The following is a 272,673-nucleotide window of genomic DNA, read 5'->3' as shown; positions in this document are numbered from 1 at the left end:
GGAGCACAGGTCAGCGCGAGGATGGAGCAGGGATGCTCTCAGGGCACGGGTCAGCACGAGGATGGAGCAGGGATGCTCTCAGGGTACGGGTCAGCACGAGGATGGACCAGGGATGCTCTCAGGGCACAGGTTGGCGCGAGGATGGACCAGGGATGCTCTCAGGGCACGGGTCGGCGCAAGGATGGACCAGGGATGCTCTCAGGGCACGGGTCAGCGCAAGGATGGACCAGGGATGCTCTCGGGGCACACTGTTCTGTGCAGCCCCTAATCCCAGTTCCCTCCCTACCAGGTCCCCTAAACACGCCGGGGCCCTTCCGATGACTAGACAGTGAGGTATTGTTATTATTTATTAAACAGTTGGTGTGTTTCTTAATAGAAATTTCATTAGGAGCATTAGGTATAGATAGTCACCGGCCCAGAACCTACAAGTAATTATGTTTAATTATTATGCCGGTACGTTTGGAATAACGATAGCTCCCGAGAACCGAGATTAAGGAGTGGAATCAATTGGAACAGGAGCTATTTATTTTTTTGCCTTAACAGTTCCCCTCCATTCTTAATTGGTTTTTGCATTTCTCGGCCCTCGGTACGAGCCGGCAAGAGACGCTGTGCCACACCAGCCCTGGCAGAGGCGCTTCCCCGGGCGGTTTGCTCCCCCAAGCAGAGGGCCGCCAGCAGAAGAGGAAGGGGAGAGCTTTCCGGGAGCAGGAGGATGCTCAGCCACGGGGCAGGAGGCAGGGACGGGTGATTGCTCAGAGGGAAGCCTGGCTGGGGCGGCACGCCTCGGCTCCTCGCAGAGCCCAACGCAGCCTCCTCGTGCACCTTTCCTGAAAACACCGGGTATTTTACTCCACAAAGTGGCTTTGCGGATGGTTTACTTGGTCTTCAGAGAGCAGCTTGAGCCCCCTGCCTGGGAGAAGTTGCCCAGAGCAGGCAGGTCCCTGCATTTCGGCTCCCAGCTGAGGAAGCTTCCCCAGCACGGTCCTTTCGTGCTCGTGAAGGGGATGCCGAGCGGGAGCACGCGGGCAGCACCACCCCAACGCAGCCCCTCCAGCCCCCGCCAAGGGCGCCCGCCATCCCCCCGTGCCTCCCCAGCTGCACCAGCCGGGAGGAATCGGAGCGTTTGGGAAGGAAAACAGAGCTACAGAGAGACGATGTTGAATGTAAATATCGGTTAAATATGCATTACCATATGCCTGCGCCTTCGCGGTCTGTTCGGAGGCAACACGAGCCAGTGGGAAGATGCAGGAGCAAAGAGCTGGAGGCTCAGAAGAGCGCGCTTCTTCCCTGCCAGCCTGGCACCCCCAGCCCGCGCCGGAGCCATCGCCGCTGGAAATCAGCAGCTGGGGACCTGCTCCTGCTCCCCTCCCCAGCGAGGGCAGCCCGCTGCCTGCCCATCGCCCTGCCGAGGCTGCGGCCACGGCGCCGGGACAGAAACCTCTGCCCCGGGCGTCAAGCAGAGGAGAGGGGCAGCAGCGCTGCTGCGCCCACCCAACGCCACGGGTTCGCCCGGGCAGGGGACCTGCCACGCAGAGCGGGGACTGCGGCGTCCCCGGCGAGGGAACCCCTTCCAGCGGGAAGGGGATGAAGCAGTTCCCCGCCGTCAGCACGCAGGATGCCCCCCAAAGCAGCCTCCCCCGGCTCTGGCAGCAACGGCCCTGCCGGGGCGCAGCTCTGCGTGAGCACAGAGCCCAGATGGCACTGGTGGCTGTCTAATTACGCATGCAGACGATATTAGCCCAAAACGTTCGATTCTCGCTGGAGTTTCAGAGGAGATCAGACAGCAAGCCTGCTCGGGGTGCAGGGATTACGCAAATGGGATCATTTCCTAGCAGGAGGTGCTGCGTAATTCCACTTTTTGCTTTGCACTGGGTCCCGCTGCCTCACCCCCGCACCTTGCTGCCGCTGCTTGCAGGTTGCATCGCTTTGCACCCACATCCAGCCCGCGGGGCATGGCTTGGCTCCGCTTTCTGCGGGGCACAGCACGAGGCCACGCTCTGAAGGCAAAGGCAGGAGTCGCTTTCTCCCGGAGGAGAGGAGGAAGACTTTGGGGCAGGATTTCATCCTCTCCCTGCAAAAGCAGCCAGCCCTGCGTTTCACGCCTTCCTCGCTGCCGTCTCCCAGCGCGACAGGGCTTTTCACACAGCTGGGGACCAAGGTGGGGTCCAGGCACTCCCCAACCCTTTCAAAAGCCAGGGTTAAAAGGGAGAAAAGAACCCAAAGCGAGCCCTTCAAATCCCAAACACACCTTCACCAACTGCCCCACGCCTCCAAAACCAAGCGCCTGCTCCTCGCCCAGGGAAACGCTACCGATATCCGCATCCTCACTCCGCGTCGCAGCCATCTGAGCAGCAATAAACCTCTCTCCCCGCCAAGGTTTCTGTGGCAGAAGTGGCCCTCTCCATTCGGGCTGTGTGGGCAGCTAATGAAGCCCGCATGATTCACGGCGCAGGGAAGGCCAGCCGCTCTCCCAGATCCAGCCAGCATCATTAGGTACGGACCCGGACCCGACAGTGCCGCCAGTCCCGGAACGCAATTATCCGCTTGCTTGAATTCCAGCACATTTTCAAGTGCTTTGGTTAATTGGAAATATATTAAAGGCGGGTTTATAAAAGTTAAACGCGCACTTAAATACTTCGCTGAACCGCGGCGCGCAGCGCTCGCCCGCGCAGGAGGGGTGCAGCCCTGCCACGCTGCGTCCCTCGGTGCCGGCAAAGCCCTGGCCGGAGGCGGGGGCAGCTGCTCCGGGGGTACCGCTCCCGCAGAAGCGAGCTTCGGCTCTCCGTTCAGCGCCCACGGCCACGTGAGCGAAGGGATAACGAACGGTCATTTAACTTGATTTTGCTCTCGGTGCGCTGTCAGCAGATTTAATGGGTGTTTTACCGGGTGCCTCGGCGCAGCCGAGCGGCAGGCTTTGCCGGAGCGGGCTCCTGCGAGGTGCGGGAGGGCAGCCCCATCGCGCTCGCTCACGCCAGCCACGCTGTCACGGAGGTACCCGCGCTGTTCTTGTGTCATCCTTGGCGTGTTTTCTTTAGAGCTCCTTTCCCAGGCTGATTCTCTTTAATCCTGCCGCTCGACAAGCGAGAGCAAAGTAATTCAGCAAAGTAGGGGGGGAAAAGGGAAACTATCAGCCCAGCACGGCATTACAGGGGTTGCAAAACTGCCGCGGTTCGGGTGGCTTTCCTCTTGGCTTCTGGAACCTCCAGAGGCACGTCCCCAGCTTTTCCGCTGCAAAGGCTGCCTTCCGGTTTATTTAATATTAGATCTGAAGGGCGAAGAGCACGCCAAGTGCCACGAGGTCTGCAATGAAATCGCGCGGCTCGACTGCGGGGGTACAGCGCAAGTGGGGACAGGGGTTGCCCTCCTGCCCCGCGGCAGCACCGCCGGCACGCAGCCCCTTTGCCGCGCTGGCACGGAGGCTCGCCAGGCAGTGCAGTATCGCTCCGTTAATGCAGGTGATGCATAACTAATGAAGCACGGCGCATTGCTGCACGAGGAGACACGTCTGATGTGGCACGTGGGAAGCGTAGCACCCCAATAACCTTCGCTTTCACGCCTCAGCTTTGCACCCCAGGTTACAGGGAGTCTCTGGGGCCGGCGGTGCTGGGTACCAAGGACCATAACTCACCATCACCCCATGCGCGGGGGCTGCGTGGTGCGAGGAGCACGCAGCAGGAGCCAACCCCCCCAGGTCCTGCCTTTGCTCCACGAGGATGCCCGCAGGAGCTGGGGTGGGCTCTGGGCGAGCTCGTCACCCCAAAACCGGACTGGGGGAAGGGGAGTCGTGAGGACAGACCGCTAGCCTCCAAAGCCACGTGCACCTGAAGTCCAAGCACAGGGGGTTTTGCTGGAGCTGGCGCTTCCAAAGCACCGGGCAGCCCTGCAGCTGGGGTAACGGGCAGCGCTGCTCTCCGGACCAGCCGAGGGTCTGCATCCATCCCTCCAGCTCTGTTGCACCTCTCCAGCAACACCCAGTTGCTCTTAAATACAAGGAATGGGTTTCTAAGAGCCCAGTATTTCTCCGACTGAGCGGTTGCATCAGTGGCTGCGTTAAAACGACACACCCTTAGGTCCCCCACCAAATCATTGTATCAGGAATAGTGTGGCCAGCAGGAGCAGGGCAGGGATCGTCCCCCTGTACTCGGCGCTGGTGAGGCCGCACCTGGAATGCTGTGTCCAGTTTTGGGCCCCTCAGCACAAGAAGGACATTGGGGTGCTGGAGCGTGTCCAGAGAAGGGCAGCGGAGCTGGGGCAGGGTCTGGAGCACAGGGCTGGTGGGGAGCGGCTGAGGGAGCTGGGGGTGTTCAGCCTGGAGAAGAGGAGGCTGAGGGGAGACCTCATCGCTCTCTACAACTGCCTGACAGGAGGGGGCAGGGAGGGGGTGTTGGGCTCTTCTCCCATGTAGTTAGCGATAGGACAAGAGGAAATGGGCTTAAGCTGCGCCAGGGGAGGTTTAGGTTGGAAATCAGGAAAAATTTCTTTACGGAAAGGGTGGTCAAGCATTGGAACAGGCTGCCCAGAGAGGTGGGGGAGTCCCCATCCCTGGAAGCGTTCAAAAAACGGGCAGAGGTGGCACTTGGGGACATGGTTTACTCTGGTCTACCCTTGATTGGTTTAGTGTGGACTTGGTAGTGTAGGTTAATGGTTGGACTGGATGATCTCAAAGGTCTTTCCCAACCTAAACAATTCTATGATTCTATGAATCTCCGCGTGCAGGACCCGCGTCCCTGCCCCCAAGCGCCCTCCGACCGGCGCAAAGGGACGGTGCTGCCGCCAGCCTCGGCAGCTCGTGTCTTTGCAGCGTGAAAATACTTTAATCAGGTTACACAAATAAACCTTTCCTGACTCAATCTTGAGTGAAGGGCTTTTACGAGGTGATGGTGAGCAGGGAGGAAAAGAAGCCAGAGAAAAGATAGACTGCAGCAGCAGCTCTACGCCTCTCCCCAGGGAGGCTCATCCTTAGAGAAGCTGTTCCAGGAAAGCAAATTGACACAGGCAATTACCGGGATGCCCGAAAACGTCAGGTCCAGCAAGTAGCCCCGAGCACGTCGCTAAGATATCGACGCGTATTCGCATGGACCACGTTTTGCTGTCCGAAAGCTCACAGCCCTGGCTCTCGCCGACGTGACGGGCCAGTTCCCCCTCCGCCCTCGACAGGGCTCGGCGAGTTTCCGCGGCTCGATAGACGCCTCGAGACGAGCGCCGGCGCGCTGGCTGGCAGTCACGCCGCACCGCGCGGTGTTTCTCGACCCGTGAGAGATGCGCTCAAGGGCCCTCGCGGGACCGACGCGCAGGCTACCCAGCAGTGGCAGGGACCCCTCCCACGCGCCGAGCGGGGACGGGCGACGTCCCCCCCGTGTGCCCCGCCGCGGTCCTCCCGCTGGAACCAGCGCCGAGCACGGGGAAGCCGTACTTGCGCCCGTCAGGGTGGCGGGGACAGCCCCTGCATCCCTTCACGGGCACCCAAAGCCCTTCGCAGGAGGGGCACGATTCGGATCAAGCCCCCGGACCGCGCCAGCGAAGGGCACCAGTCACGCCAGCACGGCCAGGGCCGGCCCGGAGAGCACTTAAAGGCGAGAAAACAGCAGCGCGCGGGCTGGAGCGAGCTGCAGCGCTTGACCTCGCTTTGTTCTGCTTCTCTTTGCGACTCTCCGCAGTTTTTGGCCCCTCTCCAGCCTCTCCGGCCATTTTTCAACTCTCTTTTTCAAAAGCTGGCTGGGGACAGCCCAGCAGCAGCAGCCGCCTCTGCAGTAATAAACCTTGCACCGAGCACGGGGGGGAAGCGCCCAGCCCGGGACGCTGCGAGGGGGGTGCGACGCCGGCCCCCCGCGGCAACGCTCCCGGCAGGCAAGGGGGGCTTGTCCCACCCCAGCGCGTCCCTCCCCTCAAATCTTTTGGCAGGGACGCAGCCAACTCTAATTGCAATTTCCATTCTGGTGGCTGCGCTCTGCAGGCAAAATAGGTCCTGTCTATATAATGAGTCACTCCTGAATATCAATCTACGCAGGATAAAATGGAGACAATAGCTGCTTACATGCATAGTGAGTTAATTATGAGCATCTGCTATTAATCTTGCTATCAGACTGCTAATTGCTCCTTCTCCTCCGCAAAGGCGTGATGGAGGTGAAGCGGCTCAGCCGCCCTTCCCCAAACCCCAACTCCTTCCCCCACAGCCCCGCAGGTCGCGGCAGCCGGGAAAGCGTTCCCAGGGACAGCCCTGCAGCCGCACGTGCCGGTAACACGCTCGGAGCCGCTCAGCACCTGCGGGAGCGACCAAAGAGGTGCAGACCCCGGGAAAGCCCAGCCTGGGAGGAGGATGAGCAAGCTGCCAACATGCTTTCTGGCTGAGGGCACCTCCGGATCACAGCAACTGCGGGCTCGTCCCGTCGAGCAGAGCGCAGGGGTGCACGGCCCGGGGTGGAAGCCACCCCGAGGGGCGGCAGGCTGGGAGAAGGCGGGTGGCAGCTCCCCCGAGGCCGCTGTCAGCCGGCTGCCGCGGGAGATTGAAGCCTTTCGGGGGAGGCTGGCGTGCAGGAGAGATGTCGAGCCGCACTCTCGCAGGTGAGGACTTGACATCTCACGTGTAATGAGGAAAGAAAATGCATCAGGAGCATTTGGGGAAGATGACAGCAGATCAGAAATGCCTCCTTCTCCCACAGATTTATTTTGTCAACCAGTCACTCAGGGAAGCGGGAGGAAGGCACTGTCAGCGGCAAGGGCGCTGGCAGGCTGGAGAGCCCGGGCCCTTTGATCCGGCCGGTGCTCAGCGATTGCTTTAGACAAACTCCTGGTGATTGCCTAACGGGAGAGCAGCTAGCACACCTCAATTAGCTGCCTAGCAAGGGAAGAGCCCGTGGTTGTCTCTCATTAAGGAGCTGGCTCGCTTCCCCAGCGCGCAGAAACGCACGGCCCCCGGAAGGCACTGAAGCAGTGGGGATCAGCAGAGGGGCAGCACCGACCCCCGGCTCGCCGTCCCACGTATTTGGCGGCCGGGCAGGGAGGCAGCCAAGGCCACTCTTCGCCTTTACAAGACTTTCCTCCGCCGAGGAAGGGGCTGGGGAGGCTCAAAGAACAGTTGCTGGTAAGGGATGCTGAGGACCTCATCAGCATGTGAATAAAAGGGAGATTAAATCTGAGCCTTGAATATTCACCGTGGGATGTAGGAAATGTTTGCTCCCGAGTTCTGAAAAGCCTGAGAGGCAAACAAACCCGAAACAGCTTGCTGCTCCTTGTCCCCATCCCCGCTGCCACTGGCTCGGCGCCCGGTGGTCCCCAGCGCGGGGTTTCAGGCAGCGCTGAAGAGTCATGCCGCTGCATGCGGAGCTGGCCAGCCCCCCGGGACAAGCAGGTTTCGTGCTTCGGGCTGCCAGCTGATCCCTCCTAAAGGTCAGGCGGACTTTCCAATTCCCGTCCCCCCGGGACACCGCTGTCCCGGTGCTCCCGCACCTGTGGCAGCTGGCAGCGGTGGGAGGCCAGGTCTGAGCACAGCTTGCGCTCCTCACGGCAAACCAGCCCTGCTATTTCCCAGCAAAACCCCCCGAGTCCCCTGCCTGAAGCTGGCAGGGGTAATTTGCAGAATACATGTAACCTTTAAAAAGAAACGGACAAATGTGCGTGTTTGTCTATTTTTAATCAGTTCCCTTTTCCGCCTGCCTGAAATCTAAGTTTCTCAGCAGCTCTGAAACGCCATGGTCCCCCTTCCCAGCACGAGAGCTATTTCCAGGACTCCTGTAGCGGCTCCGTGTCGCGCCTTCCCGGTTCGCAAATGCTGACGGGCTCCGCTGCACGTGCAGGGTCCCCAGGGCCATGCCCTCTCTAGCCAAGAGCCTCGAGACCCCGCCAAAGGAGCCAGGGCGCCAGGCTGAAAGCTTTGTCGCCGGAAAGCAGAGGTGCAGGTGCCCTCTGGTTCAGCTGGGCGCGGAGTCTGCTCCATCCCTCCCCTGCCATCCGCGCTGCCCGTGGCTCGGAGGCGGCCGAGCAGCCATTCCTGCCCGCATCCCGCGCTCCCACGCCGGGCTGAGCCCCGGCGCCCGAAGCCTGACGCCCCTCACACCGCAGAGCTCCGCTGAAGCTAGCAAGCAGCGCCTCGGAAGGGAGGGAATTTAGGGTATTTTAAGATACGTAGAAATCTTCCGTATCGATCCCCCCTCCTCAGTAATTAGATGTAGCGATTAGACTCTCCGCTCCATCGCGGGGCCGCTTTGAGCGGAGCTCAGCGGCAGCGTTTACATCGGGGATGCCGGCGCAACCTCATCCACATGCACAGCAAACAGCCCAGCTGTATGACCGGAGAAACCTCCCTATGAATCTGGCATCAGGATGCGATATACATAATATATAACAAGCATGTTTATCAGACGATAACACATCGCAGCTGCTGTTAAACAAGCACGCAAGCCTTGAACTGCACGGAAACTTCATGTATTATTTAAAATACTTTCCCGTGAATCCTGTCAAATCAAAACCAGCTCCCGTGCCCATGAGGCTTGCGGTCGGGGTACTGCAGCAATGTCTCTCAATGATAACGCCTGCCGCGCTGCCGCCGGCGGGCAGCACGCTGCCTGCGGCGCCGAGCCCCGCTGCCCACCTCGGCCAGGAGAGCCGGCACCGTGCGCCCCGCGTCTCACCGCGGCAAGGTGCTTTATAGAGAGCAAGCACAGGACGCGGAGGCATCCCCAGGGAGCTGACACCCCTGCGGCGCTGGGCTGCGAAACCAAGTGCCCCACGGCACCAGCAAGGAAATGCAGTATTTTTTTTAAAAAGGGAAGTAAACCAAACTTCCCCAAAGCCGCTGAAATCGATGCCCTGCTAGGTAAGGGACTGACGGCGGAGGTCTCTGCTGCCCGTTTGTTTCTGAAGCTCATACCTTCTGACAGACGCTTAGGGACATCCTTGGGTGCGAGCCCAGCCATGTCCGCCGCTCCTAAGGGGAGGATTCCCAGGATTCGACCGAGCCCCGCGTCACACGTTCGAGAAGGCAGGCACTAACACACGACGGGCCCTGGAAACCAGCCAGGCTTTACAAAACCCCGAGCTCGGCCGCTGGGAAACACAGCGTGCAGTAACGCGTCCACTACAGTACGGGCTCCTCGCCGGTTCCCAGCGGGAAAGGAGCCTCGGTGGTCCCGAGGAACTCTGCTCCTCGACCACGGGCCACTCCTCTTTCCACGAGAAACCTCAACTGCTTTGTTTGGGGCAATTTTTCATTTTTCCTTACCACCTGACAGATTATGTCCCCCTGATTGAATTCCTTCCTCAGGGGAATTTTGCCAGGCATCTCCATCCATCTGTCCACACGTAACGCTCCCACGTACAGGTGCTCTACACGTGCCCAGCACCAGCCAAGGCAGCCCCTCCTCAAGTTGCTTCTGCGTCATTCACCGAGCGACAATCCAGCCCTCCCGATGCTACCTCCCTCCGCCTGCCTCGAAGAAATGAGGATTTAGCACCAGCTCCTCCCAAATAGCTGCAGCAGGCACGGTGCAATATTGATCCCTGCTAATGGGAGCAGCCAGTGTAACCTTGTTTGCTCAGAGCCGGTATAATTTGGAGATTACGCTTTAATGAACAGATGATGTATGTTTCAATATACGGAGCAAAAAAAAGCAATGGAGATTTCAGATGGGTAAATAGAAAGCGTAACTCTTGGCGGGTGTTCGCTAGCCCCAGCTCCCCCGGCAGAAGGGCAGGCCACCGCGGATGTGAAGTCCCAGCACCTGATTTCGTCACCCAAAGCGGGAGACCCCTCCGGGCACGTAGCCTCGCCGCCGGGCGAGATGCTCGGCAGAGCGACAGGACAGCGTGCGCACCTGCGCTCGCCCTCGAGAGCCGACGGCCAGGCAGACTGCGGGGCAGAGACGCCAAGCAAAGGGCCTCCGCGAGCAGCACCCCACCCAGCCACGGGTAGGAGCCCCAACTTGCCCCCAAAATCGCACCAGCTTGGGAAGACTCTGCCACGGAGGGAAGCAGCTCGAAGGAAAGCATCTGTCCAACGCCAGGCAGCTCGGCAGCCCTTTCCCCTTGGACGCTGTCTGCCTGCGCTGGGTTTCTCCCCAGATTTTAGGGCTGGAGCAGCCCCACACGCTCGAGCTCAGCAGGGGAGTGAAGGACAAATGGTTTAATATGCGCTAAATCCAGGTTCCAGCTTCGACGCTTACTTTTTTCTTCTTTCTTCTCAATATTTCATACCCCTCCAGATAAGAATGAATGCAATACTGTTATTAAAATCCTCCTCTATGTTATATGCAGAGGTCGATGCAGTTTGCCCCGCTATCTGCATTTTTAAAGGTATCTCAAATACAGGCTTTCTTTTTCACAGGGAAAATAAAATAGGCCTGGCGCTCCAAGCAGGAATAATCCATCCTCAGCTGCAACTGAGACGGAGGCGGCTGCCAGGGCCGGGCAGGAGGGAAGGATCTCTCTTCCAGGCTGCACCTCTGCTCCCCGCCTTTGCTTTCCCACCCACGACGGGAGCGGTGGACGCTCAAGCGCTTCCCCAGGAGCGGCGAGGCTCCATCCCTCCCCGCCCGCCCGTTATTCCCGCATTCGGCGCAGCAGCATCCGCAGGCTGCTGCCGCCCCGCCCTGCACAGGTCGCGTTTACCGCGGGGCTCGGTGAGCCCTCGGCGATCTGTCCCGCCACGCCGGGAACCGATCGGGGAGGCATTTCCCACAAAAGCCTCCTCCTCCCAGCACGCTGCGTAAGAGCAGCAGGCGAGGCTGCGAACGTCGTGGCTCATCGTCCCGCTGCCCGCCGGGACGGGATGCAAGCGCCCGCCGCCTCGCCCCAGCACCCGAGCAGGGCTCCCGTCCAGCCTGGCCGCTTATTTCTTTATTTCCCATTCAGCTGCCCGCAGGCAGGCTGGGAGAAGCAGCCGAGGGACTTTTTTTTTTTGTTTGGGAAAAGAAAAACTGCCATAAATTTATTTACTTAAAGGATTTCTCGCCAGAAAACAGCCCCTCGAGACTCCCATTTTCCGAGAGTGAATATCTCACCTAATCACAAAGTGCTGCTATTTACTGTATCTGCTATCAAGGCAGGCAGTCTCTGTCCCGCCTTTCCTAACATCTATTTACCAAATCCATTTGCAAGTCTAAAATTTAATCAGCCAGGTTTCATCTTAGAGGCATTAACATTCAAATGGGACTCACTCCCAGAGACAGAGCCGGAGTAAACCGAGGATTTGGGCGGGGGGGAGCCGGCGCGTGAATAACGGGCGCCTGCGAGCCAGGTAGCTCTCCAGCTCCCGCGTTCGGTGCGCAGTGAGTTATCCGCAGGTTCGCGGCAAGGAAAACCTCGGCGGCGAGCCTGAAGCCAGGCTTCGGGGGGTGACGAGGGGCAGGACCACCACCAGGACCACCATGTCCCGGTGGGCGGCACGGGACCATCCTGGCGGGCGGCACGGGACCATCCCAAGGCTCCTGCACGAGGGACCCCAGCGGGCGGCAGAGGGTAACTAAAGCAGCGGTCCCCGCGCCGTCCCAGTCCCCCTTCTAAAAGCCCCGTTGCTTCGCAGTAAACCCCCCAAACCAGCAAGAAAATCCATTCACGGGGGATGAAAAGGAACTATTCCCAACGACCTCGCTGCACGGCGCACGCCTCATGGGAGGGATTCATTAGCTAATGCTCATAAAGCATGTTTTATGGCCGGCCCTTCTCATTGAAATGGATGGGAGGTCCGCACTTGACCTCGGTGAGAACAGGAGACGGCTGATGACAGGAGCCAACAGTATTTCATAGGAACCAGATTAACGGGCCCTGCAAAACAACCAGGCTGCCCGCAGGATGGACGGGGACTGTCTTAACCCGGAGGAACGCAGGGCCAATGGGAAGCGAAATTTAGCAGCTTCATCAAAACGGGGAGGACTGCGTCTCTTGCAGAATTTCACGGGAACTTCGCGCGCAGGCAGCCGCCCCGCAGGCAGCCCCGGCGGGTGCACCAGCCCAGTGGGCATGGAGCGATGCCCCGCACAGCCCTCGTCATAGACTCATCGAATCGTTGAGGTTGGAAAAGACCTTGAGGATCATCCAGTCCAACCATTAACCTACACTACCAAGTCCACACTAAACCAATCAAGGGTAGACTAGACTAAACCATAGAATCATAGAATCGTTTAGGTTGGAAAAGACCTTGAAGATCATCCAGTCCAACCATTAACCTACACTACCAAGTCCACACTAAACCAATCAAGGGTAGACCAGAGTAAACCATGTCCCCAAGTGCCACCTCTGCCCGTTTTTTGAACACTTCCAGGGATGGGGACTCCCCCACCTCTCTGGGCAGCCTGTTCCAATGCTTGACCACCCTTTCCGTAAAGAAATTTCTCCTAATTTCCAACCTAAACCTCCCTTGGCGCAGCTTAAGCCCATTTCCTCTTGTCCTATCGCTAACTACATGGGAGAAGAGACCAACACCCCCCTCACTGCCCCCTCCTGTCAGGTAGTTGTAGAGAGCGATGAGGGTCGTCCCCACACTGCCTGCCAGGGCTCCGCACCGCCTTCCCCGGGACCGCAAGGACAAACAGCAAGTTTCAGGCTGGCTAAACCTTTTTCTCACACACCAGTCCTCCCTTATGCTAATCCCCCCGGCTCCCTCCAGGAGAGGAGGGGTTTGGGCAGGCTGCTCCGGTGTGCCACGAGGAATCCGAGATCATTAACCGGCATTTCCCATTCCCTGCGCCTGGCCGGGGCCCGCAGCACTGTAACGAAGCGCCTGCTCCGGCTGATATATCTAGGACGCCAGGCATCACCGGGGCTTCTTTCATTATCCTCGCCTCTCACTGTCTCCAGCCCTGACAGATTTAAATTATTTGCACCACTTTCTTGCATATTTCATTAGATTTGCTCTGGTGCCTCTCGGTGGCACCTGCGGCAGGAGCCAGAGGCGCTGGGGACCTGCCAGGGCTGGACCGAGGGGATGGGGCTGCGAGTGGTGCCTTCGGCTCTGCCCCACGCAGCAGCCGGGAGCAGGCAGCCGGGGCAGGGAGCCGGCGCGATGCGGGGCAGCTGCACGCAGGCAACGACGTACGAGGCTCTCGGAAACATCAGGCGTTAGTTCATCTGTGCTCCGGCTCAGAGAGGGCGAGCACGTGCCTGGGTCTGCGAGCAGGGATGCTCCATCCGACGCGGCTGGGTACCGGCCCGGCAACAGCCTCCCTCCTCCTGGAAATAACCTTTGCTGTGCTTTATTGCCAGCCATAAAAAGAAAGAGAGCGAGTGCAGAACAGAGAGAGATGTTACGAGTCTCGCTGCGATAGCCTGCAATGTCTTCGACTCCAATAAATAAATAAAGGAAGAAATATTCCCCCCGGGCCCCTCTGACATATCTAATTGATATCACTAGGGATCTTCCATGAAGCAAACGGGAATCTAATCTACTGCCTCGTACAGCCAAATGGAAGCAGCGGGGTGGCTGCCACCGGGCCTCCAGCTCCTGACAGGGACGCGCCTAATGGAAGTGGAAACCGATTACGAGCAGCCTGATATCCAAATAACAAATCGGGGGCCTGGAGAGACAGGCGCTGCACTGGCGTTGGAGGGGAACCCCACCGATTTGCCCACCCACTCTTCCCCCACCGCGCTAATTGCACAAGGTGCCGGTTAAAATCCCGCTCGCCTGCAAGAACGCCGGGCAGCTAGGATGCCAATGCACCAGTGCCTGCGCCGGCGTGTGCCCGAATGCACCAGCATGCCCGAGGAGGACATCGGCTCCACGCCCGAGTCCCACCTCGATTGCGCCGGGGCGATTCCGGCGGTAATCGCACTGCCGGAAGGGAAGAGCGGCCGGAGCCATGGGGCTCTGCCCCAGCCGAGCACTGCTCGCCACGGGACGGCTTCGACGGGGCCGGGGCAGAGCGAGGAGCACCCAAAGCCCGGGGAAAAACGCTGTTTTCCGGAGATTCCCCAGGAGAGGGGAAGGAAAAGCAGGGCGGTAAGGGACTGGAATTTTCCAGCTGCCCGCCCCGTCCCTGGAAAGCGCCAGCACCGACGTGAGCAGACGGGCTTTGCTGAAGGCTCGCTCCCGTCTGGCACGCTGTCCGGAGGAGCAACGTGCGAGCGGCGGCTGGTGCCGTGCAGGAGCTGTGCCTCCGTGGAGATGCCCTCAGCCACATCGACTGCCACCTCCCACCTTCCCTGTTTAATTAACTCCCTCCTGATGTAGGTAATGGAGCTCTGGAGCTCTTAAACAAAGATTTAATCAGCCCAGGCTCCGCGCTCGCAGCAACTAGCTCCCTTTGTTAGATTGGTGTGAAATCCAGGGCATGGCTAGCCCGTGACAACATCCGCACTGTTAATAGCTTCCAGCATCCTGCGTGTCCCTGGATAGTCCGGCACCGAGTCCTTTGGACTCTCTTCTCCGTGCATCAGAGAGCCGCCCGGGTCATTGATTTTTAGCATCATGCAAATCGAGTCAGTGGGGAGCTGGCAGCTCCAGTGCATTATTATCTAGGATGGATAAACTCTTATCCCGAGTCCTCGGCACCTCACCGAGACCAAGGGAGGGTTTTTGATTTATCATGATTGTTTTCAGTCCTGCGGAGGAACCGCCACGGAAAGCGGAGGGGAGGGGAAGTGGGCAAAACCGCTTCTATCACGAGGCCCTCGCAGAAGGGCGCTGCACCGGAGCGCTATCCCGGCGCGTCCCCTGCTCCCCTCCAAGGGGCAGGGTCGGTGGCCTCCATCATTGGCTTTGCAGGGCACAAAGCAGCCAGCAGAGATGGACATGGAGGGAACGGCCGACCAACGGCCACCGCAGCACGTACAAGGGCGCACAGCCCTGCCAAGCGCCCGCCCCTCGCCCCCAGCCGCCCCCGACGCACACGGACCACGCCGCGCCGGCTGCCAGACGGCACGAACTGCGCCAAGAGTCCTTGCCAGGTTAGCAAGCCACCTCCTTCGGCGATGGACGATGAACAAGACAGTGATCTACTGGCAGAAAGCAGACATCCGAAGCCGCCCCAGACCCCTTCTCCCGCCCCCAGCCCGCTCTGCCCCCGCCGGCGGCTCCTTCCCGACCCGAAGCGAATTGCAGATAGATTGGCTCCCGGCAAATGGCAATAGCTTTGCAGAATGCCTTCTTAATAAGTGCATCTCCCAGCCAGGGGTGAGAAGCAGCAGCTGAAGCGCTGGCGCGGATGTCAACTTACAAATGAGACATCCAACTGCTTCATTTATTAGAGGGAATCAATTCGACTTTTCATATTCGCCGGGAGTTTCAGGCAGGAAGGGCCCCATCAGCAGCCTGCTCTCAACCCCTCGCGCTTCAGCTCGATGCAACGCGGGGCGGGGGGGCGAAGGGAGCGACAAATCTCTCGCTGCGCAGCATCGCTGGAAAACACCAGCGCTGTTCTCCAAAGCCGGGAAGGGGAACGAGGAGGAGCAGACGCTGAATGCGCTGGCCCCATCCTCCCGGCTCTGCCGGGGGCAACTCCAGCAGGCTCCGGGGAATCACAGCTGGAAGATGGGCTGGTTTTGTGGGGCATGGCTAGGCTACCTGTCCCAGAGCAGCAAGTGGCACATTGGTCACTGAAAACATAGAACTGAATGCTTAAAAATACCAAAGTCACAGAAACGTCCCCAATTCCTTCTCCAACAAGCACAACTGGCCTGCCAGCAACCGAGACAGCAGCAGCGTGGCGCCCGAACATCGCGAGGGAGCCCACCGGCCCGGCCCGAGCCCGGGTTCGCCTCTCCGCGCAGCGGTGGCTCTTCCCCGCGAGCAAAGCCGCTGACGCGCAGCCTGGTTCTACAGCGCGCGGGGGTCTCGTGCGGCTCAACGGGGCGAGGGGAGAGCGGCGCCGGCTGCTGCTGCGCCGGGGAGCTTCGGCTCTGCCCTTTAGTCGAAGTTAACAGGTTGCGCATGTGCACGCGGTTTAATCCTCCAAGAGCTGTAATTGCCACTGTACAAAAATATTACAGGTCACTGGAAGCAATTTAATGATAATAAAAATTTAAAAAAAAAAAACAGGAAATGAAGCAGCTGCCATCCTTGATTTTCAGGCTTCTTTATCATGCAAAAACCTCCTGTTCATTTCCCCACAGACAATTAACGTATCCGCAACCGCAACAACAAGCCCTCCTCATCCTCCCCTGCACCCCACGCTTGCAGGCGCGGGGGCGAGGACCGCTGCCAAGGTGGGGGGAGCAGGATGCGGCCGCAGCAGCCCGGGGGCGATGGTCCCAGGGCACCACACCATCGCTGCCGCCTGCACGGCGGCTCCCACCCGGGCCCACGCTCTGCCCAGAAGGGCAAGGCAGAGCCCTCGAGGCGGTTCCACTGCCTGCACCGCTCCCCGACGCTGCTGACCTCCTTACGGGCGCTGCAGGCTCAGTCCTGCGCCTAGAGAGGTTAACGCCTGCGGTCCCCGAGCTGACTGCACGGCCGCTTCCCAAGGTGATTCAAGTGGGCAGCTGCATTTTCTCTGCCACTTTTACCCCACCTCTGCCCCAAGCATTGGGCTGTAGGCAAAGCAACCCTCTTCCGAGGCACACAGAAAACCCAGTGGCTCAGCTGAGTGCGCTGATGTTCATGAAGGTGCCCTGGAAAGGGGCGCATCTGTCCCAGCTCCCTGCTGTCCCGCATCTGTGGTTAGGTGGCAAGAGGAGGGAGAGCTTCTCCCTCCGTCACGCTGCCCAGGCAGGAGCCTGGACCCCGGGAAGCAGCGAGGGGATGCTTCAGAGCCCAACTTCTCACCCTCCGTCCAGCTCCTGACACCCCACACCGCTGCTTCCCACGCGGCTGCCCCCCGCCCCTCTGCCTTTCCCCCGGGCTCCCCGAGGGGAAGCATCACTTTATAGCGCACCTACAACAAAACATGTAATCACCTGCACGTCTGTCTGTTAATTAACAAATAAATCAAGCCTGTCTTGCCAATTAAGAAGAGGTAGCAAGCGTTGGGCTCCTTGCAGGATGCCGTTCCCCTGCTCCAGCAGATTGATGGTGTTTGTCGCCAGATGTGCGTGCGCAGGGGAAGGGCTCCAGCGGCAGCAGCCATCCCCTCTGCCTCTGCACCTACAGCCAAGCTCTGGGCACCCCAGAGCTGCTCGAGAGAGACATCTGTAGGCAAAACACCGGGAGAGCCCTGCGGACCCCCAAAACCCGCCCGGCGCCGCACGATGCAGAAATGCCAGGAGCATGGCGAGGGAAGGGATGAAGCCGCGGCTCATGGGCAGCCGGTTTGGGGGCCGGGAGCGCGGCCCCATCGCTCGCTGTCACCGCCAAGGCTGTGCCGAGCAGCACCGGGAAAGGTCACGGCTCTGGGGAGCGCTGCCGTGTGTCACCTAACGCGCTGGCCATTAGGATGCTGTCACATCCCCTCCCAGACACTCGTAACAAAAACAGGGGAAGGAAAAACACAGAGCTAAATTAATCCTGATGACAAAGATAATAACAAGATCAGGAAACGGTGCAAAATGAATCCGTTATAATTACAGTGGCAGCACTGTCGGGCCCAAGGGCTCCCTCCGGGGCCGCGGGAAGCTGAGCGAGCACGGTGCTCGCGCGCAGGGCGCCGGGCAGATCAGCTCTGCAGAGCAAAACGCTCTCAGCTGGCAGAAGACCCCTTCTCTGTCAGCCAGGGCCATGTGGATCCTTACAAATAGAGGGCTTTAAGGCAGCCAGCAAACTGAGAGCACATCATCTGCTTTGCCATTGCATTTACATGCCAGACCCCATTCCTCAAACCCTCCTCCACCAGCTGCCGAGGCACATCCCGTACCCAAACCCTGCCGAACCTGGGGCACGGCACGGCCCAAACAAACGCAGTGCAGCATTTCGGGGTCACCGTTGGGTTTTCCAAGCCCAGCTCCCCGCAAAGCCAGCAGCGCCGGAGCGCGTGCTCGCGGTGGTCTGCAGGTTAACGCACACGCCTGCCTCGCCCCTGCTACTTTCCAAATGACTGATAGCGTCAGGCAATCTTTCACCTCTTTTCCATCTCTTCAAACACTAAGTAATTAATCTTCCCAAGCAGAGCGCAGCCAACTCTTTGTCGCAAATGATTTACCCTATGCGCTTGGCCCCGCACTTTGCTCAGCTAACTGCAATCAGATAGATTTTAGCGAATTGCTTTGTTATTCACAATTGCTTGATGAACCTCTACGTGAACTTACTGCGGTTTCTGGGCTGCTCAGAAGTGTTTGCTTTGTTTCTGCCGTCCTTCGCCATGCCTCGCTAACGGCCCTGGGATTGAGTCCCGCAGGCACGCGGCTGCACTTCACCTTGCCGGTTGGGCAGCCGGAATACAGCAGCCTCCAGGCGGGAAGGCGGCTGGAAACCCCTCCGTGCGCCAGGCACGTGAGCCAGAGCTTCACCTCTTGGCTTCTTATGGGCAGTGTCGTGGTCCAGCCCCAGGCAGCAGCTCAGCACCACGCAGCCGCTCGCTCACTCCCCCTGCCCCGATGGGATGGGGGAGAGAATCGGAGGAGTGAGAGTGAGAAACACTCCTGGGGTGAGATAAGAACAGCTTAATAATTGAAATGAAGTAAAATAATAATAATAACAATATAATAATAATAGTAATAATAATATCCAAAGCAAGTGATGCCCAATGCAATTGCTCACCACCCGCCAAACGATGCCCAGCCAGTTCCCCAGCAGTGATCGCTGCTCCCCGGCCAACCCCCCCAGTTTCTATACTGCCCGTGACACCGTATGGTATGGAATCGCCCTTGGGGCAGTTGGGATCAACTCTTCTGGCTGTGCCCCCTCCCAGCTCCTTGTGCCTCTGGCAGAGCATGGGAAGCTGAAAAGTCCTTGACTGGCATGAGCAGTACTGAGCAACAACTAAACCATCAACGTGTTATCAGCGTTATTCTCCTACTAAATCCAAAACACAGCACTGTGCCTGCTACTGGGAAGAAAATTAACTCTATCCCAGCCGAAACCAGGACACCGTCCCTGCCTGCGGCTCCCCGTTGGCAGCCCCCGGCAGCGGGCTGCCTCCTTTGATGTCCCATCCAGGAGAGCGAGGGGGTCTCGGGCCCTTTCTCCTCGTGCCACGCAGGCACTTGTCAGAGCCAGGCAATGGCGACGCCGTTATTATACATGGCCTCAAAGCCCATTCAAGGCACTGGAAGATGAATTATGTTTCATTTATATCAAAGAAGCAATCTCAGAGCCCATTTGTGATCAAATTTGCTGTCAGAGAAACTTTGCTTTATCTCATTACATCTGATATCTCTTGGCTTCTTGTCCTTGAGACTATTAAAGTTTAATGTCAAATTCGAGATGAAATGAAATCGTTGCTGTATCATCTCATCAGGACCCGGTGCGCCCCGTCCATCCTCGCGGTCCTGACAACTCATTACACCGGGGCAGCTGGGGGAGAGGGGGATGAGGGGAGGAAGCCTTCCTCCCCGCACACTGGAACCGGGGGGGCAAAGGAGGCCGAGCCTGGCTCCGAGGGGGGGGCCGGTGCTTGCCCCTTGCCAGGCTGAGCGGGGCACGGTCAGCCAGCATCAGCCAGCCACCCCGAGGGGGTTTGCCCCTGCAGCACCGTTAAAAAGCGAGGGGGGCCCGGGGGAGCGAGGGGAATTGGCAACGGGAAGAGCTGGCACAGCCTGCGCCCTGCCGCGCTGCAGCTCCTCGTGCCCTGCCCCGCTCCGCACCCAGGTAATCCCGCTCCCGAAACCATCAAACGCGTCGCACTTCGGTCCCTCGGAGACTGAGCCGGGCCCTTAGCGCCGCGAGGAGTTTGAAATTCAGAGCCAGGCTGGAAAACAGACTCCTCTGAGGTGAAACATCCTTTCTGGATCATTTAGTCTTTCCACAATCCTGTTTCCTGCAAAGACTAAATACCTTTGATGATGGGCTTTAGCGGGCTCCCAAGAGGCTTTCCTGGAGCTAGCTCGTGCAACCTCCCGAAGACGTCGTGCAGAAGGGTCTGCCGGGTCTAGATTAAAGTTAGTCCTCCTTGACTGATCCACGAAAGCATTCAAAGCCGAACGCGCTGCGATTTTTCAGCTCTCCAGGAAAATAACTCTCAGGCACCGCTCTTCCCACCCCCCCAAACACAGGCAACGGGGTTTCTGCCACCGCCGAGCGGGAAAGGAGAGCGGCCGAGCACGGCGCTTGCAACGCGGCACGCGCCCTGCCTGCAGAGGCAAGGCGGTGGGAGCAGCACGCAGCAATTCCTCGTCTCCCCCGGATGCGCACCCCGCAGCTCCCAGGCACGGGGACGCCGGCTCAGGGCAGAGAACTCGGAGAAGAGCCAGCGTTCCCCTGGGAAACCTGCTTCCAAGTAGCTGTTATCCATCGCAGGAGAAAAAAGAAAAAAAAAAAGCCACAAACAGAAATTTTCCCACAGAGTCAGCAGCACAATTCCTCTGCAATGTCGAAGCCCGCTGCACAAGGCGGGGAGAAGCACAGAGAAGCAACGGGGCGAGTTCTCCAGATACCCTCTCGTTTTCAGGTGCCCAACCTTGGGCGCTCTGGCTGGGCTTTTCAAAGCAGCCGACGCACGCAGAGGCACAATTCCTGCCTCATCGCAAGAGTCTCAAGGAGTTCAGTCTCTCCAGATTAACAAAGAGAAGGCGATGAGGTGACTTGATCAAAGTCTTTAAATACCTACACAGAGAACAAAAAAAAAAAAAAAAAAAAAATTGATAATAGAGGGCTCTTCAGTCTAACAACAAAGGTGGGAAAAACCCAGCGGCTGGAAGCGAGAGGCAGAAAAACGCAGACCCGACGTCGGGTGCAGGCTTTACAGCGAGGGCAATTAAACACGGAGGAACTTTGCAAAAGGACTCTGGGCACCCAGAAAGCTGTAACCCCACCGGGGTGTTTGGGTAGGAAACCTCCCCTGCTGAAGGAAAAGCAGGTCAGGGCACTTCTCCAGTCCCTGTTAGGCAGGACGGACAACGAGAGCGGTCGCTCCCCAGCTGTAGAATTGTCGGGGTCCAGCCCCAGGCAGCAGCTCAGCACCACGCGGCCACTCACTCGCTGCCCCTGCCCTGATGGGATGGGGGAGAGAATCGGAGGAGTGAGAGTGAGAAACACTCCTGGGGTGAGATAAGAACAGTTTAATAGTTGAAATAAAATAAAGTAAAATGATAATAATAACAATATAATAATAATAGTAATAACAATATCCAAAGCAAGCGATGCCCAATGCAATTGCTCCCCACCCACCGACCGATGCCCAGCCAGTTCCCAGCAGCGATCGCTGCTCCCCGGCCAACCCCCCCAGTTTCCATACTGCCCATGACGCCGTATGGTATGGAATCACCCTTGGGGCAGTTTGGATCAACTCTTCTGGCTGTGCCCCCTCCCAGCTTCTTGTGCCCCTGGCAGAGCATGGGAAGCTGAAAAGTCCTCGACTGGCATAAGCAGTGCTGAGCGACAACTAAACCATCAGTGTGTTATCAACATTCTTCTCCTACTAAATCCAAAACACAGCACTGTGCCTGCTACTAGGAAGAAAATTAACTCTATCCCAGCCGAAACCAGGACAATAATTTATGGGAAAATCTGTTCCTTTTAAAGTAAGGGAAGCTGGCTGTCTAGACCCCACAGGCAAATAAATCTGGACACCTCTGTCCACATAGCTTGAAATGACGACGGAAGCCACGCGAAAAGCCGAGCTAGCCGGGCTAGACCCAGGGGCCACGCGGCTGGAAGCGACCCCGGGTCCCGGGGCAACGCATCAGCCCGGACAGCCCCGCACGCCCCTCGGTTCCCCCGCCTTTGCACAGAGCTTCCCGCAGAGATCGATCCCTGCGATTTGTCGTCTGGGGGGTCGAATCGTTGGCCGCGTACTCTGCGGGCGATGGCAGAAGTTAAGCGAGGCGGAAGAGCGGTCGGAGACAGGAAGGCAGCGCTGCCCGGCTTCGGCCCGCGTTTCGCTGGAGCGACCGTGGCTTCGCGTTTGTCGGCGTACGCTTCAGCGTCACAAGCAGTAAGCGAATACACGCCGAACGCAGCCGCGCTCCTCAGCGAGGCTTCGCCTTTCAAGGGGCGGCTGGCGAGAAGAGCAAGCGTCGCCTGACTCCGTTTGCATCAGTAATTTGAGAGAGAGATGATAAGCGATCCCACCCACGGGAGGCAATTCCCCCAGGGGACCGTCACAGCCGCAGCGTTCGACGCTCTCATCGTGCCGTGTTTGAAGCGCCGATCCCATCGTCGCCCAGCCCGGTGAGCCCAGTGCCAGCGGGGCCGCAGGCAGACCCAGCGCTCCATCCGCTGGGGCCCCGCCGCCGCCCCGTCTCCCCTGGGATTACTGCCGGAGCCGGCACCCAGGGATAACCACAAACGCCTTTCTTCAAAGCACCGAGCCGCTTTTCCAGCCTGGGCTAAGCCTCCGGCATCAGGAGTCGCTAAGACACCATCACCATCATCCTCACTTAAGAGAATCAACAGCAGCCTTCATTAGGGCACCCGGGCAGGGGCCAGGGCTTCGCTCCTGAGCTTTTCTGGTTTTAACGGGTTAGTTATGGCACTTCCAAAATGAATGAACTCCAAGCCCAAAACCCCCAGCTCAATTGTCTGTTATTGCTGGCAGTTTATCAGCATTAACTGATTAGGCTCAGGATGATGGATTCCCCTGCCTGCGACTGGTGCGCGGCAGAGGAAAAACCTCCTTTCCCTCGGTTTTCTCTGTCACCAAGCAGTAATTGCCGTCTCTAATTCCCCCCAGCCGCTCCCCCCACTGCAACCAACCTCCAGCAGCAGCTTTTGTTTTCATCCTCTCGCAATCACAGAGAAATAATAATAATAAAATAAAATTCAAATGAGAGGGAAGCTCAGCCCCAGCAGAATTTAATTGATGATCATTACACTTTGGAATCTAAACACTTTTAATTTCATTGTGTTTCACGGAGATGAATTATGAAATTACGGCTGGCCAATTATAGATCGTGCCTTGGCTTTGCGTGCCTTTCAATTCCTCCCTCCCCTCCGAAGAGCCGGCTCTTCCCTGTGAGCGAAGGATTGATAGGAAAGGGGAAACGCTGCCCTTGCTTTGTGACCCCTGGGACATCTTCCGCCCAGCGCGGAAAGGCAGCGGGGGGGAAAAAAGGAGGGCTGGGGAGTTTAATCTGTTGGTTGGCAGCAGTCCTTGGGGACTGCGGCTCCGCCGCCGCCTGGTGCCCCCCCAGGCAAGGAGCAGCCCAGGGATGCCCGGCGGATGCCAGCTCCGGCCGCCGCATCCCACAAGCGGCTCTAGAGCAGGAATGGCAGACGCCTGGGTCCGCTCTCGCAGCAACCTCGCGAGTGGCCTTGCAAGGGGCTGTCACAGCCAGACAGCTTGGAGAATCGAGGCCACCATGCACGAGCGACGACGCGAGAGCACCGTGCGCCCAGGCGCGGGCGTGTCGGGGTTCAGCCCCAGGCAGCAGCTCAGCACCACGCAGCCGTCGCTCACTGCCCCGATGGGATGGGGAGAGAATCGGAGGAGTGAGAGTGAGAAACACTCCTGGGCTGAGATAAGAACAGTTTAATAATTGAAATAAAATAAAGTAAAATAAAAATATAATAATGATAATAACAATAATAATATCCAAAGCAAGTGATGCCCAATGCAATTGCTCACCACCCGCCGACCGATGCCCAGCCAGTTCCCCAGCAGCGATCGCTGCTCCCCGGCCAACCCCCCCAGTTTCCATACTGCCCATGACGCCGTATGGTATGGAATCACCCTTGGGGCAGTTGGGATCAACTCTCCTGGCTGTGCCCCCTCCCAGCTTCTTGTGCCCCTGGCAGAGCATGGGAAGCTGAAAAGTCCTTGCCTGGCATAAGCAGCACTGAGCAACAACTAAACCATCGGTGTGTTATCAACATTCTTCTCATCCTAAATCCAAAACACAGCACTGTGCCTGCTACTCGGAAGAAAATTAACTCTATCCCAGCCGAAGCCAGGACAGGGCGTCCTCGCCCGCTCGCCCACCGCCAGCAGCCTCCGCAGCGCTTGCAGCCGGCTGGCTCCGAGCAGGCTGGAAACCCAGCGGATGCGAGGTACATCATCCCTGTAATCTCGTTAAGGGAAACGTTAAGGGAGCCTGCTCCTCAGGGCTCTAATAAAGGCTTCCTGCATTAAATTCTTCCTTGTTTTGTTTCATTTGCTGCGAGGATTTTGCTCTAAGCAGAGCTTCGCCTGCTAGGAAGGGGGGAGAAGTCAAGGCGCTTGCAATGCTACGCACAGACTCGCAAGTCTCTCCCACGCTGTCTGGTCCACTTAGGAGTTTACGTCTCCTTCCCCGGCATGCCCGGCTGCGGCTGCGCTGCGGGCAGCCCACCGGTGAGCGCGGCAGGCCTGGCTCGGCCGCCTCCCAGCACAGAGCAGCAGCCGCGGGAGAGCGGACGAAGCCGGGCAAACTCATCCCGCACAGCGGCACTGTGCCCTCGCCGGATGCAAAACGCTCCCCCCGCATCCTGCGCCGCAAAAAGCTCGGTGCAGCTTAACAGCTAAGTTAGAAAATCACACTAAACAGCGGCTGACAACTGCTGCAGCACAAGCAGCTTCTGAGCAGCCCGGCAGCGAGCGCACCGCGGGAACCGAACACAAAGTTATCTCCCGCACCTTCCAGTGGGGTTTGTTACAGAGCTGCCTTCCTCTTTTTTTTTTTTTATTTTATTTTATTTATTTTTTTTTCCCCTTCTTCTTCCTAGGGCTGAATGGGAAAATAAAGCCTTTTGCAAAACGTCACTCGAAGAAAAATACATGCCACCACCAGAGCCTCGCAAAATAAATAAATAAATGAAAAGTGATAAATTCTGGCTGTCTTAAAAAGACAGACCAGCATTGCTTATCAGCCACGATTTGACCAGATAGCTGCTTCAGAAAACAGACGCTGGTCTTTTTGTAATAAATGGAAGCAATAAAGCCAAAGTGCCTCCTCTGAGCTATAATTAAGCACTGCAGCACCGGCGGGAGCCGCTCCCCTGCCGAAGGGGCTGCGGCGCGGGGAGCCTCCGGGGAGGGGGTGCCGGGGTCCGGCGCCCCTCGGGGCGATGCTGCCGCGCAAACGCCGACCCACGAAGCCGTTCCCGCCTGCGAAGGCTGCTCCTGCCGCCGCCCGAGACCTCGGCGAAGGGCAGGAGGGAGCCCAGGGCCGCGTGCCTCCCCGATACACATCCCCGGCGCGGCTTTTCCTTCAAGAGGTGTCTATTTAACACAATTTCCATCACAAGCGGCTGCTTTGCATTTCTTCTGGCTTTATTAAAACTGATTTTCTATTTGCACTATACAAGCTGATCTGATTACATTTCCATTTTTCCCCCTGAAGAGAAGGGTCTCACTCTCCTCAGACAAAATGGAGATCAGGCTTGGCCCCCCCCGCCTCCTGCTCAAGGGCTCTTCCGCCAGGGACCGGGGCTGAGGCCCGGCTCCCGGAGCCGGAGCTGCCAGGAGCTCTGCTCTGCAGCATCCCGCATCCGTTTCCATGGGGACAGGGAGGCAGCCGCTCAGCACGCCTGATCCCGCTTTCGCCCGTACAAATATCAGCCAGGGGCCATTTTGGCAGAGGCGGTGGGTCTGCCTCGCAGGGCGAGAGAAACGGGAGAATCTGGGATGGAGCCTGCCGGGAGCCCGGCGGAAAGCCGCGGGTGCCTGCCCCACCACGGTCCCCTGCGGGCTGGCAGCAGGAGCATCTCCGCGCCCACAGGCTCACCCGCCCCGCGGCACGGACCCCCGAAAGCAGCTGGCCCACCACGAGCCTTCCTCCATCTCCCCGCTGCCCATCCTCCCGGGACATCTTCTAAACTGGCCTCCTGCGTGTCCCGGTGCGCTGCTGGGGTCTGGCACGGGCAGGCAAAAACGCCCGTAAAGCAGGTGCTGATCCACAGGTCAGCAATTCGTCCACCAGCAGGGCTTGCCGAGGCTCGGCAAGGCTGCCAAGCAGCGCTACAAATTAAACGAGAAGACGGGGCCACGCGCGCGGGTCCCGCCGGCTGCTGGCGAGAGGACGGGGCAGCGGCGAGGGCTGGGACCGGCGTCCCCGCGGCCGGGGCCAGCGCCGCGTCCCCGTGATCTCCAAACCCCCGACAGGGATTCTGCGACTAAAAAGCAACGAGAAGGTTTCATTTTGGATACAGATTTTTAAAAATTTTTCTAATTAGGAAGCATCCGGTAACACCCCTGTCCTCTACGAGGCCTGATAATCCCTCCCCATCGTCCCCTCTCGCTCCATCGCCAACCGCGTGGGAAACCATTCCCAGGAAGATGCTCTGAAGTACCAACTTTATTAAGATTGATTCCGCCTGCCTCCAGTTTTGACAAGTCCAAAGCAAACACGCAGGGCCACGGGGAGATTTGGTAATAATTACCATCTTTAATTACTACTAAAACATCAATTGCTCTTGTTCAATTAGTATCACAGATCCAGGCATGGCAAATTTCGGAGCACAAAATAAGCTGAAAATTGATTTTGGAACAGTTAACGCAGATCCAAAATTGCTAACCTGATAAGGGGGCAATGGCAGAACAAGCTCACCGTCAGGGAGGGATCGCGTGCCGATGTAATTGCTTCGGCGGAAGATTAATAACTTGTATACTTACATCTTGTACACCAAGCAGGAGTTACTCATCAGGGGGAGCGCGAAGAAGGGGAGAACAAGTTAACAGGGACAGAGGCAATTAGAGAAGAAATCGCGGCGGGAACGCCGGCGGCCCATCGCCTTGCGAGCGATGCCGCGGCCGGAGACGGCGACGCGTGCTCGGGATCTCCCAGCCAGCCCCAAGCTGCCCTGACCCCCCGAGCACAAGCACCAGCTTCCACGAAAAGCGCGGCAAACCCTTGCAGGATCCACGGTCAGAGGCCCCAGTCCCAGCAAGAGGTTTTTCTTTCTCTGCAAAAGACAGAGGGAAGAGGATTCCTCGACTTTCCCGCTGTGAATCGCTGCCTCCCGTGGATGCTCGCTGCCCAAAGCCCGGCCGGGCAGTGGTCCGGAGCACACCTGGGCACTTATTGTCATTGCAGGTGAACGTTGACACCAGAACATCTCAAAACTTCACTCAAAACGCCGCGGATTCACAAGCGGCCAGCGCTTCCTTCCCAGCTGCACCACGGGACCTGGGGAGGGCAAGGAGGCATCTCCTCCCGCCCCAGCAGTGCTGAAGGGGCACGGCCCCAACACGCATCGCGGCTGCGCGTCCCCACGTCTGTCCTCACGTCCGTCCTCACACCCAGCACGGCCCGGCCAGCCAGCAGCCTGGGCTTGGCTGCTCTTCAATTCCCAGCGAGGCAGAGGAGGAGGAGCGGGCTCCTCACCTCCATCCTACCCCGAGCTGCCGAGCAGCTTACTGTGTCCAGTTTTGGGCCCCTCGGCACAAGAAGGACATTGGGGTGCTGGAGCGTGTCCAGAGAAGGACAACGGAGCTGGGGAAGGGTCTGGAGCACAGGGCTGGTGGGGAGCGGCTGAGGGAGCTGGGGGTGTTCAGCCTGGAGAAGAGGAGGCTGAGGGGAGACCTCATCGCTCTCTACAACTGCCTGACAGGAGGGGGCAGGGAGGGGGTGTTGGTCTCTTCTCCCATGTAGTTAGCGATAGGACGAGAGGAAATGGGCTCAAGCTGCGCCAGGGGAGGTTTAGGTTGGAAATTAGGAAAAATTTCTTCACGGAAAGGGTGGTCAAGCATTGGAACAGGCTGCCCAGAGAGGTGGGGGAGTCCCCATCCCTGGAAGTGTTCAAAAAACGGGCAGAGGTGGCACTTGGGGACATGGTTTACTCTGGTCTACCCTTGATTGGTTTAGTGTGGACTTGGTAGTGTAGGTTAATGGTTGGACTGGATGATCTTCAAGGTCTTTTCCAACCTAAACAATTCTATGATTCTATGGTTTAGTCTAGTCTACCCTTGATTGGTTTAGAGTGGACTTGCTAGTGTAGGTTAATGGTTGGACTGGATGATCTTAAAGGGCTTTTCCAACCTAAATGATTTTATGATTCTATGGTTTAGTCTAGTCTAGCCTTGATTGGTTTAGAGTGGACTTGGTAGTGTGGGTTAATGGTTGGACTGGATGATCTTCAAGGTCTTTTCCAACCTAAACGATTCTAGGATTCCAATTGCCACGGCGATGGGCAGAGGCATTTGCATAACGAAGTGCAGACGGGATGTTTAGCTCATGTATTTTTTAGAAGGTTTATCTTTAATTTTATTTAGCTTAAGAAGGGCATGTCACTCAAACCCGGCCAGTCATTTATAAAAATCATTTCAATTGTGTCTGTGCAAAGCTGTCTCCAGGCCTAAGTGGCTTCTCCAACCAGCCCCGAATACTAATGGCAACGGCCCCGGCACGTGGGCGAGGGAGGGACGGAGCCTGCTGCCACACGGCAGGCCGGCAAGGTCCCTTTCTGCCATTCTCACGTGAGGTTTTGTGCAGAAAAATCCCACCTTTTGAGTAGTGGTTTTCTTTCTTTCTTTTCCTTTCTTCTGAGCACCACTTCAGTTAGGGAAATAGCACGATTAAAGCATCGACTGCCCACGGGCGGGCAGTTTCTGAAGAAAGCTTTAAGCCAAGGCTGCTCATGGACTCTTTAAGCAATTTAGAGACAGACTGCCTGTGTTTTAAACAACGCAAAAATAAAGCGAGCTAGCTTGAGGCGCTCCAGCCTCTCCCGGGGTGCCCAGAGCCCGGCACGCAGCCGGGGAAGGTGCCGAAGCCCTGCAGAGCCCCGAGGATCGCCCTGTCCTGCCGGGCACCCTCCCCCTCCACCAAAACCCACGGGGCTGCCGAGCAGGAGCCGAGCGGCTCCAGCTGGGACCCGGCACCGCATCTCCAACCAGCTGGTTCTCCTTTAGCAAGGGAGCCCTGCAGCAGCCCGTTCCAGTGTAGGATTGGCCAGCGTCTTCCCAAAAACTCCTTGCGACCCAGCATCTCCCAGCACCCCAAAGACAAGGATTTCTCTCTCCAAACCCACATGAGAAATGGCAGGTGAACAACGGGAAAGACGCAGAGAGGGAGCATTGCTTGTTTCCTTGGCGTATTTTCTCCTCTTTCATCCGTTCTTCCCTCCCGCGCTGCTTCGCTGCCCACGCGTACCCACAGCTTAAAAGCAGACGCTCAGCTGAAGAGCTGAAAGCCACAAAGCCAACGCGCTGCTTTCTCCATGCCACAGGTGGCTCGAGACACATTTTCTGCGCTGGCCTTCCTCCCGCAGCCCTTCTTCCCCCTCCCACGCTGCCTGGAAGCCCCTCGCAGCATCCATCCGCCGACTTTGCCAGGGTGCGGGGAAGTTTCTCAGCACCACGCTATTCCCCAGCGCCCCGCAGCAGCCTCCACTGCGGGACGGCAGCTCGTGCCCACGAGGCAGCGGAGACCCGTGCACGGCTGCCCGCTGCTCCAGCGCCCGACGCGCCGCGGCAGGCAACAACCCGCGCAGCCGCTCCGTGCCCGAGGCCGTTCACGGATACGGCACGGGGTGTTTCTCAGCTTGGAACTCACGGAGATGCTTTGGGGCAAGGCGAACAGCAGCGAGCACGCCCCACTCTCAAAACATGCGTTTCTCTTTTTCTACAGAAGCCCCGAGCGCCGGGACGCGACTTGCCTGGGGTTTCCGCAGCCGGAGAGCCTCTCCTCACGCCGCCAGCAGCCACGGAAGGCAGCCCCGCTTGGCCAGGGTCCTGCAGCCCTGAGCTGGGCGGGCGCCGGCTCTGTTTGAAGGCTCTTGGTTTGCCCCGCTGCCCCCGCAGCAGCCCTGGGTGCTAACGAGCGGAAGCCGGCTCAGGTGGGCAGCAGGGCCGGCTCTCACCTGAGAGCATCTCCCCGCCGCGCTGCTGCGGGGCGAGCCCATTAAACCGGCACGCACAGGCGCGCCCAAGTTGGAGAGAGGGCTCCGAACTAATTAGCGCATGCACAGCCACTCATTACTACTATTCCTATGACATTATTAATTTCCCCACCTCTCATCTGCGGCTTTTCAGTCACTTCATTTCAATCTGCTTTAGCATTGGGAGATGGAAATTAAACCCAAGCGTTTATCCCGGAGTCACGCGGCCCCCCCTCCCTCCTCCTCCCGCTCCATTGCGCCCGGTCCCTGTGCACCGCGGGCTCCCGGCGTTCCCGGCTTGGAGCTGGCAGCTGCGGCTCCGGTTCGCCCCCGTAAATCGGGGCCTTGCTAACACCAGCAGCACCAGGCGGGGAGGCATCCCTGTCCTCCGTACAGGAGCCGGCACAGGCACGAGCGCGCACAGGGCAGCAGCCGAGCAGGGAAGAAGGCTACAGCGGCTGAGATATATTTGTTGGGAGTCATTAGCTACTCTCTGCGATCAATCTATTACCATAAACTTAAGCTTCCATATTCTTTCATTTTAAATGAATTTTCACATCGTATTTCCAAATGAGCTCTGCTTCCAGTCAGCTCCCATTTATCTAATAATGCTATGCAAATATTTTGTTATATTTCAATGAAATATGTCGAAAGCTATTACCCAGTGCATTATCTCAGCATCAGCAGGGAGGCTCCGGTCCCTGCCACCGGCGGGCTGTCACTCATCACGCCCCGAGCCGAAGGAGGACGAGTGGCCCCCACCCGGCGTGAAGGTCACCCGAGGCAGGCAGCGCTTGCCCGTGGCGGCGGGGGGTTCTCAGCGGGGGGAAAACGCACGCAGCGCCACTAAGCACGCGCCGAACTGCTCTCCCGGGACAAGCCGCGGGCAGGAGGTGGCTGCTTTCGCAGCACCCAGCCGTGCCGGCGCTCCCATGGCTCCGTGGGGCAGCAACAGCTTGCCCCGCACCCGGCCCGCAGCCAGGCAGACGCTTATCGCGGGAGGATGCTTTTGCTGGGCAAGAAGGACCCTGGAAACGACCCCTCGGGGTTCACAGCCGCGCCACGGCAAAGGCATTGCAAGCAGGGGATGCTCCGTCGGCCGGGGGCTCACACACTGCAGCTCGCCCCTTTGCTTTGCCTGCAGCAGGAAAGCCGGACGTTTCGAAGACAGCTTCACGGACGCAGATGGATTTATTGATTCTATACCCTCCGTGCCCTTGCTAAGATCCATCATCCTCCCTTCTCCCTGGCCACCAAGCCCGCCCCGTCCCACCGTGGCGTCAGTGCTGTGTAAGGCATAACTAACCTTTGCAGAAATGGCTTTTTACACTGCAAACACCTGCAAAAGTGCGAAAACGGTGTCAGTAGAGCCGGACACCCGGCACGGGAGGCTTGGTGCCTCCTCCTCGCTCCTCAGCCAGCAGCCCCTCTCCGCAGGAGCCACGGTGCTCCAGCCGCCGAGGGTGGACCGCGTTCGATTTGGTAACCGCCGCGCCGGGCTGTAATTGCAAGTTGCTCTTTCCCTTCCCGCCCCGAGCATCGATTTCTGGGAGTGGGGCAGCTTTTCAGTGCGGGAGAAACACGCCCGTCTCTTGCAAGCCAAAGGGCCGAGACGTCTGTATAAATAACCCGCCTTTGATTTCCAGCAGGCACTGCTGTGGCACCGGTGCTATATTGCTTCGGTTCTCCTCCTCCCTCCCCTCGACTTGTTACTGCCAAAGGACACGATGTGCCCCCCCCCAGCCCCCTCTCCTGATCTCAGAATCCAGCTTTATAGATTTTTTTTCTAAAAGCACTTTTATATTTTTAATTGGTATTCTGCAAACTCAGAGCCTTCCCTGAGGAGCTAGGATGTTTGTCTTCAAAAAGCCTTTTTTTTTTTTTTTTTTTTTTCCCCCAACAAATTTTTTAAAGTACAAATTTTCCTGGCACGGATGAATGAGCTGCCATGTGCCCCACGCGACCTGCCCGCAGACGAGGCTGCTTCTCCCGCTTCCAAGCACCGGCGGGAGGAGGGGGGCGAAGCAGCGTGGCGATGCCGTGTCCCTGCCGGCAGCGCTACCTCCGCCCTGTGCCCTCCCCCGGCGGCTTTTGCCGGGGACCAGGGGTCTGGACCCCAGCCCCGCCGCTGCCCGGCGAGCAGCCGCAGCCTCCCCCCGCTCACACTCTCCCGCACTGGCACCAAATTAAATAACTGCAACTCCCTTTTTATTTTCCGTTTGACAGTAACGTATTGCAAATGCAGCCGGTTTTGACATCCTAATATTCAGGCTTGTATCCCTTGGGATAAACACGTCATCTGTTATCTGAGCAAATTATTTGTACCGGGACAGTCGGGAGCAGGAAAACAGAGCAGACAGGCGGAGACGGGCAGGAGCAGAGCAGAGCAGGGCGCGCTGCCCAGCCCGCGCCGCAGCAGCCCGGCACCCGCGGTAGGCAGAGCATCCCGGCGGGCCCCGCCGCGGGCGAGCGCGGCCTCGCCCTGCCAGGGAAGGACGGGCCCGTGCCCTGAGCTGGGGGTTAGACGCCTTTTCTCACCCGCGCCGCGGGTCGCACCCTTGCCAGGGCGAATTGGGCGCGGCTGAGAGGCCGGCGGGTGCAGGCGCGGCGATGGCACGGCTCCGGCTTCTGCCGCGGCTCCGGCTTTTGTCTCGCCTCCAGCTCTGCCTGCCTTTTATTCCCTGGGGGAAGCAGCCGGCACATTTCTGGTGCCCACAGAGACAGCCCCACGCCGGCGAGCCCACGCTGCACGCCCGAGCATCGCCTCCTCCAGCTGCCCAAGGAGCCGCGCTTGCATTTCACCGCGGTCACCCCCCCGGCGCAGGGGCTGCCTCGGGTGCCGGCGGCGCGGCCATCTCATCAACACGGCAACAAAGCGTTTGTCACCAGGCTAATTTTATTAGGCCGGATCTCGAACGGCTAATTTCCTTTTAGTAATGAGTAAATTAGTGGAATCTCTGATCTGTTTTTAAGGCACTTATACTAATAAAAGGCAGAGTGGCGGCTAAATTCGCGGTGAAGCGTTCTGACCCGTGGTGTTAGAGGCGTGAGAAAACGACGGGCATGGGAGCTGGGAAAGCAAAGGTCTCCGTCTGCCGGCTCCGACAGAGCCTGCCCGGGGCCGGGAGCCTCCGGGAGAGGATGGCTCGTGCGCGGTCCCCCCTGCACCATCCACACGCCGGGGACAGGCAGCGGCATTTCCTTGCTTTCACCGGTAAGGACGCGCTGCAGCCGGCGCGCGGGGCGGGCAGCGGTGCCGGTGCCGCGCGGGGAGGCTCAGCCCAACTCTCCCACTCGCCATCCCCGCGGAAAAGCAGGGAGACGCGGAGTTTTAATTCCCCCACGGGGAGTTCGGGCTGCCACCGCCAAGCGACAGGCAGCGTGGCAGGGTGCTGCGGCCACGTTGCTCTCAGTGGCAGCGTTCGAGCGCACGGCGTTTCCCTTGGAAGGGCACCGGGCTGCCCGTTCAGTCCCTGATCACCGGGAATTTTAGCCGTGGATTTTTCTGTGCGTGTTTCTTTTTAGACCTCGGTGCCAGCTCTATCTGCTCGCCATTGCATCCCCTGAAAGGGTTCACAGGGCTTAGGCTGCATCAAAAAATCCATTGATTGTTTTGCTCTGTGTTTAAGGAGTAAAAGTGGTGGAGCTTTAACAGAAAGCCTCCGAGCGAGCACGATGCAACTGTGGCTCGTGGCTGAGTACAGAGCAAATGTAGGCTTTTTTGGTTTTCTTCCCCACGCCGTTCTCCTGTTCTTGCTCCGCAGAGGAAATTGATTATCAGATGTTATTTAATCAAAGGCTGGAGCTGATTCCCGACTCTCCAACCTCCCGCCGCATCTGATCGCCGACCCCCCACAGCCCTAACCCAGGCATCCGTGTGCTGCGCCCACCGCCTCGCCAGACCCACCCTGCTCCGGCTCCCGCACGCCCTGGACCACCCGCGTCCCACGGCCACGCTCCTGGGCTGCGGCCGGACCGGCGCTGGCTGGGGGCTGCGGGGCCGGCGCCCACCCAGGGCTTGGCACCCACCGGGGTCTCGGCACCGCGGCACCGGCTGCTGCCCGGGCTGCCGTGCAGCCTGCTGCCAGCCCGGCAATTGCTGGGCAATCCCGGGAACAACGAGGCCTGACTCTGCTAGCTCCGGCTGAAATGGCTTTTTTATTAAAAAAAAAAAAAAAAAAAGCGGGACTTGGCTGCCGGTGGGTCGGAGCACGCCAGCCAAGTGTTTCCCGCTTTGCTGTTTTTGCTCCTCCTTTTTCCCCGACTCGGAGGGAGGAAATTCATCACCTCGGATGTTCTCCAGCCGCATCTCCCAGCCAAGCGAGGCCGAGGCACCTGGACGAGCGCTCGCCCCAGCCCTGCCGCCGGGACGCAGTGTCCCGGGAGCATCCTGGAGCTGCCAGGCATCCTCGGCCCCGGCTCCTGGCAGGGGACGTCAGGGCTGAGACGATAACCTCGGCTTTTAACCCAAACGACGGCTCCTCCCAGCCCGCGCTGCCGCCTCTCGCCTTTCCCTCCCTGCCGGCCACCGGTTTTAGGGGGTGGAAGTTTGCAAGCGGTTTTCTGTTAAATTCTGTGAGGTAGGAAGGAAGAGGCTTGGTGCCCATGAATATTCCAGAGGAGGAGATGGATTAGTGTCTGAGACGTATCTGAAGGGATTTGCGAGGGAATTATTTATGGTGGTAACAAGTAAGCACTCATTTAGCTTATATTACACATTAGACAAACAAGGCATCGAGCTCTGGAAGTTAAGGCAGTAATGCCACTCTAAATTAAATTCATCAGTGCCTTAATTAAGATCCAGATTCAGTTCTTAATTAGGGGGAGCGGAGCTGGGGGTTAGGTGCTGCGCGGGGAGCGATCCTGCGCCGCTCAGCGGGCTGGGGGAGCCGCTTCCCACGATGACCCTGGGAAGTTTGGGAGGAAAAAGTTAACTCGGCAACAATGGGAATACGAAAGCAGCCGAGGACGCGGCTTCCTTCTCCTGCCTCCCCTGCACCCGCTTAATCAGTGGCTACAGCGCGCGGCTTTGATCTCAGAAACCAAACCCCCCGGCTGATGGGTGACTGGATGCTACGCTAATCTGGGTTGATTGAGCTGAGATAATTACACTTCACCCAGGTTTCCTGGGAGTTTTGAATAAATATTGATGCACAGTTGTCCCCCCGCTCAGGTACGCACGGCGGAGAGCTCTTGCCCGGCTCCGGGCTTGCCCTGCGCCGGCGGACGGGCCGGGACCGGGACCGGGATGAGCGGCGGACGCTGGTAGCGGCTGGCGGCCCTCCTGCTGCAGGAATCAATTCCCAGCTCCCTTCCGAGCGCCGGGCCAAGGGCTGTGCGCTCACTGTGCAGCCTCCTCCTCCAAAGCGGCACGGCCCGCCGCCACGGGACCACTGCCTGCCGTGCAAAACCTTCACCGTCAGGTTTTGCAGGGCCGCTTTTGCCCGGGACGCTGCGGGAGAGGCAGCGGCGCCGGGACCCTCCAGTCCGCGTCCCCGGGGCTGGTGGCGGGGCGAGGGGCGGCTGCGGCCGGGAGCCCCCGGCGAGGGGCCATCTGAGCCACGTCGGGAGCAAAAGAGATGCGAGAAAACAAGCTAATCAAATTATACATTCCTAAGAAGCGTTTATAAGCTGTGTGCATTCTTTAATCTTAATTAGAAATCTTAGCGGCTCCTGCCGGCTCTGTAATCAACGTTTGAATGCGGCTGACCCCCATCGCGCTAACCTTGAGAGTCTTGAGCAGGTATTTGATGAGGGAGCTGGGGAGAGAGCCGGCTTCGCCGCGCTCCTTGCGGCAGGGAAGCCTGGGGGTATGGAGCCCGAGATCAGAGCGGAGCGACGGGGTAATGATGAGTGTTACGGCTGAGCTCTAATTAAACAGCCTGCACCGGCAATTGCGGGAGCCCCTAATAATCTCGCTCATTTGGCTCAATAACATCCCTATTTGCAAATAAACACCATTTCCTTGCGCTCCCCGCAAGGGCAGGCGGCTGGGAGCTGCTGCCGGCTCCGGGAGCTGCTGCCGGCTCCGGGAGCAGCCACCGCCTTTGGGGAAATCAGCCCGGACGGGGTTTTTGGCAGCGGCAAAGCGGGAGGGAGCGGTGCCACCCAGAGAAGTGGTGCCACCAAGGAGAAGCCCTCCTTGGCGCTGGGATGGAGCAGCAAGCAGTGTTTCCCCAGGGACAGACCCCGCAGCGTGTGTGACAGCCTCCCGTCCTCGCCTGCCCGGCGCAGGCGAGTTCCCGCTGGAAGACAAGGAACGCCGGCACAAGCGAAGCGCCCGTGCTCACCGGGAAAGCGCTGGCTGCCCGCTAAGCACGACATGCCGGGCCCTCCGCAAACACCGGCGCCTGCCGAGTTATCACCGGGCAGCGTTCGCCGCCTTCTCATTAGCGCCGAGTATAAGCAATCGTTTGCTTACTGCAGACTCCAGCTTGAGCTAAGCAAATTTGGAGGGGGCTAGTCAAACAGCGAGCCGGCTGCCTGGCTAGCGGCGCTCGCAGCCGCAAGCGCAGATGCGGCAAACCCCGCTGGACCCAGGCTGCGCGGCACGCCGGGCTCAGCAGCATCCCTCCTCGACGAGTCCTTAATTAAGCAAAGCCCCGCTCTGCACCCCGCTAGCTCAGCGTGACAGGGTGCTTGATTTTTCCCCGACGAGCCGATGCAAAGGAGCGGAGGCATTTGGCGGGGAGCTGGCAGAGCCCCCGGCTCGGGGCCGCAGCGGCTGCCGGGCTGGCGTCGCCGGAGGAGAAACGAAAGCGCTCCTGCCTCCCACCATCAGCCGGGGGGGGCTTGTTTTCACTCCCGCTCACAGCTTTTGGACGCCTTCCAGGGTCTCGTGCTCTGCGAGCCCCTCCCCGGCGAGAGCTGCGCGCTTCCCAGCCCGCCCCCCCCGTGCAGCGCGGGCATACGTACGCGCGCGTACGTGCAACGGGCACGCTTTATAGTAAACATATATAAACACAAAGCTGCTCGACGTTTTGTACGCAGACGAAGCGCTTTCAGTCCGTCTGCGCTTTGCCAGATGGGGCAGAGCGGGGGCGAGAGCGGAGCCGGGGCAGCCGAGGTCTCCTGGCCACCGCCGGCGGGGACTGGTTTAACTGGGAGATGCCACTGGGAAGAGCCGGTCGGATGTGCTCCGCACCCGCTGCCGAGGTTCGGGGCAACGCCGCACCGCGGCAGCTCTGCCGTGCCAGCACCAGGCCCCGGCTGCTGCCTGGATTTCCACAATTTCTTTGAAGCCTGGGAGTAAACAAAGCAGTGGTAATAAATAAGAGAGCCACCATCCCGGGCACTACTCGTGTAATTTGCAGTTATTTAATAACTTCTGCGTGACTTTAAGCAAGGCAGCCAAAAATCCTTCCCTCCAAGGGGAAAACTACGGGGCACTGCATCCCGGGTACTGCCATGCATAACTGCTAATAAGCAATAAAGAGGGAGTTTTAGCAATAATTAAAGCTACCAGCAGCGGACACCCACGTCCTCGGCGTTAACGATCGCAGCAAAGGAGAGGAGCGCTGCCCGCCGCTGCCGGTGTGCCTGCCACTGCCCGAAGCATCGCCCGCCGCCGCACCCTGCCCTGCCGAAGCCGCCCCGCTCACCGCGGGCTGTGGCGTCCCTTCTATTTTATTTCATTAGGCGCCCTGAAAACAACCAGACCTCGCCGCTGTCACCCATTCCATCGATCGGACCGCTCTGAAACTCACAGAGTAATGAAGTCGCATCCCTCCCCGCCCGCGGACGAGGAGCGGGGCTCAGCCGCGGCCGAAGCGCTGCCGGGGAGGGCGACCGAGCCGGCCGTGGGCGAGCGGTACCCGGTACCCGGCCCGGGCAGCATCCTCCCAGCCCCGCGCCCGCCGCCCCCCCAAAGGCAGGAGGGAAAGGAGGGATGATTTGTTAGCATCTTTGCTTCTGGTCATGACAAAAATAAATAAATAAGTAAGGGGGGGCGGAGAAAAATCCCTGTGAACATGAGTAATGGCCCAGGAATGAGCAACCCGAGATAAAACTGAATAATAACGTGTCAAAAACTACACGATGTGGGTTTTTATTCCCCAGCGGAGTTTCCTTCCTGCTAATCCATCACTGTAGAAGATGCAAGATTACTGCTTTCAGAAAAAACTCCGGGAGATAAATGCGAGTAAATTAGGGTTTATTACATTATTTGGGACAATGTAATTTCAAACGTTCCTTTATTAAATTATTTATGCCCTCGGCAGTGGCTCGGCTGGGCAGCGGGCCCTCCCCGGTAGCATCCCCCCGTGCCGGGTGGCCGCGGCGGTGGGTGCACCGGGGATGGCGGTGGGGACGGTGGCGGCAGCGGCGACGGCAGCGGCTGAGCCATCCCATCCCGTCAGCGGGGACGCCAGCCCGGCGGGATCCCGCCCGGCTCCCACGCCACAGCCCCCCGAGGGGCATCGCCGAGGGGTGGCACCCCCTGGAGCTGCCCCACCACCACTGAACCCCGTCCCGCTCCCCTCCCCGCCGGCGCTTACACAAGGTGCCGGGCACTCTTCTTTAAATTGCAGCAAAATTACAGTCACATCAATAAGGAAAGGCTTGTCCTCCTGAGGGGAGGCTGGCAGGAACCAGCCGTCCTGCTGAAAGACAAATGTACCCTGTATTTAAATCCAGCGGCAGAGATGCTCGCTGGTGTATGGCCTTTCTATTAGCGCGCAGCAAAGCCTGGCGGATAGGTCAGCGCTGTCAGAAAATGAAAGGAGACGCGAGGCCGGGACGAGCAAAGCAGGTAGGGAAAGGTGAACTTTGTCACGGCGGGGAAAAGCGGCTGCTGACAGAAATTTAGCGTGCTTAACGAGCAGCCCCGCTCCTCCGTGGCAGGCCTGACATCTCTGTTTTCCCAAACAAGCGGCGTCGCTGAGCCCCCCGGCCCCCCGCGCCGCCGGCCGGGACCGCCGCGCATCCCACGGGAGCTGGGCAGGGAGGCAGCGCCCGGGCACGCCGCGGCGGGGCAGCCAGCCTCCGGCTCGCCCTGGGCATCCGTCACCCACGCGACTGCCAGCTGGCTGCCAGAGCCGCTCACCGGCAGCGCCGGCGATCACGTGCAAAGCTCAGCTAGCCGCTGGAAGCGGCGAGCGAGGATGAGCGGAGCGGGCAGGACGGGATGCAGCAATCCCGCCCTGGTGAGGAGACGGAGCTGACCGCATCCGCAAGCCCCCGCGCGACCGCTGCTCTGTCTGCAGGGCCATTCCCCGAGCTAGGGCAGCGGCCACGACGACCTCGCGTGCCCGGCGTCAGCCCTCCGAGGACGGCACCCGCTCCCAGCCCTTGCCCGCCGCACCGTCACCGGAGCCGAGGTCCCCTGCCCAGAGTGGCTGCGTCACACTTGCCGTCAGGCTCCGCGGCGAAGGTAGCAGCCACGGCATCCCTTCTCGTTAGCCCCGCGCGGCCGGCTAACTAGACCGGAGCTGACAGAGGAGGATTACCCGCTCCCCGGAAGCCGGCGTGATTGTGTTTACTCCCAAACCTGGGCCGATTCAGTTGTCGGTGCGCATCATTAATCTTCTTCTACAATCCCTTCCCCATCTGCTCCCACTTTTTAATGAACTGCCACTTGCCACACTCAATAAAATCAGCGCTTTGCAAGGATCACAGCAAGAGGGGGAAGCGAGAGGCAAGGCAGGGAGGGAGGGGACGGCGATAAAGACACGCGCTTTGCTTTGGGAAGATGCTGTCTCATCTGCATGGGCAAACGAATCGCAACATCCCTCCCCGAGACGCTTTTGGCTGTCTCGCCCCCGAGCAAGTCACTAATAACCACATCAGACCGCGCCGAACGTGAGCCTTCCAACGCAAAATGTCAGCCCAAGTCTGATCCCAGCCACGCTGCTTTACGCAATTATTTGCAGCGCATGAATACTGCAGGCGGCACTGAGATTGCAGTTTTCCGGCTTGCTGGCAGCTCTGGGGATTCATCCGATATCAGGCTATTACCTTCTGATTACTTTCCTTGGCAGCCAACCCATTCGGCGCTGGCAAATAAACAATAGGGAAGAGTGTGATGGGGAGCTTAGCTTTCAAATTACACTTTTCAATCATTTGTCACACCAAAGGTATGATGAGTGTTTAATACAAAACTCAAAAGACCGCGGGGCTGGGGCCGGGGGGAGCTTTACTTACACGGAGGACGTTTGGGTGGAGCTCGGAAACTTGGTCTCCGTTTCTCCGCTTGCCGGTTGTGGATGCGGCCAGCCCAACCGGGCGGGACGTGCCGGAGCAGCCCCGTGCCCATGAACCACGCTGGGACGGCTGACGGCGACGTCCCCATCCCCAGCGATGGGGAGGGCCGGTGCAGGACGCAGAGCCGCCTGCCCGCGCTAATCCTTAAGCGTTTCTTGCCTTAACGCCACTGGCGATCAGACTATCTCGCCTTAATGTGCATCTAATGCAGAAATCCATACGAGCTCCAGAGGCATTCGGCATTAATTAAACGCCGCCATTACATTACCCGGATTGCTTCGCCTTTATTGCGCTCTGCAATTAGCAGACAAGACGGGCTCTGCAGCTGCACTGCCTGCCCCGCGCGCAGCGTGCAGGCCAGGTGCCCGGCGTGGGCGATGGGCGAGAGCAGCCCCCCCAGCCCTGCCCTTTCCCGGCAGCCGCCTCTCGCCCTGACCAAAGTTTCCTACCGCAGGCTCGGAGGAGAAGACGTGTTTGGAGGCGGGAGGAGGCTGCCTCAGTCGCAGCAGCCTTTCCCCGAGGTGTCTCGGTCCTGTCTCGTTATTCAGGCTCGCAGTCTCTCTGCCCGCACGTCAGACGAGAGAGAAGAATAGAAAGCGCTCCATAAAGTTCACAACCCATCACTCCAGCTTTCAGAAATACAAGCAAAAATGGCAAAGCGGTAGGGGGAAAATCCATTTCTTTCGAGATGATCTTTTCCTGGAACATGTCCTGTTGATTTGCAGTCAGGGAAAGGCGAGTGTGTTTGTCTGAGATAGGGGAATCAGATCTGTCTAAACGCTCCTCTACTCCAAACTCCCCCCTTCAAAAGAGCTTTTAGAAAAAGAAAAGCCTCGAGAGAGAAATCTCTCCCGTTGGAAGCCCTTTCCTTCGTGAACGTGCCCCCTGAGGACCTTCTGCCCTTCTCCTGCGCCAGTGGCACCAGTGGGGCAGAGCCGGCGTTACGCCCGGCAGCGGAGCCGGGACCGGGCTCTTCCCGGCCGGGGGTCTCTTGGGCTGGACCCCGCGATCCCCAAAGGCGGCCGGACCGTGCCGGCAACCGTGGCACCCTGCCGCGTCCCGCTGCGTGGCCGGGTCAGGCACCTGGGAGGAGGCAGAAAGAGCCTGTGTTTCTATAGGGATAACAGGACATCTTTGCAGGGACATCTCTTGCTCCTGCAGCTCCCGGGGGACTGACACAGCCATGGCCACGCAGACAACCCTGCCCACGCATTCAACGCTTCCAGCGTCCTCGCTGCAGGGAGAGCGGGGCTGGAGCGCCGACCAGGGCCTCCCACCCCGCCTCGGGCTGCTCTCGCACCCGCATCTCGCTCCTCGGCTGCAGCCGCGCCGCCGGCTGGCTGCGGGGGACGCAGCCAGTCCCGACCCAGCGGGAGCCAGGCTGCGATCCCGGCTGCCCGCTGCGGCCGCGGGAATCAAGCAGCCCAGGGGTTCTTATTAGAATCAATTAATAATTGCAGCGACCTGCGAGCTCTCCGGCGCAGGGCGAGCGGCTGGGGATGCGGGGCCCTGCGCCGGTGCAGCACTGCCATCTCCCGTCCACGCCGCCGCGGGGACAGCCCGTGGCTCGCCCACCCACGCCGCCCCACGCCAGCGCTTCTCATCCCTGCGCCACCGGCTCCAGCCCGCGCTGCGCCTGCGTTTATGCTGCCGCTCACCGCTGCCGCCCGCCCTGGGAGCATCCCCGGGGTCCGGCTCCCAGGAGGGACCCCCCAGCGCCGGGGGCTGCCGGCACCGGGCACCAGCGAGGGTTTGCGTGGCCACTGCTGCTCCCCGCTGCTCTCGCCTGGGATGGAAAGGGGAAGTCGCGGCACAGCTCTCGGTTAGCAAAACAAACCAGAGAAAAATAAACTTTGTCAAAAAGTGAAGGGGAAAAAAAAAAAAACCACGCAGAGTGTGACCTATAAACATCTGCTCATGTTCCCCTGCAGTTATTGCAGAAAAGGAAGCCAAAGATATTTCAGGCTTCTCGTACATCTGCAAAGGGTTTTGGGGTTTGTACTGGGTTTTTTTTTCCCTCCTCCCCAATCACTCTTCAGGCTGTAACAACTGAAAGGCCCCACGGAAAGAATTAGAGCCTTAAATCTCCCCGTCTTTACTTCCAGGTAAGGCCCCTCGATCCTTGCCCTGACGGGGCGCGCAGCAGGGAGGTCTGGCGCATCTCCCGAGCCCCCCGCTAGCCCCGGGACGCACCGCACCGGCGCGGGGGGCCGGCAGAGCCGGGCTCGGGGGAGCCAGCTCAGCTCCGGGCCACGCAGGCTGCCAGGGCGGCCGCGCGCTGCTCCCTGCCCTCGCAGCTGCCAGCCCGGCCGCGGTGCTTGCCAGCAAATCATAAACACTGCATGTCCATGTTTGCTCTCCTGCTGCCCCTCGTTTCTCTCCGGGACGAGCGGCTCCTCGCTTCGCTTCCCCGGAAAGCAGCCCTTCGGGAGACCCCCGCTCCCCGCGGGAAGCCACGCCGCCGTGGGGGGAGCAGCCTGGGGGCTCCCCGAGAACCTCCAGCACGGCCAGGACACCCCAGGGTGGTCCCGGCTGCTCAGCCGCAAGCTCCGCGGGCCGTGCTCCGGGGGAGGCCGATGCAAAGCACTGCCTTGCCTTCAGCCAGGCGCAAGGGATGCTCTCCAGCAGGAGGAGGCGGCTGCCGGAACCGGGAGAGGCAACGGAGAGCAAAACCCAAACGGCGAACGGTGCCGGGCAATCCCGCCGGGAGCGCAGGAGAGGAGAGGGAAGCGGTTCGCATAGCCCTGGAGATGGAGAAAAGGGGCCCAAAGCGGAGGGAGCGCAGCGCCGGGAGCACCGGGGACGGGCAGCACCGCGGGGGGGCTCGGCGAGGGCTGCGAGCCCCTTCCCAAAGCTGCCCCTCGGCGAGGGAGAGCCGGCCAGAGGGGCCAGGAACAGAGCCCGCAGCGGGGCTGGAGGAGCACGAAGGAAAAATTTCTTTACGGAAAGGGTGGTCAAGCATTGGAACAGGCTGCCCAGAGAGGTGGGGGAGTCCCCATCCCTGGAATTGTTCAAAAAATGGGCAGAGGTGGCACTTGGGGACATGGTTCAGTCTGGTCTGCCCTTGATTGGTTTAGTGTGGACTTGGTAGTGTAGGTTAATGGTTGGACTGGATGATCTTAAAGGGCTTTGCCAACCTAGACGATTCTATGATTCTATGAAGCGGGTCTGCGGAGATCCCATTTGGTGGAGAGGGAGCGGGAGGGTGAGGCAGATGAGACAGCGGAAGAAGAAAGAAGCGATGCAGCATAGTAAAGGGAGCGAAGCAGAGGAGCGGTGTTGATGCAGGAGAAAAGCAAACAGATCAGCTGCAAAATACAAGAGAGCAAGGACAAAAGCTGTAAAGAGGCCGCTCCGGCGCACCAGCCAGAGTGCTGTCTGCCGCATTAAGTGCTATGTTCGCTTTGATAAATCCTAACCATCATAGAATCATAGAATCCTAGAATCGTTGAGGTTGGAAAAGACCTTTAAGATCATCCAGTCCAACCATTAACCTACACTACCAAGTCTACTTTTTCATTGCACGCCGTTTCTCCAGAGCGAGCAAGGTCTGCAGTTCCCTCGGAACTTGAGCTGACTTTTGCTTTCCTTGCTTTCCATCCACCCCGTCCCGCTCACTCTTTGGTCTTCCCGCTCGGCACAAAGCTCCAGATTCTCTCCCGCTTGGCCACGAGCTCAGCAAGGGAGCCTTTCACAGAGGAATTCCCGGGGGTGGAGGGGGCTAGCAAAGAGCAGACGCCTGGTCAGACACGTCCACCGCTTCTGGGAGAGGCCCACGTTCCTCTGCACTCGCTTGGGGCGGAGATTTTTAAAAAGAGCGTTTAAAGAAAAAAATAAAACCAGCGAGATGTGGAACACGCTGGGTGCAAACGGCGGCCTTGCCAGCCTGGGCTAATGGAGGCCGCGCGCTGAGGCAGAGCTATTTCTACCGTCGCAAGCAGCAGCGGCGAGGCAGAGCGGGGAGCAGCCGCCGTCTCACGGGCAGGCGCCGGCGCTGGGAACCAGCTCCAGGCGCGGTGCCACCTCCCGCCCGGCACCCAGGACGGGGCTCGAGGACGGCCACGTCCCCTCCGCAGCTCTGCAGGGAGCACGAGCCCAGGGAGCCCAGCCGCGTCCCCACCCAACCGCGCCACGCTCTGCAAGGGACAACTCGGTTAACGCCGGGCATCAAGCAGTCCGCGATTAGCTCTTGATCTTAATTACACACGTTACTGATGAGCTCATCAGCTTAATCTAATTAGTCTGCAGAGCTCAACCGCCTGTCCCTTTTTCTGAAATAACGCGCTACGTCAGCCTGTTATCCCTTTTGATAAAACGCGGTCGCTTACAGGATTTGTCAGCCGGGCGCAGCGCCGGCCGCCCGGCACGGCCAGCCCCGCCACGTGCACCCGTGGCACGCGCACCGCCGCCGTCCCCGCCGCGTCCCTCCGCTCCCCAGGCACGGGGGAAGGCGCCTGCCCGAGGGGCTGCAAGAGCACGCCAGGCTCGGGGGGCCGGCGCCCCTTGGCAGAGCGCCGGGGCCGAAGCTGGGGGCTGCTCGGTGCTGGCTGCGTCCCTGCCAAACCTCGGGCTCTGCGTCCTCCCCGGCGAGCAGCCCTGCCTCTCCGCTCTGCTTGCGCGGGGGCTGAGACCCGAGGCGCCTTCCCGGCCTTTCGCAAGGCAGCGTCGGGGCTCGGAAAGCTGGACGTCAGCTGCTGGCAGCGGCCGTCGCAGCCGCGGGTCCCGGGGAGCCCCCGGTGCCGTGGCTGTCACCTCCCGTGCTGAGTCGGCGCTTCCAGGAACCCGCCCTCGCCCTCTCCCTGAGCAGGAATCAATGAAATCCCCTAAAAGCTCATAACTCGGAGGTAATTATAAGAAGCATCAATTACCCAGCCATGTGGGTTTCATGAATTCAATTAATTTGCATAGTGATCGATTCAGGCGGGTCCTCTCCGGGTCCCTGGAGAAAGTTAGGACATTGTTCTGCACGCTATTGATTTTACAATGTAAAACCAAAGCGCGCTCTGCTCTTATTCAGAGCTGCTCATTCAGCCATATTAACTTTCAGATCATTTATTTTTGTATGTCTTTCAACTCTGTTTGTTGCTATCACACAAATGCAGAGCATTACATTGTAGAGAATAATTGAATCAATACAGTCATGGTACTCTGGGTCTCGAGGCTCGCAGGAGCACGAGCTGGCAGGAGCCCGCGCAGGCTGAGAAGGGGCTTTTTTTTAACCTTTCCAGTTACTGAAACGCTCGTCTGGCCACATATTAACTTTCCGCGTGGCCGTGACTGTTTTGCCTGCATCGGAGTGGGAGACGCTGAGTGGGCGGAGAGGCTGGCTGGCTCTCTCCGAGCATCCCCTCATCCTCAGCGGAGCTGCCGCCGCCCCGCTCCATGGGACCCCGCCGGCCTTCCTCGCCCCGCCAGCCCTCCTTCCCCTCTCCGTCCTTCTCGGTTGCAGGCGGCCGCGTGCAAAGAAAGGACGCGGAGAGAGGAGGAAGCCCCTTCAAATGAAAAAGCACCGCATAAAGGAAGAATCCTCCTTCAGATTCAAATGGCTCTGAAAAGAGAGGGTTTTTAATTCTGCTTCCCCTCCCGCTGGGATATTAGACAGCTAAATAGCAGCGCGCCTGTTTCCTTCAGATAACCGGTTCCCAATGAGCACCCTAATTGTCCCCGGCCCCTCTCTGGCACCGCACAGAGCAGGTCATTTACCGCCCGGCACACGCAGCTAAACACAAATCCATTTTCCAAGGGAAATGTCTATTCTTATCTGGGCTCTGCAAGAGGGTTGCAAGCGGCCCCTGTTAATTGAAGCTTTGATGTTTGCTGGAGGAGGCCTCTGATCAGCTCCGCTCCTGCACCCACCCGCGCCGGGCAGCGCCGGGCTCCGTGGCCGCGCCGGGCTGGCTGCACCGGGAAGGGCATCCAAATAAAGGAGCGAAGGCGCGCAGAAACGCCGCCTTGGCGATGAAGGGTGCCGAGCCGAGGCGCCCCGGGGCACCCTGCCCTGGGTGCCGTGCCAGCGGCCACGGCACGCCCCGACCCGCAGCGCCGTGCACCCGCCCGTGGGCGCTTCCCAGCGATAAGGCATCTTTTTAAGCGCTTTGGCTCGTCTTCTGCAATATCCTCCAGCAAATCAAGCATCCCCTTCTTGGGATGTTTTCAATCTGTTTTATGTTGATTTTAATTAAAGAATTTGAAACTGAACAAACAGTTCATAGCAGGTGGCCACACAAGTGTGAAATAAGCAAACTGTTTTATCTGCCACAAACTCCGCCAGTAAATTCCTTCAAATTAATCCCAGCCTCCAAAAGGCCGCTGACTCCAACTGAAACGCCGCGAAAGCCCGGCTCTGCCATTCTCCAAATATTTGCCTTCGTCCCGGCGCCAGGAGCAGGTGTGCCGGGGAGCGGGGATGTATGGCAGCACCGGGGACGTACGGCAGCACTGGGGACGTACGGCGGCACCGGCACGGCTGCCCTCGCTCACACCACCTTCCACCCCTTGAGGCCAGGACGGTGGATTTCCTACTGGGAAAAAAATCGCACCCCAGATTCGGGAGCGGCTCCCGGAGCCTGGCTGCATGCCGTAATGCCACTGGCATGGACCCTAGCCAAAGAGGGACCCGTCCTTACCCTTCTCCCCCTCCTCTGGAGCAGCGCATCCCGCCCAAGCCACCCTGCTGCCTGCTCCGCTCAAGGAGCGTCCTCCGCAGAAGGAGCTGCTGCCGTAACCTTGACGGTACAGAGGAGCGAAGGGCCTCTGCCCAGGCAACGGGCCCTGCATACTGATGGCCCTGGGGAAGGCAGAAGCAAAGCACAGATGCCCACAAGCTTTTCTTCTTGCAAGGCTGCGCCGGAGATAGCCAGGGGAGAGGAAGAGGGGAAAAAAAGAAAAAAAAAAAAAAAAGGAAGGGAGAAGAAAAGCACACACACGCTCCGCTTCATCTCACACTCCTGCCCTCTGTCAGAAATCTTATCAGCATCTTTAAGAGATCACGTTTTGCCGCCTGGAAACGCCACCTCCCTCACCAACCCGGGGCGGGAGCAGCTGCTGGCTCAGGCAGCACCTTGGGTCCCGTCCTGCGCGCCTGGCCCCGGGGCACCCGGGGTGCAGGGGGACCTCGTGCCCTCGCACCGCGCCCACGCGCTCCCCGCCGCCCGGCACCCCCTCGCACCGGTGCCGGGGAGCGGCATCACGGCTGGCTGAACGGCCCCGCTGCCGGAAGGCGGCCGTTTGCACCTCCCTCCTCGTGCCTGCCTCGCTGCTCCGGCTTCCCAATGCTGTTCTCTACTGTCCTGGTTTCGGCTGGGATAGAGTTCATTTTCTTCCTAGCAGCAGGCACAGTGCTGTGTTTTGGATTTAGGATGAGCAGAATGCTGATACCACGCTGATGCTTTAGTTGTTGCTGAGTACTGCTTATGGCAGTCAAGGACTTTTCAGCTTCCCATGCTCTGCCAGGGGCACAAGGAGCTGGGAGGGGGCACAGCCAGGAGAGTTGATCCCAACTGCCCCAAGGGCCATTCCATACCATACGGCGTCATGGGCAGTATAGAAACTGGGGGGGTTGGCCGGGGAGCAGCGATCGCTGCTGGGAACTGGCTGGGCATCGGTCGGTGGGTGGTGAGCAATTGCATTGGGCATCACTTGCTTTGGATATTGTTATTGTTGTTATTATTATCATTACTACTTTATTTTAATCATTAAACTGTTCTTATCTCACCCCAGGAGCGTTTCTCACTCTCACTCCTCCGATTCTCTCCCCCATCCCACCGGGGCAGGGGCAGTGAGCGATGGCTGCGTGGTGCTGAGCTGCTGCGTGGTGCTGAGCTGCTGCGTGGGGCTGAACCCCAACATCTTCCACTCGCTGCCTCCCACCCTGGCTTTTTGTCCCCCTGGCAGGGCACGGGGCATCGTTCCCATGGCTCAGCGGAGGGACCGCGCTCCTGCCCGCCATCCCCACGCCGGTTTCGATGGCAGCGGCAAGCGCTGCCACCACACGCCCGGGCAGCACGAGGGCCTCTGCTCCCCTGCACCTGCCCAGGGAGGCTTTGGGGTGCACATCGCTTCCCCTGCTCCGCAGTCCGTCCCGCCTCAGCAAAGCGCAGCGGTGAGGACCGGGCGCCACGGGAAGCGGGCAGCCCTCGCCCCATCCCGGCCACAGAGCAGGAGGCGACTGGCTCCCCGCTCCGCTTTCAGCGGGAGCGACAATTGTCCGTCAGCTCCTTTTGCCCCTGCGATGCTCGGAGCGTGTTTAACATCCGATCTCTCCTGTTTACCCTCCCCAGTGACCCAGAGCTGGGAAATCAGAGCAGCGCTCCCGGTCAGCCCGCACCCCCGGGAGCCTGCGCGCGCCAGCCGAGCTACCCGGATAATTACAAGATGTTCCGCTTTCCTGGGATTACCGTCGGTGCTTCTTCCCCTCGATAAATATGGATGCACAGCTGCCGCTCAAAAGAATCAACAAAAATAAAGAGGGGCAGGCTGCCAGCCCGGCGCGCTTCCCTCCCAGCACGCGGTCCCAGCGCTGCCTCTGTCCTGCATTCAGGTGGGTTGGAGGCGGGGTGAATCGGGTTTTTTCTCCCCAAATACCAGGCTCAGGTGCCTGTGGAAACAACGCAATACTCGCAACCGTGTGGGGAAGGATACGGTCTGTAACAGAAAATCAGGCGGCGCTCCCTCTCCCGCAGCCTCGCCCCGAAGGCTGGAAGGAGGCGTCGGGATCAAACAGCTTCAACACCTTCCGTGAAGGCAGCGCCGGAGCTCCTCGTCCCGACAGCTCCTCCTGGCCTTGAAAGGCAAGGATGTGCTCTACTCCATATATTAATCTCCTAATCACTAAACTAATTTCCATCTCAGTTACAGCACATTCAGAGTCTATTAGTAAATCATGTCATAGCTGCTTAGCAACTTTTCTTGTAAGATTCCTATTAGATCACGTTTCAAACCGATGGAGATGGAGCAGCTATTATCTCAATAAGTTAAACATTAAAGGCACTACGGCAGAGACGGGGAGCGCTCCCGCCGCTCGCAGCCACGCGTCCGCAGCCGGCACAGCCGCGGCGGGGACCCCAGCGCCTCCCGCCTTTGGGGGAGCCCACCCTGCGCCCCGAGCATCCCTGGGGCCAGCTCCGTGCCGCAGCGCACGTCTCTGCTTGCTCCCGAAGCCCAGGCAGAGCCGGTCCCCCACTGGGCTTCATTTCAGAGTCCAGGGCTGTCGTTACGGGGGAAAAAAAACCCAGAGGAGTGTTTGCTCGCTCATCTCTGCACCGATTTTCACCCAACCTCGCAGCGCGTCCCCCCTGCACGGGGCAGAGGGGCACCCAGCAGCGCCCATGCCCTGCCGCGAGGAGCTCAGGATGGAGCCCGGCTCAGGGGTGCCCGGGAAGTGCGCAGGCACGGCCCGGTGCCACGCGCGCCCACCGAGCTGGGGAGGCTGCGCCGGCAATCGCTCACTGCAAATTACCTCCGCCACCCGGCCCCCTTCCCCTCTCGCCGTGCCGTACGCTGACTCCTCCGGCTCGTCGGCGTGAAATTTAATTTGCAACAATCAGCTGGAGGTGAAGCAGGTGCCGAATTAGCTCGACGTGACGCTCTCGCCTCCTCGCAGACCCCTCCCCGGCTGGCAGGCGGCAGAGGCAGGCGGCCCCCCTGCCCGGCACGCCAGCCCCGGGCTCACCCCCCGCCGGGGCCGTGCCGGGGCCGCGGGAGTTGCGAGAAGCCGCCGCGCTCCTCCTGTCTGCTTACGCGGACGACGCAAAGGGTGAGTTATGGCGTGGCTGGATGCACACGTATTCTGATAAGGAAGAATAATAACTTGTCAAAGATATATATGATATGTGTTTTCTTCCCAGACAGAATATATGTTGGGATAATTCATCAACTCGCCTGGCGCTGGCCAGAAGAGAGAAGGAAGAGAAAGAGAGAAGAGAAAAAGCATCACAATAAAAAGAAGCCGACGCAGAAAAGCCCCTTGGCGCCGAGTGCCACCTCCCCGCCGGATCGCTCCTCCCCGAGCCGTGCCCAGCAGGGACCCCTCGCCCGCTCCGCTGGATTTCGGGCTGCGGCGGGCACAGGGTGGGCGCTCCCTTCGCCCGGCTGCCAGCAGAGCCGCAGGAAGGATAAAGCCGCGTGAGCGCCGGGGCCGTGCAGAGCGGCGTTTGCCGCCGCGGCAGGGCTGCTGAGCGGGCAGGGGCTTTAGCAGCAAGCCGCCGTGTTTATCCAAACAGGCCGCCCGAGATAACAGCAGCTTTACCGCACCAAGCCCTAAATCCAGCTGAAACGCTACGGCAGAGCAAAGCGGCATTCCTTCCGGCGAGAGAGGAAAAGAGAGCTCCCGCTGAGCCGCCGTCGCCTCCCTGCGATGCCCACCCCGGCCTCCCGCAGCCGCTCTTTGCTGTGTTATTTCCCGACTGCAAACCGGGCTGCCGCTTCGGCAAACGTAGGCGGGTGGGTAGGGCTCCATCCCCAGGTTAGGTCAATGGTTGGGCTGGATGATCTTAAAGGTCTTTTCCAACCTCAACAATTCGATGACTCTATCCATCGGCAATTACCCGCTGCCCACACCGGGCACCTGCTCGCTGCGTGCAGGCAGCCAGATGGTGCGGCCACGAAGCGCTCGCCGCAGACGTACGCGCCCACGGAAACGGCCAGATTTCCCTCCCGTGAGCTGAGGGATTAGAAATAAAGCTCCTCGCTAATTAATTAGCCATTACTTTGTTTGAAAGATAAACATGCCGGTAAATAAAAGTCATCACAAGGCAGAGCGGCGCCGAGCGGGCACGGGGGGAAGCAGAGGCTGCGGCGCCGAGCGGGGGAGAAGGGCCGGCACCCACCGGGTGCCGAGCGAGTCCCGTCCCCGCGGTGTCCCCTCCCTCCCTGCTCCATGGGGATAGCGCGCCGTGACCGCCGCAGTGCGCCCGAAACAGCTGCGCCCCTGGCCGCCCTATCGCTGTGAAGAGGAATAAAACGTGAGCAATACAAAAATATAAAATATAAACACCCAACAGCCCCGACACCCCGCTGCCTAACCCCGCTCCGAGCCAGCACCAAGCGAGCGCAACAGAGCTGCCACTTGCAGATCCTTCTCCACATCTCTGCCCTTCTCCTGAGAGAACATCTCGCTCTGGCTCCGTCCGTCGTGCTAGAACACCTCCTGTGAGCAGCACTAGCAAGACCAGGCCCTATTTTTTTTTTTTTGTTGCAAGCCCCCGGGAGCAGGCAGGCGCGAGCAGCGGGGTGAAGGTCCCGGGCAGCACCAAGGCAAGAGCAGAGGCAGAGGTCTGCGGCAAACAGCTTCCAGCAGCAGGCAATCAGCACTCGGACAACACGCCCAGAAATGTCAGGCTTGCAGGGCAAGGTGTGGAGTTGCGCTGACATTTTATCTAGGGGAAGCTCAGACAGACCTGCCGATGTTTTAATTCTGGTTTAAAAGCGCAGGCTCAGCCAGAGAGTGCTGGGGGGCTTTTCTTTGCACCACGCAGGTGGAGGCTCCATCAACAAATGGATGCACCTGGGATGCGGGACGCACGTCGCAGGAGCAGGAGCAGGAGCAGGAGCAGGAGCAGGAGCAGGAGCAGGAGCAGGAGCAGGAGCAGGAGCAGGAGCAGGAGCAGGAGCAGGAGCAGGAGCAGGAGCAGGAGCAGGAGCAGGAGCAGGAGCAGGAGCAGGAGCGTCCCCACGCGCGGCACCATCACCCGCAGCCACGCAGGCCATCGCCCCGTGCAGTGCTGCGGTGGCGTGAGCCAAGCACCTGCTCCCGAAACAATAAGCAGAGATCGACGTTCCAGGTAATTTTATGATGCAGAAATATGCAGCGTAATTCAATTTTCAGCAAGGGAAACAAATGAATCCCTGCTTGCTCCCCTCTCATTTTTTCCCCTCCTCCCCACCCTCAATTTGATACCGCTCCATGTGGCAACATCAAACGATCTTTGAATATTTTAGCCCCCGTAAAGTTTTTATATTATAACGCAAAGAAGGAAATTGGTGGCTTCCAAGCCATGTAAACATATGCCTTCTAACAGCTGGGTGCCTGGCAGCGCTCGCCGGGCAAGGCAGCGGCTGCGCAGCTGTCGCGCTCCCAGGTATTTAAAGCGCTTGGCGCTGAGCATCGCCGGGAAGGGGAGGACCAGCGGCTCCGGCACCGTGCGGCACAGGGATGCTCCAGCCCGGTGCCAGCACGGGCAGGGCAGCTGCCTTCGCCCTGCCCTCCCCTGCTCCACAGAAGGGCAGGCAGCGCGGACGTGCGGAAGCCCCCAAAAGAGCGAGGGGAGGGCAAGGGCCCGCCCTCGGCCCGGACAAGGCAGCGCTGCCTCCAGCCACCGGGGATTAATTGAGGACTGCCATTAAAATGTCACCAAGAAAATGATGAAGTTAAGGTAAACCACTTCCCCACGTCAAAAGCAAAGGCAATCAGTCCCAGGCATGTCCCCCTAGGAAATTATGTGGAGTAATTAATCAAAAAGCTAATGAGAAATGTGTTTTCTTTCCCAACCTAACACCACATCATATTCTTATTAGCCAAGGTTATTACAATAGTAATCATGCATGCTCCGAGTTCAAATTGGGTTTTTTTGCTCCACTGCCGCCAATTTAGAAAGCCATTAATGGAAAAGATAAACCCCGATAGACAAACCAGCCCTTTGTGTTTATTCACCCCGTGATAATCGCCGCCCGCGACCTGCACCCCACCGACATATGTTCGCCGTCACGCAATTACGGGCCACCCCTGCGCGCGCTTGGCCGGCACCGCCGGCCCCGGCAGAGCTGCCGGAACGCCGCTCCGGCAGCGCAAACCAGGGAGCTGCTGCGGCGAGGCTGCCAGCTCCCCCGCTCCCTCCTGCCCTGCTCTTCCAGCCCTTTCCCGGGATGGAAATAAACGCTCGAACTTCAGCAGATTTTCTCGCCGCGCACGGAGACGGGGAATGGGGCGGTTTGCGAGCGCGCGGTGCTGGGCGCTCGCCGCTTCAGCAAATCTGCCCTGTTTATTTGGATGCCGGCAAGCGGGATGGGAGCTGTTCCGTAAATCTGGCTCTAAGTGGGTAATTTGCTTGCTAGGATGGGTTCCCCCTCCACCCACCTCGGAGAGCAGCCATCTGCCAATCTTTCCAGCCCTAAAGTGCACAGTCAGCAGCGTGGCGAAGGGAAAACATCCCTGCTTGATATTCAGCATTAAATAATTCAGCCCCCTACAGAGAGACCGGGGAGAAGAATGAGGCTGACAAAAAATATAAAGATTTCCTATGCCATGTTAAAAATGCATTGACCTGATTAGCTCGCCAGAGGGATGCTGAGCCACAGCGGAGCCGAGCAGGGAAACTCGGGCTCGTACTGACAGCAGAGCAGAGGCCCTCGCTGGGGCAAATAAAGCTCTCCAGCACGCGGGACCACCTTCTCCTCGCAAAAACCTGTTTTGCTTGCTTACACGCACGCGGCGCGCTAGAGGTCTTGCTCCCTCGTCCACGAGACATCTCGCACCTCCCTTCACACCTCCGCGGGCAAGAGCCGAAGGGCCGGAGCCCCCCTCCCGCCCAGCCCAGGGCAGCCCCCGAGCAGCCCAGCGCCCGGCCCCCCTGCACAGCTCGCCCCGCTGCCTCCCTGCCATGCCGCTTCAGAAGCTGGCACGATCTCTCCAGGAAGTCTGGCAGCTCCGGCTTTGATGTGTGGATTAACGAGAACTGACGCCGCCGGAGCAAAGCCTTCAGAAGCCCAAAGGCAGGGCCCGGGGCGAGACCGGAGGGGATGACGCTCTCTGCGCGCTCCCTTTGATTGCTCCGTGCTCAGCTTCGCCTCCCGGCAGCGGGGCCGGGAGCCACGGCTTTGCAGGGTGCTGAGCAGAGGAAGTCAGGTTGCACGGGGCTCGCCGGCTTCAGCGGCTGCCACGGCCTCGCCGAGAGCCCTGGCCGGTCGCACTGGGCACCGTCACCAGCTTTGCAAACGCACCCCGGCACGTCAGCCCACGCAAACACCGACATCCTAGCGAGACGCAGGATATGGGGCGCGTCGCAGGCTGCAGCCACCCGATGCTGCTTCCACACTCGCGGCCGGCTCCCTCCTCCTCGCCGCCCAACCGTGGCACCGACGACGGCCGCGGATGCTCACCTGAAGTGCTGGAGCAGCACTGGCTGCGTCCCCACGTCCTCTGCAGTGTCCCCACGTCCTCTGCCCGGCACGGGGCTCTCCCCGAGGCTGGACGCCTCATGGCGCAGCACTTGAGCGGGGCTGAATTTGGCCAACGTCCCGGCACAGCACGCTTGCTCGCTCCGCGCAGCGCCAGCCCGGCTTTGCTCGCAGGGGAGCCACGGCTGCAGCGCACTCGAGCGCACCTGGAGAGAAAACAACAACATCATCACCATCCAAACGCCCCAAAAAAGAGCCGACGCACTATAATAAGCTCCCTCCTCATCTGCTAAATGAATAACCTCCGGGCATAACGCTCCCCGGCATCTCAACCGGCACACGAGGAGCACAGCCAGGGGCAAGAGCTCCGCTCTGTTCACGCCGAGCAGGACGAGGGAGGTTGTGGCATGAGCAGCAGCCAAAAGCCCCTAATCCCTGCCCGCAGCGGGGGTCCCTTCTGCCAGCGTCCGCTCCCCGGGGCTCTCCGCAGCCCCCCCGTCGACGTCCTCATCAGAAAGGGGTCCCTCGGGGCGGCGGCGGGGACCCCCTGTGCCCACCACCTGAAGCGCTGGCACCACAGAAGCGGCGGGTGGGCAAAGCCCCGGCTGCCCGCCGCACTCAGCAGCGGGGGCCCCTCTCTGCATTAAGCCCTTTAAGAAGAAATCTATTAGCTGGTAATTACATGCAGACTAGAACACTACAATTTTATTACGGCCATAAAGCACTCCACAATTATAATCTGTAATTTCTGCTGTAGGGTGTTTACTGTTCGAGCAACGCCCGATTTACAGCACCGCACCAGCCCGGCCCCCGGGGCCAGAGGTGCCAAGCAGGCAGAGGGTCCCGCCGGCACGGCGCGCCCGGCATCACTCAGAGCAGCCCAGGCCGCCGGGGACGCGGCCGGGGGCTTCGCACCGCCCTGGGATTGCAGCGCGGGAGCCGCGGCAGGGGTCCCACGGTGTGCACGCGGCGGGGAGGGGGCAAAGCAGTCCTCGCCGCCGTCCTCACCTCCTCCGCTTCAACGGGAGCCCAGGCTGCAGGGCTGCGGCGTCGGGCTGGCTCGGCTGATGAAGTTATAATTTCTGAAGTTCCTCCAAAATGAATATGGATGCGCATCTGCCTCCGCTTAGGTGTAACAAATTGTTAGCGATCGCGTTAAATTATCCCGAAACCGTGTCCCCCGCTGACATCCCAACTACCCTGGGCACGGACCGGTTCTGGCCCGGAGCTGCCGGGGAATCTTTCATCGCCTGGAAGAAAGAAACGCTGCAGACTTTTAATTTTTCATCGGCATTGTACAGATAAAGTCCTCCGCAGCCTCCTCCTCCTGGAGAGGACAAGCGACCATTCTCCAGGAGGCGGGGGCCACCCCGAGACCCCTCTGCGTGTCTTGGGGGACTGCAGGGAAACTGAGGCACGGGAAACTTCCCACGCCCTGCCGGCACAGCGGAGCGGCTCCCAAACCACGCGCCCGATTACTCCGCGCCTTGCTCCAGCCGCCAGATAACACATCTAAAATGTGTTTATTTCCATCCAGGCTGCTTTTTTAATTTGATTATTTATCTCCCGTTTAGCCTTTGACAGATCAAAGGCTCGGCGGAGGGGAAGCGGAGCTGGGCTGCGCATGAAAATGAGCCTCGATACATAATTAATTAACATAAAACAGTTTCATTAGGAGATGGCGTTACATGGCTGTTTGTCTTAAAAATTTAAGCCGTGTAAAGAGCAGGAGGGAAAACGCAGATCCCGGCCGGGGAGCCCCGAGCCCGGCATCGCCCGCGCCAGCCCCGGTGCTGCCGGTGCCGGCTCCCGCACCCTCCCCGGGGAGCACGGCGAGGGGCCCCGAGCGGGGCCCCCTCTTCCTTAATTGCATGCAATGTCTCACACCCTTGATTATTAATCTCTTTTTAATTCTATTAAGAGATGGCCAGGAGAAAGAGTATCAATTTTAGATTAACAAGGTTATTAGCACTTAATTATGTGAGGTGTCTTTGTAATTGAAAGGGAAAAGAAGCAGCGCCATAAATATCCCCAGCCCCTGAGCTCCTGGGGGTTTGCGGGTGGCTCTTTATTCACGAGGCTGTGGAACCATAAATATTAAATATCTCGTGAAAAAAATTACAAGGCAGAGAGAGGATGCCCTCCGGATATTCCGGCGCCGAACGTTCTTGCATTTACAAATATTCATTAACTGGGATCTGCAAAGTTATTTCCACCAAGGCTCGGCGAATGAGCAAGCGAGAGAGAGAGAGAGAGGTTATTTAAAAAAATAGAGTCTAGAGTAAATATTATTAGTAATTTTTATCTCTGCGTGTCCCTAATTATTCCATAATTAGGGAAAGCGCACATATGCATAGACAATCGCTAACCTGCCAGTCTCGGGAATTTTCATTCCCGGGGATTTTGCGGGACGGAGCCTGCGGGGGAAGCGTTTTTTCCCCAAAGCGCCCGGGGGCCGCCTGCGCCCCGGGGGACCCCGCCACGGCTCCATCCCCCGGCGCTCCCCGCCGAAAGCCCAGGCCCATCCACGCAGCCACCGGGCTCTGCCGAGCGGCTGCGACTTAGAGCCATTGCCGGTTGGAGAAAAATTAAAATGACAAATCTCAGGCTCTTTTTAATTAAAAAATAATAGGAGATCTCAGCAGGAAACCGGTACGATAACATGGCACTTGCCAGAACCTGCTTTGCTGGAGCTGTTAAAAAAAAAATAAAAGAAACAAACAAACAAAGAGCCAAGTGGGGAGAAGCCACGTTCATCCTCACCGCGCCAGATGTGGCCGGACGGGCACGGGGCGGCCGAGGCCCCGGCTGAATCCGGCAGCCCTTGGCCATCCGGCCCCACCGGCGCCCACCGCCACGGGCAAACCCTCCCGCCAGTGGGCAGGGGTCGGGCGGGCAGGCGGTGTCACACACCGGGAATTAAGCGCTTAATCTTAACTAAACACATTACCCATGAGCTCATCAACAAAAATCTAATTATTATGTGCGAGGCCAAGCTTAATTGCTTGTCCTTGACATGAATAATGCACCACGTAAGCCTATTAGCCAGTGTAAGCCTATTATTATTATTATCATGCTCACTGTCAAAAGTATAAAAGTAAAACAGTCGAACAGGGGGAAAAAATAATGTTGTGCAATTAGTGGCAAAACGCCAGACAAATAAGCTCGTTAATTGTTCAGGGGAGCGAGCTCCGCCAGTCATTAGCAAGCGCCCGTTTGGGGGCTGGTCAGGGGTGAAGCCTGCTCCTGCCGGCCGGGACACCGGTGCCAGCGCGGCCGGCTGCGGCGGGCACCGGCAGGGACGGGCAGAGAGCGGCGGCCGCCCTGCTTCCCCCAAAAAGGAGGGCACCGGCTCCAAGAGCAGCTTCCCCGCGAAGTAACAGAGTTTAAAGCCGGGAGCTAGACTCCAAGTTCGAGCTGGGCTCCGAGTTCCCTCTCCCATCGCCCGAATCCGGGCACCAGCCCCCGCCGACCCTCGACCTCCCCCGCAAATGCCGCTCGGCTCCTGCGCACCATTTGCTAATTAAATCCCACTAATGAGAAAATCAGGATGCAGGAGCTGGCTGAGCAACACCGCCTCCTGCGCACGCACTCCTCCCGGACTTATCACTAGTCACAGGATGTTTACAATAATTTTTAATTTGTGCAATTATTAATCATTTTTCTATCTGCCTAATTTGCATAATAATTACTCTGCTCACTGTTTGCCATGACTGTGAATGACAGTGTTTTAAATTAAATTAAGAATTTAATATTCATTTTTGGGGGGTTAAAGCTAATCAAAGTTGCCGCTTGATGCCAAGATCGGGGCTGCTGCCCTTGCAGAAACGCAAATAGAGAGATCCGCTTCCCGCTGTCACTCGCTTTATCCCCGTCACCCCTCTCATCCCAGAGGATCCCGCCGCACTTCCCAATGGCTCTGCTGCCGGAAGGGCTCAGCTCGCGGGCCAAGCCGGAGAGCCCGCAGCCCCGCAGCACGGACCTACCCCAGCGAGGCCCTGGTTTCTCCAGCAGCCGCAGCCGGAGCTCGGCGGGGAGCCGCGGCAGCACCTCCAGCGTGGCGGCATCTGCGGGCTGGCGGCGAGGCACCGGCACATCTGCGGGTCCTTCCCGGGCAAGCGCTGCTGCCGGCGTCTTGGAAGAGGGGCTTGGTGGGTCCACAGGGGGAAAGCGGCAGCTCGCCTGCCCCTCTGAAGCTTAAGTGCCATTTTAGACCCTGTGTTCTGTTAGTCCGGCTGCATCCAGATCGGCCAGCCTAACGTTTGCCGATTTGCACCAAGGCAACAACACGGAAGGATGCGTATTAAAATGTTATAATTGCACCATCGAAGCTCTCCCGTACTCTGTTATTTTGCACAGATACGTTTTACCGAGAAGACGTCTGGTAGTACACAAATAATAGATGTATCGCATAAATTCAGTATTCTAGTGAACACTGATACGAGGTCCCTCGGCTAGTAATCAACATACGTACCTCTATCTAAAATCTTAAAACTCCAGCCCTCAAAATAAGTTGCAAGAGCAGCAGCTTACGCTGTTCTCGGTACTAAAAAAAAAAAAAAAATGTTGTGCTTAGTATCAGCATTAAACCGGCTTTGCCTTCCTAAGTAGCAGCTTACGTTCCCAACTATCGCTCAAGCTAGCCAGCTGCCATCTCCTGTGGCTCTGCCAAGCAGCGCGTTCTCACTCAAGCAGGGCGAGCAGGAAGGTGCAAGCATCTGACCAGGGCAACAACTCTCCACGGTAAGGTGAATTCAATAATCCCACGGTATCTTTTTTCTTTTTTTTACATCTCCAGAAGCACTCGGGTAAGCGAGAGCAAAAATGGGTCTGTGTCAAATGTAATTCCACTCTTCAAGGCTGCAGCTGCCTCAAGTTACAAGGAAAAAAAAAATAGGACCTCGGTGATAGAAGGGGAAAGTGCAACTGGAAAATACGCACAACTGAAGAGCAGGCTCTCAATACGCTGCAGCAGCTCTCACTGCTGCCTCGCGCTCCCAAACCATTTTCCTGCCTGATGGGCTGCAGCAGGGCCTGCAAGAGCAAAGCCTTCCCGACGCTGCCTTTGCGCCCACAAAAGAAACGAGAGCCGCTCAGGGTGCTTTCCTTCAGTCTGGCTATTAAAGCGAAAAACCGCAGCTCGCTCCCACAGGGTCTACAATCGGCGCCCGGTTCTCCATTCCTCTCCCGGCCTCAGCCACCGGCTGCGAGCAGCAGTCCACGGTTTGCGCACTTGCAAGCGGCGACAGAGGAGCATCTGTCCCCGAAGCAGGCGGCGAGGCTTAACCGACTACCCCATAAATACAGGCGGGGCTGCCAGCGCAGCCAGGGCCCAGTAGTTCCCACTTGCAGCCCGGAGAGTTACCAAGAGACTTTGCAAAAGACATCAGCACAGCACAATTTGTTTGGCAAAGGTAACTGCAGGCGGCGATGGCCGCAGCAGACGTCATACCCAATCCTTTTACCGGCAGGCTGGCGATTATTTACCCTCCTTGTCCCTGCCTCGGAAAAAACACCACCACGCAAAGCCAGGTAAAAAAAGAAAGGTGTTATTTACAAGTGTACACACAGATTCCAGGACTGCCAGACGTGTAACACGGTGAATAAAAAAAACCAAACACACCAGGGAAGGAAGTCCCAAGACTCCCCTGCTCCAGAGAAGACTTTGCCATTACACTTCTCGCCCACAGCCCTCCCGGCGCTTCAGAATCACCGCAAAGAGCAATTCTGACGACTGGCCCCTTGGCCACTACTGAAGACAAGGCATCTCCATGGAAACCGCTGGCTGCATTTAATACGTGCTCCCTGGGACATCAACGAGAACAACTGTATTTATTTCCACAAGTGCTTTCTGGCACGCTGGGATTAAGGGAAGCTCTCTGCCTGCCCTCCAGCTCCAAGGCCGACAAATCTGATCACGAGCGAGGGGTTAGGCTTCGCGCCGAAGCGAGCCCCCAGGCAGCGGCGCCGGGGAAGTGCCAAGCTACCGGCGCCGCTGTCCAGGGAGAAGCCTGGGGCGAGCAATCCGCCACTGTTAGCTAGTCCGAAATAACGGTCGGGGGAAGCAATTTAAATGCCCTCCGTGTGTTTAGTTCCACAAGAAACTGGCCCCCAACCAAGTTGCGGGGGCTCCTGAAGATTTCGCTGCCAAATACAGCCTTGCAGGTTGGTCTCTCAGCCTCTTGTAGAGGGGAGCCAGTGACAGACAGCAAGCGGCTGCCTGCTCAGACAGGGCGAGGAGAAGGCGAGCTTTGCCTATTCCACTGCACGTCAGTGACTCCATGAACAGGAGGGCACGATAACGACACAAACTTAAGAGAAGCCCTTCGGGTGCCCTGGGAAGGACACAGGGAGCATCTGACATCAGCCCAGAGGCAAATCGGTGCACAGCACTAAGCACTTGTGGGCTACGGTTGCTCTCTGGAAGAGCTCGAACACAACTGCAGCTGAGCTCTGGACAGACTGACCTACTGGATGAGGTTAACCCTCCAGCGGCCAAGCGTTCAGCACACTCTTACCATGAAGAAAAAACCTGAGATTTAGGACACCTGAAGACTTGTGAACCGCCCTCAGAGGACAAAGCATTTGGCATAAAAGGATTAAGCATATAGTTTCTATGGGTTGTTAGAAGACAGATAAACGGACCAGAAACCAATGTCTGCAGCACCTTACGGGGGAGCGCCAGAGCACCGAGGTCAGCCGCTGCAGTTCCTTGCGCTCGTCCTCTCTGGCTGACAGCACAATCCTCTTTCAGCAGCTCTCCTCTAAATTCAGCCTTGCCTCTCGGAAGATGGTCCGCTGGGATGCCCAACGCCGAGTACGGGGCTTGGTCCGGGCAGAGCGAGCCATTCCTCGCAGCTCTGGCAGCGGCAGTAGGTGAACCTCCGTAGCATCGATTCAGGAGCGCTGCTCTGCGTGGTTCTTCGCCTCGTCTACATGTCCTCAACGCTCCACTTGTACGCAAGCTCCTGAACTGCCTTCTTGTTGGCTATCCTGGCAAAGCGCTGCTGCTCGAATCCATTGGACCTGCAAAGCAACACCGAGAAGACCATGGGCTGCCATGCAGAAGCCTCTCTGAAGCAATGAAACTTTTTAGAGACATTACGAGTTTTCCGCTACTTTTACTCTGCTCAGTTTCCACCTCGATCTGTGGTTAACAACAGTTAGCATCTCTGAAGCATGTTCCGTCACCGACATCCTGAGGATGAGCAGGTCTCTCCCTGCCTGCTGCCAGGCGTTTGCGCTGCAGAAGCGATTTGCATCCTTGCTGACAGCACCAGCCTTGCTCCCTTCCGTCCCGTATTTATCACCCATGCGTAAACTTAACACATTCAACCTAACAACCTCATTCATCTGGTAACTGAGAATCTTTATGCTGTGAACTCTCTGAAGCAAAAGCTCATTTATTTTTACTGTTACTCTACCACGTCACCGTATCAGGAACACGCGTACCTGTCCACACCATCCCAGCGATGCCCAGGCCATATATTAAATCTGTTGAGTGGAGGTGCTGGTCCATTGTACCTAGGTTTTTCTAGAAACAGGAAGAACAATGCAGCCATTTACTACTTCAGCGCAATCATGCGGTCACATCGTCATCAACCTAAGAGGTATATACACGCACGGTGCACAGGCAGCTTAATGGCCAACTACAGCTTGCAGGGGAAACTTCCAAAGAGATGCTTAATCAAACTGGAGTCTGGTGATTTTTAAGTCACCGGATCCTCCTCTCTAAGCTAACAAATAATCATAACCCGTACCAGTAACAAGCCAATAATAGCAAATACTGCTGCTGCGCTGACTCCAGAGAAGCGGCCCTTTAGAGCTAAGCTATTTAACAGCAGCTGCATTTCTACACCACTGGGGCCTTAAACTGTGCACCGGCGCAACTCAACATCCAAACCTTTCTTTTCTTTGTTCTCTTTGGCCTTCCTTTTTTTGATGAAATCAGCCATGGGGTCTCCTTCCCTCTCTTGCTCTCTCAGCATTCGATCCAGATCCTGGTCATCAATGTAACGGGCCAACGGCTTCTGCATCTCTCTTATTGCATCTTCCACGTTCTGCTGCTGTTGCCTCTCCTGCGCTAGCCTGAAAACAAACACAAAGTTTCCCTCCACGCCCAAGCAATCATTTACTGTGACTCCCTCAATTGGCAGGACTGATCACAGTCCTGAACTTCCACTGCGTGCACAGCATTCCCAATGCACAGCCAACAACGGAGGGAATAACTGAGGGGGTCTCTCGGACACGTGGAACACGTGCTCTCCTGCTCCCAGGCTCAAACTCAAAACAAAGCGACACGCCGCCACCACCACCGCTGGAAGCGGTATCGAAACTGGGCCAAAAAGCAGGGAGCGGGGAGCCTGAAGCCATAATGCGAGTCATAAGCCGTAATGTGAGGCCCAAAGACCATGCCAAGGAGCTCCGCAGAACCTTACCCTTTACCCCACTTGGCATATTGCTCGTCTCTCTCGGACTGCACTTCGGCTTTCTGCCTCTGCTCCAGCCGCTCCTGCGCGAGGTCCCTTTTGCGGCCCGACTTGTCTCGGAAGACGGTCTCAGAGTGCCGGGACTCCTCTGGAGGGGGCAGATACCTCAAGTCACACGTTTTGGAACATTTCGCCGCCTCCAGACAATTCAATTACCCACTGCGACTCATTTCAACATTTGTTTCTTTTACTTGTTCTGGCCTCTGAACAAGCTTATCATCCAAAACAGGGCAGGATCATAGCTCTTGCTTTTCGCTGCTGTCCCACACAGCCACATTCGTACCCTGAGCTCTTCGAATATCAGTCTGCTGTTTCAGACTTGCAGATGGGGCAGACAGAAAAAGCCTCTCACCCTCCCTCTGATTTCACGGGCATTCCTTTGAAATCACCATTTATAAATCTGTTATTTCAGAGGCTCAGTGACCCTACCCCAAGGAATCTGTCAGCACGTCTAGATGCTGCTCCACAGGGACACTCTCCATCAGCCCCCTAACCCCAGGGCCTGACACAGCATCAAGAGACAGCTGAAAGCAGAGAAAAAGAAAGCGAGCTGGCGCTCGTGAACCGTTTTTACACCCCTACCTTCCAAGTGCTTGTTATTTCTCTCATGCCTCCGGAGCTCCTGCTGTTCCCTCCGCAGCACGTCAGCTGACACCAAGCCAGCTTTGACCCCAGAGAGCATCACGTTTGCCTGCAATTCAAACAAAAACCCCACATTTACCGCTAGCTGAGAGCTGTCCAGTGATCCAGAGGCATAATGAGGGGACGGCCCCAAGCCAAGAGAGATGTGTCGGCAGAGACAGCCACGTTGCAAAGCCACTTTGCTGGCATCCTCGCAACCAACTTCCCCAGAGCTCCAGAAACAGAGCGGGACTCAGAGAGAGCTCCTCTCTCACGCCTACCTCGTGCTTCTTCTTATTGCAAGCAGAGGGCATGGCGTGGCTGCATACGCAAGGTAAATTAAATTTCTACTCCGCAGTTTGTAAGTCGCTGGACTTTTACAGTTTTCTATCACCAGGAAGTAATCTACAGCTTAAATGGAAAGACAAAATGTTTACCTTCTTGGGAGATCCCTTAGTGTCACGGTGGCGAGGAGGTGAGAGCTCAGGGGGACTCCTCGAACCGCGCCGATCCTTTCCGGCCGGCAGAGTCCGTCGTGGCGGAGATAAATCAGAGTCTGAAGATTTGCTCTGATGCTGTTTGAGAGGACCACGCTTAGGGGAATCGCTGCGTACACGGCCTAGCCTGCGGTCTGCATCAGAGGCGTTCCGGCTACCCCTCCGTGGAGATGGAGAGTGAGAGTCGTGCCTCGGGCACCTCTGAGGCGAGGGCACCGGCCTAAGCTTTTTCGTGGCTGGAGAAGCACCTGCAGCAAAGACATGCACTAACTAAAAACTTCAGAATGAAACAGAATTAGTCCCACAAAGGGGCTAAACATGGCGGTGCATGAGGTTCACTTCTAGAAAAATCAAGACCTTAAGAAATGACAAGCTGCAGGGAAAAGACAAGTATGTGATAAGAGCCTGTGAATTCTCTTCCTTCTGAACATGTACAGCCTGGAGACAGGGTTTAAACTCCGTTTTCCTTTCGGACACGTTTAAGCCTTCGCCAGCTAACTCTTAGGTTAACTCTACTGCAGCCGATGAAAAAAATAGGATTACAAGAACTAGCCGTGCCAACAGAACTGACAACCTATCCGCTACCATCCCGTGACTGCAGACCACCAATTCCATCCCACTCCCCTCTCAGGAGCGCGCAGACACGATCGCGGAGCGGGCAGCCAGCAAAGCACAGGACAGACAGAACAAACTCTTATGCACACTCACCTCTTGTTCGGCTCTGCTTTTTTGGACTAGGTGACCCAGCTCTCTTTCTCCGAGGCGGGGACGAATCCGTGTCAGAATCGTACCTATTCTTCCGTGGAGGGGATAGATCCGGAGTAGCCTGGTGCTTCTGACGTGACCAGGACTTGTCAGAGACGCCGTACCTGAGCTGAGATTGCTCTCCTTGGGCTCCCCCCGGCTGCGACTTGTCTGTGGTTTTGCAGCCCTTTTTCCCCATTGCCGAACCAACTCTCTTCGGAGAGACATCAGGGGAGTCGTGACGCTTCCTTCTTGGTGGGGACAGATCCGGGGAGTCGCGACGTTGCCGCCTGGGAGGTGACAGGTCTGGGGAGTCGTGACGCTTCCTTCTTGGCGGGGAGAGGTCTGGGGAGTCGTGACGCTGCCGCCTGGGAGGTGACAGGTCTGGGGAGTCGTGACGCTTCCTTCTTGGCGGGGAGAGGTCTGGGGAGTCGTGACGCTGCCGCCTGGGAGGTGACAGGTCTGGGGAGTCGTGACGCTGCCGCCTGGGAGGTGACAGGTCTGGGGAGTCGTGACGCTGCCGCCTGGGAGGTGACAGGTCTGGGGAGTCGTGACGCTTCCTTCTTGGCGGGGAGAGGTCTGGGGAGTCATGTCGTTGCCTGGGAGGTGACAGGTCCGGGGAGTCGTGACGCTTCCTTCTTGGCGGAGAGAGGTCCGGAGAGTCGTGACGCTGTCGCCTGGGAGGTGACAGATCTGGGGAGTCGTGACGCTTCCTTCTTGGCGGGGAGAGGTTCGGGGAGTCACGGCGCTGTCGCCTGGGAGGCAAGATGTTGGGGGAATCGTTTCTCTCTCGCCTGGGAGGGGACAGATGCGGGGATGCGTGGTGCTGTTGCCCGGGAGGCGATCTGTCTGGGGAGTCGTGCCGCAGTCTCCTCGGTGGCAAGCTGTCTGGGGAGTCGTGGCGCTGCCGCCTGGGAGGGGAGCAGAAGGTGAAAACGAGAGTTAGATTTTTGTTTGTTCTGCTGTCTCCAGACTGGAAACACAAACCGAGTGGGACCTGTGAAGCTAGCAGTAGGGCTCGAGGATGAAAACAACTTTCTGAACGCAAATTCATACTTGATTCTGCACCTCCCTGCAGTGACCTGCATCACTGAGCCGCAGACTTCCCTGAGCAGAATCCCAGAAACCCTCTGAGGCAACCTGGATCACAGGAAAGCTGTAATTTTAAAGTCTCCAGGAACCCTGGTGACACTCCTACTACAAAACCCAATTTGTGCCCTTGTATAATCATCTTCTCACAAAGAAACACCCCACCACGCTCTCTGAGAGCCTGGATGCTCTGCAACCATGGAACATCCCGCAGATGCTTTCAGAAAAGAGGCACGTTATAACGCCGCCATCCTCGCCACGTTCCAGATCTACGGCGAGTCATCGCCCAGATTTCTCTGATGCTGTCAGAGGACTGCGGGGCAGCTGTTCGCGTATGACGCGGGAACCTAGGCAGCACGCTGTCTGCCGGTTTTCCGCCCCAGGCGGAGGTTATTCAACAGCGGAAAAGGAATCCCTGCATATGCTGCTTCTCACATTTCACAGCAAAGCACTTAGAAACTGCAGAACGAGAGAGACGATACCAGAAAACAAGAGTTAACCAACAGAAGAATTTCTAGTTGGAGCCCCGTACCTCATGTTAGATTTGGCGGGTACTGAAATATCCGAACCTTGTGAGTCTTCATTCTGGTCTAAAGAAAAACAATCAGAAAGTCACCATCATTAGGGCTCTCCACAGTTTGTGATCTCTTCAGCATTTCAAAAATTTTTTTTTTTTTCTTTTAGCAAGTATTATTTTTAATTTGCAACAATGTCATTGTTTAGAGCAGTTAAGCCTTCAGGGAGAGAGGGCAGAAAGGTCTGGTCTCACCTCCTAGAAGTTTCCATTTAGCATTTGTCCGGAATTCCTCCATAAGCTTCACTTCATCCGGACGCTCATCAATAAATTCTGCCACCTGAAGACAGAATCCCAGAGTAAAGAACACGGCTTAAAGAAAAAGGAGAAAATGATTTCTACTCTCCAACACAAATAATTAAGCATAATCACGCTGACGGGCAACCAATGCATGACCATCGTTCAGCTGCCCTCCTACAGTCAGATCTCAAAACAACTTTCCCAAGCCTTCGCCTTCAATGTTTATCTCTTTGCTGTCACGATACCCAGCCCATGCCGCAAGCCGTGCCGCAGCGGTCAGCAGGCTCCTGCGATCGCGTGGTTACCTTCTGCTGTGCCTCGAGCAGCTGCTTGAAAGCTGCGAGAGCCACCATGCTGGCCCTACTGCCTGCTTTTGGCGGTTGCGAAAACGGAAACGCACAAAGAACAGGCTGTTTTTATCTGCAGGTAGGGAGTTCAACTCCCCTGTGCCTGGAGCAGAAAAGCTCACCCACCCCTGCTGCGGAACTACCAAAAGAGCTGGCGGCGAGAAACGGTTTGGCAAGCGCTTCCCAAAGGGAGACACGAGGCGGGCCTTAAGGAGAACAAATTTAGGTTGTGAAAGCGCATTTGACATAATTCCCCACTCACCACAGGCATGTCGCCTTCATCCTCCTCCTCCTCCTCCTTCTCCTGGACAGCAGCAATGCTATTCCAGCTGACATCGTCGTCCACGATCCGCATCCTGGGAGTGAGGAGAGGGGCCCTGCCATCAGGCCACCAGCAAGGAAGGGAACCGCTGGATTGCTGCCAGATCGCCCGCAGGTGGGAATGGGGGATTCCTGGCGGGGGGGGGGGGGGGGGGGGGGGACGACACGAAATTCCTGGCCCAGGGCGGAATTCCTGGTCTGGGGTTGAGGGGGGAGGGGGTGGGGGGTGTGGAATTCCTGGCCCGGGGGGGGGCCTGGGGGTGCCCCGACCCCGCGGGACGAGGATAAGGGGCTGGGAGCGGGGCGCCGGCGGGCGGGGCCGTGGGGAGCTCCCACGCCGATGCCCACAGACGGCCACGGCGGAGGGTCGGGCCTACCGCGAAAGGCCGCGGCTGGCGCAGGCCGCGCCGTCCCCTTTTCCCCGCAACTCACCCGGTTCTACCGCTGCCGCCCGGCGGCTTCTTCTTGCGGCGGCGGCGGGGCTGGGCGGCCTCAGCGACGGCCGGCCCGCTCAGGTAGCGCCGCAGGTACTCGGCCTTGCTCAGCCCCTGCGCCGCCATCTTGGCCCCGGCCGGAAGGGACGGCGAGCGCGGGGGGACACGCGGCGGCGCTGGGCGGAGCCAGGGGGCGGGGGAGTGGGCGGGGCCAAAGGCGGCGGGCGGGGCCATGGCGGGGGTGGGCGGGGCCAGCAGCAGCAGCAGGCACACGCCATTGCCTCCATTCAACACCTTTATTTGGGGGTCGCAGCCCCGAGGGGACCCAAAGCCGGGGCCCCCCGCCCCGACACAGCAGCAGTACGCCTCCGGCGGAGGCCCCGAGGCCGATTCCCACGTGCCTTCGGGCTGGAGCGGCTTCCCTGGGGCAGGGGAGCGCCCCGGGGAGGGGTCCTGGCCCCAAACAAGTCCTGGTCCCCAGAGCCAGGGGGAAGAGGCTGAAGGGGTCCGGCTGCGCCCGGCTACCGGCCCGAGGCTCCCTCCGACTCGTAGCCCTCCGTCTTCATGTCATTCAGGCCCAGGTCTTCGTTCTGCTCAAAGGTACGCTCGTAGCGCTCCACTGTCAGCTCCGGGTCCTCCTCCGGGGCGTACACGTTCTGCAGGGCAAAACGGAGACCTCCTTCACGCCCCGCTCCTCAAAATCTCAGGCCCTGGCACTCCTCAGCAGCACCCGGCAAGGGCCCTCGGGACAGGATTCACACCCCACCACAACCAAGGGCAAAATTTGCACAGATAGCACAACTGGGGCCAGACCAGCCAGCCACATTCCCAGCCCCTAATCCTGGAGAGCAGACGCCGCTCCCGTCTTCTTCCTTCCCACAAAGCCAGCAGCCATTCCCTTTCCCTGGAGAGGGCCTGCGGCAACCCACTCACTACCAAAGCCCCAAAGGGAACCCTGCCCGCCGACACACATCAGGGAAATAAAGGAGAAGATCCACTCAAACTGCTCAGGGGACTTCAAGGAATTCATCTTCCAAGTACGCAACGCTGTACCTGAAGATAGCTGTTGCCTGCAGGGTCATCCATGATGAAGTGCACCTTTGCCTTTCCCTCTATGATCTGCAGAAAGAGAGCACATCCAGGCATTAAGGCTCTTTCCAATCCTTCGGTGCTTCCAGCACCAAGACTTTTGCAGCACGCTTTAGACAGTTCTAACACTTTCCTCAGTTAAAAAACAGTGATAGCTTGATAAAACAAGCAAGGACGCGGCGGGGCAGGCGTGGAACAGCTAGAAAAGGGAAGGTGACGCTCGCCGAGGAGTTCAGCTAAATGTGCTTCGTAGCTGCAGCGACAGCGGCGAAAACCACGCTGCAGAGCACGGAAAATTATGAGCACGCTCACCTCCTGCAGTTTCCCAAGGAACTCTCGCAGCTTTTCCGTCTTGCTGGGCGCAGAGCTGTCCCCGAGAGTGAAGGGGTTTCTCTCAACCTGGAAGAGCGGACACACTCACTCAGCCAGCTGCGAGACACCCAGCCCCACAGCCGGGCCAAATATTCACACAGAGGGGTCGGAGCTGCGCCAGGCAGTAGCGCAGGGCTGCTCACCAGGTCCCTGATGTCCTTCAGCAGCCCTTCCAGTGTGGTGAACTTCCCGCCCAGCGCTCCCATCCCCAGCTCGAACTCCAGCTCTGGGATCTCCACGCTGCACGTCTCCGACTGCGAGGGAGCACCCCGTGAGTCCCAACAGGTGGGCAGCTGGGCCCCACGCACCCGCTGCAGGAGGACGGGGCAGCTGTCGGAAGGCACCATACCTTTAGGACATCCCTCGTCATGTCGGAAGGGTCTGTAATCCGAAGGGTGATCCTGGTGCCTTGCGGTTCGATTGCTCCTCCGGACTTCACCTAGGAACAGCTGGCAGTCAGCTTTGCGGACTTTTATACTTGAATCACGCCACGCTGCTTCAAGAGGGTGTACCCTGGCCACTCCAAACACGGGGACAGCGCCTCAACCTAGGGCACTCGAGCAGGAGCGGAGATGGCCGACTCGCACCAAACGGAGCTCTTCAAGACCAAACTCTCCCCCATGGCTCATTTAGGAAGGGAAGTCAGACCCAGCCTGAGCTCGCTGCGCAGCTTGCATGTGGTCCGGCCCCCTGAGAAGCGAGCGAGGCAGCTCTCCTACGGCCAGCGCAAGCTGCCTCGCGATGCTGCCCATAAATCCAGCCTCCTTCCCAGCCTGGCTTCCCAAACAGCCATGCCATGAAGCAGAGGCCAGGACCTGGGAAATACCTACCCAGCAAAGCACAGAACGCCACTCCCCCCTCCCCACCACCCCCAAAAAAAGGGATCAGTGGTTTTCCAGCTCACCTCATTTGTCCTATGCCCGCAGGAGTCACAGTTCGTGGCCATGATAATCACTTCCTTGAAGTGGGGGATTTCTGGAGCAGACGGTCAAGGAAAACTCAGCAAAAGGAAAGCCTCAAAGCAGCGGCCTGCGCCCTCTGCACAGCCTCGGTCCTTCCCGAGATATCGCAGGAGCTCGCCAGCAAGTCGGGAGCAGCACTGAGACAGGTTTGCACCCTGCCAGGCTCTACTAGAGATAATTTATTCCCGCCTTATGGGCACACAGCAGGAAGAGCCGTGGGTCAGCACACCCAGTGCCTCTCACCCCCCCGCCGGCCTCTGTGCAGCCCCCCGCAGCGGGCACCGATCTGCGCCCGCGCCCCTCACTCAAAGGATACGCACTAACTTCATGTTTGTGTTAGCTGGGGCATTGCACTCGGGGCAGTTGGTGTTGAACTGCAGCACCTGGGTTGCATGAACGGAAAGGAGAATCAGAAAGTCCCGGCCAGCCCAGAAAGCCCGTCCTGGGTGCCAGCCACACAGGCACAGCAACCATCACACTGCGAAGTCACCCACCTCGTTCCTCAGATCCTCCGTGGAATTGGCTGGCTTCTCATCCAGCTCCTCTCCCTGCAAGAGGGGACACCAGAAGCCACATTAACTTTTGTTCCTTAATTCAGGGTGTGTGGGAGAGTGCGGGGACTGACCAGCCCCACTCCCCGATATTGAGCCCGTGCACGTGGCCAACGATGCAGCAGCAGCAGCTTCCCCATTACCTGCAGACCCAGCATGGCAGCCTGCTGGGGAGTCCTCCTGTAGTGGGTGACCACAAGAGCGTCGTCCTTCTGCGGCGCGCGAGGGTTCTCCACAAAGCTGTTCCCCGAAGGATCGTCTATGATCTATGGGAGAAGGGAGCCTCAGAGAGCCATCCCACACCTCCCCCGTGCAGAAAGGGGCCACGCTCTTGCGCATACTCACAAAGGTGAAGGGGGAATGTACTTCTTTCAGCTGCTTTAGTTTACCAATGAACTCATCTATTTTACTCGCCACCAATTCATCCGTTGCCTGCAAAAGAGAACTCAGTTGAGACCAATGCCGGGGGCAGCCCAGAGCCAAAGGCAGCGCTGACAACAGTGCAAACCCGAGAACCCATAGCGTTCTTCCCACCAGCGGCGCTTGATGCCAATGGACAGAGAATGAACAAACCAAGCTTTTGCCAAGCAGGCGTCCCCCAGGAGCTGCCCCTTTCACAGCATCTTACCCTGCGGATGGGCTGGTCCTGCTCCAGGCCTGCAACAGCTCTGTCAATTATCCCTTCGATGGTGGTAAGGACTTGAAAAGGAAAGAAAACAGAAGCAACGGCACCGGTAAGTACCCCATGGCAGCACTACCCACCCTGCCAGCTCGTACTGATCCCTGGCAGCCTCTGCACGTTAGCCCTCCCAAGCTTATCTGACCAACGGATGGGAGGCCAGGCCCTCAACCGGCACCTGCCAGCACGCTGAGGGGTGCGGGCTGCATACCCACCTCCCTTCTGGGTGAAGGCAGGGATCTCAAAGTCCAGCTCTGGAATCCGAGCCGTGGCGCAGTCGGTCTTCACCACCTCCCTGTTCATGTCCTGCGGGTGACAGGTGAGGAGTGGTGTCAGGGTCCCCGATGGGACTGGGAGCTCCCACGCGCCAAGCAACCACACTGAGGTATGCGGCACCCACGAAAGCCGCAGCATTAGCTCCTCCCAGCCAGCTTCAGCAACCACTCCGTTTGTGCAGGAGTGTGCCGGGAACATGCACATTTTGGGCGTTAAATGGTTATTACCACAGAAATAAAGCTATTTCACAAGCGGCAGAAAATAAAATGCTTTATTGCTCGAGCAAGACCGGCTGGTGAGGGACAAAGGCATGTAGGAGGCGGCTCCCCGCCGCGCTGGGGAGGCAGAGGGGAGCCCCCGCTCACCTGGCGGGAGGTGACAGCCAGGGCGTAGCGCACGCCCTGCTCCTGGATCCTGCCCGCGGACTGGATCTCCGTGTTGGACCAGGAGCAGCTGTCGCAGGCGAAGGAGCTGACGATGATCTCTTTGAAGAAGGGGATCCTGGTGAGCAGGAGCCGCGTCACCCCCTGCGGCAGCGAGGGGCCTCGTGGGAACCCGGCTCCTCGGGGCGCCGTCTCCCCCAGCCCCCGTCCCCGGGCCAGCACCCCCGCGGGCCGGTCGCCCTCCCGGAGCCCTGCCACCCCCGCAAGCACCCAACAGCCTCCCGCAGCGCCAGCGGGCCCAGCCTACCCCCCCCCCGCCTCTCGCACCCAGCCCTCCGGCTCCCACCGCCGCCCGCCCCGGGAAGAGCCGCGGCGCCCGGCAGGTCCTTCCCCGGCCCTGCCCCTCACTCGCCCCGCGGGTCCCGGTAGCGGGAGCCGGCCCCGGTGGGCCGGGCCCGCCCCGCAGGCCGCCGGGGCCCGGCAGCCGCCCGCCGCCCCCGCTCACGTTGCGGAAGCAGTTCATGCAGAGGGACTCGATCTCGGCCGGCCGCTGCTCGCCGTCCTCGGCGCTGAGGGGCCGGAACAGCGCTGAGCCCGCCGCCTCCGCCGTCCCCAGCGCCGCCATCTTGCCGCCGCCGGAAGTGCCGCGCCTGCGGGCCTCGCGGTCACGTGGGGCGCCGCGCGGTCACGTGGGGCGCCGCGCGGTCACGTGGGGCAGCGCGGCCTGCTCCGCCATGGCGGCCCTTTTATCGCGATTCGTCTCGACAGAAGCGGCCCCGCCCCGGCCCGGCCCGGCCCCGCCCCGCCCCGGCGCCCTCCGCCCCCCACCCCCCCGGCCCCTCAGCGCGCCTCGCCGCCCCGCTCGCCCAGGCTGCGGGCCAGGTCTGTCCAGAGGGCGTCGAGGCGGGCCTGCAGGTCCTCCACGGGGGGCGGGGAGGAGGAGAAGGAGGAGGAGGAGGAGGAGGAGAGCTTCAGCCTCATCTCCTCCGTCTCCTGGTCGAGGGCCCGGGTGAAGGCCCGGATCTGGAGGTGCGTGTCCCTCCGGAACTCCTCCACCCGCCGCTGCGCCTCCCGCGCCAGCTCCTGGGCATAGCGGCCCGCGGGGGCCGGCGGCTGCCCGGGGCGGAGGCTCAGCTTCACCCTGAGCTGCTCCAGGTTCCTCTGGATCTTGCGGTGGAGGTCCCTCGCGTTCTGGGTCAGCTTCGCGGAGAGCTCCTGGATGTACTGGTTGAGCTTCTCCGGGCTGGCCTGGGCGTGAGGGACGACGTTTCGGTGCAGCTCCTCCACGTTGCGGTGGATCTCAGTCACCAGCCTGTCCGCGTAAGGGTGGAAAATGTCCTTCACCTGCTCGGTGTGGAACGCGATCTTGGCAGCGTAGTCGGCCATGAACCTCTGGACCTCGTCCGCGCCCTCCAGGAGCTGAGCCGTCACCTCCCGGCTGGGCATAAGGTGCCGCCGGAGCTCCCGGGCTTTCAGGGACACCTGGTCCAGGAGCTCCTCCGTGAACGGCTGCAGCCGGTGGCGGAGATCTTCCAGGTGCTCGCCGACCCTGCGGTGGGCTTCATCCACGTACGGGGACAGCTTCACCCTCAGGCTCTCCAACTCTTTCCTGAGGAGCTTCCGCAGGCTGTCCGGGTCGTGGTAGAGCCGGGGCTGGAGGCCGCTGTCGAGGGGCGACAGCTTCTCCAGGAAGTTTCCCACGTGGCCGACCCCATCCCGAGCGCTTCCCTTCAGGTCTCTGCGCGAGACGGCACACGCGGTTACTGTGCAGACCCGACTCACCGCAGCTGCTGCCTGAACACACCCCTAATAAAAGCTGTTGGCCCCTTCCCGTGCGTGGGGGGAAGAGACACGGGGCCCAGCGCGTGCTGGTGGGCCCGGGGGGAGCTTGGGGAGGGAGCGCAGGCGTCGCCCACGGCAGGCGCCGCGAGTCTGGCCCCCGGCGCGGGGTACTCACGCCACGTCCCTGCCCGCCTTGCCGCTCTGCCCGTGCTCCGGGCCGGCCTTGGCGCTGGTCAGCTGGCTGAGGTACTCCCAGAAGCCGCTCCGTGCCGGCTCGGCCGGCGGCACTGCGGGCGGGAGGGCAGCAGGTCAGCGGGGTGGCCATGGCACTGCCCGCCCCAGCTCTGCCCTGTCCCGCTGCCGCCGGCCGCCCCGAGCGAGCTCCGCTGCCCGGCACCCACCCGGCAGGGTGGCCAGGAGGGCGAGGAGAAGCGCAGCCTTCAGAGGCATGGTCCGCCGGGCCGGTGTGCGAGGGCCTCACGGATCGGTGCTGCCTGTGCCTCTCGCTGCTTTCCGCAAGGACCCTCGCTCCTGGGGTGAAACGTGAAAACGTTTCACCTGAAACGACGCCCAGCTTCTCCAGCCAGAGAGAGTTAAAGCGGGCGCGAGGTGCCCCTGCCCGTCGCCTGGCTCCCGCCTGCCTCCCGCGTCCCTCCTGCCGGCAGCCGGCCCGCGGCTCCCTTTATATCCACCCGGCGGGACGCAGAGGAGCGCGGGCGATAAGGTGCGCCCGCGGGGGTAGGCTTTTTGGACCTCACTCCCTGTAAACACGACGTGGAGGTCTGCGGGCGTTCCTGAGGGGTGACGTGGGTCATCTGACCGCCAGCTGCCCCTTCGCCTGCCCCGCGCCGCTCCCGTCCCACCGCCCCAGCCAGCCGGGCCTCGCTGCGGCCACGGGCAGCCTTAACCCCGAGCGCCGGCCAGACGCCGGATCGGCCCTTGTTTTCCCAGCGATAAGGCAGCCTCGCTGCTTGCGCTGCAGGTTTCCCGGGACAGGGCTGACCCTGCCCTCACAGCCGACCTTTGCGTGGCAGAGCAAAGAGCGGGTGGGAGCTGCCGGGGTGGTGAGGGATGGGGACGGGGACAGCAGCTGCGGCTCGCTGGCTGGCAGCTCCCGTGGCAGAGACTCGCAGCCCAAACATAGGGAAAGGGAGCCCAGACCCCCGGGATGCGGCCAGGGTGGGTGTGGGAGGATAAGCCCGGCTCCAGCTGTGCCTGGGAAGGGCGAAACGAGCGCAGCGGCCACACCTGCGCCTTCCACCACTTGCAAAACACCAGCTGCAAGGCCCCGCTTCCCCAAACCCGCCGCATTTCGGTGTGTTTCCTTTGCATGTTGCCTTTCCCCCAGGGATATAAAAAAAAAAAAAGGCAGTGTTTTCAGCTCGGGTGTCATCCCCGTGAAGAATGCCGGCCGCAGACGCTGGGTTTTCAAATGGGGCGAGTGCTGGGACGTTGGCACTGAAGCAACGCAGCAAACGATGGCGTCTCCCTGGCGGGGCTGGGGCACGGGCGCGCTGCGGCGGAGGGCAAAGTCCAGCGCACCACAGGGGTGACGCATCGAGCGGTCACCAGTGCTCCTCTGGCACCAAAGTCCACCCGGCTCCCTTGCTCATGCGGAGGCGCGGGGTCGGCCCCGGCAGCATCTGGGCACGGTCCCCACGGGGACGAGGTGCCTGCTCCCACCAAGCCCCCCGCCCGCTGGGCCTCCCCGCTGTTCCCTCTCCCTGGTGCCCAAATTCAGGGGTGATGCACTCCCCTTGGAGCAGCCAGACCCGTTGCCCGTCCCGGAGCGGGATGGCGAGGCGCTGCGGAGCAGGACGGACACAGACCAGCACATGCGTGGCAAGGGGACAGTTTATTTCTGCCGCGAGCTCCCGGCGCGGGGGCACGGATTCCCGCCCCGTGCCTGCTCCCCGCGGCACTCGGGGGGGGTCTCAGTTCGCCGCCGGCTGGGCGGTGCTGAGGAAGGCGGCCACCTTCTCCCGCACCTCCTTCTCCAGCAGCTCCAGGTGGTCCTCCACGCCGGCGGCGCCCGACTGCAGCTTCCCCTGCATCTCCTCCAGCCGCTCCACCAGCTGCCGCCCGAAGGCCTCGCCGAAGGGGGCTGCCTGCTGCTGGAATGCCTCCAGCGACTGCCCCACGCGCTCGTCCAGCTGCCGGGCCAGGGGAGCCAGCCGCTGCCGCAGGCCCTCGGCATCGCCGCTCGCCGCCTCCCGCAGCTCCTGGGCCAGCGGGCTGAGCTGGGCGCGCAGCTCCTCCGAGCTGGCGGCCAGGCGGGCACGCAGCTCCTCGGCCACCCGCTCCATCTGCGCCGTCAGGCTCTCCAGCTGCCGGTTCAGGTTGTCCTGCACCTCCTGGGTGTAGGGGCTGAGCCCGCGCCGCAGCTCCTCCACGCTCTGCCCCACCTGCGCCTTCAGGTTGTCAGCCAGGGGAGCCAGCTTCTCCTTCAGGCTCTCCACCCCGCCATCGATCTGCTGCTGCAGCCGCTCGGCGTAGGGGCTGAGGGAGGCCTGGATGCTCTCGGCATTGTCCTGCAGCCGGTCCTGCAGCTCGGTGGCGTAGGGCTCCAGTGCCCGCCGCAGCTCGCCGGCCCCGCGGTCCACCTGCGAGCGCAGCTCCTCGGCGTAGGGGCTTATCTTGGCTTGCAGCTGGCGGATGTTGGTGCCGATCTGCTGGTGCACCTCGTCGGCGTAGGGCGCCAGCTTGGCCTGCAGCTCCGCCAGCTCCTGCCGGATCTGCTCCTTCAGCCGCTGCGAGTCCTGCGCCAGCCGCGCCTGCAGCTCTGTGGCGAAGGGCACCAGCCGCCGCTGCAGGTCCTCGGCATAGGAGTTGACGCTCTGCAGGTTGCTCTGCAGCAGGGTGCTGGGGAGAGGGAGGGACGTCAGCACCCCGGCGCGCCCACCGCCCCTTGCCCTGCCCAGCACCCCCCGGTGCGTCCACTCACTTGAGCTGCTTGGTGATCTCGGCTTGCTGCAGCTGGTCCACCGTCTCCTTGGCATTGCTGCCCAGCTCCATGAAGTACATCCAGAGCATGCTGGCCACCTCGTCCGGGTTGGCATTAGCCCGCACCCCTGCAAGCAGACGCCGGGATCAGCACCGGCACGGCCCCCCGCTCGGTGGCTCCCCCGGGGATATCAGGTCCTCGCGTCCCCAGGGCCATCCCTGCCCCGGGGCAGACCCGCACGCCGGCCTCACCTGCGACTGTGAGGAGCACCAGGACAAGGGCGGCTGCCTTCGGAGACATCCTGAGCGCTGGGGATGCTGCGGCAGCGGAGAGCGGAGGCGAAGAGATCTGCTCCGGGGAGCACCCCGCCGCTATTTATGCAGCCTGAGTGCCCTCGGCGACTTCCACGCAGGCCTGTGACACGGGCCCTGGGCTTGGACTTTAGCAAGGTCGCGACGTGGAAGTGCCTGACGCGCGCGCAGCCCTGACATCACCCGCAGCCCTGCCAGCTCCCGGCGGCGTGCCAGGGGCCGGGGCAGGGAGGGGATGGGGGGACGCGGGGGCACCCCGGGGCTGAGCCCCTCCCGGGGACAGGGACCCTGGGGCGGAGGGGACAGCGGCCCGGCGCAGGCGGCCGCGCGGTGCCCTCGGGCAGAGCCAGCCCGGTGGCATCGCGCCCAGGGCCGGTGCCGCTGGATGTCACCCTTGTGCCGCCCGCGGCATGCTCCCCACCGGCGCGCACACGCGTGTGCACCCGCGCGGGCACGCACATGCGTGGGGAGCCCCCGGCAGCCTCGGTCGCCAGGGGATTTCCCAACTCGTGGCCGGGAGGCAGGCCCCTCCACAGCGACCTGGCAGTGGGAACGGTGCCTGCGGACGTGCCCCCCCCCAGCCAGCCCCGCCGCCCCTGACCTTTGCGCAAGCCCCCCCAGGGGCGGCTGCGGGGAGGGTATAAAGAGGGAGCCTGGGGCTGCCCCCTCCGAGCAGAGCCCGGCGCAGGTGAGTGGGGAAGCCCCTGGCGAGGGTCACGCCGGGAAGGGGACGGGGACGGGGTCGGGACCCCCGCGGGCGCATCCCGGACCCCACCACGTGCTCTGCTCTCTCCCCAGCCATGAAGGCGTCGCTCCTGCTCGTGCTCGGCTGTGTGGCCGTCCTGGCAGCGGGAGCAAGTAAGGGGCGGGCGAGGGCTGCGGGGGGAGCGGGCGCAGGGTGCTGGGTCGCACGCATGGCAAGGGGGGCACAGGGCCACGGGGCTTGTGCTTGCAGGGGCCGACACGGCCGAGGAGCCGGAGGTGCTGAGGAAGGTGCAGGAGTACGCCCAGAAAGCCACGGCCATGGCCAAGACGGCCTTCAGCACGCTGCAGGAGTCGGAGGTGGCTCAGCAGGCCAGGTACCCCCGCGTCCCCCCGGCACCCGGCCCCGCCGCCCGCGGGGGAGCCCAGCCGGCGCCCCGCTCTGAGCCCCCCCCCTTGCAGGCAGTGGCTGGTGGACAACGCCGACCTGGGGAAGCAGCGGCTGGCCTGGCTGAAGGAGCGGCTGGCGGATCTCTGGAAGTGGACGCCGGTTGCGTAGCCCCGCCGGGGGCTGGCCAGGGGCCGGCCGGGCTGGGGTCCCCCCCTGCTCCCCACCCTCTGTCACGGTTCTTGCAATAAAGCGGCGCTGAAGCAGGCGGCTGTGGCGGCGTCACTGGGGGGGGCGGCGAGGAGGAGTGTGCACCGCGGGGTGAGGAAGGGCTGGGACAGACGCCCACGCCGGGGCTGCACACGGCTCTGCCGGGGCGCCGGGACCCCTCGCCGTGGGGCCACCACCCCACGCACATGTGTCCCGGGTGGCAGGAGCCGAGTGCCGCTCCCGCAAGCCGGGGTGGTCCAGCCTCTGCCAAACCAGCCCCTGCTGCGCTCCGCCACCCCGGCAGAGCCCCTTGTGCCGGGAGAGCCGCGTGCGGGGCCGAGCCCGGCTGCACCCCGGGCAGAGCTGGGCTCGGTGGCGGGGAGAGCCCGGGGCACCCCCCCTGCCAGCTCCCACCGGGTCCCCCCGGCCCCGAGCACCCCTTGCCCCCGGCGCTGCGCACGGGCAGCCCCCTCCAGCATCCACTGCAAAGACTGAGCGAGCTCCAATAACTTAAGTCAGGTTTATTTGACAAAAGACAGGCAAAGTGGAGAGCGAGGCCGGTTCGGGGAGGGGAGGCAGTGGGAGGGGAGGAGGGGGGTCCCCAGGGAGGACGCCCCGGGGCTGGCCTGGCCCGTGGCTCCCGCAGCCCCTCCCCGGAGCCCCCCCCGGGGGGGAAGCACCCCAGGCAGGGTGAGGAGCGGCCCCGGGGCGGCCGCGGGAGCGGGACCGGGGTCAGTCCCTGGCCGCGCCGGCCGGCGGCTCAGGCCATGCTCTTCTGGATGTCGTCCAGGACGGTGAGGATGCGGGTCTTGAGGTTCTCGACGTAGGGGGTGACGCGGTCCTTGAAGTCCTGCATCAGGGGCGTCATCTTCTCGCGCAGGTTGCTGAGGTGCTCCACCACCTTGGCCTGGTACTCGGCGGCCTGGGGGATGCCCTTCTCCCGGATCTCCTCCAGCTTCTGGTTCAGCTTCTGCCGCAGCTCCTCGCTGTAGGGCGCCAGGTTCTTGCGCAGCTCCTCCACGTGCCCGCGCAGGCGGTCCCGCGCCTCCTCGGCCACCGGGCTCAGCTTCTCCTGCATCAGCTCCACCTTCTGCTTGGTGAGCTCCTTCAGCTCCTGGGCCACGGGCAGCAGGCGCTGGCGGTACTGCTCCAGCTCCTCCGTCCACTTGGCAGAGAACTGGTCCAGGAAGGGCCGGATCTTCTCCTTCACCTCCTCCAGATCCTTGGTCAGTTCCTGGCGCAGGGCCTCCGTGTCCTTCAGCCACATCTCCCGCAACTCCTTGTAGTAGGGGGTCATGTCCTCCCGCAGCTTGGCGACGGCCGCGCCCAGCGTGTCCAGGTTGTCGGCCAGCTTCAGGCTGCGGGGAGCGGAGGGGGGGTCAGGCACGGCGCCCGGGGAACCCCCGCCGGCCCCCCGCCACGCACCCCCCCACACTTACTCCAGCTGTTTGCCCACAGCGGAGGACTCGAACTGGGCGATGGCTTCCTTGCCGCTGGTCTTCACCGTCTCCAGGTACACGTCCATCATGTCCCTGAGGCGCTCCAGGGGCGTCTGGGGTTCATCGTGCTGCCAGAAGTAGCGGGCCTGGGTGCCTGCGGGGAGAGCCCAGCGCGCTCAGGACGGGCTGCCCGACGGGACCGCGGCGGGGAGGGCTCCAGCCCCGCCGCCCTCCCGGCGCTGCACCGGGGACCTGCCCGGCTCCGGAGGGGACCGGGAGCCGCTCAGCTGCAGCCTGACTCGCAAAGTGCTTTTGGAAGCCCGGCGCTTCCAGGAGCGCTGGCGGCGAGCTCGGCTGCCCCGTCCTGCTCCGTCCCGCAGGGGTTTTACGGCCGCCGCTGCCCCAGCCCCGTTTGGACCTACCCGTCAGGCAGAGCAGGGCAAGGGCCACCACCACGGCTCTCATCTTGGCGCTGAACCTGCGGGCAGAGCAAGAGAGTTGGGTGCAGGGAGCCCCGGGCGAAGGCAGCCCCGGCGGGAACCGAGCCCCCTGCCCCGGCGCTGCCCCCCTCCCCGTGCCGGCAGCGGCAGGACTCCGGCCCCCGCGGTGCCACGGGGGCTCGGGAGCCCCTCGAGCAGCCGGGCTCTTACCAGCTCTCTCCTGCCGCTGCCGTGCTGCCGGTCGTCCCGTCTGAGCCGGCCGCTTCCCCACCGCCGCTATTTATGCAGGAGTGGGCAGTTCCCACCGGAGATAAGCCAGTGCTGCAGCCCAAGAAATCGCTCCCCGGCGCGGGCGATGTGGCGCGTAGAGTTCAAGGATCGCGCGCGTGGGCCAGCGCCGAGGAGCGCTGGCTTGGCAGGGGCGGCGAGCAAACAGGAGCTCCCTGCGGGACGCGGCTCGCCGGCCAAGGAGCCTGTTTACGCTCCCGGTGACCCAGATTCCTGCTCGCCGCTGCGGCCTCGCCGGGGCCTCTCGGCAGCCCCCGGGGGTTGGCCGGCAGCCCGGGGACAAGGTTTATACCGGCGGGGATTTGGCCTGCCATACCCAGACCCCTCGTCCTCCGCTCACCACCACAGTGGGTCTCTGCCCTGTCCTTCCCCGGGCTGGTGAGACCCGCGCTGCTCGCATCACCCCCTCTTCCCGCTGCATCCAGCCCTCCCTGGGGACCGGCGAAGCAAAGGCTCAGCCCGGAGCAGACACCAGCCTGGCCGCAGCACCCCGGCACGGCCACCCCAACCCAGCCCCCAGCCCAAAGCCGCTCTGCAGCCAAACCAAGGTGCTGCCCCGGCCCCCCACCCCCAGCCTGGGGACCCGCAGGAGCCGAGGGCGCAGGGCTGAGCCCCGGCGAAGCCGCGCGGCGAGAGGGGACGGGGACAACGGGGGCACGGCCCCCAGCCAGCGCCGCAGGGAGCGGGCAGCAGCCGGTTAATGCCACGGGGAAACTGCCCGATGCGGGAAACGCCCTGCTTCAGAGCAGCACCGGCTCTCTGCGGCCCCGAGCCCAGGCCGGCTCGCTGGGCACCCAGCCCTCGGAGGATGTGCTTGATAACGTGGGTTTGATCCCCAACATCGCCACAGCACGGCCGAGGGGTTCAGCAAAGCCGAACCAAAACTTGAACCCGGCTGCCGGTGGCACCGCAGTGGCCGAGCCTCCGCAGAGGAGGCGACGGGTCCGGATCGAGAACACCGCAGCTCGGGAGCGAGCATGGCCACGCCTTAAGCTTTCGCCCCCGGCCACCCCGAGGCTGTTCCACCTCCGCAGCGGGCGTTGAGCAACAAGGCAAACAGGAGAGCAGGGAAGATCATAATCATGGTTTTATTTGTCATGATCCCACTGTCCAACTAATTGACTAGTTGCAAGTGACCCACAAAAAAATGGACTGAAGAGTTACTGAAACTTTTTTAGTCCAACATAAATGAGGAAGAAAAAAAAATACTTCTGACATTTCCAAAAAACAGAAATAATAGCAAAGTATATTAATATACATTCAACATATACTGCGCGTATTGATTACTACAATACAAAGCAATGATTAAAAAAAAAAAAGTGTGATACTGCGAAATGGCACGGTTAAGCGAGTCCCTGCTGTTTCGGATGCTTGCTGTAGGGTGGCCGTCGACTCTCCCAGAAATACAGTGTCATGTAAACAAAAGGAAAACAAACCAAAGGTACAGAGCGCGAGGCTTTCAGTGTTTCCCGCTCGGGCCCGGCGAGCCCCGCCGGGCTCCCCGCGTCACCGGGGAGGAAACGCAAGCGGATGGCGGTGCCCCGGCACCCTCTCCGGTTTTCGGGATCGCAGAGCCGGTTAGCGTTCTTTTCCCGGGGCAGGGGAGAAGGGGGAGGCCGGGAAGAGGCGTGGGTAAGGATAGCAAAGTCACCTCTGCCGTGCTGGTTTCACACTTCCTTCTGTGCAAATTCAGGAGGGCTGGGTCGATTTTTCCTTTTTTTTTTTTCTTTTTTTTTTTAAAAAAGATTCCAGAAAAGTGTCAATAAGAAGAATTTGAGCTGTAGCTTGTAAAGTCCCGAAGGCAACGATGACACCAAGCGCTCCCGAGCCCCAGCTGGGGCGGGGGGGGGCTTCACGCTCTATCCGTCAAGGAAAGGATGGCAAGAAGGACAAAGAAGAGATCTATGCACGTCTGAACTCTATAAAGGAGAATACCACTGTCGCCACTGGCACGAGAGAGAAAACCGGTCACAAGTACAATGTCATTAAAAGAAATAAAATACTTTGAACAAAAGGTGCAAGTCACAATTCATATAGAACAGAATCTAGTTAAAAATTTCTCTCAAACAGAAATTCCTTTTGCCTTTTATTAATAACAATAATAATAAAACAACATTTACCAAAAAACAATTCCTACATGATCAGGAGGAGAAGCTAAGAAAACAACGGAAGAAGAAAAAAAAAAAAAAATCTGTCTTCCCTACATTAAGCCAGGAAAAAGAAGAAAAACCCAAGTCATATGCGGATTTAAAAAGAAAAGCTCAGGAGGGGGCGGGGAAGAGGTGACCCTTCCAGCACTCTGACAAACGGGGAGAAGGAACAGAAGCGGACGAAGATGAGACAAGAAGCGTATTGCACCAGGGGTGGGTGCTCCCCGCCGCCGGGGCGCGGGGCACGGGAAGGGCCGCGGCCGGGCTGGCACCGTCCTCGCCCCCCGCCAGCGCTGCCAGGCTCGGGAGGCTCCGGGGAGCGGCTGGGGATCCCGTCGGACCCCCGCTCCTCTCCCCGCCCGGGGAGGCGGCAGTCCCATCCGCTCGCTGTGCCGGGAGCGGAGGCGGGCGGGGGGCCGGAGCGGCCCCCGGGGGCCCGCCTGGCCCTGGTCAGGAAAAGCCCCCCAAACCAGACTCAGTGCTCAGGCTCCGTGAATCCTCTGCCGACGTGTAGGACTCAGGTTCTCCGGTTATTTCCGTGATAGCTGGAGTTACAGGCAAACATGGCAAAAATTAAAGAAACCAAAGGAACAACACACTGGATGAACTGATTATGAGGAAAGGGGCCATGGTATTCCAGTTAGTCAGAAATACTACGGCAATTTGGCGCGATGCTGCTAGATACTGTTGGTTTAAAATGGACCTTTTCATTTCAAAGCTGTACGCAAAACCTGCAAGAGAGAGAAAAAGCGAGGGCGTTAGGAGACAGAAGAGAACGGCGATTCCGCCGCCACCGCCCTCCGTCGCATTCCCAGTGCAGACCCGCGAGCTACTGCCGATGCAAAGGCGCTCTGGAAGAGCAGCAAAGGCTGGGAAGGAGGGTGCTGTCCCTGGACGAACGCGGGGGACAGCAGGCAGCCGCCAGCGCGGAAGCTCAGAGCCGACGGGGTCTCTCCCGTCGGAGCAAGGGGACAGGGAAGGAGGCGCACGCGAAAGCGGGGCCAACAGGCCTCCGGGGTCTGCCACGGAGGCAAGCCCAGGCACGCAGCGGGGAAGAGAAGGCGGCTCGAATACTCACTCCCTCCTGGTTACACCCCTGCCTGCTCCATCCCAAAGGGCACCTCCGGGTGCTTGTAGCTCAGTAGGACGTCTGTAATACACGTCGACGGGTAACAGGAGGTGTTTAGATGCTGGTTGCCATCACCCAGGTTGGGATGCTCTTGACCTTCCAAACTCTCCCCGCATTCTGTAAGGTCAAAGAACAGCATCAGAGTTTGCACAAGGAGCACTACGGAGCTCCGGCTCGCGGATGGGGCAGGCAGGCTGCCACGGCCTGAAGGGTCACGTCACTGGCGGAGCTGCCCCGTGCTTCTCCAGGAAGCCTCGATCGCCGCTCCCACCAGCCAGGCTCCGACCGACAGCAGCCCCCAAGGAGCTGCCCTCCGTCAGCACGTGCTGCCCCGCAGCCCGCGTGCCCCGCCGGCGCTGCTCATTTAGAGGAGAAGCGGCTTGGCGACACAGACCGCAAAAGCTGGTCCTCCCCGGCCCCGGCCCAGCCCCCGACGCGCCGTGCCACGTCTCCGCAGCTCGGCCAGGTCCTTACCCTCGCTCTCCCTGTCGCGCAGCTGCTGACTGGCCATCAGCGACGACTGGCTGAGGACGGCATCAGACATCCGAGCGGAGCTTAGTGCTTTTCCTGCCATTAAACTCATTCCAGGCAAGTTATCTAGCTGCACCTGCAGAGGCGGCAGGACGCAAGTCAAAGGGGGCTCGGGATGAGGCGCCCTGCTGCTCCCCCAGCTCCGAGAGGCTGCCCGGGGAGCCTCTGCAAGCCTTCAGCGAGGGTTTGCAAGTACAAGTACAAACTGTACGTCAGGCGCAGCTTAGGTGCAGCCTGTGTCCCCGCAACACAAGAACGGACTGGACAGTCCAAGCCCCTTCCACACCTACACCGGACGAACTAGGGGACAGCCCTTCTCGTTCATAGCACGAGGCAGCTGCGGCAAAGAACACATCAAGATTTGGGCAGGACAGTTGCCAGCAGCCCAAAACACGGGGGACACGGAGCAGCTGCTCTCTGCTCTTGGCCAAGGTCTGGGCTGCCAGGGCCAGCTCGTTTAGCAGCACTGCAAAACCGCGAGCTGGGCTCGGTGTGTCCGCAAAGCCCTCCAGGGCCAGAGCCAGGCCTGGGGCAGCGCAGGCCGCCTCACCAGAAGGACCCTGGGGGAAAAAGAAGGGATGCCACGGCTACAGCAGCCAGCCCTGGGGAAAACCATGAGCAAAGGAGGAGCACCTCCCTGCCAGTCTCCACGAAAACGTTTTTGGTGTTAAGCACAGGGGATGGACTGACGCGTCCCCCCGCTGCCTTGCCTATGCGGCACCTCGTACGTAACCCACGCGCGTGAAGGAAGCTCTGCGCTGCCTTAAGCCCCGCCAGGCACAGGCTTCTTCAAACCTACGTAGGCATCATCGCTGTTCTGAATGGTGTGATGTCTCTGCAGGGTCCTGGGCCGCGGGTGCTCGCTGGAGGCGGGTCGCACAGGGTAGCCCAGTCCGTTGTGGTCAGGCACCTGCATCGCTTGGCCGGGGGAGCTCCTGTCCATACAGTTCCCTACGATGGATTCTTAAAAATCAGACAAGACAGAAAAACGACAGGTTAGCGCAAGGAACCCGCAGCTCTTGGCGACGCGTGCCACCGACAAAACGCGGGTCTGAGATGCGACGGCACAAACAAATGCTCGCCGCTGGTGGGGCAGCGTGCTGCTGGCCGGGTGGAAAGGGGCCCCTGGCTGCTCTCATTGAAGCGATACAGCACCCAAGCCCCCCGATGGCACTTGGGCAGGCTTCCCCCCCCAGCACTGAGATCCCAAAGATCCCAGAAGATCTCAATGCCAGCTGCCTCCAATCAGGTCTACAAAAGCAGCCTAAAATTGGGGGGGACGGGGGCAGAAGCACCACAGCACAGGACGCAGACCTTTCCTGACCGTCTCCCAGCACGGCCGCCCTCCCCTCGAGCCCGAGCTCACCCTCCTCCCCGCGTTGCCCACATCGTTACACAAGAGCAGAGGGAGAAGAGACTCCCCGGCCTCCACCACGGGATGTGCTAGCAGGGCCCCTTGGCAATTGTAAGCAACATTATCTTGCTGGAAGAGTTGGCCAGGATGTTCGCTTTTATCAGATGACTTCTCCCTGCCCTCCTACAATCTGGCTGTAGGAGTGCATGAGTGTTCTGCCTGGCAAAGTCCATCTGCACCGCAAGCTCTTATGACCGAGGGTAAAGGCTACATTCCTATCGAGCAAAACTTCTTGTCATCAAGTACACGATGTTTTGGATAAAGTCCTGAGGTAGGGAGAAGCCTATTGTTGGGCCCGATGCATGTAAACAGCTCACTCCTGGCGAGTAGTCCTGCAGAGCACAAACACGCAGCCGCAAGGGCTAGGGAGCTGCCCTGAAATGACACAGCTGCAGGTAGATCCCCCGGCCGGCCGGAGCTATCGGCTTTTATGGGGCTTTGGCTAGCGGGAAGCAATCTCCTGCTGTGCCGGAACACCACACCTCCTGGCTGGGACTGCAACTGCCAGATGCCAGAAAGATGCTCCCCAAAGAGACCTGTCCGTAAAGAGATCCCATCCCCGGCACAGTCCGCCACCCGAGCTCTCCACGCCGCTCCCGGGCACGCAAGCACAGCTAGCGCGCTGCTCCCAATGCCCTTCCTCCCTCAGAGACACGGCAGTCCTGCAGGAACCCTGTCCCGGGGCAGTCGGGGATGCAGCCGGCCTCCCCCTTCTTTTGCACAACCGTGGGGTTACGTGCGGTTAACAGCTTTCCCGGAAAAGCGAGAAGGAAAACATGAGGTAACAGATGTTGGCGGAGCAGTGCCACCCACACACTGCTCGGGACGCCGCTCCAACTGTGGGAACAGTTGTTTGGGCCGGCAGCCCGCTTCTCCAGCTCTACAAACAGCCCCGGTGCAGAAGCGCTCCTGCAGCCAGGCCCAGCAGCGAGCCCCCGGCACCAGCCCCTGCGCCGCAGGTGACCGGGCACGGGGGGACGAGTCCCCCCGGCCTGGAACAGCCCCGACCCAAAAGACAACCCCACGCTTCCCATCGCCGGGGATGCAGCTGAGGCCGCAGGGGCAGGCCGGCCTGAACTCGCGCTCCTTTCCTCGCCCTCAGCCCGCTCCAGCAGCGGGAAAGCCTTTCATCCCCGCATCCACAGGGCCCGGGGCTCCTGTGCCAGGCGGCCTTTGTGTCGGCGCGGCATGTGACGCTGGCACCGCGGGCAGGGCCGCCGGCGCCAGCTCAGCTCCTTCGGTGCCGAGGCGAGGCAGGTTTCCCATGGGCAGCATTCCCAGCCCTGTGACGGCTAGGTTGGAGCAAAACTGGAGCAGAGCTGTTCAAGGGTGGTGTAGTCACAACCTAAACACAGACTTGGTCGACGCTCTCACGGTCTCCGGCTGCCATCTCCGGCAGATGCTCGGCAGACAAGCCAGGGCTTTTTGATTGGGGTCAACACGCTCCCTCGGAAGGCACAAACGCTCCCGAGCCGCTGCAAAGTTACGTCCCGCTCTAGGGAGAGCACGCTTGGTGAGCTGGGGCAGAAGAGAAGATACCCCCCGCCTCGAGAGAAGCTGCGGCCTCTTAATGCAGCACAGGGAAAACAGTGGGAAAACCCAGGGATGCAGCTGAGAGAGCCCAGCCGCCAGCACCAGCGCTCAAAGAGAGGAGCCACGCTCAGCCGGGGCAAGGCTCCCCGCTCGCCCCTCGGTGCATGGCGTGCTTGGGAACGCCGGAGCTGCGCTACGCGCCAGCGTGCTAGCGGCACGTACGCCGAGGTTTTGCAGGATTTAATTGTAGGTGAGGGTACCTAGGCAGCTTAGATGGCAAATCTGCCTGGAACCGAAGCGGCACAGGCCTGATTCCAAGTGGGTTACTGAAGCCAGGAGGAAGGCAGCGCGAGCGGTTGCATCTCAGGACATAGTTTACTACGTGAGCCCTCCAAACAGCCCTGTCAGAAGGGCTTACACAACGCTATTTGTAAACATTTACTTGCTTTTACTCATTTACGAAGTCTTGGAGTCTAAAGTCCTTTTCCCTTGTGTAACCGGTTCTAGCACCATCAGTACAGGGGCAGAAATGCAGCTTCCAACTTCAGTAAACCTCGTTGTTCGTCTAACGGTCTACGGCGCTCAGACGCAAGCTCACGATTCGGTACAGAACACACCTCCAGAGCTTCCACCCTCCGCTTAACCTGTGGCGATTCCCCCCCCTTTCACGCTTCAAGCACCGCAGGGAAATTGAGGTGCAAGGGCAAACACATCGGTAATCCAAAACGTAAGACGACCTCAGAAAAGCCGTGCCCTGTCCCTACCCCCTGCCCGCGCTCTGGGGGGCCAGGGCTTGGCGCGCCCGCTCTGCCCGCTGAGCCAGTCTGTTCCAACCCAGTACTTTCCCAACAAACCCGTGCTGTGTCCCCAGACAAAGCCCTGCCTCCTGTGCCCTGGACGCCGCTCCTCCGCAACAGGGTCCTCTGCCGAGGGCAAGCTGATGGCTTCAGACCAGCGCAACTCCGTCCTGCAGTGAATACTGATCCACCCGGCTCAGGCTGGAAAGCCTCTCTTCAAAGCCCTCTTAGCAAGGGGCTGGGACGGTGTTTTTCGTACAAAGCAGGCCTGTAATTACAGTTCAGGCAGGAATTTCTCTTACAGCGCACCGCTGCCAACGCAGCCACCAAGGAGCAGAGGCGCAACTGCTTCCAACTAGCAGAAAAGGTCTTCAGACGCTAACGGCAAGTTTAAACTCGCTTGCTTCAGAATCAACCCCTTCCAGTTCAAGCAGGGCTAGAGCCTCGCTGCTGCTTCCCAAAGCGCCAGAGGAGCTGCTGCGAGGCGGCCTCGGCCGCAAGATGTTTACCACCGCTCTCACTCTGCATGCTTGTGGAAGCCGTAGCAATGCCAGGACTCGAGGGTCTGTTCTTGAGAGAAGGAACTTGGGGGTACGCTAGTAACTTAACTGTTTCTAGCCTGCTGTTTACACCGGCTGGGGAACTTCACCACCAAGAATAAGTCAACAGCAGGCAGCACCCCTGAAAAGATGGCAGAATGCTGGGACCTGCTCTTTACCTGCCTGCAGAAGTAGGTCAGCTTCCAAAGAGAATCAGCCGGTTGGGTTCCCTTCTTATTTAATGCTGTTTATTAGAGAGACTATGCCTGCAATTGACCCGAGGCCACAAAAGCCAAGAAGAATCTAGGTAATTCCACGCTATGCAAAATATGTCACGAAGCCCTTGCCGTGCTGGGTAGAGGCGGCGTCCTCCGGCAGGAAGGCAAGCGGCACGCGGCCAGCACGGCGGAGCGTTTCAGCTACGCGAGCGGTGGGAAGCCTTACCTCTGCTGGGCACCTTATTCCTACTGAATCCAGCAGCCGCGGGCTGATGTCTGTATTGATGCGTCCCCAACTCCTGCGCGTGATTAGCAGTTCCTAGCAAAGATTCTGGGTCCCCGTGCCCTCCTGCATTTACGAGCAGAGGGGTCTCGTGGCAACCTTTGGTCAATGTGTTTGAACTCTTACTGTCTGGAAAGCTGTCCCTGGCACCCTCGCACGCGCAGTCCTCCTCCATGCTCTCCGAATGGAACAGGGCTGGCTGGTGTACGTATCCGTGCGGCGGCACTGACGCAGGTACCTGCTGGATACATTCTTGCGCCCTGATTTTTAAGAGATGCTGGGGGCTGTTCTGCGGGTGGTACGCGTCAGCGCTCTGATAAGGCAAAGACAACGACTGGCGCTCCGAGAGGTTCTGTCCCACGCTGGTGCCCATATTCCCAGCATCCCCTTGACTCATATGCCTGAACAACTCTTGAAATTCTTGCTGCTGCTGCTGCTGCTGCCGCCGTTTGATGAGCTGTGCAAATTCTGCCTGGGGCAGCCGCATGTCCGTGTGCCCCGTGAGCGAGTGCCGGGGAGAAAGCAGTCCCTGGAGGATGTGCGGTACCTGCTGGTGTCGGCTGTAGTCGGGAGGCGTTGGGGACAACAGTGCTTGCTGTAGTGCCGATGCAGTGTAGTGCTGCTGTTGCTGATGTGCGTTCTGAGGGAAACTGGGATACTGGTCGAGCTGCGGGACTTTCAGAGCTTGCTGAGCTGGAGGAAACCCAACTCCTCCCGCGGGGCTGTAGTTGCTGGGGGAAACGCGAGGCTGCTCTGGGAACAGGTGGGGGTGTAAGTGCACCTGGTCGTAGTTGGCGGGGGGATACCTGCTCACGTTCAGGCTGTGAAGAACAGAAAAGGACAAGTGACTGCACGGCAGCAGCTCCGGCTCGGCGGGGCGTGCCGGGCTGCCTTCATAGAATCATCGAATCGTTTAGGTTGGAAAAGACCTTTCAGATCATCCAATCCAACCATTAACCTAAAATTACCAAGTCCACCACTAAACCAATTAAGGGGAGAGTCATAATTTCATGTTTCCTGGCTTGGCAGCTGGATTATTTTTGAATGAAAGTAAAAACTAGGAATCATTAAGGTTGGAAAGGACCTCTAAGATCATCAGTCCAACCATCAACCCAACCCCGCCATGCCCACTAAACCATGGCCCAATGCGCCACGTCTGCCCGTTTTCTGAACACTTCCAGGGATGGGGACTCCACCACATCTCTGGGCAGCCTGTTCCAACGCTCGACCACTCTTTCCGTGAAGAAATTTTTCCTAATATCCAATCTAAACCTCCCCTGATGCAGCTTGAGGCCATTTCCTCTCGTCCTATTGCTAACTAGTTGGGAGAAGAGACCAACACCCATCTTGCTACACCCTCCTTTCAGGCAGTTGTAGAGAGCGATAAGGTCTCCCCTGAGCTTCTCCAGACTAAACAACCCCCAGTTCCCTCAGCCGCTCCCCATCAGACCTGTGGTCTAGAGCCTTCACCACCTTCATTGCCCTTCTCTGGACACGCTCCAGCACCTCAATGTCTTTCTTGTACAAGACGACGACAGCCCACTCTTTGCTGGTCCAGAGGCAGAGCAAGCTGCTTCTGGGCAGGAGGTGCTCCCTAAGCCACGCGGCACAGCAGCCCCACAGGCTCCCAGAGCCCTGACCCGGCTCGGGGACCACTTCCCAGGGACAGGGAGACGGCTCACTCCTCGAAACCAGCACAGCACAGCCCCAGGCCGGCGAGGAAACCGCGTCTCAGCCTGAGACGTCTGCCCCAGCTTCCTCCTCCCCACTCCCAGCTGGGGGAAGCGGCGCAGAGGCGGCCGGCGGCCTTACCTGTGCGACTCGGCGCTGTCGGCGCTGAGCTGCTTGGACAGCTGCCTGTGGCCGTAGGTGAGGGAGGCCATCAGGTTAGCGCGGTGCTGCATCTGGATCTGGTTGGCGCCGGGGCTGATGGGCATGCCCCGCGCGTGGGAGGACATGCCCTGCCCGGCCACCGAGGCCCCTTGCAGGAGGTTGTTGCTGACCATGTCGCCGGGCTCCTGCACTTGGATAGTGACCTGCTGAGGCTGCGACTGCTGCTGCAGGCCCAGGCACGTCAGCCCCATGTTCGGGGGAGGGGAACAGTTACCGGACTGCGGGAAGATTGTGTTGTGGGACGGCAGCCCTTGGAACTGGGACTGGGAGGCGGCACCTACAAGGAACAAAGACCCTCAGCACCCGCGCCAGCCTGCGGCGAGGGTCGGGAGCGAGATCTGCCCCACACGGGAGCTGCTGCTCTTCTGGGCCACGCTGGGAGTCCCAGCCACGTGCCTGCGGGTGGCGAGGAGCGCTACTCCCGACCGCTCCGTCACGCTGCGCCAGCGTGCAAAGGTCACGGCTAGAGCCCCTTGCACAGAAAGAGAAACAAAGCGGAGTTGACAGCGATTTGCATAAACCCGAGAATATCAGCCCTTCCTCCCCAACCCCCGGGAGCGATAAGTAAGGATCTTGTGACAAGAAACCCAACAGCACATTCCAGCTGGCAGCTCCTCGCAAGCTCTCGGTAACACCAGCCCTTGCTGCCAGATGGAGAATCTTTTACATCATCATCAAACCGCGCGAGGACTGGGCCGCAGGGGGAACCGAAGCCCCCGGCACCCCCGCACGCTGTTTTCCCCGGAGGTTTGATAGGACCGTCCGGGAGCGCAGATGGCTCAAGTAAACTGTCAGCACTTACCGTGGGGCTGGAGCACGCTGCTGCTCACAGGAGGTGGGCTGCTGTTTGGTTGCCTGAAGAGATGGTTATTAGGGTGGTTCGGGGGCGGGCTGGATGGCTGAATCCGTAACCTACGCAGAGAAACAAGCATCATGCTTTTCATCGTGCCTGCTCCCAATTAAAATGCCTTTTCAACTGCAAGAGCTGACGCCAAGTGCCGTGTTTCTGTTGTTTTAAATAAACACCATAAAGCCCTTGTTTGGGATCCCAAACTCTTTACAGCGTGGCTTCTCTTCCAAGAGACACCCAACTTCCCTAAGTCACACGGGTAGCGAGCATAAGCCGGTGGCTACAACAGAAACCCAGGGACAAGGGAGGGCACCGCAGGCTCGCCTCCTGACTCACCGTGCCCGGTGAGAAACCTTCCTTTCTCCTCTCCCATAATTCAGCCTGCCTCACCTACAGGTCAGGGTGCCGAAGCCAAGGGCGGTTACCTAACCAAAAGCCTGAAAAGGTGCGAGACATACAGCAGCAGCTCTGAGCAGAAAGCACGAGAGAAACCGGCTACTGAAGGTAATGCGTTTTTAAGCCAGTCAAAAGGCAGAACTGTCAATCATCTGTTCAAAGCCGATTTCTGCCTTTGAATCATGTTTCTCTGCTTCCAAAAGTCCTTCAGACGGAATCCGGCTAAAAGGACCAGGCACGTTCGCCTGGCAACTGGCTACGCCATTCTAACTTTATACTCTTCCGACTCTCCTAAGTGCGTTAGCTCACCCCTGGGCTCAAGTAAGCGTAAAACCCATTCCCAGAGCTTTACTAAACCAATTTCTTTACCTCTGAAGCTGGTGAGTGAGCAGAGCTGGCTGGTTTTCACACGGAGCTTGCAAGGGTGGAGATGGCTGGGGTGGCCGGATACAGTCCTGAACCAGGCACCAGAAGAAAACAAGAAGCGTTCGCAATCGATAATGTCTCAACCAGTAAATTTAGAAAATGCTGACTGGTGAAGTAGGACGTATCCAGATTCACCAAATACTCAATCCCTGACTGCAGCTCTGGCTATTGCAGCAGCTGTGCAAACTTGACCGCTGAAGCCCTTCAGGCTTGCTTCTCATTACAGCAAGCCCAGCAATCTACCCTCCTCAATCCCACCGGGAGTTGTATCTGCAGCAATGCAGGAAAACACAGTTAAGACTTCAGAAGGTCTGGCTCGGGCTCCCGTACCTGAATCTGCTGATGAAGGATCTGATGGTGCTGCTCCTGCTGGTACAACATGTGCTGCTGCTGTGTCTTCTCCAGCGTCCTCTCGTCCATGTGCCCACCATACATCTTCTGAAGCTGCTCGCACTCCTATAACGAATCCAACACACCCTCTAAGCGGCCTCTTTGTGCATGGCACACTTGCTGTGTGCACCCTCTGCAGCCTACCCGTTTGAAAAAGCCAGTAAAGAAAGCCCAATCCATTTAATTTGACAGAATCAGGTGTGTGATAAGATGGCTAGCTCAAGCCTTAGACAACAGAAAAGAAATGGATGCGCATGACACCAAGCTGGTACCACTGCGTTCCCTTAAAAATGCAAGCACAAAGCTCTAGTAATGATAACTTTGAGGTGACAAGAGCATCTCATATTTCTACCGCGTTGCAAGGCCAAAGTCCTGTCCTGGGGCCAAATCCCACTCAAGCCATCGATAAGACATGCACTGGCTGTGTAGGGAATCGCATACAAAACGTTCCAAGCTCTGGCGGTAGGAGCTGCCCTTTTCCCGGGACACCCTGGAACAGCCCCAAAACTTTGCTGCCGCAAGAACTGTGGGAGAGCAGCAGCTCTGACAGGGCCGGTGGGACCCGTGAGGGCAGGCGGAACAGCCCACGCGCGGGCACAGCACGTGGTTTGCTCCCCAGAAAGAGGGGCTGGAAGCCCCCAGTGCTCCCGGCGTGCAGGTGAACAGCACGTGCATTTAGAGGACACTCGGCAGGGTTGCTGCAGGCACACGGAGGGGAACAGCTCCTCAGCCGGAAAGCCACTGTGTGTCCGCAGCCACTAGCGGTAAAGATTTCACCTTTTGCTTCCTGACGCTGCAAGGCAGAGACAATAAAAAGCCCTTGCAGAGGCTCTTTTGAGGCCCCCCACCCCTCCCTTTTACCTGCTGAAGCTGTTTGATGCTACTGTTATTGCCCATCTTCTCCAGGTGGGCTTTGAAAGCCTGGATGCTGGCAGCACCATCAGAAAAGCGCCGAACCGGGGAGAAGCGTTCGGTGGGGAGGTGCAGAGTATTTGAGTCCTTGTAAATAGAACTGAACACATGGGGAAGTGGGTTAGCGATGCCAGCTAAAAAACAAACTCCGGTACAGAGACATTTAATTTACACCAGCCGTGCCAAGTTCTACCTGCCCACTCACCCAGAATCAATCATGTTTTAGATCAAGAAATAAAGTGCCATCGTCACCGTGAACAGGAAACAGGATTACCGAGCATCCTCGGTGCCTGGGCAGATAGATGTGTTTTAAGGTTGGAGACGACTCAGCCACAAACCAGATTCCAGATGGGCAGCAACCCATTGTCCATCCGTACGGATGCATCGATCCCTCAGATGGAAAAGGTTTACAGAAACCACTCAGCAGCCTAAAAAGGTAAATTCGCCTCTTCAGTAGCCCCTTCCTGAGCCTTCCCGCTCCCCAGGGCCCCTGACTACAGCTGATGCCTGTGGAAAACAGGAGGGGCACACGGAGAAAGGAGCCTGACGTGTTCTGTGGCCTCTGAGCAGGGAGGGGGGCTGGCATCCGTGCTTAGAGATGCAGCGAATTAAAAAAAAGGGGGCAGGAACGTAACTCTGCACAGTAGGGGAAATCTTTCTAATGCATTAACCGAGCTGTCACTTCACATCCAGAGACTCCCAGTTGCCTGGATGCTTGGCACTGGGCCACCAGAATGGGTACATTTGAAAAGCAGACATAGCCAGTACTGAGGCAACTCTGCCCAAAGAGCTACAAGCACTTTCCCTTCACAATGAGGTTTCTTCTTCACCATCAGAGGGAGCCAGATTTTTTTTTCAGGAGCTGATCTCTCCCAAAGTTGGGGCTCCTCATTATCCGCGTCAAGCACTAAGCTCCCGCCCGGCCATTAGGTGCAACCTGTGTTATCATTAGCAAAGCTAGCTTTCCGTACACACCTCACAACGTGCCTTACAACAAACAGAATCGGGTCTCTCTGCCTGCCCTGATGGTTTCTGTGCAAATGCCATCTATAAACCCAGCAAACAACACTTAACGGCGCAGGCTCCAACCGCGGCCTTTGTCTGCGAGAAGGCCACGGAGGTGCGGTCTTTACGGCACCTCCGACACCCTGGCGCTAAACCCAACGGGAGCCCATCTGGCCGCACACCGGTGCGGTCCCGAACGGCGTGACTGCGGGCACGTTGCTGCCGTGGCTACTCTGAACACGGCTCTTTACTGAAGCCTTTTCCAAGAAGTGAAACTATTTCTCCTGGAGAGGCTCGCCCTTATCGGAGGGTGACTGATGCTGGACCGTTTCCAGCACGCTGGGTTTGGTTCCTGTCACTTGGTCTGCCTTAGCAGGATGTACTTCAGTTTCTGTAGATGACACACAACTTTCTTCCAAGGACAGAGCCCTGCCCCTGCCTTTTGATGCTATCCCATCCATCATCCTGATCCCTCTCCTGTTGTGTTGATGGAAAGCAGAAGCCACAGATAAAACTACGCTGAGGCTCCCAAACCCGTTAGCATCACCGGCTTGCCCCTGTGGCAAGGGCTTCGTGCTCAAATTAACACACCTCTCCATCAGGACTGAGGCAGAACTGTACCACCTTGTACAATTGTCGTACTTCAGTTCCGCTTTCAGCTACTAAGTTATCGTGACCAAAACCGGGTGCTACGTAAGAAGATGGCTTAAAATATGTTAAGTACTAAAATAAAACCCACCTGCCATTCAGTAACTGAGGGCTGTTTACGTGGTGACACAAGACTGCTAATGGTTTCTGTGCCATGTGTGTCTTGGACACAACACGGGGCAATCTCTTCAGGCCACGGTCAGATGAAGTTTCCGTGATTTCAAAGGTAAAACATGAGGCAGGCTCACAGCGCATTACGACACCAGGGTGGAATGAGCAGATACCACCCTGTTCGTGATGCAACAGCCTCAGGACTCCAAAGCCAAGAGGCAGAGGAGTATTTACAGGCTAAGTGTGTTTTAACAGTCTTGTTTTAAAAAAAAAAAAAAAAAATCAATTCCTGCAGCACGTGAGGGACCCAGCTTACCTTTACAATTTGAAGCAATCCTTAAAGCAGGACACAGCACATTCTGGTTGTTTTGCAAGCTGCACTCCTCTTCCTATCAAGCTGTGACCCTAGAAATCTTTCCCCTCCTCCTCTTCCCATCCCCCAAGCACCTCTGTGAGGGAGTAACTTCAGGGTATAGAGGTGCTTATCTTGGTTTTTCTGGAGTTCCAGCGTGGCACTAGCACTGTCTCAGTCTGCTCAGAGTTCACCTGTCTGTGCTGATTACATCAGTGCTCAGCTCAGCAGGTATCTGGCTACAATAAAAAGCGCTTTGTGAAGCTTGCCAGAGTGAGCTGGCTGAAAGACTGAACGCGAGCACGATCTAGCCTGGTAGGCGACTGCTCTCTCAACAGTCGAGGCCGACAGGCAGCAAACTCTGCACTTGGCAGCTGGTTTGCACCTCTCAGCACAGAGGTTCAGAGCGCCGGTTTTTAAGCTCCCTCTGTGGCGTTAGCATCGCCGGTTTGCCCCTGTGGCAAGGACTCCGTGTCAAATTAACACACCTCTCCACCAGGACTGCCCCACCTGCACATTTTGAGTGGGTCCTATCTGCAGAGGTTCCCTCTTTCCCAGACACCGTGATTTGTTTTCTTCCCACCCCGGCTTCCTTTCCCCACATCATTCCCATCAGGGGTTCAGATCAGAAATAACATGACTCTTGAGGAGCTTTGCAAAGAGACTTTGCAGTCAAAACACACAACTCTGGTGCAGAACAGTGAGGTTTTTAAGCTCTGGCGTAGATGACTCTTGGTGCAGTCTTTTGCCTGCGTCTGCCTCTAAAAACGTTCTGTAGAAAATCTGCTATCTGCTGCTACCTTGACGCCTACCATTACAACAGAGAAAAGCTTTCCTCTAAAATGAATAGCTTATTCCCAACCCTTATGTGACGGCAGCCATTCTGGCAAATCATCTCCAGCCACAAAAACGGCACTGGAGGGGAAGAGCCAGCTGATTCCTGCCCCAGCCTTGCTTGTATCCGCAGGCACGGAGCCCGCGCCGGCGCAGAACTCCAGCGTCCCCAGCGCGGTCAGACACCCTCCGCTCTGTGGGTCTGGTTTTCATACTTGTTCCTCTCCTCCTCCTCACCCCTCCCTGCCAAGCAGGATGTCCTCAGTGCTCCATTCAGACGACATCTGAGCAGGTTTCCTGGCGCAAAGCTGCCCGAACGGCCGGTGCCATTACTCACCGGTGCTGATCGGGTACCAGGTGTGGAGCCCAAGCCCGGGGTCGGAAGGACTGCTGTCCTAGCTGCCTCTGCAAGTCTGGAGGGATTTCAGCTGTAGGGTTGGTCATTGCCAGAGTGTGCCTTTTTGACCTATTTGCCAAGTATCTGCAACAAGCAGGAGCACATTTTATAAGAGACTGATGGGAGTACTCCAAAAACAGGGAGCGTTAGATAATCCAGAGTAAATGGGAAGGAAGAGTGCTTGCTGCAGTGCTCAGAACCAACCGGGGAGAGGCACGCCACGGACAAGCTGCCCGTGCCCGTCACATCACTGGCTCTTCAGCGCTTAGGGGACACGTGTAGGTTCAGCTGCTTGTGTGCTACTGCCAGCCTCAGAAAGAAAGAGCAGCCGTTTGCTCTTCCCAGCAGGGAAAGCCACGTTTCATCTCAAGGGGAATGCCGGTATATCCCTTTGGGAATACCCAGGTGACTCCCGGCCCTCAGCGTGGACTCACTCCACCACAGCAGGTCTGCCTCCCTCTCCCAAGGCCCCAGTGAGCCACAGGGAAGCCTGCTGCATGCATGGAGCCAAGAGACGAGTCACAGATAATCCTAGCAAGAGCCGGCCGGAGAACGGGCGCAGAGCAGAGCTGCTGCTCAGCTGCGCCCTTGCAGGATGGCCTTTGCACTTCAGACCTACCCTGGGTCGCCTGGGGCCCAGCCGTGAGCAGCGGCCAGCTTGTCACGGCAGGGGAAGGGTGCACGAGGGCCACCCCACCAGAGATTACGGGTGGGGAGAGCCTCCGGCTGCCTGGGGAGCAGGAGGAAGGGCGCTGGGCCAGGGAGGGTGCTCAGCCCGGTCCACGTGCGCCATCTAGTCCCTGCTCCGCTCCCCGGGGAATCGGGAATCGCCCAGCGATGCGCAGGGCAAAGCCGGCGAGGGGAAGCGAGCAGGCAGCAGCTTAAACCAAAGCCCCCTCTGCACTGGAACTAAGAGACTTCAGTTCTTTTGCAAACCCTCTGAAGGCCGGGGGAGCGCGCAGGGCAAAACTAGGAGCCTCTGCTTTCGCAAGGATGCGACGAAGGGCCACACAGCTCCGACAGCTGCTGCCCTGAACCGCTGGTTACTGGCTGCAGCGATGCTCAGAGCAGCCGGGGCCACAGAGCCAGAAGAGATAACGAACGAAGCGCCTACCCGGGACGCCCTGGCTTGTGACAAGCAGAGGGGCTAGCGCTTTACCCGCTCAAGGCCAGGTGGGATGAATGCCCGCTCACGAACTCAACTATTTCTCCTCTTGTGAGCCAGCAGCAATGAGGCAGCTGCGTTAACTGTGACAAAGATCACTTGGCCAGCGACACCAGGGACGCTAACAGGGGATTATCACCTTCACTCCTTCCCCCTGCTAAGGCTCCCTGCAACTTCAACCAGTGAAGCACAGAAGGGCAGCAAGCAATAAAGTTGTTGCCTCCTCCAGACCCAGCCTCTCTTCACTAGCTACTGAAGCCACTTAAGCAGAAGACAGCAAGTTAACAGAATGAAGAGTGCTTAGCATTGTGGTAACTTGCCAAAGCCTGTGCCATTAGCTGTTTAAGAATCATTTGATGCAGACGGGGAAAGTTTCCCAAAGAGCTTTACGGTTGCGGTTTGCGAAGACCATTTTATTTCAGACCTCCAGGGAACAATCCAATCATGAGCTATAACAGTGTTTCGGGTGGAAGAAAGTTTCCCAAAGCTCAAAGGAGATGTGACTGTTCCCTGGAACAGAGAAAAGACCATGCTCTGTTTTCAAGGTCAGATTAAGAAGGGCAAAAACTGCTCACTAGTGGCTGCATACAGCACATTTGGAGCCGTGTTCTGAGAAGCTAAATATTTGCATCTCTCCCTGATGCTAATGCTATTTACCCTTCTACTCTGATGACTACTGACATGTTGCAACATAAGGGGGCGGAGAGCTCGTTAACACACAACCTGAACGGGGCTTCTTCTGGGCCATCTGGTGGAAGAAGAACAAGTGGCATGAAGGGACTCAGGGCAGCACTGTCGAGAGCAGCAAAGTGACCTACGGCTCCAAGGAGACTTGCCTTTCAGCGGGACCTGAACCTTTCAGCAGCTTGCAACCTACAAAATACTGCACATGGGTTTCAAAATGTTTCCAGCTGAGCTAATGCTTTAACTTAAAAGACTCAACTGAAACCTTAGGTTTTAGAATAGGAGAGGTGAAAATCTGGCCAGGTAGGATGTCCAGGCATCTCCTTGCCAAGAATCAGACTTATCCGATTTGCACAGTCAGAAAGACTGTCTACCATCCGAGGTGTTGTCAGTGGACCTTACGGGCCCTAAATTACAGCTTTTAATAGCTAGGCAGCAGAGCTGTGTAACGGAGTCTGTGCTCCTGAGCCCTGCAAGGGAGGACAGCACACAGACAGGGTGCAGCAGCTTAACAGGGGCTGAACGCAGCCTGCAGTGCCTGGAGGTGCACGCTCTTCACCTGCTCAACACTGCGACTTTGCCTCAATTTCTTTCATCGTGCTCCCCCGCAGCTGGGGCAGGCCATGAGTGCGTACCTTCCCAGCACCGCGGCTCAGTGGATGAACAGCAGCTCGTGAAGCTGGAAAATACTGCGAGCGTGAGCAAAGATGCGGGCCGTGAAGAACTAGAGTATAAGGCTACGCAGAAAACACAAGATGTGCTCTGCTGAAGGGCCGTGTCAGCTACGGTAGGGCTGGAAGCGAGATCTTTCGCAGGTAGCAGCTTTGGCTTTCTTCTAAGCTCAGGTAGGCAAAAGGAGTCTCAGCGCACACTCTGCACAATCTGTCACTGTGCACACCCACTGTTCAAATCCCTGCTTCGCTCCGGAGCGCTGAAAGGAGAAGAGCTGGCAAAGGCTCCGGGCTACGACCTCCGCCCACCCCAGGGTTCCTCTGCCTGCAACCAACCCCCAGTTTGAATCCTTCTCCCAAGCGCAGCCCCCGAGGGGACGCTACCTTGCTCCAGGTGGTGGCCTGTACAAACTTGGGGGGAATCCAGAAAACTTTTCGAGTTTGAGGTAAGAAGCAGGAGCACTCCGTAACCACACCCACCACACGTAGTGCACCAGCTGGTTAGCAGAGAAGAAACTACGCAAAAGCCACTAAGAAAATGTTAGCAAGGACACGGTTAGTGTTTTCACGGATTGAGAAAGTACAAGCATATTCTACCCGCTTCCCAGTACGTGTTTGGAGCAGACAAAGAGAACAGAAGTTTCCAGGCTGGTATCTAATAATCCTTTCCTTACTGGAGCAGACTATTTTAAGGCCTACTGCTAAAATTAGAAGCAGGAGGTACCCATATTTCCAGCAAGCTCACTTTAAGGCATCAGAGTTGGATGTTTACTGCGTGTCTTGATACAAAAGCTGCATTGACACCCAAGGCCACAGATGAGATCCTCCTACCTCCATCGCTCAGCAGGGAGGGGTGAATCACTTAGCACTCATTTTGCAGGTTAGTGTGGATTGCATGCTGGTGCACACTAAGCAAAGGAATTTAGCAGTTTCAGAGTTTCTGGAGAACCTACTGCTCACATAGCTACCCATTTCAGGGGGAATCGAGCTTTGTAAGCCCCTAGTAGTGTCAGAGGAGTAACTGCCTACAGTAATCTACACCCACAGAAACTAGAGGAATGTCAAGCCTTCGCTGTAATCAACACCGTTGCCTGTGATGCGGTTGCTCGTGTTTTAATTCTGCTGTGGAACACCACAGGGTGAGCCTCTTTGAGGGTAGTAAGGGCAAATGTTAACAGACTGGGGGTTACCTCTGCACAGCTTCCTGATCTGGCTCCCCGTCGGAGCTCTCCTCATCCACAGGGGTGACAGCTGGGACAGCCTGCAGAGAGAAGAGAAGCCACGAGTTCCAGAAGGCCACCAGCATGGTCCCAGCCGCACAGCAGACACCCGACCTTCCCAAACTGGAATATCTGCCAGCTCCTCCACAGCACCAAGGACCCCTTCCGACATTCCTCCCCCAAACAGAACTGCCTGTACAAGGTTGCCACTTCTTTTGGGGCTACCAGGAAAATTCAGTGATACAAATGCCTCAAGGAAGAATGTACATGAACACCCAAGATGGACGTTTTAGTTTTCCCTATTAGGTCAGCAAAGGAGAAGAAAAGCAACCGTAAAAAAAGAAAATTCACAAACGCTTTGTCAGTTCTGAAGAGGAAAACCACCTCAGCTGCTAGCTACAGCAGGGAGAGCACAGCAACTCTCCTGCAAAGGGACAGAGCACCCTGACGCTCCAGCGAGGGTGAACCTTGGGAAGCAAGCGGGCACACTCCCTGCAGTGCTTCCAGAGTGCTCCTCTGCCTGCTAGGAGCTGGAGGCAGTCACCTCTGCCTGCCGGAGAAGGTATTTATAAACATGCCACCAATTCTCCTCTTTCCTTTTGCTACTTACTGGCGTCATAGTGACGAGCGGGGACGGCCCTCGAGGACGTTTCAGCAGTTGCTGTGCGTGTAACTGGATGTTAGCTCCGCCATCCGATGCCCGCCGCCCCAGAGGGCCCATGCCGTTCAGCAGCTGCAGGGTGGGGGGCTGCAGCAAGGACTGCTCCTGGGAAGCACAGACAGCGCAGTTATTGGCCCCGTAGCGGATCCTTCCGATACCGAGCACTAAGGTCACAAACCCAGACACTGGCATGAGAGAAGACCAGCCTTCTGGGCTTCTGGAGAGAGGAGGGAGTAAATCACAACACCTCAGAGCTGAAGTGGGGCAGAGAGAGGCAGTGTCAGTGGAAGAGTAGGGTTTAACCCTCCATTTCCCTGCGCTCTGCTTTAGTTGCCAGGCAGGCTGCAACCCGCAGCTCCAAAGCCAGGCAGCGCAGTCCTCTTTCTCCCCAGCCCAGTAATTCATTTCATACTGCTGTGTTCTTTCGTTCTTCACCTTTTTAAATAACCAACTAGAATCAGACCTAAAGAGACAGCAAGAGGGCAAGCCTTGAAGCTTATGGAGTCTAAGAAACCAGCAAAATAGAGCGAGCAAGTGCGAGCACCAACGCATCCCCACGTGCCGGTGGGGCACAGACTGCAGCAGGGAGCGCGAGCGCCGGTCAGTACCTTGTACTCCAGCTGACCCGTGGGCTGCAGGTTCTGCCTAGGCAGCACATTGTGCATGAAGTTCACATTCGGAGTCACCTGCAGGAATGGAGCCTGAGGAGCGACACGGGGGAAGCCAGGCAGGAGCTTCTGCAGATCTTCCATGACTTCCGTCCTGTGCAATCACATTTACAGACAGGCAAATTAGCAACGACGTGAAGAGAACCACCCACAGGGCCAGTGAGCTCAGCTTCCCTTCAGAAAAGGCTTCTTACTGCTCTGGAAAACAGTAGTAGCCAAGCCACTCTTTGGTTTTCGTTTGTCCTTTTTTCCCCTCCAAGCTGAGATTTGCCAGAAGTAGCTCTTTGCATTAACCTCGATCACATTTATCACAAAAAAAACTTCAGCCAGGACACAACAGCAGTGCAGCCTGGGTGAGAGATTGGCTTGCCCACCAGTCAACACTGCTTAGCTTACACAGAGCTACTCAGGAAGAAGAAAAGGAAAGAATCCCATCCTCATCCTCAGCTGAAATATTAACCAAGTCGTGCAATGGCACTAGGCAGTTTAAAAGATGACTTTTACTAAAGAGATACCTTGAATTTCTTTCTCTAGCTAGCAAAAATGAAGTTTGCAGAAATAACTCCAAGCCGCTCACAGCAGGAGCGGGAAACCAAAGGTTTGATACCAGCTATGATACAGATACATGTGCTCATCACCACCTGGTCTGGCTAGAGTGAAGCAGAGGCCTGGGACCGAGGGGCATGCTGTGAAGTGTATTTATTTCCCAGCCCAGAAACTGGAGACCGCTGACAGCCCAAAAGGTATCAACTCTTCTCTACCACAGAGCCCAGAAGTCCCTTTAAGGCATTAGCCTCTGATCTGCCAATGTAGCACATGAATAAATATCTGCGATATCTCAGAAGGACCCAAGTCATGTGCTAGGAGTAAATCTTCAAGTTCCCTTAATACTCCATCGGGGAGTTGAGCGCCCAATACTAACCGTGGGTCAGCTACTCCAACTGTGTGCCTTCTCATGGAAAGGTAACGGACCAGAGCTTCAGGTGACGGCTCTTCCCCTTCATCGCTGTCCAAGTTCATCGTTCCGTCAGTCTGGGCAGGCAAAACATTGCAGGTGTTGAAATACAGTGTGAGGACCAAGCAAAAGGCTTCAATGCAAGCCCAGGAGAAGAACTTGCAGGGGCCAGCAAGGGGAGTAGCTCACCTCTACAATTTGGTTTTCAGGGTTGATGAGCTGGACTTGTGGCACGTTGATGCTCATGGTATTGCCTGTCTGTTCTGTCTGCTGAGCAGAGATAGCAAAATCAGAAGACATGAAGCTAGCATCTCCTACAACCCCTTTACAAACCCTGCCGGATTAACACCAGTGCGCAGACCTAACCTCCTGGGAATAGGGAGGTTACCCTGGAGCCAGCAAAGACCTGTTTATTCTTAATTCTCAAGAAGTTGCCTCATTTCCCCTCCTCACTTCTGCTCAGGCAGGGTCAGCACCTCTTCCGCTTCCCTTATGACCCGGCCTCTCTTAAAGCAAATACTCATTTCTTGGACAGCAGCACAAATTGAAGAAGCAGCACTGCACAGCAGTCCTAGTCTGCAAACTCTAGCCCCCAACCAGTAACCCTCACCTTGCTGCCTCCTCTGTCACTAAGCTAACATGGGACTTCGTCTGAAGAGCATTCACTAAACCCACAGCCAATGAACAAACTGCTCCTATTCTCAGGCTTACGGCACCCTAAATACACCTGAAGTTCTCGGACAAAGAACGTTTTGACACTCCTGCCGGGATGAGGACACTCACAAGCAAGTCTGAGTTGAGCAGGTACGGGACCAGCCAGCCTTCCAGGGCCGGAAGGACACTATGCAAGCAGGACCCACCTGGATGTTAGCAGAGGTGGGGAAGGTCATGGGCCGTGGCATACTCGGAGATGCTGCAATGCGCAGATTCTTGTGTCTCTTCAGACGGTCGCAGAGCAGGCTGTAGATTGCACTGTAGTGATCATAAGCATCGGCTCTTAATGACTAGAATAGGAAGAGGAAAAAGCGGTCAGTTCTTTTTGTCAAGCAATAAAACACACTCTCTACTGCGCTGAGGTTGCTCAGTTATTAGAGGTGATAAGCAACAAACACGGCCATTTGTTCTCCAGCGTGAGCAGGCAGGACGTGGCTGTCGGCTGTGGTGTCTTACCTGGATTGTGCGCTCCTTGTCCAGCCCCATGTCCGCCATCGCCAGCAACACATCCTCATTCAGCGGCTCCATCTGCCTCTCGGTCTTCAGGTGCTGACACTCTGCTATCAGCTGTAAGAGCACAGACACAGGCTTCAGTGCCGACACTCCCAAAGGCACACTGATGACTCACGGTGCTCTGAAGAACCAACGCGCCAGGCTCCAGCTGCAAGCTGGCATGAGCTTTGAAGGCTGATGGCACACCAATGCAAAAATCTAGTGCCTTAGGCTCTCAACGCCAAGGGGGAAAGATATAAAAATATACGCAGATGAGGAGCGATGCAGAAAGCAAGACCAGGAGGCGCAGAAAGCGGGAAGGTGGCACACCAGCACTCAGAACAAGAGTTCGCAAACAGCCAAAGTGAACACTGCAGCACTACATGCCCGCAGCCCGTTCGCAGCGCGGCAGGCACCGAGCAGACCCAGCTCGTGCACCATCTCGCTTCCGCTTCTCACCCTGTCAAACTCCGCATCAGCCTCCCCGAGCTTCATCCACTTGTGTTTGCAGATCTGCTCCATGGAGAGCCGCTTGCTCGGGTCCAAGACCAGCATGTGGCGGATCAGATGTTCACATTCTGCAAGGGAAGAGAGGGGCTGGGTAACCTGCAGGGAGGGACGCGACTTCTGCAGGAGGCAGCCTCGCGCCTTTTTTCTTTCAAAGCGACGCGCTTCTCTGTAGGAAGTCATACGTAGCAGAAATATTGCTTCTCCTTCTGCACTTCGCACCCGTTCAGTCCCCAACGTGCCACTTTGCTGCAGACATTTGGTTTCCCCAAGCTAGGGGAGAAGCCACCCAGGCCACTGGGCCCCTATGCTGTTTGCCAGAGCCCCTACGTGGCACACTGTCACCCTGTCCCTCGCCGGCGCTGGCCAAGGGACACGGCTGGCTTTTGGGGCTTGAAGGGCAAAGTATCCTCTGAACGCTCCCCACTTAGCAACAGCTCACCGTGAATGATTTCTCCATCGTATTACATGTATGCTGCCACCGTGGGGGACTGCTCAGGCTCTCCCCCGTTTGGGGTGGGATCTAGGCTCACTTTAAAAGCGCCACATGTTTTTAGCAAGCAATTTCTGCACAAACAGACCCTCTTCCTGCACTGGAAGGAGAGTAAAGAAATCAAAGTCTGGATTCAAGAAAGTAAGGCGGCAGGCCAGGAAGCTTTCAGCTGGGAAACTCCACGCAACCCATGCAAAATTATTCCTTAATCTCAGAGCAAGCAAACGAGAGCCTACATATGACTCACTCTTAAGTGAAGCTAGGTTTATCTGAGAATTAATCACACTTTTCAAAACGAAGATTTATTACTAAAGCATTCAGAAGGATTTTTTGCAGAAACAGAACATAAACATTCATCTCTGATGGGGCTGTTGCTGGAAATTCACATGCGTAATGCTGTCCAAAACAGGTATAGTGAAAGCATCTATAGTCCTAAATCACTATTCCATTTTTAGCTTTCACATTTCCCAAAATCTAGAAAGAAAATATCTTTGCTAACGTTTTGCTATCGTTTGCACAGTTATATACATGAAAGCTGAGATTTTAAGTAAGAGTATTTTGGTTTTGAAAATCTAGATTCGGAACTCATTTTAGCTTTCATGACAAACCACCATCCAGCGGATAAGCTTGCTGGCATACCACTTCACTGGCACAAAAATCAACCGGTATACTACAATTTAAGTGCCCAAAGAATCTGTAAGCAGAGACGCGACCAGCGCCTGCGCAGCGCTGCAGGCGCACCGCGGTGCGCGCACCCCTTACCTGTGGACATGAAAAATGGAATGCGAAATTTCCCACTGAGCACCCTCGCCCGCAGGTTCTGCAGCGTGCTCCCGTCGAAGGGCAGAGCACCGCAGACCAGCACGTACAGCACCACGCCGAGACTCTGCGTCCAAAACAAAGGTCACGTCAGCAACGTTAGAGGGAGAGGTTGGGAGACTGCAGTTAATTGTGGTCAATGTCATTTAAACGGAATAAAATAATAATAAAGAAAAAGCAAGTCCCATTGGAAAGGACCTTGTCGACGTCTCAGTCCCAAGCCAGCCCAATTCCTCTGTCCAGCCTAATTTAGGCTTCTTACCAGGCTCAGAAGCCAACTTTAAAGAAGCCCACAGCCCCGCTGCACCACTGCGGCAGGAGGCTCTGGGCAACCTGCACGCCCAGACCAAACACAGCTTCCACCAACTGGCCGCCGGCACGGCCATTTCAAACCCAACTATGCCACCCTTCCCTCCTGCTCCTCTGGCTGGGCTGGCGGAGGTCGGGGAGCCCCGCAAGGAGAAGGGGAGGACAGCAGGCAACCCAAAAGGCAGGGCTGCAGGGCAACGCAGGTTTCGCGTTGCGTGGCTAGTGCCACGGAGGAGACCGTCCCGAGGCTCTGCGCTGAAGTGCTCTCTGCAAAATCCTCGGGGAGCGACACTTGAAGTCGCCTCTTTCAGCTCTGCCAGATCAAGCCCTACCGCAGTAAGTGCTTTGCCATTCAATAGCGATGAAGCAAACCATATCTTTGGGAAACTAAATTAAAATGCATTTCTGGGCAACTAAGATTTTTGGCATCGTGCCTCCCAACGAAGAAAACACACAGCATTGTAGCCAGAATAAAATTCTAAAAGCATTTATCCAAAAAACATTTTTCGCGATATCATGGGCTTTTCTCCGAGACATGTACTAAGTATTCAGGAAGCAAAGCCAAACAAATAGTGCAGAAATGAGATCAAAGAAAGAGGCTGATCGCATACCCAAATGTCAACCTTTGGCCCATCGTATTCCTTTCCTTCAAAGAGCTCTGGAGCAGCGTAGGGAGGACTCCCACACCAGGTTTTAAGCAGCTGACCAGGTGTGAAGATGTTACTGAACCCAAAATCTGAAAGAACAAAGAGCTGATTAGAGGAATGTGATCCGCTCCAACTGTCCTAAACAAATGGCGTTTAAGTAATTTGCCAAGTCTAGTGAAGTCACGTACAATCCCGTAACAAGTAACTGATACACAGGCATCGGAGAAACGAGAGGTAAGAAGAGTAAGAGCAAGGCTGAAACCAGCTGGACGGCGTGCAACTTCTCTCCATACTGAGACAAAAGGAGACCAAGCATTAACAGCGGCACATCTGCTTCATACAGTATAAAACACAGTCCCTCCAAACAACCTGCTGCAAAATACGACGACTTAGGCCTGCTTCACACGCTACAACCGTACTGCTTGTGCTTAGCAGAACACAATGATCTCTCCAAAAGTTTGCCCTTTGCTTTTCAGCCATGTGATTTCCATGCTGGAGTCAATACACCAGCAATCAGATCAAGTAGGGTTGCTTGCAAGTCGGGCGGGTGGTTTGGAACAAGGCTTCCACCTGATATTCAAGAAATCCCACGTAAATCTTGTATGCTAATTTACAACCTTCGGCTTCTCTGATGTCGAGTTTCACAACTTTAGGGCCAAGGCAGCCGCCAGCAAGGACAGAATGCAGGCAACGGGAAAAAGAATGGGAAATTTTGACTTTCCAGAGCGCCCTACATGAGCTGGAAACTTCGGTTATGGTGGGCAGCTCTACGAACCAAGTCAAATCATTCAAAGAGCTAATAATTCCCGAAAAAGAAATTAAAAGGAAGGTCTTAACCTTACGGGCAGTCAACCATCAGCTTACGTGGGCACTAATGCCATTCTCTGCTAATTAACCTGCCACCCCCGGCGCACAGCTGGGACTTGCACTGGAAGGAGAGTAAAGAAATCTGGGTTCAAGAAAAGCAAGCTTTTTCCTCATAAAAAGAAGGAATCCTCATTAATCATTTCTTTGTTTTTCACCTCAATTGGGAAAAAAAGGAAATACTCAGTCCCAGAGAGGCATCTCCACATCCTGCGAACAGGGCATCCTCAGAAGCAAGCTCTGTCAGAAGGAGACGGGCCGCAAACTCTGTCTGCAAACCGCTGCGCCTGTGCTTCTGCTAGAAGTGTGCTGGCAGGAGGCTGAGTGACCTTAATGCACGCGGACGGGGACCCAAGCAACAAGGACATTTTTCATGGCATTTGCACCAGCAGCAGATCCTCACGGCAGGCTTGAGTGAGAAATGCTGGAAAAAACCAAGGGGGGCCAGAAATACTCAGTTTGCAAATTCCAACTGCTTAAACCAAAAAGCATCGTGGCAAAAATACACAGTACAGCGAGGGCCAACACCTCTGTGCAGGAGGCACAGAAAACCCCGCCGGCACTCCGCAGACAATGCCCTAACTGGTGAGTCCGTGCTCCTGCTTGCGATCGCCGCTTTCCTTCCAGGATTTTCCATGACCTAATCTCAGGTGACTCTCCTCTCCTCCTTCCAACAGCTCCTGCAAAACTCAGCAGACCACCTAGCACGGCTTGGCACAGCAGGCACAACAGCTCCTGCTAGCTCAACTCCAGGAGGGTACAGCCAATTTTCCTTCTTCCCATCCCTTCGCAGGGGGCAAAATTCTCAACGGGGAGATGGTTCACGCCTGCGAAGAATACCTGGTGTGGTGCGTTCCTGCGGAAATACCTGGAGTAGAGATGACACTGCTCAAACCCTACCGCAAAGCAGAGAGATGGTAAATGTTCTTTAAAAGCATCATAGTATCAAAACAAGCCAGTTAAGCACCCTTTGGGTTTTTACTGTTGGAAACAAAGTCATCTAAACTTCTAAAACATAAGACCAGTCAGCCTTTGGAGGACTATTTCAGGGAAATAGCAGGCAGCTGCACAATCGTCTTTTCCACCTCTGCATGCTTTTGAGCTGCTCTGCCTCACATTTCAAGCAGGACGCGTAACCAGCAGCAGAGCACGCGAGCGGCAGCGCGCTCTGCGGCGGGAGCGGAGCCGTGCCATGCCAGCTGGCGGCCGCCGCCACCACCCAACAGACATGCAACAGCTGCCTCCTGCAACCTTCTCCGCTTCGCAGGAGCTGCGGGAGGTTGGCCGTCTTTGAAACTTTACCCCTCTTCCACAGGGGGTTGAAATTAGCCCACGGGTCCACGGCTCTTTTTGACAGCGGAAAGGAGGTGGGCAGAGAGAGCAACCCCGCCGAGTCTCTCCTTGGAGAACCAGGCTAGGAGGGCAGAGATGCCGCAAGCACGTTGGTGTTCAACCAGCAGGTCCTGGAGCTCCGGCGGTTACCCCACAGCTGCCCCAGATTTCAGGATGAAAAACCAATCCCTGTGGAGAGCTGCTGCTCTACCCAGCGCTCTCCAGGCTCCGGGTGAGTCACGCTGCTCGTCTCTGCGGGGAGCTGGAGCCAGACGGCTCCGTCGTACACAAAGCGCTGCTCAAAGGCTGGAAACGGCTTCCAGAACCCACCTGCACTGCATGAACTGAGGTCAAGGCTGGGGAAAACAGCAGGCTTTTTAAAAGCCCCCCCAGAAGTTAACGGGGGGGTGGGGGGGATTTGAAAACCCCAAAGCAACAAACAACAAAACAAAATCTAAACCAAACAAAAAGTCCCAAACTACAACTTAAATAAATGTTCTTAAAAACTATGACAAGTCACCCCAGTCCATGGAGACATATAAATCCAAATCCCCAGGGAGTGACCAGGTCTTGTTCCATAAACAGATGCAGAGGGAAAAGGGCATTTTTAAAGAGCGAGGTGAAAGTCACAAAGATGCGATATAGGGAAAATATTTAAAAGAAATGTCTCTGTGCTACAAAAAAAGTGGCCCCAGTCCCTCGCGTTTCCTCAGAGCAGAGCTTCGGGGAGCTGGCTTTAGCATCCGCACAACAGGGACTTTTATCCTCAGAAGGCAAAAGAGCGAGCAGAGTCCTGCAAATGAACGCAAAGCAATGCACAGATCGGATTCCTCTCCGAAGCCATACCCCAGGAAGGCCTGGGTATTCAGCAATAATCGCAACTCCTGGCTGAACTCTCTGACTGGGAGCACAAGCTAACATGGTGCCAGAAGCTACTGACTCAGGCTTTGAGAAGGTACACTGGAGAAAAACCATCCATGGGAAAAATGAGAGCGAGGGTAACAGCGTTTGTATCTTACTGTTTATGGAAAAAAAAGTATAGTTGCAATCAATCAAAAAAACCCTAACCCAAAAAGCACACTTGTAGTCACCATCGAGTGAGAACAGCAGCAGCAGCCTGCTTCAAGACTGCTACGCTATCTTGCTAAGTGTCAATGACTTAACTAATGCCGAAGGGATGCAAAGCTGCAAATGGAGGTGGTCAGTAGTTACGTGCTAGAAAATCTGCACTGCTCAGGGTCCGAGAAACTCCAAAAGCCGACGGAATCCTGCATGTTACTAAAGGCTGCGCATAGGGGCATCAGAAGAACCACAAAGCTGTAGTCCCAGTCTCGGCTCTGGGTGTCTGAGATGGCTCACTGCATCCTTCAGCCTACCCGCGTTGCTGCTCCTTGGCAGGTAAAAAGCGACCAGACCTACCAAGCGGAGCCTTCAGAAGATACTCGAGACATATCTACAGCTTCCATCCGCTGAGCATTAAGTGCATTATCGAAGAGGTTTGAGTTAGGGCACACTTAAGGAGTTTGGCAGCGAAGGTTTAGCTGATCCTCCACCCTGTGTAACAGGGCTTTGTGTATTTCTGTAGTATTTATTCTGGGAGGTCTGGTGTGGAAGAGATCAGTTGCTATCGCTTTTTTTTTTTTTCTCTTGAAACAATGGAAGAACTGGTGTCAAGTTGTAATTAATGAGTTATAGGGACAAAACTTAATACTTGGAAAATCCTATACCATAAATCAGCTTTTCCAGGCTACTTTTCAAATCACTACTCCATCTTCCTGCCAAGTAAAACACTACCACCACCAGGGTGGGAACTATCTTCTAGAGTCCATTCTGGGAGCAGAGATTTGGAAGGAAAATAGTTTCCAACTCTCTTAGATTAAAAAAGTTTCCACGATTTTCAGACATTCACAGAGCTTGTCAGCATGCTCATGTGAGCTTTTCTTCAGCAAATCCAGCCATATTCCAGTTTGTACCTGGGCTAGTTTTTAACTTCTTTCTTTTTATTTGGTAGGCACCCTCCCCCCCTACGCACAGATTGGATTTTACCCCATGAACACAAGATGGCCTCAAATCATTAGCGCATCTGTTTGCACAAAACCGATACCAGAAAGCGCTGCTCAGAGACCTCCCGCGCAGCCTTTCTCGCAGGAGCTCCATCACCTACCATCGACTCCTTCCACTGCCCGGCGCAGGAGTTGCCAACGGGCGCTTGCTGCTGCCCTCCTTCAGTACGGAGGCTCTTACCCAGCTGTAGGAAGCGAGCCAGACTGGCAAAACCAAGCCATTTTCCCCATATTGCCAGCGTGTTTCTCTCGGTGACCACGCACAGCGCAGTCTGGGGAAGCGTGAGCTATCAGGCTTCCAGCTGGCCACCAAACGTTGTACAGCGCAAGGCAGTACAGGCTCATTTAACACAAAGGAAATACTACGACCCGCTCGTACTTCATCAAGCAACATGTCTCTTGCTCATCTTCTGCTCCCAGAACAGCGAGGAGCAGGTTATCATCCTTGTGCCAAGGAAGACGTGGTTCATACTATTAAGCGTCTAGAGGAAGTTTCGTAAAGTCCTTCGCTCCTTTCTATTCCTTGCCCATTCCCTCCTCACAAAGTGTGGATGAGAGAAACCTAAGAAATTACTAGCCATTTTACTACAAATCAAATGGTAAACTCTAATCTAACACCTACGGATGGTACATAGGAGAACAGTAACATGACAAACAAGACCGTTTCCTCTCTTCCGAGACGGTATCAAGCTACAAGAGTATTCCCCAACTCCCAGTATTAAAATTACTGACAGACTGAAAAGTTTTGTAGCCCTAAGCACTTGATTTTTTTTAAAAAATCAACTTACAAACCCTTGTAAAAGCTGACAAGCTCTCCAAGGAAGTCTATTAAGAGGGGGCAGGAGGGGGGGCAACAAAGTGCTTTCCAAAAATGCTCTGCATTAAGCTCTAGTGGAATTAAATGGTAAGTATGAGCTCTTCCAATTCAAAAGCCCATGAAACGGGATGACCGGGGCGGTATTAAATCCTCTTGTTTCAATCGGTTGCTACATAATCCCACAAAGCTAAATAAAATCAAGCCTAGTCAGCGCATCGCAAAGCTTGGCAGCCAAGGCTCAGTCTCGCGTACAAGGGGATCACAGACGCGCAGGCGTGCGTTAGGTCAGTCTAGAAACTGCCCAGGGCGCGAGCTCTCCGGAAGGGCAGTTGTTAGCAGAAAAACCCCACCGCCCAGGAAAACACAAAAAAACAGACCATAAGGGTCTCTTTAGTAACTTCAGCTTCTCTCCCTGCCATGAATAAAATACCCAAAGCACTGGGGCTAATTCTCCTGCTCTGTCAGACAGCACAGTGAGATGATTCCAAGAGTGCTGTTTCCCCTTCACCGCTCTACCGTAAACACCGTCATCCTTACTTTCCATTCTTCCTCTCTCACCTAGTCTGAACTGCTTCAAAGAAGTCCTCAGCTGGCAGCAGGACTCAAAACAAGGTCAGTTTTTTAATATTAGTCTCGCCCATTATCCAGTGTATTGGAACACTGCGGTATCTATAGCCGCAGATTTGCCTATGAAGCCAAACCAGCTTCCCCACCCCCCACCCCACCCCGCTTTTATTTTGCGCTATTTGAAGGGAGACATAAATCTCCTGGCTACAACCTGGCAGTTTCAGCTCTGGGCAGCAGGCCACACAGAAATCCAAAGCTTCCTTTAGCTGCACTGTGCTTCCTTCTTTCTGAATACCTGGAAGCAGCCAATGCCTACATTTATTAACTTCTGAAAGCAGCTGCCTTCCTCCCACGCCGCTAGTCTTAGCTCACCTGCTATTTTGATGTTAAGGTTAGCATCCAGAAGGAGATTTTCTGCCTTCAGATCTCTGTGGACTATATTACGACAGTGACAGAAGTTGACAGCAGCCACGATTTGCTTGAACTTTCTCCGGGCTTCCTTCTCAGCCATACGTCCGTGGGCCACCAAGTGATCTGTAAGGGACGAAGCGAAGAGCAAAGTGGTTACTCACGCAGGGAGCGCAACCCAGACAGGGGCTTCTCGCACGCGTGCAGCGAGCGATGCGGAGGATGGCGTCGGGGAAGGACGTGGGCACCGGGGTGTTTTCCAGGTTCCGACAGCAGACAGGGTCACCGCTGAAGCTACAGGGAAAGGGGCTCTGGCACGCCGCTGCCACACCAGCCCTCACCTGGGCTGTCTCCAAGTGAAACACTTTAAAATGATAAACTTTCCTTTATTCAGAGGACAGCTGACGGGGCTGGCTGGAAAATCAGAAGTGTTCTGTGAAAAGTGTAAAGGTTTTTAAAGTCTTTTTCTACATCAAAATAAAAATAAAACGTTTTCAACCTTTTCCTTCAGTCAAATACCAAGCCTCATACCGTACTACCTCAACAGCGAGAGGCACAGGCTCGCAGCCACGTGCCATCCCTCCTTCCCTCTTTTCTCCACAGGAAATCTGTCTTTGTTCTAACAAGCCTCACCAAAGGTAACTCTTGCTGAGACCAGCGAAGCCCCGGCTAGTTACAGAGACAGCCGGCTCCTCAACTTCAGCCTTCTAGCTGAAAACCTACCAGCTGCAGAAAGTATTTAGCATCATCCCTCTTCAGAGGGAAAGCCACTCGCAACCAGATCAGCGTGAAACCCCGAGTTGAAAATCTATACTCTCACTCAAAGGTAGCACTTGTTGCCAGCGAGGCTTTCCTTGGAAGCTAGCACTGCGCACATGGACAGGAGAAGCCTCTCGGAGATCACAAAGGCAGGCATACCAACTTCAATCAATCCACTTAAAGCCTGAAAGCACCAGGCTTACAGAAGCCGCTCATCATACCATCCTGCAAGCGGGGACAGACAGGCAGGAGACAGGCAGTAGGGATGGCAGAGAAAGGAGGAGAAAAAGCATCCTCCTCCCCTGAAGCATCAGCAGAACAGGCAACAAAACTCTGCCAGGGGAAGCGTAGAAGTCAAAGTAAGTGGTGCTTGAATTATGAAATACAATTACTACCCTTTCCTACTCTCTCTCTACCCTATAAGCAAATCTTCCTACTCTCTCTCTACCCTATAAGCAAATCTAGCTAAAACTGATGTAGCAGGGTAAGTGATAGGGTAGGAATAGCGGTTCGCAAGATTATGGAGTTGAGGACGGTGCTACAAAAAAAAAAAACCAAACCAGGAGAAACCTGAGAAGCATCCAAGAGAACCCCCAATAACCACGCACCCTGACCCATGCACGGGACCAGGAGGGCTCCCGAGCTTCCCCGACTCACGGGAAAGGCTTTGGAGAGGTTTGCACATGCCCTCTCCCCTCCGGCGCGGGCCGCAGAGCGGGTTAGCAGAGGCACTAGCATGCCAAACCCCAGGGGCTTATTATCTCCTTGCCCATTTCAAGCGGCTGCTGCTTCTCAGCTGGGCCATCGAGTCGACCTCAAAGGCTTCTGGCCAAAAATAGGCTGAAGTGGTTCATTTCGCTCCACAAGCTCCACTAAACCGGAGGGCTCAACAGAGATCTCTGTTCTTGAAAATAATAAAAATAATCACTTCTGAAGGTTTCTCATCAGGTGGTTGTATTTTTCCCAGTCACCCATTAATTAAAATACCTGCGACATAATTGACTTGCAGTAAATACTAATTACCAAGATCCATCAAAGCAGTTCTGCTGGCTTCTGACTGCACAGCAACCTACTCCTCTACATCTGACTACTCATGTTGTGCAACAGAGTGAAGCTGTTTTTCAGAGAACTTGTCAATTAACTTTTATTAATCAGATAAACTTATTCCATGAGCAAATCTGAACCAGGGCTGGGGGAGGAAATCCATCGCTAGTTCCAATATGACCCTCACGTCCACTTGCCAGGAAAAGCAGAATTTACCATTCCAAATAGCCCCATCATATTTCATTAAGTCATTTGCACGGTCATAGTTTTTTGTTTTTTTTTTTTACTCTGAAGAGTTGGGACACTGACAGAGTTAAGCAAGTTGGCCTGCTCCAATTTAAGCATTACCACCCATCAACAGAGAGTAGCTCAGCTCCTAAACAAGTCAAGGTCCTTCACATCTTTTACTCCGCCTGAATTTGGGAGCACAGCCTGCCGATACAGCAAGCGCTCTTAAAATAAAGTGCAAGGCTCCAATCTCTCAACATTTTGAAAATATTTGAGAGATTCTCCTGCAGGCAAGAAATCAAATCCAGCTGCTGCAGCAAGGATATTTCTACGAGGCTCTCCCAAGTATATTTTTGCCCAAACCAGGTTCACCTGTCCCCCCGCACGTGCCGTTCGGTCCCGTGCACTTCGCAGAGCCTTGCTCTCAGGGGCTGCCCTGCCAGATGTCCGCTCACGCAGAAAACTCTGCTGCCCCTTTTACTAGTCAGTCCTGCTTCGGCTGTGAAAAAAAAAAAAAAAAATCTTTTTAGGTTAGGCGTGAAATTTCACTTTTCATGAAGAAATGTGAGTGGAGGCCGGTCCCCAAGCTCTGCACGTAGGCACAGCGCTTGGAGACCGCTGACATTTCTGCACAAGCTCCAGAGGAAGGACAGAAACAATGAAGCCACGGAATACTTCACATACCACCAAGGGCAACTGTATGCCAAAATTAACCATTGCAAGTTTAGTCTGCGTAAACCTCTCATGCAACGGAGGTTACAGGGATGACCCGAGCGTTCAGCTGGGAGCCAGCACGCTGAGCTCGAGTGCACCGAGCCCAGAAGCGCAGACTCGCCGCTGGGTTGCACGCTCCCAGTCCGTGCGCTCTTCGGGAGCTGAAGAGGCGTATGGCATTGCTGCTTTGAGCGTTTTCTGGGGAGGAAGGAATGCACGATTGCATTTCACAACCCTTAAAAATATCAGTTGCTGTTCTCGGTACTTATACGAAGCACCTGATGCTGCTCTCCGCATTAAAAAACCACACTAAAATCCTACACTGAAGAAAAAGCATCTTCTGGTTAAGAGACAGGACTGATACACAAGCTTCCACTTTTCACCTCTAGACAGACTCCTTGCGCTTTTTAGTTGCTTTCTGTCTGGAAAGCAAATGCTGCTTAAGCTTCGCATCTCCTCTGCACGGTGGATTAAGTTAAATTTTCAGTGCATTTGGTGACCTTGTGATCTCGGAAGCAGCCTGACCTTCTAGAAACTGGTACCACGTCGTTTAACACATCTGTCCAGTTCATGCTCGGAAAGCTTAGGACAAGCAGGAGATGGAGAGAAGGGCCAGAGACAGCAGACGCGCCAACCATGTTAACCAGACGATAATTTTGCCGAGTTTTCTGAGAATTTTTGTTAATCAACCAGGTACCCGTATGCTTGTCAAATGAGGACCGCAGATTATTTGCAGTATTCATAGTAAACAGCTGAAATTGAACCAGGCTTTTAGACTATATTCTGTTTGACCTCAGAAAAAGGACACTCGAGGGACCTGGAACAAAGAGCACCCTATGTTTAAAAGGAGACATTCATTTGTTCATAATGTCAACCCAGCAACCCAACCACACGCAAAACATGCATAGGGACAAAAATAACAATTTACATTTTGCTGCTTAAGCCCACAGCCAAAGCAAGCCTTCTCCCTGATCCCCACGCACCGCTATGCAAACAAAGTGAATTATCAAAACGTTTCCAGTAACAGATGAATCAAAGACACTTACAGCACAGCTTGGCCACGGAAGGAGCTATCAGCCCTTTTACTGGAAGTGCAGATAAACAGGTTGTAAAGCTCTCCTAGGTGCTAACCCAGGAAAGGCTGCAGAGCTCAGACCAACAAGGGACAAGAAAGGCAAGCATCCAGCACTAACTGACTGACTTGAGCCACGGCCATTTAGAGAAACTACCATGCTTTCAGCTAATAACTCCATCCTATATTCCTGCCTCTGCAACATCTACAGTTGCACAGTACAGTTTAAACCTTCAAAAGTCTTTTTAAGGCATCAAGAGAAACAACTCGGATTTAATTCTAACACAGCCTCACAGTTCACAGAAGCATGATGCTGTATTTCAGACTGTACGAGGCACTCAGCCTTACAGCGAGCGTTTAGCATCCAGAAACCGTGGTTGTCAGCCCGCCCTGCTTCTACACTTTCGCATTAAAACCTCCGTCATGCAGACATTGAGACAACCAAGAAAAAAAAGAGCTAAAAGACTCAGCACGGGCACGTTTAATACAGAGGATTCCCCAGTGCGCAGTAACAGACCCTGCGACAATGACTGCGCTGCCCACGCGCACCTAGCAGCTATCCCTGCAGCGAGCCCAGGGATTCCCAACAAGCCTACCGTGAAAAGGGATGGAGACTGCATTGAAGCAACGTGCAGGCAAAGATTTACCCTTAGAAACAGGTCAGCCCCAGCTTCGCTCCGCTGCACGACCCTACAGAAGAGCCGGAGCGGGTGCGAAGCCAGCCCGTGCTGAGACACTTTCTCCCAACAGCGTGAGGACGTGAGATTCTTCAGTACTGGAGATGCTAATGACCGCAAGGAAACCTTTCCAAAATGGGTTGCTGTTTCCTCCCCGTAAATTGCTTCCGCTGTTAGAACAAAGTCTTAATGGCTCCTCAGGAAACTCTGATTACAAAAAGCTGAGACTTTAGTTTCCCCGCTCTCTGCTCTAATGCCGAGGGCACGCGGGGCCTCGGGCAGCACCTGAGAGTGCTCGAAACAGGCTAGCGGGGGCACGGCCTCCTGGCTTCGGTCTGGAAAAACATCAGGGCTGCTCCGTAACCGGCTGCTCCCAGCTATCAACGAGGATAAAATGCTGGGCAGTGTAATGGAAATTAGCCATGCTAATGAGCTGAATTTACTACAGCATAAAATATTTCAGAGAGCAATTAGATTTTCACTTTGACTCATGTAGAAGGCTATTTTTGTAACCCAGAGAATTCATTCCAAGTTTGTATATGAGCTTGCACATAGTTCTGGATTTAAAAAAAGATGAGCCTGTCTCTGCCAAATTCAACAGAAGAGGGAGAGAAAGTAAAAAGTGATTTATACTTTTCCGCAGTGATCCACACACGAGCAAGCTCTAATGCCCGTTCAAGTGATTTTGCTGCAATTACGGCTTGCCGCACAAGCTAAGATTCCCAAGCCTTCAGAACTGCTGGGTGTCTAGCACAGTGATTCACGTTTGAGGAAACAACTGGAAGACCCAGCTGGAGGGAGTCGGGTTCTTCACCAGGCGATCCACACTTTCCAAACATCAGCTGCTACTTGCTTCATCTGTCACCTTCTCGGAGAAGGAATCCAAAGGACACGGCCAATGTTGAGAAGGCGGCATGATGACCATCTACAAAGGCACTGAGGAACTGGTATTAGATTATATTCACTGGAAACCAGCATTTTCCAGCTCAAGTTGTCTCACTTTCCTTAATTCTCCTGAGGGGAGACCTTATCGCTCTCTACAACTACCTGAAAGGAGGTTGTAGTGAGGTGGGTGTTGGTCTCTTCTCCCAAGTAGCTAGCGATAGGACAAGAGGAAATGGGCTTAAGCTGCGCCAGGGGAGGTTTAGACTGGAAATTAGGAAAAATTTCTTTACGGAAAGGGTGGTCAGGCATTGGAACAGGCTGCCCAGAGAGGTGGTGGAGTCACCATCCCTGGAGGCGTTTAAAAAACGGGTAGATGTGGCACTTCGGGATATGGTTTAGTCTGGTCTACCCTTGATTAGTCTAGAGTGGGCTTGGTAGTGTAGGTTAATGGTTGGACTGGATGATCTTAAAGGTCTTTTCCAACCTAGATGATTCTATGATTCTATGATTCTATGAATTTGGGGCTTTTCTTGCTTCACCTTTTATCACAACTCAGCCTCAGCTCCAGCAGAGTGAGAGGCTCCGACATCAGAAGTGAATCTACTTAACGGGACAAAAAGGGGAGTATTTCCACTTAGCTGACAGGCCGTATGTGACTGTCCTCACAAGGGCATTGCCTGGAAGCAGATTTAAGCCAGCTCGCTTCAAGCACAAAGGATCTTCCCCCTTTTCTGAGGCTCACGTTGGCTAAGCTAGTAGAGACCAGTCTTGCAAAATTCTGACTCTGTCACCTGGCACAAAATTCCAGCGTGTAAGGAAATCTCTATTTCCTCAAGTTTCTTATTGGTCATGGCAATAACAACAAATTAATAAATCGGTCAACAGTTCTTGCAATTGTGCTGCACAGATACTTTTTTTTTTCCTTTACAGAATAGCTTCTGCGGCCAAGAAAGCTCAGCCAAAACATTGTTAGCAGACAATGGAGTTTAAAATGGATGTAGCCAATACATGCTAAGATAATGTCAGATATCAGAAAGATAAGAAAATACATGGGTTTGAGAACAAAATGCTACAGAACCGCAGGACAGCCTGTTTCTTTGAAAGCTACTAACACACACCAACATTTCCGCTACAGCAAACAAGTTTCGTATAACTTGCTGGGAAGCAAAGTATTCAGCAACACTTTAAAATCCAGCTGGCTGACTATTGCCAGCATCTTTAATCCCAAAGTCAGCATAAACGAGGAGCAGCACCACCTGCCAATGAAACCCAAAGAAGAAACAGAGGTTATGGAAGTTATTTTTCCATCAAGTTGGCATCGTTTATTTCTTTACCCCTCTTGGCAATGGAAAGCTTTCAGGCTGAAGGGCATCTCTCAACTGAAACAAGAGAGCGTGGCAGCTATTTTCAGTTTACTGTAGTTGACCAAGTGCATTATCTGATTAAAGAATGCAATAAATGTACTTACCAAATATTTCCCCTCCGCTGGCATACTCTGTCACTAGATAAATCATCCTCTCCGTCTCCATAACCTGGATGCAAGGACAGAAAAGTGACAGATAAGGAGACTGCCGTCTGCAAAAAGAAACGCAACTAATCGAAAATTTTTATTGCTTCTATAACACGTGTAACTGCTTTCACCAAACCAAAAAAAATATTACTTTCCCATGCTTTGCAGAGCGATGCAAAGGAACGGAGAGGAACTGGGGAAAGAATCAAACCAAGTTTTAAACACTCGATCTGTAACTAAACACACCACTTCACCTGCACCTTCCTCCTCTTCTATTTCCCTGCTCTTGTCTTGTTCCAGCAGCCCAGGAGACTTTCCAGGGTTGCCACAAGCAAACTAGTTCACTTTTCTAATGAACCAGGCACTGAAATAACCAACGCAATTTCGCCAAAGGGGGGAACGTTCGCTGAATCAATAAGCGACTTTCAACTGCCTCAAGACCTGTTAGAAACAAAGCAGAGCTCAGGCTCAAAACAACCTTGGAGTCCTGAGCGGCTTCTAGGGAAGTCCCCATCAGGAGGCAGAAGAGAAGGAAAGCACGGGGTAAAGCACCGAAGACGGGCCTCGACTACGTTTTTAACGTTTAACAGACAGTGGGTGATGTACAATTCACGCCGCGCACACAAAAAGCAGCAAATAACGCCTTCCTGCCCGCGGATTTGGGAAGGGTGGCTCCGAGGGCTGTTTTGTGACCAGATTATGTTTTGTGACCCACCTTCAGGTGAGTACACAACTTGGCATGTATTCCAAAGCTTGACACTATTTATTTAACCGGCTTCACAGCTTTGTCAATGGAAAAAACCCACACCGTGTTTCACTTCCAGGACCGCAGCGCTGAACCTCCGGTGCCAGGCGCCACAGGTCATTTTTGTAAACACGCTCCCAGGTGTTTAGAAAAGGCCTGGAAACACTTGGATTTTGTTTGGGCTTTTCTGTTTCAAAGACAAGCGAAAGTTCACCTTTTGACATGAAATGGACTATTATCCCAAGAGAGAAGCTAGGCACTTGGAGCCCGACACTGCTTGTTCTTACCAAGAGTTAGGACTCGGACACGTAGACTTCATATTTAAAAAAAATATATACATGCCTGATCCAGACAACAGCAGCTGCTTACACAGCTGGACTGCTATTATTCTGAACGTGAAAACAGGAGCGTAACAAAGACAAACCTCAGTTCTGCTCAAGTGTCACAGCTCCCACTTCATGGGATACTACACGTCTGGAAAACCCCTAGGTAGGTATTTTTAAGCGCATTTCTGTTCGCAGACAGAACCTCTTACATTACATACTACTGTCATTATGGACACGTTCTCCTTTTTCACTTACACCTTTTAAGTTTTGTAAGCTCAAGGAAACGTGATTTTTCAAACTCAGATTCCCAACAAAAAGCTGCGAAAGGCTCTGAATTCCCAACTCCAGGTTTCAGTGATTTTTATCTGAAAACAAATGCCACTGAAAGTACCCAGCAAGAACGGCCAGATGAAACATGCTCCACAGTGAGTATCCCTTTCTCATCCTAGCAAAGCCAAGCCACCAAGTGTCACCTGTTCAGTATCATATCAAAAACGTTAGATGGAATAAAACAGGTTGAAAAAGGGGGTTTTTGTCTCAAAAAACAAAGCTTTAAGGAGTCAGTTTGCAAAGAAGCATTCCCTAAGTACCTTAAAAATGCCACAATTCTGCAGCATCTGCTGTAAGCATCTCACACTTGGCAGTTTGGCCAAAATAGCTAAACATTAACCTCTGTCACTTCTACTCAGTTTTAACTCTTTGGAGTCCACGTAAGCACTACGTATCTGTCAGGCACAGATGAGAAGCAGGCTGGGCTTGAACAGACACGAGTTGGTTCTAGGGAAGGGCAACTTCTACTGAGGGTTACCACAACTTCTCCCTTAAAACACACACACAAACATTACATTACAACAGGAAATCACCGCAGCATACTTCCCCCAGGATTTCAACTTTTTAACATCCCAGTGCCTGCCATCCCAGCCAGGCAGCCACAAGCCGGAGATCAACCGTCTTAATTAGTCTCTTGCGCCCGAATCCTTCCCCAAGACGAAGTGCCCTGGACAGCCCCTTCTCTGCTTTGCGCACCAGCCCAAAGAAGAGCTAACTTTCTGCAGCCGGGCTGGAAGTCCCCTCCGTTCCCAAAACCGCCTGTGACCGTGAGCCCTCTGGCAAGCGTACTGCTGCAGCAGAGGGGCCAGGTAGCTCTGCGTGAACCTGGCAGGCAGCGGTCAGCTCCGGCAGGATCCTGGGAAGGAGCCTCTGTCCCACAGCTTCCCAGAACCGGGGCTGCAAGCAACAGAGGAGAGTTTGTACAGAGCTGCTTAGCACTCTTGGGTTGTAAGCCACTGCTTGAGCCCTTGCATCAGAAAGGCCCGGGGAGGGAGTCTTTCCTCTGTCCAACAGCTTCCAAAACAGCACGTAACATTTCACCAAGGTGGTGGCCTCCTCTATTCCTCCGCTCCCATCGCTCTGCTGCCTGCCTGTCTCCGGCCTGTCGCAACTCCCTTGCTGTTCTACTGGATCGTGCAGCCGGAGGGGCACCACCGAATACGTGCGTAAAAGGCAACACACGTGGATTCGGTCTCCGGGGGTTTTGTTTGCAGACTGAAAACACCAAAGAAGCTGGAGAAAAAAAAAAAAAGTCTGCAAACAACTGTCAAAAGCAGGTCTGCCGCTGCTATTGATCACCTTCCAGGAAAGTACAGAGCAGATCGGCAAGTCCTCGGAGCCACGGGGCAACCGGGCAGGGGGAGGAGAGCAGGGGAGCCGCATGCTTTCAGTCCTGCTACGGGTGAGCCTTACTCTCTCCCTTAAATTGAGAAGGGGAGCCCGCATCCGGTTTCAACTGGGAAACTGAAAAGCACACAACAGCCATAAACAAATGGCAAGAGGCCAGCCCACAGCGGAAGCGTGATCTCCCAGAAAAGAGAAGGATTAGCCACACTTTCCCCCCCTGCCCCACCCCTCTAATCAAAGTACTCCGAGACCTTGAAAACATAAAGGACTTTCCCAGTATTCCACCTAGGAGAAATGGAGGGATAACCCTAGAGAAAGCGCTACTATACAGTGTAAAGCTATAGCGCAGAGGGATGGAAAACCCACCGCAGCGTGCTCCTACCTGGTATAACCTGATGATATGCGGGTGGCAAAGCATCTTCATGATCTGAACTTCTCTAAATATCTTCTTCAGGTTCTCTTCGTCCAGCTGCGTCTTATCAATTATCTTTATGGCAACCTAGCAGAAGGGGAAACAAAAGAGGGGTTATTGACCCAATCGCATATTAGGAAAAGCGTTTTTAAAAACAAATACTACATCTAAGGCCCTGCTGGGCTGCATGAAAACAGAATGCGTCGTCCCTGCCTCAGAGAGCCTGGGATCTCTGAGCAGCCCCCCAGAATCCAGCCAGCTTGCCAAGAGCTGGGCAGGAAGAAGCTTTGCTTCCTGCCTCTCTCCGTATTTTCCCTACGGAGGGTACCTGGTGAAGAGAGCAGCGTTGCAGAAGGCCGTGGGATTTTTAGGCTGTTTCCCATTACCGCAGCACGGCATGTTCACAGAGGCACCCGATACTGCGCTGAAAGGCACATTGTTGCTGAACTCCCGGATGTATTTCAATTTCGAGCCCAAACATTCATTCCATCCACTCAAAGGAACCGGTTTCCTAGATCTCAGCACCCAGCTCCGCTCTTCGACCTCGCCACCGTCGTGCTAACGTACTGCCGGAGGACGTGCCCGAACACCAGCCCGAGAGCCGCGCTGCTTCGGCATAAAAGCAGCGGGACAGATGGAGCAGCTAGCCACACAGAGGGGGAACAGCTCCCAGGGACCGAAATCCGGCCGCAGGGACTCCATCGCGTTATCCACACAACATCTCGCTATAACAGGGCTGATAAATATGAGCGTGGATGGAAATGGGGGGGGGTGTCAGGCTTCTAACAATTGAGGTATTTATTTATTTCAAACCAGAAGTGCTCTATAACGCTACACTAACATAGTTTAAACAAGTCTAAGTGCTTCCAGTCAGCTGCTCTCCAGCCTGGGAGGCTTCCTCGCTTCTCCTCCCTCCTCCTTCCCCAAGCATCCTTCCCCAGAGCTGGCGGCTCCCGGCTCTTCGGGGCACAGACAGTAAAGCCATCGGACACCAAGCAGGGAGGCACTTCTGTGCTAAAAAGTACCTCCCCTCAAGTCCACCGTAAGAAAGTAATTTGCTTCATCCAACAGGCACAGATAATAAGGAATCTTCTCCAGAAGGCCTAATTTAGCAGGGGAGAACAGGCAATTCTCTCAGCCAGCGTGATACATTGCTGGAACAAAGAGCTGAGAAAAAAGGCTGCTCTTACTGGCAGAGGAACATTTGCACCGCTTCTCCTACGTCAGATTTCAGCCTGGAGTTAATAAGTACCTTCCTCCCCACCAAGAACCACCAGCGCGAGCGAGCAGCTCTAGTACGCCAGCCTAGGTCAAGATTTGCGGGCTGCATTAACATCCACCAGCAAGTTTTCTCGCGTAGAGACGGCGCTCTCCCTGGGAAAAGAGCCGCGTTTACAAATCTCCTCCCGGTTGCTTTGCGAAAGCGTAACTCACAAAACTTCTGTCAAGGAAGACTGCAGAATCATGCAAAGACATGGGGAAGGGCATGCAAAGCAGCACTGCGGTAAAAACCGCTGACGATGCAAAACCAGAAAGATTTGACACAGGAGCCCAAAGCCCAGTTACGTAAATGCTTAGCTTGTAACAGAGTCCAGCATTCGCGAGGGACGAGGACAAGTGCTCCACGCAGAGGCGTGCCGTGTCCATGGACAAAGAACCACAGTGGCACACAACCCAAAACTCTTCTATTTCTCTTCTAGCACCAACCCCCAAGTGCAATGCTAAATGATGCTCTAACAGGCACAGCGCTGTTTGGAGAAAAATTTACAAGAAGAAAAAAAAAAAAAGGATCTTTAAGGGAACAATCTGAAGCACATGCAAATTAAGCTCCATATTTTACAATAAAATCCTTGCCAGGGGAATAACTGCCCTGCATGTAAGTAGAACGCAGCAGAATCCCGAAACGGCACCAAGTACAATAAGCTGTTTCTTTCATTTGAAACCCTTAATTCAGAGCACAGGAATGGTTCCAGACTTCTAAGTCACTGAGCATGCTTCCTCCAGCAGGAACAGAAGCTGAAAGGCAGCCAGGTCTGGCACTCGGCACCAGAAGCTGCTGGCAGGAACGGGGTTAGAGCCGAGGCACGAGGTGAAACGGCAGAATCGGGCCCCGCTCCGTGACGCTGCCAAGCGCTACCCGGCAGCGATTCACCGGCTGACGAGCCACTGCTGCCCTGTTCTAGGCTGGCTGCGTTCCGGGCTGTGGCTCCTCTGCTGAGGAGCAGACAGGCGAGAAGCACATCTTTCATTAGCTATGGTTCTGGCAGATGTGCACCAGGCAGTTTCAAGGACAACGTTCCGGAATGGACCGGGAAAGTTCAGAGAGCCAGAGGGGGCTTGGAGAGCGCTCACTACGTGCTTTTCACCAAGGCTTTTCCCTGCAAGAACGAGCTTTTGTAAAGCTTAAACCAATATACATAAAAAACTAAGAGAAGCTTCCTCAAAGAGGGAAGCCAAGTTGTCTACCAAGAGCCATGAGTCATTTTCAGGCACAAATCCGTAAATGAAAACCCAGAGATCTGCAGTATTCCAAAGCTCCTTATTCATTTCCCAGCTCTGTATTTGCTCTAAGGAAATCTCATTTCCCAGCTTAATTATACAGCTTGAGTTGATGCTCTTGGCCAAGTCCAAGGGCCGTAGAGCATTTGATTGAGTACAGCTTGGTCAGTAGGGCCAGACGAAACAGAAGAACGCAACGACTCTGGCTTTCCCTCTGACGACACAGGGCAGGAGAACCGGGCTGCCATCTCGCCTGCCCCGCGCTCGTCACCTTGCTACGCCGTGCACTTCACACGCAGCACTCAAATTCCACACCCACAAGACGCAACACCTGAATCGGTAGCAAAAGGAATGCAAACGCCAGCCAGAAGACGTCTTCTCATGAAGGATCCTACAGTGAGTTTGGCCAAACAGGTGGCCCTTGAGCAAACCTAAACCCATCCTCAAAAGCTCTGAGAAGGAGAGACCTGACATTTCCGAAGAGGTCTCTTCAAAATGTTTTCACTCCATTCAGACACCTCCAGCAACTGATGTAATACAGAAGGTAAAAAAGTCTCCTGAAGAAGCCTGGGGAAACCACCTTGTGCTCTGGTTTCAGGAAATTCAGAGCTTCCTCAGGAACGTGCGAGGATGGAAGTAGGAAATCCCCTCCGCACTCACCGCAGAGGGGAGCACGCAGGGAATTTCAGGGGTGGGGGCTGGCGTTTCAACCCGGGGCTTTGTGGAGGGACTCCATTTGGTTTGTTTCAGGGGGTTTGCTCTTCGGTTCGTTTCAGAGGATTGCCTTTTTTCCAGAGGGAAGGAGTGGTTTAAAGGCTTTCCAGAACAGACCAAGTTGGTTTCTCCATTCCTGCATTTCCCAGCTGGCTAATATTCTCCCTCCCCTTGAAGGATGATTCAGGATTTCAACAGAAGAAAAGACTGGCTGAAGTCCTCTGGTCACATCAGCCAGACTGGCTTCATCTAAAACTCGGTCGCAGGGAAACAGCCACAATGGATTCTGCCCTGCTAAGCGCACGCTTTCCTTCCTTCCTTTGGGAAAGTCCGCCCTGCCTAAGCCTGCCGACCAGGAAAGAGCCCCTGCGACTGCACACCCTCCTCCTCCTCCTCAGTCTTGCTCCAGCCTCCACGCTGCCGACGCGGGCTACGCACACAAGCTTGCCGCTTTGGGTTGCGGTTCTTCTGCTGCTGCCATCGCAAAACCATCTCGCCCCAGGAGAAAGCATGAAGAAGCTACAGGCAAACAGGCTTCTCGCTCCAGCCGAAGGGAACACTAACGTTTACGGCACCACTAGAACTAGAGCTCTCTAATATTACTTAGGCAAAAGAACAATTTTCAGGTAGTCTCATGAAACACCAAAACAACCCCAAACCCCAAATCAAGTGTGTTCCCTCACGCTCACCAATACCATGTAAAACAGAGGAGCAAGACTAAACATCACTAACCAAAGCACAAATTCAGCTACAATTAGAAGTGGAAGAAAACCATGATTTAATTTCTTAAACAATGAAACACTACTTAAAAAAAAAGAGGAGTCTGAAAAATTAACTATTCTTTTATCAGGAGTTAATGAAGCTTACGGGCAGTAGGATGTATGCCAAGTCTAGAGCGTACATGCTGCTACCAATTAAGAAAATGTTCCCTCCATTTCCAAACATTCTTCCCCCCCCCCCGCCCCCCTCGGATCCTAGCAAAACTTACGCTAGTAATTTGAGGAAGAAGTTGTTATTTGGAAGAAATGTTAAGTTGCTAAAAACAACAGTTGGTAAAGAGAGGGTAAGGTGTTCAAACTGATGCCTGCAAGTCACTGCGGAAGCCTTGCCCTGCAGAGCCAGGCAGCTTGTCCATTTTATTTCCAGATTTTTCTTCTCTTGGTGCACTACAGCTGAACACTGCTCTTTTTTTTTTTGTTCTAAAGCTGTGCTGAGAACGTGTACATGCCAGGCAAAAGCCTTGTGGGAAGCAGTGGGAATTTCAGCCACAGATTAGCGTGAAAGCAAAAGGGGTAGTGAGGAACCAAAGGAGAGGTACTGAAACCCTGGAAGGCCAGGAGCACATGAGCAGTTATCACCCGTACCGACACGTCCCCCTGCGTGGCACAGGAAGTCAAGAGGGACAGAAACAACATTTTGGGCCAAAACAGCGAGCTGCTTCCACTGCAGCCCAAGGGGCATCCCCAGTGAGCCCGGGCTGCCCCAAGCACCGAGCCTTCTCTGCATCCCAGCACGCAGAGCCCTTGCATTTCCCAGCTACCAAAGACACAGGGTTCTCCTGAAGTTCTCAAAGTATAAACAAGACTTGTAAGTTCCTATTCTGCACTCGGAGATCAGATTTTAAAATCTGGTAGCCACTGGAGCTAGAAGATCATGCCAAGGGTGAGCGCCTCCTAAACGAGGCACAAGTCTTGGTACAGGAGAGAACACCTACTTGCAGGAATTAAAATTTATATAGACATCCTGTTTACCAGCTAAGCGTGGCTAATATTCATACAGACTTCCTTGAATCAATACTGCCCTGCCAACAAGAAGGGAAATAAACTGCTGGGTGCCCAGGCGGACGGGCAGGAGGCAGACGGGGGCGGCAGGGAGCGGACAGCCACCGTGCTTTTAACCGCTCCAACTTCTCGGAAAGCGCGTAAGAGAGGGGAAAAAGGTAGGAGCAAACAGTCTGTTTTCAGTGGAAAGAAGCCACGAAGCAGCAAACGCTTCCTTTTTCTCCCGTGCAGTGAACAAAGGAAAAAAAGCTGAAGAACCCGTCCTGGGCTAACATCTATTACTTCATGCCACGCATTTGCTTCGATCTAATTATAACAATAATTAAACTATAATTAAAATTTCCTGCATGGATATCATTCCATAAAGAAACTACCTTTTCCATTTCAGTTCGGTTGTTTCTGTAGCAGCATAAGTTAAAAATCGGGAAAAAAAACACTTTTGGAATGCGACCACATGGTCTAATCAGTAATAGTTATGTTATATATAACTATATATAAGTATAATTATGCCAGTAAGTGTTCCCGTAAGGCAGCAATCTATCTCCTCAATGTAACAAGAGCCAACAGACGGCACTGACAAATTGACCGCATTGAAAAAATCAACACATTTATTTAGGAGAAACACATTTCCTAGAATTGTTCTGAGGAGTCCTCCTGCCCCAGATTCCTCCTGGAAAACCCTCAATAAAGATTCACTGGACACACTCTGCTGTAGATTAAGATGTCCACCCAAGTCGGTCCCGACGTTGCTGTGCGAGGGTGCGCGGCAGAGTACGACTGAATGAAAAGCTGCCACCGGCACAGGTCTTTGGACTGGTAAAGGAGTAAAAGCCTGGAGAAGGCCAACCTAAATGCAAAGGCAGGCGCCCGGATTCCTTCTACATTTGCAAGTTTTGCCAGCTAAGAAGCCCTCTCCTTTCCACCCACTAGAGCTACGGTCTTACTAGGCTGACAACGTGAGCTGTCGGAGGGACAGACAGAGAAGAACTTCTCTTTCCAGCTGCTCCTGCCTGCCAGAAACGCTTGGGAAGCTCGGGAACATGGCCTGTTTGGATTAAGCAGCTGCTTAATCACTCCAATAAGCAGATACCGAAGCTGCGCAGGACCTTCAGGAGAACTCCAGTAGCAGAGAGAATTAAGAGAGGGGGGGGAAAAAAAGAAAGGAAAAAAAAATCAAATGAGAAAAACCTGACATCAGCAGCGGATGCAAACTGCAAAGCACGGCAGCGCCAGCCCAGCACTGACAGCACGCCACACCTCAGGAAACCTCCAGGGTACGGTCGCATTGAAAAGTGAAATACAGCAAACATGAAATACAGGGACGGCGCGCGTCAAGCTGCGGCAGCGCGCCTGCCGAGGGGCCGAAGCTGGGCTCTTTGCTCTCTCCAGCTGACCCGCACCACGCCACGCACTCCCACGCCGTCGGGCATCCCACGCCGTAGGGCCAGCTCCATCACTGCCTTGCTCCCCACCTTAGAGCTGTCTGCCCAGAAGAGCTCTGCAGACCAGATACGCAAGCGAGCGTATGCAGAAGATGCTACGCGTATCAGCTACACGTAGAGGCGCTTAACTGGCATATGGACACACGGCTGCAATAAAAACAAAACTTGAACTCTGGGCTACTGTGGGTCGTGTCCCTTTTTGGGAGCTCAGTTTGACAGATGCCACTCTACAGCAACGCCGCGTTTCCGTATGGACGGTCGGATGGCAGAGGCACATGTTTTTCAGGCAAGCTGTCATCACAAGTCTGCTTGTGTGCGTAGGGTCGCTAAAAGCGATCTCCCTAGATGCAAACAGGCACTTTGCACAATTTTTAGTCGTTAAGAAAATGCTCGACAAAAAAAGATGCGCTCTAACTGGCATTCTAGATACCCGACAATAGCTTGTGGCTGAACCATCGGGACTTCTCTTGACAAGCTCATGGGCAAAACAGAGGCATCTCCTCCTCAAGTCAACTAGCTACCAGAATCCACCTAACTAAAAGTGATGCAGCAGATAAAACTAGGCCGCTCTGCAGCAAAGTCAGTGGCTTTTGGAGGTGGCACAAGCACAAATATTGGCAGCAACTGAAAGCAGGAAACTGTGGACCAAGATGCGCATAGACAAGCTGCATTTCCTCAGGAAGGAAGTTATCACCTTGTCCACATCCCTCTTCAGAATCAATGCAGTGACTTGTGTCTTGCACAAGGTGAAGAAAATACCGATGGTGTTTTGAGAAAAGTCAATACGTCCCGATCCCCCCATCCTGCTGCAATGTTAATACCCTGCTTGTGTGAACGCCGTACTCCGCTATGACCTCTCCTTGTCCCCAGGGGAGCAGCGCTGGGATTTCAATGGCAGAAGCACAAAACCCACATTCACATCTACAGCTCGGCATACCAGCTAAACCCAGTTAAGAAAATCTCATCATTTCAGCTCATGTACAACAGCCTACAAGCATGGTTGGAACTGTCGCAGCCAGAGACTCATCTACAACACCCTCTAGGAGCCCAGCCTTTACCCATGCTGACAACCAAAACACCGATTCCTCATTTTTCAGTCTCGTATTAACACTACACTAGCAACTGCAGCTTCTCTTTTCCAAAAGAAACTATCAAACACATACGAGAGGTGAATGCCCCCCCCGCCCGAAACGCGCTGCTTCACAGCACGAGCTTCAGTGTCAAGCGGTGACCTAACCCCAAACGCAAATTCTTTCTTTTCCTGTTCTGAAAGGTGTGAGGGATGACAGGCATAGCCTTGCATGTTCAGCCACAGCAAGTGAGAAGTAGCGTTCTGCAAGCAACGAGCAAGCTTGATCGCATCGCTAAAACTGGCTTCCAGGAACCGCATTCTCCTCTGCTTGTCACAGTCACCCTGCATCACAGGGCAACAACGGCGCGGTTCGGCAGAGCTTCTCCTAATTATTACATCGCCTGGGGTAACCAGCGGGAAACAGAGAGATTCTAAGTTACCTTTGCCGGCCGCCAAACACGCCAACGTAAACGGCATTGCAGGCTTGCTGAACAGCATTAAGGGCGTTCAGATTGCAGAGAAAGGCAAGGGAAACGTAACTGGAGACGCCAATTGGATAAACAAACCGTGCCAGCGCACAAAGAACCTCCTCCCGCAAATCGGAGGCGCCGCACGTGCAAGTTCTTCGGCTTGCAGCAGGGACACGCTGTGAAGCGTCGCCTCAGACTGCGAACGCAAGGCCTGGGAAGAGACAGGACAGAGGGACAGGCCGCCGTACTTTGCGCAGAACCCCACCAAGCAGCTGCCGTTGGTTTGCTGCGAAGAGCACATCCAGGCTGTACGGTGTTACCACGTAATACCATAAAACCTGACGGCTGCTCGGCGAGTTACCTGGGCTTCAGGCTGAGCCGAACTTCAGAGGACCAAACCGTGACCAAGGAGGTCAGCCACCTGCAGCTTAAGCACAGGAATCCCTTAAGCCACACTGCACCTACCTCCAGCCTTTATCCTTCTTAAAGGCAGGATTTCCAGAATCTTTTCTAAGTCCTGGTCAGACGCTGAATCTCCTGGTCCCAGCCACTGCTGCCTTTTCTTCCTCAGCTGCAGCAGGAGACTACGCTGGATTGAGCCGAAGGCAGAGCAAGTCTTAGCAAACCAGATTGTAGCTAGCCACACCTAACCAATTCAAACAAAAGCACGGTATATTCACACAATTCCTGTCTCTTCTAAATCCTGCCAGGCTTACACTGTACCGTGTTTACGTTACGACTGACCTCTCCATCTTTTCCTTTAGCACTCTGTTACACAAGGAGAAAAACCCTCCAGCTCCACGGCTTCAGCTGACATTCGTGCCAATAATTTGTTTTTAGTTCGGAAGCCTTATAAAATTACTATAATGCTTAACAGATGCAAGTCTAAAAACTTCACAGGAGTCAGAACCATGAATTAGAGGTGGTATAGAAAATTATTTATTTATCCTAGTCGAGGAAAAAAAACCAAACCACACCCACAAACGCCAGCCTCAGTGATGGCCTGTCCTACTACACTTAAATACGTCCACGTGTCCATCCGCAGATAGCAGGCATGAAAAACTGAATGCCTGGTTATGCAATTTAATTGAACTCCTTCATACCTCGACTATAAATGCAGCATATCTAAGAACCGGTATTAAAAAGTTAGCTTAGGCTTAAGGGGAAAAAAAAGCATAAGTAAAAGGCAAGTAAAGGCCCCTCTCCCCACCAACACCGGACTCCGCAGCACAGCTCTTCGACTTCTTTACGACCGGTTTCTGCCTTAGGATCTCTGATCTAACGAGAGTCTTTCTACAGCAGAGATTGAGATCTCCCAAACCAGTGCGTGCTGTAATCGGTTCACAAAACTCAAGTTGCAAATGAGGCCACTATCTGGTCAAATCTAACCCGAGCTGCAGGTGTAAAACACATCATACAGACATTTAATGGGAAAGCAGCTTTTGCTTGTAGCATTAGCACTGGCCCCACAGTAATTACAGGGGGATCTACCGAGGCAACGCAAGTACCGTGTGGGTTTGCTGGAGTGAAAGGAATGAAAATTCAGCAAGGAACGCTGCCGTGGTTCAGCCGTACGATCTGCTGACAGTCTGCAGCGCTACCTCCATGGGTTCTACGCAAATTAAAAGCAATCTTGGCACTTACTACACAAAGACTGAGCTTGCTAATTAAAACCGGTTTTTGAATGAGCTTCCTTAAACTAGCGCAGAACCTTATGGAGGTACATTTACATTGATGTAAACCGGTTAACTAGTCAAACGCGATGTGAAAAAGCAGATCCCGGTCACGTAAGCTTGACTATTGTGCCGAGGAGGCTCAGATCCAGGCGCTCTGGCCAGCAGATGGGAACGCAGTGTTTCTGCTTAGGCCTGACCGGACTCTTGCTTATGCTACAGCTTGGCCTCCCAGCAACTTGCACGCAAGCAAAGCCAAGAGGCGAATCAAAATCTGGGAGGACGCTTGCCCGCCTCGGTTCTCTTTCGACACAGGTTACCCTCCACCTCGGGGCACCATGTTCAAATGGTTTTCTCAATCGCTCTCCACCCCTGAAGTCATTAAGCTGCTGAACTTTTGTCCAGAAGCACACAAGTGGCAAGGTTGGGCCACGTCTGCACAGCGCTGGCCATCAGGACGTGGCACCGACCTCATTTTAAATCAAGGGGAATGGAAGAAAGGCCTGGGAAAATGAGAAGACCAGACGGGACGTTCTTGCCTTCATCTGCCGTATTTCCCACACAGGTAGAGCTGCGCACATCGCGCTGCACGTAGGAGGGGAAGCACAAAGCAGCTCGCACGCGCTCCGCGCCTCGGCAGCGATGGAAAGAGCTGAGCATCTGAGGGGGAGAGGGAGAGCTGCGAGGACGTCACGGGGCAGGATCCTGCGGGAGGCCGGGTTGCCTGGAGACAGAGCCGGCAAGAAGAGGAGGAAAAGCCACCGCCGAGAAGAAAGTCGGAACGCCTTTCAGAAGCGGAGCTCAATCCCGTGCCCCAGCACACCGTCACCAAGGGGGCTTTAATCAGAAAGGACATCATCATCCAGTGCGGCCACGGTTGTTCCAGGTTTCTTCCGTGAGTCTGCCAAAGCGTTTCACAGTGTTTGTATTTAATGCAAAGTTTTTAGCAAACTCAAATGTACACTAGATACACCCCCCACCCCCCCTACCCCCATATTTCACAGCTTCTAACAACTTAAAAAAATGCTGGTGCTGCATTAGAGCTCAGCACACAGCAGAGCCCCCCGGACCGCTGCAGAATGCCTGACTGTAACCAGCTGAGACCAAAACCGTGCCAGTTAAGCCCAGAGCACAAATGCCCTCCGAGGTTACCATCGTTCTTTTGCTTGCAGAGACAGGAGAGGGGAGGAGACGACAGTGAATTCATTTACAGTATCAGTCTGACACATGTGTCAGACGCCCACAGTGATATCCAACATAATGCAGCAGGCCAGAACAGTATTGGGAAAATTAGACCTCTTCTGAGAAAAGCTTGCCGTTACGAAGCGCTGGGGTCTCCCCGACTTGCAGGAATTACACCCAGAACGATGCTGACTGGCACAGGGTTAAAGTCACAACTTGCACGCTGCCATTCAATGCTGGTACAGTCTTTTTGTTTAATTTGTCCCTACCTCACAATCGCTCTGAAAAGCTCAGCAAAGGAATAAAAAAATTAAATCCATATGGAGAAGTGTGTTGGATCACCTATGACCAAAGCTGTCAGCTTTTCCTTCGGGGCTCTTCCACGCATGAAGACCTTGCACGGTTACTTCTTCCACCGCCTCCACTCTCACCCCTGATGGCCACCTCCAGCCAGCAGATGAGGATGGAGCACAGCGCCCAGCCCAGCCACACAGCTTCAAGGTTGCACCCCAGCCTAAACACTCAATAAAAACAAAATTCAGTTTACCAACATCTTTAATACCCCTTTGTCAATATTATGACAGGAGACCTCAGTTGTATGTTGTAACTGACCACCACTGGGACATCTGACTCCTAACATCTGTTGAGATTGCCATTTGAAGGTTTGAAGTGGCTGTCAAAAGAGCCAGCATCACTAAAACTAAAAAGCCCGCCAGCGTCCAGCCAGCGAAGCTTTGTTAACACATACCACACCGAAGTAAGAGCATCTCGCAAAAGCCCAGTGCGAACTCTTAACGCTGCAACTGATTTATTGTTGCTTTGCCCAGAACCAAGTGACAGCCGAAGCAGCAAGCACACCAACCGGTATATCCAAGCTCGCGTCAGCGGCCAGAGCCAAGGACTGCTTGCAAGATCACCTGCACTCCAGCGAGCCTGCTTCTCACATCGCTCCTGCCTGCAGCTAGCGGAGCTGGAGGAAGCCACAGGCGGCCGTTACTCGCTGGCACTGCGTTAGAGCAGCACTAGGCTCTTGGACCGAGTTGCTTAGCAGCAGAGTTTTGGAAATGCAGTCGCACGCAGGAAGAAATCTGTCACAGCAGGCTACACGTCAAGAATGCTGTACAGCAGCGGCCACGGGTCCGCCCGCTGCGAAACCAAGCTGTACTTGCTGCAGCGCAGAGACCTCGTTTGAGAGCAGATGAGGAATGAGACGCATCGTCTGCCTTTCAGGTTTTTAGGGAAAGACCCATCTCCAGTATCAGTAGGAAGTCTTCTGCTAGGATGTGCGAGCAAGCAGGTTTTAAGTGTTACCGAAAGTTCCACTGGATTGTCATTTTGCTCTAATTCAGTCATGACCTAAAAAAGCAAGTGTCCAGAAACACAGTACATTTCAGGTACACAGCTTAAAATTAGACTCAAATTTGAATGCAAGTGGGTTGAATTATTAAAAAAAGCAACAGCTCAGCAGTAAAGAAAGTTAGTAGATGGCATGCATAAAGCGAAACGTTAAGAAACATGACGTACTTTCAGTTTTAAGTATTTTTTATAATGCAAGGATGACTACTCAGATCGAGAGGGCTCCAACGAGAAGAGGGGAATACCTCAGCCCTGCTCATGGCAGAAACACGCACCGAGCAGCCGGCACCAGTGCACAGCAACAGGTCTCTCAAGTAAAGAGTAGCTGGCTATTTTTTAAACAAGAGCAACATGCACGCACAGCAAGAGCGGCTCTGGTTCGGCTCATCAGTCTTCCACACACCACCAGAAACCCTACTGCCAGTGCAATGCGTAAGCTGCAATCGGGAAGAGCAACGGGCGCTGCACCAGGATGCGCAGCAGAGCCACAGGGAGCCTTTGCACCGGCTTTCGATTTATTTCCTGAGGCTCCTTAAGGGTTAAAGCAGAGGACTTCTGGAAGATATTAAGCACTGATGTCTTGGCTTCCCTTCTGCAAACAGCAACAACCTCCAGAGGAATCTGTCATCCCATATAACGATCCCTTTCGCTCAACCTCAGCGGCCCGTTCCCTTTGCCTTGCCACAGCCTCAGCAGCAGCGGCTCTGTGCTGAGCTATTACCCGAATTATGCCCACATTCCAGGGAGGAGGCCAGGTTCTGCAGCAAGGCCAGCACGCACGGTATTTTTCATATGGAGTTCTCACATGCAGTTATATTCGGAAGCGTAATAGCTCCCGGTTAAAAAAGAAGGCTGTAAGAACATTAAATACCACACTGGGATCACAACGGTATCGGAGAAAATCTAAAGCGACAGATATGATGGAACAAATCACTATTCCACTTCATATGCCATCAAGTCCATTTGGGAATATGGTATTCTGGGCTCCGAGATACAAACTTGCACAGATATTTTCCTAAGCCTGTCAGTGCTAGGTCTTTTCTATACTGAAGCGAATCAACTAGGATATTCGAAATAAGCCAAAAGCAATAGCTAACGCTACAAGGCACGCTTGCAGAAAAGGGAGTTGCCCTGTGAAACTGTCGCAACTCAGTGACTGCCAAACAGCAGAGGCTTGTACTCGGGGTACCCCGCCGCCTACCACGAGCACTTCGCAAAAGGCCCGCAGCTCGCTCTGACGAGAGCGAGAGCTGTTCTCCATGACGAGAACGCCGACCGCTCCACGCTGAGGAACTGGCACCGAGCAATCGTCAACTTTTCCCACAAATACCTGCGTGTCACCGTTTATAACAGCTGCTACATAACCAGAAAGACAATGAAATCCGAGCTATGAAAAAAATCTCATCTGATAGGCAAAGTCCTGAGGCAGCCGTTAACTATCATCACGTCAAGGTTTTGCGTACGGTGCGTAGTTAAAGGTCTGAGATGCATACAGCGTTGGCGCGTGCATCAGCAGTCTGCTGTGAGCGGGGTCTGTACCTGCGGTACCGCTGCGACTGAAGGCGCGCCGGAGAGCACCGCGGCACCGCAGCCTGCCCGCGCCGAGCGCGGCTGACGCCGAACACATCCTTCGTTACCCTAACGGGGGCCGGGCAGGGTGGAAAGCACTTACAGGGGACAAGCTCCTTCCCCCTTCAGTTTCTGTATGCAAGTAAACACCGCTCCCTCACCCAGTACATTTAAGATCACAATTAGAAGGGGATAGCATGGCATTTATTCCTGCTATTATTTTTTTAGAGGTGCCAAACGCATTAATGCTACGGGATCCAGAGTATACCGAGCAGGAAGGGACCACGATTTTGACAGGAAAGCAAAAGATAAAGCAAAATACCAGATCTAGATGATGTATTCAGAAATTTTTAGACACCACGTTTCCAGGAACAGCCTTTCTACATTTGCCATGATTAGATGGCAGTTTCTATGGGAACAAATAAGCAGTGGCCCCATCACAAGATGTCTCGTAAACGGCGCTTTCTTACGGCTTAGCATGAAGCGCACCATCCGCTGGGTACATCGAGATGCGGGCTCCCAGGCTCCCCAGCGTGATCGCGTCTTAAACGCTGAGGGCAGCGTATGTGCGCTTTCATGATGAATATCCACCGCTGTGCAAGACTACTAGCCATCAGGATTAACGTCTTCAAGCGGCTGCCAACCCCTTCGACATCTGCTTTAATTTGGGCAACTTCTCCTGCCCGTATAAACGTTCTTGCTGGGACTGGTCCTTCTCTGCAAAAAATGCAGGCAGTAGCGGAGCACTGGTGCCACAACCATGGACCGGCTGAGAGAAGATGCCCACCTCTGGGAAAGGTACAGCAAATTGAAGATAAAAAGCACCGTGAAGGCTGAGCATTTCTTACCTTCTACACCAGACATCAGATCTGAGTTTTATTCCGGACCACTCACCCTCTTCCCCCCCCCCCCCCCACCCCAAAAAAATATCCCCAAATATCTACAGGATGAATGTTAACAACTGACAAAGCATCTGAGCCAATTAAAGCCCAAACCACAGAAAGATTTCTCATGTCACAGCAGAGCCTAGCAAAGATTTCTCCAGATCAGGTTATCAGCTCGTGAGGCAGAATTATAACGCATAACACCAAAAGTACTTTCGCTACAATGCCAGCGCTGTCGTTCTCTTCCAGACTCCCGTGTTTGTCTCCACGTAAGGCACCGATACGTGCAGCACCAAGCAATGAACGCTGGCTCCAACTCCCCGGGCGGTGCCAGCCCCGCGCACCTCCAGAGGGGAGACCCAAGCGACGGCGAGCGTTCGCTCGTGCAAAGCCGGTCTGGGAAGGGGGCCCGGAGCCAGCAGCGAGGGGTGGGCAGCCACAGCACCTCTGCTGCAGGTTCGCTTACCAGTCGGTTCAACCGCTGCCTGCTCAGAACAGTTATTGAAAGGCTGCAGTTTACCTCCCACAGATGTCTCCATCCATAATATGTTTACTATGTGCCTGCAAAACCTAACAACTTTAGTCTCTGTTTGGCTCAAAAAAGAATAGGAACAATGAAACCAACGCAACACAAATTTTAGCCCTAAAGTGTCAGAATTTTCCCTGCAGTTGCAAGAATACAGAAGAAAGCCATTTTCTTCTCAAAACCATTGCCTCTACTTACTACCTCCACTCCTTCAGTTAATTAAAAATCCCTCAATTAGCTGATTTAGGGAGGGTTAATGTTACTGTCAGGAAGATCTGTTCCACGCTCCCCTGTGCCCAAAAACAACAGCGGCTGCCTCCATCCCCGATTACACAAAAGAACATTTTCAGACTCAGCAAAGGTTCCAGAGTATCACCACCCCTCACTCCAAAACTGTTATGAAATGAAGTGGAAATTTTTAGGAAGAGCAGCCAAAAGTGAAACTGTAAGGAATGTAGCCTTCGACACATTAACCCTCAGCAACCAAGGGGGGGAAAAAAAAAAAAATCTGAGCACCAGATAGCCCCGTCCTCACCCCAATCTTCTTGCACGCACTTTGCAGTAAAAGCAAACCAAACCATGCCAGTGTTAGCACCGCAAATTTCAGGAAAACTGCCTCCCCCGTGCTCCCACCCCATCTACGTCTCATTATTTGCACTGACTCAGAAGGACATTTACCAGATATATTAAAAGTAATGACCTTAAAACCTTGGTCCGCTCACAGCAGCTTCTCTGCCGGCAGGAGAGCAGGCAGCACGGTGGTACCGCTGTCCGCACCCAGCACGGGCAGGGAAGCGCCCGGCTGGGACCCCGCTCCACCGCTGCCGTCGGTCACCCTGCCCTGTGAGGGACCTGCGAGGGACGCTGCTGAAAATGAGACTCCAAAGCCACAATAAGAAAAAAATAAGCCAACATTCTGCAGCAGAAGACTAGGGAGAACACCCAAGTAAAATCAGAAGTTTCCTCACTCCCACCAAGCAAGAAGCTCGTAGCTTGCTGAGGACAAAAACACCCTTGCAGCTACTTCCACTAATTGTCACCAGTGATGTCAGAACGCAGCACCTGCCTCTTGTAGCTTTGGGAAGCTTGCTTCTCCCCCCAAAACCCACAAAGATCAGCTTAAAATTCAAATTTGTTTCATAACACAGCAAGCTTGACAGAAGATCCTTCCACGGCAGTAGCTGCACAGACCAGCTTTTGAAGAATCCCCTTTCAGTCTGGTATAGAGCTGAGTTATGACACTAGAGAAGCCTACAAGCCGCTTCCAACAATAGCATCCGATTTCATTTATCAGTAGAAATGACTTAAACCCACAGATAAACACACTCAGGAGTTGAAAACCTACTTCAAAGCCAAAAAAATGATACAGCAACGGCCTCTCAGAGAAGCACAGCACGGTCCGTGCAAAACGGCAGCCGGACGGACAACCGCTGCGCAATGAGCAAAGGCTGCCGAAGCCAGCAGGGACCAGGCTCACGCGTGGCTTGGCGTGTTCCACCCGTGCCGGGTGCCGGCCGCTACTTCATTGCAGAGGAAAGAGCCTTGGAGATGAAGGGCACTGCTGCGAATCTCCCGTCCTCAGAGACCCCACAGCTCTGCAACATAGGATTCCTCTCCACGCCGCTCACGCAGCAAGCGAGGGTTCCCAAGACGCGCGTTTCCCCCTTCTGAAGGTGGGTGAGCTGAGGAGTCCTCCCAACAGCTCAACAAGCAAAGGAGGTAAGCGTTCGCCCGCAAAGAGGAAAGAGCCCTGATCAAGTGTTATCGCAAGGGACAGAGCGGGGGTTTTATTCCCGGCTTTACTGGCAACACAGGGACATCACCACCACCCGCACTCCTGTACGAGAGAAGCAAACGCTCACAGCAACCGGGAAGTCAGATCTCGTGTTCATCATTCACCTTTCTGCGCAAGCTGAAGCACAGCACAACTCCAGCGAGGAGTTAATTCGGGTGAGGACAGGACAACTCCAGAGCTTCACTCTGAACACCCAAGCCACCCACCGCTTTCCAAGCATCACCCACAGCCATTGACTGCAGGTTGGCGACAGTATGTGGCAAAAGGCCAAAAAAAAAAATCACAAGCAGCAATGGCTGTCACAGTCTTATCACTGCCGCTCCATCTACGCGAATCGAACGCGTTACTCTACTCCAACAGGCCAGCAGCTGCGGCTGGCAAAGTGGGAGATGGGCAGCAACCAAGGGCTCGGCTGTCTGGAGAGTTTTGAGGGGAAAGGCTTCTGCCCTCGGCACCAACACAGTCCTCGCCGGCGTGACAAATAGCCATCGCTGCACCCCAGCTCTAAAACTTAAAGCAAGGGACAACAGATTATTTTTGGAGCACGGAGACACTGCTATTTTGAAAGCAGGCTTCAGCGCCGTAGTACCAAAATTCTAATTGTGGCTGCTGCTTTGCTTTGCCACCGTAAATCCTGTTCTGAGGGAGTAAGACAGCAGCCAATACATGAGCGTAGGCATTGCACAACTGGGCTTCTACAAGCACTTGGTGTGAAGAATAATGTTCTTAACAGATTTAATTTCTAGGGAATGTTTAAATACTGCAGAGTAAACACTGAGTCAGAGACATGCACTAAATACAGGTAAATGCAGCAGGGGCACGTGGAAGCAAAGCCGCAGCCTGGAATTTGCTCAATGCCTCTCCTTGTACATGTGAAATTCAGGGCCCGACAGAGGACAAAGCCTCTTTTATACGTGCAGAAACTGCAAGAAAACAAAACCCAAACAAATAAAGCCAATCTACAGATCCGTTCGGGGGTCTTAGAGCAAGCCTGCAATACACAACTTCGCCTGTCTGGATTTTCAGTATTTGAGCTTTTTCTTATGTATAAAGCATGCTGGTCAAACAGCAAGTACTTACAACGGACGGAATTGTCGAGCAGAACAGCAATACAGAAGAAAAGTTGGGTCGATGAGCACTGCAAGCGTCTGGGAAACGACTGTGCATCTTTGGGGAGGTGGCTCTGTACAGTAAGGATTGCTCCCTTCCACGCCTTAAGTTTAACAATCTAAATATACGGTGGTTTTCCCATTTCACTGTATTTCCTATTTCTCACAGCACACAGGTCAGTCGTAATTGCACCAGGAAGCTGCCAACGCATTTTGCTTTTTCTTTCAGTAGACTGAAAATATTTACTTTCGCAAGAACAAACTGATGCAGCCATTGAACTATTTTTCTTATCCCTGATCTTACCGTACAGCGAGACGCACATAAAAGCAAAAGAACTACATGTTAAGGTAACTCTCCCGTTCAAAACGGCCACAAGACGCAGAGGTGCGTGTATTTTCTACAAACTCTTGCTGGCCACATGCCACATAGACAATTCCGCTACCAAAGTACCCTTCCTGAGGTGCACCACCGCGCAGCGACGCTCTCTTTGACCGTGTCCAGCGCTAGCCAGAAGCGCCGGGCTTCCCTCTGCAGAACGCATCCTAGCACGTAACGGCGCTTGCTAGCACCCTTACGCAGCTAAACTACGATTTCAAAACAAACTCAACAAGCCGTGACAAAAGCAGAAGGCGCAGCTGGAAGCTCGCGCAACCTCTGCGACTTCAGAAACGCAGACGAAGCGGGTTAGTTCAGCGCATCCCCCCAGCCGGGGTGTTCCCTACGGACTCACGGGCTGGCTACGTCGGGCTGCGCGGAGGCGCGATGCCTGCGCGCCCCTGCCCTCGCTTCACGTCCGAACAAAGCTCGAGCCGCTCTGGGCCATGGGCTTTTTGCCTCCTCAGAAGGGGACGGGGACCACAGGAGGTTCTCTGCAAACTTGGCAGGCCATGTGGGAACCGATACAGCTAGGGTGGGCAAGCTGGAGCCAGGAGAACAGTTTTGGCTCCTAAACTAGAAGCCTGAAAAATTGGAAGTGGCATTCCATTTGTTTAAATTACCTTCTGAAACCATGCTCCATATGTGGGAATGAACAGTCACTCTGGTAGCCCTAAACGCAACCAGGAGTAAATTGTTCCAAGATGCACATCTGCATTTACCAAAGATTAGACAGATAGGCTGCCAAGTCAGGATTCGATTTTCCTTACAAGACTTTTTTTTTTTTTAAAAAAAAGAACTCTTAACTGAAAATGGCAGCACAGAAAGGTACTGTATATGGAACAGGAACAGATCACCATCACCCCTACCTCGTTCAAACAAAGGTCTCAGTCTGTCCTGCTGCCTTCTGCGCGCAAGGACCACCGAACAGAGCACACCCTGTCTGTCCCCCTCACAATGTGCTTACGTAGCCCACCTCACCCTGGAATTCAAGAGAAAAATAAAATCTCTCCCTCACCAGCCTGCGGAAAGAGCGTTTTCAGGAATTCAGTTTCACATTTTATGCAGCGTGTCCACATCGGCATCATGCTGAGGGCAAGAGAAGCAGCTTTTGCACCTAATCTGCGAAGCAGCAGAGGCTCTGTGGCCCTCGCATGTGCCAGCTCCCAGGACAGACGGCCAACCTTTCCGTGGTCTTCGCTGGCGCTGCAGGGGAGGAGAGGTGCCAAAGTCCCGGCCGCGGCCAGCAAGGCAGATGACGTCAAGTAGGTAAAGTCTGTCTTGGGGGTAATTTCAAGGGGCGCAGCACAGCGAGGGACGCAAAGCCTTACTCTAAGGTAGTACAGCTACTCCTATGTCTTGGACCAGACTTCACCTAATAAAGAACCAACACGGAAAGCAGGTCAGAGATGAGCTCACGTCCATCTGTCTTAGAAGCGCAGCAACTGGTGACGCTAAGCGCACTGGAACGGCTCCCAGGCATACGAATTCTTTGCTGCACATATGATGCTATCGATTGCGACCGGAGGTCAGCTGCACGCATTCTGGGACACTGATGGGATTGGGTAAAAGTACTCCAACAGCAAGGAGCTATTACCTTTCATTTTGCACACGTACTGGGGGATCTAGAAAGGACAAATGCTCGGCATCACACCCAAAAACTTTGGTGTGAGCAATGTAAGCTGCAGGACAAACGTCTCCCCCAGTTGGGAATGTTATAGAAGATTTGGGCCAGCCGATGTGGCTACGGCTCAGTCAGCTATCTCCCAGGGAAGAAAACTTTTCCTATAAAGGCCATTTCTCCCCAAGTTCTTTATTCATCCCTATGCCACTTAGCAGTTTTTTCATATTCCTGCACATCCATAAAGCACAACAAAATTAACAAGAGTACAGACACAAGCTTTGAAGTGATTCCTTCTTATTGTAAGGACTACCAGTGTCCTGGCTTGAGATCTCATTCTGGAGTAAGCCCACTCCATCCTTGCCAGAAACAACGCCAGCACACTGGCAGGTTTGGGGTTTTTTTTTTTTGGGGGGGGGGGGGGGGCGGCGCAGGGGGTGTTTGGGTTTTGTTTTTTTGGTGTTTTTTTTTTAAACACACTACCTAGCCCTTGAGCTCCAACGCTGCAAAGCACTCGTCCCCTTTGCGCTGTACAGTCAGAGGGGGGTTTTGTGAGGAGCTCATACTGTACGGATATCGAATGACACGTCCAGTAAAACAAGCTGCTTGCCTTCTAAACCTGGAATATCACAAGACCACTACATAAATGTCAAGAACAGCAGCGCCCGCCGAACAGCCGCAAGCTCACTTGTTGCTTGCTGGCTAGCATTAGGACACGATCACCAAACGACTGCACTTGCAGCAAAGCATGCACGGCGTCCCACTTATTTAAGACTACGCTCAGGTAACCGAAACGCAGTATATGCCATAAGGCCTGCAAATCATTAAGCACAGACCACCAGCGCTACCTGGTCTGAGCAGCAATCGGGATGATTGCAAGGAATCTGTTTCTGAAGAGAGTTTCTGAAATGCTCTTATTCCAGCGCTCTAACCAACTTGGAAAGCTTTAGCTCAATCACAGAAACACGTGAGCAGATACCAGGTCTGGTTTTAAGAAGCTTGACTTCACACTGTTAGAGTTAGATCTGTTTTTATTTACAAGGCCATATTCTATAGCTAAGCAACATTCTTCTGCGTCGGGTCTCAGTTTTGTAATTCTGCTTACTTGGCGGTACGCACATTGCTCTAGGCATTTCCAAAATGCATCACTGTTTCTGAAGCGCATGATGAAAAAAAGGAAGCTGATTTAACAAGCGATTTACCAGTATTGGGCAGGATATGTATGGCAGCCATACAAGAAAGCGTGGAAAAAGCGTAGCAATCCAAAGACAGCATTTTGCTTATTCACACTTGATATCAACATTTCACCCAAGTATTGACTACTTGGCCTCAGGTAGCTAATTTACAAGTTAACTGCGTTCTTCCACTCTTTAGCATTTTTAACCTAGCATGCACTAGAAGTCCAAGATGCCTGAAAGAGCTGTAACACCAGAGAAAATGGTGGTATTAAAGGGAAAAAAAAGGCATCTAGAGCTGCATAAAGGTTCCCTAACGCAAAAATCTTTCCGTGCGGCTGCAGTCGTACATAAGCGCTATGTAGCGCTCTGCTGAGCACATACTGAACCAATTACACAGGAGCCTCCTAAGACCCACACAACCTCAGGAGCTATCACATTATGGATCCTTATGTAAGGCACAATGACGTAAATACAGTCTCCCTTGACACATGGAGGGTGCGAGACGAGCGAGCCTGCAGGAATTTCAGATCACATTTCTCATCTCCCTTATTCATTCATTTGTGTCATTTGTGATGACCTTGCTCTCCAGGGACATATATTACCAGAAGCAGATAAATGAGATTTCTATTAACTTGAAATATGGCAGCAAGAAAATAAATCTGCCTTGCGAGACAGTGCCTTATTTTTTCTTCTCTTTAAATTCAGATGAAAAAAAACTTATTTACCAACTGCAAGACTGGTAACACTAATGATCATCACCGCCCTCGATGCTAGAGAGCGTTTGCATTTCAGCTGCACTATCTGTTCTTGGGAAGAGAGAGAACATCATGAGAAACAGCCAGGCTAGTGAAGAAGCCTCCAAGGCGACATACTATTCCTGCCCTCCCCCTCTGCCCCCTACCTCCGCAAATCCCAACAAATTTATTTCCACACAGACCAGTTAATCTCTTATCCTCTAGACATGTCCAAGTAAATTTAAAACTGCACATCAAAATCCTAACCAGCTGAGATCAAAAGATAGTGCTAAAATAGACCTTGGGCTTATTTCAGTCCAAGCCCAGCACCATTCAGCCCAGCAGCAGGAGAATGCCAGCCACTGGAAGAAAGAGGAGAACGCCGTATGTGCCCAAATACTACTTTTTACCTTGTTTCGGAGTATGCGACGGGAACACGCAGACCAGGAAGCCAACCTGTGCTCCTTTGTGCACACTTGCATCGGCCACACAGAATCTCATTTCTGCCCAGGCCAAGCGTGCTGCTCCTGCAACCACAGCACATGCCATCATCTTTCCAGGAAAATCTCTTTCAACACAGGCATTTTTCCTAAGTCTCTGCCTCATGGGTGGAAGAGCATGCAAAGCTGAAGGGTATTTCAAACCATGACAGTCAGCAGAAATACGACTTCCCCTTCCTCACCATGTCAGCCATGCCTGGGTTTCTTTAAAGGGCCTAAAGTTTAGAAATGTCAGTTGCAAGGGGTTATTCGCACTCTTCCACGGGCTAAAGGTATGAAAAGGGACACCTACTTTACTTACCAAAAGTCACACCATCTCCACTAAGGCCAATGGGACTCGGGAGCAGCTGTGAAAAAATCAAGAAACCTCTTCCCAAGCAAAGAGAATAAGTAACAGTGACATCTGAGATAACTGTAAGGGGCTAGGGCCAGCACACGCACCTTCTAATGAAACCACAAGCCTGCTAGGGAGTAAGTCACTCTCATCAGCAAGGCTCTACAAAAACAGGTTTCTTACAAGCTACAGATTCCACTCATTACACGTCACGTTCCCCTTCTCATAGCCAGACACAGCCATTGGGCTCGGAGGTCGAACTGTAAGACTTTGAAGTAATTAGCTGCACCATCATACCCCGCAAACGGCCTGTGTATCCCAGGGAGTTGCAAAAGACAGACCTATCGTTCCAGCAGGATTAACAACTTGGAAATGCTTAAAACTTGAAATCACACGAAGAGGAGTTCGAGTTTAAATGACACAGTTTCACATCCCTACGCAGGTGCGTATCGCTTTAGGGTCAGCTGGCAGGAGCGATGTAGCCAAAGAGCGTTCGACTGCAATAGCCACGGCAGCGACTGGAGCCAGGGGAGATAACGGTATTAAATGTCATCAGAAGAGCAGAATACGAGCCATGCTCGTCACTGCACACACAACACCCGCTGCAGGCTGGGAAGTTCAAAGCTACCGATGGGCACAGGATATTGAAACGCTGCCAAGCTGAAATCATGTTCCAGCTTACTGTTCAGGAACAACCAGTCCACAGACCATGGCTTACCAGCGCACAGATCACAATGGTGAGAGACTATGGGTGCGCGTAAAAACAACTTCAAACCAGGCGGCGAGCTAGCGTAGCGCTCCGTGAGTAGAAAGATGCAGCTGCTAACAAGTAAGACAGGCAAGCAGCTCTAAGAAGATACGGTGTACATTGAGCGGGGCTTTACAATGACCAAGAAAAGAACCCCACGTTAGCAAGAGTCGAGCAACAGCTTGGAATTATCTTCTAGCAAGCCTCCCAGGATACAATCATCTCTCGCAATCACCCTGCTGCAACACAGGCTCCGACACAGGCAGCTGTAAGCCTGAGCTGCGCCTGCTAGTACAGAACACGCCTCATTTCTGGGTAGCGTGTTTTGCAAGTGGCAACACCGTCCAAAGAGCAGCTATCAAGGGACAAAGCCAAGCTGCAAGAATGGCACTCGATCACAAATCCGCACAAGCGGTTACACAGAGTCTCAAGCACAGTCCCACAGCTAAATGCAAAAGCGGCCCGTGTGTGCCTAGCCCGTGGAAACCCAGAGAGCTGACAGAATAGCTGCCGAAGCACGATGAACGGCAGCACAGCACCTCATAAGATGAGGACCAAACATCACAGCTTCTGCTCAGTCTCTCTGGTCATGCTCTGCTCTCCTCCCTCCGTCACGCTCATCTCCCCATACTCGAGCGCTCTTGCTTTTGTCTGTCCGAGGGGAAGCTGGCTAGCTGAGGGTAAACAGTTCTGCTTAGTCCCTCTGGGGAAAAAGAAAGAAAAAAGCTTTGCAACGTCAGTGAAATGGAATGCGAGGGAACTAAGTGCACTTGGTAGGGGGAGAAAAAGGACAGCCTTACGCTCCAACCTGTTTGTACACAGCACTCAGCTGTGGAAAACACAAGAGCGTTCAGCAATACATCTGGGCTGGTGCTTTAGATCCCTGTTGCTCTGAGGATCTGAAGAGATATTTTGGTTCACAGAAAAGTTATGTTAATCGCATGAATCATTTGATAGGAATGTACAGTCATCCCAATGCAATGGAAAATCTAGAGATTAAAATGTTCAATCCACGCATCCAGCATAAAAGGTTAGAGTAACGCTTCTTTAAAAAAGCATTACTCATCCCTGCTTCAGCTGTACATCACTGCAGAGGTGCAGAGAAAGGAGGATGAACAGCACCAATAACTTACCAGCTGCAGTACAAAACAACCAGGTAAGACTCATAAAAAGCATAAAGCAAGACTGAAACCACCTCAAATGTAAAAAGGCTTTGTGCAGTAGGGCCACCTCCTAGTCACCGAATCGTGGAGGATGTTTGAGGCAGGTTTTCAGCTCTATCCCACTCTTACTGTATCCGAAGACACGCACACTGCGGTGGTAGACTTGCTCACTTCTGCAAGCAGGACAAGAAATTCCCTGTCGCAGAGAGCCGGCAGAGAGTTTGCTGAAGCGCTGTAGCTATCTACCCAAGGAGAAAAAAGAAAACAACATGAGTCTTGGTTGAAAATAGGATGAGCTGTGCATGACACGCATGCTTTCCTAGGCTTCCAAGGCTACAGTCAAACAGTGCGGATATACTGTTACAGACCAGAGTTTTTGCAGTGGCTGTTGAAGGAAATTAATTTACAAAGATTAAGCGCAGCAGCAATCCTACACACGGCCCGTTCTTTACTAGGGGTTACATAATGAGTCTTTGAGCTACCTGTGCCATCTGGATTTAACGATCCCATCACGTTTTATGATCTCAAATGTATCGGCACACAAGCAGACCACCTCCTTACACAGGCCCAGCTCTCCGCATTGCCATTCTGCAGGGAGTCTGGCAGACAGGCAGCAAATTCACCCCAACAGGAGGTAAGCTGGAATCTCTCCCATGCCACACACCCTCCTAAAAACCCCTCCTCAATTGCATTCAGGTCTGTCAAAAAGTAGCGCAATGAAGAGAGCATATGGATGGATCCAAAGATACTCCGATTCATTACTGAATGCCAGCAGACATATTGCTGTAATTAGCCTCTAGCTCAGTCGCAAAATTTGTTTCTGCGAAGTCTTTGAGCCAACAGATCTGGTTATATAAAGCTCAGACCCTTCCTCTTTCGCACGAGCTGACAGTTTTCTCGATGGGTGACTGGTGTTTGCTGGTAAAACACTCATCCCTCCACAGACGAAGACGATGCATCTAATCAAAACAACTTCCCTGCCCAACAGGCTGCCGGGGGGGCTAGCCAAAGCTGGCATCGCCGGCTAACGCCCGGCGACAGCCTATCTGCCAAAGGCCAGAGGCTCCATCAGAAGAGGTCTCGCTACGAAGAGCCAGGGCCAGCCAGCCTGGCGAGCAGCCAGCACCAGGGACCGACGGTGCTGCGCAAGGAAGTCTGTCGCGCCCTCGCTTCCGCACAGAGCCCACGGCTCAGAGCGAGCCAAAACGACGTTTGGGACGCAAAGCTCGCGCACCATAAACCCGTGCACGCGTTCCTTTACTGCGATATATCCTGCCGCCATCGAGGCAACGCGTCGTTCTTCGCCGTAGCATACCTTACCAACTGAACTGGCTGACCAGGTAGCCCAACAGAAAAGGTTCATTAAGTTACCGAGCGCTTTTAAATAACTGCAGGTTACTGCTGAAGGTTCTTTATATCTTTTATCTAAACAAAATGTTACAGGATCGGGCTTGTTTTATGCAACAACGCCCTTGTAGCTTCTACTCCTGATAGCGAGCGAGCAGTTCTGTACACCTCACTGAGCCATCAACTGGCTTACCTTTTACCAGCTTTTACAAACCAGCGCCTGAAAAATTTAAAAGGTATTCTGCCTTCTGAGCTGTGCCTCCCCTTTTTGGTTTCTTTACTAAGACATACGTAGCAGGATTAGCCTCCCCCCTCCCCCCCAGGATTCTGATAAAGTCCTTGTGGTTTAAGCTTTACTGGAAGCCATGCTTCCTACCTTGCTAGTTTTTCATAGTACTCTCTCATTAAGCAATTTAGATACTTAAGTAGTAAGTCAGAAGTGAAAGGAAGGTTTTTAATCATGAGATCTAAACAAAACTGGCCCTTTGTCACCTCATAGCTCCTGCTAACTCCCTTGTCTTCTGGTAAAAGTTGTCTAACGCACTACATTATCTTTACCCCTTCGGCTGTCTGAAGGAGGTCAAACAGACACGCTGTACTTTCCTTGCAGAAGACCAGTAGTACTCCTGTGGTTGGTTAATACTTGCAGTGGAGATGTATTAGTTCACTAAGCTGCACTAACTCAGCAGCCTGCAGTCACCTGTAAATAACCAAGGTCCCTGTCCTGAAAACGACAGCCTACAGAGACAAGCCAAGAGCAGCGAGCCACGATGGCGGTGAAATACAGTTAGCCAGCCAGCACGCCCTCCAATTATTCCTCAGAAACTCACTGGTTTCTTAGTGAGACTGCAGCTCTAGATGTGCTTTATCCAGCAGTTCTCAACACAAAATACATAAACAGTCCCTGGAGCACAGATGGAAACTGATGCCTATCCCCTCCCAGGGGAGTTCCCTCATCACTAGGCTACAAAATCATGTTGCCTCTTGCTCTCGGGCTTTGATGATACAAATCTTACGTTCCTTCCTACACAGTACCCCAGTTTCAACATGAGAGGTAGAGCATCCCCTCCCTTATTAGCCTGTGGCTTAGTGATTAGGGCACTCTCAAAGCCGGAGTCACGGTTGCCCCAAGGCTCAAGGAGACGGCTCATCTCTGGTATCGCCGTAAATGCAATTTCCCATCTCCCTTTCACTCACCTACGGGGTACCACTGTTCACCTGCGACGGATGACCTCGGGTGCAGCCAACGAACCCCACGCGAGCTCTGAGCTGGAAGACACTGGGACAGCACACTCAAAGCACACTCCTCCGCCCTGCGTCCAGATTTGCTCTTCCCATGAGAGCAGGATGCTGAAGAAAAGGGCCAAGCTGTTTAAGAGCAGAAGTAATTCAGTTTTTTCTCCTCGTAGCAAATCAAAGCCACACAACAGCATTTTGCTTAAGGACACTTGAGAAAGGAGAGGAAATGCTTAAAAGTCAGCTTTTAAATAAACAAACGAGAAAAAACACAGGTACATGGAGAAGCACTGTCTTACATATGACATTTTAAGATTTAAGCCAAAATTTTTGGAGCAAGATGAGACCGTCCACCTAGCACTACCAGTTAAGTCTCTCTCCGATACAAGCACTCAACACGAACCAGAGATCTGTGTCCAGCAAGCACACAGGTATTGCTCAGGTTTCTGCTGTCAAATGCCTGCTTCCTCCACACGTCCTGCAGCTCAATCACTTGGCAAAAAGTCAGCTATTTCTGTTTTTAAGGCAAGTGTCTATTCTTCAGAGTTTCAAATAACTTCTGAAATACTGACTTCGCTCTCTCAAAACCTGGAAGTCAAAGAAATCCTTTACTTTTTCCAGCCTTGCAGTTAAAGTTAACACGTTAAACTCCTGTACTGAGATCCTACGCAGCTGCTTTGCTCTCTCCCCCGGTGCCAAAAGCACGGCAGAAGGTTTCACCAGTTAGCTTTTCAATCCAAGCACAACAAACCCAGAGGTGCTGCCTCCACAGCTTCAGCCCAGGCAGTAACCTGGGTTTTCAGAGCATCGCACCAATGATCGCCCAAAAATGAGGGAAGGACATGGCAGCTTTACAAGCTACAGGAGCCCGTTCTGGCAGCTGACAGGATTTGGAACTAGTCAGGTCTCCATTCACTTTGGAGAAAGCCACTCATCTTAGAGCTAACTGTGCAGCGTGCTGTCAGCACTCAAAGCTACCGCTAAGCAAATTTCCCCATGGCTACTACTTTAATGAAGATATCTGCCGAGCCGGCCGCCAGATTTATTCATTCTATCAGGATATTTCTTCAGCACATTTCCTTCAGTCTAGTTTAAAAGGGAGGAAAAGAAGATGACAGGGAATCGGCAAGATGAGTACAGCAAAAAGCTCAGGGATTTAGGAGCTTACTAAGCGATAAGTAGTTTTCTCTCTCAAAGTCTTCAAGCCTGCGGCTCCGCTACCGACGGGAAAATTTAATACGTTAGAGACCAAAGAAGCCTAAGTGTAAGTAAGTCATTACCTAGCCACAAAGAGAAATGGCAGATCAACAGCAACTCAGCGTGCCCTCGTACTCGGGTGGGATCAGAAGAAAAACAGCAGATGGGTCCCTTCCGTCCCCCAACTCCCGCTCTCAGGGCAGCACCACCATCCAAAGCATTACGTCAAGACAGAGCCACCTCACTAACTAAATCTTTTTCCCTGGCCAGCTACCACAGCTGGGCTCCTCAGGCACAGCAGCTATACAAGCACATCATTTCCCAGCCACAGTAGGTTCTCGCGATAATCTGAGGCTCTCCTGAGAAATCAAGCACAAGGCTCATCAGCCTGGACACCTACCGCTATGGGCCACCGCCTTTATAAAATATTTATCACTGCAACAAGCATCTGCCCAGCCATCCTGCTGAATCATCTCCCTCGTGGCCACCGCACAGCCCAGTATCGGACGTAGCACTGCCACGTACAGGGATCACCAGCAAGTCACCCGGTAACACCTTCCTCAAAACGCTGCAGGTCATACGGCGCAGGCGCACGGAGGGAACGGCACAGGTCCAAGCAAGGTTGCCCATTATCATAGAATTTTTGGAAATCATTGGTTTCAACTAAGAGCTTATGAAATTTCATTTACAGAACAGAAATGAACATCAGTTCCTAGACCTGAACGCTAAGCAGCTTTGCCAACCCTGCCCTAGAGCTCTCCTTACCTACGCGTTCTAGCCGTATGAAAAAAAATCCATACACTTTAGAAGTCAAACTGTTACACTGAACTCATCTCACTCCAAGCGTACTTGGAAGCTGCACACTCAAAATTATTTCCACTTACAACACACATGCCTGACACCAAACTCCTGCAATTCAACCCCTTGTCATTCAAGTCCTTTGAAACAGAAGCAAGTCTGACACCACACAAGGACTTGAACAGAGAGGGAACGACAATGAAAATGACGTAGTGCTGGAAGGATACGTTAGCTTTAAGCCCCCAAATACGTAAGTTTTGCAGGTTTGGAAGTAATTCGGGTTTTAGCATTTTTACTACCATACCTTAACTACCAAATGTAGGAAAGGAAAGGCAGGAAATCAATTTCTTTTCCCCCAAATGACGTTCGTCTTAAAGAAGCAGTAATGCAACACTTGCACACAACTATTGGACCTTGCCGGCTGGCATTTTGAAAAGATACAGACAATCAAAAACCACCGCAGAGATCTGAAGCACCCCCAGACCAGCAGTCCCCTGCGACTGTTCCAAGAGCTGCAGCAGAACACGCTGCCGTGGCCTAGCCCGGCTCGTAGCTGCTGCCTGCAAAAAAAGTTCCCTGCAACCTGAACCGCTGACCCATCCTTCGTATTGCATACAATAACGATTCACTGGAGAAAATACGTTCCACAGACATGCAAAGTGAATTCCGAAACTACGGTAGTGGTTTCAGAATATTTCTCCAATGACTTCTAATTAGACTTCTGACTTCTCGTTTGCTTTTTATCAAACATGGATCTAAAGTGCATCACAGGTGCACAAGGCAGCTTGCCGAAAGACGAAATTCCAACCTACGTGAATTTATAAGCGCATCTATCACAGCCGCAGAGCGAGTGCGAGCTTACAGGAGCTCTGGCTATAATTCTTACTAAAATGAAACCTCGGGCTGAGACTCTCAATGTGTCCTGTGGGCACACGTGCAGCCTCGGACAACCAGAAACCTTCCAGGACTGAGAAGGGACACGTGGGCAGCCTGACCCCAAAGGCCCTAGAAAGCATCCGTCACGGAGTCAGTGAATCAAAGGCTGACTTGTGTCCATGCCAACAAACAAGTTCACTCTTACATTAGGCACCTTCTTCTAAGGAGTTGCTCAAAAGCTGGCAGCTAACCGCCTCCTAGAAAACAAACTGCTGACATCTGAAATTATCTTGTTGGTCGTTCGTACTCATGCTAGTGCCATGAGAGCCTACAACGGTTCTGCATTGCTCCAAATCTCTTCCACTCCGTCAGCCAGTAGCAACTGCACACCTGAAGATTCATGTGTATAGCTGCTGCCTTTCCCATCGTGTTTCCCGGGGCTGAGCTGTCCCCAGCAGTTTGCTTTTCTTCACCCTCACACACCTCAAACTCCAGAAAAGCCAACTTGGAAAAGTTAGGCTGATCTTGCAATTCCAAGGTCACTCCCACTATTCCCGCGCCTTTATTGCCATGGTCTCTATTAGCAAACTCTTCCTCCAGTCTCGTTTGTGCTGTATCGATCGGAAGCCTGTGCTGACAGGCCTGCAGCCCATGAAGGGACCGAAGCACATCCCTCCCTGCAAGCCCAGCCAAGCCGGAGAATGCGGGGCACGATCCCACTGAACCCTCTGCAGTGCACTAAGAAAACTAAGTGAAGAGGAAACAAAAGTGGCCCTGGCACACGGACGGGGGAGCTCTTGGGAAAATGGCAGGTTTTGCTTGCCATAGCTCGTTTTCTTCGCAGGACTCCCACTCCAACCGCTCGTGGCTCTTCTGCGTGGCCGGTACGCACGTACCGCCTCACCTGCATCTGCCCAGTCACCCCCAGGGTGTGCCGAAGGGGAAAGGCGTGCTGTCCAGAAGCAGCAGGGACACAAATGCCAGCCTTGCAGCCAGCAAAGCCCCAGGGCCAAGTCGGGGGCCCTTGGGAAAGGCAGAGGAAGAGCTAACAGAGTGGAGGGCAAGTGTGCCCACGGAATTAAAAATACCTATCCTGCTCCTCCCTCGCCCTGCTGCGCAGCTTGGCCCGGCTTCCCATGAACGAGGACAGGGAAGCCCCGCTCCAGGTACGGGCGAAGCGCGTGGAGTTCACGTGCTTCAGGTTATAGAAGCGGCGGATCTAGTCCCTTGGATTACACTTCAAAAAAATCAAATTGAAATTCAAGCTCCGTCACAGCCTTGTGCTGCAACTTCACATAGTCTTTCAGCCATTTGTTCTCTCCAGGGAAGACAGATAGCTTGCCAACCAAGAACTGCACTGTGGGATTAGCCAATGTTTATGAAGTGCTTTAAAGATTAGAGGTGTCACCTATGTGCTAAATATTTCTCCGGCACTATCGGCTTGAACAGCAACCGAGTATCTTGTATCTACTCCTGCTGATCTTGAGCTGGTTGCCGAAGGCGTCAGTCAACCTGACTTCCAACCACTGCATTTGGCATTAATTCTAGGGGCGTTTTTAGACACGTCGCAGGAGAGGACAGAATTAGGGAGCTACTTAAACTGCAACTTCTAAAAACTACTAGCAGAGTAATGACAGTAACATCACCAGAAGAGGCTCAGGGATTTTTTTTTTTTTTTTTAAAAAAACATTCTCATAAGCGTGCATGAGACCGGAATACTTTGGAAGGCAGCCCAACCGTGCAAAGAGAGGCCCTCACCCTCAGTCACCCAGGCAGAATGGGCTTGTCAATGTTATGAAAAGGCACTTTGTACACATCAGCTTGATAGGAGCTAAACGGATCCCAAAGCCCTTCGTTCCCCCAAAAGCTTTCTGCAATGCTCTCGCAGCACCTGAATTAAGAAACCAAGACACGAGTCCCAGCACGCGGGACAGCAGTACGGCATTGCTCACGCCATTCGTGCCGTGCAGTCTGCATTACAACACACGCAGACCAGACAGCAGGGATATACTTGTTTTCATTCTTTTCTTCCTCTCGTTCCTGCACCACCTAAATTTCTCTATCAGCTAGAATCCAAGCGGAGCCTGTCTGCGTCAAGACCTTCCCACTGTCGCCAGTGCCACACACGGAGCCAAGCCGTAAGCGTTCAGCTGGAGGTCTCGGTGTTTCCCATTCACTCGCCTTCTGTCACCCACATTCCATCCATCCTCAGAGGACTTACACCGCACACAGGTTTAGAAACATTTAACACAGAGCAAAGTCTTCCCTTTGGCCCGTGGGTTTGAAGCAACAGAATCCAACAACTACTATCAAGCAGTGGGAAAGTGAGAAATTCAGTTCCAAGCATTTACCCTGCACTGGAGAGAGAAGAAAAAGCTGGAAAGCCCTCGCTTTGTAAACAACAGCTACTCTGAAAGTGTTGTCAATAGGAAGTTGTGCTAAACTGCGTACACATTTGGCTCACGATTTGCCAGCAACGAGGAAAATTAACTCCACGGGAGGATTCCCATCGCATGAGCTCGAAGTCAAAACTGGAGAGGTCACACCACAAATTCAGAGGGGAATACCACCTGAAATGGGTGCGGCATTGCAGAGGGGTAGTTTGTGTAAGGGCAGGGCAGAATTCTCCCCTCACCAGCTGTAGCACCTTCCCTCAGCCACGTAACCAGCTAGCCCCCGCAGCCCGCGGACCCCCAGGCAGCACCAGCACCCACACGTCGCCGTGCCAGCGGTTTGCGACCAGCGACGCAGCTGCGGCCCACTTGACCTTGAGTTTTTGGAGCAGCAAACCCGACAAGGTAGGGCAGCCCGGTGCCTGGGCTGCACCTGCCCTAACGCTGCGCCTGCCCTCCGACCGCCGAGGCGAACGCTGCAATAGCCAGAGACACGGACGCATGAAGCCCAAGGACAGAGGAGCCCATTACAAAGAAAAACATTATCCAAAGCCAAAACAGTGTCACCGCAATGCTTTCTACTTGGCGGTGGAGCCAGGGGTCAGGCGGCTTGTTAACGCTTACTCACTCAACGCAGAAACAACAGCAAGAGAACAAAAAAAAAAAGCAGTGGTCATCAATCAGGCTGTTTCTCTGCAGCCTGAGAGGGCATTTTGGGGAGGAATCTGGTAAAAGACAGGGTAAAGCCATGGCAGGAGGCAGACCACAGGTGGGATGATAGTGCTTTTGCCCCCCAGGCTTCTAGCAGTTCCCCGTGTGACAGACGGGCCATGGCCCCGGCCAGGCACGCGGCGGAGGTGCCCCGGCTCGGGATGAGCCCAGCCGGGTGCACCACACGCTGCTTCGCACAGCAGCTGCAACGCATGCAGGTCGGCGTGGCCGACGGCTGCCTCTGGCTTCGGAGCAGGTGACTCACTGAAGTCACACATCATAAACTGTTCTTACTCAAGCCGTGGATTAGTAGCACGGGAGAGTCTGAAAACTCCGAACTGAAGATGTAGCTCCGTACTAATAAGCCTCCTAACAACGCATGCCGTTCCTGCCGAGCCACTTGCACCTTTTTCCGTGCAAAGCCAGCTGAAACCAAAGGAGCAAAACAAACAGAAGCCTGGAATTGCCATTCAAGATCTTGAAATGTATTTAACAGAAGAAAAAAAAAAAAGCCCAGCAAGAACATAAAAAGCGATCTTAATCGAGAGTTGATCTTCCTAGACTAATGAAGAACTGGAGCATCCTCAGCACTGAATTTCACCACTCTAACAATTCAGACGCACAGCTGAGCTTTCCACCTGTGAGAAGGAGGAGGCACCAGGGGAGGCTTTTTTTCAGTGCAGCCTTTGTTCTGGGACCCAGCAAGGAAAATACATCCCCTCAGCCCAAATCCCTTTTCCCTCCAACTTGATAGGATCTGAACGCGGAGGACAGGAAGCAAGCTTTGTTTCAGGCAGCAAGAAAGGCGGCCTTATCACATGGACCAACGCGTAAGGTTTTCGAGTTTGGAGACCTACATGTGGTAAAACAAAAAGCATTTTGCTGTTTACCTCGGAGACACGTAACTTGCTTTAAAATAGCCTGCTCGGGTGCCTCTGCAGAGCTCCTCTTGTTTGGACAAGCACGTTTGCTCTGGTGACTATTTGAATGATGACTCACTGGAACAAGCCAGGGCACCCTACCACACAAAAGCCCGAACTGCTGACTTAGGGCTTGGGATGCAAATCCGCCCGGAAGCGGCGTTTCCCCACCGAGGGCCGAGACGCCCAGACCTGGTCACTGCCGCACGTCCCAACAGGACGCCCCGTTACAGCCAGGCTGCTGCAGACACGGCACGAGGCAGCACTCCTCGCACAGCTCCACGCCGTCGCTGAAAGAGCAGCTTTCGACCGAGTATACGGGTATGTATTTTATTAAACGTGAGCAACCGTAAATGATGAAAGACCGCTATCTGCGATGAAAGAGTTAAGTCAACTCTAATCCTATGAGACTAAAAAGTAGAAACTGTAAAGCAGACTGGTAAAATGCAGCGCTATAAAGAGAAAAGCCCGTCTTCAGCCGCAGTTCTTGCCTTGAGGACAAACTGAAAGAGAAGACGATGGGAATAAGGAAATTTTATAAAATATTCTTGCTCTCACAGTGCTTCTAAAGTTGCCTTTTTTTTTGTTTCCCCTCTCCTTTTTCCACCCGGCACCTCGTCCCCTGCTCCCCCGGAGCTCAGATGCAAGCCCGCGTCCGCCCCGCTCGCCACGCTGGTGGCACCCCTCCAGCGACTTCCACTTTTGTCTTGAAGCATGTGAGAGTCACAACCCGTGACAAGGCCGGCAGTAATTGCCGTATCAATTTCGACGCTCCTCCAGCCAGAGCAACGCCTGTAACTGTAAACCGTAAGCCTTTTAATATCCCGCTCAATTATGAAGAAAACAACTTCTGAGCAGCAGCACCACAGCAGCACCGTTCGGAGCCTGCTGCCGTTTATTCCACCGCGAGCTGGGGCCTGGCTAGGTACGGCCAAACCATGCGGGGAGAGGTTGTGTCGAGACATGCTGTCAGGGGGACAGAAGCAGAGACAGCTCTTCTACGTGGCCGTGACGACAGCAGTGCTGCTCAACCCTTTTCCTGCTGACCTCACTGAAGAGCTCAGAACGCTGGAATGCGCGGAATGAGAAGACGGCGGAACAAACCGATGGCATGCTATCAGAACGTGACTCGGTGCTAGCGCAACTCGTGGACTGTTTACAAATCCAAGAGAAAGAGCCTAAGAATTAAGCAACTCATCTGGGCGCTGTCACACAAAGTAGTCTTACAACCCTCTCTGTTATTTACAAACAATTATCAAGGAAAGGTAAACAATCTGAATGACTGTTTGGAGTTTATAAAACATTCCCATCCACTGTAGACTTTAAAAAGCAAGTCAGAGGCTTTGCTGAAGCAAGAACAAGATCGGCAGAACTCGCTGCCAATCCCCGATGCCAAACCCTGAAGTTCATCGTCACCTTACCAGCCCTTTATGCCGAAGGAGCTTTTCCTGCCCAGGAATTAAGGGGCAGGTTTTGGGGACGCGCAGGCGTACAGCCTCGAGAAGGCTCCCGCCTTGTGCCACGCAGACCCGACCCGCTTTTGTCTCGCCGTGCCGTGAGCTGAGCTTTGTTGCCATGGCGAAAGCTCCGGCACATTTAGTTTTCCCACTAGTTTCCTGCTGCACTACAAACTACTGATGCTTTGCCACTCGCCCCTTATCACTACAGTGACAGGAACGCCCCCCACCACCCACACAAATGAAGAACAGATTCGGCCACGTGCCGTCCTCGCCCGGTCACTCTGCCAACAGCATTTTTCAAGGCAACTTCACTTACACCTCTATTAAATCAAATCTCTCTTGCCTCATCTGTATCAGGATGGCTCAGGCACTCCCCTTGTGTTTTCTCAGGACACGCAAGATTCGATATCCTTTTGAAGAGTTTATCTTGCATCTTAAACCCATGTGCCTTCAAATTAAGCCCTACAAAAGTTCAAGAAACTTGATCATCCTCCAGAAATGCTGCTCTAGAAGAAAAAATATGCATGCCTGTCCTGATTTTGATGGCAACAACTGATAATCCCAGTCTTAGGACAGCCTGACAGCCAAACCTGGAGCGCCACGTCCCCGCTGTCACACATGTTCTCACATCAGCCTCTACTCCCATGCTGACTGGGAAGATGCAAGAGCTCCGATTGCCGAAATGACGCAGGATTTTTGTAAACCTTCATCTGCAACACAGAATATGCAATTCTGCTCACAGAGCAAAGCATGTCGACATCCTCAAACCAAACGTGAATTTTAGGCCTGCCATTTCCCACAACGTCTTTTAGAAATAAATACTCACAGCTGCTTCCCTATCCTCCTGGAGACACTGAGGCACAGTCAGTAAATCCCTTACGCTTCTACAGTCTCTTCCAAGGTCACCCGCTAACCTCGCGTCCTGAGAAAAACCAAACAAACACTATTTGCACACGAAGGGCAATTACTTTCTGTACGTTCTCAAGCAGCTCTAAGATTCTCAGCTGAAGTTTTCCCCAAAGACGACACTCGGTATGAACCTGATGTTGTTCCGTGGGCTCTACAGGCACATCTCCCGAAACAATTTTTCGGAACCGCCTGTCTCGCTGTCATCAGATTTGGAGCAGAGCACACAAGAGCAACCACTGCCAGCGAAAAAGACTAAAGGGTGTGTTTCTCCAGGAAACTCAACCGGTACAGGACAACACACAGGCTTTCCAGGCCTCTGAAAATTTATTGAAAGGAACTAGAAAATTTAACAACCCTCATGATTAGAGGCTGCATCCTACCCTTGCCTTAAAAAAAAAAAAAAAAAGGTGGTACAGTCCCAAATCCCTACATACTGCAATTCTCGAAACACTGTATTTTCCTTTGCGCTCACATGAAGGAACTAACTTCATACACGACTGCCTCCATGGCAAGCAAAAACAACGATCCAGTTTTGTCTGCGGTACCAAATGGGGACCAACAGCACACACACGCCAACAACGGAAAGCGGAGATGAAGGCCCACGTGTCTAGCAAATGATTCAGAAACTGCCAAAGCGCCTACTGAGTCGGAAAATACCTATAGTCAGTCTTCGCTTGCCTTTTTACTCCGTAATGGGAGTCTCAACTTGGATGAAAAAAATATTAATATTTTGTTCTGACTAAGCATAGGTTTCCCCGCGCACCTCGGCTGCTGTGGGAAAGGCGCATCCCCTGCAGCTCTGCCAGGGCAGTGGGCACACCACCCACGTGCCAGCAAACGCAGAGGCAGCTACCGTGATTTCCTTCTCCTCCACCAACTTTGTGTTTTGTTTCTAATAATATAAAAGAACTGAACTAACCAGCGGAAAGAAAAAGTCTTGTTTTTTTGGGTTTTTTTTTTTTTTAATCTTATGCCTCTCAAAGCAGCTCAGGTGAAAAAACAACCACTGCAGAAGCCAAATATTAAAATCCTTGTACACACAATGAATCAGAATGGTTTTTATTGGTTTCCGATGAGATTATGCTTGAAAACAAACAGTTGCTCTGTAACCGACAACCCTCTCACTGTGTCAAAACGCTTGAGATGCAAGAACATAGATGGGCTTTGTACAGCTAAGAACATATTCCTTTAACGGCTACTGGGTAACGATGCTATCTGTTTAATGGTACATTTACATACGCAAAAAAAAAAAATAGTAGTACGAGCTAAGCTACATCATAATCAGTCTTAATGGGGGAGTGAGGGGAAGCCCCACGACCTCAAAAACTGCTGGAACCAGCTACAGCTGTTGCCAGCCTCGGGGATGCAGAAGATACCAGATACAATAGAAGCTTCCCGCAAAAAGAACGCTATTGTCTTCTGGCCACCTGGTAACGAGAAAACCTACCATAAATCAAGTGGCACGTTATCCTTTCCATGTTCCTAGGCAGGGGGAAGGCCAGAACAATTCCTTGCAGCAGCCCGAGGGGCTGCAGCGAGCTGCGTGGCCAGCGTCGAGCCGGCAGCATCCGCGTTAGCCAAAGTCAGGAGCAGCCTCAGCCGGGAGATGCCGCGCACGCTGCCAGGAACGCTGTCCGTCAGTGGCACCCCAGTCTAGCCGATAACCTTGACAGAGCCACTTGCAAGATTACAGCCCAAGGATTTCCTACAAGCACGTCTAGAGAGGAAAGACTAAGTACAAAGACTAATACTTTTCATCTTCAGTTACTGCCAACGCTACTGAACTGAAACTAAAATTTCGGAAGCAGAGACATGGTCATGCTGTCACGGTACCTGGCCAAAAGGCAAACCTATTTCTATAGTACGAATTACTTTGGTGCAAAGGTAACTGCGGACCAGGTCAGAGATCGGTGCCTCTTTCTATCATGGTAGAGCACAAACCCGCAGAGCGGACATTTCAAGATTGAGCGAGCCAACAGACCGGCTGGTAACATAGCTCAGCAGTAGCTGGCAACCGCCTGGGCTGTTTTACCTACAAGGCAGTAGCCATCCCAGGCCTCGAGGCAAAGGTAAGCGTAAAACCTTTCCTGAAGAGACAGCAGAGAGAAGTGAACAAACACGCAATGAAGAGTGGCACTGCTAGCTAAAGGACAGCACGGACGAACGTCTTTGTAAGACTTTAGACATGGAGATGATGAGAGGCATTTTTCCCCCGTGCACCAGCGCTGCTCCAGACCCCCTCCAGCCTTTAAGAGTGGCACAATACCTGAGCAGACCGTATCCTCCCACCCCGCAGACAGGAACCAGCTTCAAATTAGGATCGCTGCTGCAGCTCGGCGTGTTATCTGATCAGACTTCACATGCAATTACATACAGCTTGTCAACTTATTTGTTCCACTAAAAAACCCTGTGCTCGCAGCACGATGGCCACAGTTCTTTCACACGCCCGGCGCTGTTACGCCTCCGTACCTTACATACGTATTTCTGCACACAACGCTCTGTGCGCGGGAAGAGGCTATCTGGGAAGTGACGCAGCTGAACGTCCAAGCCAGCCAGAGAGCAAGCCCAAGCCGAGAGAGACTTGTTTAGGTAAGGAAAAACCTTAAAAAAGTTCGTCTTCCCTCCTGTTGCAGAAGTCCACACGCACTTTCGCAGCCTTGAAAACACTTCGCTGGGTCTGTCTCATTCAAAACTACTTCCAATAGGACTAACCATATTTTAAAAGTTACTGGAAGGAGACACGAAACATCCATCTGTTTGCTGAAAGGCAGCAGACGTACGCAGCCTCCAAATCCAGACTTTAATTGAAAGACTTTAATCTGCTGCCGCAGCCCCACATTCTCTTTTATTCCCAGTAGCACCAAGGCGTGCTTCTCCTAATGGAGCTCTGACAGTCGTCCTGTGCCTGGCTCTCTGTCAAACCACTCTAGCCTCCAGCTCCGGGCCCGCAGTCGCATGCTGATACCCTACAGAGACTCCTTTTCTTCTAAATGATCTGCAAAACTCGCTAATTAATGTACTATAACTGCATCAGATACTTTAAGAAGTTGAAGGCAGCACTCCCAATTGCCAAGCCATGCAGGAAAGCAGCAAACATCAGGGAGATACTGAACTGCAGAGAAAACATTACATCGGACTGTCAGTAACATGGTCATCTTCCGCATTACACAATACCAAAATTCAGGCCAGTCGCTCCATCCATCTGCAAATCGAGACGGCAACTCGACGCACGCAGGTTGCTCCCGCGAGCAGGCCCTGTTTGGACGGCCGAGGCAGGATTCAGCTGCCTCGCTGCGGGAAGTTGGTCACGCCAGGCTCCGCTCCAGTCGCCGGAAAGAAAAGGGCGATTCCTCGGCAGGCTCTGCCTACGCCAGAGCCGCTCGACACAACACAGAGTGCGAATACCTGCGGGCACTCCAGCTAAGGGGGCACAAAAGCAATGCTTGTGTGTATGCCTTCAATCTCGTTTCAAACCTTTAATGACAAAAACACCTTCAGGAGGAGCATCTGCACTCCCGCCACTGGCGGACGATAACCAAGTTACAGCAATAATCGAAGCTACCATGGCCACAAATAACAGACGTAAGCCCGCTTCCCCATAGCCAAGTTCCGCACCTCACACGGAGAGACACCGGAGTCACTGCAAACACACCCGCGCTGTGCCACAGCCAGGTCTTTTCTACAGTTCTTGAACATTATGAGAACCCCACACCCAAATCGCAGCTACCCGGGCTGGCAACCGTCCCCAGTGCTGGCTGCAGAGGCCACCAGGATAACCAGAAGCTACAGCAACATTTTGGCATCATCAGGACACACGATCCGCAAGAATTAAACGCTTCCAGATAACACCCAGCAACGTATGCCGCCGAACGTCAGGGAAAAGCCGAGGGGCTCCCAGCGAGGTCCACCTTGGTGGCAGATGCTCGGGCTGCCCCGGGATCCCCTGCCCACCCTCTGAACGCTGCTGATGAGCGGAGTGAAGCACGGCTCATCTCCCCCCGCACCCACAAGCGAACGCCGTGCTATTTTTGAGCACAACGTGTCAGTTCCACTGGGTGTGGGAGTTTGTTTGTGTGGGTTAGTATGATTCGACTACTTCGAAACTTGGCTGAAGCCACATAATTCCCTCTTTACGGCACCCCTTTGATGGCCATTTAACAGAGAGGGTGAGGTTTAGCCTCAACGATAGAGACTCGGGGTCAGAGTTACTAGAAAAAGACAGATAATGACTAATAATGAATCAGCCTTTGGCGGTTTCTTCATTTAAGTGTTAATGTGGCATATTAAACCCCTGGACTGGGATCAGCAGAAAGGCCCCGTCTGTAATCAATGAGTACAATGGCTTAACAAGAGAATTTCCAAATTGCTCTACTTAAACCCGCGCAAACTCTGAAGGGAGATGCTCGAGTTGATTTAACCCTTGCTGGCATACATTCCACTGAAGGCAGCATCTCACTCGCGCCATGCAGATGGCACCAGGGCCAACAGACGACAGCACCCATCGCGCTTGCAAGGGAAAGCTGGAATTCACACGAGAACTTCCACTATAAACTGTAACTTCTACTCTGCTGGCAACGCTGGAGCAAATTCCTAAAGCTTTACTTTCCCGGGGGGTGGGGGGAACATACAGTCCTTACACAATAGTCTTGATGAGGGTGAGAAGGGGCAAGCTGCTTGGGCTAGCAGATTTCTGTAGCAATTGCACAAGGCCGATATGCGACCCAGCGAGGGCATGTGGTTAAAGTAGTTTAGCTGCCGCTTCCCTGTGAAAATAGCTAATACCCAAGGAGCCCAGTCTCCCAGCAACATATTGCTATTTCCTTATTTCCTTCTAACACGATTCCTCCTTCAAACACAGATGAGAATACAGGCTCTAGAAACCCTAATTAGGCCTCCGCAGCATTCACAAAGCCTTTGCAAGGCACCTACCAAGACAAGAGACACCGATCCCTTTTTGCACTGTCACCACCATTCCTCTTCCCGCTCCTCTCAGCGGCTACTACTTTACCTCACAGTGGCAATTTCTGTACCTGCCCGAAGATGCTGCCACCCCGCTGACCAGCATTTGCTTTGCTCCCACAGCTTCATCTTGTCTCCTGCCCCTGCAGCAGCCCCAAAGCTCTGGCATGTTTGGGAGGAAGGGACAGGAGGTGGGAGGCGGCCAGGCTGAAGAGGTAGACAAGATGTACCTGCCTCAGCCCCCAATTAAGCTAACAGCAACTCAGCTGAGAAGCAGGTACTAATAGCCTTGGCTCGTTTAACCAACTCCCCCACCCAAAAAGGCTCAAGGCAGGACAGGCACCCCAGGCCCATCCATCCACCTGCCCCTGCAGGAACACCCCCACTGTCAGCTGGTTCTCCTGGCCCTGTTTCAACACATTTGTGGTGTTAAGACTCATCCAGGAGCAGCCTGGTCTCAAATTTAATTGTGCTCTTGCATTAATCTCTCAGTAATCGTACATTATTTGCTACAGCAAGAAAAGTGTTGTAATGAAACGTGTAATGTCACTTCTTCAGCCTGCAGCTGATACAGTCAATGCCTCTGTGAGGTTTAAGAAATGCTCCCTCTTATCCCTGCTGTGGCGACTACACTTAGCCCAAGTCCACTTCCAGCTTTTAGACTTCTACTAAATCCCTGCACCAAATGAGAACTAAAATACAACTCCTTCCACAGCACGCCAATGATGACAACAACGGCCACGTGAGTGGCTGTATAATAGACACACGAGGAATTAACCGTCCACAGCCATCAGCCTTTCTTACGGCCGAGGGCAGTAAGCAGCCAGACAGGTGAAGCACCAACCAACACTAAAAAGAAAAGGAAAATGCTTAAAAACAGGAGACCGTGTGAGGCCCTCACATGGCTCATTATGAAAGGAGCAGCACCGGCGTTGAACACCTTCCATTTGACATGACGACAATGAATCACGGCACACCGGCACGCAGCCTACTCTGAGATTATCATGCTTGGCATGCTGACTGGAGGAGGCGATCCGCGGTCACCCCACAGCCACAGACTCACCGCTGCGCGTCGGAGGCAGGGAAGAGTAGGACGGAGCAGCCGCCGAGACTCTTCCACCCACCAGGCTGAGAGCACTTTGCACTTGAGCAGAGAGACATCCAGACAAGCTGTCGTGGCTTCCTGAACCTCCCGCATTCCCGCAAGCAAAACGCACCAAATCGAGCCCAATTCCTCCCAGAGCAGCAAGGCCTAATTATCAGTAAAGTCTACCAGCTGGATTTTTATCCCAGTTTTAAGTGCCACGGTGCCCACCTCCGAGAATTTCAGTGCCAACTTTGGTCTGCTGGTAACTGCGACTCCCCCACAGACAAGGCACAGAAACTAAGCCGCTTGGCTCACGGACAGGAATGTCCTCTCCAAGTGAAAGTAGGGATGCCTCCCGTTCTCCAGAAGAGGCTCAGCTCCTTAAAACCTAGGGGAAAAACCAGCTTGATTCTAGCCCTTCTCTGACTGTGCTTGCGATGGTAGAAGAAGGGCTATGTTTTGTCAAGGATTAAAGCATCACGGTTTTGGCTTACGATCCCATAAAACAACTCCAGGTAGCCCCTCAAACAGGAGACCATTAAGCACGACTAGTCACACTTGTTCCTAGCTTTGCACGTTACATAGCTGTTCTTTAAAATGCTCAGGAACTCAAAAAATAAGTGGAAACCGGCCCAGGAGAAGTTAAGAGAGCACAGCAGGAAGATCGCTGAACTTGGGAGGTAGCCATGTTCTCCCAGGACCGTGAATTCTTATCTCTGCTTCAAGAGAAAAATGTAGGCGAAAACGAACACTTGCCTCCCAACGAAACGCTCAGTACTGTTCAAACTCACAGAATAAGGGAAGGCTTAACAGTTACAGCGACGTATTACTTGCAACAACATCAGAGGGGCAGTCCGGCCGTGGCAGGCACGCTCCGCAGCCTGGCTAGGTCTCCAGCCACGCTGTAGCTCGCAGAAGGGAAGGAAGAAGAGCAGAGAGAGCTGTCAGCCTGGCACAGCAGCTGCAGCGAGCCCTCTCCTCCCGCCTCGTCCCCAACAGCTCCTGAAGGCTGGAGCGCAAGATCCAAAGAGCACGGGAACATAAGGTACGTGCTTCGCGGCGCATTCGCCGAGTCCCCTCTGCGAACGTTCACCAATCGAGCCTGATGAAAAGAAATGTGGCATTAAAAACGACTCCAGTGTCTGAACAGAGCTGGAATTCTAATGAAGTCACTTGGATCATTTATAAATGGAAATTGTGTGGAGAACAATTCATTCAGTAGGTCACTCGGGAGATTCTGAGAAGAGAAACAAGAAAGGGTTTCTTGTGAAAGACGAGAAGGGACGAAGGAAAGGGGGACAGAAGGCAGGAAACAGAAAAGGAGAGACGCGGCAAGATATCCTGCAGGTGCCCAATTAATCCCAGCCAGAGAAGCGGCTCCAGTTCCTGTCCGGCCGTCAGAATAGCTCTGTCTTACGGAGCACAGGATTCCAACTTTGCATAACCGGGGACTGAATGTAAATCGCTGGCTCGGTTGACACATAAATTGTCGACTGTTCCCGTCCATTTCATCAGTTCCAGCAGAGACAATTATGAATGCAGGCCTCCTGCCCTTTAGGATGATTAACATTCCCTTTCGTTAGTGTCCCCAACGCTGCTGACCCACATTCAACTTGTGAAATTCAGTTATATGTAAACTGCAACGTTCTGTGTCAGCAATATGTGCCAGACCATTGGAGCCAGGCGTGCGCAGCACACGCTGCTCTCCTCCTCTCTGTAAATAAACGCGGTCCTCGGTTTCAAAAGGGCTAGTAAAATCCCAGTCCTTTAACAGGAGAACAGGCACCCAAACCATTCTCTGCTCTTCTCTTTTAGGGAAAAGGGGACGCAAGCCAAGAACGCTCAGGCTGTTATCTTCAGATGTCACGTCAAAGCCCGCTTGACCTGGTAAACGTCCATAGGAAAGGAAAACAGGCTCCGATGCCTCGTCGATAGACCACCTTTAAATTCAGGGGCAGCAAGGAACGCAAGCCTTCATAGTTATTAGTTTCACCTTCTTGAAAGGGTCTAAAAAGACGGGGTACAATACTTTTTTTAAGCTTACGCAGACATTTGCGATGGAATTCCATTTGAGACGTCAGGCGAGCACTGTTCCCAAGGAGGGGCCGTGACGAGCAAACCAGCCTTTCTCTAAGAGAATGTGACACGGGGTCAAGTTTGTGCAGGGATTTGGTGGCTATATTTGAACGCTGCCCGATTCTTCGGCACAGCTACTGCTGGAAGAGATCACCTCAGGAAGGGGCTGGCAGCAGCACGCTCGGCAATCAGGCTACGTTTGCATTTCTTGATCAAAGAATTGTTTTGGATCACTGACTGGGACCGTTTTGCCAAGGCTTTACTTTCTTCTAAGTCATTTCCATCAAGTCAAACTATTAAAAGTACTACCGTGATGACAACAAGCTCTCGGCACCATTATTTTGTATTCCCACTGCCATTCAAAAAAGCCTTCCCATACAGATTCGCCCTTTCCGATGCATTTTACACCAACGCCTCCCCTCAAGCCTCACGAGGCCCGGAGCTGGAAACCGGCCGCTCCTCTCTCCCTCCCCGCTCCTCTCCCGGAGCCAGCGGCAACTGCCCCATCAGCGAAGGAAAAAGCACCGACACGACCGTGCTCAGGGTTTGCAGGTGAAAAACAATCCATTTACTCGCGCTCCTCTCCACGGGCTGGGATGTGAAAGGAAACCTGACCTCGGAGTCGAGAAAGCTTCCAGGTCAAGTTTCAGCTCCAAGCTATTCCAGCTCAGCCTTCCAGGCATCGGCACGGCCGAACGGATGGCAGTTGTTCCAGCACAGGTATTTCCTCCGTCTGGGAGAGCACCCAGGAGTTCAGAGGGATCACATCTCCTCCTCGCAGCGCAGGGAAACACGCGAGCACACCGAGCCCACCATGGCAGGAATGCACAGGCTGCGCTAGGCTCAGCGGCGCAGGTGACTACTAAATCTACCGTCCTGCCAGAAATGAGCTTCCTAAAGCCAACAAACTGACCCCGGTTGCTTCACGGCAGTAGAAACAAGCCTACGCCGCTGTGGAGCAAAGCAGGAGCTTTTCAAGCTCAGCATCCTCCTCCATCATCCACCAGCAAGGCATAAAATCCAGCCTCAGCCCTGTCAACATTGAACGGGATTGCCAGGCAAGATTTACGTGCCTTCTGCCATTCTTCAGAAAAACCAACAGTTCCCAAGCAAAAGATGGCCTCCGTTTCAGTATTTTGCAAACTTTAAAGTTAGCACCGGTCAAAAGAAACCTTGACTCAAGGAGGGAGGCTGAAAAGGGGAATGCAGCTCGTCCCTGGAGGAGCAACCTCCGCTCAGGAGGACCAGTCTCCTGCCTCTGAAGCACCCGAACTTAATGCCCCTGCTTCCAAACCAGCAAAGTTTGGCTTTATAATGGGGAAAACACGGCCAGGGCCTGCACGAAACAACAGCAGCCGAGGTGCAGGTCAGGTGGCAGCACCCAGGACTCCAAGGCACAGAAACAGACGCCAGTTTATGCAAGATAGGCCGATACAGCCCAATGCCGAAAAGAACTGTCCGGGAGGGGTTAAGCAGCCGACTTTTAAACAGCCCCTGAAATTAACTGTACTCAGTTCCCCAGGCAAAAAGCCAGGGTTTCAACAAATGAAAGTAACTTTGGGTTTACACCTAACGCCTCAACACAACGCGACTCTTGAAACTCACGGGAGGGCAACGCAAGCACGCCAGCCAAAACCGTGCCCAGGGCCTCCACCTGCCGCGCTCCCAAGCTGCTGCTACGGCAGCCCGGAGTCGCGGGATTTGGTCAAGGCCCGTCCGCTCCCCGCCTGCCTCCCCATCCCCGCTTCTGCTTCCGTCGCGATTTTCACCCCGCGACGCTTTCTGGAGAGGACTCCGAACCCTCGCCGTGAGCGCGGTGTTAACGGGGGGCTGCGCAGCGGCATTCGCGCTGCTGCCCGGTCCCTGCCATGTTCCCAGGGCCGCGGCAGCAGCCGGGGCGGCTGGCCGGGAGCGAAGCCCGTGTGCTGAAAGCGCTGCCCCGCAGCCCCCGTCTCGCCCCGTTCCTTGGGGTCTCCCTGGAAGCCTCCGAAGGGATAAGCGGGGCAATAATTTCCGAGAGCCCTCCTTAAGCCGAGGCTGATGGCGTTGCCCTTTACGTCAGACGGCATCCCCGCGTTCGCCCAGCACCCGCCGGGTCCACCTCCATATTTACCCAGGTGAAATCAGGCGAGGGGGCCGGGATTAGCGGCAGGGCCGCCCGTGGCAGAAACACGAGCGGGGGGGTCTCGCCGGCGGCCGCGGCGCAGGGCCCGCTGACAGCCGCCCCCGCCGCGCTCCCACCCGCGGAACGGCGAGGGGTCACGGAGCCGGCGGGGGGGGGGGGGGGGCGGGGAGCGGCGGCCGAGCCCCCCGGGAGCCGACCCCGGGGCTCCCCCCGCCGGCCCCACGCGTGCCGGGCCCCTCACCTTGGCCCGGGTCACCAGGTGCGTGGCCAGCTTGACGACGGCGAAGTTGCCCTTGCCGATGGTCCGCTCGATCTCGTAGTAGCCGATGCGGGCGGGCCCGGGGGGCCGCGGGGGCGGCGGGGCCGGGGGCAGGCGCGGGGCCGGCGGGGGCCCCCCCGCGCCGCTCGCTGCAGCCGCCGCCGCCGCCGCCATCTTGTTGCGAGGAGCAAACCCCCCCCCCCGCGGGGCTGCGGCACCGCGTGAGCTCATCCGCGCGCGCGGGGGGGGGCCGGCTGCCATGGCAACCCCGCGGGGCGGGGCCGCTGACGCCGCCCTGACGCGCCCGCGCGTCACCGCCCGCCGCCGCCCCGCATTGGGCGGCGGGGCCGGGGAGGGCGCCCCCGCGTGGAGGGCGGGAGGAGGAAGCCGCCGCTCTTACCTCCCCCCGTCCCGGGCGCGATGGCGTCACACACCGCGCCCCTGACGGCTTTCGGGGCGTCACCGGCCATCGCGGACACCCACCCCCCACCCACCCCACCGCGCCTTACCTCGCCTGGCCGACGGGGACAATGACGCCGCGGACGTCACGGCCGGGAGAGTGACGTCACGGCGAGGCCGCCGCCGCCGGGCGCCGCCTAGGGGCCGGCCCGCTGGCAGGGCGGGGCGGGACTTCCGGCGGCGAGGCCGGAAGCGGCGCGGCCGGGGCGAGCGGTGGTTGGCGGAGGGCGGGCGGCGGAAGCGGAAGCGGCGAGCGGCGCAGGCGCGGTGGCGGCCCGGGCCGAGGGGAGGGAGGCGCCCGCCCGAGAGCGCCATGGAGTCGCGGGGGGAGCCGCAGCCGCCGTGAGTGCGCGGGGACGGGGACCGGGACGGCCCCGCCGCCCTCCTCCGCCGGCGGAGCGGGGAGGCCCGGGCCGCGGCCCCGCCGCCGGGCTCCTGGGAGGGGTGGGCCTGGCCCCGCGGGAGGGCCCCTCCGCCCCATCGCCGCGGCGCCTCTGGCAGCGGGGAGGCGCCGGCCTCGCCGTAACGGAGGAAGAGGAGGAGCTGCCCTGTGGGGTGGGGGCGATGGCCGGACGCCGCCCTTATAAACCCGGCCCCGCGGCGATTGCTGACCGGGCGCAGGTGTGCAGCCGGCTGGGCCCGCCGCTCCCCCCCCCCCCCCGTTTTCCAACCCGGCCCCGGGGGAGGAGGAGCCCGGCTGCAGCCGCCGCCTTCGCCCCGGCCCCATTCCCGCGGCTGCCGCTTGCTGCGGGCAGGCACCGGCTTCGGGAGGAAGGGCTGGGCCTTGCTCCTGCTCGGGGCGGCAGCGGGAAGCGTTACCCACCGGCCCCTGCCCTCCCCGGGTTAGATCCTTGGGGATCGAGACTGCTGCGATCCCCCAAAGCCGGCTAATCCACCCGAACCACCAGGCTCCGCTGTCGTAAGCTGGATATCTTGATACTAATAGGGGCTAATCCTCAGGCTGCCAGCTTTTATTATTGCTGCATTATCAAAGCCTTGCGTAGCCGAGGTTTGCTCCTGCAGAACGTCCTCTGAAACCAGCTTTTCTTTGGTTTCTTTAATAACCTTGTATTCACGGGCCCAAATGTTCGGTAGACTGCTTCGGGAGGGCTGTCCGCAGAGCCGATCTGGTGGTCGTGCGTATGTCACGGTCAGCCAGACATCCGCGCGTGTAGGAATAGGCGTGAATTGTCCGTTGTGAATGTCAGGAAGCGCGGCGGTTTCTTGCCAGCCAGCCTTTGTCCCCAGTGCGCGCACGCCGCAACAGCCGCTGAAAGTAGCTTCTCTAAAATGTTCTCTCCTCAGGAACAGAATGAGCCAGGGAGACTCAAATCCGGCCGCGGTCCCACATGCCGCTGAAGATATTCAGGGAGATGACAGGTGGATGTCGCAGGTAAGGCTGGGAGGGATGGTGCTCTGGCAAGATGGGATCCTCATTCCTAGGAGGGCTCTTGGGCCAGCACTCCACGGGTCGCAGTTCCCATTCCCGGGTTTGTAACAGCCCCGCTGCCCCGAGGCTGGCAGGCCATCGGCATGGGTCCAGCTGGTAGCGATGAAGCAAGGCCAAAAGCAGTGTCGCTGTGTGACCCGGGCAGAGGCTGCACTGTGAAACCCATTCAGAAAATACTCTGGTCAGCCCGCTGGCTGGGAGAAATCGCTCGGCCCTTTGTTAAACAGAGTGCAAAGCGGCGATTCCTAGCATGCGTCTTTGCGAGGGAGCGACAGAGCTGAAAATAGCAGAGGCGACGTGTCGGGACTGCCCGTCCCTCGCTGCGGTGCTTCCTCCTGGGCAGGGAGGAGTAGCCGGAGGCTGCTCGCTGCAGTGACTAACCATTCATTTCTCCGTTCTGTAATCGTTGAGTATAATGGGCGTCTGACAGGCTCACTGCTTCCATGCGTGTAGATCCCGCTCTTACCGGAACAACAGTTGTTCCTGGGGCCTGGGTGGTCAGGAGGAGCGACCCGTGGCTCCTGGGTTACCGCAGAGAAGGGTGTTGGAGGGAATAGCGCAGTTCGGCAGCAGGGGGGACTGTCTGGGCAGCCATCCCTTTCTGTCCCGCAGCAGAGATACCCATGAGGAACTATGGGTTGGAGCTCACCTTGCTGCTTTCTTTTAACAGCACAATAGGTTTGTCTTGGACTGCAAAGACAAGGAGCCCGACGTGCTCTTCGTGGGCGACTCCATGGTGCAGTTGCTACAGCAGTATGAGGTATTGTTCAAGAAAGGAGGACGGTGGGGTTGTAGGAATTAGAGTGCTTGTGTCTCTAATCCAGCAACCGGTGATCAATACTGCCAATTGCTGCTGTTCCATTCCGATTTTGCTGCCTTCCCTTCAGGTTTATTCTGCCCCGCTGCCTTAACCTCCCGGCACTTGCACAAAGTCCCACCCCTTTATCTCTGTAAGCTATTTGCAGTCTTGCTCTGAAGTCACTACCGACTGCCCCTGTTGTGACACACGTGCACAACCCCTCGCTGGTTCCTTGAGTCTCAGATTCCACGCTCCCGAGGGCACGCCGCCGAAATCTCTGCAGGTGTATCTTGGGCGGCCAGAGCACGTTTAGCCCTCGGGGTGCTGTAGGCATCGCCATGCTGGTTTTCCTCTCAAACTCTGCTGGGGCACAGAATGGTTCTGCTGCTCTGCCCTGGTGGCAGCTGAGCAGCTTTGTTCTGCAAGAGCTGCTTCCCTTTTTTCTGCTTTTGTTACCTGGTGACGAAAAGGATTCCTTCAGGTCGTAGATATCCTTCCTCAGAAGCCCTGTACTTAGGGAAGGTAGGGACGCGGGGGTCTGCAACAGAGCCAGCATGCTCTGTGTCCTGATAGCTGCTGGAGGGCACTTCCCCCTCCTCTGTGCCGGGACGGAGCGCTTGAACATCAGGAGCTCCATCTCTGCTGGACCTCCGAGTAAAGCCTCGTCTGGTCTTTAAATGCCCTTTACAGGAGCGAGCTCTTGGAGAAGGTCTCACAGCTACTCTCGGTGTCCTTGAAGACATCACCTGCCTGTGTAGTATCTTTCTTTCACGGTCAGGACGCTGCACTGAAAAAGCAAATTGATTTCTCATTGCAGATATGGCGAGAGCTCTTCTCACCGCTTCACGCGTTGAATTTTGGGATCGGTGGAGACACCACGGGACACGTCCTATGGAGACTGAAGAACGGTGAACTGGAGAACATTAAGCCGAAGGTACAAGCCGAAAGCCACACCAGGCAGCCCTGTGCTGACTTAGACGAGACTTCGGTGCTTGAGTGGTGCAGAGCTGAGCGAGCTGTTACTCTTAACAGAACTCGTTGGTTGTTTGAGCAACCGTTGGCACTGAGCGCGCATCCGGTATTGACACGTGTTTGGCTAAACCAGAAGCGTTTGGGACCAGAGCTGTACGTCTCGTACACGGGGTTTACGCTGCTGAGTGTGCAAATGGGAAGGTGTCATCAATAAATAGAGGCCACCTTCTAGTCCTAGCAAAAAAACGCTGACCAGGCCTACGGCTTACTATAGCTAGCTGTAGTTTGGAGTTGCCGTGCGTCTATCAGGCCCGGCATGCGTCCTCGGCCTCCAGAAAAGGATGGTGAAGCATTCAGTAAAGAGTTAGCAAAGACGTTCAGGATGTGTGGTGCAGATCAGCTCCCCAGTCTCGTGTCCGAGCCTGCTGTTTAGCAGTTTACAGCCTTTTAAAATAAAAGGCAGAGCCGTACGGTTGTCCCTGCCCCTAAGAAGCTTACGCCGTACTGTGTGAAGACACGTTACTACTCTTTCTGACTGGTGTAGGCTCCCACAAGTGTGTTGGCCAGGAAGCTCTGAAATGGGGGGGGCTCAGACGTCTCGTGGGCTGTCCAGCAAAGCTGCAGTAGTACCAGTTCCTCATCCACACTGAGGGCCAGCGCAGAAGCCCATAAGGTGCTGTTCAGAAATTGGCATAACCGACAGCTGAAGGCCTCTTGCAGTTTGGGGTTAGCCTTAAGCCCGACTCTTGACGTAGCTGGCTGGTTGCAGGTGACGTTTGCGCAGGGTTTGTAGGGTCGGCAAGCCTACTGTAACTCGTCCTGAAAAAGTTGCAAATGTCTTTTCTCCTTGTAGGTCATTGTTGTTTGGGTTGGAACAAATAATCACGAAAACACGGCAGAAGAAGTAGCAGGTGGAATCGAGGCTATCGTGCGCCTGATAAACACCCAGCAGCCACAGGCCAAAGTTATTGTACTGGTACGTCTCTGGGAGCGCCGTGAAAACAAACCGCTCTGCGGAAGGCCCGTGTTCTCTGTACCGTGCCTCTGCGATACGGGGAGTTACTGATCGCTACCGGGGAGGGCAGCCGCTTTATCTATCTTCCGCTTTGTGCCTGCCTCCCCTTCTTCACTTGGCTTTGCAGGAGTCGTCCTTTCAGCCCCTCCAGAGATGGCTGTAATCGTTCCCGTTAGCGGTATCGCTGTCCCACTTAGAAATGTTCTTGTTGAAGTCCTGTGAGGGGGGAGAAAAAGGTGATCAGAGCTCGCACTGGAAATCCTGGTTGGCTTCCTTGTCCGGGCAGGTTAGCCGGTGCCTCTCCTGCATTCGGTACCCCGTTGAAAGCTCACACAGAGAGCACAGAGATGTATGAAGGGAGGGGAAAATAAAAAAAAAAAGGCAAGCAGGTGCTGTGCCAGTGGCGCTGGTAGCTCATCTGGCTCCTTCAGTTGTGTTTCAAATTAGGTCTGGACGGAGTAAGTCTGGTTCAAGGGATGAGTTCCTCTTGTCACAGATGTCTTAAATCTTGAAAGGCAGCCTGAACTGGAAGGGAGGGCAGGCGTTGCTGTGCCATTAAAGTCATACGAAGCTCTTTTTGCCTCTTACTTGTGCCAGGGCCTGCTACCTCGTGGAGAGAAGCCAAACCCGCTGCGGCAGAAGAACGCCAAGGTGAATCATCTGCTAAAAGCCTCACTCCCCAAGCTGCCCAACGTCCAGCTTCTGGATGTGGACGTCGGCTTCGTGCACTCAGATGGCACCATCTCGTACCACGACATGTTTGATTTCCTGCACCTGACGGGAGGGGGCTACGCAAAGATCTGCAAACCCCTCCACGAACTGATCATGCAGCTGCTGGAGGAGACCCCCGAGGAGAAACGAGCTGCCCTGGCCTGAGCAGCCGACGTCAGCGGAAACAGCATCATCCAGCCCATCAGATCAGTTCTGTCACTGGCACTACAGAATCCTTCTTTCTTAAAGCACTTTCCATTGTAGAATGTTGCCGGATGTTCGTACCTAGTGTTTTGAGGGGGAAGGCTAATGTTTAGCTGGCCTTGTACGTATACGGGCCGGCTCGGTTGGTTTTATTGCAGGAGGAAATTAGCTGAAGAAGAGTTTTACTTTTAAACCATTCCTCATTTAAACCGAGAACAGGGCTGTCACTCTGTGCCCCTCTCATGTCTTGTTGCTCTGTGGTTGTCCTAGAACCCCTGTAGCCTATCTCTGACAGCCCGCGCGCAGCTCCTGGCTCCCCGTTCCTGGCTGTAGGGATCGTGCTCTGTGTGTTAGCCTGTGAACAAGAATCACATTCCACTTGCAAAACCCAGAACAGATGCATTTTTCCAAACTCGGTCCCACCTTTTAAAGTTTTGTTGGGCTGTTTGGGTTTTTTTCTCTTTCCCCTGGGTGGGGGGGGTCCAAGTGGCACGTGTTGCTTTCTCACTCCTCCTTTCTGAAGCAGCGTGCAACTGGAATTCAGAAATGTAAAGAAAGGAACGGTTAACCGAACTCGTGTAACACTCCCAGGGGCTTGCACTTGTGCTTATTTCACCATGCCTACTAGCCAGGGCACCTTTCCTCCTGCCTAGCTTTCCCTAGGGGCAGTCCCATTCCGGTGCTGCTGGCTGGCCTGCGCTCCGCTCCTCTCTGTGCCTGGTGTCGCTGGCTTTTAACAGTTGCGCAGTTTAGGATTTTAATTGTCCAGTCAGCACCGCACAGGGCTGTCGCTTCCTCGCTACTCTAGAACCGACCTCTCGTTCCTCCGAGGTGCCTGTGCCGCGGGGCTCTCTGCAGTGCTGTTCCTTGTTTGTTTTTTTTTAAGTACAACTGTTACATCCTTTTTTTTTTTCTAAAGGAAACCCTTACGAATAGCCCCCGCCTGCAGGGCCTAAACCAGTCCGGAGCTTTACAGATTCCAAGGTGTACATTTCTTTATCGCTTCTGTTTTACTCATATAAACATTTTATTGGAGCAACTATGGCCTCTCACAGTAAAAAGTGAGGGCAAGGCGTAGCTTTTCCTGCCCCAGATGCTGCTCCTCGCCTCTAGCCAAGGGAGCCCTCCTGCAGGGGCTGCAACTCGGTGGGATTTTGGTTTGCTTCTTTCGTTACGAGGGCTGGTTGTAGTCTGCTAACGATCGCATGAAAACGGCCTCTCGTTTGAAAGTGAAAGGTTCTCTTTTTCAGAAAGAAACTGGTTTGGAGCCGAAAGGCAGAGCCCTAGACGAATAGGTAACTATACTTGCAAATAAACCAATTTTAAACAAGGTCCGTTCCTCCTCGGCTTACCTGCCGGAGTTGGAGCTTGGCGGTGCCGTGCCGACCTCGCCGCGCTACGGTAGCGGGCCGAGAGCCGCCGGCGCGGGTCTCTGCGCTGCCTCTGGCGCAAGCGGGATCCGCGGTCGCACACACTCCTCTTGGCAGGTAAACCGCGGAAGAACGGAGAGCTTTTTAGCAGGCGCTTCATGCCGTGTTCCCAATGAGGGGCGTTCAGGTGTCCAGGTTGCTTGCTGTGCCCTGCTGCAACGAAGTACGTAGGTACTGTATATATAGTCTTGTCTGCCCTTTTTTATAATAAAGGGTGCTGGTGTTTAATGCCGTCTATAACGTAGCATTAAGGAATACTTTAACGTCCCCGCTACTTTCCCCCCTTCCTGTAGAGTTGATCATAGCAGGATTTCTGCCTGGATTGCATGCGTAGTGTGTGTTTTGTTTCCAGTATATGTGATCTACACACAGATGAAGGACAGATGAAGCGTTCCATGTGCCAGGATGGGAAGTAGGAAGTTTCGGAGTGCCGCGGTAGAGGAGGGGTTATGGTCTTACCCCCGCGACCCAGGCTAGGGACGCGCTGCTCCCCGAGGCTTGCTCGGCCTCTGCGCTCCGGAGCTCCGCTGCCTCACGGGATGGGCTTTCAGGGAACGTTGCTCACGCTTCCCATCAGATGCTCGCTGCAGAAGCTGGGGCAAGGGAGAGTGGAAAATCACCTGTTAAAAATAGGCTGCAGTGGAGCGTTCCTTGGGAAGGGACTTCTCCCACCCCCCCGCACCCCTCAGAGAGACGGGATAAAGCACGCTCTGCTCCCTGTGAGCTTTTCGGGTTTCTAGGCTTGCGTGGAAAGGCAGCCTGCTAGCGTAATCTATGCACCCCTGCTCCCCTCCCCGCTGTCGCTGCATGTGGTTGAGGAGATGCTCACCAGGAGCGCCTGCTCCCCATTAAAAAGCCCCAACTCCTCGCCTCAGCACCCCCGCGAGTCAGCCCCTCTCGGGTGGGTGTCGAGCAGACTGAGAGCTTTGGCAGGCTCCTGAGCCCTCCGCAACGCAACCGCGGGCAGCTCTGCTGCCTCTGCTTACGCTTGGCTCGCTAAGCTGCCACTCTCCGCGCTTGCTTCGGTGCTCACCACCCTCCTCCTCTGCTCCCGCAGCCACCTCCGACACCGCTGGCACTGCGTAAAGCGAGCACGGCTTCCTCTCCGCTCAGACGTTAGCTCTGCTTGTCGCTGCCCAGAAAGAAACTGTCCCGCTCGCAGCCGCGACGTTTTGTAGGAGGGCGAGGAGGTGTTCTCCCTCCTCGCTGACCTAGTGCTAAAAACCGAGCCCCTCGTCGCAAGACGTGTCGAAGAGCTTCGGTTCCAGCTCTGGGCGACCCATGTCCCTGGGGCTCGGGGCTGGGGTCCCCCTGCCCGGCCAGCGGGAACCATCGTTGAGGGCTGGCTGGGAAGGAACCGGTCCCTACACGACCCGGTTGCGTTTGACAGCTCTGTGCCCGAGCCTGCTATCTCGTTTGTGTCAGCGTTGCCAGTTTCATCTTTACTGCAGCAGAGGGAAAAAAAACCCACAAGAAAAGATGTGAAAGGACAGAAAGAGTCTCGCGTGTGAAACGCCGCAGCCTGCCCCTGCGCTGCCCGCCCCGAACCTTCCCTGGGAGAGAAAAAAAAAATAATAATAATAATGTGATTCTGCTTTGGCAAGAATGCATCGGCTGGTAGAACTCACTCTGTTAGCGCATATTTCGATATAAATGTCAATGTTTCACCCCACCGTGTCGCAGCGTGTGTGTGTGCGTGCGCGCCTGGGCGCCCGCGTCGTTCCTCCCCTCCCTGTGTCACTCACTCGCTCTGTTTCGGTTTTTGCGGGGGCCCGGGGAGCAGCGTTCCCTCCCAGGGGTCTTGGGAGTCGCGCTCAGCTGGAGCCTCGCTCCTCATTTAATCTCTCTCCCCCCGCTCTGCTGGGGGGCTTTTTTGGGTTGTTTTTTCCCCTCCTCGCACCATGCAGAGCGCAGGCCCTGCGCCCGAAGCAGTAAGCAAGGTTCCGCAGGTGAAGGTAACTGGGATTCCCGCTCTCGGCCCGATGTCACCTTGCGTTTGATTACTCAGCCATTTCTTTTTAATAGCCCCGAAACGACCAGGGAATGCACGCCGCCACGCAACCCAGCTTACAGTCATCCCGGCGGAGGCAACGCGTGAGTTGGAACAGCAGTCGGTTTGCGTTCTGCTTCTAGCTCCTGCACGGCATCCGTCTGTCCCCGAGCGAGTCGTGCCGTCAGCGTCGCCACCCGTAACCTGGAAACAACGCGCAGACTGTCTGAAAAGTGCTTTGGGATCCTCGGTGAGAGGACCGGTTAGAAATAAAGTGCACAATAGCAGCAGAGCTCTTGTCTCTTTACGTTTGTCCCGCAGAGAATAGAGGGAAGCTGGCGGCCGAGGTCTTGGATGTCAGTTCAAGCCTAGAAAAGGGCTTTCCAGGAGGTTACGTGGGGCTGAGCTGTTTCAGCGGGGGATTTAAACCCCCAAAAACCCAACCAGAGACACATAAAATGGGATCTAATGGCCACAAAGCCCTCAGACAGAGGACTGTAAGCGGGAAGCTCGTCGGCAGCTGGGATGGGGCGGGCGTTGGAGGGAGACGCGCGCTAAAATGCCACGGGCCGCCGCTCCCCCTTCCCCAAAGGACAGGGACATGGAAAAACTTCAACTTCCTTTGAATTACTTCAGGCTCGGGTGCTGCGAGCGGGAGGACGCGGGAGCCCCTGCGCAGAAATCCGGCGAGGAGCGCGGGAAGGGGCGAGGCGCCTGTGCGGTGGCGGTGCCGTACCGCACCTGGCAGGGAGTTTTTCTCCTTCTCTCCAGGATTCCCTCCTGCCGCCAGCCGGGGCTGGTTAGGGCTCCTGCGTCGCGCACCCCGCGATTACCGCAGCGGCTCGTCTGTCCGGACCGGGCGGCCGCACTGACGCCTCCGAGCCTGGTTTTGGGAGCGGGGGGGGTTGGCAGCGTCCCTGCTGCGCCCGTCGGGGCTGGATTGGGTCGCTGCGGGTGGCAGGCGGTCGCTGCCACGTGTCGCAGCGTGACAGCCCCGCGTGCGAGGCCGCCGCCGCAGCGAAGGCCGCCCGGCGCTGCCGGCTGCAGGGGCGGGCACGGGGCTGGGGCTGGGGCTGGGGAGGCCTCCCTCGCTCCCGGCCCCCTCCCCAGGCTGGGCTCAGCGAGCGGGAGGGGTCCTTGTCCCATCGGAGGGGCTGACCCCCGTGGGGTCCCATATGGAGCAGGGGCTCCCCTATGGAGCAGAGGCTTCCCCTATGGGGTCCCATATGGGGCTGGGGCTCCCCTATGGAGCAGGGGCTTCCCCTATGGGGTCCCATATGGAGCAAGGGCTCCTCTATGGGATGGGGCTTCCCCTATGGGGTCCTATGCAGGGCAGGGGCTACCCTATGGAGCAGGAGCTTCCTCTGTGGGGTCCCATATGGAGCAGGGGCTCCCCTATGGAGCAGAGGCTTCCCCTATGGGGTCCTATATGGGGCCGGGACTCCCCTATGGAGCAGGGGCTCCCCTATGGAGCAGGGGATTCCCCTACAGGGTCCTATATGGGGCAGGGGCTCCCCTACAGGACAGGGCTTCCCCTATGGGGTCCCATATGGGGCTGGGGCTCCCCTATGGAGCAGGGGCTTCCTCTGTGGGGTCCCATATGGAGCAAGGGCTCCTCTATGGGATGGGGCTTCCTGTATGGGGTCCCATATGGGGCTGAGGCTCCCCTATAGAGCAGGGGCTTCCCCTGTGGGGTCCCATATGGAGCAAGGGCTCCTCTATGGGATGGGGCTTCCCGTATGGGGTCCCATATGGGGCTGGGGCTCCCCTATGGAGCCGGGGCTCCCCTGTAGGACAGGGCTTCCCCTATGAGGAAGTAGCCCTATACGAGTCCTATATGAGCCCTATATGAGCCCTATATGAGGCAGGGGCTCCCCTGGGGGACAGGGCTTCCCATATGGAGCAGAGGCTTCCCTATGGGGTCCCATATGGAGCAAGGGCTCCTCTATGGGATGGGGCTTCCCATATGGGGTCCTATATGGGGCTGATGCTCCCCTATAGAGCAGGGGCTTCCTCTGTGGGGTCCCCTATGCAGCAGGGGCTCCCCTATGGGGTCCCATATGGAGCAAGGGCTCCTCTATGGGATGGGGCTTCCCCTATGGGGTCCCATATGGGGCCAGGGCTCCCCTACGGAGCAGGGGCTTCCCCTATGGGGTCCTATACAGGGCAGGGGCTCCCCTACGGGGCCCTCTATGGGGCAGGGGTGCCCCACGGCGACGGGGGTGCCCGGGGGGCCGAGGGGTCCGGTCCCCCCGGGGCAGGGGACGCCGGCACCGCCCGCCGCCGCCGCGTCACTTCCCCGGCCTGGCCCTTTAACGTGTGACGGGGCGTGACGTCACCGCCGGCCCCTGTTTACAGCTGCGGACCGGGGAGATAGAAAGTACCGGCACCGGGCACCGGGCACCGGCAGCGGCACCGGGCAGCAGCAGCGGTACCGGTACCGGCAGCGGCAGCAGCGCCGGGATCCGGCACCGGCGGCGGAACCGGGCAGCGGCACCGCCCCGGGCTCGCCCCGCAGCGCCCGCCCGCAGCGGTACCGGGGTCAGCGCCGGCCCGGGGACCCGCAGCGGCAGCGGCACCGGCACCGGCAGCGGCACCGGCAGCGGCAGCGGCGGGGCTCGCCATGGGGCAGGGTGCCCGGGCGCGCCCCGGCTGACCGGCCCGCCCCGGCCCGTCCCGTCCCGTCCCGCCCGGCGGACCTTGGCCGGGGAGCGGAGCGAGCAGCGCGGCCGGGGATGCTGGCGGGATGCCGGGCGCCGGGGTGGCCCGGTGGCTGCTGGCCCGGTGGCTGCTGGCCTGGGCGCTGCTGGCCCTGCCGCCCGCCCTGCCCCAGCCCCGCAGCCCGCGGCGGGTGGCGGAGAAGGAGGCCCGCTTCAACACCACCTACGCCGACTGGGTGGACGCCGACCTGCTCAACATCTACGCCTTCAACCACAGCGTCCGCAGGAACTGGGTGAGCCGCTCCCCGCCCCGGCCGCCCCTTCCCCGCCGTCCCCCCGGGGGCTTCGGGGCGCGCGGCGGGGACGGCGGCCGCCCCCGCGGCGCGCGGGCACGCTCCGCCACGCCGGCCGAGCAAAGTCCGGCCGCCGGGGCCGAGGCCGCGTGGCCAACGCCTCGCCTCCCCCGCTGTCCCCGCAGACGGAGGGCGTGCGGGTCTCGGTGAACGTCCTCTCCGACCACAGGGACTTGCCCGTCCTCTTCGTGGTGAGGCAGAAGGAGGCGGTGGTCTCCTTCCAGGTGCCGCTCATCCTCCGGGGCCTGTGAGTACCGGGCGCGGCGGGCGATGCCGCGCTGCCCGGCCGAGGCTCGGGGGCGGGCGGGGGTCCCGGGGGGCAGCGGGCGCAGCACAGCTCGGCGGGCGCTCTGCCGGCGCAGGTACCAGCGGAAGTACGCGTACCAGGAGGTGAGCCGCACGCTCTGCCAGCCCCAGACCAAGGCGGAGGTGGAGACCCAGCACTTCTACGTGGACGTCTCCACGCTGTCCCTCAACACCTCCTACCAGCTGCGGGTCACCCACGTGGAGAACTTCGTGCTGCGGTGAGGGCGGCCCCGCGCCCCGGCCCGCTGCCCGCCGGGGCTGTGGCTCCGCTCGCTAGCCGTCATCCTTTCCCGTGCTCTCTGCAGGACGAACGAACGGTTCAGCTTCAATGCCACGGCAGCCCAGCCGCAGGTGAGGAGGGGGCCGGCGCGGCGCGGCAGAGGGTCCGCAGCCGAGGCCAGCGCAGGGAGGAGGGCGCGGCCGCCGTGGCGGTGACGGGCCCTTTCCCCCCGCCCCAGTATTTCAAGTACGAGTTCCCCGAGGGAGTGGATTCGGTGATCGTGAAAGTGACCTCGGCCATGGCCTTCCCCTGCTCCGTCATCTCCATCCAGGACATCCTGGTAGGTTTGGGCGGTGGGGCCGCCCGTCCGGGTGACCCGTGACGCCCGGCGGGGCTGACGGCCCCTCCGCCCCCGCAGTGCCCTGTCTACGACTTGGACAACAACGTGGCCTTCATCGGGATGTACCAGACCATGACGAAGAAGGCGGCCATCACGGTGCAGGTGGGCATGGGGCCGTGCCGCGGGGCCGTGCCGCTCCGGGTCCCTGCCTGGTGTGGGCGGGCAGCACCAGTTAGCGGAGCTCGCGGATGTTATTGCTGCGGGGTGGCCCTGAGCCCCCCACCGAGCCCCAGCTGCGTGGGGCGGCACGGCAGCCCCCCAGCTTGGCTCCGCTGACCCCATCTCTCTCCGGGCCGGCCGCCGCAGAAGAAGGATTTCCCCAGCAACAGCTTCTACGTGGTGGTGGTGGTGAAGACGGAGGACGAGGTGTGCGGGGGGCCTCTGCCCTACTACCCCCTCTCCAAAGATGCCTCAGCAGGTACGCCGGGGGGGCCGGGGGAAGCGCCCGCCCGCCAGCGCGTCCCTGCCGCCGTGGGCTGCGTGCTGGGGACATGGCGAGGACCGCACGGGCAGAGGGCTGAGCCCCCAGCGCCTGCCTCCTCCCAGATGAACCCGTGGATCAGCACAACCGGCAGAAGATGCTGGAGGTGACGGTGTCGCCCACCATAACCTGTAAGCCCGGGAGGGGCCGCTCGGGGCTGGGGGCTGCGGGGCTCCGCCGGGGGTCCCGGGCAGGACCCTGGGCTGCCGCTCCCCCTGAGGGCTTGTCCCGGCTCTGTGCAGCGGAGGCCTACGTGAGCAGCGTGCTCTTCTGCCTGGGCATCTTCCTCTCCTTCTACGTCCTCACGCTGCTCATCGCCTGCTGGGAGAGCTGCCGGTGAGTTCCCGGGCGTCGCTGCCCCGGCCGCCCTGTCCCCTCCGGGTGCCAAGCCCGCGGGTGCTGTCCCGTCCCGTCCCGTCCCCGGTGCGCGGTCCCGGCGCGGTGGGGGCCCTCGGGCGCGCGGTGACCCCGTGTCCCTGGCTGCCGGCATGGCACTGCTGACGGCCCCTTCCCTCGGCAGGCGGCAGAAGAGGAAGGGGCTCCTGGCAGCCATGGACTCGCCCAGCCTGGACACGGGTGAGGGGCTGCAGGCAGCAGCGGGCGTGGGGGGGTCTGCCCGGGGGATTCCCACTGATTTTGCCCACTCGAGCCTGCGGGAAAGCCCTCGGTTCTGCAGGCGTTCCCCACTGTCCCCCCGAGCCCTGCTTGTCCCCCGGCTCCCTGGGGACAAATCCTGGTCTCAGGGGGACGGGGGCGTCCTGCGGCTCCCCTTCACCTCTGGGGCTGGCCGGGCTGCGCTGGGGCTTGGGCGCTCACCAAGTCTGTTTCTTTCCTTCCACGGCTTCCCGGCGACTCCCAGCATCTCTACTGGGTAGGTGCCAGCGTCTGCTCTGTCCTTGGCTGCGAGCTCGCTCCCGTGCCAGGGCCGGGGGTGCCACGGGAGGCTGCCAGCGGCTGACGGGGACCCTCCTGTCTTGCAGGGCACGCCCGCAGCATCCCCGACTCCTTCCTGGGCCATGCCCCCTACGACAGCTACGGTTACGGCTCCTTCGGTGAGTGCCGCGCACCGTCCCTCGCCTCCCCGCCTGCCCGCGGGCGGCCGTGCCCACCCGGTCTGGCCGTCCTTGCAGGGAACGGCTCCTCCAGCAGCGCCGAGGGCGTCGCAGACAGCATGGGCCCGGCAGAAATCCCCTATGGCTACGCCGGTAAGTCCCGGGGCGGTGGCTGGCACGGCCGCAGCCCCGCAGAGCCGGCGTGCCCGGGCAGCGCCGGGCTGCCCTGAGGGTGCTGCACTGCCGGCAGCGTCCCGGCTCTGCCCCTCTGTGTCTCCCAGGAAGGGTCGCTGGGCTGCCAGCCCCTCCGTGCAAGCCTGCAGCGGGGTCTCCATCGGCGCCGGTGGGGCGAACACGCACCGGGGAACCCCCCGGGGCTCGGTCCCGCTCCTGCTCCAATAACTCTCGCTTTCCTTTGAAGGGCAGGAGCAGTTCAAGCGGCGCACGCCCTCCGCCCTGACGAGGCCGCTGAGCATTGCCATGGGTAGATGCTGGTACCGGGCAGGGACGGGCCAATCAAGCCAAAATCCGCCCTGCCCCAAGCTTGCACCGAGGGCACGGAGCACCTCTGCTCCTTCCCGCCCTCGCTCACAGCAAGGGCAGCCGGCCAGCAGCCCCCACCGCGGGCAGGGCAGGGCCCGAGGGGCTGCGGGGCAGGGGGGGGACGTTGCCCTCCTGGCCCCGAGCTGTCACCAGCCCGGCGAGGCACGGGGCGATGCTCGCCCCTGCCAGCCCGGCGCCTGTCCCCAGGGCAGGGGCAGCGCACGGGGCCACGCGGAGCCGGAGCCCGTCCCCGGCGCGAGTCGGCGCGGAGGCAGCCGAGCGGTTAATTGGGGGTGATTGGGGTCCTGCGGGGGGGACGCCGAGGCGGGCTGGGCTGAGGGGCTGCGCTGACGGCCCCTGCTCGGCCGCAGGGGAGCGGTCGCTGGAGAACGTGGCGGGCCGGCCGCGCCTGGACTCGCTCAGCTCCGTGGAGGAGGATGACTACGACACGCTGGCCGACATCGACTACGACAAGAACGTCATCCGCACCAAGGTGCGTCCCGCCCCGCGCCCTCCGCCCCGCCGCCGGCGGCTCCCCCCCGGCCGGGGCGAGCCCCTCCACCTGCCTCTCCTTCCAGCAATACCTCTGCGTGGCCGACCTGGCCCGCAAGGACAAGCGGGTGCTGCGAAAGAAGTACCAGATCTACTTCTGGTGAGCGGGGGGCAGCGGGGATGGGGGGCACGGGGCAGCGTCCTGAGCCGGGGCGGGCAGCGGGGACCCCCTGACACCCCCTCCGCCTCTCCCAGGAACATCGCCACCATCGCCGTCTTCTACGCCCTCCCCGTCGTCCAGCTCGTCATCACCTACCAGACAGTAAGCGGGGCGGCGGCGGCAGCAAACGGGGCTCCCGGGAGCTCGGCGGGCTGCGGCCCCGCACCGCGCTCGCCGGCCGCGCTGGGGCCGTCGCCCGCGTCCGGCCGCCGCCTGCTCTCACTGTGCCCGCGCACGCAGGTGGTGAACGTCACCGGCAACCAGGACATCTGCTACTACAACTTTCTGTGCGCCCACCCGCTGGGGAACCTCAGGTGGGTTCGGGGGAGCCGGTGGGCGGCCGGGGGTCCCCCGCACCTGGGGCAGGGCTGCGGCGGGGTCCCGGTGCCCCGGGGGGCGGGGAGAGGGGTCCGCAGCACCCACGACTGGACCGCCGCCCCCGCAGTGCCTTCAACAACATCCTCAGCAACCTGGGCTACGTCCTGCTGGGCCTGCTCTTCCTGCTCATCATCCTGCAGCGGGAGATCAACTACAACCGGGCGCTCATGCGCAACGACGCCCACGCCCTGGTAAGGGGCGGGCGGCCGCCGGGCTCCGCGCCCGGGGGGGGGGCTGCGCTGCCCGGGACCCCCGCTTCCCCTCCCTCCCCTCCCGCCCCCCAGGAGTGCGGCATCCCCAAGCACTTCGGGCTCTTCTACGCCATGGGCACCGCCCTCATGATGGAGGGGCTGCTCAGCGCCTGCTACCACGTCTGCCCCAACTACACCAACTTCCAGTTCGGTGAGTGCCCCCCGTCCCCCCCCCGCCGCCCGCGCCGGGGCCGCCCGCGCCCCGCTCACCGCTGCGCGCCCCGCAGACACCTCCTTCATGTACATGATCGCGGGGCTCTGCATGCTGAAGCTCTACCAGAAACGCCACCCGGACATCAATGCCAGCGCCTACAGCGCCTACGCCTGCCTGGCCCTCGTCATCTTCTTCTCCGTCGTCGGCGTGGTGAGTACGGTGGGTGCCGGTGGCGGGGGGCGGGCGGCTGGTCACCCCCGCTGCCCGCCGCCCCGCTCGCCCCGCAGGTCTTCGGCAAGGGGAACACGGCCTTCTGGATCGTCTTCTCCGTCATCCACATCGTGGCCACCCTGCTGCTGAGCACCCAGCTCTACTACATGGGGCGCTGGAAGCTGGGTGAGGCGGGGGCAGCGGCGCGAGCGGGGCGCGTGGGGGGCAGCGCGGCGGCCCCCCCCGGCACGACCTCTCCTCTCCTCTCCCTGCAGACACGGGCATCCTGCGCAGGATCCTGCACGTGCTGTACACGGACTGCGTCCGCCAGTGCAGCGGGCCCATGTACGTGGTGAGTGCTGGCACTGCGGCTCGCGGCACCGGGGTCCCCGGCTCTGCGGAGACAGCCCCCGCTCCCCCCGGCAGCCCTCCCTGCCTGAAGCGGGCGCCTGCCTGCCCCTCACGGCCCCCCTCGCCCTTTGCAGGATCGAATGGTGCTCCTGGTCATGGGAAACATCATCAACTGGTCGCTGTAAGTGCGGAGCCGGGCGCAGGCCAGACCCCGGTGCTCCCCGTCCCCCGCTGCGGTCCCCGCCGCTGGGGCTGGGGGCTGCCAGCTCGTGACGGCTGTGAGCCCGGCACGGCAGGTCCCCGCCGCAGCGGCCCCGGTGTCCCCATGCGCTGCCCGACCTCCCGGGGGCTGCCGGCGTGCCTGGGGGAAATTGGGGTGCAGCGGGCGGGGGGGGCACCCCGGGCTGCGCTGACCCCGCTGCCTGCCCCTGCCTCCCCAGCGCTGCCTACGGCCTCATTGTCCGCCCCAACGACTTCGCTTCCTACCTGCTGGCCATCGGCATCTGCAACCTCCTCCTCTACTTCGCCTTCTACATCATCATGAAGGTGCGAGCCGAGCCCCCCGGCCCAGCGGTGCGGGCGCTGCGTGCCCGGCGGGGAGGGCAGGGACGGGCAGCCCCGCCAGCGCCTGCCCGCGCGCTGACCTTGGCCTCCACCGCAGCTCCGCAGCGGCGAGCGCATCAAGCTCATCCCCTTGCTCTGCATCATCGGCACCTCCGTGGTCTGGGGCTTCGCCCTCTTCTTCTTCTTCCAGGGGCTCAGCACCTGGCAGGTGAGCGGGAGGGCGGCGCGGTGGGCGCGCAGATGGGGTGGCTGCCGGCGGCGCGGTGACGGCTGGCCCTGTCCCCAACAGAAAACGCCGGCCGAGTCCCGGGAGCACAACCGCGACTGCATCCTGCTCGACTTCTTTGACGACCACGACATCTGGCACTTCCTCTCCTCCATCGCCATGTTCGGCTCCTTCCTGGTAGGTGCCGGCTGCCACCGGCGCGGCTGCCGGCTGCCCCCGGCCGCCCCGGCTCACCGCAGCCCCGCTCCCCTTGCTCCGCAGGTGCTGCTGACGCTGGACGATGACCTGGACTGCGTCCAGCGGGACAAGATCTACGTTTTCTAGGGGCCTGCAGCTGCCCGCTGCCCTGGGACCGTGCCAAACGCCCGGCTGCAGCCCCCGGGAGGGGGCACCCACTGGGGCGATGCGTGCCCCTGGGGAGGGATGCCCGTGCTGCGGGTCCCGCCAGCCACTCCGTCCCCCTCCCCGTGCAGCCCGGGGGTCCCGGTGCACGTCCTCCCCGCCGGCTGGGTCCCTCCCTGGTGCTGCATGCCCGTTCCCGGGCTCGTCGTAGCCAAAAACGGGGCTGGGGGGCCGCCGGGGCACCTGTCCTCGGTGGCAAGTGACACTGGAAAAGGTGCTGCTGCCGCTCCGTGTCCAATCGCCCGCGGTGCAGGGGGTCGGGGCGAGTGCCGTGCCAGCAGCCCCGTGGCCCCTGAGCACGCGGGTTGGGGTCTCTCTTCAGTGCCTGAGTCGTATGGGTGGGAGGTGGGGGTGCGCACGTCCGGCGCAGCGGCGGCGATGGCGTCTCCTCCGGCGTCCCAGGAGGGCGGCGGGCATTCATGCCCCCCGTCGCCGCTCCCCACCAAGGCTGTCGCCTGCTCTCCGTGCGTGTGTCTGCTGGGAAGGGACTCGCATTAAAGTGTCTGCACTTTGCCCGCGCCTGCCGCCTGCTGCCTGGGCAGCGGGAGCTCGGAGGGCACCGGGGGTCCCCGAGGGTCCCCAGGGGCAGCGGGGGCGGCAGGCTCTGCCCTGCCGGGGTGTGGAGCTGTGGGGTGCAGGGGGCTGGCAGCCCCAGGGGGGTCAGGGGTGCCCGGGGAGGTCCCACTTTGCAGGCAGCGAGGCTGCGGGCAGGCTGGGGCTCCCCTTGGCACCCCATTGCGGGTGCTGCACGCCTGGCTGTGCCCTGGCCCAGCCGAGCGGGCTGGTGGCCGGCCGGGGCAGGGTGAGTGCCGGGGCTGGCTCCGGGGTGCCCGGGCGCAATGCCCGCAGCCTCGCTGCTCTGCCCCGCTGTCGTGGTTTAGCCCCAGCCAGCAACTAAGCCAAAACCGGGACACCCGGCCAACCCCGAGCGGGGTGGGCGGTGGGTGCTGCCCAGGCTGCCGTGCCCCCGCCGGGAGCCCCGCTCGGCCGCCCCAGCTCCCCGGCAGTGAGCGCACAGGGAAACCAGCCATGAAGTCAGGGCAGAAACCCTCGGCGGCTCCTGCGCCCGGCCGAGCGCCTGGCTATAAAAGGACTTACTCCATCAGCCCCCGGCCCGCTTCCTCCCTGCCCCCAAACCCGCTGGGGAGGAGGCACGCGGGGAATGCTCGGCCACGGGCCTTAGTCGCTGATTTTCGGAGTCTTTCCCCAAATATGGTGCCTGGGCCAGAGTCATGGTGCGCCGCGGGGCTGGCGCGCCCCGGGAGGGAGGGCTGGGGGGGGCCTGGCCCCCCGGCCGCGCTGACATCACTGTCCCAGCGCCAGCCTTTTAGCACAGCGTCGGCCTCCTAACTGTGCAGTGTGCTGGCTCCCGCGCAGAGCATCGCCCCTCGCCTCCGTGAGCAGCTGCTTGTGAGTCCTGCCGGGGGGGGGGGGGGGCAGCGGGGAGGGTGCCTGGGGTGGGGACACCAGCCCCTGGCACCGGGGTGCTGCTCCCCGGGATGGGGACCCTGCGCCTGGGATGGCAATGCCGCTCCCGGGACTGCGATCCTGCTCCCGGCATGGGGATTCTACTCCTCCAAGTGGGATGCTGCTCCCCGGGGTTGGGATGCTGCTCCCTGGGATGGGGATGCTGCTCCCCAGGGGGGGATGCTGCTCCCTGCGGTTGGGATGCTGCTCCCCAGGGTTGGGATGCTGCTCCCTGGGATGGGGATGCTGCTCCCCAGGGGGGGATGCTGCTCCCCAGGGTTGGGATGCTGCTCCCTGGGATGGGGATGCTGCTCCCCAGGGTTGGGATGCTGCTCCCCGGGATGGGGATGCGGGTCCCCAGGGTTGGGATGCTGCTCCCTGGGGTTGGGATGCTGCTCCCTGGAGTTGGGATGCTGCTCCTTGGATCCCCACGCTGCTCCCCGGATGAGGGTCGGGCTCCCCAGGAGGGGAAGCTGCTGCTCGGGCGGGGGACGTGGCTCCCTGGGCTGGGGACGCTGCCCGGGGCTCTGTGCTGCTCCTGCTCCTCAGCACGGCATTGCCGTCAGCGCTGCGGGGCTGCGGGCTGGCCGGGCTCAGCCCCACAGCGGCCGGAGGGGCTGTTTGGGGCTCAGCACGGGGCTCAGGGCGACTCCAGCCCCCGCTGGCCCGGTTCTGCCCCGTGCCTCGGTGGGGATGGGTGATGGGCACGGCGCTGGCGGGTCTGGGGGCCAGCGGGCAGTGCCGCGTGGCCGTGGGAGCCGTGGCCGGCAAGGCTGGGCTCTGCCCGCGATCCCCCCGGGGCGCGGGGCATGGAGCGGAGCTGGCTGTAGCATTGCTGGCCGTGCCCGGCGGTGCGTGGGATCCAGCCTGCGAGGCTCGACGGGCACCACGGCATTGCTGGCAGCAAGCGCGGTCAGCGTCCTCCGCTGCGCCGAGCTGTGCCAGGGCTCAGAGCCCGTCCTGCAGCGGCCGGGGCGCATCTGCCCGGTGGCCGGGGCGAGCCAGCCCGGGGCAGGGCGTGGGCGCGGGGACCGAGCCCGCGGCTCCTCAATGGCGCAGCCCCGGCGCTCGGTGGCTTAATGCCAAGCAGGGCGCTGCGCGGGGAGGAGCGAGGCCAGCTCCGCCGAGGGCTTGGCTACGGCTCCCAGCGCCTCTCCCCCCCGGCATCCCCCCCAGCACCCTCCGGCCCTGCCCGCAGCCCGCTACCTGCCATCTCTGCCCGCAGCACGCCCTTACAAGGGCACGGGCATGGCTCCCACCGCGCTCCCGCCTCGCCTGCGCTCCTCCCCGGCACCAGGACCTGCCGCGCCGAGGCCACCCCACAGCACCGCGGCCACCCCGCCGTGCCACGGCCGCCATGCCGTGCCGCAGCCACCCAGCCCCGCCGCGGTCACCCTGCCACCCGGACCCCTCTGCTCTGCAGCCCCCGTGGGGAGAGCACGGTGGCCCCGGCCCGAGGGCACGGCCACGCCGGGGATGTTCATGCCAACGCAGAGCCGGCGTGCAGCCGAGCGGGCGCAGGACGGGGACGAGGCCGCTCTCCTGCGCAGCCTGAGCCGGGGAGCAGGGATGAAGCACCTCTGCCGGGATGGGAACCATCTGCCCAGGCAGGCTGCGGCGGTCAGGGCTGCGCACTCACCTCCGAACGTGCCCGGACAGAGCTGAAGGGCCGTTGCGCGGCAAGGGAAGAGCTGGGAGGAGGGCGCGTCACCACAGCAGCAGGGTGGGAGGCGGATGCTGCAGGGTGCTGGGGTGGCCGCGGGGTCCTCGGGCAGGGGAAAGCATCTCCGTGGCCTGACGGTCCCCGTCCCGCTGCCAGGTCTCCCACCCGCCGCAGACATGGCAAACAAGGGCCCGGCGTACGGCATGAGCAGGGACGTGCAGTCCAAGATCGAGAAGAAGTACGACGATGAGCTGGAGGACCGGCTGGTGGAGTGGATCGTGGCGCAGTGCGGGGCTGCGGTGGGTCGCCCCGAGCGGGGCCGCCTGGGCTTCCAGGTCTGGCTGAAGAACGGCATCGTAAGTTGGCAGGGCTGGGCGCCCACTGTGCCCGCAGCCCCAGGGCCGGGTGGGCGGCCGGCGCAGCGCTCCACAGCCAGCGTTGCGTGCATCGCGGCGAGCCCAGCCTCTCCTCTGCCGGCAGGTCCTCAGCCGGCTGGTGAACAGCCTCTACCCCGACGGCTCCAAGCCCGTCAAGATCCCCGACACCCCCCCCCACCATGGTGTTCAAGCAGATGGAGCAGATCGCCCAGTTCCTCAAGGCGGCCGAGGACTACGGCGTGGTCAAGACGGACGTCTTCCAGACCGTCGACCTCTTTGAAGGTGCGGGAGGGCGGGCGGGGGGGCAACGGGGCTCGGGGTGGGGGGCCAGGGCTGCCACGCCGCACCCGTCCTCACGCCCCTCCGTCCCTCGGCAGCCAAGGACATGGCGGCGGTGCAGAGGACGCTGATGGCCCTGGGGAGCCTGGCGGTCACCAAGAACGACGGGAACTACCACGGGGACCCCAACTGGTTCATGAAGTAAGTGGGGGAGCGCGGCCCCGGGTGCGGGGACCCCCCCGCCCCGCAGCCGCCCGGAGCGCACGGCCGCGGGACGCCGAGCTTTCGGCTGGGAAGCGCCAGTGGCTGGGGGACCCCCTGGGGAATGGGGGCCGCCGGGTGCCCCGGGGACGGGGCCCAGGGTCCGGGCGCCCGGGGGGACGCGGGTGCCGCATGGCCTCTCCCTCCGCCCCGCAGGAAAGCGCAGGAGCACAAGCGGGAGTTCACCGAGAGCCAGCTGAAGGAGGGCAAGAACGTCATCGGGCTACAGATGGGGAGCAACAAGGGAGCGTCACAGGCGGGGATGAGCTACGGCCGGCCCCGGCAGATCATCAGCTAGGCAGCCCCCCTCGCCGCCCCCCGCCCTCCCGCCGCCGGGAGAGCAGCCCCAGCCGGGACCTCCGTCTCCGCTCCCCCCGGCCCTGCGCGCCGCAGCCGCCCCGGCGGCCGCCACCGCCCCCTCACCGATTGGTATTTATTGAAAAGAAAACGCCAAGCCAGCCCAAGCGACCCTTCAGCGCAACCAACGGCAGCACGCGCCCAGCCGCAGCCCCCCGCGCGCGGCCACGCACCCGGCCTCGGGGCCGCCCCGCCGTGCCCCGGGCAGCCTCTCCCCTCCGGCCTCGCACCTCCCCGCCGCACCCCTGCGAGCCCCGCCGCCAGCCGGTCCTGCCCCCGCCGCGCTCGCCAGCACCCCTGGGTGCCCCGCCGCCCTCGCCGGGACAGCGGGTGGGAAGGGCGCGCGCCCCGGCCCCCGGAGCCGCCCCGCCTGCCCGCAGCCCCGCGCCACCGCCGCGGAGATCCTTGCGAATGGGGAGAAAAAGAAAATTGGCCTTGGTTTTGTACTTTGTTTTTGTCAAAATTAAAAAGGTTATTCATCTAGCCTGGCCTGACGAGGTTTCCTCCCGCCCGCCCCGTCGCCCGGCCAGCGGTGCCGGGAAAGCCGAAGCCACGCTCCGTAAAAGCCGCTCCGGTCGCCTGGGCCGCGGCTGCTCCTTCTTCCAGCTCCGAACCTGGGAAAAGCAGAGCTGGGGATCGCTCTTTCCCTGCCCGGCTTGGCGAGCTCTGCCCTCTCCCGCCCGAGCCGCAGCTCCGACCTTCCTCCTTCCAACCGCTTTTCCCGCTTATCCCGGCTGCCAGGGAGCAGGGCACGGAGGGCTGCGAGCAGCCCCGGCCCAGCCTCCCCACGGGCCCGGGAGGCGCTGGCTGACTCATGAGCCCACAGCAAAAAAAGCGCTGGGAGGGCAGAGGAGTGATGGATGGGGGAGAAGAGGGTTTTTAAGACTTTATTTGGAAAGCTAGAGAAAAGGGCTTTGCTGATTAAAAAACAAACCCCAGCTTTAAAAAAATAAACCAACGAACCCAAAGGCGCATGAACAAGCCAACCCCGCTCGCGGATGAGCCGCTGCCAGAGCAACTCGACCTCCCCTCCCCGGCCCGCAGCGGGCACTGCCCACGGCCTCGTCCCTCCCGCGCACCAGGCACCAACCCACGCCCCAGCAAGTGGCGGGCAGCAACCGGGGAAGCGGCCGCAGCGAGCTCGCGCTGCCACCGTGCCTGCTGCCAGAGGTGCTTCTGCACCCGCCGCGGCAGACAGCCCCGTCCTGTCCCCCTGAGCGGGACGGTGGAGAAAACCCCGTTACCTTCTGCCTCCCCAACTGCGTGGCTGCTCAGGCACCTGCGGGAGATGAGGAGGAGCTGGCGGGGTCAGAGCACAGGGGACAGGGAGCAAGCGCTGGCTGGAGAGGGGCAAAATGACTCCCTGTGGCTAAGCCGGGCGTAACTGGTGGCTACTGGCCAGCTCCCAGCCGAGCGGGGCGGGCAAAGGACGGTGCCATGGGGTCCCTGACTGCAAAGGCAGCTGCCAGGGGCCCTGCCACATTTTCGAGGCTCGCTTTGCAGAAATTGGGGACAAAGCGAGACCTCCTCCCCGCGCTGCAAGGCCGCAGCATGCAGGGGAGTCCCTGCGTAGCTCTGCCACGGCTGCCACGCAGCCAGGAGGCATGGGCGTGGGGCCTTGCTCCACGCACAAAGGGAAGCCCTGAGCGTCGCTGCAGGGCAGGCTCCGTTAGGAGCAGGTTTAAGGCTTGCTTTGTTTTCCAGAGCGAGGGAAAGGGAAGCTCCCCTTCCGCTGCCAGCACTCTTTCTCCTCGTTCCTGAGCCGCTTCCAACACCACCTTCCGCAGGACGCAACGGCAACGGTCCCCGGTGGCTCAGGAAGTCTCTGCTGCCCATGCCCCAGAAGGACGTAGCGAGGGGGAGGGATGCAGCCCAAGCCCCCAGCCCCAGCTAGCACGTCTGGCACGCCCCGTCCTCCGAGAGGAGCTCGGCCGCCGCCTCCCGGCCAAGGTACCCTGCTCCGGCGGGGGCTGCCTCCTGGAAGCTCGCGGCTCTGCCGCCGCTGGGAAGTTTGGGGTGGGTGGGGGTCCAGGACCCTTCCTCCCCCTCGTCCTCCCGGGCAGGGTCCGGGTGCTCACACTCCATCTCGACATCCTCGATGTCCTTCTCCCGGTAGAGCGGCACAGACTCCATCTCCAGGCCGCTCTCCAGGGCTCTGTGCTTCCCTCCCTGCTGGTACCATCTGCAGATGGTGGAGCCGTTGCAGGTCAGGTCAAGCCTCACGTTGTTCCTGGTCAGGCAAACCTCCAGCATGTAGTAGAAAGTCCAGAACACGGCAAAGCACCCCAACAGCAGGAGGGTCTGCGGAGGAGGAGACCCCTTCAGAAACAAAGCCCTGCGCTGCCTCGGAGCGTGCTGTCGCCCAGCGCAGAGGGCCCGGCGCCGGGAGGAGGGGCGAGGCAGGCTCCCCCTCCTGCAGAGGACGGGGCGTCCCTGCTGGGTGCAGCGGCGGTCCCCCCGGCCCGCGGGCAGGCTCACCTTGAGGGTGTTGGCTGTGATCGTGTAGCGCTGCTCCTCGGGGATCTCCAGCCCCGGAGGGCAGGGCAGGGAGAAGTCGCTGCTCAGGTACCGCCCGCTCATGGCGTCCTCCAGCAGCCTGGGGGACGGCGGCAGCCCGTGAGGGTCCCAAACGCCCACAAAGGCTCTGCAGAGCCTCTTCCACCACGGAGGGTTCCCCTCCCGTGCCAGGCCCAGCCCCGGCTCCCCTGCGCAGCGTATCGAGGGCAGCCCCGGGCCAGCGGCCAGGCTGCAGCCTCGCCCTGCCACGCAGCTCGCGGCAACGCTGCTCCAGCCAAGCAGCGCCTGCGCAGAGACCGCTGGTAACGTCCCTTAGCCCTCCGCCTCCCACCTCCCCGCCGAGACAGGGTTGTGGTGTTCTACCTCTGCCGTTCCTTCATCTCTGCTGGGGACCAGGAGGAGCCGTACAGGGTCAGCTGCCACTGCTTCAAGGTCCCAGGCCTCAGGCTCTCATCTCCTGGAGAAGAAACAGGTTGGACCAGCGGGGAACTCTCCCACCCGGCTGGGTGGCACCGCACGGAGCTAACCCGCGGCTGCCGAGCTGGCAGCTCCCCAGGACATGGCACAGAGCTGCTGCCACCGCTGCACAAAGGACTGCTGGACGGCGGGACTCACCGATGTCCCTGATGACCAGTCTGTACGTGCCCTGTGCTTCCTCGCCCCAGCACCGGACCGTAGAGAAGGTCCAGTCAGCAAATCCATTGGGGTCCCTGCCAAAGGGTGAGGAGAAACAACCCATGAGAGGGTAACGTGGCCCGAGCCATGAGGCTGGACACGGGCCCTGGCTCTCCGGCTCAGGGCTGGGTGTCCTGCCCTGCAGCGTGAGCCTCCGCACCCCCATCCCCTTCGGTGCTTACGAGTCCATGCTCCTGGTGGTCCCTATCAGGGACATCATGCCGCTGGGGCAGAAGAGCCTGATCTCCAGGTTGCCGCGGCGCGGGTGCGTTATGGTGACGGTGACTGCCACGTGCTCCAGGGTTCTCATGCCGGAGAGCTGCAGATCAGCGGTGGTGACTGGGAAAGGGAAGTCAGGGTTTGCCGAGGCTGCTGGCCGGGATGCAGTCCCCACTTCCAGCCGGCCCCAAGGGGCTGCCGTGCCGCTGAGTGGGACACACATGCTCGTCTCTGCCTCCTCCCAGCTGCCCCCCTGCGCCCGTGCCTCCGGAGCAAGAGGCAGGAGCCAGGGCAGCCGCACCCTACGCAGGGAGGCTCTGCCAAGCGCCCAGCAGCAAGGCAGCAAAGCTGCGCTGTGCTCGCAGGCCTGGCCCTGGTCCACGCTCTGCGAGGAGCCTCCTCGTCTGCCCGAGCTGAGCCACCCACACACCTCCCTGGCTAGCACAGGTAAAGGTGTCCTGGCACGCTTCCTCCCGGGCACCCCACGTCGTGCTCGGGCTGCTTGATGTGGGCCAGGAGAAGCCAGGCCCTCCCAGACCAGAGGTGCAGGAGACACCCAGTACTGGCTGTCCTCTGCCCACAGCTCTGCCCTTTGTCACCTCCCCGAGTTCAGCCAGGACCAGGCAGGATGGAAAGGACGGTGACAAAGGGGTGAGGAAGGAGGGGTGAAAGGCAACAGCAGCGTTAGCAGTGGGAAATGCCGACGCCCGGGCATCTCCCAGCACGTCCCAGAGCAGGAAGATGATACAAACCCACACTTTCCTCTGCTCGCAAGGAGGAGGCCCAGGCACGCCTCCCCACCCTCTCATTTACCAGCAGCCTCTCGCCTGCAGCCGAATCCTCATTTCACAAGTGGGGCCCAGCTGCTGCCTACACGATTTGTGCCGCTGTCTCACGGGCTCCCCGACATCCAACTCTTCCCCCAACCCTAACTCACGGCTTGCGTGTTCAGGAGCCCACCCAGAGCGCTTTGGCCACTGCAATGAAATAATGCCTCGCCCTTCCTCAAATCCTCCCTACCCTGGATTTGTGCCAGCTTTCGGCAGGCCTGGAGGCTGCTTTGAAGCCATGGTTACACGGGAGCCAGGTTTGGAAAGAGGACTGGGCTGAGAAGCCCCGGCGTCCATCTCAAACCCTTTGCAGCTCCACAGATGCTCACAGCCCCAGAGCTGCCAATTATAGTTAGCAGAGGAAACCCTGGCACGCTTCGGAGCGGATGTCAGCCTGTGGCTCGGCCCCCTCCCGGCAGCCCCGGCCCAGCGGCAGGTGGGTGCTCCCCAACATCATCTGAGCGGGGAGGCGGGTGCACCCCAGAAGTGGGCAGGCAGCCCGCAGTGGCCGGCCAGCCCACTCCCGCATGCGGAAAGGGTTAAACTGGGAGTCAGCCTGCCGCACCTGGGGGACAGTAGTGCCCCCAGCCACGCATTCCTCCGCGAATACTTCTCCAAAGTGCCTCTTTCCTGCCCCTCCCCAACTCTGCTTGCAGCCCAGCTTTCAGCTCGCAACTCCTTTTAGGGCAGAAGGAGCTGCTTGACCCCCAGCCCTCTCCTGGGAGGCAGAGCGGGGCTAACCGAGGAGCAGGGTGTCACCCCTCTGTCCGGCTGGGGCCCTAGGGTGCTGGCACCTGCGAAGGAGCAGCGTTCTGCAGAGCTGGAGCAGCCCAGCCGGGCAGGGACAGGAGAGAGGGAGAACATGTGCCCAGCATCCCCTCAGCTTGCAGCAAGGAGGGGAGGGACAGGACCACCTGCAAGGAGGGGAGGGACAGGACCACCTGCAAGGGGGGTGCCGGCCTGCTGAACTCCAAAACTCGTTCCAGGAGGACCTCTGTCCTGGGGAATGGCCTCCGGGCGCTGCCAACCTCCAGCACCTCTGCCAGGAGCTGCAGCTGGGCAGCGAGGGGCGCAGGGCCGGGCCCCCTGGGATGGCATCTCCGGTGGGGCAGGGAGGGGGCCGGTGGCCCAGCCTCAGCGCAAGGAGCTGGGCCCAGCCAGAGAGCCAGGCCCTGCTGGGGGGCCGGGGAGGGCTTGGGGCCCAGCTCTCCTTCCCACTGGTAGCAGCCGGAGCAGCGCCTTGTTTCTGTGGACAGAGGCTGGCCAAGTCAGGAGCTGGAGCGTTACCTAAAATGGTCAAAGCCAGAGGAGCAGGTCTGGCTGCTGCCCAGCCTGGCCACGCTTGCTAATGCCTGTCTGGCTCCTCAAAGACATCAATCTATGGGATGGAGTTATCGGGGAAGGGACCACAGCAACAGACACAGATCCCCTGGGGAAGGGCAGCGGAAAGAGAGAGGAAAAAGCCCAGGCAGCCTGACGCTTAACCCCTTTGTGGCCTCGCGCAGCTCAGGCCTTGCCCTGCCAGGCCATCAGCTTGCCCAGCTGCGCCCCACACCAGCGGGAACGGGCTGGATCCCCGGCCTCGGTGTGTACGAGCACGTGGCACACCTGCTCTTACCGTTCCAGGCGACCTCCAGCTCCTGCGGGAGTAACGGGATGTTCCTGCCCTCCTTCAGTGCAGGGCTCACGTACGAGGCAAGGTACGGGACGGACTCCCAGATCTGTCAGGGGAAAGGCGAGAGGATTCAGCACCAGCTTGCACCCTCCCTGCACATCCATCTCTCAGTCTCCCACAACTCTCGCAAGCCGCTCCTGTCCATGGCACACCTAATGCATGTGGACATGGGCCCAGCTTCGGCCCAGGCCAAGGAGCCTTTTGGGACGCCGCTCCGGGGCACGCAAACCCAGGCAGCATGCACGGGCTGCGGTGAGTGCCCGCATGCCTCGGAGCGCACGGAAAGCCACTGTCTGCGGGCTAGAGGGGCCGATCGGGACTCAGGGCTCCCCAGCTCCAGGTTTGTCTCTGCCACCACCTGAGTGGCTTTGAGCAGTTACTTGAAGCCATTCGTTTCAAGCCCAGGCGCAGCGAGACGTGGCAGAACCCCAAGCCCTGCAGGAAGAGCGAGCAGCCTGAAAGTCCCTGTGAAACAGGGGGCATTGCTGGCAACCAGCAGCGACCCGGCAGAGCTGCGCGGTGCTCTGCGCACAAGCGAGGACTAAGTGCCAAAGGGATGTGCCCTGGTCTCCATGCAACTGGAGGCACCGGGAGGAAGAGACGGGGATGCCCCTGCCTGCTCTGAGCGCACCACTCCCCTGGCAGCCCCCGGAGCCCAGAGCTGCCAGCTGAGAACGCCCCGTTTCCCTGGGGCACGACACCCTCCCTGGAGCCCACTGTGTAGGGAGGAAGGTGCTGGGGCTGCTGATGAAACTCCCCGAGCCATGAATCAGAGCTGTCATCTCCCACCAGCGAAGGCTCTCATCCATGGCTATATATAGTGCTAAGAGAGCAGCAGCTTGGGGGCAGGTTTCAGGCATTGCCGAAAGCCTCATTACTTCATACCAAAAGCAGCCTTCGAGCGAGGGCCGGCAGGATGACGGCCAAAGTGCTGGCCCTGAACAGCAACGGTGTCACCCCATGACATTGCCAGTACAGGACCTGTCGACGCCACGGGGCTGGGTCCGCTCTACCTGCCTCCAGGGCACGCCTGGGACGGGGAGGGGAATTACCTTGGCAGCATTAACCAGCCTCCAGGCGTTCAGCAGGCCGAAGCCGTGCTGATGGCTGTGGCTGAAGCCGGCCTGGTTGATGTCCCACTTCGCGTGACGATCCTCGTACTGAAAAGAAAGGCAGGGCACCCTTGTTACCCTGGGGGACACAGGCAACCCTGCAAACCCGGAGCCAAGGGAACCAGGCCTGAAGGGAAGGAGGCTCAGAAATAACCCGCAGCAGCAGGGAACCAAGCCCACATGGCCTTATTAGAAAGAAACGGGTTGACCTTTGTTTGAAACAAGTCCCAGGACAAACAGGCTCCCCAGCTCCTCAGAAAGGAAATCAAGCAGCACGAAAGGGCACAAATGCCTCTGCTCTGAAACATCCCAGCTGCTCCCTGCTCCCCACCGCCCAAGGCGCGGGCTGTGGGATGGCAGAAGCCTTGGGGAGAAGGAACCAAGTCCTTTAAATCAACAAGAGCTGGGCCAGGACGGATCTGGGCCCTGCCGCTTATCAGGCTGTAGTACTTTGGCAATGCCGGCTTGCAATTGTGGAAACCACTGCCCTGCGCCAAAGTGAGTACAGCGTTAGCTGGACACAGACTCCTGCTCCCCAGAGGGGTGCAGAAGAAGCCCTGTTCCTAAGCTGAATCAGGCAGCTCTGGTCAGTTCCCACTCCTGCTCTCCGCAGCAAAGCCGTGCTGGAGCTGAGGCCGAGCGAAAGGAAGGGCTGTGTTTGCTGCCGAGCTCTCGTTATGTCTACTTCCAAGAGCCTGATTCCCTGGAGAGCCCGAGGAGTGGCCGGAGCAGGGCAGAGCTCCTCGCTTTCCCACCGCACAGACTGCGGGGTAGCATCGCAGAGATGCGTGCCGGCCCTTCGGCTGGGCCAGCTGCGCCACGCGTGCGCTCCCAGTGCCTGCGGGCGAGGCACGGTGAGCCCCTGGCAGACCTGTACACTGGCAGATGGAGGCATTCCTGGAGCAAATACCCCATTTGTTATCATGACAGAGGAAAATGCCTCAGCCGCATTCCTGGGAGGAACAAGGGGCGAGGGGAAAACGCAATCCCTTTGCTGGGAGCCAGACAACCGGAGAGATTTATAGAGGGGCAGGCAGACATAAACAAAGATGTGCGCAGCAGGAGCTCAGCCATGCCGCAGCATCCCTGAAGGGTGGCAGGAGGGAGGGAGGGCCGCTCACCTTGGTGGTTGTGAAGACAATGATGTGCTGGACGTCTCGCCAGGTGAGACACGGCCGCACCTGCAGCATCAGCGCGATCATCCCGGCCGCAAGAGGAGCGGCGGCTGATGTCCCTGTGTGGCCCTCCGTGCAGCCCGTGCCCTTCTGCAGATCCCAGTCCGTTGTCACCTTCGAGAAAGAGGAGAGGTGCCTCCTGTCAGGTCGCTGTTTGTCATGCTGGGGTGGCTGGGGTAAGCACTCGAGTGACGGAGCACACAGTCCCAGTGCCCTCGCCACACCAGCTCCACCGGCAGCCCACGCTCAGCCTGCGACACAACTGCGGGCAAAAGCCCCTGGGACACAGGATACCATGCCCTCCATGCTACGCAAAGGGCACGAGAGACGGGGGCTCTGGGGCTCCCCACCATCATCCTGGACACAGCTATGAAATGAGCAATGCCTGAGCACAACAGGCAGAAATGGGGCCAACAGCCACGCTCCTGGCAGAGAGCAAGGCAGATGGCAGAGAGCTTGCGAGCGAGGGCAGCCCGGGTGCCCTGCGGGGAGGCCGGGGTCCTCAGCTACAGCCCCAGCCCCCCAGCAGCGTGCAGGTGGTGCACAAGCTGCTGGCTTTTCTTGAGAGCCCTGCAGCACGGATTTACCGCTTGCGCATTTCCGTCAGCACAGCTCACGTAATTTCTATTGCTCTACCACGAGCCTGAGGGGAAGGAAAAGATCCCCCACGGGCTGGCTGGACACAGAGGAGGCTTGGAAAACTGGGAGTGGGAGGGGAGAAAAGACGGAGCCAGCAGCTCTTGTCCCCAGCAGCCTGGATCCCCCCGGCCAGCCCGCTCCTCCAGCGCCCAGGGCCCTCCGGGGCACCCAATCCTTACTTGCTGAGGACAGTGAGAACCTTCCCCGCCGCAGGACGCCTTTGGCTGTGCTGAGCTGACTGTCCTGGGGGAGAGAGGAGCCACGCCAGCGCCTGCTGCACTGCTGCTACGGCGGTTACAAGGGTGCTTTGTGCAGCCAGCGGTGCCTTTCCCCGTTCTGCCAGGCAGCCGGCCCAGCCAGGCGTGTCTGCCTAAACACCGTCTGCCCCAGGTGAACAGGTGGAAAGCCTTTGAGCGGGGTGCGAGGTTTGGCATAGAGTGGGAATCGGAGCGTGACAGCCCAGGCAGGGGAGAGCGTTGCGTGCCGAAGAGCTGGGCTTCTCTGCACCGTGCCGGGGCATGCAGCAGCCCTTAAAGGGGACCGCAGACTCTCACACAGCACCTTCGCAACCCTTCCTAAGAGACCTGCCCTGTCAGAAGGACGTTTCAGAAGGAAAAGGAGGGACTGCAGCTGAGCACTCACGGTCCGTCGCCCAGGGACACCTCCTGCCTCTCTGTGACCACAGGGAAACACGGGCAGGGAAAGGCAAGCTGGGGCAGCACCCAGTCCAAATACGGCACGCCAAGGCCAGCGTCCAGACTCTGACCCCCTTCACAGAAGGTTTTCAGGCAAAACGAGAAGGTTCTCTGGATGCCCAAGCCTTCCCCCACCAGAGGAAAGACACGGGGAGGTGGTCCTAAACCCCCTGCCTGCATGAACCACATCTAACCTGTCCCCCTCCCAGCCCTCTCTTCTGCACAGGCAGCTTCCCCCCAGACAGGAGGGAGGAATTTGCAGCACATGAGCTTTCTTTCTCTCTGTGGTTGCAGAGATCAGGCTGGGAGACGGGAGAGGAAGCCAGAGATCCATCATCCTCCCTCAGCCAAGAGCAGAACAACAACAAGAGCAGGGCAGCAGCAGGGGGAGAGGGTCAGGGATTAGCTGCTGAAAAGCCTGGAAACATTTCCCAGACAGTTCCTGGCCAGGACGTGGGTACCCAGCAAAAACCAGTACACGGTGGGCACCACCACAGCTCCCCAGTCGGGAGATCCGGCCCTGCGCTGGGATGCAAATGGTCCAGCGCAGGGCTGAGCCAAGCGGCTCAGGCAGCTTCTCCCCAGGCAAGGGCAGGGAAGCGCTTCCGCAGCCACCCTTTGCACGGTGCTTAGCTAAGGACGAGGAGCAGCAGCTTTGCACTGCTCCGGACCACGGACGGTCGGTCTGGCCTGTGGGAGCAACAGCCAGGGCGCAGCAGGGTGCCACGCAGGCGCTGCTCCCCTCGCCCCTGCCCGCAGCCGGCTGGGCTACAGGGGCTGGACCAGCTCTCGGGAGAGGCTTCCGATTTCAGCCAGCATCCCTGGGGACTTTGCAGGTGACATCGCTTAGCTCTGCTCCCCACGCAGGAAAACCGGCACCAGGTCAGGGAGAGGCACGCACCCCCCAAACTCGAACACCGCGCACGTTCTCCAGGGTAGTCTGGACGCACGCACAGAGCCTTGCTGCCTCAGGACCAAAATACCAATGCAAACTAGCTGCTGCTGCTGCTTAAGACAGCCGCTACTCATAGGGACCTCAAGCTCACCGTGGAGAGCCCTGGGAGAGCCTGGCTTCAGGGACAACGCACCCCAGCTGAGAAGCGATGAATGCAGATCGTTTCCTTTGGAGAGAGAGAACTGGACCCAAACTAAGCAACTTTGGGGGAAACCCATGGCAGTTACGGTTTGGGACCTTCCTCATCTTCATTGCTGACCACAGCGTCACTCCAGCACAACCGAGCCTCCGCAGAGGGAACGCGTGGGACTGTGCAGAGCGCACAGAGCCTCAAAAGAGGCACCGGGAGGTTCCCAAATTGTGCCACCTCACTGCAAACCGCGTATGTCCATCTCCCTGCGCTCCCCATGGGGAGGCAGCCGGTGCTGCCAAAAGCTGTAGGTTTTGTTGCTTCTATGTGTGACTCCAGAACGTCCTGCCAGCTGTTAACTTCAGCTTGCGCTCGGACGCTGCACATCCTACAAAGAACACCCTGAGCGGCATAAACTTTCAGTAGGAAATGCAGCTAGTGCCAGAAGCCGTATTAAATTCTTCCCATTAAGGAAACCACACAAAGTTTATAGTCTGGTAAAAGGAAAAAAAAACCCAGCAGATGGCTGCTGAGAAGTTAACTCCAACATCACCAAAGCACAGTTGAAGAGCATTTAGGAGCAGACTATCCTCCAGAAAAAGGGGCACGTAAGTTTTAGCGTGGCACAGGCTTGCTAAAGGAGTGATCGCAGTGCTGCAAAGAAACAGGATGGCTCTGGGAGCATGCTGGGCCTAGGCTAGGCGTGGCATCTCGTCCCGGCTCCCTGATGGAATGCCAGCTCCCACGTTAGTGTCCCAGAAGGCCAGTATTCCAAATGAAGGGGCATTTGAGACCTTCAAAGCACTGTCATCAGCAGCAGGCTTGGGGGAAACTGGACATAAACCCCAAACTCTGTAGCTCCTGATGAAAGTGCGGCAGAGCCCTGGCTTGGCTGCTGTTTCCTTTTTTCCTAGCATCAGTAGTTTCCAAACCAGCTTGGGACAATTGAAGTTATTTCTGAAAGGGAAAATGAGCTCCATTCTGGGTTTTACTTTCCCTGCTGCACGAGCCGAGCCGTTGCTCCAGGCAGATTGGGCCGTTCTCTCATTAGGCACGGATTCCTGCTCTGGCTCTGCACTGCAAGAGGAGCTTGCCGAGTCCCAGCCAGGCGGCTGAGGAACCCGGGCTCTCCCTGCTCCCCTGCTTTGCCCAGCACGCGGGGAAGCCTGTTTGACAGGCCTGGATTCGGCTCCTCTCCGGCAGGCACAGAGCCACAGCCACACGTCCCCGCTCGCAGGAGCGGCCCAGGCACCGTCCCTCAGCCGTCAGGCCCCCGGAGACCCCCGAGCACACACAGCTGCTGCTGGTCTGCCACTGGGACGTCATCGGCTTTGCCAGGAAAGCGCCTTTGGGAACTGCCTGTCCCGACGGGAGATCCTCCTGGTGCCTGCCAAGCCAGGGACAAGCCAACCCCAAACAGGCCTGGGAGCCACTGACGTTTACCCTGAGCTGCCCCAGGGCGGCTTGGGCTCTGCAGGCCCCGCTGGCACTGCGGGACAGGAGCGGGCCACGGCCGTACGGGCTGGTTAGCCCGACAGCCCCCTGCGTGCACCAGCACCAAGGGAGGAACACGCTGGGTCAGGCCTGGGGCTGGTGAAAACAGGCCTGGCTGCTTGGCTCAGGCAAAAAGAACATTTTGTTGACAAGAAGTCATTTTTTGGCAAAAAAAGGAAAAGCTGATAAAAATATTCTGAAAAATTCAGCTGGGAGAGGCGCACGTGCCAGAACAGAGAAGGGGCTGGGGCCAAGTAGTTTAAAGACTAAAGAGCCCTCCATGCTCGTCTGCGCTCCCGCATCCCTTCGGAGCAGAAGTGAGGGGGGCTGGTTGGGCAGGGTGGGCCGCGGCCCCCGCAGAGCTGAGCCATGGCCACCCCTGCCCCTTCCTCTTCAGGAAAGCCCACAGCCGCACATGAGTCTCGCTGCAGGTTCCCTCCTTGCTGCGCCAAGGGGGCACACAGACAGCTGGGATAAAGCTTGTCTTCTGCCGGCCATCCCCGGGGCCAAGCCGGGGGAGCTGCCTGGACAGCGTTCCCAGGGACACAGGGCAGAGGAATTTCTTAGGGGTCACCCAAGCGGCCCCCATCCCCGAAGACGTCTGCCTGCAGTTCCCAGCAGCGCAGAGTGGGGAGATAAGGGAGCGCAGTCCTTTCCACTGACAAACACGATGCGCGCAGGGTCTGCGTTTGGGGCCAGGAAACTCGGTGTGCCCACGAACACCCTTGCAGAGAGAGGGTCACCGCGCTGCGAGTTACAGGCTGACAGACAGTGATGACACAGGGAACAACTAGAAACGGGAACTTCCCTCTCCAAGCACTATTTATGTAGGACCTAGATAAAAAGCACGTTCGTTCCCTGCCTCACAAAGGAAGCCAACTACCAGCCTAAGGCAGACGCGCGGCAATTGGAAGGGACGGAGCTTCGTCCCTTCTCCACACCAGGCCGTTCCAGCCCTGCAGCCAGGTGTGGCTAGCAGAGCACGGGGAAGATGCGTGCCTTGCACGGTACTCACAATGCTCCTCATCATCTTGTCCCCGCCGCTGAAGGTCACTGCTAACATGGAGGCGCATTCCTCTGCATAGAACGGCATGGAGCCCGTCTCATCCACCGCTCCTGGGAAAAAAAAGAGAAAAGCATCAAGCATATGAAGCCTGTTTTGGTTTAACTGCTGAAACTGCAAGGTGACGAGCCCCTGAGGGCCTGTCCTGCTAGCGATGCTTTTTCACAGCCTGGGAGCTGGGCAGGGAAATCAGGGCCAAGCCTGTATTTTTCATGGCTGGAATATCTACAGGAAAGGCAGCCACAATAAATAACTTTTCACTGCACTTAATATCACACGAATCTTCTACCCCTCATGTAGCTTCTGCCCTCGAGAAAATGGATTACATGTTTCTTTTCTAAGACACATGATAGGAATGCAGCATGTCAGGTCACGCCCTCAACACAGCAGCGTGTGTCACAGCCCCAGCAATGGAGGCCTGAACACGGGCAGGAATTTCTTTGGGCTCCTCTTGCTCTGTAGGTCAGAAGAAAACTGCAGACTTGTGGGCTGAAGCCCAGTACCTCTACACACTGCCATGGTCATTCCCAGAGGACAGACACTCTCCCACAGATTCCCACTACTCAGCCAGCTTCCAGCTGGGCAGGTTTTGCATTTTTGGGATGATGTCATTTGTCCAGGCTGGGAAGGAACGAGACAGAAGACAGACACACTCACCTATCGTGACGGTATAGATGGAGTTGGCATAACCATCGTAGTTGCAGTTGTCGCTGTGCTGCCCACCGTTGCCACTGGCCACGACGAAAATACTCCCAAAGCCCCTGCGACCTGCTATCACGCCGTGCTGCAGGGCAGCCTGCGGAGAAGGAACCGTCGCTGGTCAGGGCACGTAGACAGACTGGCCCTTCCCCGCCGACACCAGAGGGTTTCGGCCAGCAGCCACGGCTGGCTGCGAGCCATGGGGGAGCAGGGCTCTTCCGGATCTCACAGCATGCCTCGCTGCTAACCCAGGCACAGACAGACGTGTGTGCCCCTCCCGAGCTGCCTGTGCCCGGGAAGCATTCGCCCCACGGACCGCTCGCCGGCACAGGATGTGCTGGAAAGCTCTGTCCTGGCATCTCCAGCCAGCAACCGAAGTCCACGCTCCAAGATTTCAATAACCAGCCCTGCCAAGTACTCGGGGTGATAGCAGGGCCAGCCACAACCCCTCTGGGCTGTACTTCACCCAGCTAGCAGAGGCAGGGAGTTGTGTCTGTTACAGCCCTGACCAGACACCAGGATTCCGGAGGGAGTATGTTAAAAAGGCAGCGATGCGGCCAACGTCTGGGCTGGGGAACAGCTGATCTATAGCTTACTATGATGATAAGCGGATTCTGCGTTAAAAATAAAAAGAGGAAGAGGAAAAGCAACCTTCCGGGCCATCGCAGCACAAAGATTGGCCAGCATCTGAATGCCAGAGGAAGCACAGCAGCCCTAGCCCTCCCAACTTTGGCAGGGCTCGCTCTGGAGCTGGCTTTTCTGGAGCATCAAGGCTTTCCTGCCGACAGAGACTACCCACACGCGGCTGCTGCCCTTTTGCAAGGCTCCAGCTCCCACATACGCTTGGGCTTTGCCTTCGCCGAGAAACGCAACTACACCAGCCCTGCTGGGGAGGCACATCTCGAGGCCGACGCCTTGCATGGATGTCATTCCTGCTGAGATAAAGGGCACGTGTCTGATGGGCAAGCAAGAAAGTGGCCCTGCTGGAAACCAGCCCTCCTCCCCTGCCTTCCCTTCGGCAGGTGAAGGCACGTACTGCGCTGGCCAGAAAGCCCTCCGGACGCTCTGCTTTGGTAAAGCGAGCTTTGCTTGTGCTCTGTGTCCCAGAGCTTGTTACAGCTGGCTCTGCACGCAGGAAGAGAATAAATTAACTTGCAGAACTGGAAACCGTTTGTCATCGTGAACTGATAGCTCAGTTGTCAGCGTTGCTGCGAACAGCACAGTAACTGCTATCTTGCGGTTAGAAAAATACAGCAAAAGGCTGCCAAGCAGAAGAGCAATTAAGCGGAACCACACCCCAGGAGCAATGCAGTGCTGGTTTTGGGGCCCCTTCAGCAACCCCGCGCTGTGGCACCCGGGCAGCGGGAGCTGGGCGCAGGCGGCCGGGTGTGTTTTGCCGCAGTTCTGCGGCATGGGTGCTGCGAGAACGCCATGATGGCCCAGGAAGGAGCTTCAGCTCCAACGCTTCCCCCCACTGCGGTCCCGCTGAGAGCGAATGCAGCCATCGCGCCAGCCCCTTATTTGCTCCTAGCATCTGAAGGCACGCTCCCTGCCTCGAGACCCACCCCTAGCACTGGAAACGCTCGCTCTCCTGAGCGGAGCGCATCCCTTGGGTTGCAAAAGTTGTCAGAATAATACCGCAGGTTGCGAAAGAGCATTTTCCTGCTGGAACCAGCCTCTTCTCAGAAAGCTCATCTAATACTGCCTGAACGCTGCCCTCCCGCAGCAACGTCACCTCTCGCCACTGCACGGTGACGTGCAACACCTCTGCTAGCGGCGATGGAAGCAAACGAACGTGCGCTGCGCCACAGCAGCGTCCCTCCTCGCCTGTCCAGGCAGGCGAGAAACCACCAGTGCCGGAGGGCTAGCCCAGGGGTGACCCGTGCTGCTGGGGCTGTTTTTTACCTTTCCCAGTTGATGGGGGCCATCCACGGTTTTCCCATCATCATCTGGACCCCAGCTGCAAAGAGAGACACTGTGAAGTGACAGTCCCGGGAGCCGCAGACAGCAACATCTTCTTCCCAGTGCAGTTTGCCATTGCAGCGAGCTACAAGCAGCCATCAGCTGCTCCCAGTGCCTTGACGGGGATCGGAGGGTGCTGTACTCCCCCATTCATTAGGCTGACCCCTCGCTGCTGGGATATCACTGCCGTGTTTGCACTGTGCCCCTGGGTCAGATTCCAATGGACAAAATGTTTGATTTTTATTTAACAACCAGCTTCTTGCACATTCCACTCCCTGTCACGCGGCTCGGCCAGGGCTCCCCAGCCACGGTGGGGGGCACAGTGCCCCCCCAGCTCAGCTAGCCGGCGAGATATGCTGCAGCAGCGCTCAGAAGGCAGCCTCGCAACCATAGGTGCCACGCACAGCCCGGGCCAGCTCTCCGGTAGCAGGAATACTGGTGTGACTCTTAACAGCAGTAACAAAGAGCCCCACCTGACGTGCCCGGCTGCAGACCCCCTCGAGGTCCGGCTGCGCAGAGCCCGAGCCAGCCTGACGGCAGGGCACCAAGCCCAGGGGACAGGCAGGGCGTCCCCTCTGCGGGACAGACCCGCCGCCTCGCTCACAGGGCCCACAACAGCGGTCCTGATTTCGGTGCCTCAAGGCTAGCTGGAGCCACAGGAGGAGAGGAGCTGGTGTAAGCGTTCGGCCATGAACTGCAGCCCCCTCCCCAGGCAGAGCGGAGCCCACAGCCCTTCGCCGGGTGTCGGCGTGGCGCAGCTCAGGGGCTCACCTGCAGCTGTAGATGTCGTTGATCTGATAGTGCTTGTTGAAGGCGATGGCCTCCATGCTGTCGGTGAGGGGCCCATCCAGCACTCGGATGCCTGTGGGACAAAGGACAACGAAACGTGGCCAAAGTGGATCCAAGCAAGCTGTGTAAACAGTGCAAACAAATTCCTCGGCAGGTTCACACAGGGGACGCTCGCTCTCCCAGCCTGACCGAACCAGATCTCCCGGAGCCGTAACCCTGCAGATCGGTCCGCAGGGGCTGGGGGGGCATGAGGGACTGCAGGGGCACCCTCAGGCACAGCTCCACATCCTCTGCTGGAGGCAGCTTTTCCACCAAGTGAGTCCTCCAGTCCCACTACCAGAACCAAGCTGGTTGATGGTGACAGCACAACCGAACACCGGCTGGGCTCGCTCCCATGTGCCCCTGAGTCCCCCTACCCAGAGCGCTGCTCCCCAGGGGCTTCTTTGCATCCCACCCTTAATTATCCTGCTGATTTTCAGGGCTAGTCCCTGCCTGGAGCAGTTGCTTCCCCTTCCAAGTTGCCAAGCAGCCAGGCATTCCTTTGGGATGGAGGGCACGCTTGTCCGTGGAGGGAAGGGCTCGAGGGACACAGGACACCCCAACTACCGTGCTTGGGCCAGGAGGGCGAGGCCACCCCTCCAACAAAACCAGTGAAGGCTCAGTGCTGAGTTTTCCATGACACAAGCCGTTGATAATTACAGTTTTGCATCACAGTTTAGGCTGACAAAGGATGTTACAAATGGAAACCAGGCGTGCATCTCAATTAAGCCTATTTATAAACAGCGTGACCGCCCACCCATCTCAGCTCTCGCCTGACACAGCTCTTTACGGCCGCATCTGAGCCTCCCCGGGGAGGAGCGGAGCAGCCCGGCGAGGGACGCGCTGGCTCTCCCTGCGCCGGCTGGCGCTGCGCCGGCTCCAGCGCTTCCACGCTGCGGGGCAGTCTCTCCCCGTCCCCCCGCAGAGCTCAAGGCTGCCCCGCCGCGCTCACCCCGCAAGGCCAGGCACAGCTTTGGAGAGCTGAAGCCTGAAGCAGCGCCAGGTCCTGCCTGAGCGACCCAGGGTTAAACCCTCCCTATTCCCTGTGCTGCGGCTAAACTATGAGCTCATCTTTCCTTCTGCCAGCTGGGCTTTGCTAGCAGCGGCTGCCCGCAGCCTCCCAGGACGGCTGGAGCCCGGGCACCCTGCTGCACCGCGAGCAGGGGGGCTGCTCGGGGAGCACCCGACGAGGTAGGGAGGGAGCTGAGCGCAGGGCAGGGGCGCAGAGCCGCCTGCAGTGCCCTTGGGCGAGCTCCGGGCCCCCGGCACCCCTGGGCCCACCCGCTCCCGAGCCCCGCGTCACAGCCCAGGAACGTGGCACCATCTGCCGGGTACGGACAAAATCACGTCCCAGGCTGCAGCAGCGCAGCACTGTCCTCTGCTCTGCCAGGGACGCATCCTGCCTGGCACAGAGATCTCTGTGAAGGAGCACGGGAGCTCCAGAGACAGCCGAGGCCACAGCGGCGCGTTCCCTGGCTTTGCAGAGGAGAGATGCGCAGCCAGGTCTTTGCACCCTGTCCATCCGCACAAGGCGGACCTGGGACAGAGGGCTGGGGGAGCACAGGGGATCGGCAAGCATTTGCTTTGCCGGTGCCTCCAGAGAGCAGCCTGCAGCGCTGCGCCGGAGCGGGGACATTGTTATGCATTTGCCTGGCTTAGGCTGCGCGGTACGGATGCACCTCTGCCAACAGCTCTGTGGCTGGGCAGGGGGTGTGCTGGGAGCGCTCTGGACAAGCCGCCCCAGCACACGCTTATCTCGCTCTTCCAGTAACCGGCTCCACCGGAGAGGAGCTCAGGCAGACGCTGGTTCCTCCCTCTGACAGACCAACCAGCCTGCGTGAGGCACCGGCTGACTCGGAGCCGCTTCGGCCAAGCCACCCCTCCCACAGCGCCGTGCCTGGCCCCGTGGCGCCGGAGATGAGACAAGCCAGGCACGAGCGCAGCACGTCGAGGTGCTGAGGCACGCACGTACCTGCGATGCGGCTCCCGTAGGCAACTCCCACTGTGCAGAAGCTGTTGTTTGGCACGGCAGCAATCTCCCCGGCACAGCGGGTCCCGTGGTGGTTGCCGTTCTCCTCATCAGGGTGAGGCATAGGGTCGGGGTCGTTGGAGTTCAAGTCATAGCTGCCTTCTGGGCTCTGAAAACAGACCCACGGTCATGACTCAGGGCTCTGCTCTCCTCTCTTCAGGAAAAGCAGGACTTAGGACTGTGCTACGTGGGCTGAAACACAGCCTGGAAGTCAAGGGAACTTAGAGGCTGCTTCTGCACAGGGCTGCGGCTCAACACTGCTATCTGCTGCTGTGGGAAAGGGACCCACGGGGGCCGATTCAGCAACCGCTGTGGGTCACGGGGAGGCCAGCTCTGAGCAGCCACCTCCCACAGGCAGTGCAAAGGCCGGCAAACTTGCAACTCGGGTGCAAAATCAACCAGGGAAAGGTCTGCCGCTGGCACTCCCCACCCTGGCCAAGCCCAGGGCGACAGCGCGGGTCAGGCTTTGCCGGCAGCTGAGTGCTCGCACGCTCATGCCGCGCTGCACCTTGCCCAGCCTCCTGCTTGCCCTCGCGCCCTCCCGCCGGGGAGCTGGCACTCACGTAGTTTGGCTGTATGTCTTTGATGGTGTGCTCCACGCCGTCGTCCACCACCACCACCGTCACACCGCGCCCCGTCACGTTCCGCTCCCAGACGCCCGTGACGTTGATGTCCTTCCCGGGGCTCTTGCGGTTGTTCTAAGCACCGGAAAGGAGAGCAAGGGGAGAGGAAGAGGGGGTCAGCCGTGAGGAAAGGGGCTCCCTTCGGGCGCGCTGGCTATGATGCGCGGGGCCAGGGCCAGGCTGGAGCGCAGGGAGGAGTCACGGAATAGTCGCGGGAGATTTGCTCCACGTGGACAGCGAGCAACGGTCACTCGAGCCACGAAGCGGAGCGGCCTGCTAACTGTACAGCGTGCTGCAGCCGAAAGCCCTCTGCCCACCCCAGCGCCGCCGGCGCGCAAACAGCTGTGGGAGATGCCTCCTCCCATTATTGCGGCAAGCATGGCGAGCTCTCGGCACGCTTCCTCCTTGCCGCAAGGACAGAAAGCGACTGTTTTGCCTGCCACACAACGCTGGCTTGTGGCCAGACAAACAGCCTGAGCCTGCTGGCACGGCAGGAGCCGGAAACCACTCACCAGATGCCACTGCTGGGGGTATTTGGGATCGTTAAAGTGCAGGCTGCGTTTGGAGCGTTTCAGAAGCTTCTGTTCCGAGTGCCACCGCACGCTGTCATGCTGTGCAAACAAAGTGTCCACCGACCGCCTTATTGCTTCTGGTTCGCTTGCCGCGTGGCTGTCAGGCTGGTAAGTGAAGAGGTAATGGCCCTTGAGCTCCCCGACGCGGCCCATGTTCACCAGCCCCGCGGTCCGGGCCAGCTCCTCTGCCCGCAGCTCCAGCTCCTCCTCGGGCGCGTCCAAGCTGACAGCCCACGTCAGCTTGCCATGCCGGGCGTCAGTGCCGGCAGCGCGCTCCCCACTGCAGGCCAGTCCGTCCGACGACGCGAGGGGGATCCAGGTGGCACTCAGCCAAAGGCACGTGTGGATGCAGAGTGTGGCCTCCATCCCTGCGCTCCATAGCGGCACCCTCCGCCTCCAATGCGGCATCAGACAGGCGGGCTGCAAACGGCAGACAACGAAACCGGTGAGAACCTCTCCTGACCTGGAACTGGGTGGCCGCAGCCTCACCCAAAAGTCCCACAGAGCCCCACAGCTCCCGGCGGGCAACACGGGCACGCCGGGGCTTGCCAGGCACTGCAACACTGGTGCAGCAGAGATCCCCTTCCAGGGAAGCCCCGGCCCAAGCGTGGTGGCACTGCGAGGCTGCAGCCAGACTAGGCAGGGACGGATCCCAGCCGCTGCCCTGGGCAGAGCACACCGTGCCGCTGACTGGCAGAAAGTGCGCTGATTCCTTCTCTCGCTGTGGAAAAGTGGTGAGAAACTACAGACACGTGGTTCCCCAGAAACAACCGCCAGGAGGGACGGCGGGCTCTGCGGGCGCCTGCAGCCGAGAGCCAGTTCCTCTTCTGGGGGAGCCCCGGCGAACACGTTTCTCGCCTGCTGCACGGCCGGAGGAACCTGCTTCCCCCCGGCATGGGTGGGAATCACCACCGCGTGCTGGTTGGAGCCCTGTTCCGCGAGCCATGCTGCTCCCGAGATCCCGCTCCATTTCCCCCGCCCAGGGAGGCACCCGGAGCTCGATGCCCCGCGGCAGCGGCCACCCCAGCCGCCTCCCGCTCTCGATCGGCCTCTGAGCCTGCGAGGCAACTCACCGGCTGCCCTTCGCGCTGGGCACCGAGGTCTCCGTAAAGGAAAGGCCTCACCTGCCCGGTGCCACCTCCACGCTCGGGCGGCCGGTGCCCCCGGAGCCGCCACAGCCCTTCAGCGACCGGGGGCTGAGCCGGTGCTCCCCACCTCGCCGGGCAGAAACCCGGAGCCCAGAGCTCAGGGACGACGGGGCCAAGGCCGCCAGCGGGGCAGGCCGCTCCCCGCCGCGCCCCTTCCCCGCCCCGCCGGGCCCGGGAGCCCGCCCGGGCCCGGTACCCGGCCTGCCCCGCCGCTTCCCGGCACCACCCCGGGCGCTCCCCACCGCTCCGGGCCTGCCCTGCTGCTCCCCGGGCACTCCCTCGCCACTCACCGGGCGCTCCCCAGGTGCTCCGGGCCCGCCCCGCCGCTCCCTGGCCCATCCCGGGCGCCCCCCGGGCCTGCCCCGCTACTCCCCGGTCGCTCCCCGAGCCCTACCCCTGCCGCTCCCCGAGCGCTCCGGGCCTGCCTCGCCGCTCGCCGGGCGCCCCCTGGGCCTGCCCCACTACTCCCCGGGCGCTCCGGGCCTGCCTCGCCGCTCCCCGGGCCCGCTCCGGGCCTGCCCCGCTACTCCCCGGTCGCTCCCCCAGCCCACCCCGCTACTCCCGGCCGCTCCCCGGGCCCGGACCCCGGCACTCACCGGGCGCTCCCCGGGCGCTCCCGGGCCGGCGCCGGGCCCGCAGCCGGATGCCCGGTGCCGCTGACAGCGACGTCACGTCCGCCGCTGGCGCCGGAAGGGGCGGGGCGGCGGGGGCGCGGGCCGTGCCGCTCCGCTCCGCTCCGGGCCGCGCCGCGCCGGGGCCTGCCCCGGGCCCAGCCCCAGCGCCGCAGCCGGGCCCAGCCCCGCAGCCGCAGCCCCCATGGCGCTGGAGCAGGCGCAGGCCGACGGCCCCGCCGCCGCCCCGGCCCCGCCGCGCCTCTGCGAGCCCGGCGCCGCCGCGCCGCCCGGCAGGTAGGTAGGCCCGGCGGGCCGGGGCCGGGGCCGGGGCCGCGGCCGCGGCCGGGCGCGGCGAGTGACCGAGCTGTTTGTTTCGCGCAGCGGCAGCGCCCTCTCCGCCCCGGAGAGCCCCAGCGAGGCGGCGCCGGCCGGCCCCGGCGGCGAGGCGGAGCCCGCGGCCGCCCCCGGCCAGGCCCCGGCGGCGCCCGGCGGCGAGGGGGAGCCCGGGCCCGGCGGCGCGGAGGCCGGGGGGCGGCGCGGCGGGGCGGCGGAGGAGCCCGACCCGGAGGCGGCCCCGGCCAGGCCCTCGCAGAACATCGCGGTGCAGGTGGGTGCCGGCCGGCGGCGGGGGCGTGCGCCCGGCTCCCCCCCCCCCCCCCCCCAAACCCGGGGCCGGGGGCGCGGCTGCCGGAGGAGGCCGCCCGAAAGAGCGCTTGGCTTCGCGGATCCCAAAAGCGCGAAGCGAGAGCGGCCGCGCTGAGCCCGGTGCCGCCGGGAGCAGGCCCTGCCGCGTCTCCGGCCGCTCGGCGAGGCTGCAGGGGCCGGGGGTCTGACAGCGGTCGTCTCCCTTTGCAGACCGACTTCAAGACGGCCGATACGGATGTCAGCACGGATCAGGACATCGAGAAGAACTTGGTGGGTATCGAAGCCCTGCGGTCGGGGCCAGGCCCTGCTGCTTGCGCTCCCATGCTGCCGTTCCCCGGGCAAAGGAGCTGGAGCGCTGCTCTTCCCGCGGGGAGTTTTTCCTCCTTTAGTGCCAGCCTTGGAGCTCTTAGGCGGTCCTCTTTAAAGGAGGAAATGCAGCACTAGCTGCGGCTGCAGGCAGTGCCTCCCTTCGTCTTTTCTGATCAAGAGAGCCCAAGCTTGGAAAGTGGAAGCCGTTTATCTGTGCTTCTTGACAGCAGCGCCCGCTAGGTCCTTAGGCACTGCTGAGCTTCCCTGCCCCTGTCCGCACTCTCTTTGGGATGGGGGAAGCAGGAGGTTCTCCCTAAATATCCACTCTCCGCTGCAGGACAAAATGATGTCCGAGAGGGCGTTGTTGAAGGAGCGCTACCAGGAGGTGTTGGACAAACAGAGGCAAGTGGAGAATCAGCTGCAGGTGCAGCTTAAGCAGCTCCAGCAGCGGAGGGAAGAAGAGATGAAGAACCACCAGGTATTTGGCAAAGTTGACTCTTTTTTTTCTTTAACCTGCCTCTTAGCACTGCTGCTTACACAATTAAGGAGGGCTGCGTTGGCCTCGTGCAGAGGAGCAGAGCGGGCCGTGAGCAGCAGCACGCTGCACGGCAGTTTCTCTTGGGTACCACACAGTTTCACAGCGCTAAGGACCAGCCCCCGCCCAACCTGGGGTGCCAAGCAGTTCAGAACTAATTCCTAACACGGCATCCTGCGTGTGCATCCGCTCCTGCCAGTGATCTTGCAACGTCTCGGCCTTTTTTCTGAGTGAAAACTGGTGCGAAGTGAGGATAATTAGCTCCATGTGATTCGATATCTGCGGCCGCTGCTTGGGGATCATTAGGTTAAATGAGTGATTCACAACTGGCCCTGTGGTAGCTCACGCTTTTGTTAAGACAAAAGGAACCATCGCATCAGCTAGATCTAAACCAGAGCACAACTCACTGCCCCTTAAAATCCTTCTATGGTTTAGACCCTGTGTCTGTCTCCTGGGTTTCCTCATAACAAGGCTATGCATCTTGCCTGCATCTACTGAAAAGAAAGATTTCAATGACGCGTGTAATCTCACAATCTCTCTTCCATTAATCTAAAATAACAGTGGATTTAAAAACAAAACCGTTGCTTGGGAATTCTGCTCTTTATTTGTGCAATGCTTGTTTTACTCTAGGAGATCCTGAAAGCCATTCAGGATGTTACGATCAAGCGGGAAGAGACAAAGAAGAAGATGGAGAAAGAAAAGAAAGAATTCTTGCAGAAAGAGCAGGATCTGAAAGCAGAAATTGAGAAACTCTGTGAGAAAGGCAGAAGGTATTAGTATGGAAAAGCAAGTAGAGGGGTAGGGTTTTTTTTAGGATAAAAGGCATAGCTTAACCCTGATGTATACATGCTTAAGCAAAAGAGGATCACTTCAGGCTTTTTGGGAGCAGTGACTGTTTTGGCGAGCAGTTTGGGACAGACCTGTACAGTTTTGAAGGGATCTACTAGGGACAGAGCAGCTTTTCTTTACAGAAGATCTTAACCCGAATTTTGGGGCAGCAGGTTACTGCTTTGCCTCTTAGGTGTACACAGGGACAGCGTTTGGCAAGGATACCATGCAGCTCGGCTCTGCGTGCTGCCGTCTTTCCGAACCCAGAGCCTTTCCGCAGGAGGCAGGACCGCTGCGTTGCAGCGCTCGGGGTAGGGTCTCGTTGGCCGTTCCAAGTTGTTCTCCTCAAAATCTCCCGTTGCGGCAGGCTGCTCGATTGTGCCTTATGCCGAACGGTTTGAAAGGCTGACTGCTGCCATCGGGCTTTGCTGTAAGATGGGTGAAGAATCTTGCGAGGTCCGGGGCGGGGTCTAACACAAGCAAGACATGGGTTGTTTGTGAAGATCTGAAGGTTCCTTTGGATGGTGACTTTGCGCTTTTACAGAGCCATTCTGTTGTGTCGTAGAGGTCTGATTTTTTTTTTTTATTCTGAGGGCTCGCTGATGTTTTTGGATAAAGCTCCTTTAGTAATGGCTCCAAGTCCTTGGCCCCTGTTTCACCCCGAGTGAATGGCTGCAAAGCGTGCGTTGTCGGAGCAGCACAGCTCCCCGTGGTGGATGCTGGTTCTATGCCACAGTCTTCGTGCAGTGTCATGATACAGCAGAATTTTTGCCCTGGAGGATGCTCGTGGTTGCTTTCAGACAGCGACTGAACGGCACAGTCTTCAGAGCACATCGTGACGCTGGGCGCGCAGCTGTGCCAGTGTGCTGCTTAAACCGGGGACCTGCGGCGTTAGCGGCTGGGAGGTAACGTCTTCGCAGTAGGTGACTCGGTCTCTCCTTTTTCTCTCGTGCAGGTTGCTGAAAGAGCAGGAGGAGAAGGAAAACAAGATTGCTTCTCTGATCGCAGAGCAGTCCGATGAAAAGTAAGGCTATTGCCTATTACCGGAGTAATGCTGTTGAATGCTCTTTTCCTTCCAGTCATTTTGCCTTGGAGTGAATCTGATCCTTCTGGCGGGGAAGGCTAGAGAGAGCGCTCTAACAGTGCTGTCCAGTTATCTCCTCTTCCAGCAGGCTGGTGCCCCCACTCTCTGGATTAGGTCCTCTTTGATCCTGGTCACAAGCAGGCTCATAGATACTTGAGACATAAAGATTCCATAAGATGAGAGTTTATGCTCCGTGGATCAACTCGGCTTGTAACTGCTACCTCTGATTTCCCAGAATTAGGGCAAAGCTGTTTGTCTGTTCCCCGCAGCTGCCCAACTGCGCTAAACTCTGGCACGCTCAGGTATTTTAAAGCTGGGCAGAGAAGCTCCAGATCCAGACACAGATGCTCGCGTAACACAGGTGGAAAGGGCCAGCTTTAAACTTCTCCAGGATCAGAACGGCTTAGTTCTGCGTGCTGGCTGAGGTCGCTTCCTGGTTCAGACCTCTGCACCTTTCCCTGGAGCTGGGCCACATTTTGCCGCGGGGGATTCCCCTCTCCTTGTCCTGCCCAGCGTGTTTGCACGCTGGCTGTTTGCGTGCTTTGGAGCAGCTCGCTCCTGGGACGGTGACTCATGCAGCCTTGGGAGCTGTGGCTGGTGTCATGATCTGCAAGCTGTTGATCTTCCAGTTTCACCCCATCCAGAGCTACCAGGATCGATCGGTTTTGTGGGAGTTTGTCATCTCTCCTGTCCCACGCCATTCCAGTGCCTAAGCCTAAGCCGACTCATGTTTCTGTCTGCAGGCAGCTGTGGGAGATGGAGCTAGATAAGCTGAAGAACCAGCACAATGAAATCAACAGGAACATTCTTGAGGAGACAGAACGGGCCTGGAAAGCAGAGGTCAGTAGGCGACTTCTTACCTGCAAAGCAGTTGAAGAGAGTCTTTTTAAGATTCCAGGATGTAATGAATGATTACGTGAGATCAGCAGCAGTTGAGGATGAGGCCAAGTCCCCCTCTCCGTGGGACAAGGGAAGGGATAAGCAAATAGCAGTGCAGTAAATGTTAGCTGGGACTGACTGACTGACTTAGCTGGTGCCTAGCGAAGAGATTACAGTCGCGGTCTGGCAGTGGGAAACAAGGGAGCACAAAAAAGCTCCTTGTTATGTGGGGCCTCTCTCTGCTAGATCCTGTCCCTGGAGAGCCGAAAGGAGCTGCTGGTGTTGAAACTAGAAGAAGCAGAAAAAGAAGCGGAGCTACACCTCACCTACCTCAAGTAAGTCCGGGTAGTCTCAGAAACAGCAGGGTAACTCAAGCATCCCTACGCACCCATCTGCTCTTCCTCTGCTTACGCTGGAGGTTTGACTGAACTGGTTCCAAGGTTTCCTGTGGCTTTCTTATTGAAATAGTGATTCAGTAGTGTCGCAAAACAAGGGTGTGTGGGGCTGTGCTTACTCCCTGTTGTTGCTCATCTGCCGAACGCATGCCCTGCTCTTGACAGAGCGCAGTAGGCATGGCACCGGCTGTGGTGCGGGTGTCTCTGTCCTCCGGATCAGTCGGCACTCCGGTAGCACCACGCGCTCTCCTCTTGCGGGGTTTCTTGCCTGGGTGTGAGCCCTTCTTCCCGCCCGGCCGGAGGAGGGGAGCCCCGATGGGGGAAGGCAGGAGGCTGCGGGGTGTCAGTTGCTCCTGCTTTGCTGCCGGTGAGAGCACAGTTGCAAGTAGGAAAGTTTAGTTGCGCTTGCAGGTCTGCGCCGCCCACGCTGGAGACAATGAGGCCAAAGCAGGAGTGGGAGATGAGGCTGAACAGGATACGAATGACCAAGGAAAGCGTCCGAGTAAGTTCCTGCTGAATGGCTCCCAGCCTAACAGCGAGCAGTTTGTCGCGTCGATGCTACTTTGCATGCTTAGTATCAGCCCTCTTCGGGAGAGGGGCGAGACCCAGAAAAAGCTGTGTGCCCAAAAGCACAGCACAGGCAGCCTGCCTTTGCGAGCAGCCGCAGAGATCCGCCCGCCTCTTCGGGCTCACGTGCGGGGATGCGAAGGCAGCGTGTTGGGTTAATTGCAGAGGCAGTTACTCCGTTTCTCCCTCTGGGTCCTTTTTCCTTCTCTTGACTCCCAGAGAAGCAAAGTGTGTCTGCTTTAGGGCCTGTGGCCGTTCTAGGGCTGGGAATGCTCTGCCCAGAGAGGGGGGGTCTGTCTGCGTGTTCTAGGCACGTGGTGCCCCAGACTTCCTCAGGCAGAGGCTTTGATAAAGGCGTCTGTTTTCTTTTCTCTCTGCTAGGATCAGTTCAACGACCACATTCAGATGGTGAGAAATGGAACAAAGCTGAGCAGCCTCCCGCAGATCCCAACCCCGACGCTGCCGCCACCTCCCTCAGAAGTGAGTGCCTCTCTAGCCTGGCGAACGCAAGTTTTCCCTATGGGGAAGTTGCCGCGAGGCTCTGGGGACAGTCTGCCCGCTGGCCCGTTGCTGGCGCTGCCCGTGTTGGAGGAGGCTGTGCGGGATTGCCTTTTCTGGAGTCCTCTGCTCGTCCCATGTCTGTCCGGGCTTACCTGCCGTCCCTGGCAAGGAGGGGAAGGGTCTCTCTCCCTCACTGCGGTGCCTGTGGTTCAGCCCGCTGCCTGCCTGGCTGGGGATGAAGGCGCTCGGCTCTGCTTTCGGGTGGGCTTATTCTAACCAGCCTTTTCTCCTCCCGCCGTTTTTCTTTCTCAGACAGATTTCATGCTGACAGCATTCCAGCCCAACCCATCCCTTACTCCCAGGCTCCCATTTCCCATCGGACCGGTTCCCGTTCCCATGGTCATGCCGAGTGCTGATCCTCGGGCGCTCTCCTTTCCTCTCCTGAACCCTGCGATCTCCAGGCCCAACCAGCCTTCCCCGCCGCTGCCTGCTTCCCAGGGAAGAAACAGCCCTGTCGTGGCATCGCTTATGGGCACGCACGGCCCTCACATGGCTCCCGCCGCCTCCATCCCTCCTCCGCCAGGCCTGGGAGGAGTTAACGTCACTCCGGAGTTTCACAGGCCGCAGCCGGCCGATAAGCTGGAAAAGCTGCTGGAGAAGTTGTTGACTCGGTTTCCGCAGTGCAACAAGTAAGTGTCTGGCGTCGTCCTTCCCGGAGAGCGAAGACTTGCGTGCGGGACGTGAGCCGGGGTGAGGGGAAGCGGAGCTCCTCTTGGCGCTCGCCAGGTCTGGAGGAAGCGAGGGAAGCCTGAAGGCGAGGAGCAAAGGCTGGGTGCTCTCCGTCAGGTTTGCCATAGCGCTGGGAATGAGAAACGTTTGGAGCTTTGTCTAAAGGACAGCAGTGATACCTGAGCACAGCCGAGAGCACCCTACACGCAGCACTGCCCCAGGCGAGTCCTTCGGCCTCCGCGGTGCTGCATCCCGGCTGCACGACAGGTGGGCGCTGCCTCCCCATCCAGCGGGCGTTTCCCGCTCTTTCCCTGGCATTCTGGGGACAGAAGCTCGCTCAGCGTGCCATTCGCCGCGTTTAGAGGGCAGATGGTTGAGAGCACGCACTCCTTTGCTGTGCCGCAGGCTTTCCCTGGCGCTGGGGTGGCCGGCTCGCCTGTGGCAGTGTTGCAGGGCCTTTGTCGGAGGGTCCCCGTTCGCGGGGGCCGCTCGGCTCGCCGGCGGTGGCTGGGAGCTCTTAGCAGGTTGCTGTCCCCGCAGGGCCCAGCTCACCAACATACTGCAGCAGATCAAGACTGCTCGGAGGACCATGGCGGGTCTGACCATGGAGGAGCTGAATCAGCTGGTGGCGGCCAAGCTGGCGGAGCAGCAGGAGCGGGCAGCGGCCGGAGCTCAGGTGGGCGAGCGGTGGGGGGGCCGGTTTTCCCCAAGGTGATGTGGGGTAAGTCGGGCGTCCTTTTCATCTGCGCTTTTCTGATGTGCCTTGTTTGCCTTGCTGCAGCCTCTCAGCCGAATCAGGGCCCCCATGTTCTCCGCTCCGCTGCCTCAGATCAGCACACCCATGTTCCTGCCCCCGGCCCAGGTGGCTTACCCTGGAACGGCGTCACACGTAAGGCTTTTTGGCTTTCCTGGAGCGCTTCGCCCTCCCCAGGGAAAGCGGAGGGAGGGAGAGAGGGAGCCCGACCTTTGAGGAGTGGCCAAAAGGATGAGCTGGTGAAGCTGGGGCCTCTCTCCTCACACAGCTGCTCAGGCTGGTGAGGTAGAGGGGAAGGCTTAGGGGCATGGATCCTTCGTGCTTCACTTTGGGGAAGATGGAAACAGCCGCAATAGAGGTGTGGGAGGCTCCAACGTCGTGCGACAGCTGTGTGCAGAGGGAGGAATGGGGCAAACCATGGCTGCAGCTGGCAGGACGAGTAGCTGGAACGTGGAATACATGTGATCTGAGCTGGGGTGTCTGACTTCGTGCCTGTCTCCTTTCTGTTCCCTCGCTGCTCGTCCCAGAGCCCGGCTGCCTGTAAGCTGTGTCTCATGTGCCAGAAGCTCGTGCAGCCTGGCGACCTTCACCCCATGGCCTGCTCCCACGTGCTGCACAAGGAGGTGAGTGAACTTCCCCGCTGCGTGCCGCTCTTGGGTTCTATTGTGATGGTTCCAAGCGCCGATTCCCTCCCGGGGGCTCTGGGCGCAGGTAGCAAGATCCTGGGACCTGTCCCGAGATCCTGCCAGGAGAAGGGTGCGATCAATAAACAACTCCGCATCCTGCCGCCCCCCTGCTTCCCATAACTTTAGCTGGGCCACCCCGGTGGTGGCTTTAGGAACAGGCTGTCCTTATTCCTGGGCTCACTGCGAGGAGGGTTAGATCCTGGCCTTTGGCCTTCCTGGAGCGTGATGGTCTGGGAGGATCCAGAGTACAGGGCGATGGGGAGAGCTGCCACCGTCACCCGGGTGTCTGGGCGCTGCGGGGCTGCGCACAGGAGCTCTTGGGGGGAAGCAGGAGACTTTCTCGTCTGGCGGTGCTGGCGGTGGTTCCCCTGTGTAGGCGAACCCCTCATCCCAATGGCACTGGGGCCTCCAGCAACTGCCGAGGAAATGGAAAACCATGTCTTGAGGCGGGGCCGATGATCCTGCTAGGTTGAAGAGGGCTCCCTCCACAAGGCGACCTTGTGATGGAGGCTGTCGCGAAGGAGCAAAAGAGACCATCCCTTAAAATGAGTGCCCTTGCCAGCACCAGTCTGGAGAAGTAATGCCACGCTGTTTGCAGCGCCTTTGAGTTGTGCCAGTGGCTCTTGACTAATCCTCTCTCTTCCAGTGCATCAAATTCTGGGCACAAACCAACACAAATGACACTTGCCCCTTTTGTCCAAGTCCCAAATGACGGCTACTCGAACAAAGCGGTCCCACAGGAGGAGTTGCTGTGAATAGACAGGATCCGTTCTAAGATTTCTACAGTTCTATATTTATACGACCATGTATACACATGTACATTTTTATTATATAGGTAATGTGTGTATAGAAAGTCTGTATACATACAAATTCATAAATAAAGTGTGTATATTATGCAGTGATTTGGTGCTGCTCCTCATTTCTTTGTTCACAGCCTTGCTGGCTTCCTTTTGGATGGGTGTTAAAGCGTAAGTGGCTTGCTGGGACTCCCCGCTTGGCTTCCAGCGGCTCCTCCAGGGCCGGCGCTCCCGGCAGCTCCACACTTGCCCCAAACCCTTCCCCTTGGCGGGCTGCCCTGCCGCCCCATGCCCCCGCAGGCTGCTCCCCTGCCACAGCCATCACCCGGCCATTCCCCTCTTAGCAATGAACAGGTTGCAGATGCAGAGCATTTTTTTTTTTTGTGGTCTTTTTTTAATGTAATAATAATTTACCGTGTTAACATTCATTGTTCTTACATAGACGATAGGTTACAGAGTACTGGAGTCGACAGCGACAGCCTGCGGTGACCGTCCCTGTCCCCCTCCTGCGGGGCAGAGTTCCGCATGTGCCTTCACCCTGCGTTCCCTGCTGTAACTCTGGGCGCTGGGGAGCAAATGGATTCAGCCGCGCTGCAGGATAACCAACCTGTTGCGGTTCCTAGTTTCCCCTCTCCAACCCTTTCTCTATGGATTTCGGTGGGATTGCGAGGCACTCAGCACCGCTTCAAACCTTGCACTTACTCCGCAGGACTTTTTTCCCCCCTTATTTGCAGTCCGTGGTGCAAATTCAGCACTGCCAGAGGCACCTATGCCTCGGGGTTGGTCAGCGCAAGCGCTGCCTGGGCACAGCATGCCCGAATTTGGCCACAGGCCCCATCTTTCTACCCGCGTGCGCACGCTTACCAGCGTGTTTTAAGGCAGTGGTCCGCAACGGAGTCTCTGGGGTCCTGGGGGGGGCAGTCCTGGGCAGGCACGAAGGAGGGTGCGGAGGTCCGTGTGTGCTCTTCAATCGCGTAATGTTGCCCTGCCGCGCCGGAGCGGAATCGCTGGGTGCTTGCAGTTTTGGAGCAAGGCGTGGGAACTGGACGCTACTCACAAGCGCGCCAGCAGCGAAGCGGGACAGCTTAGGGGTGCGTCACGGGCTGCCGCGGCGGTGCCCGCTGCTAGGGCTGGCTTGCCTCCCCTGCGCCACACGTGTTTCCTCCTCCTGCCTCGCGCGCTGGCTCCCTTGCTGCTTTTTCAAAGAAATACCGAACTGCGGGATTTAGTTAACGAGCTTTGTGCTGGGCAATTACCGCAGCCCTGCAGTGCTCCAGCCCCTGTCCCCACCCGAACCAGTGGCTTGGCCCCAGTGCCGCAGGTAGCCCCAGCTTTTGCTCACGGAGGAACGTTGCCTTTTAATTACTGAATCTTGGCATTTAAAAGAAAGCACTTTCCTGTCCAAGTCGGAGGCGGAGAAGCAAGGAAATACAGCGTTACCAACTGCCTGCGAGCTGAAGGGTGGCTGCCCTGGGGAAGGGAGGTGGCGAGCCAGCAGCGGCAGAGCCCTGCCCTCCTCCTGCATCCCTCCGTCGCTGCCGCCACCACCTCGGAACCCAGCTGGGAGCCCCTCGGATCCGTAAAGTGCTTCCACCCGAGCACACCGCTGCTGAGCGAGCCCAGGCCTTGGGTTGTGGCCAAGGCCCTAGGACTGAGCAGAGGGCTAAAAGTATTTAAAAAAAACCCCAAAACAAAACAGGGCCAAACCCCCTAACATCGGGTTTGGAACAGTGGCTTTCAGCGCTAGAATTAAAAATATAGATATATGTATATATTGTACAGGTGAGAAGCGACATTTGTACACCCGTGCATGGTGTGGGACCTGCTATATACATGCTCTGATTCTGCACAGCTGCACTACCGGTGACTTGCATTATTAAAAAAAATGAAATAAGTACAACCATGTGTTTAAAAAATAATAAACGCTGCAGTGCCCGCAGCCGCCACCTGTCCCCAAGCTGCCAGGGTATCTCACAGGAGCGGGAGCCGGGGCCCAGCCAGGATGCGGACTCACGGAGCGAGCGGAGAGGAGCTGCTGTGCCCCGCGCCGTGGGACTCGCCGGCAGCAAGGCAGGGCAGGGGCTGCGGGCGGGGGCCGGCCGAGCCTGGCGCTGGCTCCCCTATGGCTTTTGATCGGGCGGGTGGGCTGGGGAGCAGCCGGCGCCCGGGCTGGGTACTTCGCTCGCTCCTGGCACGCGGTTTCTGGGCATAGCAGGCTGCGTGGTACTCGCGGGGGACACCGCTTCCTTCCCTCCCCGTGCAGCCCGCAGGGGCGAGCGCCCACATCCAAGACAGGAGGGCAGCAGCCACCGGCTTCTCCGTGGCAAGCGAAAGCGGAGTGGGGAGAGGGTGGGTGCCTGCCCCTGCCTGTCCCAGGAGGCAGCCGGGAGGGCAGGGTGGGCGCAGGGAGCTGTGGGGCTGGCGGCAGCAGAAGGACTGTTTGGGAGGGCAGAAGAAATGCCACGGGGAACATTAGAGCAAGCGGCGTACGGGGTGAACAGGAGGATGGGAGGGCAACCCCTGCCTCTGGCTGCTCAGGTCCAGGCAGCCCCAGGCTGGCCCTGCGTGGCTGCCTCCGGAAAGCCCGGGGCTGGGGACAGGAGGCTCTGGAGATGGGAACTCCAGAGTCCAGCTCAGGCAGGCATCCCGGGCAGGGAGCCGCGTGGGGAAGGCATGGCCGCAGCGCACATGCGCTCACACAGAGCTCCCTACACGGAGAGCCTGGGCCGGCAGCTTCCCGGCAGAGCGGGCCGAGAAGGGCAGCTGCACAGGGACGGAGGGAGATGGGACAGGCAGGGGACGGCTCATCGGTGTGACTCCATCAAGCTCAGCAGGGGCAGGAAGGAGAGCCTGGAACAGCCCGGCCCAGCCTGGTGCCGGAGCAGAGAAGCTGCCCCCAGCCCCTGGGATGTGGTTGCTGCCCTCCCGCCCCTCTCCCCGGCTGCCACGCTCTTTCTGTAGGTGCCAGATGAACGCAGCCCAGGCCCAGGGCTCCCATGGCTGCTCCCTGCCCGCCAGCCCCCGAGTCCCCCAGGGCCAGGAGGGCCCAGGCTGCAGGTCTGAGCCCCCCACGCTGCTGCCCTACCTCCACGCTCCAGCCCCTGGAGAAAGGACCTACCTCTCCCTGCCCTGCTGCCTCACCTGCGGCCCCCGGGGCTGCCCCCAGGCTCCGCCGTCACTTCAGCAAGGATATGTCGTCGGCAAAGTCATCGTGGTCCCGCCGCAGGCAGTGGAAGCAGCGCCACTGGAACACCATGAGGCAGAGGGGCAGCATGAAGAGGGCGCAGATGGCCGCCATGACATAGGCGATGGTCATCAGGGTGGACTCGTCTGTCTGTGGGATGTTGTAGCCACAGTCCTCCATGTTGGAATGCAGGTAGGGTCCCTCCACTGCAGCTGTCCGAAACTCGTCATGCACTGCGGGAAGGAGAAAGCAAGGCTCTGGCCACCGCATGTCCACATCCCCTCCGCCTCTCTCCCTCCCTCCAGGCCCAGCCCTCACCGTGGCAGGCACTGACAGCGAAGCCGATACGCTTGCGGGCACGGTCGAAGACCACGTAGAAGCCCTCCATGATAACGGCGCCCATGACCGTGCCCGTGGAGGACTGGGAGATGGCGAACTTGTAGCAGTCGTCCTGAGAGGTGGCCACGTCCTCCACCGGGCGCAGGTATTGCTGCAGGGAAAGAGGCACTGTCAGGGATGGGGACGGGGCAGAGCTCCCAGGGGCAGGCAGCTGTGCCCACCCAGCACGGTCCTGCCCACACAACCAGCTCTGGTCCACCCTCCGGCTCAGCACCGGGCAGGGTCCGGCCGGGCCAACGCTCACCTGGGGCAGGATGGTGATCCGGAAGGACTGGTTGGTGGCCTCCCCCATCAGGTAGAGGGACAGGACCGGGAAGATGTGCCAGGGGGTGGTGCCGACCTGCCAGCAAACCAGCTGCTCCCCCAGCCAGAAGCCATCTGGGAACTTCTCCGTCTGCCAGAGAGAAAGGGGAGATGAGTGGGGCCACGCCGGGCAGGCAGCAGAGATGCTCAGGCTGCTGGCAGGCAGCCACGCTGCCCACAGCCCCACGCTGGCCCTGGGGATGTGCCCAGGGGCAGGGTTTCACTGACCGAAGAAGCTGTTTTGATGGATTTCACCGCAGCCTCAAACACCTTCTTTGGCAGCCTGAGGTTGGTGGTCCCGCTGTCCACGATGCTCTTGTCGTAGTTGTACTGGGGGCGGAAGAGGAGTGACCCAGGCGCCAGAGCCCAGCCCCGCTCCCCCTCGGATCGAAGGCGGGTGCCTCCAGTGGCAGAGCAGCACCCCATGGGGCAGGGTCCCCTGTGGCATAGGGCCCCCCAGAGCCCCCTCACCTCTTTGCAGTCCATGTTCAGGTCCTGCCCGTTGACCTCCAGCTTGACAATGATGACCTCGTAGTACCATTCCTTCCGGATGGGCGTGTACCAGATGTCACCCACGTACAGTGAGCGGTCAATGCCACCAATGATCTGCAGCAGAGACAGAAAGGCGTTTCGAACCACGCTGCCCGCTCTGGCCAGGGCATGTCCCCCGCGGGCAGCCCCACGGGCCTGCCGGCTGCGGAGCACTCACCATGCTGCCTCCCACCGAGGCCAGGGCCTCTGTCTCGTTGGGCGAGAAGCCGGCCCCGCAAAGCTGGAGGGAGAAGATGTTGGGCACCCGAGTCTGCTTCACCAGCGAGTCAAAGAAAGGCTCCAGGCTGTCGTCGGGCTGGTGGGAGGAGAAAGCAGAGGAAGGACACATCAGTGCTGTCCCTCCTCCAGGGGCTCTCCATGCCCAGGGGAGCTCCCCTTGCCGGGACTGCTGTGCCCCAGGGATCCCAGCTCCGCATGCTGCTGGAGCAGGGCTCAAGGTCACCAGCACAACTGCAAGCTGGGCCCCAGGGGAGTGAGTAGAGCCAAGGAAAGAGGCAGTCAAACCCTGCTGGGATGGGGAGCCCGCGTCTGCGGGCAGGGCCAAGCAGAGCTGGGGCCCAGCCGGCTGCAAGCCACGACTCACCCGGGCGATCTCGGCATACGCCAGCCCCAGGATCCCTTCCCAGTTGGAGCCGTTGATGAAGAATTTGTCTGACTCCGTGATGGCAGCGATGTTGGCTCTGACGGTGACGTTGGGGCCGTGGGGGATGGTGACAAGGTCAGTGCCCAGTTCCCCTTCCCACTTGCCCTGGGTGTAGGGCACATACACACCCTTCCGCAGGTCGCGGTAGGTGCTGGACCTGCAACGGCATCAAAGAACCAGAGTAAGACTCGCATGGAGGAGGAGCAGGCACCCGCACATTGGGTGATGGTGGGAGCGCACATGTGCACAGCTGAGCATTTGCAAGCGTAGAGGCACGCCTGTCCTGCAGACTGGCATAAGTGGGTGAGGACAGTGCATTTCCCAGCACGCACGGCTGTTGGGGAGCCCCGCCATGGGTTGGTGAAGCACCAGGACAGCTCCTTGCAGCCTAGGTTGTTTGCTGTGCACAAGGGCCAGTGGCCCAGATGTCGTCTTAAACATTCTAGGAGGTGGGGCAGGCGGCCAAGGCGTCCCTCCCTCCCCGGGCACAGGAGCAGCCGTGCGGACCCGGCGGGCATGGAGGCCAGCAGTACCTGGCAGGATCTGGCTGGACCCCCAGCAAGAAGGGACAGCACGCCTCGGCAGGGCCGGGGCTGTGTCACAGGCACAAGGAGTGGCGGCCGCGCTCTCTGCATCCCCCCAGCCTACTCACAGCTGCCGCTGGTAGTATCTCCGGAGGAAGGGGTGAGGTGCAGCTCCCACAGCAAAGTTACTGCTCCCTGTGTCCACCAGGATATTCAGCTGGAGAAGGAAGAGAGACAGGGAGGCTCGTGACTGCAGTGGGACCCTGCTGTACGATCCACCCAGCTCTGCCTGGCACTGCAGGCGAGCGACACTTTCCCTGTCCCCGCGCCTGGCACGTGTTGGCTGCTGTACCGTGCGCTTCCCAGGGAGCCACGAGAAGCTCTGGGTCCCTGCCTGGGCAGCAAGCCTGGCTCTGCCCTCCCGACCGGGGCCAGGGCATGCCCCACTTGCTCCTGCCCGGCACCGTGCCACTGGCAGCACAGAGGCACAGGCAGAGGCAGGGCAGGGAGGCTGCCCTGGTGCCTGTTGCGTCCGGGGGGGCCCCAGGAGACAGGAGGGATGCTGTGCAGCGGTGCAGAGCCCCGAGCTGAGCAGGTGCCCTCTTTTGCCGTGCCCAGGGACAGCTCGGAGACGCTGCGCGAGAGGACAAAGTGGCGGAGCAGGAGTCAGCGACATCAGGATGTTGCATGAAAAGCAAACATTGTCCGGCACCGTGCAAACAGAGCGCGAGCTCTCCTCTCGGCACTGCCCGGCCTCGGCCCCTGCGCCCGCTGCCTGAATCCGCAGGCAGGATTCGGCAAGCACCTGGCAGGGAAGAGCAGCAGCAAGATGGGGTGCCCGGGCTCCCCTTGCCAGGAAACCCCATTTGCTCGCAAAGCTGGCTGGAAGGACCGATGGCACGCAAGCCACCATGGATTGCTGGGTCCGCTAATCTGCCATCCATATGCTGAGCTCTGCTCCCAGTTCGTTTCTGCCTGTGCCCTGGATTACCAGCTCGCAGGCAGGGCTTGGCAAACATCCCGCCGGTGGGGCCAGGAGCGGGCTAGCCGGATCCTGCCCCCAGCTGAACCCTGCCTGCGGACCCCTCTGCCCTGCGAGCAGCGGGGGGATTGCTGGGGTGGGAGCAGGGCTCTGCGGGGCTCCCGGCCATGCCGGGCAGCAGAGCTGCGGGTTGAGCTCTGACCTCCAGCCCCTGGGGGTGCTTCGCCAGCAGCGCCCCAGGGCTTCGGCCCTTAATCTGTGGAGTCCAAGGGGAGAGGAAGGAGGCTAATGCGCTTGTGCTAATCGCAAAAGCGCTGGGCTACAGCTGCCCAAGTTTCCTCCGTGGCGTGCTGACAGGGGCTGGCTGTGGGCAGCACGTCCTGGGCGCTCTGTGCCCCAGCCCCGCGCTGCGCTGGGGGACAGCTCTCTCCCGACCCCAGGCCACCTTCTTGCCTAGGGGAAGATTTTGGGCTGCAGGTAAGGATCAGAGCAGTATGTTCGCCCCTCCAATACCCACCTCGGGTAAGCACCAAGAGCTTCCCCTGGCAACCTGGCACCTGCAGCCTGTGCCTCTGTGCCCGGGCCCTGCCCAGGGCGGTTCTGTTTGATCCGTCCTTAGGGGCCACCTGCTCCACACAGCTCATTTCTGCTCATCCCTGGGGTACCCAGAGGAGATGCATTCCCCTGGAGAAAGACCTGCTGAGCTGATGCTGCAGGGAGCGTTTTTGCTCTCGCCTGTCTGAGAGCAGCAGCTGTGCTGGGGAGGCGAGGCAAACCGCCACTATCCAAACCCTGCCTGCAACCCCTCAGTGCCCAGACAGCCCCAAGCCCGGGTGTTCCCCGCTGGGCTGGCTCAGCCCGGCTGCCGATTCAGGCTGGGACACAACACATGGACCAGCAAGGCCAGGACACGTGTGGCAGGGATGCTGCCTGAAACCCATCCACTGCTCCCTGGAAGCGACAGCCCCTCCAGGCACCTCAGCAGAAGCAGCAGCTCTGCTTGGAGCGTGCCGGAGCGCTGTATGCTGCTCCTGGGGTGGCGAGCCTCGACCTGCTCGCAGAGGCACCACACCTGCGCCATCCGTCCCGAAGCACCGGCTCCCGACGCTCGGCTCCCACCCTCTTCCCCCTCTATTTACGAATCAGCCGCTCCTGGGGAGCCCGGCGCGAGCATACAGCGTAACCAACATGCTAAGGGACATAGAGCACGAGCGCGATCAACTGCTGACAGTGACTTCGCAGGGCAGCACAGCCCAGAACCAAAATTAAAGCACAACAGAATAAAAGAAACTTCCTTGCCAGCAGCGGGAAGGCAAAAGGAAAGGTGAGGAGGGAGATGGGCCGGCGGGGCAGAGCGGGGTGCCCGGGCCACGTGCCTGCCTTTGCAAAGGATGCACGCACCCCCCACATAAACACCCTCCCCGCTCCCCCATTTCCTGCACACGCACAGCCATGCTCTTTCACGTGAATCTTTTAATTCCATTACAACGCCCGGAGGGATTTTGCTCCAGCGCACGCACACGCGCGCATGCACGCACCACGTTCCCACTTGGAAGGAGTCCAAGGCTGGAAGATGCTGCCGAAAAGGGTGACAGGCTCAGAAACGCACAGGTGCCTGCAAACAGGTGGTTCGCACAGAAATTATCTGGCAGCTGCGACACGCGGCAGGTCCCAGGCAAAAGATAACAAAATCGCATTTAAAACTAGGAATAATCTCCTCCTTTTTTCCCCTCTAAACGTACACTGCCAGAGCAAAGAATAAATCAACATAAAACTGCTCCCAGAGAGCCGATTTCTGCGGCGGCGGCGTTACTCCCCCGTCCGCCATTCACGTCTCGCATCGCTCCCTCCCGCCACGTGTGGGGAGCTGTGCCGTGCCCCCAGGACGGAGCCAGCTCCTGGGGAAAAGCCAGCTTTTATTTCCGAGTCCGCGCAGGCGTTTTGGCAGCGCCAGCCCACGTGGTGGGCGGCGGGCGCGCGGGAAGGACCGCGGCCCCTCGAGCACCGAGCTGGGGCCACGCTCACTGCCAGCGGCAGCGGGTGCGATGGCGCAAAAGGATTCGGCGGCAGGAACCTCCACAACCTTGCCCATGAAAGAGAGGAGCTGCTCTGCGCCGGGCCGTGCGGCCAGCACGCGGCTCTCGGCACCCATCCTGTCGCCTGTGCGTGAGCACACGGTGCTGCACGCGTGAGCCGGGCAGCGCAGCTCACGACAACCCCATGAAAAAGAAGCTCGGGAAAATTAGCCCAGGTCAGGCAGCGCGCTGGGAGGAAGGCGTCGAGCGCGGCGTGGCCGCGTGCTTCCTTCGCGCCTGCACGTGCCCGCTGCAGGCGGGCGTGCCGCATTCCCGCTCTCTTCGACGCCTGCGCCAGCTCCGGCACGGCCGAACCCTTCGGCTCGGGAGGGACGGACACGGCCTGGCCCACTCGGCACGGAGAGGGACACGCTCAGCGCTGGCCACCTCGCCGCAGGGTGCCCGGGCGGGCGTGTGGTGCCCGGGGGGGACGGGAGCGGCCTTCGGCGGGTGCCTGTGCAAAGGCACGGGAAAAAGCGTGCCAACGAGGATGAGGAGGAACGGGAGACCATCCCACGCTGCATGACCAGGGCGAAACGCCGGCCTGCTCGGCTGCCGAAGTTGGGGGCCGGCTGCAGGCCGAGCCTGACGGCCCCGTGCCCTCCCCGGTGGCCCCACAGCCCTTCCAGTAGCCCCGCGCCTCCCCCGGTGGCCCCACAGCCCCTCCAGTAGCCCCGCGCCTCCCCCGGTGGCCCCACAGCCCCTCCAGTAGCCCCGCGCCTCCCCCGGTGGCCCCACAGCCCCTCCAGTAGCCCCGCGCCTCCCCCGGTGGCCCCACAGCCCCTCCAGTAGCCCCGCGCCTCCCCCGGTGGCCCCACAGCCCCTCCAGTAGCCCCGCGCCTCCCCCGGTGGCCCCACAGCCCCTCCAGTAGCCCCGCGCCTCCCCCGGTGGCCCCACAGCCCCTCCAGTAGCCCCGCGCCTCCCCCGGTGGCCCCACAGCCCCTCCAGTAGCCCCGCGGCCCTCCCGGTGGCCCCACAGCCCCTCCAGTAGCCCCGCGCCTCCCCCGGTGGCCCCACAGCCCCTCCAGTAGCCCCGCGGCCCTCCCGGTGGCCCCGCGGCCGCCTACCTTCTGCGGCGGGCTGCCCACCGTCATCTCCACGTAGTAGCCCTGCCCGGACTTGCCCCGCAGGTTGTCGATCATCTCCACGAAGCTGCCGCCCCGCTCGGCCTCCTCCGGCGCCCGGCGCGGCCGGGGTCCCGGCGGCAGGGCCGCGCCGCCCCGCAGCGGCAGCCGGATGCGCGGCGGGGCCGGGCGGGCGCGCAGGGCGGCCGCCCCCAGCCACAGCAGCAGCCAGGGCCAGGCGGCAGCCATCGCTGCGGGGCTCCCCGCCGGCTCCCCGCCCCGGAAAGCCCTCCTCCCCCGCGGGCGGGGGGGACGGCGCTCAGCGGGCCCGCAGCGCCCCGCGCCTCGGCCGGGCGGCCGCGCCGGGGCGGGCAGGCGGCGGGGCGGCGGGCATGGCGGCGCGGCGCTCCCCGCCCCGGAAAGCCCGCCCGCCGGCGGAAGCCGCTTTTAGCGGCGGCCCGGCCCCGCCCGCCGCCCCGGCCCGGCCCGGCGGCGGGGGAGCGGCGGGGCCGGGGCGGGCCCTGGGCCCAGCCACGCGTCGCCATGGCAACGCCGCCCCGCCCGGACTACAGCCCCCGGCGGGCGCCGCCGCACCGCGGACGTCACGCCGCCCGGCCAATCCGCCGCCGGCCGCCCCCCCCGCCGGCCAATGGCGCCTCTCCGGGGGCGGGCCGCCGCCCTGGCGGGGGCGCGACGACCCGGAAGCAGTGGCGGCGGAGCGGCCCCGGGCAACGCGGCGGGCGTCCATGGAAGCGGCGGGAGGCCCCGGTGAGCGCGGCCAGGGCCGGCGCCCGCGGCGGGGATCGGCGGGCAGCGCGGGTCGGGGAGGGCGGGGAGGAGGCGGCGGCTGCCGCCGGCGGGCGCTGCCTGGGAGTGCCGGCTCCTGGCCGCGCCTTGCTCCCTGCCTTCAGCGGCCTGCGCGCCCGTCGAACCCGCGCGGTCACGAAACTTGGGGGGAAAAAAGCAATTTTTGTTACTTTTACGCCCGATTAATCAAAGATCCCTCTGCTCCCCGCACGCCTCGCCGCCCCCGTGCCTTCGGGCGGGCGTTAACAGCGGGCACGGGCCTCCTGCGGGCACGGGCAGCGGCGGGCTGCCGGGAGGACAGCGAGCACCTCATCCGTGGCCCAGCGCCGGTGCCAGGCAGCAGGAAAGGGACTGGGACGGCGCTGTGCGGGGGCAAAGCGAGAACCGGAGGCCCCGAGCGCGCTGCCCGCACCCCAGTGGTTTCCTCGGGCGCGCTTGGGAGGGCGAGCGGCGCGGGCTCTGGTGCTGGTTTGCTTTGGCCTGCCCTGAGAATCTTTCTGGAAACCGCCAGGATTAAGTGCTGCTTCTGAGACTGGATTTACATAAGAGTCGTAAATAGGGAGCGGGCTGAGGACAGAGGAAGGTGAAGAGGGCAGCGAAGGCTCCGTTCCAGGCAGCGGTGTGCTGATCCTGCGCTCAGCCTGTTCCTGTCACTGCTCGGACACCTGGCAGGCACCAGCATCCCCGAATCTCATCAGGAAAGCAGAGGCATGCTTTGTGCATTGACCGTTTGGGGGTTTTTAGCGTAAAAGCTAGCCTGACCTTGTCATTGCGCTGTATGTTTGAGCAGCGGGACTGGAAGGGACGGTCCTGCCCTCACTCCTCTACCTGGCCTGGCTCCCCACACGGCTGCATGAGGCTAGTGCTGGCCAAATGTGGCCACGCAGAGCCACAGTGGGGCATGTGGGCTGTAGCGCTGCATGGGGTTGTTGTGACCCAAGTGCAGGACTCGGCACTGAGCCGTGCTGAACCTCATACAGTCGGCCTCGGCCCATCGATCCGGCCTGCCCAGATCCCTCCGTAGAGCCTGTTAATTCACTTCAAGCTGCAGCTCGCTGCCCAGCGCTTCTGGCTGTGTCCTCCCACCTTTACCAGAATCCATCAGTTCCGGCTGCCTTCACTCTTTGCCCTTCCCATCTCCACCCACATGTGGCAGCCGCAGCCCGCCTTGTTCCCCTCCACGGCCCCGGTGCCGAGTTTGCTGTGGGGCTTTGCCACGCGCTGTGCGACGAGGAAGCTTTATTTCTATCTGAGCGTGTTTGATCGTTGTGATTTTGTGTTGCTTCCTTCATGCCACCAGGTGCAGGGAGCCATGGCAGGAGCTATGGTGCGCATTGGTGACCAGCTCATCCTGGAAGAAGATTACGATGAGACGTACATTCCCAGCGAGCAAGGTGAGCGATGCCTGTCCTCCCAGGAGCTGCGACAAGGGGTTCAAGCATGCAAGTCACTTCTAGGTGTATTAGGAAAACGGGAATCGGGGAGAGCATGAGTGGAGAGGGTAGAATAAATGGGATTTCGTAGGAGGCAGAGCTGAAAAATTAGCTTTTTGGTTGCAAAGATAAACGCCATTTTTCAGTCTGTCTCCCTGCTTTACCGGCCCGGGAGGACATGCTCACTGACACAGGGCCGTGTCGGCAGCTTTGAGCAGCTTCATTTCGGGATCAGGATTTCCCAGCGTGCCCGTTGCTTTAGCTGAGGAGGTTGGCTTTACTGTGTAGTGCCTGGTGTACGCCGTCTCCACAGGTTCCTCTTCTGTCTTCCTAGAAATCCAGGATTTTGCACGGGAGATTGGGATTGACCCTGAGAAGGAGCCCGAGCTGATATGGCTGGCCAGGGAAGGCATCGTGGCCCCGTTACCACCCGAGTGGAAGCCCTGGTGAGAGCTCTGTCAGCAGCTGCCTTCTTGGATTCCCCTGCCCTTCCCCTGCCATGTGCTGCCCACGTAGGTGGCAGAGCAGGGTCCCGGCTGGCGAGGGGGGGTAATGCCGCCACAGAGGTACACCCTGTGGGTGGGGAAGTACTTTTGGGCTTTCACTTTTCATGCCATTTTTGCCATGCAGCCAGGACATCACCGGTGACATCTACTACTTCAACTTTGCTAACGGCCAGTCCATGTGGGACCACCCCTGCGATGATCACTACAGAGAGCTTGTCATTCAGGAGCGAGAGAAGCTGCTGGCATGTGGCAGCTTGAAAAAGAAAGAGAAGAAGAAGAAGAAAGACAAGAAAGAGAAGAAAGACAAGAAGGACAAGCAGGCACTGAAGCAACCCGCTGTGAGTAGGCTCTGCTGCTTGCAGTGCTTCTGGGGAGGAGCAAGAGGGCTGCGTCGAGGATGAACGAGTGGCTGTGAATTAGGGGGTGATCCTGTGCTGGTGCTGCTTTGGGATCAGAGCAGCGACCCACTGACAAGGGATCCTGTCCAGCGGGGTCGTGAGTTTGATGAAAATCCAACAGAAGTGGGGGTCACAAACCCACAAAAGTTGGGAAGTTCTGGTTTACAAGGATGCACATGGAGTTGGGGGGTGCCACAGCCCTGCGATGTTATTGCTGAGAAGGATATGGCACCAGCCAAGGATGCCGGTGCTGTTCTTGGCAGCACACAGTTGGAGTGCTGGAAAGATTGCCTTCCTTGGAGAGGACAGCACGTGGTGTTTATGCAGTGGCCACGCATGTGTTGCTATGATATACAGGCAGTGAACGCAGGTTTAGATGTGTGAGGTTATCTGCTTTGCTGTCGGTATCTGCAAGTGTAACCAAGTTCCTTTTATATCCCAAGTGAGACCAAATGCAAAATTTACACACCTATTTATATATAAATTGCATATTAAATAAGTATATATCTCTACTTTAGGTAGATAAGGGTATATATAGTGATATGTGATGTGGTTTAGTTATTTGCTAATATTTATCTACTTGGGAAATGCAGCCAGGGAGTCTGCCTTCAACAGCCTTTGGTGAAACGCCCTCTGCCATTCTGGCCCCCGGGCAGGAGAGTCCTGAGCCAGATCCAGATAGCCAGACTAGAGCTGAAGGCTGCCTTGAGGAAGACAAAGGGAGACCGTCAGCCAGAAGTGACTCAAGGAGACTGTTTGCAGGCATGTGGCCAAACCAACCGCATCCCCTGCTTGTTTCAAAGTTCAGCAGACCATGCCAGACCTTACTTGATGTGGAGAAAATTTTAGAAAAAGGCCCCTCTCTTAGCAGCTTTGATGTAGACATCCCCCAGGACCAAGAAACACCTTTAGAATTGCAAGAAGAGCTTTGTCTTCACTCCTCTGACTCACAGTCTGACGATTCAGAGGTTAGGCCACCAGCGCAACCTTTGTGCATGTCCCAGAAATCCTATTCACAAGACTTTAAGAATGTCAAAACTCTACTAGAGGCCCTTGAAGACAAAATCCTACTCTTTGAGGATGAAGAGCTGAAAGAAGAGTGGAAGATGAAAGACATGATGGGTGAGCATGTCCATAAGCCCGATCATTACTTCTCAGTCACAGAGAAATCTAGAGGACTGGATGAGGATGTGGGAAGAAGCCCAGGCACACTGCAAGCCAGAGAAAAAGAAAGCTTTTACCGCGGGAATGATGAAATGATTCCTTTTGATGCCGGTCCTGCAGATGACTGGAGTTTGCAGGAGACAGCTCATGTTCCATATGCTCAAGAAGAGCTGAGATCCTACTGCAAGGTATCTGAGAGCAGAAGTAAGAGAAAAGTTTTGGAGTAATAATGCCCATTGATTTTCTGAATCACCTCACTGCTGTAAAGTAAATTACTGTATTCAGATGGGTCTTTAGAAGACAAAATGTGCGAGGAAATCAAACCGCTGTTCCTTATGTGTCTCGTGCTGGTGATTGCGGGGTACGGTGCCTCGTGAGCAGTTTTTCAGTGGTGGTGGGGGTCAGTATCAGCAGACAGCGTTCGTGCAGGGGAGCGGTTTCTCCCTTTCTGAAATAGGAGCGTAAGCTGTGCACCCGTGCTGTCCCGTCACTGAGTCCCTTCTGCCTGCTCCAGTCCTCAGGCACCCTGCTAGCACCTGTCCAGGCGCCCCTGGGGACCCTCGCTCCGCTGCGTGGCCTTGCGGTGTCACCGGCCGCCGTCCTTCGCGGGTCGCTCAACTCGGACCTGGGGAGCTCGGTGGACTCCAGCCTTGCGGCCAAAGGAGGAGCGCAGGTGAGGCTCCGTCTCCTCTGGGAACCTGCCCCGGAAAGCGCGCTCTGCAAAAGGTCACAGCCATGGCGCTACTTAGAAGCTTAAATGACAGTAATTGTGATCTCTTGTCAGTTTTGGAATACTTTTGTCTGTTAAAAAACCAATTCCCTACTCTGTCTTTCACTGTATTTCTTTCCTTTTGCTATTTCTAGGGAGCCCAGTGCTAAATTTGCAGTGAGCTTTCTTCTGCTATGTTTAGCAGATTTAAAGAAAGAATTGTTTCAATTACTGTTGGGGTAGGGGAAAAAGTCTGTTAAGTTCATTTTACTAGAACTTGGATTTGTGTCCAAATGAAGCACGATATACAGGACAGATAATGTAATCTAATAAAGAATATTTTCACTCAACTATTTGCTGAGAATAAAAAGAAAAAAAAAAAAGAGCCATTTTCTGCTGAATGCAAGACTTACAGTCATGTCGAATGATTATTTATAGAATGTGACCTTTGGGTCAACAAAACAGACCTGTTAAGTGGTAACAAATTGATCTTTTAAAGGACAACAAAACAAGATGTGTGCAAAACATACGAATCGACACTCGCTGAAGGTTTTCTTCTTGCTGAGTTAAGTCTCATCACTGGTGATTTCAAACCTTTTATTACGGTCATGACTGAATCAGTGTTTTGAGGCACAGGCAGGTTTTGCAGATGGCCTTCTATAGGACAGGAGCCCCTTTGCGTGAGGGAGAGCGTGGCCTCATAAAGAATCTGTCATCTCCTGGCTGGCCGTGGCTCTAGCAGAGCAAGGGGAGCGGCGTAATCCCGAGCAGCTTCCCTGCTGCTGGCCAGCGTCTCGGCAGGTTTGCATCCCCCCTGTCTCTTTGGCTGTCCTCTCACTTCCCTTTCTTTTTGACTTCACAGCCTGCAGAGACCTGTAAGCCCACCAGCCAGACCAAGAAGTTGCTGGGCTTGGTCTGCGAAGAGAAGAGTTCCTTGAACACGGCGGCTCTGGATAAAGGGAGAAACGAAGAGGAAGAGAGCGAGAATGAGGTAGGTTGTGTGCCTTGGCTCGTAACGCGTGTCGGTAACCATAGTGCCTGAAGCCTCAAGGGATGAAAAGCTGTGATGCTCCCTGGTAACAGCGGATTGACCGTGGCTGTTCCACTTGACTCTGGGCCTTAATTTGTGCTGCACCTCCTCTGCATGTTCTTTGGCCACCAAAAAGCGTGTAATCCTGTTTTCTCCTTGTACTCCCTATAAATCATTGCAAAATGAGCTGGTGTATTGCCTTGGCATATTGCTGTGGCTGTGCTGCCTTATTTCACCGATGAGGAACCCCCAGTTCCTCCAGTGTGGCCTGTGGGACTGCAGAGGTCAGAACTCAGTGCTGGCCATCTCCTTTTTTAATACCTTTAGAGTCTCCATGGGACAGCAAGACTGCTCAAAAACCTGCACATGGATGTCAGCGCCCTGGGAGGCAGCTTTGACTCCGAGGTAAGAATGCGGGTGATGCGAGATGGGCAGGAGAAACTGCGGGGGCAGGAGAGGAGCTGCGGCACTGCCCAGCCAGCGCCTGGGCTGGGGAGCGAGAGCGCAGGAGAGGTGCCCGAGGGATGAGCTCCGTGTGTCATTTATGAGCAGGAACAACCTGGAGCGGGGCTGGGGGGAGCCTGAGGGGAGTGTGCGAGAAGGCAGATGCAGTCTGCAGGGGACAGGGGTGCGGGTACCAAAGGCAGGTTTGTGCTTGAAGGAGAATGCCTGCGGTTTGGTAGATGGGATTTGAGGAGACGGCATCTTTGCACAGTGCGGAGCTTTGTTTCTTTCTGAAGGAAGAAAGAGAGAAACCTAGAGCCATATAGGTGCGATAGGCAAGCTGGAAATCAGCTCTTCCAAGGAGCAGCAGAAGGACAGGGTCTCGGATCCAAGAGGTGCCACTGCGCTTGCTGTGGGAGGAAGGCTGGTTGAGGAAAAGGCACAGTTTGCTTCCTCACCGCTTTTTTAGTGCGCGTAGAAAGACGGCTCATTCTCAGCTGAAGTTGCAGTGGTGGCATTGGGGAGAGGAGTGGGGATGTACTCTGGAAACGCCATTCTTGCGCTGTCACTCAGTTCCATGAGAATCTCACAAGCTTCTGTGCGGACCGCACGTGGCCACTTGTCCGCGGCAGCCTAAAGCCTGTTGCCTTTCTTCTTACGCTGCTGATAAATTCCATGGCTCAGACACGGAGCGTCAGCAATGAGTTTGGTAGACGCGTGGCCTTGTGCGGACATTTTGCTTTCCCTGCGGGTGTGCGCTCTCTGCCTGCGCTTTCTTAGCGGCGATCAGGCTTAAGATGACAAGGGCACAATGGGAAGTGCGTTGCAAGCGGCTCTGGTGATTTGGCCCGACTCTTTGCGCTGACATTAATCCTTTCTCACTGCTTTGAGAATTCTGTTCCAGCATCTGAAAGGCAAATTAATTTCTTCTAAAGTGTTTTACAGTATTTCCCTTATCCTTTTCACAGCATACAAAAATTAAGCTGTAAGTACTTTCTTTGCTGGAGAACCCATTCACAGCGCTGGGCAGAAACTGCAAAGGCTTATGCTAAAGTGGAGGTGAAAAAAGAAAGGCCCTACTCTCTCATCTCCAAACAACAAGCAGCCTGTCGGGGCCCAATTCGTCACCGAGATGTTAATATGTCCAGGCACAAAGAGCTGTCTTGGCATTTCAGCGCTGCAGCAGGGCTTCAGGAATCTATTATGAAATGGCAATTACCGTCCAACAGCCAGGCTCTATTACCCCAGATGGGTGATATCTTAGTCCTGATAACGTGTTAGTGCCCCACTGGAAAATATAATTCACTTGTAGTTCCATGAGATGGCAGCAGAAAAGCATGCCTATGAGCGAGCCCCAGCCTGCAGCCCAAGCCATTCGCCAGCTTCCTTGCAAAACAGAGAGGAGGAAAGGATTCGTACAGCAAGCCATACAGGGGGCACATCTAAGCCGTAATGGGGTGAAGTGATAAAAAAAAACTGGCTTCGTGTAGCCTGTGGATCAGGGTTGAATACCTGTATTCAAAGCAAATCAGCATGCGGTTTTTAGCGACTTGCTGAGACCCAAGGATGTTGGGTGAGAGTGGAGGCTGCATCAAAGATGGCACAAGTGTCTGGGAGAGAGGGAGCAGAGGTGGAAAGAAGCGCTGCCCCCCTTGGTGGGCTTTTCTGGAGTAGGTTAACTGGGGAAAAGGCGCTGAAAACGAAACCCAAATCAGCTGCTGGAGAACTTGAGGTGTGAGGTTTATGTGTAGTAGTTAGAATATACTCTTGGAAAGAGGGCCTCTTCTAAGCAGCGTGGTTTGCTTGGCTGCTCGTGGGGTTAGCTCTCACCTGAACCCAGCTTTCTTACCTTCTGAATTCCTGCAATGGAATAGTTGCTGCAGACATGTGAGACTCCAAACACAAAAGGGCTTTGGGATGCTGCTGGAAGGGGCAAGAGGAGAAGAAGGTCTGGAAGCATCTCTGGGTGCCTGGGGAGAGGGTCCCATGGCAGCAGAAGTGATCTCCTTGCAGCTTGGGAGGGTTAGTACTCTGCCTTCTGTATAGGTCGATCTCTGGGTAAACACTGGGAGTCAAGGGGGTCCTCTGCGTGGTGGGAAATTACTGCGCAAGGCTTCTTTACCAGATGGAGATGTGTGAAAGGGAGCTGTGTCTGTAAATAAACATCGCGCAACACAGCTTGTGGGGTACTGCAGAGATGTACGTGCAGGAAGCAGCGCTGCTGGTTCCCAGGAAACAAAGACATCCATAAAATACCAGTGCAGGGATGACTAGTGAAAGGGGAGGAATGGCTGCTGTCTCATAGCCTTGCTGTCTCCCGTGCTGGGGGAGCGTGGCTGAGAACTGCCGTAGCGAGCCACGGCTCATGGGGAGTCCTGAGCTGGGAAGAGTCCGGCAGAACAGCGATTTCACTGAGCTGGCCAGCAGGAAAAGCAGCAGCAGTAACGCATGCAGAGCGTGAACAGCTTGATGTTTGGGAATCTGGGCCCGTGAGCTCCTGAGCGTAGGTTGGAGAGCTTTCTGCTCCAGGGGTGCACGCAGTGGGTGACACGCAGGGCGGTGAGCTGTCACAGGCGGGCGACCCTCCCAGCTTGGGAAGGCAGTGAGAGGACTTTTGCTAGTGGACGTGTTACCCCACCCACTAGGAGAAAGGCCAAGCAGAGGAGGAAAACTGCGGCAGCCAGTTAGCTGATGTCGCTGGAGCTGATCTCCAGCACCAAAGGAGTCCTGCAGAGGAAGCTGGCAGCCTGAGAGAGGTGATGAGTGGCTCTGACATCCCAGTCCTGCTTGCATGATGTCACTGAAGCTTTGCATGCAGTAGGCAGCTTCTGGTGTTGTGGTGTGGATCGGATAGTTGCTTGGTTTGTTTCTATTGCTGGTTAAAGTATTACACGCATGGAGAGAGGTGTAAACTTAAAAACCAGGGGCAAATGCTCCCCAGATGAGGTCTGGCAAACCTGGCCCTCTCTCTGTACTTCTGCGCCTGAGAACAGCCTGAAATCAGTGAGCAAGGGGGGAGCACGTCTCCTTTCAAAGGCATTCTGCATGCAGTATGAGATTTTTTTGCCTCTTTTTTCCTTTTAAAAGGTAGAAAGAACGTCAAACTTTTTGTTGCAATATCTCACTTTCAACCTGTTAAAGTCCAAGTCATCCTGTTTCCTGGGATGAGTAGGATTCAGTTTTGGTGGCTGCTGTTCATCTCTGGATCAGGTGTCTTTCCAAAAGCTGGTCCCATTGCTATCGATGTGCTTTTCTCCAGACTTACGCCGATCACTGGAAGTAATGATTTGAGAGGCAGAAATTTCACATCGGTTAGTATCACTCAGCTGCAGGTAAAACATGTTACAACCTGTGAAAAGATCATCTAAAGCTAATTATAATCTGACTGGCTTGTCCTAGCTCTGAAATCCATAGAAAATCCATAGTCTGTTTTTGCATGAGGAAAACCTCCCTCCTCCTCCTCCCATGTGGCTCATTGGCATAGTGCCCTCTTCTGGAGGGTTGCATTTGTGGCCATTAAGGTGTAATGTTAACAAAAGTTTTGTCTGTCTCTATCCTTAAAATAGGATTCTACCAACTAAAGAAATTATTCAGCGATATTCTAGTAACCAAGGTAAACTTGCCTGGAGAGAAACCTTTCTGTGTGCACAGTATTATCGGACACGTTGGTATATTCTGTTGCAGTGTGTGTGCTCCTCAAAGGGAAGTATCTGTGTACTGGTTTGAAGCATTAAGAATCCTGATTGGTCTCATTTGGCATGTCTGTTCTTGGGCACCATCAGGTGTCCTGGAGAGGTCCTCAGGAAAGGTCTAAAACGAGCCCATCCCAAAGGGAGCATGAATAGTGACCGGTCTTTCTGGACACCCTAACCCCCAGATAAAAGGAAGCGTAATAAGGACTCCTCCACTGGAGCAACACTAAAGAAACGCCACTTGCATGCATTTTTCTGGCTTCTGGAATAAAGATGTTGTCGAGGCCTTTGCAGACCCTGGTGTGGCTGGCCAGCGATTCAGTGGCGTGGTTGTGAACCTCTGCTAACCAGGCACCCAGCTGGAAAGGGGCCATAAGCTTTCATTTTTCACTCAGCGAATTGCAGGTGAAGCTCTGAACTGCAGTTTTTTTGTAAAGTACCTGGTGATTTGATTGCTTTGTCCTCCCCTCTAGTCTGATGGATGGCTCTCTCAGCCCTGAGAAGGTCTCTCAGACAAATGACGTGCTAGGAGACGTTCTTTCGGTTTGCCGCAGCTCCGGGTTTAAAGCTGACAGTATTCCAGTTGCACTTTGATAAAAATACATCGTTAAAATATGCGGTCTGTGTACGGTACACGCTGTACACAGGATGCAGCTAATCTTTGACAAGACACCCCAGCATTAATAAAACAGCGCTAAAGTAGGACGTGCTAGCAGTTTTGTTTGCATACTGATGAGGGAACTTTTTCCTGCTTCCTCCTGGCTATCGCACTTTTTGTTGTGAGCGTTGTGGGCCTCCCCACTGCTGGGAGAGGCAGTCGAACCTTTGGGTGACTAGGCTTTAATTCGGGGTTGGTTTTTCCCAAGGCCCGTGGGTTCTGCCATTTCTCTGTCTGGTGCGGTAGCCAGCCACGGTCTGGTTCTGAGCTCAGAGCGGTGGCTCAAATCAGTGCCTGCCCTCAAGCTTGTCCCGCTGGAAGGTGGGACGATAGCATCCTACCTACTCTTCTCCGGTTATGATTTCAGGCAGAAGTTAAATATCTGGTAATAGTCTTCTGCAAATTTCCATCTCTCACCAAACAGATCCAGTGTGGAAGCATAAATGGGCATACTGCAGAGCACGTAGGATGCTCCCAGGGGCTAGTGGTTCCTGCAGCAGCCACTGCTGACTCTTATCCGCTGAGACCCTGTGAATAAAAAAGCAACAGATTTAAAAAAAAAAAAAAGTCTGAGCCCAAGAAATGAGTGTGTTTTATCTTAACAGAGTTCCTTGTCTTTGAAAGGGACTGTATGAAGAGAAATCAAACCAGTCTTAAAGTCACCCAAAGCTTTGCAGCTTTGCTTCTCGCTGTAGGAGAACCCATGCTATTTCTGACCCCCGCATCCTCCCGGAGAGGAGATAGAGAATGTCGTGGCTATAACTGTGTTTGACTTGCTGCCTAGAAGGAGTCTTTAAAATCAAGACACGCTGAAGAAGGGCGAGAGTCTTCCTTGGATTCTGACGCTGCGTGCCCTCCAACTCCAGTTCAAGTCCTTCCTGGAGACACTGACAGTAGCCTGTCTGGCCAGAACAAGGAGGAGTCCGATGGGAAACTCACTGGGAATGAGCTCCTGGGCAAGAGCGATGCTGAGGTGGAAGGTGACATCTCTGCAGCTGATGAGCTGCCACCATCTCTGGGGGAAAGGAGCGCAGCGGGGACAGATGTGCCCAGCGGTCCTGGGCAACCTAGAGGTGCATCTCCAGCTGCTGAAGCTGCTGAGGCAGATCGGCTGGCAAGCCTGGCTGCCACTGCCGACACCGTGTCTGTTGATGAAAAGATAGCGAATGCAATGAGGGAAGAAGCAGCAGCTGATCTGAAAACAGACAGCAGGCTGGATGCTGGCAAAGTAAGAGACCTGCCTGCATGGGTTGGGTTTGGTGTGGAAGCTGCCGCGGCTGTTCCCGTTGCTTTGTAAGGCCCCGATTCAGGAAAGCTCTTCGAGCGCTTACTCATTTTCTGTTAAGTTGGCGTAAGCACTTTCCGAGTCAGCAGGGTGTTCCTGGGGGGGCACGAGCGCTCTGAATTCCCAGATCGGCATCTTTAGTATGGAGCTAGGAAGTCATTCTTTTCTGCATACACAAAGTGCTGTCCAAAGCAGCCGACAGGCAAAAACCCTGAACTGTGACGCATATTTCCAGTCTTGGAGGAGAAATAAGTCTCAGCTTTCAGTGCTGCCATCTGTACTAAGCAAGCAGGTTTCATAATGAAGTTCACACCAAGCCCAGCTGTCCGTGCTGCTTTGTTTCTCTCCTTCTGTTGTTTCTCTCAGCTTGTGCAGAGACGGGGCAGAAGTGTAAAGTGAGCTGCCAGCTGTGATATTCGCAGCTCTGCGGAAGGATGCAATGGGGAGGTGCAAGGTCGGAGTCAGGGAGGAAGGTTCCTCAGGGCTGGCTCCAGAGCTGCAGCTTGAGTCCATCAAGCATAGTACCTTCCTGTCTGCCTGCTGCTTTTCTAGCACTTTCTGGGAGGAGAACTGGCAAATGGCTGACTGCCGTCAGCTGAAGCAGGGTATTTGACTCTGCAGTCTCTGGCAGGAGAAGAACCATTAATTGTCACAAGGTGCAGACGGGTTAATGGCCTGGCCCCTGCAGCTGGGGTGCCAGGCAGGTGCACGCTATCCACTCTTGTTCTGTGTCTTCCAGAAATGTCAGAATACGAGGTCTGAAAAAGTATCCCTTTCCAATCTGGCTTCTTTCCTGCTGATTTTGATGATTTTTCTAGTTCCGTTGATGCGTAGTGTCTTTAAGAAATGATAAACCATAAAACTGAGCCTGGAGAACATGCTCTGTCCTGGAGAGCTTGAAGTCAAAAGCTTTGCTTTTATGAACACTTACCTGCACGCTTGCTTTATGCGTCTGGGGAGTTCTGCTGAAGTCAGCAGGGCTACGTGGGCATTCGCAGTGAACAGTTACGTGGTGTTTCACGATGGCTGGGAACGCTGGAGTCCTCGCTGCCGTTGGGCATGGCAAGGTGTACTTTTAAAGGTCTTTTAAGACCACGGTACTGTTCTGTGTGGCTTCACCCATTTGTGTGGTGAGCTGGGGAGGTCTCAGAGCTGCCGAGATCCTTGCAGAAGGAACAGAGGACAGGCAGCAAGTGCCCTTTATCAGGGATATTTGAAGAGCACTTCTCTGCCCTCCCCAGCCCCATCCCCAGCCCTCCTTCCCCAGTCCTTTATCTGTGTGGTGTTTTGTGCTTGTCTGGTGGGTCACGCCCTTAGTGTCTTTCCTGTGATATTCAATCGCCTTTTCTTCCCTATGTTAGTGAGGCCAATTTGTCTTCCCAGTATCAGCTGTCATCTTGTTGGAAACGCCTAGGTGAAGCTGCAGGGGTAAGACATGTACAGGCTGTAATGCATATCTCCTCTCAGCTTTCAAAGGCATCCGAGACCAGCGCCTGCGAGGAGGACTTGCAAGTTTCTAACCGCTCCGACCGTGAGCTGATTCAGCCTGTGGTGAGTCGCTAAAAGCTCCTCATCCCTTGGGTGTGGGCTTCGTGTTCCTCTGGGAACGTGCAGCCAGAATGTCAGTGCTATGCCCGCCTCTTGCAGTCCAGCTGCCCAACTCCTTAACTGCTAAGCGATGCCCTTACAGCTGTGGCGCAGGCCAGCGATGCCATCCTGCGCGCAGCAGGTTCTGTCTGTGGGTGAGGTAATATCCCTGGAAAAATAGGTCACTTAGAGCTGGGACTGTGCTCAGATCACTGCAAAAAGGAAAATAATAAGCAATGTAAAAATGGTGCTTTAAGGGACTCGGCAGCTTTTTCTAAGGGGAGTCTGTATGGCCGGGAGATCTGGCTCCTGATGCTCCCAGAGGGAGAACACGCAGGAGGGTAGCCCTGAGATGGGGGGGAGATGCCCATCAGCATCTCTTCATCTCCGCAGGAAAATGCCATTGCCATCTGCCAGTGGGAGCAGAGGCAGCACGGCCAGCAAATGGCTGAGAATATCATTATTTATCGGTGTTAGTACAAGCCTGTGTGTTGGCAAGCGCCTCAAACAATACCTTTTGTAGCGCTCGCTTGTGGGCATGTGTGCGCACGGATGCGCACGCTCCGTCGGCGCAGCCAAGTGCGAGGACCCCCAGATGCTCTGCCAGGAGGGAGAATTATCTCGGAGAGCGAGTAGCTTGTGGGCAACTGACAGGGGCTGACTTTTAGGAAAAAAAAAAATCTCAGGAAGTCTGCAGCAGTATCAGAAGCGAGAGCAGTAGAGGCTGGGGAAGATCCGCTGCTGGCGTTGGAGGTACCGTGGGTCACCTCTGCCTGCTGTGGTCGGTGGCATTGCAGTCCCTGGCCTCGCGGGGAGAGTTTCCTCGGGGACCCTCAGTGAGGGGAGCCTCTATGCTGCCCGTTCCCAGTGGCCAAGCCCACGGGGAATCCTGATTTACTGAGCACCCCTGCCTGCCATCGTCCCAGCGGGAAGCTCTGCATTAACCACCTTGCCTGCCTGTGCCTCTGCACCTTGGGAAAGGGAGAGAAAACCCAGCTCGCTGCCGGTCAAGCCACGGACGGAGCCGTCTGTCTGCAGCGTAGATATGACCTGTGCTTGGGTGCAGGCCTGGGTCTTTGCGTAGCCGTCTCCTGTGCCCTGTAAACCTCCCTAATTGTTCAAATATCTAGTGCTACAAGAGACGTGCTGTCAGTGGGACAGTGAGTGTGAATTCCAAGCTGTGTGGATTTTGGTCTAATCTGTCCGAATCTCTGGTAAAACCTGCGCACGCTCATCAGACACTGATCCTTTTCTGCTTTCTTCTCTAGGACTTGGGTTTCCAGAGTCGGCTTTCTGAGCAGGTACTGGACGTGGGGGTTCTGTCTCCTGTTTTGGACAGCCCCACGTGCAAGGTAAGCACTATATATGTGATCAGGGACCGCTCTGTGAACAGACAGGGTAAAATACTGTACTGTGGGGCATAGTCGCAGGGTGATGGTACTGGCATAAAGGCTTTGCGGAGGCAAACAGAAGTGACATGTTAAGCGTCCTGCCTGTGGCAGGGCAGGGATTAGAGCAGCACGACTACTGCCCTGTTTTTTCAGCAGAGATGAGATGCAGGTAGCTACACAAAGAACATGCTTTTTGAGTAGAGGTGGCTTGCGAGGGGCGCAAGCGTGCGAGCTCACGTGTGTGCTTCCCCTGCCCCAGTACAAGTGTAGATAAGTGGCTTCCCTGGGGAACGGTGGGAAGCAGAGTCTATTTTACTTTTTTCTTTTGTGAGTGTATTTGTCCGTTTCTTTTTCTTAAGCAGATGGAAAGGATTTGTGTAACAGAACACGATAGCATAAACGGGAAGAAAAGGAGGTTAACTCTCTCTGACAGATTTTAGTATAGGGAAGCTTATTTTTAAGCATTTGGTTGTCTTGCCTGCTTATGTGCGGGGGGGGCGGGAAACAGGCCCCTTTCAGCGAGTCCGTGGCATACGAAGGAGCGTGTGTGAGCATGCACATGCCTGTGCTGCCTGTATCATGTTAGCCCGGGACATAGCTATGATCGGGAGTTCGGCCTGAAGGAGATTGCTGTGCAGCTTGAGGCTTTATCCTTGTCTTCTCAGCATGTTACTGAGCTGGCTTGCTCAGCCCCACGTTGCTATTGAGCCCTCTCAGCTCCCCCTCTCCCGCGCCATCGCGGCTCATCAGCGTGTTGGCTGGAAGAGCGTGCCGCACAGCGAGGCGGAGGGTCAGGCTCCAGCTGGGGTTACTCAGCCTTGCTCTGATTGTAAGTGAGTTCATCAGCTGCACTGGAGGAGACCTGGAGTGGCAAACTCGCCACCTGTCCAGCAGAGAGGAGCAATCCAGTTTGTAAGGTTGTGTCTGGAGAATACACCTGTCCTCTTGTGCCTAATAATGAGCATAATCAGATGTGAAGGGAAAACAAAACATAAGCCTGCTGCGTTCTCCCCCTCTCCCTCTTGCTGCAGCGCAATCATTGTGCATACAAATGTCTTGTTGGAGCAGCCACGCTTTGAGTTTATTACAGCCCTGTCTTGAGGAGAGAGGTGGATTTGAAATGGTGCTCCCTGCAGAACTGCAGCTGCTCTTTTGTCTCAGCAGGCAGAGTCGAGTCTGAGATGAGACTCTGGCTTGTAGGAATGTCTTTACTTCCACGTAGTGAGCTCGCCTTGCTTTGAATATGTTGGCAAAACACCGCATTTTAAAAAAAAAGCCCACCTCTCTCAGCTACGTGAGCACAGTATCGGAGGGTTTTGGTTAGCGTGTTTTGGCAGGAGCCGTGGGCGCTTGCAGAGGCCGTGTGGGCTGCTCCCTGCTAGACCTGGCTTCTCTGCCGGCAGTGGGGAGGCTGTTCCTTTCACCCTCCGCTTAACAGGCATTTGAAGTGCTGGCATCCTGCTTTGCTGGCACTGCCGCTGCGCTGAGGGTGACGGTGGCGAGGGAGCTGGAAGCAGGCATGCGATCTAAGCTGATGCGTGCTGGAGATGGTGGAGATCCTCCTGCTGAGGCCCCTCGGGCACTGTGCTGTGCAGAGGGAGGAGACGGCCTGTTACCTGTCATCCTGCTTTCCTGTGGCCACAAGACCGGCTTTGCACTGTGAGCGCGTGAGATTTCCGCTGTGGATGCAGCCTGGCGTTTAAGCAGGACAGAGCACTAAGCTGCTTGCAGTACCGGGGCTGCTGGGGCTGCTGAGGCACCAGGAGGGGCAAGGCTCTGTGGTAATTTCGCAGACAAGGCTTCAAATCAGCCCTTGTTCCCTGCAGGAGGGTGCTCTCTTCACCTTCTCAAATGGGTCCGGAGATTCCTGCAGCCCGTGATTTCTGGGGAGGGACTGTCCTCCTGGGAAGGCATATCGGGCAGGAGCGCAGCACTGGCCCCGTGCGTGGGCGCAGCAGCATTGCCCTGCGCCTGGTTATCCCTGTTCCCAGGAAGATTGCATTCTCCATTTGTCTGGCTTCTTTCCTTTCACAGGCAGCAGTGACAGAGCCCGTTTTGAGCCAGGAAACATTTGCTGAGCTCCTCGGTTCTCGGGAATTGAAGTCATTATTTACACTGGGGCAGGAGGGAGGCTGGGAGGGGGAGCTGCCTGAGAGAGCTCTGACCGGGCTGATGTGATGGAAGGTGACAGCACTTGCAGGGAATCCTTCTGCTCTTCGCTCCACTGAACACTTGCATAAATTACTGCTGTTTTAATTCTGCGTTATTTTGGCCCTGCTCCACAGTACACTCCCGCATGGCAAGGGCTGAGCTCACCTGCTGTTTCCGTGGTCCCCAAGAATTTATGAATGGGCTATTCTTCCGGGGCCCAGAAACCTCAGCAGGGAGGACGAGCCCTTACTGCTTTGCCGTGTAGGGCTGACAGCTCCAAGAGGGAAGTTCTTCCCCTCCCCAGGTGAACTGCGCAGCGCGTGTTTGTGTGTGCCTGCTGCGGGGACAGAGGTGCCTGCTAGCTGGCAGGTGGGCAAAGGAGCAGCTGACTGTTTCATAGTCAAATATTTGCTATTCATATTTCAAGTATTTACTATGTCATGAATAAGCCAACTGAAGTTGCTCGCAGTGTGTTACCAAGGGGGCTGGCTTCCTTAGCAGCACCCAAACGGATGTGTTCTGGAGCGAGCAGTCAGAAATCCCCGGGTAGGTGGGATTGCGTGCGTGCTGCTCATCACGATCCGCCCGAGAGCCAGGGCACGAGGCAGGACTGAGTTGTCGTGATTCCGGTCACAGCCAGGATGTCCGTTAGTTTGCTTTATGGCCACAGCACGCTACTTCACTTCCTTGTGCGTGATACTCCTGTTTGTTGTAGGAGGGTGGGGTTTTTTTTGGTCCTACACTTTTCAGGGAGTTCAGTGTTACTTGGATAGCCGAGATGATCTCCAGGAAAAAAACCCAGCCTGCGTCCAGAGTGCTGGCAGGGAGCTCATCTTCTGTATTGAAAAAGCAACCCCCAGACCATAGCCTAGCGCAGCCTGGAGAGCTGAGCTGCCGGGCCTCTCAGTTGTGCTGCTGGAACCATTCCTGCAAGGCATTCCTGTGACGTTTTGAGACCCCTGGGTACCTGCAGGAGAGGAGGCTGGCACGTTCAGCTGGGCGTTCTGGAGCAGCCCCTGGGTGCCGTTTGGTCAGTGCTGATGTGCCGGACCAGCGCGGCGCTGCCCTGCGGCAGAACCACTGTAAGGTCCTGAGAGGCTTTGATGGTGAAGGAGGCAGCAAACTCCACACTGTTTGCTTTTACCTGCAGGCCCAGGAGCTGGGAGAAGAGGAAAAAGACCAAAGCAAAGCCAGTATAGAGGAAGAGCAAAGCAAAAGAACAAAAGCTGCCGAGAGGTATGGTACAAACAGTCAGAGCAACAAAGGAGGTGTAGACAGCTCTAGCTCCAGATGACTGTCCTGTCTTGTCCACCCCTGCTCTGCTCTGGCCACTGTAACCTGTACAGCCGTCCCCTGGGAACACCCTGAGATGCTGCAGCTTCTCACAGGGTCTTTCCCACTAAACCTCTCACTTCTCCTGCCACCTCCTTAGTACTGCCTCAGCAGATTTCAGCTTTGTTTCAGCTTCTGGCTGGGTAGGCAGCAAAACCGCCTGCCTTTCACTTCCTTGTGACTGCCCCAGATGCGGAGCAGGCTTCTGTTTCCCTTACAGCTATCTGACTTTTCTCTAAGGCTCTGAAAGTCACACTCTCACTAAGATGGTCAGAACCTGTTAACGTTGTGCGTTGTGCCCTGTGGCGTTTAACCGTGGAAAACTTAGCCACTGGCCGTTGCCCGATGACAGACCTTTCTGGTTCTGAGGCAGCCCCCGGTCTCGCTCAGCACTGGTCCTGCTGGGCTTCTGGCTCTTTGCTGGGCAGAGCCTGTAGCCGAAGGCTCCCAGGGCCAGCCTGGTGCCCGTTACTGGTGGCAGGAGAGTCCAGCTGCAATGTGAACAGTTCTCTTCCGCTTCCTTCCATAGAGGTGGCCTAGAGCAAGTCGCCGATCGACCACGCGTAAGCATTAAGCCACCTTATACGTGTATATATGTGGACAACTCACTTGAGTGCACCAGCTGGTACTCCAAGAGCAACGCTGGTTTCTAGACCTTTAGTTACTGCGAGGGCTAGACCGTCTAGGCGAGCTATTTTCAGCCTGTTCGTGGCAACTTGTTTAAAACAGTTGAAATACGGCGCTGAGCAGTGAGCTCCATGCTCTCTCGAGCCCCTCCCTTCCCTCTCCGAGAGCTGCAGCGTGTGGCATTTATAGATGAATCGTGTCAAAACTCTTAGCCTCCGCACAGAGTTACATATACTCTGGGGCACCGGGAACCGAGAAGCTGTTGCCGGTGCCAGGAAAACTTGTGAACAGAAGAAGCTGCAGTCCATCTTAATGGCTGGCTGCATGCACTTGGGATTTGCAGCCTTGTTCGTAGAGGAGCTGTTCATGTGAATGTCCCCAAAAATGTGTTCTGCCCACAGGAACTGTCTCCTTATCACTTGGTGCCTGCTTCCCAGCCGTGCACCCTCTCTGTCTCTCTGCCTGTAAAGCTAGCTCATGCTTGCCTTGTCTCTCTTCTCTGCACTTCCGAGATGAAGTAGGACTGTAGATGTAAACATGCCTGCCAATATTTCCATCTGTAATTTGGACAAGGGTGAGAGTATTGCTAATAGGGCTGACTTATCTTGGGGAAATTCGCTAAGGACTTGGAAAGAGAGGGGGATAATCCAGGGAAGGGATTTAGCATTTTGAGACTGACACCCAGGAAATCCTCAGCCGCCCATTAGCCTGGCGGGGCTTGAGGTGGTGGGAATGGTTCGGAGCTTTGCCCTGCCTTTGGCCACCCCATGTTGGACAAACGGGTCCCATTGGCAGGCATGGCTTGGTGCCCATCTACACCAGCTGCACATCCCATCTTCTCTCTGTCTTGTCTACCTGCAGCAGCCACTAGAATCTGACCCATGCTAATCTGGTCTTCTGTTACCTTTTTTGTGCTGCGGAGTGAGAGGGATCAAAGTGCTTGTGAAACATCAGCAGAGAAGTGTTTTGCTTTAGAAAATCCCAATCAGGAGGAGGCCGTGGCCCGGGAGCCGGAGGAGGGATCGCTGGATAGCCTAATCAATCTGGAGGAGCTTGCTGCCCTGCAGAAAGCGTAAGGCCTTCCTTAAGTCCCCGGTGGTGTAAGCGCATCAGCTTTTGTCCTTTTGTTTCCCTTTGTGGTGTTTGACGTTAGCGTGTGAAGTCAGCACGCTAGGGGATGTGGTTTGGTGGGCACAGCAGAGCTCGAACATCTCCGTACGCAAAGGCCAGCAGCTGTTTTGCTGGCAAGAGTGCCAAGTGAACCGTCTGTACTGGGGAGGGTGGGAACAGCAGCTCGGCCCTCGGGGGGCTGTGGCGCAGGACTCCATGGTACGGAGAAAGAGCTGTTTGCTTTGTACTTGGAAAAGCCTCCTTCTTACCGGTGTCGCTAACGAGGCTGCGAGCGTTCACCCTCCTTTGGTAAACGCTTTCACACAGGCTCCTGAGTTCACTTGCTGAGCAGTGCTGAGATTGCGGGGGAACAACAGAAAGCCAACAAATCACCCCACTCTTACAGTCACTGGGAACGTTGGCTGCTTTGAGATAATAAGGTCAGAGCGCAGGATGGTAGAGCTCAGGTTCCCTGCGAAAGCCAGCGGTCTATTGCTGCGCTAAATTGATGGTCTTTGCAGATACGTACCCGCGGTTCCGCTGCGATAGAAGACCTCAGTAGAAGTGATTGTGCTGACTTTGCTTTCTATGTCGAATGACGGATCAGCAGATGCAACTGGAAAAAATAGGCAGTGCGTCTCTCAGGACAAAGTGGAGAAGCAGTCTTTGATGCGGAGACCAGCACAGTATCCCCCTTTCTCTGTTAGGAATTGTGTCGAGTTGTGTAAATGCGTGTGCGTTGGCTGGATCTCTTTTTAAGCAAGAACTGGGGCAAAAGGGAGAACATGATAAAAAGGTGGAAGTGGCTGAATTGCTTTGCGGAGCAGCCTGATAAACGACACCTTCTGTAGGCATCTCTGCAGTTGGCCCAGAGCATGGAGCATTATGGGGGAGCGCTAGTGAAGCAGGATTTTTCCAGAACCCACCTACTCTTTCCTCTGCCTTGTTCTTTTTGCTAATGGCTGCATAAGCGACCTTTTCTCTTTTGACTCAAGGCTGTGTTACTGGGGCTGTTATTTCCCTGATTCCTGGCAAAACAGAAGTCCCTCCGCCTTACGCTAGCAGTCTCGGAGCATGATGAGACCTTGCTGCTCCAGCCTTCGCTAGCAAAGAATAAAGTTTTTTTCCAAGACTAATCTTCATTTTCCCCTCCTTCCCCTTCAGCCTCTCTCAGACCTTATAATTTTGCTGCTCTCTGTCTGAAAAAACTTAATTAGAAACAGATTGGTTTTGAATTTTTGGAGCACTTAGGGCTTTCTGTTGCCTAGAGCTGGCAAACTCCCAGCGCACTTTAGATTGCAATTGCAGAAAAAGAGCCGGCCCATCAGCAGCGCGCTGCCAGCCCCTGGGCTGACAACAGGTACTGATTGCACCTGCTTTTGTGCCTGGCAGCCCTGGCCAGGGTTTGCTAGCTACCAGATCCTTCGTGAAGCGAGACCGTGTTGCCCTCGCAAGGTGAGCTCCGGTGGGCCGAAACACGAGTGATTCAGGACCTGAGAGCTGCTAGGGCCAGGTTTAATAATTTATCCATCGGAGTTTCTCTGGGAGTCAACGAGAGGGCCCACCAGCGGTGCGTGGGGGCATCCCCGCGCTGTTACCTGAGATAACGTGCTACTCGAAAGCTTGAGCATGTGCTGCGTATTCCCCAGCAGCCTCGTAAAGAGTGCTTTCCTGTAGCAAGCCTGTCTAATGCCTCTGTGCCCTCCACCCGCCTACACTGCTGCTCCTTACCTCCTGTGAGCTAAACAGCAAGGGCTCCGCAGCAGCCTGCACGCGGTTGCAGTCCAGTGGGGATTCTGCGTGTCCTTTCCCTTTGTCGGCAGCAAAGCTTCTACAGTAGGTGGCTCTGAGACTTTTGGTTTGGAGTTGATACTGTTTGGGGGGCTGTTGCTGTTCCTTTCACGTTACTCAATTTTCCGTTACCCTCTTGCCAAAGGAGCTTTCTGTTTTCGGCAGGCAACCTGAGAAGGAAATCAAACACGAGCAGTCCTTGAACCAGTCTAGTGAAGAACCCCTGGAGGGAATAGCCAAGGAGCTGGAGCTGGAGCTTGAGCAAGAGAAAATGCATTTATTGCAAGCAAAGAAGGAGAAAATTCAGCAGTTCCAGGAGGAGATAAGGCAGCAGGAGAAGGAGGAAGCTCAGAAGCTTCATCAGCAAAAAGAAAAATCCCTCAGGTACTTTTCTCCTTTACTCCATCTCGCTGCTATTTCTCCTATCCACCTTTCCTAGCTGCGATTCCACTGCCGGTGGCCGCAGGCTTGTGCTGTTATAGGCTGCCACCTTGAAAGTGGTGCTGCTTGGCAGAGTTGGGGGCAAAGGAGGCAAGAACAAGGCTTTTGGGGAGGAAGAGTACGGGACTCTTTGCCTGGCACAGACAGGCCTGTGCGTGAGGATCTGCACATCTTGAAATGAACGGTGGTCTGCTGTCAGTGCTGTAAATGCTTACAGCAGATGTGTAGAGAGCACAGGCTGCCTCGGGAAAGCGCTCTCCGATGCAAACGAGAGAGCATCTTCCCCTGTCCTGCAAGACGAGCTCTGATGCGATACACATGCAGCTTTCAGAGCTCTGAACCTGTGTCTTATGGTTAACCTGGGAAAAGTTTCCAGTTCGGCACGTGGAGCTTTACCGCCTGGCAGATGTTCAAATCCTGGGCTAAACGCTAGTAACAGGACTGGAAATTGGAGCATTAGAGGAGATGAGGTTACCCCAGAGGAGCTCTCTGAAACTCTGGTAGTCTAGGTTTTACAGAGGGGCTTCCAAAACAAGACTTTAAGGAATAGGGCATGGACATCTGTGTGAAACCCAGCTGGCGCATGAGGATCTAATAGCAATCCAGGGAGCGGAACAGCACTGGGCCCTGTGGCCTCTCCCCAGGGGGACTTTTCTCTCAAGGCTTATATTTTATTTCAGGTGGCCTTGATACTTGCGTTCTTAGCGCACTGAGCCAGCCAGAAACAGTATCTTGACACGAAGCGTCATGGGAATGCTCTCTTGGGTGCGAAGGAAGACACGGAAATTGCACCTGAAGGGAAAAATGTCTATGCAGTAATAAAGCAGTAGTAAAAAGGGTATCGTATGAAAATATGAAGCTTACAGATGTACTAGTGCATCCAGTTACCTTGGCTGGGAGCCTGCTTTCATTTAATAGGCATTGGTTTCATCCACCTGGAAAAAAAAAAAAACCCAAGTGCCACCTATGATGATATAGTGCATTTTAAAAATGCACCGCGGAAGTTTGATGCTTGGGGGCTGCGTCTCCAATGCCAGCGGACAGGCTCTGAAGGTGTGGAGGAGAATTAATGGTCTGGAGCCCTGGAAAAGCATCACTTGGACAGGCACAGCTAGCGGGAGCAGCAGCTGATCTATAGGCCTTGGGGAGCTGGTTTGAAGATATTAAAGCCTCCTGAACCTCTTTTTTTTTTTTTTTTTTTTTCTGGCTGCTCATCTCTCAGGACCCTAAAAGACGATTTGGCAAAGGTTTCTGAGGAGGAAGAGTTGCGTATCAGAAAGGAAGAAACTGAGAGACTCTCAAAGCTGCGAGCCAATATCACCTTGGAGACCGAGGCAGAGAAGGAGAAGATAAGGTGAAAAGTTTTGCTGCCATCCCTGGGGACACAAACTCTGCTGGTTTGGGAGGGAAGCGTCTTGCATGCCACCAGCAACCACTCAAAGTGGAGGTGCCAGCCCACCTGAGCCTCCCGTAGCTCGTGTCCTGCCTCGGTAGTGAGTACGGGGCCCTAACTATGCTGCTGTACGTGCTGGGGAGGCGTGTAGCCCATGGAGGGTAAAGCTGATGGACCTTAACAGCTCTGCTGCCTCGGAGCTGATCCAGTTTTGCTAAATAGCCCATGAGTGTCCTGAGAGAGGTGTTGCTGTTATGTTGGACCAGGCACAGCTCTGGGGCATGTAAATGAAAAATGGTGTCTACAAGGACAGCTGTACTCAGCAGCGTGGCTTGGTTTGAGCGGCTGTCTCCGTCTAATGGCTATCAAGGCCTGTTATAACAACTGGAGGAGGCAGAAAAGACAGACACTGGAAAACTTACATTTTGCTATTTTTTACTTGGCTGACCGATATGTTTCCCCCAACTGCTTTGCTGTTTGTTTCCAAGGCCTTGGTTGATACACTTGTGAATCTGTGTGCTGTGGTTCTCGGTTTCCTCTGGCTTGTGTGTCCAGTTCCTATAGCAGTGTCTTCTGTCAGCTCTAGTTCCTAAATGGAGCCCAGCGGTAAAGTACCAAGTTCTGACTTGCTTCTGTCTCTGTGTTCTTGTCGCAAACCTACCAGGGCAGAGCAAGAGGTCGCACTGCAGAAACTAAGAGAAGAGTGGGAATCCCTGCAGGTAATGGAGAAGGAGAGCCTGGAGAGGAAGCAGCAGCTTGTTTTGGAGAAAATGAAGCTGGAAATGGAGGAAGCTCAGCAGAAAGAGATGATCGGACTGGAACAAGAGAAGGAACAATTCCTGAGTGAGCTCAAGGAGAGATTAGGCAGGGAAAAGAAGAAGGTGAGATGTTTATTGCCAGCTAGGGTCAGACCCGTGCTGTTCACGCTGACCTGGCTTGCCCTGCCATGCTAAAGCATTGAGATTAAATAACACCTGTGTGTACGTTAATAATGACTGCCTTAAAACATAAAGGAAAGACGTTAGGCATGCTGTTAGAGGCATGATTGAGGTGGGGAGGAATACTCCCCCCGTTTTTATTACAATGGTGATTAAATAACAATTACTTAAATGGCCACATTGCATCTGAAAAGGAAGGTCACTGTGTGTCTCTGCCAAGCTAAACCAAGCCATTTTATCAGATCAGAATACGTCTTTGGCTGCTGCTTTAGTCCTCCAGAGAGCTTGGGGAGTTCTTGAATGGAGGCAGTCTGTAGGCCTTCCAGCACAGCAAGGTTGAGATCTGTTGAGGAGGGAGGGAAAGCACATAGTGAGTAAAGGCACCTTGTACGTAATCCAGTTTGAAAGGGGTTTACGTTGTGCTTTATTGATGCTTACGGATAGATGTTCATTGCAAACGCACCTTGCGCAGCATGTCCCCGCAAATAGAGTTTTTCCAGCAGACTGTCTTGCTCGTGTTCCTGTAGGCAGTAGAAGAGCTAGAGAAACAGTTTGCAGCAGAACTCCAGCAGCTGAAATCTGCAGAAGAAGAGAAGCATCGTAAGGTAAAAGATGGTGTCCTTAGAATGTAAATTGTTCTTTTTTCCCCCACGCTGCCGCCAAAGGTGGCCAGGGAGGGTGGCATTAATTTTTTTCCACTTCCTAAATGTGGTTCTGGTCTGGCTCGGTATTTGGACACGCTCCAAGTAGGGGGTGGTGAGACTGCACACGCTGGTCTTTGCCATGGTGCTTGCTCTCTGTAGGAGGGTGCTAAATGGATCTTGTCAGAAGGGTGACAAGTCTCTGTGGGTGGCTTTCATGGCAGGTCATTTCCAGCCTGCAAACCCAGATCGCAGAGGCACAGACGAGCGAGGAGGCTCGGCTGCGTGACAACTTGCAGAGAGCAGAGCGGAAAGTGCAGCAAAAAGCATATCAAGTAACAGAATACGAACACGAGGCAAGTATTCATCTCGGATTGCTTGAAGGTCTTCACCCTCTCTCCTTGGATGCGTGGTGAGGTCTGAGAGGCCACATCCCCTGCCCAGGGGTGACAGTGGTGCCTGGGGGAAAGGACACCCCTGCAGCATCTCGCCTCGCCAGGGTGCTTGCTTTGTTCTACCCAGGCTGCAGCCTGAGCCCACTTGCCAGGTACTCTGAACTTCAGTCCTGCTCATGCGAGGGGTTGAGCTCTTGGGAGGCCACCGTAGCGCAGGGCTGTAGTTCAGGGAAACACCTTTCTGTGTTACCCCTACAGCTCAGCGAGCTCATGAGAGAGAAACGCCAGGAAGTGGAAAAAGACCATGAGAGGAAAATGGAGAGGATGAAAGAGGAGCACCAGGAGGTCCTAGCACGGATTCAGGCTCAGTATGAGGAGGAGGTACTGCTGGGGGAGAGCAGTGAATCGGGGAGGTGACCGAAGCGGCTCACTCAACTGGGCTGTACCTGGGCTAGCACTGCTGCTTGCCAGACCTGCCTGTCTCAGCCTCTCCTAGAACTGGAAATCTTCTTTCTCCTCGGAGAACTGGGCATTGTTGTCATGACGTAAAATGAATTTAGGCTGGGGTTGTAAGGATAAGCTGTCAAAATATTCTATGATTCTCTGTGCAGGCAACTTCCACATGCATTTGTGGACTTCTGTACGAGAGAAGATTGTTCACATTTTGGCATGTGCCTGTTCTGGAAAGCCTTCTGCCTCCCATTTTGACTATACAGTCAGCAGTGTGTGACACAACCTTAGCTTCATAGATTGTGTCTTCTTTCTTGAGCCATTCCCTTAACAATGTCGTCCCTGTAAGCAAGAGCTTTTAATTTGCTGAATTTGGTGCTTGCTCAGGAGCTGCTGTGCGATGGGCTGGCTTTGCAGAGGGTGCGTGTCCTGGGTGTTCATGTTGGCTTGCTGGAGAGCCCTGTGCTTCACTCGGCCGCTCTTCTTGTGTTTTGCGACAAACAGGAGAGAAAGCAAAGAGCAGAGCTGTTCGAAGGCCTGCGAAGTGAGATGGTGCGCCTCCGACAGCTTCATGAAGCGGAGGTGAAAGCTCTGCAGGCAGAGCTGGGTGAGCGGCTTACTGCATTGCAGCACAGGCACAGGGAGAAGGTGAGGAGAACGCTTTGCCTAGCAGTTTGCTGTGACTTGGCTGCTTGGGGATGGCCTGGGCATGGTGACACCTCCGCGTGCCCACCACCCTCTGCGGCCCAGGGTGGCACAAGCGGCAGGTCACACTTGCTCAGTTTTCCCTGTGCCTCTTGGTGGCAGAGCTCTGCCTGGTGAGTGAGCCCCTTGTGCCGTTCTCTCTTTAACTCAGCATCTCTGTGCAGGAAAGAAAACTCCAGGAGTCAGAAAACGAGCTTGAAATGCGCACGAAGAATGTCAAAGCTAGATCAGTGCAGCTCCTTAGCCAGGTGAGTTGGCCCTGCTGGGCTCGCAGAGGTTTCCTAGCCCATGCTGCTCCTCTGGCTGCTTCCTCGGGGGTTACTTTTCGGAAGTGCTCAGCCAGGGCTTTTGCTGCCATCCAAGTTACAGGTAAAGCTTCCATCACGCGTCAGAGCAGGGCTAAGCATTCCTAGTGGTACAGCCTCATGGCTGACGTTTGTGGTGAAAGTCAGCGCTCTGGGTTTGCTTTGTGCTTTGGGAGACAGTAAGTGGCTGTAAGTGACAGAGGGATCATAAAAGCCTTTCAAGGCAGCACGTCCTGCTCAGCGTAACTTCGGATTATCCCCTCCTGATTTACCTCCTCTTCTCCCTGCTGCCGTGGAAAGGGAATGAGTGTTTCTGGATCTTGGGCAGCAGAGTGGGAGAGGGAAGCACTCCAGATGCTCCCATGGAGCTGGCAAAAATCACTGGCTGATGCTCTTGCCTGCCAGATCTAAGTCCTGGCCTGCGCCAAGGGCTGTAGATAACCTTGCTTCTGTCAGTCCTTCCTTTCCAAGCAGCACTGGAGTGAGGAAGTGAAAAGGCGGAGAAATGCTGGAGGCAACCAGAGGCTTCACAAAAGCAAGATCCTGCAGAAATGGCCATGTGCCTCGAATACTCTCACAGCAGAGCAGGAAGGGCTGTTCTTCCCACAGGAATGCAAATAGTCCCAGCTTCTCACTTGAAGTCAAGTAAAGGCAGGGGATCTTGAGTGCGTATGGGGGGAATAAAGCAAAACTGACAACAATCCTCAGGTGTTTTGAAATGGTCTTGAGACTCAGACCTGACCTCTGTACTTCAAGTGCTGCTCAGCATCAGCACTCTCCTTGCTCTGACACTCACCTACTTTCTCATCTGTATATAGGAGGAGTCTCTGAGAAAGAAAAGGCAGCAGCTGCTGGACGAAGACAGACGGAGTGAGCTCGAAAGAGATGTATGTGTGTTTTAGCTCTGGAGAGGTGCCGTGCTGCTTTTCTTTTGGGGGTGAGGGGAGCACGCTAGAACTATGGCTTTAAAAAAGCAAACTGTTGCTTCTAAATCATGAGTCTGAAAAATCCCTCCCTTCCTCGGCCTGGAGTGCCATCCTGCTGGGAGTTTGATTAGCTCTGACCGGTTTCCCAAAAAGAAGAGACAGTCCTGTTCTTCCAAGATTGGCACGTGGTGTGTGTGCATTTGTAGCTCTGGGACCTCCTGTGAATTGTGCGAGTAGCAAGTCTCTTGCATATTGTGAGCCTTTCATTTTGGTTTTGGAGAAATTACTGTGAGGGGTTTTTTGGTTTTCTTCTAGGAAGCTGCTTTAGCTTCTCAACTCCGCCTAGAGGAGAATAGGAAGGAGCACACCAGCCTCCTTGAGTCCATCCGGCAACTGCGTAGGTCTCTTGAAGAGCTCCAGGACCAGAAAGCTGAGCTGGAGGCCCAGGTGGACTTGTTGCAGACCCGAAGCCAGAGGCTGCAGAAACGCATCAGGTGTGTGCATGAGAAATTTCCTCTAATGCAAAAAAAAAAAAATCTACCCTATGCTCCTAACAGAAACCCTCTAACCTAACCTGGGCCTCTGCCTTGCCTCTGAGCTTCTTGTGTGTTGGGCCATATTCCTTCAGCATCCCAGTGGAGGTTTTACTGCATGTCGAGGGCATGCAGGTCCTGGGGTCTGTTTCCACATCTGTTAATAACTCGCTGTGTAAATTTGTCCCTTCGCCTCTGCTTGTCAGGTTAATCTGTTTGTCTTCTCCACATCTGTCTTGCGAGGTTAATAAGATGCTTTGAGGGGGGGCATTGAAACGCAAAGAAAAGATTTTCCTAAGATAGCCGAGCTTCTGGTAAGGGTTTCCCTGCCCAGCCAGGGGTTGTGTTTGACATCACACCGCAGACCCGATACTGCTGTTCTCTGGCACGTCTGTGGCCCCTTCCCTCCTGGAAACTGGCCGTCACGTCGGACACCACTGCAGGTAGATTACTGGTCTAATCCAGTGCTGCCACTGTTGCCTTTTCTTGGGGCAGTGAGCTGGAGACAGCTGTCAGGAGCAAGCAGGAGACTTTGAAAGAACTGGAGGCAGAAGAAAGTGTGGAATCTCCACGAAGGAAAGCTGAGCTCCACGTTGAAGACCTGAGAGAAACTATTCAAGCTGTGAGTAAAGGTGTTTGCCTGGTGAGATCTGAGGCTGTAACTCCCTTGAAAATCCCAGCTTTTGTTCCTTCTGTGTGAACTCGTTTGAGATGCAGTGATGCATTTTTCTTTGCCAGGGGACATCAATACATTTGGTGGTATTTATTGATTTCTGTCTGTTATTACTGGGGGGGAAGGAGTGTCGGATACTTGAGTGCCCTTGGAGTCGAAAGCAGGGCTTGAGTCAGGGATAGAACTTTGTAGAAGTCACATAAAGAACATCTCTGGCGCTGGTCTTGGATCTGGGCAATACCACGGTGGTGGTGTTCCGAATTTTTGCTCCTAATTTGATTCTTGTGGGATCCTGGGGTTCTGTTTCCCATACATGTTTCTTAGTTTTTGAAATGTTTCAACTCCTCAGCACTCGTCCAGAAAGCCTGCTTCCCCGCCCTCTCAAAGCCTCAAAGAGGACAGCGACTTCCAATTTGATCGGTGAGTATGTCTGCATGCCAGCCACTTCTGGAAAATGTTTGTGCTTTGGTTTTACAAGCCAATGTTTTTGCTTGGGTTTACATGCATTGCACTGACAATCCGTTTTTGGGGAGGGTGCTGCCTGAGGCTTGGAGGATGGCACAGCCAGCACAAAGCCAGGAGCATGCCTGTCTCTTTCGTGCAGCGTCAGGAGCTACATCTCTGCAGAAGGGATCTCCATCAGGAATGCCAAGGAGTTCCTGGTGCGCCAGACCCGCTCCATGAGGAAGAGGCACATGGCACTGAAAGCTGCAAAGCAGCAGTGGCGCCAAGATATGCAGAAAGCACAGGAGGTGGTGCAGGATCCTGACAGCTCCCAGCTCCTGGAGGGCGTGCGCAAGAACCTGGAAGAGGTGAGCCACTGAGCGCTGCCTGCGTTCAGATGTCGGGCATCGTGGCTGCGCAAACAAGTCCACGGCCCTGGATGGATTCCTGGCTCTGCAGGTGCAGTGACAGGCAGCTGTGGGTGTTCAGTCCTCCCAGAAATCGGATCTTGCGTGTTTTTTATGTTCGATACGCAGCGTTCGTCCCTGCTCGTGTCTTCCTCATCATAACACAAGGGTTGGAGTCCTCCCCTCTCAGGCTGGCTGTAGATTACTTCATGTGTAGTCCACGTAGCTAACGGAGCATTGCGTGGTAGAAGAGCTTCAGTTCTGTTTCGCTGTGTGTGCTTTCGACTAGGAAGGCTCTGCGAAGCAGTCACTGCAGTGCAGCCAGCGCTCGGTAGCTTGGTAGATTCCAGGAGCTCAATCATTAGTTGGAGCTATTGGAACCTTAAAAATGGAGGAAGCTTTTGTTTGGGAAAGAGGGATTCCCGTGTCATGCAAATCCCGTAACACACTTTCTCCTCATAGCAAAGGAAGTGACAGGTAGCCATCCCATCAGTAGGTACAAATTTATGGTTGTAGCTTTACAGTGGTTTCACCCTTGCTTGGAAGAGGGTTCTTGAGTACTTGCCAGCTCTGCTGATGCGCCAGCCAAAGACAGGGAAGATCAGAGTTTCCGTCACTGATGACAGAGAGCACTTAAGTTGCAGAACCAAGGCTGCTGACCCTGTCGGATGCAGGGTTTGGAAGTGAGATCTCCTTTTCCTTGGGGTGAACTTGCTTTGAGGCATGTGCTCTGCCCTCTGTACGCTCCGCTTCCCATGCTCTCGAAGACTCGGGAGCAGTTTTACTCCAGCAGTATGATTTCCTGTGCTGAGCAGAAGTGAGATAATGGAACTCACCGTGACCACTAAGGTAGATTATTTCCTGTCGTTCCTGTTTAATTTTTCTCCTTGGCTTGGCTGTTGATCCACTGCAGGAAGCAAAGCAGCTGGACGAGATGAAGTCGGCTATGCGGAAAGGACAGGTGCTGCTGAAAAAGAAAGAAGAGAAACTAAGCCAGCTGGAGTCCTCGCTGCTGGAGGAGGTAACCACCCGCATCACCCTTGCTTGAGCCTGCCCAGCTGTGCTCCCACCCTGCCCAGAGCTCTGGGCCTCCTCCCCGAGGCTGGGGTCTCTGCAGGGCTTGTGGTCCCTGTGAGGGCTGTTCAGCTGGTGGCCAAAGACTGGCGTTTGCCAGCGGAGCTGGATTTTAGAAACACGTTCTCTGAGAGCAGAGCGGTGGGGGAGAGAAGGCTAGTCACAAAGTTGGATAGAGTGACGAACTTAATTGAACTGTGACCCCCATGATTCACTAGGGCTGCAGGCAACAGGACAGATGTGGGCTGGGGTTTGGGATGGAGACTTTCCTCCACAGTGGCAGCTTGCCAGGCAGGGCTGCTGGCAGCAGGGATGGACTCGGGCGGAGAAAACCTGCTGAGTGCACTGGCTTCTGAGAAGCTTGCTTGTTAGGTCAGAAAGGAATCCCTGTTAACACCGATATGCTGAAGTATCCTACAATGTAAACTAAAACCTCACATCAGAATGGTTAGATGCATTATGAGCTATCTGTGTCTCAGTCAAGATGGCAAATACCGTGCCTTCCCTCTGCTGATGGCATCTGGGCTCACTGTTAAGCACGTGGCTGCAGAGTGGATACAGAAAGCAGCCTGAAAAAGCCACATGATTTGAGCCCAGAAAAAACAAGGGCAGGTCACCTCGTGTGAGCCAGGATTGAGTCTGCTTTCCTGACCGAGGCAGGCGTTGGAATCTGTTCAGCTCTGCCTGGGACCACGTGGCCTTAGGCAGGGCAGCAGCAGATGCAAGAGCACGAGACCTTTGATTGTCAAGCACTTGTCCTTGGTGCAAAGAGAGAACCCAGCCCATGCAAGAGTTTTGAGGCTTATTTAAAGCACAAAACAGTTTGACTTCTGCCTCGAAGGGCCCATTCACATGGCTGTTAGATTTGGCCTCTAGTGCCCGCACGTGCTTCTTCCAGAGACCACGCAGTCTCTCGACTTTCAGATTTAGCCGTCAGGGACTGAAGATGAGTCTGCCTTCGCTTGGCCTGTGCCTGTCTGTGCAGTCCAGCCTGTGAGAACTAGCTGTAGGCAGTATTCCAGTAGCTTTTAAGTTTCAGGGATGGAACAGCAGGTTTTATTTGTGTTGTTTTTCTTCTTTTGACCAGCTTTCAGATGAAGATACGCTGAAGAGTGCTGCATGCAAGAAGATGGTGACTTTTGATCTCAGCAACTCTGAGGACACAAACAGCACATCCAGTGTCAATCTGCGTCAGCCTAAATGTGAGTGCCTGACTGGCTTGATATGCTGAGCCCTACGTATAATGCTTTCGACCTAGTTCTGGCTTTCCCTCTCCCCTCTCTGGTGTACCTTCTGTTGTTCTCACTTGTGCTCATTAGCACCTAAGGCAGGTCTACTATCTGTGGCTGGGACTGCTCTGTACATAACATTTTCTTTGAAAAACTTATTTCCTGCCTGTAGTGGCAGATGAGAGGGCTGGAATCCGTGTGTGAACTTGCCTTTTAAATTTCTACCTTTGTTTTTAGAGCGGGTTATAAAATCTGGCTTCAGCTCTTCCCTCCGCTGTTGCAGAGCTGTATTGCTCTTCTGCAGGTGTTCGGGCTGCTTCTTCCTCGCGTCTCTGGCACGAGAGGCTGCTGCAATTCCCTCTGTCTGCTGCTTGTGCTTTTCTGTTTGCCTTCGGTTGGCTGTAGCCGGTGTTGGGCAGGTGGGAAGAAGGGCTCCCCGTAAGCAGCCAGGAAGGCAGGAGGGTTGCGTTGCTTGCAGAAAGGCTGGCAAGGCTGAAGCTTGAAGAAATTTTGGAAGGCTTCCCTACGGCACCAGACTGACAATCTGTCCAGTCTGGAATCGTCTCCCCGACCCCCATCAGTAAGATATCTGCAGGCACACGTGAACCTTAAGGGTTTTCTCTCACCGTAAGATGAGAGCCCTTGTATCAGCACAGCGCTATCGGTCCTACCTCCAGCCTGGCTGGCGGCCTGCAGAGCTTTGCTTTTTATGAGCGCGTGAAGTGTAACCAAGCCATTCCGCCTCCTGCTCAGTTTGTGTGCGGTGAGACCATTGAAGTAGAGCAGGATTGCCTGTGCCAGGGTCTTGTCTGAGAGGCAGGGTGCAGTACTGGGGGTTTCAGCGTGGTGGCTGCAGCCCTGAAAGGGCTGGCCGTTTGCAAGGGAATCACCACTGTGGTCATGGCTGCATGGTACAGGGTCCAGTAGAACTCGGAGGGATGGAGCGGGGAGGTGAAACACAGGCACTAATGCATGTCCAGGCTTGTCCTGCAGGCCCTGTTCTTGCAGCATCGGAGGGTCTTGTCCTCGCTATCTTGTTTCTCCTCCACCTTGTGCCCAAGCAGCCTCCAAGACACAAATCCTCGTTGTCAGTCTGTATCTCCTCTGTTGGCTGCAAAGCCAGGTTTTTGCCTCTCTATCCAACTTAGCACACGCTGATCAAACTCGGCTCGGAGTGCAACACACAGTGGAAAGCAAGCCTCCAGCCAGGGAGACAGCGTCTCCTTTGCCTTCCCAGTGATCCCTTTTTTCCCCTCTCTTCCACCAGTTGATTTGAGAACCGATTTACGGCCTGCCCCCCAGCTGGACAAGATCCAGTACTTGACGGACTCTCTGCAGCGTATCACTAGTGAACTGAATGGGGTCCTCGGCGTCCTGGGCTCTCTGAACAATCGCCAGTCTCCACTCTTCACCTCGACGCCCCGCGACGGCGTCCCTCTTTCTACATATGCCTCCCTGGCAGGACTTCAGGCCGGTGGCTCCCTGGTGCCCCCCGCCGCGGTGTCGCTGGTAGACCAGTGGGCCTGGAGCGCTGGGCTCAGCTCCAGTCGCTCTTTCGCGGCTGGACAGTCAGTGGACAGCATCCTGGCAGAGAAGTGGCACAAGTATTTCCCAGGTAAGTCTCCTCTTCATCCATCTGCTTGCTTGCCGATGCTGGTAAGGCCAGATCCACTGGTGCTGCTGATAGGAAGGGTGCTAATGAGATAAGGAATGAGAACCTTATTCCAGGGAACATATGGCTGATCCTGTCATCCTGCTTCCGGAGCAGTTCTGCCTTTAATATACGCCCAAGAAAGTAGTTGTTACTAAAGGAGGGAGCACAAGGAGACAGCCCTGCTTCACTGGAAGCCTCCTGTGAGTTGCAGATAGGGCTCACCATCTCGGTTCCCTTAACACCACTGTGTCCTCGGCAGGTGGCTCAGCTTGTAAGGACAGTGTGTCTGTAGTACAAGAAAGCAAAGGCACCCAGGTGGAAAGGCTATTGATTTTTTGGGGCCTGTATTTAATGTCTGTTTTCCAGGTGGGTTCCCGTCGCTCAGTGGAAGTTCCAAGCCTCTGGAGAGCAAGCTGGGATACGTACCGGCAGAGTAAGGGTCTTTGTCCTGGAGTTGTTGCTTCATTGTGCTGCTTTTATTTCTCTGGAATGATTTATGGGTATAACAAGTAGATAACAAAATCATAAGCTACGTATTAAGTAGGGAAGTTAGGTACCAGTAGTTATTCACTGCCACGTGCTTGGCACTGCCTCGTAGCTTCTGCAGTGAAGCTGCCATCGTAGCTGTGCTGATAACCCCCGTTCCAGGACCAGGGTCCAAGGGTGCCGGCACCGGGCCACGCCGGCTCTGCTGTGACAGGCGATGCTGCACTGACGCTGTACAGACAAAAAGGAGGACGGCAGCCTGATAGTGGGGGCTGCTGCGGCTTTTCTCCATGGTGTGGTTGGGCAGAGGACTTTGAGCCAAGAGGAGGTTGCTTTTTGTTAACCGTGGGTCTTTCTGTAGCAGCCCATCATTTTCTTTGTCATTTCTGGGATTGTTTCTGCCTAGACCTCTCTTTCCCACTTGTGCTGTCTCTTTCTTTCATGCACCAGTGAGCAAATACGGCTGTTCCAGCACTCCCAGTTCCAGAGCCGCGAGTCAGACAAGATGAGTATTCAAGGAATGATAGAGACCAACAAGAAATGGCTAGAAGACTTCAAGAGGGATTCAAAGACGTATCCTTTGCCTGAGCCTGGTCTCTAACTGCGCTCCAGCTTCCTGCAGCAGGTAGGAGGAGACAGCAGGAGGTGAGTGCATCAGGAGCACTAAAGCACTGAACAGCAATTTTGAAGCCTTGGCCTCTATTTTAGTGTCCGGTACTGCAAAGGAATACAATGTTTAGCGGTTAGAGTAGGAGTGAGCTGTTTGCTCTTCTCTGAGCTGTACTTGACCGAGAAAGTCTCTTCCCTTTCCCCTGCTGTGCTGTGATGCTCTTAGTGCCGCTGCTCTGCTGCGGTACACAGCAGTTGGAGCTGGTAATGTGAGAATGAAGAAAACAAAAGGTATCCAAAGAGTGCAGAATGGAGGAGGCAGCAGCGCCTAGTCTCAGAGACCTACTTTTGGTGCCATTGATACGGCCCTGGCCACGTCAGTGACTTTGCTACAGGCAGTCCCTGCTGAGCAGCCCCGGATGAGGGTGCCTGGAGACGCGTGGAGCTGGCACATGGGGTGGCCCGTGGCCTGGTGGAGCTCTCCCTCCAGCGGGGTTTTGAGGCAGGTCGTAGCATGCGGTTGGATCAAATGAGTGAGACCTCTGAGCTCTATTAGCGGGGTCGTTTCCCGGTTCGTGTTGTAACAGCGTTATGCTGGGGCTGTCAGTGTCTCCTCTGCAGCGTACACCGATATTAGCAGGAAATCCCTCAGGCTGCCGATAGCACACGCTGTCCTGAGCGCGGTGCTCCTTTGAATTCCCTAATCCCTTTTTAATTCCGTTTGACTTGGATGCAGCGGGCTAAATACAGCACGTGTGTGCAAGGCTGGCTCCTGCCCCTCGGTACCTGTCCTGTCTGCTGGCTGTGCTCATGCGTGCTAATCCCGCCTGTAAGCCAGGCTTTTCCTTCACCCAGCTGCCAGACCTCTCTTCCCAGGTGCACAGAAGCCGCCTGCCAGCAGCCCCAGCCTACTTCAGCTAGGACTGGATGAAAACAGACAAATTAAAGTGTACCATTATTAAAAGGTGGGACTTGGCTCTGGAGAGATGGTGGCTGGGGCCTGTGCCGTCTGCCTAGCAATACGTTGGGTTTCGGCGATGCCCAGCCATCTCCGCTGTGTCTTTGTGCCGTGCCCTTGAAATAAAGTCTCGTTACAAGAGAGTGGAGGAAGGGGGAAGTGAACTTCCCAGGTGGATTCTTCTAATCCTGTAATGTGTCCAAATATACTTTATAGACTGTTTAATCCAGTGGTGAAATATCAGGGCTTCAATAAATCAACAGTTCTCTCATTAGTATTCTAGTGATCGTGAGCCAGAGCTGTGAATCATGGAGGACTTTGAGTAACTGGTCAAGGGGGAGGATGTGAATCCAGCTGAGACGCTGCTAGAGGCAGTATGTCGGGAAGCAAGCCCACGCTGATGCCCAGGAAATACTTCATTGCAAGTGGGCCAGGTCGTCTGGCCTCCGGCACGTGTGTGAGCAGGGGAGAACGCACAGCGAAATGGCTGTAGAGTCTGGGGACAGCAGCGGGGAATGGCAGATCCCGACTCTCGGGAAACGGTCCTCTCTTTTGGGGTGGAAGCCATAGGAACGAAACCAGGAGTGGCTTTTCATGGCAGATCTGGAAGAGCACTCCCTGCTTCCTCTTTCTGCCATGCCGGCCCGAGCTGCGCAGCATAGCTGTGCCGTGGGAGCTCTTCTCCTGCGTGACAAATGCGCCGACGGCAACGTGGAGCTGGGATGGCGAGAGCGCGCGGGGCGGCGTCTGCTGGTGCGGGCGCCGTTAAGGAACGCAGCCTAGTGTGAACGCTGAGACAAAGCCCCACCTGCGTCCCTCCGTGCCCGGGGGAGAGGGACCCGGCGCTCCGCTCGGCAGCTGGGGTCTCCTGCCACACAGCGGGTCGGGGAGGCAGGCCCGAGCCCTTGGCACCCAGCCTTGCTGCTCCTGCAGCAGCTCCGCTGGGCTCCGGGGAGAGCAGGTCTCACGAGACCCCGAAACGGGCTCTGCGCGGCTGGAGGCCTGGCTGAGGTGTCGGGGGCGGAGGCTCGGTGCTTTGCGGCGGTGTTCCTCCGGAGGGGCTGCATCCAGAATGCATCGGCACCCCGCTGGCATGCACGGAGCTGGGAGGGGGCAGATGGGGCTGCTCCAACCGATGGGGAGAAGCTGGGCGAGGTTTTCGTGCTGCCGAGTGGGAAATGTGGTATTTGGTTGCCTTTGTCAGTGTTTCGTCCAAGCTGACTTAAATATTTTATGCTTTAAAAAATGCTGAACCATTTGCCGTTTTGTCTGATGAAGGCTGCATTTCAAGGGATCCCATCTGTGAGAAATCATCTTCAAAGCCGGTCTCTCTGGAGATGGCTGATGCAGGGAGGGTGGTGAAGCGGCTGCTCCGCACCCTTCCGTGCTGTTTGCGTTCCTCGGCGTGGCTAACGACGTGCGGCGGAGCAGAGCAGAACCCCCTCCTGCTTTGCTTCCCGGGTGTTGTGTACTGGAGCAGCGCCGCAACAGCTCGCGCTGGGAGCGCGGCAGGGGAATGTTTACATGCAAATAGAAATATATTTTTGATGAACATCATTTTCGAACTCTTAAGAATGTCTGTATGTGTTTTTCGCTGATTTTCTTAGAATTTTTTTTAATTGCTCAGCCAGCCTTTGTCTTAGGACAGCTCGATCCTCTGGTCAGGTCCATGTTCTCCCACCTTCTGCTTGCTAACGAAGCACAGGGTAGTCCTTTCTGCAGGCACTGCCAGTAGAGAACGTCTCGCCGGTCTCCTTGCCGAGGAAATCCTAGCTTGCTCTTGCCGGCTCTGGCTGAACGGGGAGCCCCCGGATGCCCACAGGGAATGGCAGCTGCCCAGAGGAGTCCCTCTGTCGGAAGGGGTGGATCAAACCACAGGTTTCCCATCTACCGTCAGATTGCACCGATCCCTGTCTGTAGGGATTTTGCTTTTAGTTTCCTGCCTCTTGGTGGGAGGCATGGTGGGCCTTCCAGTTAGGCATTTCGGAAGGGACCCTGCAGTTCTGGCTTTCTGTGGCGTGGGGAGGCTGTCGGCCTGCTGGATGCTGTGCCCAAAGCCGCGTCGCCGAGTCCGGTCTGTGTCTTCGGAGAAGCATGTATTAGTAGTGCGGAGAAACGCCTCTTTTCTTAGCAATAACTTGGTTTCAAACATGTTCCTTTTTCCTCTTAAAACCTGTGATAGCAGCTGTATCCGGTTTCGTACGCAGATTTAATCAACGTCAGCCTGTTTTGTACGATGGCGATGTTGGTAGCTCTATTTCTTATTTTTCTTGTTGCGATGTTCTGTTGTAGCCCTAGATAACCAGCTTGTACTTACCTTTCACATCTTCCCCTCGCTCGCCTCTGGGCTGTTTCATGTTTTGTCTTGTCAAGGTCATTTCTGGCAATTTCCAAGACCACTTCAGCTCGCTGTGGCTTTATTACCATTATTCTATTAAGTATCTGGCCAGGGTAGCAAATGCAGGGGCAGATAGAAAGCTAAAAAAAACAAAACTACAAAAGCAATTCTTCGTGGGGCTTTCAGCCAGCAGTGCAGCTTTTCATGGGCTCCTATCCTGCTCTTTTCATAAAACTGTCATCCAGTCTCGTTACAATGCTTGTCTTGCTCTGGAGCTTTATGTCAAGGCTGGAGGACGGGCTGCGTGCGGTAGCAGTCCAAGGCCGGCTCGGCCGAGTGCCCAGGGAGGGGCTGCCGTGGGATGGGCCACGGTGCCGGAGCAGGTGCCGGGAGATGGGGAGAACCGCGGTGCGCTGGCGGGGAGCAGGGCTTCGCTCCAGAGCTGCTCCCCGGCAATTTGGGACGTGTTAAAATCGGCCATCTCTGCAGGTCGGCCCTTGCTACCGATTTCTCCGTTTATTTCGGAGCAGCCGTGAATCTTCCCCAAGCGGCGTTCTAGGCGCTGCTGCTGCAGCAGTGTGCTTGCTGGGGTCCTGCCGGCGGGATCGCCGGGCAACGCTCTCGCCAGAAATCGGGCAGGATTGGCGATGTGCTGTTCTCTTCCCATGCCGTGTTCCTTTCCCTGTCTCGCCTCCTTCCAGCAGCCTGGGGACACCCGTAGCAGCTCCTTCCAGGCTGTGCACGTTTGCTCCTTTGGGGCTTTTCCCTGTAACATAGTCTCTCGTGAAAGACTCGGCTTGTCCTGTGTCTCCAAGCACTGCAGCGAAGGCTGCCTCTGTCCAAACGGGGCATTCGCCGCCTGTGTCCTGGCTGGGGACTCTCCAGCGCTGAGACTGCAGATGCAGAACACAGCCGGTGAGAGCAATGGCGAGGAGAGGGGACGCCTGCCCAACACCTGCCCTTAATTTTTCCAGCTCTGATTCTGCTGCGCAGTGCATTGC

At 56.8% G+C, this 272,673-nt stretch overlaps 14 protein-coding genes across 23 annotated transcripts; 6 read left to right on the top strand and 8 right to left on the bottom strand.

The window, feature by feature from the left end:
* Positions 1-60,038: 60,038 nt before the first annotated feature.
* BUD13 (BUD13 spliceosome associated protein) lies at positions 60,039-67,489 on the bottom strand. 4 transcript variants are annotated; one of them, XM_075723215.1, is made up of 13 exons: positions 67,362-67,489; positions 66,871-66,964; positions 66,217-66,301; positions 65,980-66,037; positions 64,655-65,269; positions 64,323-64,453; positions 63,746-63,862; positions 63,555-63,673; positions 63,079-63,187; positions 62,446-62,584; positions 61,911-62,095; positions 61,460-61,541; positions 60,039-61,033 (listed from the first exon to the last, which is right to left on the bottom strand). In XM_075723215.1, the coding sequence occupies exons 1-13, from the start codon at positions 67,487-67,489 to the stop codon at positions 60,940-60,942; spliced, it is 1,956 nt and encodes a 651-aa protein (XP_075579330.1). In that variant the 3' UTR covers positions 60,039-60,939. The 4 variants fall into 4 exon arrangements, with proteins under 4 accessions (XP_075579330.1, XP_075579329.1, XP_075579331.1 ...); XM_075723214.1 differs by having other exon boundaries at positions 64,323-64,882; positions 64,958-65,269; XM_075723216.1 differs by having other exon boundaries at positions 64,323-64,446; positions 64,570-64,804.
* Positions 67,490-67,877: 388 nt separating this feature from the next.
* On the bottom strand, positions 67,878-72,300 carry ZPR1 (ZPR1 zinc finger). Its single transcript, XM_075723221.1, has 14 exons — positions 72,181-72,300; positions 71,658-71,819; positions 71,232-71,322; positions 70,966-71,036; positions 70,683-70,769; positions 70,481-70,603; positions 70,281-70,334; positions 70,103-70,169; positions 69,729-69,799; positions 69,174-69,263; positions 68,968-69,078; positions 68,765-68,851; positions 68,417-68,482; positions 67,878-68,019 (listed from the first exon to the last, which is right to left on the bottom strand). Exons 1-14 carry the CDS (start codon positions 72,298-72,300, stop codon positions 67,885-67,887), a joined length of 1,335 nt encoding a protein of 444 aa, XP_075579336.1. The 3' UTR covers positions 67,878-67,884.
* A 215-nt stretch (positions 72,301-72,515) lies between these two features.
* On the bottom strand, positions 72,516-73,907 carry APOA5 (apolipoprotein A5). The gene is made up of 3 exons (XM_075723413.1): positions 73,859-73,907; positions 73,633-73,744; positions 72,516-73,413 (listed from the first exon to the last, which is right to left on the bottom strand). Exons 1-3 carry the CDS (start codon positions 73,905-73,907, stop codon positions 72,516-72,518), a joined length of 1,059 nt encoding a protein of 352 aa, XP_075579528.1.
* Positions 73,908-75,391: 1,484 nt separating this feature from the next.
* On the bottom strand, positions 75,392-76,901 carry APOA4 (apolipoprotein A4). Its single transcript, XM_075723357.1, has 3 exons — positions 76,653-76,901; positions 76,402-76,528; positions 75,392-76,319 (listed from the first exon to the last, which is right to left on the bottom strand). Exons 1-3 carry the CDS (start codon positions 76,699-76,701, stop codon positions 75,392-75,394), a joined length of 1,104 nt encoding a protein of 367 aa, XP_075579472.1. The 5' UTR covers positions 76,702-76,901.
* A 611-nt stretch (positions 76,902-77,512) lies between these two features.
* On the top strand, positions 77,513-77,973 carry APOC3 (apolipoprotein C3). The gene is made up of 3 exons (XM_075723418.1): positions 77,513-77,570; positions 77,668-77,791; positions 77,877-77,973. The coding sequence occupies exons 1-3, from the start codon at positions 77,513-77,515 to the stop codon at positions 77,971-77,973; spliced, it is 279 nt and encodes a 92-aa protein (XP_075579533.1).
* Positions 77,974-78,772: 799 nt separating this feature from the next.
* APOA1 (apolipoprotein A1) lies at positions 78,773-79,916 on the bottom strand. The gene is made up of 3 exons (XM_075723321.1): positions 79,874-79,916; positions 79,452-79,605; positions 78,773-79,370 (listed from the first exon to the last, which is right to left on the bottom strand). The coding sequence occupies exons 1-3, from the start codon at positions 79,914-79,916 to the stop codon at positions 78,773-78,775; spliced, it is 795 nt and encodes a 264-aa protein (XP_075579436.1).
* A 2,872-nt stretch (positions 79,917-82,788) lies between these two features.
* SIK3 (SIK family kinase 3) lies at positions 82,789-170,252 on the bottom strand. 5 transcript variants are annotated; one of them, XM_075723240.1, is made up of 25 exons: positions 170,154-170,252; positions 123,063-123,179; positions 119,891-119,954; positions 113,008-113,169; positions 106,957-107,081; positions 105,980-106,103; positions 104,677-104,795; positions 104,182-104,292; positions 103,872-104,015; positions 103,201-103,281; positions 102,979-103,088; positions 101,997-102,150; positions 101,338-101,493; positions 100,698-100,768; positions 96,928-97,071; positions 93,590-93,740; positions 92,669-92,794; positions 92,282-92,367; positions 91,469-91,578; positions 90,586-90,943; positions 88,717-89,594; positions 84,789-84,952; positions 83,933-84,065; positions 83,408-83,575; positions 82,789-83,060 (listed from the first exon to the last, which is right to left on the bottom strand). In XM_075723240.1, the coding sequence occupies exons 2-24, from the start codon at positions 123,102-123,104 to the stop codon at positions 83,418-83,420; spliced, it is 3,771 nt and encodes a 1,256-aa protein (XP_075579355.1). In that variant the 5' UTR covers positions 123,105-123,179; positions 170,154-170,252; the 3' UTR covers positions 82,789-83,060; positions 83,408-83,417. The 5 variants fall into 5 exon arrangements, with proteins under 5 accessions (XP_075579355.1, XP_075579356.1, XP_075579357.1 ...); XM_075723241.1 differs by having other exon boundaries at positions 103,201-103,278; positions 170,154-170,246; XM_075723242.1 differs by lacking the exon at positions 96,928-97,071 and having other exon boundaries at positions 103,201-103,278; positions 170,154-170,246.
* Positions 170,253-170,939: 687 nt separating this feature from the next.
* PAFAH1B2 (platelet activating factor acetylhydrolase 1b catalytic subunit 2) lies at positions 170,940-178,893 on the top strand. 3 transcript variants are annotated; one of them, XM_075723274.1, is made up of 6 exons: positions 170,940-170,972; positions 171,936-172,023; positions 172,751-172,840; positions 173,697-173,813; positions 174,705-174,827; positions 175,464-178,893. In XM_075723274.1, exons 1-6 carry the CDS (start codon positions 170,944-170,946, stop codon positions 175,740-175,742), a joined length of 726 nt encoding a protein of 241 aa, XP_075579389.1. In that variant the 5' UTR covers positions 170,940-170,943; the 3' UTR covers positions 175,743-178,893. The 3 variants fall into 3 exon arrangements, with proteins under 3 accessions (XP_075579389.1, XP_075579391.1, XP_075579390.1); XM_075723276.1 differs by lacking the exon at positions 170,940-170,972 and adding an exon at positions 171,217-171,251; XM_075723275.1 differs by lacking the exons at positions 170,940-170,972; positions 172,751-172,840 and having other exon boundaries at positions 171,508-172,023.
* A 3,054-nt stretch (positions 178,894-181,947) lies between these two features.
* SIDT2 (SID1 transmembrane family member 2) lies at positions 181,948-188,386 on the top strand. Its single transcript, XM_075723156.1, has 28 exons — positions 181,948-182,154; positions 182,340-182,461; positions 182,577-182,738; positions 182,826-182,871; positions 182,979-183,080; positions 183,159-183,242; positions 183,447-183,558; positions 183,687-183,752; positions 183,864-183,957; positions 184,142-184,197; positions 184,481-184,492; positions 184,602-184,673; positions 184,752-184,826; positions 185,095-185,157; positions 185,588-185,709; positions 185,795-185,868; positions 185,964-186,030; positions 186,169-186,242; positions 186,374-186,497; positions 186,591-186,708; positions 186,785-186,921; positions 186,999-187,107; positions 187,197-187,273; positions 187,407-187,453; positions 187,713-187,818; positions 187,934-188,044; positions 188,126-188,239; positions 188,324-188,386. Exons 1-28 carry the CDS (start codon positions 181,948-181,950, stop codon positions 188,384-188,386), a joined length of 2,616 nt encoding a protein of 871 aa, XP_075579271.1.
* A 3,384-nt stretch (positions 188,387-191,770) lies between these two features.
* TAGLN (transgelin) lies at positions 191,771-192,809 on the top strand. Its single transcript, XM_075723311.1, is given in 5 exon segments — positions 191,771-191,950; positions 192,075-192,140; positions 192,142-192,253; positions 192,349-192,451; positions 192,668-192,809. Coding segments are annotated over 5 exon segments (603 nt in total).
* A 1,949-nt stretch (positions 192,810-194,758) lies between these two features.
* On the bottom strand, positions 194,759-213,168 carry PCSK7 (proprotein convertase subtilisin/kexin type 7). Its single transcript, XM_075723201.1, has 15 exons — positions 212,701-213,168; positions 212,129-212,263; positions 211,509-211,674; positions 209,480-209,570; positions 208,652-208,706; positions 206,705-206,843; positions 206,000-206,100; positions 201,018-201,185; positions 199,837-199,944; positions 198,728-198,830; positions 196,243-196,399; positions 196,001-196,095; positions 195,749-195,842; positions 195,347-195,464; positions 194,759-195,169 (listed from the first exon to the last, which is right to left on the bottom strand). Exons 1-15 carry the CDS (start codon positions 213,166-213,168, stop codon positions 194,759-194,761), a joined length of 2,409 nt encoding a protein of 802 aa, XP_075579316.1.
* Positions 213,169-214,724: 1,556 nt separating this feature from the next.
* RNF214 (ring finger protein 214) lies at positions 214,725-223,332 on the top strand. Its single transcript, XM_075723164.1, has 15 exons — positions 214,725-214,816; positions 214,904-215,129; positions 215,378-215,437; positions 215,814-215,954; positions 216,642-216,781; positions 217,795-217,863; positions 218,667-218,763; positions 219,049-219,137; positions 219,597-219,699; positions 220,146-220,244; positions 220,578-220,954; positions 221,535-221,670; positions 221,776-221,883; positions 222,276-222,371; positions 223,081-223,332. Exons 1-15 carry the CDS (start codon positions 214,725-214,727, stop codon positions 223,144-223,146), a joined length of 1,899 nt encoding a protein of 632 aa, XP_075579279.1. The 3' UTR covers positions 223,147-223,332.
* Positions 223,333-226,406: 3,074 nt separating this feature from the next.
* On the bottom strand, positions 226,407-233,207 carry BACE1 (beta-secretase 1). The gene is made up of 9 exons (XM_075723165.1): positions 232,962-233,207; positions 228,965-229,053; positions 228,253-228,469; positions 227,827-227,964; positions 227,589-227,723; positions 227,346-227,447; positions 227,059-227,208; positions 226,734-226,905; positions 226,407-226,648 (listed from the first exon to the last, which is right to left on the bottom strand). Exons 1-9 carry the CDS (start codon positions 233,205-233,207, stop codon positions 226,407-226,409), a joined length of 1,491 nt encoding a protein of 496 aa, XP_075579280.1.
* Positions 233,208-235,071: 1,864 nt separating this feature from the next.
* Positions 235,072-269,371, top strand: CEP164 (centrosomal protein 164). Its single transcript, XM_075723381.1, has 31 exons — positions 235,072-235,159; positions 235,533-235,644; positions 235,829-236,042; positions 236,759-237,454; positions 237,781-237,939; positions 239,333-239,410; positions 242,095-242,205; positions 244,584-245,027; positions 246,552-246,635; positions 247,940-248,023; positions 251,364-251,449; positions 253,095-253,244; positions 255,239-255,457; positions 256,737-256,868; positions 257,572-257,788; positions 258,373-258,450; positions 258,711-258,842; positions 259,140-259,262; positions 259,836-259,979; positions 260,201-260,284; positions 261,160-261,228; positions 261,583-261,761; positions 262,296-262,422; positions 262,823-262,893; positions 263,078-263,285; positions 264,238-264,345; positions 265,486-265,600; positions 266,895-267,242; positions 267,648-267,714; positions 268,218-268,340; positions 269,239-269,371. The coding sequence occupies exons 1-31, from the start codon at positions 235,078-235,080 to the stop codon at positions 269,336-269,338; spliced, it is 4,944 nt and encodes a 1,647-aa protein (XP_075579496.1). The 5' UTR covers positions 235,072-235,077; the 3' UTR covers positions 269,339-269,371.
* Positions 269,372-272,673: the final 3,302 nt, after the last annotated feature.

Source organism: Pelecanus crispus, chromosome 19, assembly GCF_030463565.1.
Source record: "Pelecanus crispus isolate bPelCri1 chromosome 19, bPelCri1.pri, whole genome shotgun sequence".
Taxonomy (NCBI): Eukaryota; Metazoa; Chordata; class Aves; order Pelecaniformes; family Pelecanidae; genus Pelecanus; species Pelecanus crispus.
Note: the sequence above shows the minus strand (reverse complement) of the source record. Positions and strands in the feature narration are given on the sequence as shown.

What these genes read in the sequence shown, in the direction of transcription:
- APOC3 (XM_075723418.1), top strand. Translation starts at nt 77,513, where the DNA reads ATGAAGGCGTCGCTCCTGCTCGTGCTCGGCTGTGTGGCCGTCCTGGCA. An exon ending in CGTCCTGGCAGCGGGAGCAA is followed by an intron (nt 77,571 to 77,667) that starts GTAAGGGGCGGG and finishes TTGTGCTTGCAG; the next exon opens with GGGCCGACACGGCCGAGGAG. An exon ending in GAGGTGGCTCAGCAGGCCAG is followed by an intron (nt 77,792 to 77,876) that starts GTACCCCCGCGT and finishes CCCCCCTTGCAG; the next exon opens with GCAGTGGCTGGTGGACAACG.
- APOA4 (XM_075723357.1), bottom strand. Translation starts at nt 76,701, where the DNA reads ATGTCTCCGAAGGCAGCCGCCCTTGTCCTGGTGCTCCTCACAGTCGCA. An exon ending in GGTGCTCCTCACAGTCGCAG is followed by an intron (nt 76,529 to 76,652) that starts GTGAGGCCGGCG and finishes GTCTGCTTGCAG; the next exon opens with GGGTGCGGGCTAATGCCAAC. An exon ending in GAGATCACCAAGCAGCTCAA is followed by an intron (nt 76,320 to 76,401) that starts GTGAGTGGACGC and finishes CCCTCTCCCCAG; the next exon opens with CACCCTGCTGCAGAGCAACC.
- APOA5 (XM_075723413.1), bottom strand. Translation starts at nt 73,907, where the DNA reads ATGCCTCTGAAGGCTGCGCTTCTCCTCGCCCTCCTGGCCACCCTGCCG. An exon ending in CCTCCTGGCCACCCTGCCGG is followed by an intron (nt 73,745 to 73,858) that starts GTGGGTGCCGGG and finishes TCCCGCCCGCAG; the next exon opens with TGCCGCCGGCCGAGCCGGCA. An exon ending in AAGGCGGGCAGGGACGTGGC is followed by an intron (nt 73,414 to 73,632) that starts GTGAGTACCCCG and finishes CGTCTCGCGCAG; the next exon opens with AGACCTGAAGGGAAGCGCTC.
- SIDT2 (XM_075723156.1), top strand. Translation starts at nt 181,948, where the DNA reads ATGCCGGGCGCCGGGGTGGCCCGGTGGCTGCTGGCCCGGTGGCTGCTG. An exon ending in AGGCGGCCATCACGGTGCAG is followed by an intron (nt 183,243 to 183,446) that starts GTGGGCATGGGG and finishes CGGCCGCCGCAG; the next exon opens with AAGAAGGATTTCCCCAGCAA. An exon ending in AGAACGTCATCCGCACCAAG is followed by an intron (nt 185,710 to 185,794) that starts GTGCGTCCCGCC and finishes CTCTCCTTCCAG; the next exon opens with CAATACCTCTGCGTGGCCGA.
- APOA1 (XM_075723321.1), bottom strand. Translation starts at nt 79,916, where the DNA reads ATGAGAGCCGTGGTGGTGGCCCTTGCCCTGCTCTGCCTGACGG. An exon ending in TGCCCTGCTCTGCCTGACGG is followed by an intron (nt 79,606 to 79,873) that starts GTAGGTCCAAAC and finishes CTCTCCCCGCAG; the next exon opens with GCACCCAGGCCCGCTACTTC. An exon ending in GCTGTGGGCAAACAGCTGGA is followed by an intron (nt 79,371 to 79,451) that starts GTAAGTGTGGGG and finishes CGCTCCCCGCAG; the next exon opens with CCTGAAGCTGGCCGACAACC.
- PAFAH1B2 (XM_075723274.1), top strand. Translation starts at nt 170,944, where the DNA reads ATGGAGTCGCGGGGGGAGCCGCAGCCGCC. An exon ending in ATGACAGGTGGATGTCGCAG is followed by an intron (nt 172,024 to 172,750) that starts GTAAGGCTGGGA and finishes TTCTTTTAACAG; the next exon opens with CACAATAGGTTTGTCTTGGA. An exon ending in TGGAGAACATTAAGCCGAAG is followed by an intron (nt 173,814 to 174,704) that starts GTACAAGCCGAA and finishes TTCTCCTTGTAG; the next exon opens with GTCATTGTTGTTTGGGTTGG.
- BUD13 (XM_075723212.1), bottom strand. Translation starts at nt 66,963, where the DNA reads ATGCGGATCGTGGACGACGATGTCAGCTGGAATAGCATTGCTGCTGTC. An exon ending in AAATAACAAGCACTTGGAAG is followed by an intron (nt 62,585 to 63,078) that starts GTAGGGGTGTAA and finishes TGCCCCCTCCAG; the next exon opens with AGGAGTCCCGGCACTCTGAG. An exon ending in TATGCCAAGTGGGGTAAAGG is followed by an intron (nt 62,096 to 62,445) that starts GTAAGGTTCTGC and finishes GTTTGTTTTCAG; the next exon opens with GCTAGCGCAGGAGAGGCAAC.
- ZPR1 (XM_075723221.1), bottom strand. Translation starts at nt 72,300, where the DNA reads ATGGCGGCGCTGGGGACGGCGGAGGCGGCGGGCTCAGCGCTGTTCCGG. An exon ending in TGACGAGGGATGTCCTAAAG is followed by an intron (nt 69,079 to 69,173) that starts GTATGGTGCCTT and finishes GCTCCCTCGCAG; the next exon opens with TCGGAGACGTGCAGCGTGGA. An exon ending in CAGGCAACAGCTATCTTCAG is followed by an intron (nt 68,020 to 68,416) that starts GTACAGCGTTGC and finishes TTTGCCCTGCAG; the next exon opens with AACGTGTACGCCCCGGAGGA.
- BACE1 (XM_075723165.1), bottom strand. Translation starts at nt 233,207, where the DNA reads ATGGCTGCCGCCTGGCCCTGGCTGCTGCTGTGGCTGGGGGCGGCCGCC. An exon ending in CGTATGCCGAGATCGCCCGG is followed by an intron (nt 227,965 to 228,252) that starts GTGAGTCGTGGC and finishes TCCTCCCACCAG; the next exon opens with CCCGACGACAGCCTGGAGCC. An exon ending in TGAACATGGACTGCAAAGAG is followed by an intron (nt 227,448 to 227,588) that starts GTGAGGGGGCTC and finishes TTCCGCCCCCAG; the next exon opens with TACAACTACGACAAGAGCAT.
- SIK3 (XM_075723240.1), bottom strand. Translation starts at nt 123,104, where the DNA reads ATGAAGATGCTTTGCCACCCGCATATCATCAGGTTATACCAG. An exon ending in TCCTTCATCAGCAGATTCAG is followed by an intron (nt 92,368 to 92,668) that starts GTACGGGAGCCC and finishes TGCCTGGTTCAG; the next exon opens with GACTGTATCCGGCCACCCCA. An exon ending in CAGCGTGCTCCAGCCCCACG is followed by an intron (nt 90,944 to 91,468) that starts GTAAGTGCTGAC and finishes TGTTCCTTGTAG; the next exon opens with GTGCCGCCTCCCAGTCCCAG.
- RNF214 (XM_075723164.1), top strand. Translation starts at nt 214,725, where the DNA reads ATGGCGCTGGAGCAGGCGCAGGCCGACGGCCCCGCCGCCGCCCCGGCC. An exon ending in AAGAGATGAAGAACCACCAG is followed by an intron (nt 215,955 to 216,641) that starts GTATTTGGCAAA and finishes GTTTTACTCTAG; the next exon opens with GAGATCCTGAAAGCCATTCA. An exon ending in CGGTTTCCGCAGTGCAACAA is followed by an intron (nt 220,955 to 221,534) that starts GTAAGTGTCTGG and finishes CTGTCCCCGCAG; the next exon opens with GGCCCAGCTCACCAACATAC.
- CEP164 (XM_075723381.1), top strand. Translation starts at nt 235,078, where the DNA reads ATGGCAGGAGCTATGGTGCGCATTGGTGACCAGCTCATCCTGGAAGAA. An exon ending in AAGCTGGCAGCCTGAGAGAG is followed by an intron (nt 242,206 to 244,583) that starts GTGATGAGTGGC and finishes CTTGCTGCCTAG; the next exon opens with AAGGAGTCTTTAAAATCAAG. An exon ending in GTGAGCTGATTCAGCCTGTG is followed by an intron (nt 246,636 to 247,939) that starts GTGAGTCGCTAA and finishes TTTCTTCTCTAG; the next exon opens with GACTTGGGTTTCCAGAGTCG.
- PCSK7 (XM_075723201.1), bottom strand. Translation starts at nt 213,168, where the DNA reads ATGCCGCATTGGAGGCGGAGGGTGCCGCTATGGAGCGCAGGGATGGAG. An exon ending in AACGACATCTACAGCTGCAG is followed by an intron (nt 208,707 to 209,479) that starts GTGAGCCCCTGA and finishes CTCTCTTTGCAG; the next exon opens with CTGGGGTCCAGATGATGATG. An exon ending in ACCACCAGGAGCATGGACTC is followed by an intron (nt 196,096 to 196,242) that starts GTAAGCACCGAA and finishes ACCCTTTGGCAG; the next exon opens with GGACCCCAATGGATTTGCTG.